This window comes from Giraffa tippelskirchi, chromosome 6, assembly GCF_054371585.1.
Source record: "Giraffa tippelskirchi isolate mGirTip1 chromosome 6, T2T-mGirTip1v1.2.pri, whole genome shotgun sequence".
Lineage (NCBI taxonomy): Eukaryota > Metazoa > Chordata > Mammalia > Artiodactyla > Giraffidae > Giraffa > Giraffa tippelskirchi.
The window spans coordinates 113,047,697-113,333,173 of record NC_137280.1 but is presented as its reverse complement, the minus strand read 5'-3'; the positions used below and the strand labels follow the sequence as shown (position 1 = coordinate 113,333,173).

At 47.4% G+C, this 285,477-nt stretch overlaps 7 protein-coding genes, 1 long non-coding RNA gene and 1 other non-coding gene across 74 annotated transcripts; 5 read left to right on the top strand and 4 right to left on the bottom strand.

Moving 5' to 3' along the window:
* Positions 1-63,563: 63,563 nt before the first annotated feature.
* Positions 63,564-73,724, bottom strand: TSPAN17 (tetraspanin 17). 7 transcript variants are annotated; one of them, XR_014056492.1, is made up of 9 exons: positions 73,483-73,724; positions 70,216-70,266; positions 69,977-70,123; positions 68,862-69,032; positions 66,932-67,057; positions 66,313-66,369; positions 65,724-65,840; positions 65,374-65,635; positions 63,564-65,124 (listed from the first exon to the last, which is right to left on the bottom strand). XR_014056492.1 is itself a non-coding variant. In XM_081499203.1 (9 exons), the coding sequence occupies exons 1-9, from the start codon at positions 73,567-73,569 to the stop codon at positions 64,961-64,963; spliced, it is 954 nt and encodes a 317-aa protein (XP_081355329.1). In that variant the 5' UTR covers positions 73,570-73,724; the 3' UTR covers positions 63,564-64,960. The 7 variants fall into 7 exon arrangements, 4 of the variants coding, with proteins under 4 accessions (XP_081355329.1, XP_081355330.1, XP_081355331.1 ...); XR_014056493.1 differs by having other exon boundaries at positions 66,322-66,369; XM_081499203.1 differs by having other exon boundaries at positions 63,564-65,103; positions 65,572-65,635; positions 66,322-66,369.
* Positions 73,725-74,905: 1,181 nt separating this feature from the next.
* EIF4E1B (eukaryotic translation initiation factor 4E family member 1B) lies at positions 74,906-78,540 on the bottom strand. The gene is made up of 7 exons (XM_081499202.1): positions 78,452-78,540; positions 78,215-78,375; positions 77,806-77,901; positions 77,132-77,195; positions 76,316-76,429; positions 76,031-76,170; positions 74,906-75,671 (listed from the first exon to the last, which is right to left on the bottom strand). The coding sequence occupies exons 1-7, from the start codon at positions 78,467-78,469 to the stop codon at positions 75,557-75,559; spliced, it is 708 nt and encodes a 235-aa protein (XP_081355328.1). The 5' UTR covers positions 78,470-78,540; the 3' UTR covers positions 74,906-75,556.
* Positions 78,541-80,692: 2,152 nt separating this feature from the next.
* TRNAC-GCA (transfer RNA cysteine (anticodon GCA)) lies at positions 80,693-80,764 on the top strand. Its single transcript has one exon. It is a non-coding gene; the product is annotated as a tRNA-Cys (tRNA).
* Positions 80,765-91,525: 10,761 nt separating this feature from the next.
* On the top strand, positions 91,526-99,099 carry SNCB (synuclein beta). Of its 3 annotated transcripts, XM_081505224.1 has the most exons (5): positions 91,526-91,646; positions 94,408-94,449; positions 94,664-94,782; positions 98,646-98,735; positions 99,067-99,099. In XM_081505224.1, the coding sequence occupies exons 1-5, from the start codon at positions 91,526-91,528 to the stop codon at positions 99,097-99,099; spliced, it is 405 nt and encodes a 134-aa protein (XP_081361350.1). The 3 variants fall into 3 exon arrangements, with proteins under 3 accessions (XP_081361350.1, XP_081361351.1, XP_081361352.1); XM_081505225.1 differs by lacking the exon at positions 94,408-94,449; XM_081505226.1 differs by lacking the exon at positions 98,646-98,735.
* An 11,685-nt stretch (positions 99,100-110,784) lies between these two features.
* On the top strand, positions 110,785-121,972 carry GPRIN1 (G protein regulated inducer of neurite outgrowth 1). Its single transcript, XM_081499150.1, has 2 exons — positions 110,785-110,948; positions 118,131-121,972. Exon 2 carries the CDS (start codon positions 118,297-118,299, stop codon positions 121,066-121,068), a length of 2,772 nt encoding a protein of 923 aa, XP_081355276.1. The 5' UTR covers positions 110,785-110,948; positions 118,131-118,296; the 3' UTR covers positions 121,069-121,972.
* A 37-nt stretch (positions 121,973-122,009) lies between these two features.
* CDHR2 (cadherin related family member 2) lies at positions 122,010-181,143 on the bottom strand. Of its 7 annotated transcripts, none has more exons than XM_081499146.1 (33): positions 161,940-162,017; positions 161,576-161,634; positions 151,996-152,062; positions 151,652-151,723; positions 147,313-147,452; positions 147,149-147,202; positions 145,784-145,873; positions 143,673-143,762; positions 142,910-143,035; positions 142,687-142,833; positions 142,529-142,604; positions 142,311-142,429; positions 141,935-142,168; positions 140,899-141,054; positions 140,654-140,815; positions 140,309-140,370; positions 139,803-140,046; positions 137,332-137,571; positions 135,554-135,623; positions 134,817-135,422; positions 133,610-133,681; positions 133,139-133,188; positions 131,447-131,598; positions 131,189-131,297; positions 131,010-131,098; positions 130,483-130,551; positions 130,304-130,381; positions 130,149-130,209; positions 129,937-130,061; positions 125,759-125,872; positions 125,598-125,678; positions 125,320-125,377; positions 122,010-122,284 (listed from the first exon to the last, which is right to left on the bottom strand). In XM_081499146.1, exons 3-33 carry the CDS (start codon positions 152,045-152,047, stop codon positions 122,150-122,152), a joined length of 3,933 nt encoding a protein of 1,310 aa, XP_081355272.1. In that variant the 5' UTR covers positions 152,048-152,062; positions 161,576-161,634; positions 161,940-162,017; the 3' UTR covers positions 122,010-122,149. The 7 variants fall into 7 exon arrangements, with proteins under 7 accessions (XP_081355272.1, XP_081355274.1, XP_081355269.1 ...); XM_081499148.1 differs by lacking the exons at positions 161,576-161,634; positions 161,940-162,017 and adding exons at positions 153,210-153,455; positions 153,844-154,037; XM_081499143.1 differs by lacking the exons at positions 161,576-161,634; positions 161,940-162,017 and adding exons at positions 153,434-153,455; positions 153,844-154,037.
* On the top strand, positions 174,969-189,791 carry RNF44 (ring finger protein 44). Of its 50 annotated transcripts, none has more exons than XM_081499187.1 (12): positions 181,370-181,734; positions 181,942-182,133; positions 186,337-186,488; positions 186,760-186,885; positions 187,278-187,445; positions 187,851-188,024; positions 188,139-188,300; positions 188,382-188,506; positions 188,800-188,887; positions 188,976-189,097; positions 189,250-189,349; positions 189,557-189,791. In XM_081499187.1, exons 4-12 carry the CDS (start codon positions 186,832-186,834, stop codon positions 189,617-189,619), a joined length of 1,056 nt encoding a protein of 351 aa, XP_081355313.1. In that variant the 5' UTR covers positions 181,370-181,734; positions 181,942-182,133; positions 186,337-186,488; positions 186,760-186,831; the 3' UTR covers positions 189,620-189,791. The 50 variants fall into 50 exon arrangements, 42 of the variants coding, with proteins under 42 accessions (XP_081355320.1, XP_081355298.1, XP_081355327.1 ...); XM_081499200.1 differs by having other exon boundaries at positions 186,757-186,885; XM_081499193.1 differs by having other exon boundaries at positions 181,907-182,133.
* Positions 189,792-203,351: 13,560 nt separating this feature from the next.
* Positions 203,352-263,091, bottom strand: FAF2 (Fas associated factor family member 2). Of its 3 annotated transcripts, none has more exons than XM_081499154.1 (11): positions 262,161-263,091; positions 233,708-233,776; positions 222,041-222,175; positions 220,336-220,412; positions 217,856-217,994; positions 216,155-216,240; positions 215,966-216,057; positions 214,184-214,361; positions 213,050-213,221; positions 212,307-212,450; positions 203,352-206,648 (listed from the first exon to the last, which is right to left on the bottom strand). In XM_081499154.1, exons 1-11 carry the CDS (start codon positions 262,161-262,163, stop codon positions 206,466-206,468), a joined length of 1,278 nt encoding a protein of 425 aa, XP_081355280.1. In that variant the 5' UTR covers positions 262,164-263,091; the 3' UTR covers positions 203,352-206,465. The 3 variants fall into 3 exon arrangements, with proteins under 3 accessions (XP_081355280.1, XP_081355278.1, XP_081355279.1); XM_081499152.1 differs by having other exon boundaries at positions 262,338-263,091; XM_081499153.1 differs by having other exon boundaries at positions 263,001-263,091.
* Positions 211,217-216,441, top strand: LOC145509816 (uncharacterized). The gene is made up of 3 exons (XR_014056491.1): positions 211,217-211,309; positions 211,921-212,058; positions 215,981-216,441. It is a non-coding gene; the product is annotated as an uncharacterized LOC145509816 (long non-coding RNA).
* Positions 263,092-285,477: the final 22,386 nt, after the last annotated feature.

The following is a 285,477-nucleotide window of genomic DNA, read 5'->3' as shown; positions in this document are numbered from 1 at the left end:
CCGCTGCAAGGCATTACCCACCACCCCAGCCTCCTGTCTCCAAGCCCTTGTTTCATTTCAGGGAGTGGGCTAGCTTCAGACCAGGTGGACCCCAATTCGAGGGGTCCTGGGGGGCTACCCTGAGGATGCCCCCCCATGGGGCTGAGTGGGTTCTGATGGGTTCTAAGCCCTAATGTCCATTTGGAAGAGGCTCAGACCTCTCTCCTGAGGCCATTGCTCTGAGTGGGTGGGGGAGAAAGAGACTGGGACCCTCTCTATGCTGTGGGTGTCCTTCTTGACTGCCCTCGGTCCCAGTGGAAGCCCTCCAACTCCCCCTAGAGCAAGCTGCAGCCTGTGGGTAACCCTGTCAGGGACCCTGAGAAAGGCCGGGTGCGTCATTTCGGGGAGCTGTCTTTCTTCCCAGCTCTGAATGTCTCCTGTTCATTATGCCTGAGGGCAGTTTTAGGAAAAGGTTTTTACAGCTGCAGAGAAAAGAGTAAGTAATGCAAGATGGGGGGGGGGAGCAAATTCACAGAGTCCTGTCTGCAAACGGTTGCTGAGCAGGCGAGTGCTGACAGAGGCAGATAGATGACCCGCAATTACCCGCCCGGATCCCCCCAGCCTCGTCCAGGCTCCCTCCCACCCAGTCTGCAAGCAATTTCAGACATTTTGTACATCTAAAGCAGAGATTGTATATGGTTTTTCTTCCCAGCAGAGGCTGCAGCTTTCAGGTGGGGTGGGGATGGGGTGTTTATTCTTGAACAAAGACAGTTGGAGACAAACCGGGCGCAGGGCCCTCCCTTCGCAGCCTGCTCTGGCTGTCTCCCCAAAGCCGAGCCGTCATTCGCGCTGCAGAGGAGAGACCTGAAGGTGTGTATCCAGCTCAGCCTCTACAAAGGCCTGGGATCTGGGGACAAGGTGTGGGCTGCTCTGCATGGGTTCCCACGCGCAGGTCAGCTCGTAAAGCTGCACTGGGGGGAACGAGTGCCGTCTACGTGAGTATGGGAACCGGCCAACGTGTCATCAGACAGTTCCCTCACCTGGCAGGCCCCTCTGGAGTCTTCTCTCCTGGGGAGGGAGGCATCGAAGGTGTCCAGTTTCAGGAAGAGGTCCCCTCATCAACCCCCAAGACAAGGTTAACCAGAAACAGGATGCTCTGGGCCATTGTGCGAGCTTCAGGCAGCCACGTGCACACAGTGGGCCAGGGGTCCACCTGTGTAGGCGCCACCTCTCTTTTCTCCTCAGCTCCCTGTTGGCTTCTGTGGGTGGAGGAGTAGTCTGGGTATCTGAGATGCCCCAAAGCCACCGTATGGAGCAGTTCCCAAATTGAACCACCGATGGCCATCTTCAGGATTTAGGTAATGTCTGTGTACCACTTCTACACTCATTTATGTTTTTGGTTTAAAAAAAAACAGGTAATACATTCCCCCTGGTTCCAAACACAAAGCAAGGCTAAAGGTGGAGGGAAGTCTCTCTCCCACCTCTGGCCCTGCCACCCAGTTCCCCACCTCCTCCACCAACCACGAAAGGCAGTATGCTTACTATTAGCATTTTTCTATCCCTTCAGAGTATCTGCATGGAAGCATAATCAATATGAAGATATATTCTTATTTTCCCTCTTTCTTGTGCAAAACATAACACATCCTATAGACTGTTCTGCTTTTTGTTTTCTCACTTGATACATTGCACAGATGTTCTACTTTATACACATGAGACAGCATATGTATAATGGTATTCACTGCACTATAGCAGCCAAAGATGGAAAGCAACTCAGGGTCCATCAAAAGGGGTTAGGCTCAATGAGCTACAGCTTGTCTACAATGGAACACTCTTCTGTAAAAAAAAAAATTTTAAGGAGGTGGGGGAAGATGTGGAAGATGTTCTGATTAGGAAAGATCTCTAATCTCTAGGCTATATTAATTGAATAGGATAGGAGTAGGATAAATTCCCCAAATTAGGATTGGTAGGTTAAAGGATATATGCATTTGTAATTATTATTATTATTATTTGTTGTTGTTCGGTTGCTCAGCCATGTCCGACTCGTGACCCCATGGACTGCAGCACACCAGGCTTCCCTGTCCTTCACCATCCCCCAGAGTTTGCTCAAACTCGTCCATTGAGTCAGTGATGCCATCCAACCATCTCATCCTCTGCCATCCCCTTCTCCTCCTGCCTTCAGTCTTTCCCAGCATCAGGGTGTTTTCTAATGAGTCAGTTCTTCACATCAGGTGGCCAAAGTGTTGGAGCTTCAGCCTCAGCATCAGTCCCTCCAATGAATATTCAGGATTGTAATTATGATATCATCAAAACTTTTTCAGCTTATGGATTTCTAAGTCTTAATTTGAAAGACCTTTTCATTTACTTAATATCTTGTTTTACATCAATTTATTTTTTAAACTTAATTAGTTTGTATTTTTAATAGCTTCTTTATTCTATTTTTTTTGGCTGCACTTTGCAGCGTGCAGGGTCTTACTTCCCTAACGAGGGAACAAAGCCACACACCCCCTGCAGTGGAAGCTCTGAGTCTTAATCAAAGAACTGCCAGAGAAGTCCCAATAAGTATGTATTTTTTAAGGGATACTAGAATAAAGGAAAAAAACTAGAAATTGAAAAAAGTAATGGACAAGTCAGGGTCTTTTAATACAAACAGAGTGTGATTCAAGGTAATAGCAACATATTTTGGCTGATGTAAACAGAAAGCATCCTTATTAAAGGATATTTGGACCCCAGAGATCCTCAAGGAGGCCCCAGCATCATGCTAAGAGGCTGGTCATCCAGGAAGAAGTCACAAGGACACCACTGCCCTTGCCCTTGTCTTTGACATCACAACCTGCCCAGCTGGGCCCTGAGTCCTGTCCCTGCTGTCTCTGGAAGCCAGATGAGGCTGCTCCTGCAGCCAGCGCTGCCACTTCCCCTTCACAGACAGATTCTGGGATGCTGGGTGGTCCCTGATGCTTTGTGACCCTGACTAGCTGGAACGCATTTGACTGATGGGCAATCTTCCCGTTACAGAAGGCCTAGAGGGTGAATGTCTGGCATCTCAGCTTAGATGAAGGGAAGATCACTCTATAGTCAGAAAGAGAGTTCTGGTACAGAGTGGCTGAAAAGAATGATGAGCGTGTACTCCTAGAATGACGGACCATGTCCCCAGAGGCACAGTGCTGCATGGTGCAAGACCAAGTGACAAGATGTGTCAGAGCTGCACAGAGGGAAGTATCTGAGGCCAACGCAGAGGTCTGCAAGCTCCAAGAGAGGGGAGAGTGGGGGAAGAGGGCCTGGGTCAGGTGGTGTGATGGAGAGGCTGGAAGGACCTTGAGGAGGGTGGATTGAGTCTCAGGATTGGGCTTGAGAGTAGGGCAAGACTGCTTAGAGAGAGGGGCTTCCCAGGCGGCACTAGTGGTAAAGAATGCGCCTACAAATGCAGGATACATAGGAGATGTCGGTTCGATCCCCAGGTGGGGAAGATCCCCTGGAGGAGGGCATGGCAACCCACTCCAGTATTCTTGCCTGGAGAATCCCGTGGACAGATGAGCCTACAGTCCGTAGGGTTGCAAAGAGTTGGACACACAGTGAAGCGGCTTAGCACACAGTATGCGTAGAGAGAGGCACTGAGCTTGGCCTGAGGCATCAACGAGAATAAGCAGAGGGTGATGGAGCACAGAGTAGGTCCCCAGACAGGCCGACTTAGGAGGAGGGCCACAGGGGGCACACCCCCAGAGGAGGTTGCAGGTTCCTTCTGGAATCTCACAGAAAAGGCGCATCTGCTAGTAGGATCCATCAGGAGAGCTCTCTGTCCTCCGCATTTCTCCTAAGTCCCCAGGGATACCTGGCCCCCACCTAGGGAATACGGGACTGTGTTTTCCTATGCCTGAGCTTCCATCACACACAGGCCGCCAGGCAGCGACACCCTATCCCTGCAACTGCAGGCGCTTTGGCTCTCCCACCCCTTGATTCCATCCTCCTTCTCTCCGCTTTGCTTTTCATTTGTGCTGACCCTGCCTGGAGGGCTGTGCCTGGCCCAGCTTCTTCCTAGCAAAATGTCTTCAGCCAGGTGGGGGGGATCCCCGTCTCCTCTCACACCCCCAACAGTCACACACCCCAGGCTGTGTGTGGATCCTCCATTATTCAAAGCTCTCAGATCTGGGCTGGAACTGGCACCGTTTTCATCTGTAACTCCCAGCCCTCTCCTCTCATGATGCTTTTGCATTTGATCTTCAGCAAATTTGCCTCTTTGTTCTTCAGACGGAATCATATTGCCAGGGGCTCCTGATGGCCCTTGGTGGCACAGACTGCCACGGAAATTCTCTTTAAATAAAAAAAATAAAAACGTCCCAAGAGCAATAAGCAAGACACCTCCAGGTGGAAATGTCACAACCTGCCATCAGAGCAGAGAACAAAGCAGGCCTCAGCCCAGCTGTGTGTGGATGAGTGCTGAGAACTTGCAGGAAGAGAGGCAAGGCTGGTCCCAGTTCACTCTCTCCTGGAATTCGTTGTTCCCTCCCCGTGTCTCATATTCTAGACTTGAAAGTTGTTGATGATAATACCTGGCACTGACGAAGCTGCCAGAGACCAGGGCTGCTGATGGGTTGCTAGGGGTAACATATGTTTCTGAAGACTTCCGGCTTCTATTCATTTGCTTATGTATTTGCTCGCTCAACAGCACTGGTTGTATTGGGTCTCTGGGAGCCAGTGGCAGAGAATCCAGCTCAAACTTGGTCTAGATGGGGCAACTATTGGCTCCACGACTGAAAAGTCAGGGGAAGTAATGACTTCAGTTACTGCTGAATCCAGAGGTTCAAAAATGTCTTCTAAAGCTGTGCCTTTACTAAACTGTACACATTAAAATGGTTAAGGTGGTAAATTTTACGTTATGTGTGAATGTGTGTGTGCTAAGTTGTTCAGTTGTGTCCAACTCTTTGCCACCCTATGGACTATACTCTGCCAGGCTCTTCTGTCCACGGGGATTCTCCAGGCAAGAATACTGGAGTGGGTTGCCATGCCCTTCTCCAGATATGTTATGTGTATTTCACCACAATTACAAAAAGGTTTTTTTAACAAAACAGAATATTTGTGCCCTATGCCCTGTCCCATCTCTGGCAGGGCCTTCAGGTGGCTACTTCCACCTGGAATGCAATCTCCTTACATCATTCAGGTCCCTGCTCCAATGTCAGCTCCTCAGAGAGACCCACTGCAGGCCAGTAAAAGCAGCTACCCTCCTTCAGCCACTCACTCTCACCCTTCAAAGCACTTGCCATTTCCAGAATTATCCTGTTTATTCACCTGCTTACTTATATGCTTATTTGTGGTAGAGACTGCTACTCCCACTAAAATACACATGAGCTCCATGAGAATAGGGACCTTGTCTTGTTCATGGTTCTTTCCCTGGAGCCAGGAACAGGCCTGGCACACAGTGAGGCTTAACAAATAGATGTAGAAGGAATGAGTAAAGAAACACTCCCTCTGCTTCTCTTAGTCTTACTCTCCTTGCATAGGTGGGTCTTCCTTGTACAATGGTAAAATGGCTGCAGGCAGCTCCAATGTTCCCCTATCAATATCACCTCATGGTCTATACTATATCAACGATATGACATCATCAGTGCATCTTATAGCAGTGCCAAGTTCAGCCAGAGAAAAGGGCTTCTCTCTCAAAAGTCCCAAGGTTGCAATTCATTGGTTCTAAGTCATGTGACTTTCCCTGAGCCAATCAGTGAAAGCAGATACACAGTGCTCTGATTGGTCAGGCCTGAAGCCCAGACCACTCCCTGGGACCAAAAACAGCATCAGTACCTCTGAAAATACACTGAAAGAGGGATGGGGGGGGGAACCTAAGGCATACCACGTTTTGTACAAGGCTTCAGAGAGCTAAGATAAGTAGTAGTTTGATAAACATTTGATGAAGAAAGGCAACTCAATCCATGACCTCTCAGCAAAGCAAGGAAGACAGGTTTATGGGATCATAGGGAGTGTTTAAGCTGAAGGAAGACTATTGGCTCCAAGACTGAAAAGACTGTGAGGGGACCTGTGTCCCCCCCACGAGATGGGACCAGGTGAGTCAGTTGTTGTCAGGCTGAAATGGGCTTAGGAGCTGGCGATCTGCTTGATCCAAGGATTCTGTAAATTTTCTCAAAAGAAGAAATAAACTATATTGCACAAGAACAGTGGTTGCGGCATTATTTGTGATAGAAAAAGAAATGGAAACAACCCAAATGTTCCCCAGTAGGGGACTGGTTAACTAAATTATGAAACATCCACTTGATGAAATACTCTGGAGCCGTTAAAAATGATCGTTATGGAAACTACTGAGCAACAGGGGACAAGGCATCTGTTCCAATGCACAGTGACAGCACAGAATGCAAAAGCAAGACCATGAGAAGCATCTGGCATGTGCCCTGCCCTGTGCTTGGGCCACAGAGACTCAGGGGATGCAACTCCTGCCCCCAGGAAGTTTGGTCCCCGGCGATGATGTGAAAACAAGTCATGAAACTCAGGGGGTGAGAAATGCAGCGACACAGTGGGAGGGAGTTTCTTGGGGTCCAAGAAAGCTGCCCTGGGAAGTGGCCTTTGAGCTGGATTTTTAAGGGAAGTGAGCACTAGGATTGGAGCTATGTAAACATGTGGACACTTAAAGGAAAAGGCTTGAAGGCAATGCATTTGCAAAAAACAAAAACAGTTACACCAAGGAGAATTGTGAGTGATTTTTCTCCCTCTTTTTTTTCCAAAGTCTCTTTCATGTTATATTGTTTTTACAATAAAAGCTAGTAGAAAATGAAGCTCAGATAAGGGAGAATAATTTTCACTCCCAGCATTCATGTCTGTAAATCATATATGAGTTCATAAGTACTTTATTTCCTTGATAGAGTGGGGAAGTAGGGAAATATTTATTGAACATTTTGCACATTGCCTGGCCCTGTGCTCTGCAGTGAAGGGATGAGTTCTTCTTTCTAGTGGGAAGAACAAGTTATAAACACATGAGATAGTAAATGGTTTGTTTTTTTTTAATATTTAAGTAATGATGCCCGGGGCTGGAGCACTGCTCTATGGGTGTTAGGGAGCAAGGACCTGGCTGAAACAGGAGAGGGCAAACACGGGTAGAGCAGATGAAGATATGCAGTCAGTGTGAATTTGGCTGAGAAGATCGCTGACAGCCTCAGAGTAGGGCCTGCGTTTGGATAAGAGATAGCAGGTCAAGGGTCAAGGATTGGGAAGGGGAGAAGAGGTCGGAGAAGCAGAGCCATACTCAGGCCGTAAGAAGTTTGCAGGTCAGGAAAGCCCATTTTGGGGAGGTTCCGGATACAGCTTCAAAGGGCTGAGTAGGACCTGACAGCATGGGGAGGACACGATGTCGTATTAGACACTTCTGCCCTGACCCCAAGCCTACCAATAACCAGCCGTGTGTATCACTAGGGGTTCTTTGCTGATCGTGCTTGAAATCCTGCCAAGAATCTGGCCAGTGATGACACTGCTGCCAGCACTGTCAGGCTGGTAGGCCACCAGCAGCTGGTAGGGACACAGCACGGCCCCTGCTGCTACCTCATCCAGAAGTTTCTCCCCTGATCTTGCTTCTTGGCTCTTACCTCCTGACCCAGGCGTCCAGTGAGAAGCATCTTACTGGTGGGTTTGCGGCATGGACTCAAAGTCTACCTATCTACCAGGGACGACAGGAAAGTCTGTGTCTGACATTTTCAGTTTCCACGATGCGAGGTTAACCTCATAAAGTGAGGATCTCCATTGACACAGGATGACATTCAGATCTGCAGCTAAGCAGCCCCGAACTCTCACCCAAATCCCTCATTTGTAAGATGAAGGGACAAGATGAAAGACAACACTCATACTAACTGTACTCCTTTCCAGCCCCCATTAAAACTACAGTGGGTTATTTTTTTTTTTCAGAGACAATAACTTCATAGGAAGGATAACGGGGGAGATGACAGCAACAAGATTTTGGAAGCTGGGAACAGGGAAGAGTAATCCTGACCTCGAGGTCCCAGGTAGACAGAACACCAGGCTGTTGGATTCTCTAGAGGACACTCAAATCTGTTCTCATCCCAGAGCCATCAAAGCCTCGGGAGCATGCAACCCCAGGATAGTGGATGTTGTTGTTGCTTTTTAGTTGCTCAGTTACAACCCCATGGACTACAGCTCACCAGGCTTCCCTGTCATTCACCATCTCCCAGAGTTGGCTCAAACTCATATCCATTCAGTCAATGATGCCATACAACCATCTCATCCTCTCTCATCCCCTTCTCCTCCTGCCCTTGATCTTTCCCACAATCAGGGTCTTTTCCAATGAGTTGGCTGTTCGCATCAGGTGGCCAAAGTATTGGAGCTTCAGCTTCAGCATCAGTCCTTCCAGTGAATATTCAGGGTCAATTTCATTTAGGACTGACTGGCTTGATCTCCTTGCTCTCCAAGGGACTCTCAAAAGTCTTCTCCAATACAACAGTTCAAAAGCATCAATTCTTCGGTGCTCAGCCTTCTTTATGGTTCAACTCTCACATCCATACATGACTACTGGAAAAACCATAGCTTTCAGCAAAGTGATGTGTTTTCTTTTTAATACACTGTCTTGATTTTTCATAGCTTTTCTTCCAAGGAGCAAGGGTCTTTTAATTTCGTGACTGCAGTCAGTCACTGTCCACAATGATTTTGGAGCCCAAGAAAATAAAATCTGCCACTTTTTCCACTTTTCCCCCATCTATTTGCCATGAAGTGATTGGACTAAATGCCATGATCTTAGTTTTTTGAATGTTGAGTTTTAAGCCAGCTTTTCCACTCTCCTCTTTCACCTTCACCAAGAGGCTCTTTAGTTCCTCTTCACTTTCTGCCATTAGGGTGGTATCGTCTGCTATCTGAGGTTATTGATATTTCTCCCAGCAATCTTGATTCCAGCTTGTGATTCATCCAGCTCAGCATTTCACATGATGTACTCTGCATATAAGTTAAATACGCAGGGTGACAATATACAGCCTTGATGTGCTCCTTTCCCAATTTTGAACCCGTCAGTTGTTTCATGTCCGGTTCTAACTGTTGATTCTTGACCTACATATAGGTTTCTCAGGAGGCAGGTAAGGTGGTCCGGTATTTCCAACTCTTTAAGAATTTTCCAGTTTGTTGTGATTCACTCAATCAAAGACTTTAGCATAGTCAACAAAGCAGAAGTAGATTTTTTTTGGAATTCTCTTGGTTTTACTATGATCTAATGGAGAAGGCAATGGCACCCCACTCCAGTACTCTTGACTGGGAAACCCCATGGACGGAGGAGCCTTGTAGGCTGCAGCCCATGAGGTCGCGAAGAGTCGGACACGACTGAGTGACTTCACTTTCACTTTTCCCTTTCATGCACTGGAGAAGGAAATGGCAACCCACTCCAGTATTCTTGCCTGGAGAATCCCAAGTATGGAGGAGCCTGGTGGGCTGCCATCTATGGTGTCGCACAGAGTCAGACACGACTGACGCGACTTAGCAGCAGCAATGGAGTGAGAGTTAAAACAACAGCGAGCAAAGCAAAAGCTTTTGCAAATTTGCAGGAATGTGGATCCTCAGCTCAGTCCAAGCTGTTGGGTAACCACCCCTCGTCTCCCCAGCAAAAGCCCAGGTTTATTCTCTGGCCTGGAGGAAGCAAGGCACAGCTAAGAGCTTAGATACTCTACTGAAAATGGGATACAGAATGCTGCAACCTCCACCCGGCTTCCTTTCCTTACTCAGCTCCAGTAGCCATCAAGCCAGACCCCTCCTCCAGGCAGGAGACTGAAAAGGTTTCTTTAAGAAATCTGACCGCCCCCCAGTAAAAGACCTCTAATTACAGACACTGCCAAACTCCAGGCTATTTTATGTGAGAAAATGAACCCTTGGGAGTGCAGGCTGCTATCTTTCAGCTCACCTTGATTCCTAAGAATCCTCTCTTGCACAGGACCCCTGGAATCACGGATGGTTTAGAGGTGTTGGCCTCCTGCCTGCTTGTGTCTCCCATTCACACTCAGGCAGCAGACCCCTCAAAGATTGCTGTTGTGTGGTGCTAAGTTGGTCAGGCGTGTCTGACTCTGTGCAGCCCTGTGGACTGCAGCCTGCCAAGCTCCTCTGTCCATGAGATTTTCCAGGCAAGAATACTGGAGTGGGTTGCCGTACCCTCCTCCAGGGGATCTTCCCCACCCAGAGATTGAACCGGTATCTCTTATGTCTCCTGCATTGGCAGGCAGGTTCTTTATCACTAGCGCCACCTGGGAAGCAAAGATTCCTACTACCTCCGAATCTCAGAATATAAGAAGAGAAGGAACCTTTGGGGAGGAAAGGACTCCTCAGAAAGGGTACCCCTATTCTTGCTGAGGGAGGGGACTCAGGGGTCCATGGCTTCAGGGGGAGAGTGCAGTAATGAATGAACTGACAAATGATTTTCCCTTTAAGCTTTTGTATCCTGATCTCTTACTAGGCAACTGGACCTCCACCCCCACCAGGCTATGTTTTTTATACACACAGAATTCAGGCTCTGGAGTGGGTATTTGAGAGCCCAGAGCTACATTGGCATCACTTGGGGGTCAGCTTGTTAAAAGGGCCCCTTCCCTGAATCAGGAGTCCAACAGAGCTCCCTGCCTTCCCTCCCACGTATCTCCTGGCTCCCGGACTGGATCAGGTTCCATTTCCACCCTTCTCCTTAACCCTCTCCCACACGCAATCCCTCAGCAGGTGCTGCTGGCTCCACCCCGAGGTCTATCCCAGATCCGCCCAAGGCCACTCCCTCCCTGTTCGGCCCGTCCTCTCTCACTATAGCCTCCAGAGTTATTGATCACTTCCTATACATTCTCTCCATTCCCAAAAGCATCCTGGGAGGTTTTCTAAATAATGTAAATCAGAACCCGGGACTCTCCATTTGAAGCTCTCTGGCGACTACCCCTCACACTTAGAATGAAACGCAAACTCCTTCCCAGAGCAGCAGTACCCTTTCCCTCACACCCTTGCTCCCTCCCAGCTTCAGTCATCTCCCTTCTTTCCCTCCCTCCCCTCCCCCACCAGTGTTCTACACTGGTTCCCACCTTGGGGGCCTTTGTCCCTGCCTTCCCTCTAGGGCTTGCTCCTTCCTCAGATTCTCTCCATCTCTCAGGTCACAGCTGAAGTGTCACCTACTTCTGCGGCCCGGGGCGCTCTCCATTACATCTGTTTTATATTCTAGATTGCGGTTACCTGATGCTATCATGCATTTGCTTACCTGGCTGTTGTCTTCCTCCTTCCCCACTGAAACCTGAGCAGGGACCACGGCCGATGTGTCCACCAGACCCTCAGCGCTACCCAGTGCTTTGTGCTTCCCTCCCTTTTTTAGCTCTTGACACTGGGCTGGTACCTGCCTTCCCACCTCCCTTCCAAAGGAGGCAGTAACCAAAGTTCTCACTCTCTCCCTGTGCAGACGGTTCCTCCCTGTGTAGACAGATCCAAAAGCCCTTGCGGGAGAAGGGTTCCCAGAACATCTGCCTGGGGGCGGGGGTGGGGGTCTGCCTGCTCTCCCTATTCAGAAGATGTTTTCCCAGGCTCCTCCTGGTGCTAAACCCTTCCTCCAAATTAACAGGAATGCTCATTACCACACAACCAGCAAATGTGTCTTTCCTGCCAAAGCTCCCCCAGACCCCAGGCCATTCCCCATCTCTCCTGGGTGGGGGTGGGGAGTGGTGGCTGTCTGCAGGGTGAGAGGGTGGGGCACCCTGCTGGGCTGCAGGTTCCTGCTCTGAACCCTCACACCTCCCCACCCCAACCCCACCACTCCCAGCTGGAAAGCATGCACAGGTGCCCTGGCTTCCAGCATGGTTTGTGGTCCCACCTCTGTCAACAGGTCTTGTTTTTGTTGTTGTTCAGTCACTCAGTCGTATCTGACTCTTTGCGACCCCATGGACTGCAGCACACCAGGCTTCCCTGTCCTTCACAATCTCTCAGAGCTTGCTCAAACTTATATCCATTGAGTCGGTGATGCCATCCAACCATCTCATCCTCTGTCGTGCCCTTCCCCTCCTGCCTTCAATCTTTTCCAGCATCAGGGTCTTTTCCAATGTCAGGTGGCCAAACTACTGAAGCTTCAGCTTCAGCATCAGTCCTTCCAATGAATATTTGGGGTTGATTTCCTTTAGGATTGACTGCTGGGAAGTTTTAAAGGAGGATTTGCTGCTGGGTTTTAAGGAAGACATTAGAGCAGAGGCATTCGTAAAGCAGTGAGAGTTGGAAATCATTTACTTAGGAAATGCTCTTAAAGTTCAATCCTTTCACACTTTAACATTTGATGAGAGCTTTTAAAACAGCCCATGGGTGCTCTCGGCCTCCACACCATTCCCAGGCCTTCAAGGGCTCTCTGCTGCTCAACCAGGGCCTGGAAACCACCTTGAATCTCAGCCTCCCAACAGGCTCCAGCTCACCGTGGGTTTTTACAGGCTGCTCACAAGACTGTCTCAGGGAACAGGAAACTGATTAGAAATCAGGAGTGAAATGGCTCATCCTACACAATGTGTATAATAAATATTAGATAACAACAACAACAATAATAATAATTTGGCCTACATCTTCCGTGTTGTCTAAGGAGGTGTCAGAAGCACAATTATAGACTGGCTGGTGAAAAAGCAACATTTGGCAGTTTGAAAACAGCCTCCTTTGGCTCATTAGTGGGGCATGTGCCTGAGGGCAGGGAACGTTCATTCAGCTCTAGAATTTTTATCACCAAAACCACTCCACAGTCATTTTGAATTCAGGCAGATTTCCTGAGACATTTCTCCAAAGGATGAGGGGAGCCCTTGAGAGCTCAGAAGGCTCACTATTCATTTATCAACATGGATTGCTCAAGCTCCTACTATGTGCTCGGCACTGTTCTCAGTGCTGCAAGTCCTCAGGAGATGGAAGACAACACATCCCTTACATTTTGGAGTTTTGCCTGCTATTACAGTGGAGAGACACAACAAGCAAACAAACAAAACCCCCCCAAAAATGACAGATAACTGCTGTGGGGGAAAAAAAAAAGAAAGCTCAGCAGAGGGTTGTCATGGAGAAAGACAGGGAGGCAGACATCAGGCGACTTTAACAGGCGGGGTCAGAACAGGCCTTACTGAGTCAAAGGCCATCTGGACCAGGAGCTTCTGCATCCCTGAGAATTTGCTATGTGCTGTGCTTAGTCGCTCAGTCGTGTCCGACTCTTTGTGACCCATGGACTGTAGCCTGCCAGGCTCCTCTGTCCATGGGGATTCTCCAAGCAAGAATACTGGAGTGGGTTGCCATGCTCACTTGCAGGGGATATTTCCAACCCAGGGATCGAACCCAGGTCTCCCGCATTGCAGGAAGATTCTTTACCAGCTGAGCCGCCAGGAAGGCCCAAGAATATTGGAATGGGTAGCCTATACCTTCTCCAGGGGATCTTCCTGACCCAGGAATTGAACTGGGGTCTCCTGCATTGCAGGCAAATTCTTTACCAACTGAGCTACCAATGCAAATTCCCGCACCCGCACCCCAGACCTGCTGGATCAGGACCTCTTGGGGGGTGTCAGCGATATGGGCTCAACAGCCTTCCCGTCATCTGATGCACACTTGAGCGGAGTTTGAGCTAAGAGCTGAGTGATGAGAAGCCGTGAGCCTGGGGTGCCAGGAAGAGGCCTATCTAAGGGAGAGCAGAGCCATGAGGCCAGTGAGCTAGGGCTCAAGACACCAGAGGTGACACTGGAGAGTGGCAGGCAATGGCTTCAAGGGACTTCCTAAAACACTGCCAACCTCTCCCCTTTCTCCTGGCCTCTCCGCTTTTCTACCTGGTCTGATGTAGACTCTCGGGATCTACTTCTTCTCTGGGGAAAGGCCAGGGACTGGCCCACCTCTCAGGAGTTTTCAGGTTTGATCCTGTGTCTAGAAGAGTTGCCTGGTCATTTCTTTCCTCCAGTCTAGATGGCAGAGAGGGATGGAGGAGAGAGTCTGCTATTCCAAAAAAACAAGGAGATAACAAAATGGTGACAGCTGAAGGAAAGTCTGGGAGGGCCCAAGAAAAGCCTCGGTGGCAGGAGTGAGGACATAGGTGGGGGCTGAGGAGTAAGTAATGAGAGATCCAGCACCTTCATTTTCTCCCTTTGAGAGTCCTCAGAGCCAGGATGGATGCTGGAGATGTGGGTGCCAAGCACTTAACCCCACCCCACCCCCTCCTGCTGTGGAGACCACGTGGAGGGCAGCACAGTGTGTGGCCACTACCAAACCCATCAGAGGCCACCTCGCAGGCTACATGAGCCTTATGCAACCCAGGGAGGGACACATAGTGACCTCTTAGGGACCACTGGGGCATTTCTTCTGCAAGTCAGTACACAAGGCCTCCCTCAGCATGAGGGTCAGCACCGCTTGCAAAAAAAAAAAAAATAGCCTCCTACCTTGTTGGTATTCCAACAGCTCAGCTCGCAGGCTGGTGGGCACCAGGCTGGCAGGCTGGTGGGCACTGGGCTCTACCTGCCTCCCCACCTCCTTGCATGATCAGACAAGCCAGATCACCAAGCAGAGGTCCCAGCCCAGAAGGCAGACCCATGGGAGAAGGGCTTGATGAACTCAGAAATCAAACTGGAACTCAGTGAGGCCATTTTCTTTTCATTGTTCAAGTGTTTCCTGAACACCTGCTATGTGCTGGAGACTGTTCTAGGCCCTGGGGGGGTCCTGCATACCAGAACAAGATGGACAAGGTGCCTAACTGCCCTGGGCCTTACCACTCTCATGGGATGAGACAATACTACTAAGCTAGTGAATACATAGGAACATTTCAGATTGTGAGTATAGTGCTGTAACACAGTGATATTTATGGTGGGACCTACTTAAGGAAGGCCTCTCAGAGAAGCTCAGAGACCTGCAGGAGGAATGTTCCAGGCAAAGGGAAGAGCAAGTGTGAAGACCCTGACAGCAAGGAAACTGAGCCCTCTTTGTAGCACGGGGGGTGGGGTGGGGGGTTGGTACACGACAGAGGAGGGGGCACAGACTCTGTCCCTTTTCCCCAGAACAAGCCCAAGTGCCAACTGGGGTTTATTCCATACACTAAGGAAAGCAGCTGAGAAAAGAGGCCATACCAAAGGGAAGAAGTCTGTTATCTGCAGGCCTCTAGAGCTCCCGTGTGCAGTGGGGTGGGGAGGGGCTGCAGAGGAGGCCTGCAGGGAGACAGGTAAAGCCAGATAGGGACAAGGATCCCAGCTGTGTGACCTGGGAAAATCGCCCCACATCTCTGGGCCTCCATCGCCTCACCCCATCTTGCTGTTTAAATGTAATTCCTGAAAATGATATTTGTGAAGCAATGACATAGGCAGCTGTTCCAGCCACAGCAGCTCTGATCGCAACATCAAAATTTCAAGCTGCACTCCGTGTTTGTTCTGCAGGGTTTATTAAGCACCTACTACCACAGAGGGGAAGATGTGATTTCTATCCTGGAGTTCTTCAGGCGGAGACGTGGGTATTTCTGGAAAACAATGCAAAGTAATGCAGTGCCGGCAAAGACACTGCAGGGTTGCTGCAGGCTATTGTCTTGTCTACCCAGCTTCCCAGGACTTCTCTTCTGAAAACAACACTCTGACTTTCCATCAGGCCCTGCGGCTCAGGTGGGCCTCCCCTACCCCAGCTGCAGGGGACGCAGGGGACCTGGCCGCGCCAGTCACCTGGGGCCGCACAGCCCCACCTCAGTGATTGGTCAGGGATAGACCAATGAGAATCGCCCTGGGACTTTGGCCGAACACTGGCAAACCAATGGGATGAGGGCCTGGATGGTTGAGTCTATTCTGCCACACCCGCGGTAATAGGGGTTACAGGAGGGGCGGTCCTCTGAAGGAGTAGCAGAGAAAGAGTGGAAAAATGGAGAGACCAAATACCAATGACGGAGTCCGGGAACCTCCCGGGCCTAATGCCAGCAGCACTATCTCATCACTTTACAATTATGTGAGACAATTCCCTTTTGGTTCCTGCCAATTTTAATTGGGTTTCTGTCACTTGCGACGAGAGTCCTGACTGATACAGAAGGTTTTATATGGAGAGATAGAGCTGGAGCTAGCTTGAATGGTTTTGGATCAATAATTAGGGAGAGACGGGGGTATATATGGGCTTCCCAGGTGGCTCAGTGGTAAAGAACTCACCTGCCAATGCAGGAGACATAAGAGACGCCGGTTCGATCCCTGGGTTGGGAAGATCCCCTGGAGGAGGGCATGGCAACCCACTCCAGTATTCTTGCCTGGAGAATCCCATGGACAGAGGAGCCTGACAAGCTACAGTCTATAGGGTCACAAAGAGTCAGACACTACAAAAGCGACTTAGCACACACGTGAGGGTATATACTGAAGAATGGTAAGAAATGAGATCAAGTGGTGATGTGGCATGTCTGTTGCTTCTGCAGTGTCCATTTCCTCCTCTCCCCCTTCCTCAGAGAATCCCAAATTTCCCAGCCATGCATTTGGGTAGACTTGCCCCACATTCAGCTTCAAGGATAAGCCCAGGTTAACTTAGCCAACCAGCATTTCTCATTGCACTATGACAGATTAATTAATAAAGGAGCACATGATCCATGTCAACATGATCAGAGCCAGTGAGATTCAATTCTGGGACTCTTTCCCACTAGAGTAAGCAAGAAGGTGGCCTTGGAAACTTCTGGCTGCCATCTTGCAACCATGAGGGGAGAACCTGCTTGAGAGAATGGAGGCTATTTCAAGGCAGATCCAAAATATAGGAGTACACTGTTGGGCTCCTGGATCAAACCACACCTGAAGAAGGAACTACCCATGAACTATTCAACTACATAAGCCAATGAAATCCCTTCAGACTTAAGCCAGTTTAGGTCAATTTTCTGTCATGAGTAAAAAGAATCCTGTCTACCTTCAACAGGACTCCAGGTGGGGCTCCCAGTTCATGCTATCCCACCCCCCAGAGACCTATGCTAGCATGTAGTGCTCCATTCTCCCAGTTTGCACCTTGTAGCCTCCAGGAAAGTATCTTGTTTCTCTCAATTTCTCAGACCACCAGAAGGCAGGAGTCTCTCTGGGTCCTTGAAACTGAGATTCCTGAAGGGGCCAGAGGTCAGTGGAAGCCTGAATGCCATGTGGGCTGGAGCCAACCCAAGCCCCCAGACTCTCTGGGAAAGGGAATAACGCACACTGGCTCCTCTTCTGCCTTTCCTCCAGCCCAGTCTAGGCAAGGACAGCCATCCATCCCACTTATCAGGCCCCTTATTTCATCCTTTATCCAGCTGTCTCAGGTGTCACTTCACATCCTTAACACAGAGTTATGAGAAATTGAGTGCTCAGACCTGGGCTGGCTGAAGGATTCATGGATCTGAGGCTGCCCATTCATCAGGGATATATCTCAATGGCTTTTGGAGTGGAGTGGGATATGATTGACTGGGCCTGGGGGTGAGGGCTTTGCTATCAGCAACCAGAAATATCAAAGGCATGGAGAGGAGAGTGGTGGCAACAGTGGTGAGACTGGGTGAGGAGAAGACCCCCAGGTACCTGGGAAGATAGTCTGAGCCTACAGGGGTAAGAGGAAGACCAGCTCCAAGAAGCTGTAGTTATGTTTCTCAGCCAAACTCATGGTTTGCTCAGTAACTGTGGGGCTCCCCAGGCAGGGGAATTCTGGAAAGTAAGGAGCCCAAGGCAATCCAAAGTATCTTTATAAACTTGCATCAGATCCTGTCTCTACCTGGCTTAAAACCCCCCAAATGGTTGTCCATTAAAGTTAAAATAAAATCCCAATTCCTGACCCCAGCTCACAAAGCTATCCTCGACAAAGCCCCCTACCCACCTTTCCCACCACACCCCAGTGCCTTCAGCCTCTACCTGTTCAAACACTCAAGCTCACTCCTGCCTCAGGACTTTTGCACTCACTGCCTGGACACACTTCCCCCAGGGTCTTGTGGTTGCTGGGTTACCCTCTGCACTCAGGGCTTAGCACAGACAGCATCTCCTCAGGGGCCTTTCCCACCACCACCTCTGCCTCAGTTTCTCTACCATATGGCCCTGTTTCATTCCCTTCATAGCACTTAACACTGGCTGAAACTGTCTTGTTCTTTTTCCTTTTTCTTAAATAGATGACCACTAGAATTCTAGTCCCTGAGGGCAGGACTCTGTCTTCTCCATTGCTGTGTCTCCAGCCACACTTGGTGCATTGCTGGATATTGTAGGCTCTCTGTATCCACAGGTTCCGCATCCTTGGATTCAAGCGATCACAAATCCGATGGGTTGGATCCACAGATGTGGTACCCAGGATAGAGAGGGTGGACTGCACAGCGCCCTTTTATATAAGGAACTTGAGCTCTGCAGATTTTGGTATCCACTGGGGTTCTTGAACCAATCCCCACATATACTGAGGGGATGACTGTATGTCAGAATCCTCCAGCTGCATCCTCCAGAGGCAGCCTGAGGACTAAGTGAGTTAAGAAAGGGGGCTGCTGGCCAAACTGTAGTCTTCTGTCCAGGGTGCTAACAGCTCTGCGGTGCACTACTGCTGTGGCTTCTCCAGCAGACGGGAAGACTGCTGCCCATTCTAGGAGGAAGAGCTGCTTTGTGTCACCAGGAGGTTGCCATGGGAACGCCTCACTGTGCAGCAGAGACTCCCCTGAAAGTTAGAGATATGGAGATATGAAGCGATTGCAGAGTCGATGAAGTATTGACCAGCAGCTGTGGGGCCCTGGCTGTGGGCAGGGAAGGACTTTGGGTCACCCCCAACTGTCCTCAGCTATCTTGTGAACTCCTCTTCTATCCTGCCACTGCCGGTTTCACTGCTCCCCAGCCTGCTCCCATCTAGGGCCAGAGCACTCACCCAGGAGTTGTGAGAGGTAAGTGAGGAGCAGAAGGAGGCCAGGGGTCACACTGAGGTCATCCCAGGCTTCTGTGCCAACAGGGTAGCAATGGCAGAAGTGGTAAATGACGTATGACAATACACATGCATGGAGAACTCACCTTAGGCATGCCGAACACGGGACTTTAATGGAGACATGCTATGGCTCATCAGACCTGTGAAGTAACAGACTGAATCCTCACACAGTCCTTGTTATTCTGATCTTCATTTCACAGATGAGAAAACTAAGGCTCAGAGAGGTTACATGACATTTTGGGGAACTGCCCCCTTGTAAAAGGTAGTTCTAGGATTTTAACCCAAGGAATCCAAATCCAGAGTTCAAGGTCTTAACCACACCGTCCTCTTGGCAATTCTGAACACAGACAAATGAAGTAACTCCTCCTTGTTGAATGGTTACTGTGGGCCAGGCATTCTGCTCAGTGTGTACGTTTGTTATTTCAAACTGGGTAATTGAAGATTGCAGGGGTAAGTCACTCACCCAAGTGGAAGAGTTTGGATCTACACTCTTGTTCAGAGTCCAGGTTCATTTTCCAACATCTATGAAGGTCTGGACCTGACCTTCAGGGCCAGAGAAGACCCTCCAGTCTGTCCACCCTGGACTGCAGGAGGGGCTGCTGATATGTGTACCATCTTGGTCAATCCCAAGGCTCAAGGAAAGGCAATGATCCCTTTTTTCAAAGCCCATCATGCCCTGGGCCTGGGGAGGGCACTGGGGATGCCGGACAACCTGCCCACAGCTGATGCCCTGGTGGGCTGCAAGGTGCCACAGTAGCACAGCCTGGTGGAAGATAGCACCTACCATTGCTTACCAGGGCAAGGCTCTTAGCTTCTCTGAGCCCAGCTTTCCTTGTCAGATCTACAGAATAACTCCCCTCTGTCCACTCAGACTCATCAAGGCTGGACGTGACAGTGCTTCCTCACCTGTCAGGTGACGAGGGCTGCTACGGCACAGGTGAGCCCACTGTTAGGAAATCAGATACACTAGAGTCAACACTTACACTGTGAAGCTTCCTCTCTTCCTTACCCTCCAACTGGATGCTCTAAAAGCCATTTCCAATGGAGATTAAACTATAAAACTTTAATCTACATGCTGTTTTCTAGAAATGTGCCAACTGCACCCAGAGGCTTAGAGCCAAGCAGTTATGTTAGGGCCAAAACCAGCCCAGACCAGCGGCTGCCCCAGGCTAGCTGTGAGGACATGCTCCCAGGACATCTCCTTGGCTCTTCCACTCTCTGTTTCCTGGTTCTGCCTTCATCCATCACCAGAGGACAGGCAGCAGAGCTCAGCTGGTGTGGGCTGGACTTGGAGGTCTCATTGTTCTCTTGAGTCATATTCTGGTATCTTCCCCCCTCAAAAGAAACCTCTTTTTTCCCAGGCCCCCTGGCAAGAAAGGGCATGAAACATCCCTACAGAAAGGATGGTCAGACATCCTTCTAAATTCCAGAGAGCAAATAGGACTTTGGAGTGGAGTGGAATCAACCAAGATCCTCTCTGAAACTACCACTCTCAATATTCACATCCAGAATGACAAAACTCTAATTAATCTAGTGTCTTCTTTGTATTGGCATTAGTTAGCTATTGCTGCAATAATGCTGTGTAACAAACAACCCTAAAAATCTCAGTGGCTTAAATCCACAACTTTTCTTGTCCATAGTCTGAGGATCAGCTGAATGGTTCTGTTTGGGGCCACAGGTTGGGTTCAGCTCGCTCCACATGTCTCAAGTTCTGAGACCAGTGGCTGGGCATGTTCTTTTCCTGGTGGCTAGAAGAAGAGCAAGAGGCCAATCTAAACAACACAAACAGATTTAAAGCCTCTGCTCACATCTCATCCCCTAACTAGTTTCACTGGCCAAAATGGTCACATGGCCAAGCCCAATATCAAAGGGGTGAGTGGGATGCTAAGTCACATAGCATCCCCAAATCTCAGCCTCTATGTTAAACAAACAGCAAAGCAATAATTAAAATAATAAACCACATGACAGAGAGTGTAGCTATACAATTACATCCCAGGGAGGGGGTGGTTACAAACAGGATGAAATGGGTTTACATTGGTCACTGTCCTCAAGATCACTTTCCTGAGGGGGGATTCATCCCACCCTGTTTGGCACAGACTTGTTTGTGGTTAAAGTGAGACTGACCCCACTGCTACTCTAGAGGTGGACCTGGACTGGTTCAAGACAATCTGACAGCCTGTCCCATGCCCACAGTCATTGAGTCAAGGATGGTCATGTGACTTAATTCAGGCCATTGAGTGATGCTGAATCCCAGAAAAGAATCCAGAAAGTGCTTCCTTTTCTCTCTGGAAAGAACAAAGAACATGGAATCAGAAGACCTTCTGGCAACCAACCTGTGATCCTGAGGGGACCTAGGCTTAGGATGAAGCTGTGGAGAAGAGTGCAGAGATCCAGGAAGAAATCAGATTTTAGGGGGACTATAATTCAGCTGGATCAAGCATTACCTGAAACCTGACCTACCGCTTGACTTTTCATTTAGAGGAGCAAATACCTTCCCATTTTTGTTTAAGCCAGTTCGAGTTTTATCTTCTATCATCTGCAACCCAAAGATTCCTGAGTGATTAGAGATGGTATTAGAGAGGAAATAGGAAATGAATTGGAAATAGGAAATCTCTAGCTATTGTCAGGCCCCTATGGCACAAGCCTGAAACACTGGGCCTAAGAATATCATGGGATTTGGTCAGCTCTGCTTGGACCATTCAGAGCCCCTTTGTCCCCAGGTACCTCGCTGCACTCACCATGGGCCTTCAGTGCCCCTCAAATCACCCTCCTCATCCAGACATGCTCACTTTCTTGATGTGACCTTGAGTCTCTGGCTGACCCCAAAGCCCTGGGAGTCTGGAGCTGCTGCCTCACATATCAAAGATATTTTTGCATGGAGGGAAAAATGTAGGTCATTTTTCAATGCATGTGGCTATCTTCAGGCAACCCTGAATGCAACCCAGAAGTGGGGCTGCGAGGCAGGGCTAGATAAATGGGATTTGTCTCAGAAGGAGCCGCCTACACCTGCCTGCTCTCCCACCCAGGTGGGTGGGGGTGGGGACATCTGGGAAAGAAGATTTGAGGTGCATTCCTGCCCCTTACTCACTCCCAGCCGGAGCTCCTGTCTCTCTGGACCCCAACACATTGTCCCCAGCCCTTAGCCACTGAAGGAAGAAAGAACTTTCTTTGTTATTGTTGTTCTTTTTCAATCTTGTTTTGTGAACGAGAGGAAGAAAAACGGCAAGTCCATTAAGCCACTAGCCAGAACAGGCTTCTGGTGCTTGAAGAAAAATCAAGAAAATTCGTGCTTGTGAAAGGGAAAGATCGACGGCCCTGGCTTGGGGCAGCCATGGCTGGGGACCCTCAGGCCCCCTCCACCCTAGTCAGCCCCTCCCTGAAGCCCGCTCTCTGCTCACCCTAAACGTTCGGCGCTCCTTCTTCTCCCAGTCCTCCCCCCACTCCCCGCCCAGCTCCTCCCTGCCGGCCTCGGCACAGCCCGCCCCTCCCAGAGCCAGGCAGGCCCCTCCCGTCCTGCCCTCCGCTGACTTCCCCTCCCCGCTTCACGTCGGTGCTCCGCCCGCTGAGCCGCTCCCCAGCCTGGACAGACAGTGCCCTCCTCAGGCCACACTCAGCGCTGGGCTGCAGCGACCCGCGTGACAAAGACAAACACTCGTGGGGGCTTCGGGGAGGACAGAGGCGAGCCTCACTGGTGACCCCAATTCCAGATTCGAACCCGGGTCTCCAGAGGTGAGTACGAAGAAAATGCCTAAATTAAAATGCTAATTACTGTCTTCAGCAGTTCGTTACCAGACAGTCAGTTGTATCTATTATTAACAGCTTCCCGCCACAGCCCCGGCTCGCCAAGAGACACGGATGATTTAAAGATTCAGGTGCAAGAGAAAATAACAGAAAGCCCAGTGAGGGCTGTGAAGCTCGGCCTGCAAAGGTGTCACCCCCACTCTGCCCACCCCGCAGAGAGAAGCCCCCTGAGGACAGCAGGACAGCTTGGCCCCTGGGGGGCTCCTTCAGGTGGGAATTTGGGAAGTGATTAAATCAGCTGACTCACAGGATATCTTTATACCCTCATGTCTAAAGTGATCTGCAGAGCTCTTTGAGGCTCCCAAAGTATCCCCACATTGCCTTAATTAAGTACCAGAGTTTGGTGATGGAAGAAGTCTGAGCCCTGATGCCCAAGTAAGATGCCACCCCTGGGCATTAAAGCCAACCCTACATGCTCTGGGAATCCGGGAGGGTTTGCTGCTGGGGAACAGCTGGCCCAGGAGCTGGCAGTCCCCAGGAGAAGCATATGATAGCTCCTGGAGAGCCCTAGTGCCCATGCCTCGACCCCTCTGTCACACTGACCACCAGAAATAAGAGCAGGGCTTATTATTCCCCCCAAGGGAAACCCTGGGGCCTTGGCAGTGGCCATGAAGGGTCTGCCCAGGTGGAGGGCTTAGGTGACTAGGAGAGAAGAGGCAAGGGATAAAAGAGGAACATGTGATACAGAGTAGAGAGTTGCAGAACGACAGAACCAGTAAAGCCCAAGCATTCTCTCTCCTCTTTGTTCACTCCAGGCAGAAAGGGACTGAGCTGCCCAAGGTCATGAGGAGATGCCCAGGCAGGGCAGAGGCGGGTTCAGATCTCCTTCCTAGATTCACAGTCTAGACATCAGAGAAATGACCTACAGAGGCCTGGAGGCCATGTCCCCCACCTTCCAGCACCCTGTTATGTTGCTGTCACAGTCACTCCATCCCTCTCTGAGATGGTCCTGTCCTGTACCTGTGTGCTCTCAGAAGCAGGCGCTGGGTCAGCCTGGTGTTTCCGGAACATGGCTCCAGACACAGAGAGGGTACCATGTGATTTCTTATGAACAATGAATAAATAAATTCAATCCTGTACGTGAACAGCTTAATACACAGGGCATTCTAGGGCTGGCTCCTACCGGCTCTTAGGAACCAATTGTTAAATATTCAAGATTCCTGAGCTGGTTATTTAAAAACTGGTAGCTTGAAATCAGTCTCACTGAGAGTATTTACACCACAGCAATCAGCTAATATTATAAATCAGAGTTGTTTTCCGTATCCCACCCCTACCCCCAGCAAAACACCTATAACCAAGCTTCTTAACCTGGGTTCATCTTTCTTAACCTCCAAATCTTCCAAATAAAGGAAAAGTTGACATGCCTCCTGCATTTTTTCCCTCATTCTGTTTCCCCTGGCGCATGAGCACTCTACACTTTGAGCGATCCGCTGGCAAGCCCCAGCACCTCTTCCTTATGACAGCACCTGTCATAAGGCCAGGCTCCCTTCTGGAGACAGTATTAGAAGAGTTAACTCCCCATCACCTCCTACCCCCTCTCAGTGCATCACCTGTTCTGCCCAGTTCAGTCCCAGGTGGAGTATAAACACACCCAGTGATGAATGGTCCCACGTATCGCAGGCTGGAGCCCCCCGCTCCCTCCACCACCTGTTCTGTCCCAGCTGGAGGGAGGCGAGAGGAGGAGGGGGCTTCCATTTGAGTTAGAATCATCCATCCTAGGTAATTAATTGCCAAAGAAAATGCAAACCCTCTGAAGGGGAGTGGAAGTTCCCCCACCAGCTTCTTAAAACTCCTCCTGCCCCAGGCTTGCCTCTGAGGCTGCTGGGAGAACCAGAAACATGAGGAGGCCAGGGAACCATCTGCCAGGGCACAGGGTCTCTTCCTAGATCAACAGCTAAGACACTCTTTTCAAGACCTCACTGTCAGTTCCTACCAAAGCCCAGTCCCTGAAGCTGGTGCTATGGCCTCTCAACCACCCTCTCCTAGTCTGAAAATAGACAGTGTGTTAGGCAGACACCATTGGTCATCTGCCAGTGTCCGTTTCCTTCTTACCCGATAGTGTTCAGGTTGACTGTTGACAATTCCACACCCCAAGGCTCTGATTTGTTTCAGAGGAATGGGAGTGTAGTTCAGTTCCAGTCAACGACACATATAGGAAGGTCGGAGATTTCTTTAATCCTGTGAGAGAATCATCACAGGAAAAGATATTCTGTTTCATCTCCAAGCATCATGGCATCCGGAGGTGAATCCTGGAGCTTCAGCAGCCATATTGTGACCCTGAGAGGTGCCAGACTGTGGCTGGGGCTGACATACCAACAAAGGCAATGAAGAGGAAGGGAAAGAGCTGAGCTCCCTATGACGTCACTGGACCTCTGAGTCCCCTGCCTGGAGCCACTCCTTCTCTAGACCCCTTGCAACCTGAGATGAGAAAGGGCCTTATCCATGGTTACCTACAGTTAAAGGCACCCCAACTCAGGGAAAGCAAAGCTGGGACCATCTCAGTCACCAAGGTAGGAGATGCTGGCACCTGGAGCTCCCTGTGTTCTCTGTAGGTGAATCTTCCATTTGCAAACCTGCCTCTCTCCTTTCTCTGCCTAGGACCAGACTCTGGCCTGAATATGCCATTCCCCTGTCCCTTCACCAGGCTGGAGGTGACCTCTAACCTAAGACCAGTGCCTGAATCCTTGTTGCCCCTGGACACCCCATCTGCAAGGGGACATTCTTGCTCTCTGTGCTTGAGCTTCTCAGGGGCCTCCCAGCCCTACCCCCAGTTCCTCCTGCCCCCTAAGTGAGCAGGCATCACTCCAGACCACAGCACCACCCCTATTCCCACTGCAGACTGAATGGTCAGTGTGAAGGGCTCACCTTGCTGGGCCTGAAAGCCTTGCTCAGAGCCCAAGGCAATTATTATTTAGTGGCACTGAGGGCTCAGGGAGTAGTGTTCCCTGAGTTTCTTAGAACACATTACCCACATTATTTTTCACTCAATACCCATCAAGAAACCCTTGAGAGAGCTGAAGGACGTCACTTAGTCCTAGTTTACAGACGGGCTTTACAAACAGAAAGGGATACACATTTTTCAAGAGCCCAGAGTGACAGAGCCCATGTTTGTTAGAGCCTAAACTAGCATCAATAACAAATGGGCACAGTAGAGGAAGACTTGCAAGACTTATATGGAGGCAAGTGTGCAGGTTTGGACCGCACTGTTCCCACTGCTGGGAACAGGTACCGCAGACCCAAGGTGGCCCAGAATGCTGGTGAGCAAACACACGGATCAGTCAGAAAAGGCCCTGCTCCTTGAAAATAATCAAGAGAAACTGAGAGCTATGTTCCAGGTCCAGGGCAGAAGAAAGGTAGTTAACAAAGGATGGAGAGAAAGAGAACACAAAGCATGCCAGGCAAATCTTCCCATCTCTTTCTGCCTCAACCTCCCCAGCTGGATAACATGAGAAATACAAGTTCCCTCTCCCAGGGTGGTTGGTGAAACCATGAACACATTTATGGAGCCCAAGCTACAGACTGTTAGTTATCCCTCAATATCCATTGTCCCCTCCCTCTGATCTTTAGCTGGGCCCATGGCTACCTGCCACTTAGGGCTTCCCTGGTGGCTCAGATGGTAAAGAATCTGCCTGCAATGCAGGAGATATGGGCTCGATCCCTGGGTCGGGAAGATCCCCTGGAGAAGGGAATGGCAACCCACTCCAATATTCTTGCCTGGAGAATTCCATGGACAAAGGAGGCTGGTGGGCTACACAGTCCATGAGTTTGCAAAGAATTGGACACAACTGAGTGACTAACACTTTCATGGCTACTAGAATGAAAACTCTCTTCTCAACTTCCCTTGCCACCATCTTGCCCGTCTGACTATTAATAAATTCTGACTCTAACACTGTAAACGCAAGTAGGGTGTGCAGTTCTGGAGAGTGTCCATAAAGGGAGGACCCGCGCTTCTTTGTCCCTTTCTCCTCCTGGGATCCAAGCTGCCATCTTGGACCATGAAGTGGAAGTCACTGGAAGAAGAGGACCGAACGGCAAAAATGATTGATGCCGACTTTGAGAAACCTCTCTTCCAGACTCTAGGCTCTTGATTGAGAGACAAATGTATTTCTATCATTTTGACCCTGTTTTTCTCTTCGGGATGGTGCTCATCACTCACAGCTGAACCTACTCTAGCCCCTACAGACTAGAACCTAGACCAATCTGTCCCCCCAAGCCTAGGGGACCACCCACCACAGGACCCACCACTCCATCATAATTCCTATGGAAGGCTATAGTGCTCATACTGGGTGGGTACTGCTCAGCATGTGTCAATAAGCAACCCAATAGAAGGTGGGCCCTGGCTCCGGCTGACCCTCCAATACTGAATTCCAGCTCGAAGCTGCCAGTGGCCAGCCCGCAGGCTTTCCAGAATGGCTGGAGAGTTGGTTTTTGAGAAGGGCAGGGAAAGAGCTTGAAGAATAGGGATGCTGAGGAGAGAAGGGCAAATTACTTGCTGGTTGGCTCAGATTTGGAATCTGGGGAAAAAGCAAGTGTGTTTTTAACCAGCCTGCACATGGTAAAATGACAGCCTCAGATGCCAGACGCCCTCTCTCTCCACCCCTAGAGTGGCTGCTGAGCCAGTCCCTGTGCCCCTCACGCAGAAAAGACCCTTGTGACTCCCCTTTCCACCTCCTGGGAGGACAGAGTGCCACAACCCACCGGTGGTTGCATAGTGGCCATCTGTGACCCAGCAGCCAGGCACCTGTTCATTGTTTTCAGTACTAACAGCACCCAGTTTTCCCTTAGCAATCCCTACTCTTCTCTTCCAGTCCACAGGCTTCGAATAGAGCTGACTCTACTCCGGGTATCATGTGACTCAGGCCTGGCCAATCAGAATGTCTGTATTCCCCCAACCACTCTGATTGGTCAGGGATGAGCATGTGACCCAGAAAGGCAGAGATTTACTAAGGCTGTTGAGAAGAGAATAAGCCTTTTCCCCACTGGGTTTTATTTTGGGAGGTTGTAACCCTAGGGCTTGCTATCACATGGAGCCTCCAGATACAGCAGGAATTGGCAGAGCCAAGAAGCAGAGAGGCATCCAGGTTCTAGTTGGATCCCAGCCCTACGCTCACCTCCCCTCACATTTGTAGTTATCAATAGGTTTCTTCTCCCATCACCACCCAGAACCACTTGCTTGTGCAAATTTTGGTCCAGTTGAAACACTATTTCTTCTCTCGCTAGCAAACTCCCCCTCCTGCGTCTCAAAGACCAGCGAAAGCTGCCTGTTCCCCGAGGAGGCCAGCTCTCAGGCCCATCCATAGGTGAGCATGGATCATACTGAAGGAACCATTTCCACGTTAGCTCCGCCACCAGCATGAGGGATTCTCCAGGACAGGACCTGCATGTCCTCTCACACTGTATCCAGTGCCCAGCATCCAGTAGGTGCTTACTAAATGCTGGTTGAATAAATAAATGAATGACTGCAGAGAAGCAAGCTAATCGTTCATCAAGTTTATGGATGACATGAAATTGGGAGCAGTTTCTAGCCAGAGGTTAGAATCGTAAAGCAGATTGGCTTTCACAAATGAGAGTATGGCAGGCTGAATCGGAATTGGATGACGTTCATTAAGTAACTTGTTTGAAGAAGTCGTTGCCGGGAGTCTGTGAGAGCTGGGAATGTAATGATTTCTGTGTACATTCCAAGACAAGCTGTGGGTGGCAGGCTGAATGCGGAGTGAAAGAAGCCGGCCATTGAGGGCTGGTCCCCCCACTGAGGTCAGTTCAGGGGTTTCTGACAAGCAAGACCCAGACAGGTCCTTCTGCCTCCAGGAAGGCACTCCTAGCTCTGTATTGTGGGGGACGTAGAAGATTCAAGGAAGCAAGAAAAAGAGCATTTAAAATAGTGAAAGGGAAGACAGATTGGATTTCTCCAGCCATGTTAAAGAGGCTTGGGTTGCTGCATTTGGAAAGAGAAGAGAGCGAAAACCATTTCTCCAATGGGCTTTAATGAGAGGCCTCACCTCCCAGCGTGGAGAAGGGGCCCCAGAAGGGGAGTGATGGGCAGGGAGGCAGTGGCAGCCCGCCCTGCCCCCACTGCAGCCTCCGGAGCTGCTGCCACCCCTGCTGTTTACACTTTTATCGTTTGCAATGAAAGACGATGATGTGTGTGTGAGCTGTATTGATTGTGCCTCTTAGATTTTTATGTCATTGTGGAAAGTGGCAATTATGCTCCTCCGCTCTGGAGGGAGCACACGGCCCCAGGGGAGGACAACACAGGGCCGGGATAACTCAGAAGGCAGCCAGAGGGGATCCAGCTCAGGAGCTGGGGGTATGAGACAGGCAGCCTGGAGACGGGGCTGGTTGAGCCTGAGAAGGGACAGGAATCCCACCAAGTGCTGCACTGTCTACTCTAGGCTGTAGACATTTATTAAGCACTTACAGAGTGCAAGGTGGTCAAGTCATTGTTCCACACTTGTCTGAAAGCCCTCTGATGGCTTCCTTTTTGTGATTAAAATAAATCCATTCTACCTATTGGAGCATATGTCATCACACCCCCACCTACCTCTCTGGTCTCACCTCCATTCTCTGCCTTCCTCATTCACGGCCGCCTAGTCATCTGACCTTCCTCCTGGTCTGCCCACACACCAAGCGTGGCCCTGCCTCCAGGTCTTTGCCCTTGCAGTTCCCTCTCCTGGAATGCTGTTCCCTGTGCTCTGTCCTGCCATTATCTTCACATTCAGGTCTCAGCTTAAGTATCACCTTCTCACATAAGTGACATGTCCACACCAGTCTCTCTGACACATCACGTTCTTTTCTTTTCCTCATAGCACTTCTCACTCTCATATATATATTCTTGCCTACTTATAGGTTCATTATCTGTCTTGCTTGCCAAAATGTAAGTGCAAGAAAATAGGAACCTTATCTCTTGTTCCCTGCTTTGCCACCAGCACGTAGAGGAGTTCCTGGCACATGACATAAGTGTAATGAATATTGACAATTATTTTTCCTTCTAGTTAATAGTAGAGGAAATGGAGGCTTCACGGGTGTATTAATTAGGACTATGTTTAACCAAAAGTAACAGAATATCCAACTAAGACACAGAGGTGGGTGATGATTGACACTGATCCAATTGCTCAGTGATGACCTGATAAGCGGAGGAACTTTCCATCATTCTGCCCAGTTTTTCTTTGGCCATTACTTTTAGCTTGCTTCTCATGGTCACAAAGTGGCTGCTCCTGCTCCTGATACAACTTGACATTCAAAGCAAGAAGGAGAGGAGAAGGCAAAATTCTGATCTAGTTGAGTATGTTTTCCTTTCTTTTATGTTTTTTTTTAATGTTTTCCTTTTTATTGGACCTTTTCCATTTCCAGAACACCCCTCACCAAGACTCTGCTTCCAGCATTGGCTGGATCTGTGTCACTCACTGCAAAAGATACTGGGAAACTCCCTGGGCTCCAGATAGAGGAGGGCAGAAGAGAAGTGGTTTGTACAGAAGTGCTGAGTGAACCATCTTCAGTGATGACCATGAAGAGGTGGCCTATGAACAGTAGAACTGGGGTCTGAGCCCACATGGGTCTGACCCCAGAGTCCATTCCCTGTTTACCACACCCTGTGTGCTTCTCTCCTGGCCTCTGGGTGAGAGAGCAAAGACGCTAGAGCAAATCCCAGAAGTGCCATCAGGTCTGTAGCCTAGCACATGTTGTTCTGTGTTACCTGGCCTTTTTCTATCCCAACACTTCCCCTCCCTCCCACAACACTCCCCAGGGCCCCACCTACAATGATCCACTCAGGGCTCCTAAACTCACCTGACCTTCCCTCCTCTGTCCCTTTGCAAAGATGCTCAGAGCCCCAGCTACCCTTATGCCACTCTGCTCATCCTTCAAAGCCCAGCTGGAGTGTCACCTCCTCTAATTCTTCTGCTTTCTTGCTTAGTCATGTGCTAAGGACTCACAGCAGAGAGAAAGACAGACAATGAGCAAACAAACAAAACAAATAAGACTATTGTATAGAAGGATAGGTGCTATGAGGAAAACAAAACAGGGTGACGTGTTAGAGAGCAACTGGGAAGCTGTGGTAGATGGAATAGTGGCCCCAAAGATGTTTATGTCCTAGTCCTTGGAACCTGTGAATATGGTCATTTACATGGCAAAGGGGAATTAAGGTTGTGTGCAAAAAAAGACTTGGCTGACCTCTGTCCCTGGTTCCTGGGGAACTCTATGTCCTATATAAACTCTATCCTTTGTAACCTCTATATCCTCAGACGTTCTGGAGTGATAGGAGTGTATTTGTTATTCACGGCGGCTCCTTAGACCACACCTGATGGTTTATGCTAATGAGGTGACTCAGAATGGAGGCTGATGGTGCCAGAAAGACCAGCCATGTGATTAGAAGACTTGGAACTTTGAGCCCCACGAGGAGAAGGGAGCTGGACACTGAGTTCAGCCACATGACCGATGATTCCGTCAAGTCGGTCAGCCGTGCTTATGCAATGAAACCTCAGTAAAAACTCTGCACCCTGAAGCTCCAGGGAGCTTCCTTGCTGGCGATACTCTGTGCTGTTGCCTGTCGCTGTGTGGGAGGGTAAAGCATTCCTGACAACATGGGGAGAGAGCTCAGAAGGTTAATGGTTGGGGCCCCTAGACCTCATCCTCTGCATCTCTCCCGTCGATTTGTTCTGAATTATATCCTTTGTAATCAGAAATATAGTACTTTCCTGAGTTCTCTGAGCCATTCCAGCAAAATTGTAGCAACTAAGGGGGTAGTGAGAATCCTTGACTTGGTTAGACGTGAGGGCAACCTGGGAGACCCTAAACTTGCGTCTGGTGTCTGTGGAGATCTGCAGCCTTAACTGGTGAAGTTGGCCTAATTCCAGGTGGCTGGTGTCACTGGAGGTTGCTCATCAGCTGACACTGAGTTCGGAGATGACGGGTATACCTCGGAGATATTGCAGTTTCCATTCTAAACCACCACATAAAGCCAACATTGCAATCAAGTGAGTCCCGTGAATGTTTTGGTTTCCCAGTATACATGAAAGTTGCATTTACACTATGCTGTAGTCTGTTAAGTGTGCAATGGCATTATGTCTTTGAAAATGTACATGAGAAGTAGAAGTGTTAGTTGTGCGGTTGTGTCTCTTTATGACCCTATGGACTGTAGCCCACCAGGCTTCTCTGTCCATAGGTTTCCCTAGGCAAGAGTACTGGAGTGGGTAGCCATTCCCTTCTCCAGGGAATATTCCTAATCCAAGGACTGAACCTGGGTCACCTGCATTGCAGGCAGAATCTTTACTGTCTGAGCCACCAGGGAAGCCCCAGAAATGTACATACCTTAATTTAAAAATACTATATTGCTGAAAAATGCTAACCATCATCTGAGACTTCAGTGAGTCATAATCTCTCTGCTGGTGGAGGGTCTTGCCTTGATGGCTGATGGTTGCTCACTGGTTGAGGCAGTGATTGCTAAATGTTGGGGTGGTTGTGGCAGTAGCTTAAAATAAGACACCAGTGAAGTTTGCAGCATCTATTGACTTTTTCACAAATAATTTATAGCATACAGTGCTTTCTGACATCCTTTTACCCATGGTGGAACTTCCTTCAAAATTGGAGTCGATCCTCTCAAACCTCCTGAATCCTGCCACTGCTTTATCAATTAAATTTTTGTAATATTCTCAATGCTCTTTTGTCATTTCAACAATTAAGTTTGCCATCTTATATGGTATGGTTCATGATGCTCCAAAACTATTACAATAGTAACATCAAAGATCACTAATCACAGATCACCATAATAAATATAATAATGAAAGAGTTTGAAATGTTTTGAGAATTACCAAAACATGATGCAAAGCTATAAAGTGAGCAAATGCTGTTGGAACAATGGCACCTATAGATTTGTTCGATCCAGGGTTGCAACAAATCTTTGATTTATAAGACAGAATATTTGAGAAGCCAAATAAAACTTGGTATGCTCATATCCTGAATTATCCAGAGGGCCTGATAACAAGGGCCCTTAGAAGGGGAGAGGGAGGCAGAAGAGAGAGAACTAGAGACAGCATCACGAGAGTGACTCAACGCAACATTGCTGGCTGTGTGGATGGAGGAAGGGGCTGAGAGGGTGGAGGAAAGAAGGCAGCCTCTAGAAGATGGAAAAGGCAAGAAAACAGATTACCTCCTACAGCCTGCAGAAGGTATGCAGTCCTGCTGACACCTTGATTTTAGCTCAGTAAGACCTAGTTTGTATTTCTGATCTCTGGGACAGTAGAATAACAAAACAATGTTGTTTTAAGTCTCTCCATTTGTGGTCATTTGTTTCAGCAGCAGTGGTGACCTAATACAGGGGTATTACTTTGTATGTATTGAGAGTTGAGGGTAAGCAGGGAAGACCTCTCTGAGAAGGAAACAATTAAGTTGAAATCTTTTGTCACATTGTTACTGGCTATGTTTCTAAGAACCTCAAAAATGTGAACTTTACCTGATTCTGCTTTGTATACCCACCACTTGCTGGAGACCCAGCAGGGCCAAATTCCTCAGGAATTTTTTCTTTCACGGCATTTTCATTTTGTTCTGTTTAACGATTCAGTAAAATTGTCTTTGTGTGTATGATCTATGGCTTTTAACACATTTATAGATTCATGCAACTACCTCAATCAGGATAGAGGTCCATCACCCCCATGAAACTCCTGCACACTCTCCCTTTATCATCACACACGTTCCATACCCCTACCCCACAACAATCACTGACCTATTCTCCAACACTATCACTTTGTTTTTTTGAGCAGTTCACATAAAAGGAATGACACAGTATGTAACCTTTGAGACTGGCTTCTTTCACTCAGCATAATGCCTCTGAGATTCCTTTAAGTCATTACATGAATCAATAATTAATTCCTTTTTATTGCAGAGTATTATTCCACTGGATGGATGTACTGAAGTTTTTCCATTCACCTATTGGGGGACGTTTGAATTGCTTCCAGTTTGGGCAATTGCCAACTGCTATGATCATTTGTGTTCCAGTTTTCATGTGAACATAAGTTTTCATTTCTCTAGGGTAAACACTCTGGAGTGGGATTGCTGGGTCACATGGCAATTATATGTTTAACTTCATAAGAAACTGCCAAACTACCATTTTGCATTCCCACCAGCAGTCCATGAGAGTTCCAATTGCTCAGCATCCTCACCAGCACTTGGTTTTGTCAGTTTGTTTTGTGTTTTGTCCATTTGTAAAAGTGTAATTATAACATTGCCCTAAATGGCTGATAATGTTGAACATGGTCATGTATGCTTATGGCCATCTTTATGTCCTCTTGAATAAAATTTCTGTTGAAATCTTTTGTCCAGCTTTTAATTGGGTTGCTTCTTGTCTTTTTGTTGAATTTTGAGAGTTCTTCATATACTTTGAATAGAAATCTTTTGCCGGACGTGTGGTTTGCAAACATTCTCTCCAAGTTTGTGGCTTGCTTTTTCATTCTCTTAACAGTGTCCTTCACAAGAGCAGAAAGATTGATTTTGATGATGCTCAATTTATTCCTTTATGGATTGTGCTTTTAATGTGATAACTCTGCCTACTCCCAGGTCATGAAGACTTTCTCTTATGTTATCTTCCAAAAGTTTTATCTATAATCTATTTAGAATTAAATTTTGGATAAAGTATAAGACTTAAGATTTTTTAAAATAGTACCTTTAGTAATAGACATACTTAACTTTTCCAGTCCACTTAGAATTAATGTTTTACAACTTCATGTGGAGTGAAGAAGCCTTACCACTGTATATATCATTTTACCTTCTTCCTTTTATGTTGTATTTGTCTTCTGTATGACATGTACATTCATTGAAATCCCATCAGGCAGCGTTATATTTTTGTTTTTAACCATCAGACATATTTTAAAGAGCTCAACAGGAAAGTCAACAGAAGAAAAATTGTCTATAATACATATCCAAATTCTTGCCATTTCTGCTACTCTTCCTTACTCCTGTTTCAAGTTCCTTTCTGCTGTTATCCCCCTTCTGTTGAAGAGTTCTTTAGCAATCTTTTAGTCCAAGTCTCCTGGCAACAAATTCTCCTAGCTTTCCTTCGTCTGAAAATGTCTTTGTTTTACCTACATTCCTAAAGCACATTTCCTGTGCGGAATTCTGAGCTGAGAGTTCTTTTCTTGAAGAATTTTTAAAATGTTGTTTCACTTCCTTCTGGCCTTTGTGGTTTCCACTGAGAAATCCACAGTCATGTGAATCATTGCTCCCCTATAGGTTTTCTCTGGTTATTTTCAAGATGTTTTTTCTTTGTCTTAAGTTTTCAAAAGTTTAATTATGATGTGTCTGGGCGTAGATTTCTTTGTATTTATTCTATTTTGGATTCACTGAGCTTCTTAAATTTGTGTGTTTATATGTTTCATCAGATCTGGAAGATTTGCATCACTATTTCTTCAAAGTTTTCCCCTGGATCTCCCTTTCTCTTCTCCTTCCAAGACTCCAATGACATGAATGTTAAACCTTTTGGTATTGTCCCACAGGTCTCTGAGGCTCTCTTCATTTTTTTCCAATCTTCTTTCTCTGTGTTATTCATATTAGATAACTTCTATTAGTCTATCTTCAAGTTCATTGTTTTCTCCACCATCTCCATTTTGCTACTGAGCCCATGCAGTGAGTTTTTAAACTTTTGGTTATTGTATTTTCCACTTCTAAATTTCCATTTGATTCTTCTAGATATCTTTTGTTTTTAGGCTGATGCTTTTTTGTCTTTCCATTAATTTCTAGAGTGTTTGCCCTTATATACTGGACTAATTTTATAATAGCTGCTACTATCTCAGTAAAGTCATCTCAGCATTGGCTACTGTTGATTGTCTTTTCCCAAATAAGTTGAGATTTCCCTGGTTCTTCCCATGCAGAGTAGTTTTCTATTTTTCCTTTAGCAGACAGTTGACCCAATTGGGTTCAGGTCACAAGTTCCCACCAGCTTCCTGTGAGTTGTGGCTCCAATGTCAGTGCAATTTTCAAAGCTTTTACAGTACTGTTTGGATCTGTCCCATATGTGTACCTCCGCATAGCCAATCTGGGATTGGAACAGTGTCCAATCTGTCCTCAGGCGCTCAGTTCTCTAGTCTCTTCATGCTGTTTAAGGTCAGGCCATGCAGTTCAATTTCATAAACAGCTTTAAGAGCTGTTTTCCCCAGCTCTTGCCTTTCTGTGATTTCCCCTGGGCTTTCCAGTTTACTGAGGTTTCTCTTTGCCAGTCCCCAGGCCAGAGGCTGGGGCTCTGCTTACTTTCCATACCATGTCCTTCCTGTAACTACTAGTGTGGAACCCAAGGGGCTTGCCCACCCTGGTGGACCATGACTCCTCCCACTGGAGCTCTGGGTTGCCACCAGCCCACACTGCTATTACTGCTGCTACCATCACAAGATTTATTGGAGGCTGGGGTGCAAGAGAATGAAAAAAAAAGGGAGAGAAAGAAAAGAGAAAGAAAAACTGAAGTCTTCTCTTTTGTCTCTCACCCCTTTCTTGGTCCTCGAGACAGAATCAGAGGGCTTTTCCTGGAGCTGTCTTTGTAGATGCTGATACCCACTTCAAGGTTTTGTGCTGCATTGGATTCAGCCCAGGAGATACTGGAGGGGGTAAAAATAGTATATTTACTACTGATTTGTGTTACTTTGATATCTGGTCTTCTCTGAGGCACCATAATGCCTATAAGCCCTTTATCGTGGGAGCCAGCACTTAGTAAGTGCTCAAAAGTGACAGCTATTGTTGATTTTATTATTATCACATACTTGGTTGCAGGCAGAAGAGACTTCAAATCCAAGCATTCTGCCCAGGTTTTATGCTGTATTCAGTGGGAGAGACAGGATGAGTGTGTTTGCCTCATCTTACCTGGAACTGGAAACGCCCAGTCAATTTTTTAAAGGACATAAAGCATGCAAGTATACAGAGGTGGTGTGGTGCTAAAGCCAATGTTTAGTAAGCACATGACAGAGCTTTATGTTTGTGCAACTCAGGGTTGGAACCCAGCTGTCCTTCTTTCTAGCTGTGTAATGCTGGGCAAGAATCTAAATGTATATGATCCTCAGGTTCCTCACCTGCAAAATAGAGACAGTCATAGGGGTGTGCAGGAATGATGCAATAATGTCTGTAAAGCTCTTTATTTGGGGATTCAGCACATAGTAAGTGCTCAGACACTAATGGCAACTCTTGGTGTTATTACCACCTGGGATTGCAAGTTACAGAGAGGGACTGCCTATATTAAGCAAAAGGGAAGGTATATTTGGGCTCCCAGAATCTACAGGAGGTGATGGGCATCAGGTCTAAGAGCACCAGTGACTGCAGGCTGGGCTGAGGTTCACAACTGAGTTCACTCCTGGCCTCACAACATGGGACACACAGCCCTCAGGCTCTCACTGCGGGAGGCAGGTGCTGTCACTTCCCTCCCCGTGAAGACGGTGCTCACTGAGGACCCTTCCAGGGGCAAACAGGAACTCACAAGCAAGAAGGGTAGATTCTGGAAAGCTTTCCTTAACCTCCTCCAAACCTCTTCCCTTTTACTAGGAATGAGACCACAGGCAATCAACCTAACCTCTCTATACGTATTTTCTCAGCTGTGAAATAAGGCTAGAAATCATATAAACTGAAGATTTCATTCAATAATGTCAGAAAAGATTAAGTCAGGATTAGGCACTGTGCTAGTGCCCAGTTATAAAATATTATTATTACTACTACATGTGGCTGCTCCTTCAATCCTCACAACAACCTCTGTATGTTACTGACCTGACTCTCCAGGTGGAGAAACTGAGAGAGGTGCAGTGGTTTGGCCTAGGATGCAGGTGGCCTTCTAAACTGGTTTGAATCGTACCTGTTGTGAAGGTGGGGGTGGTACCACCAAAGGTGGGACAGGCCCCCAGGGAATGGGTGGCAGCCAAAAAGGGAGCACCATTCAGGGAAGGTAGAGGAGGGGGGTAGAGGAGCGCCTTTCATCTGTGTACCTTGGAGGTGAGGTACTACCTGCTGTGTGGGTGCACTTGTGTGTGCAAAGTGTGTCTCCTCTCAGCACACATGTGTCCTGCTCTGTGCTTTGCTCATGAAAAACATCAGTGACTTGGATGAGGCATCATGATGAGAAATCTGAGAACCTACTCATGGGCTAGGGGACAGAACAGGGTCCCCACAGGGCCTGAGGGGTGTGGGGATTGGCACGAGAAGCCCTAAGCTGACCGGGCATGCTGGTCTCATCTGGAGAGCACAGCTGGAGTGGGTGGGCAGGCAAATGCTGGACTGACAGCTAGATAAGAAGGCCAGGGTGGGAAACCAGAGGGACCAAGTGGGACCCTTCATGGGGCGGGAGGTGATGGGGGTGCAGATGGTACCTCTTTTTCTTTCCATGTTATTTTCCTCCACTTAAGCAAAAGCTGTAATGAGGCAGCCTATGGAATGGCAAGATTGATTGTGTCATTCTGGCCTTTGAGGGAAGAAGGGGGAAAAAATCAAATTATCGGACAGGGTCCTTTTAAGGAGCTGCTGCTTCTATTTTTTTTATATTTTGTCAATAGCTGTTGTTTTTTCTCTTAAACAAGTGCTGCATTTTATAAATGGATTTTGCTTGGGCAAAACAAACACAGTCATTTCATACCTTCTTCTAAAACTTACCAAAAATGTGGTGAGTGGCTATGACGGACACAGGGCCAGATCACCACTTGGAAGGGTGACAGGCAGCTTTAGAGATTCTCCCAGCCCTGGGGGAGGGGTGGGAAGGGAGTTGGACATAGCAGCAGACTGTGGCACAGATCACCACCCCCTGGTCACATGGCCCAAGTCCCAGGCCTATTGAGGTTCCGTGACCCCCAGTGGAGGAAAACATTTTTTAAAACAGAGGTTGCTTGCCGTTCAAGAGTCTGATTCAATGAGTCTGCAGTGGTCCTTGGGTGGTAGTTTTTTACGCTCAGGTGATTGGACAATAAATCTCAGCTCTTCAGCATGGCCTTCCAGCCACCCCTGGGAGACTGCCTTGCCTCATCCCCATCCCACCCCAGGTGACCCAGAGTCCTCTGGGTGCCCCCACCTCTGTCCCTCTGCTTCCTTAGCCTGCAGTTCAGACTCACCTTTTCAAATGACATTCAACCTCCTAACACTGGGCAGGGGTCACCCCCACTTGTTCACTCATTTATTCAATTGCTCATTGAAAATGTATTTATTCAGTCCCTCTATATGCCAGGCATTGGGCCGGGCATTGCAATGAGTAATGTACAGAGAAACTGGGAGAAGAGAGTGTTCTTGTCCTCTAGAAACACACAATATAGCCGAGAGGGAGGGAGGGAGCTGACACTGAGCAGGGGTCTCAAAGCCAGACTTCCCCAAGGGTGGGACAGGCCCCAGGAGAGCAGAGGCAGGACTGTGGCTAAGGCCCATGCAGGCACTTTCCAAACCTCGCTGCAACCCCACTTGTGGAGAGAAGCTCAGTGTTGACCAGTTTTGCAGGAGAAGCTAAATCCAGGTATGTATATTAAATCTCCTGGTTTCTAAAAGCAGCTTGAGAAAAGTGAAAGTCGCTCAGTTGTGTTCAACTCTTTGTGACCCCATGGACTGTAGTCCATGGAATTCTCCAGGCCAGAATACTGGAGTTGGATAGCCTTTCCCTTCTCCAGGGGATCTTCCCAACCCAGGGATCGAACCCAGTTCTCCAGCATTGCAGGCGGATTCTTTACCAGCTGAGCCACCAGGGAAGCCCAATTGGTTTTCTTTAAATCCTTCATCCCTTAGAACCACACAACACAGGCCTGCCTGCCTGGTGGCTGCCTGGCGGCTGGGCCTCTGTATCTCAAATCATCTTGAAACCATTTGGTGTCATTTCAGGGGAGCTCTGAAGAGCTGCGGTACCACAGTTCTTTATGTCTTGGCACAGAAAAGAATTCAGCAAGAGGCAAAGGGATAGATAAGATGTGATTTATTAAAATAGGATGCTTATGAGGTTTACAAGTGGGTGGGCAAGAAATGCCACGCCCAGAGAACTTACTGGGCTACAGTTTTATAATCAAATGAAAAGTGGGGAGGGGGAGAAGACCTTCTATATCTTTCTCAAGCGGATGTCATGCTTCCATCATGAGCTCCTCCTCCAGGTATGGCAAGGGAGTCCTCTTGTCCCTACACAGTCAAGCTAGGCCCACAAATTATTGTTTTTTATGTGTGCAGAGAGCATGTTCTAGGGTCATTAACTTACTGAGCTCACTGGACAGAATGTGGGTCTCCTGCCACCATTGTTTTATTGTTTGGGGGCATGTCTCGTGCTTCTGTTACATGGTTTTGTTGCTAAGCAAGCCTGCTTGGTTTTTTGGTTAAGCAAACCTGCTTTCTTGAGTAATTTACAGGGGTCTCCCATATTTTTTTCTACTTACAGTCCCCTAGTGGGATTAACTATTTAATCACCTTTAATCAAATCATTACTTTGTCCCTATCACTCTTGGAGTCTGACTGGCAGGCCCTGGAGGGTGGACTCAGTGGGGCAAAGGTAGAATGTTCCCCTTTCAAAGGCCACCCTGGATGGGTGCTGCCTGACCAGAGAGCCTGCCCTGGGACTGAGTTCACAACCGTGGGCCTGCATCTGGGCTCAGCTGTCTCCCTGAGACACCCTGGTTCCAGGCCAGGAGCCAGTCCCCTCCCACCAAGGCAGGTCTCTTTTCTCCACTGCAGTGTCTCCCAGGAAGTGCCGCTTCACCCCAGTCATTCTTCAGACTTAAATAATAAATTGCAGAAGAGAGAGGGGAATTGAGCAATGCACTGTGGAGGCTGGAGGCTGAGATGGAAAATCTGAGGAGTCAATGAAGTGAAACCGGATGGCTGGGTGGGCGCTGACACACCACCCGCAGCTGCTCGGGTGCCCGGGGCTGTTCTCTTTGCCACCTCATCCCAGGAGCTTAGACCTGGAGCAGAGCTGCATTGCAGCCTCCATCTCATCGAAACCCGGAACCCTGTTTGGTCCGGCTGCTGCTTAAAGTGAGATGAAGCCCACTGTTGGGCCTCTCACCCCTCAACACATCCCTGACAGTAGGAGCCTGGCTTCCTCAGGGTTGGCACCCAGGACCCCTCAGATTGCTCCCCCAGGAGTCCATCCTGACCAGTAGGAGTGATGGTTCTCCATGGGGGTGGGGGAGGCAGGATGGCGTTCTTCCTTGCCCTCCCTTCCTCTCTGCATTTCCCTACTCTGAGGACCCCAGGGAGTCCTGGAGGGCCCAAGACTAACATGTATGCCACAAGCAACATGACAGAGAAAGACCCCAGGCTGGAGAGAGCCCCAGAGTGAGATGGGAGGAGCGGGGAAGGCAAAGCTGGCCTGGTGTGGTGTTCAGGGGTCCCAGGGCAGTGGGACTGAACCTCACTTCTGAGATGAGACCTGGGGAGCATCAAGGCCCACAGAGACCCCTTCCCACCTACTCAGCCCCCAGCCAGCAAGACATAAGAAACTCCTTTTGCAGGAGTCAGTCCAGTCAGGCTCAGAGCAGGGCAGAGAGTGCCCATGTGCCCCTGGAGGCAGAATGCTTGTCTTGGTGTGAGACAGTCACCAGAGTGGCCCTGACCATGATGGGGGGGCCTCAGTAGCCAGGAAGGGGTCTGTGGCAGGGGATGGACCCAGGGCCAGGCGGGACTGCAGACCTCAGTGAGAGCCAGTGCAGAGGTGGAGAGCTCGGCAAGGTGGACACAGCCTGGATGGGGTGAGCTCAGCTCCAGTCAAGGCCTCCACCCTTGGTGGGTCCCTCCTCCACCATAGGCTTGACTCAAACCCACCGTAGATTTGAAAAGGGGCGTCCCCATGGCTCATCAGTAAAGAATCTGCCTGCAATGAAGAAAATGCATGCAGGTTTGATCCCTGGGTCAGGAAAACCTCCTGGAGTAGGAAAGGGCAACCTGCTCCAATATTCTTGCCAGGAAAAGCCCAAGGGCAGAGGAGCCTGGTGGGCTACGGTCCATGGGGTCGCAAAGAGTCAGACATGACTGACTGAACACACTAGTGAAAAGGAGGGACTGGCAAGTGACATAGGAGACCCAGAATTGACCAAGAACACCTCGAAATGACTACATTTATCCTGAGTTTACTATAGCGGAGACTAAGACAAGATTAAGTTCGGTTTTACATGTATACGCTACTATATTTAAAATAGAGGGACTTCCCTAGTGGTCCAGGGGTTGAGAATCTGCCTGCCAGTGCAGGGGACACAGGTTCCATCCCTGATCCAGGAGCTAAGATGTCACGTGCCAAGGGACAGCTAAGCCCATGCCCCACAACTTCTGAGCCCACATGCCCCAGAGCCCAGGCTCTCCAATAAGAGAAGTCACCCCAATGAAAAGCCCATGCACTGCAGCTAGAAGCAGCCCACACGCAGCAACAAAGACCCAGCACAGCCAAAAATAAATTAATTAATTAAAAAAAAATAATAGATAACCAACAAGGACCTACTGTATAGCACAGGGAATTCTGTTCAATATTCTGTAATAACCTACATGGGATAAGAATTTGAAAAAGAATATATACATGTATATGTATAACTGAATCACTTTGCTGTGCACCTGGAACTGACACAACATTGTTAAACAACTATGCTTCAATACAAAAGAAAAAAAAATTTTTTTAAGATTAAGTTCAGTTTTTAAAAACCTGAGACCATCTTTACACATCTGGGTTTGTAACCTGGAGATTCTACCCAGTGCTCGGCACAGAGTTCTCTAGGGTAGTGGTGTCTGGGCATGGCCTCTACTGAGAGTCTGTCCGTGCCAGGCTCTGTCCCGGGACAGGGTGCGGCAGTGAGCTCAGCTGAGGCGAGGCCCCAGCCCACGGGCGGAGACACTACAAACGGGGCAGGAATGCGACAGCTGTGAGTGCCGGTAAGAACTATAGCTGCTGTGTGGAGCCTCAGGGCTGCTGTGGAGGCAATCCAGAAAGGCTTTTCTGAGGAAGAGGAGACACGGGACTGAGTCTCAAATGAGGAGAAGGAGTTGAAGGCAAAAGTCAGGGGAGAAGGCTTTTCAGGTGAAGGGGCTGGAGGTGGGATGACTCATGAGAACACAGTGAAGGGGCCCAGTGGGGCTGCAGTGTGGTGTGTGCAGGGGCAGTGGGCTCGGGAAGGCATGCAGAAGGGGGGGGTCTGCCCTTCATTCGGTGTGATGGGAAGTGAGGGGTGAGAGGAGGTGAAGCAGGGAAGAGAACCAATCTGCTTCTTTTAAAGGATGTCTTGGGACTTCCCTGGTGGTCCGGTGGTTACAAATCCCCCTGCAGCAGTTCAATCCCTAGTCCAGGAAGACCCACATGCTACATAGGGCAACTAAACACATGTGTCATAATTAGCCCACACACCTCAATGAAGACTCAGCACAGTCACAAATAAGTAAATAAAATTATTAAAAATATATATTAAGGATGTCTCAGAAACTGGGGCAACCTGCTGTGAAGCACAGGGCAGGTTGCAGTGCCCGCCACCCTGCCATCCCACCCTGACTCTCTTGGATGGAAAGTCCATCTTCCCATGGACTTTCTAGCTACATAAGCCATTCCATGAAATTGAAAGACACTTACTCCTTGGAAGGAAAGTTATGACCAACCTAGACAGCATATTGAAAAGCAGAGACATTACTTTGCCAACAAAGGTCTGTCTAGTCAAGGCTATGGTTTTTCCAGTGGTCATGTATAGATGTGAGAGTTGGACTATAAAGAAAGCTGAGCACAGAAGAATTGATGCTTTTGAACTGTGGTGTTGGAAAAGACTTGAGAGTCCCTTGGACTGCAAGGAGATCCAACCAGTCCATCCTAAAGGAAATCAGGCCTGAATATTCGTTAGAAGGACTGATGCTGAAGCTGAAACTCCAATACTTTGGCCACCTGATGCAAAGAGCTGACTCATTTGAAAAGACCCTGATGCTGGGAAAGATTGAGGGCAGGAGGAGAAGGGAATGATAGAGGATGAGATGGCTGGATGGCATCACCGACTCAATGGACATGGGTTTGGGTGGACTCCTGGAGTTGGTGATGGAAAGGGAGGCCTGGTGTTCTGTAATTCATGGGGTCGCAAAGAGTCAGACACGACTGAGCAACTGAACTGAACTGAACTGAAGCCATTCCATTCTAGACTAACACAGTTTGGGTTTCTGAAGGTTGCAAATGAGAATTCTGTGACAACTGTCATATTTATTAGACATGTCTGTTCTTAGCACACGACATATGTGGAAGAAGTGTTCATTTGTTCCCCTGAGAAAAGGTGAGAATGTTTACATGGGGAGGGGGAAGCCGTCCATGGGAAGCTCTCACTCCAGCTCAGCATGCCTGCCAGCCTCGTAGCTTCACCAGCCTACCGGCAGCCCCTAGCCCACTCCAGGGTCTTGCATCCACAAAGTCTCCATCCCTTAATATCACACAGCAAACAAGAACTCAGTTTGCTGGGAACCAAACATTTCCAACAATAAGCCTTGGTTTGTTTTCTCTCTTCTCGATTTCCCCCCAAATAACACTTCTTTTGTCCTTTTGCCATTCTGAATCCTTCCTTCCCTCCCATGCCATGCCTTTCCTCGTCTACTCCCCTTTCTCTCCTGACTGCCTCCCCCTCCCCATGTTAAACATTTTCACCTTTTCTCCAGGACCAAATGGATACTTCTTCCACATATGTCACGTGCTAAGCACAGACATGTCTAATAAATATGACCATTGTCGCAGAACTCTCATTTGCAAGTTACAGAAACCCAAACTATACCGGTCTAGAATGGAATGACTTATGTAGCTGAAAAGTCAGTGGGAAGACATAGCTGTATCCAGGGGTACAAACCATGTTTTTAGAACTTTGTTGCAGACTGGATGTTTGTGTCCCCCACAATTTACACTTTGAAACCCCAAACCCTAATGTCACTGTATTTAAAGATAGGGACTTAATGGAAGTAATCAAGGTTAAGTGAGGCCATAAAGATGATCCCATCAGCTTAGAATCCTTATAAGAAGAAATACAAGAGTGCTGGCTGTCCCTCTCTCTCTTTGTCTCTACTTTGCCAACAATTTGATGGTGGTTTCTCAGCCTCCGGTGCTGTGAGAAATAAATGTCTGTTGTTCAAGCCACACTCTATGGTATTTTGTTATAGCAGCTGAGCTGACTGAGATAGACTCCATTTCTCTCGTCTTTCAGCTCTGCTTTCCTCTGAGTTGGAATCATTCTCAGACAAACCTACCTCTTCACGGAGGTGCCCCAGCAGCTGCAAACTACGAACTTACTGCTTACCACCTGGGGAGAGCCAGTTTCTCTTTGCCAATAAAGTTCCAACAAAGCAAATATCTCCAACAGAATATAGCCAAGACTGTATTCTGGCTGATAAGAATATAGTGTTGTCAACCAGGTCCAGATCACATACATACCCATGCCTGAAGTTAGAAGCCAGGGTCAGCCCTGCCTGAACTACTGGGAGGTGTGTGTGTGTGTGTGTGTGTGTGTGTGTGTGTGTAAGTCGCTCAGTCGTGTCTGACTCTTTGCGAACCTATAGACTGTAGCCTGCAAGGGTCCTCTGTCCATGGGATTTCCCAGGCAAGAATACTGAAGTGGACTGCCGTTTCCTTCTCCAGGGATCTTCCCAACCTAGGGATCCAATTCAGGTCTCCTCCATTGCAGGCAGATTCCTTACCAGGGAGATGAGGTTTTCCCAAATGAGAGTCATGCAGGGGAAAGATGTGTGTCAGGCAGGATCCACAGAGCTCACCCTGTTTGGGGGCCTCAGGGGCTTCCCAGGTGACCCTGGTGGTAGAGAATCCACCTGCCAATGCAGGAGACGTAAGAGACATGAGTTCGATCCCTGGGTTGGGAAGACCCCCTGGAGAAGGGAAAGGCTACCCATTCTTGCATAGAGAATCCCAAGGACAGATGAGCCTGGTGGGCTACAGTCCATGGGGTCACAAAGAGTGAGACGTGACTGAGTGACTAAAATACACACACACTGGGGGCTCAGAGAGCTTAGAGCCTTGCCGAGGACCCTGGAGTTGATCCACTGCCCTCCCCTGCCCCTCTTTCCCTCACCCTTCCCGGGGCCTACACAAGGGTGCCTCCCTCTGTCCAGCAGCGGACTCCAGGCTGCTCCTCTCAGACAGCAGCTCACCCAGCTTCCCTGCCTGCCTCCTTCCTTCCTGCTCACTCATCATGGGCTCCTGTCGTGACCCCAGCCTGAGTTAAGCCATTTGTTGTTGGTATGACTATTCAGGCCACTAACCCAAGGGTGCCAAAGCCGAAATCTTATGTTCCTACTATCTATATTCTTCTTTGTTTCAAATCCCCATTTCTTGCCCAGCAGCAGAAAGAAGTCTGGGCCAGTTAAGCAATTAACGTTTATACTCAGTTGTTCTGGGGTTCCCCCTCCCCCATCTCCCAGTCCCTAGATTCCAGCAAATGTGGGTGGTTTCCCAACCTAGGTGGGAGGTGGCAGATGGGTCATAGGTTGGTGTCTGCCCTGCTGACACCCCCAAGACATACACGGCGACATCTGGCTCTTGGCTGTCATCTCCCTTCAGTGTTGGCAGCCAATGAGGTATCTGTGTCCCCATCTGGTCCCTGCTTGTAAAGGCCAAGATGGTTTTGGCAGTGGCCTTTCCTTGTCATGACCGTGAAGCCCCTCCAAGCCCTCCTGGGGGACTTGGCTGCTGCCTGGGTTTCTCCGGGGCTGGGAAGCTCGTCGGGTTGTCTCAGGGCCCTTGCTGTGGGCCACTGCTCACCTCCTGGTACAGTCACCACATCTTGTCAGGGCACAGGGGACCTGGGGGTCTCACCCAGCCAGGAAACAAGGCTCAGGTTCCCCTGCAGTCAACTCCGCTAAGAGGCTGATCCTCCCCAGCTGCTGCCACTCAGGGATTCCCTCCCCTCCCCCCTCAGCAGAGCCCAGCTCACTCATTTCATTCCATACACCCTCTTTCTTTCCTAGCCAGACAGAATTTTAAACCTCATCTATCTGTGGCGAAGGCCAAAAACGCACTGGGCAGAGACAGTATTCTGAATTTACTGTTTATGATGGTACCTGGGCCTTTGGGAGCTCAAAAGCTAAGATTTAACTCCTTCTGTTTCTCTCTCCCTCTCTGCAGAGCCTGTAGCCTGCAGGCAGGGTGGTGAGAAGTGTGACACGGTGACAAGGGAATTGCTGGCATCACCGGCCCCCACGGGGGAAAACATTCCAGTGTCACCCACCCAGGCTGGCAGGGGTGAAGCCACAACCCTGGGGAGACAAGGCCGTCTCTGGTGTGACACTCTGCAAAGGTGAGGGCAGCTGCAGAGGTGGGGCCTTCCTTGTGGGGCAGGCCCATCAAGGCAGCCGGAAAACTTGGTGAGGAGCACCTGGCAGGGGCCGGGAAAGCTGCCCTGCCTGCCTCCTAGAGGCAAGTGGACCAGGAACACGAGAGGACCAGCTGCAGTTGGTGACAAGGCTCAGGGGCTGATACGGGAGCTGGAGGAACCCATAGGGCTGGGCCCGGCCCACGGCTCTTGACTTCTCTGCATTTATACCTTTGTTAAATCCCGGCTATAACAAAGCTGTGCACAGGGGACACAAAGAAAAAGGTTATTCATACAGGAGCCAGGACATTAAAGGGGCAGCACTTGCCATGGACCCCTGAGGAGTGAGTGGCAGGAATCAGAGGAAGAGACCCCCAGGGAGAGAGGGAAGTTGAAGAAACAGTGGTGCAGGTTTAAGTCACGGGAGCAGGAGCTCTCTGTAGGACCTCCAACTTCAGTGAAGGATTGCAGGCTCCAGATGCTGGGCTCAGTTGGTTTGGTCACATCTGGGAACATCCCCTGGCCCTGGCGCGTTCCTGGACTCTGAACCTTTTGAAAGTTCTGATGACCTCAGTTAAGGATGTTTTAGTTCCAAGGGGCTAAAGACCTGCTGTGATTGTCAGTCGCAAGAGGAAACACAATGATTTCACTAATTATGAAATTAAAAGTCCAGAGATGGCGAGCTGGCCACTGGAAGCCTCTGTGAAAGTTAATTTTATGCCGACTTGACTGGGCAATCAAACATTACTCTGAATGTCCAGTGTCCATCAACTGATAAATGGATAAACCAAATATGCTCTATCTATACGATTAAATATTAATCAGCCATAAAAATAAGGCAGTTCTGACACATGTTATCCCATGGATGAGCCATTATGCTAAGTGAATTAAGTCAGACACAAAAGGCCACATAGTGTATGATTCCATTCATGTGAAATGTCCAGAATAGGAAGATCTATAGAGACGGATAGTAGATTAGATGTTGCCTAGGGTTGGGGGGACAGGGGGATAATAGCTAAAAGCTAATAGCTAATACCTAGACAGCATATTAAAAATCAGAGACATTATTTTGCTGACAAAGCTCTGTACAATCAAAGCTATGGTGTTTCCAGCAGTCATGTATGGATGTGAGAGTTGGACCATAAAGAAGGCTGAGCACCAAAGAAAAGATGCTTTTGAACTGTGGTGTTGCAGAAGACTTTTGAGAGTCCCTTGGACTGCAAGGAGATCAAACCAGTCCATCCTAAAGGAAATCAGTCCTGAATATTCATTGGAAGGACAGATGCTGAAGCTGAAGCTCCAATACTTTGGCCACCTGATGAGAAGAGCTGACTCATTGGAAAAGACCCTGATGCTGGGCAAGATTGAAGGAAGGAGGAGAAAGGGAAGACAGAGAACAAGACGGTTGGATGGCATCACTGACTCAATGGACATGAGTTTGAGCAAGCTCTGGGAGATGGTGAAGCACAGGGAAGCCTGGCGTGCTGCAGTCCATGGGGTTGCAAATAGTCAGACACGACTGAGTGACTGAACAACAGCTAATAGCTTTTGGAGATGATGAAAATTGATTGTGATGATAGTTTCATGTATCTGTGAACATACTAAAAACCATGGAATGGTATACTTTTAAGTGGGTAAACTATATGATATATGAATTATATATCAGTGAAGGTGGGTTTTTGTTGTCGTTGTTGTTGTTTTTAGAAACTCGTTCTTGTAATCTTTGCCATCTGGAATCTGTGTCTTTCTCCCAGGATAGAGAGCCTAGCCTTCATGGGGCCATCACCCCCATTACTCTAAATGCCCCTCCCGCATCCCTGAGTGTGGGGCCCCAAATGCTGTCCCATGCATGGGACCCGAGTTAAGTCTCCTACACTCCCCTGGACCCTCATGTCCATGCAGGGTAGCCAGGGCCTCTGAAGGACCCCCTCTATGTCTGTGCTGCCCCCACCCACCCTGTGTTAGTACCATCCATACACTCCAGCTTTGCTTTAGCTTTCTTCTTTAGCCCTGCCGGCCAAACAGTACTCTCTGATTCCCACCCTTACGCACCCTCCAGCCCTTGCCTGTGGCCCCATCGTCTTGTCCAGGATCATGTCTGATGGCCCTTTGCTTGCCTCCCTAGACTCCCCTCCCATCTTGTGGGGTCACGCCTGGAGCTCTGGGGTCAGCCTCCCCACTTCCACCCTGATGCCCTGTCCATCCAGGTCTTTGCTGCTCCCCTCTCTGCCACCCACCTCCAGCCCAGGACGTGACCCTTTGTGCACTTCCACTCAAGGTCACAGGGGAGGTGACTGCCAGCAGTGGGGGCTGCTGGGGGCAGTTGGCTGGAGCCCACAGTGGGGACCCTGTAGACAGCGATCCATTGGTGTCTCCCCCACCTGCACGGGCCTCCCCCAGCAGTGAGTTCACTGCTCACCTGCCTCAGCAAACCTGCCCAGGTGCCAGAAGCCTTGTAGCGTGGTTTCATAATTGTGAAAAGCTGGAAACCGCCCAAGTGTTCGTCAAGGGGACGCTGCAGGGCTAAAAGGCAGGCTAGTCATGGAAAGGAGAACCACCTGCCAGTCCAGGAAGGATCCAGACCCACGTGGGTCTACTCACACGGAGCTTGAAAACATATTGAGTGCAAAACACAAGGAGCTGCTTATGCAGTATGATACCACTTAAGAAAGGAAAAAAAAATCCACAGAGGACTACTACCTCTTTTAAGGCATCTTGGTATATTTATAAAATCAAGAGGAGAAAAATCCTTCGTAGTTGCCTCTGGGGAAGGGGAGAAAGGGGTGGGGGTGGGACTGGTGGCCACAAGGGATTTTACCAGGAATGTTCTAATTTTTTTCAAAAGGAGAATAGATCCTTGTATGACACGTGTAATTTATCATAACTGAAGAGAGACAAAGAATTCCAACAGCTGGGCCACATGCCCTCCTGGGCCAGCCTCGCTCCTGGCTCCCCACCCACCCCAGCCCCTTGGGCTTTCCTGTATCCCCTCCCTTCTCACTGGACCCAGAGCTGAAGGCTGTTAGATCTTCCATTTAAAACTCCTCATCCACACAGCCTGCACTGGGGAGTTTCTTATTCCCTTTCAGATGTAACTGTCTGTCACCAATAATAGTCTTTTTCGATTTCATTTCCTTCAGCTCCTGCCAGCCACTCGAGAGCCGCCTTCCCATCCCCACTGTGGCCGCCCCCCCCACACTCAGCTCCGAGTCAGAGGGAAAAAAAATACATTTTTGCCTTTACCATGATGTATGCGATCCCATAAAATAGTGAAACAGATATGAAAGGTTGAGAGAAGGTAGATAAATGGCTCCTATTATTCTACCAATCAAATGAAATACCTCTCCACGTCCTCATTTGAATGATAATAAAACTCGGAGAGGCTGCTGGTTCGCTGTTGTCATCACTGGCAGCAGCTCGAGCCACGGAGCCACAGGCCAAGGTAACCTTGGGGTGTCCTCTGCAACCAGCAAGGGACTGCAGCCCCCGTCCCCTCCCCTCACCCCCAACCCGGGGCTTCCCCTACTCCCCCTGCCCTGCCCCCACCCCCCTAGCAGCTCACCCACCCAGCCCCCAGCTCCCTCCGAGAGCCAGAGGGCAGAACTAACCCCAGAATAAAACAGTAGGGTCCCCAGGGCATGCGCTCCCTCACTGCCACAGCCTTTTACCGGCCTCTCAGCCTTCCCACCCAGACCTCCTGGGAGAGGTCCTGACCTCCTGTCTAGTCTGAGCACCAGTCCCCAGCAGTCCTGTGGCGCTTGCCACATGCCTCAGTGACGATGTCTTGTTCTGTCTCTAGTCTGGGGGACGTCTGTCACCACTGCTGGACTCAATCCTGATGGCAGGGCCACGTGGGACTGGCTTTGCCGTGCCCTCTCGACCTAGGCACATGCGCAGAGTTTCATTCATTCCACCTGCATTTACCAAACATGCATGGAGCCCTCCCAGGTTCAGATGGGAAGCCCTGCCCCAGAGCCTACCTCCCCTTCTGAGCCCAGACACGCCAAAGCCTTATGTGCTGATGGCTCAGTTTCCCCGGACACTTGTGGGGCCTGCTGTGAGTCCTTGCCTGACAACCAGGGACACTGGGGGGCTTTTGCCTTCCCTGTGTTTCCCACACTTCTTGGGAGCAGCACTTGAGGACCCTTCTCCACCACAGGCGGTCCTGGTGGCTGTCAATCACGAGAACTTGGACCCTGGTGGGTACAAGACCGTGAGGCTCGGCAGACCCCTCACTGTGATGCTGACTCTTCAGCAGAACTTTTCATTCTGATAGCCTCCCGCTGAGCCTGTACTGAGCCTCCCGCTCAGTCCTGAGATCCCGGGTGCTGATTCCTGTCCTTTCCTTCCAAATCCCCTTGCCAAGGTCAGTTTCTGGTCCACAGATTCACAGAGGTCTGGACAATGCCCCAAGGTGACTTCCAGGGCACTGGGACTTAGCCCATCACCTCTCCCAAATGTGACATCTCATTGTCTGTCCCCTCTTAGGGCAGTGGTCTGTCTGAGTCATCTCCTCAACTTGTCTCCCCAGCACCATGGACAGCGCCTGCCTATATCAATGACCAAGAATGAAACGATAATAGCCCTTTGTAGAGATAAGGACAATGCACCCCAGAGAGAGAGCGACAAGTCAGGACCCAAGTTTGCGTCTTCTCTCCCCAAGCCTTGGACCCTTCCCTCCTCTGGTTTCTCCCAAATACCAGATACTCCCTCTCCTGGGTTTCCTCAAGCCAAGGGGAATCCAAGCCCACCCTGAGGCCGTGGGCCTACAAGGGAGGGAAAGAGCAAGTGTGGTATGCAGGGCTAACTGATTGCAAGCATCAGGAAGCTCCCAGCTTGCCCTGGGAGGTTGCCAGACAGCTTCCTGAAGCCACAGCAGCACAAAGCCTGCTCAAGCCACCTTTCAGTCCCTGTGTCAGGCCTCCCTCTGCTCAGGTTTCAAAGCCCTGACAGACAGGCAGACAGTCCTCCTATGGCCAAGGTAAGGCTCTGATGGACAGTCCCCACTGGGCTGCTTGTGTTGAAGGAGAAGCCCCAAGAGGAAAAGAGAGCTGTTACTCCCCAACAAGAGGAGTGAACTCAGGCAACCTAAGTCCCACAGCCCATAAACCAGGCCGCCCAGACTGAATTTCGAGTTCCTACCTGGCTTGGCCTCCCAAGGGCTGTTTTGGGACCCACCCAGTTGTTCAGAATCCCCACAGGGTTAAGGTCACAGACTTGGAGATTGAGGGCTCCAGGGGGACTGACACTGTACGTTCTGTACCAAGGAACCCAAGGCCTGTGGAGAGACAGTGATGGAGCCCAGATCCTTCCCACCTCCAGCACGGGGCCAACCCTGACTAAGGACCCTCCAGGCTCCACCAGGGATGAGGCAGCATAGGTGAGGGCAGGAGAGGTGAGCTGTGTGACCCGTGGTAGACCACTGAGATCTGAGCTCCCATCTCATGTACAAAAGGAGGCTGCTTCTTGGGATTATTGTCAGGATTAGACAAATATGAAGTTTATGTGCTCCTATGAAAATATTTGGGATGGAAGTAAAAACACAAGTCCACACAAACACTTGTACATGAAAGTTCATAGCAGATTTATTCATAATTTCCAAAAACTGGACACAATTCAGATGCTCCATCAACTGAAGAGTGAAAGTGTCTACAGGATGGAATACTACTCAGCAGTAAAAGGAACCAGCCTCGTATAGGCATGGCAACATTGATGCATCTCAGGAGTATTATGTTAAGAGGCAGAGCCAGACTCTGCAGGCAGGCGGCTACCATGTGATCTCATACACAGAGGATCATCCTCCTATAAAGTCACTGCAGACACTGAATTTGTGAGTCTGAACCATCGCTCCTGGGGGAATACGTACAGGGTTAGATTCCAGAAAGCCTTTGGTCACATTTGTGTCAGCCAATCAATACAGAACTTTGTTGTGTGTGTGTTTCTGTTTAAAGAAAGACACTTTAATATATATATAGTTGAGTCATTAACATTGAACTCACAGCCAGCAGCGCTAACTCCTGTCTGAGCAAAGCTTTTCTAACTCGCATATTCTCTGCGCTGGGCACATCACAGCCTTCTCGCACTGAGGAATGTTAGCACTTCGGCACTACACTTTGTGTGTGTTAGTCACTCAGTCGTGTCTGACTCTTTGTGACCCCATGGACTGTAGCCTGCCAGTCTCCTCTGTCCATGGGATTCTCCAGGCAAGAATATTGCAGTGGGTTGCCAGTTCTTCTCCAGGGGAATCTTCCCGACCCAGGGATCGAACCTGGGTCTCCCACATTGCAGGCAGCTTCTTTACCACCTGAACCACCAGGGAAGCCCTACACTTTGGGTCCATTTTAAACAGCAAAACCATCATCGACCAAAAAAAAATTAAAAGCAAAAAAAGCAGCACTAAAAAGACTGCAAAGAGAAAACTTGTTTACAATAGGAACTGAAGCAAAAAGCAGAGCCTTGCCTTGTTCAGTCTCAGCTGGGAACATAAATCAGATGAATTAAATTTTTTACTGCTCTTAATGTGTCCACTAAATGACCACAAAAGAACAGTGAGAGTTGATTTCAGGGTTACAAATAAATTTTAGCAAATAGGTGAGTTCTCAAACATGGGATCTGCAAATACTGACAACTGACTGTATAAGAAAAAATCTAAGCTGCAAGGCAGTGATTGGGCTGGAGGTGGGGGAGGGTGTGAGCAGAGACTAGCTAGGAAGGACCATGAGGCAGCTTCTGGGTGATGGCAATGTTCTTTATTTTGATTGCAGTGAGGGTTACACAGGGAAATACATTCGTAAAACTCATTGAAATATACGCTAAAAATGGGTACATTCTATTGTTTGTAAATTATACCTCCAGGAAGTTGAGTTTAAATGACTTAGAAAAGGGATATCGGATTGTTTTTCCATTCCTCTTGGGATCTCAGGGGCCAGCCCCCTTGAAAGAGTCAGCACAGAATAAAGAAAGAGGCAGGGAGTCCTGACTCAGGCTCCATTTGGAAGCTGTTTGCACTGCCCTCCCAGTCCTGCCCCTGTATGAGAGAGAGCATGTATGACTCAGACCTTCAGCTTCTCCAACTCGGACACTCTCATTGCCACTGGGTCCATCAGAACTTTTTTGGTTGCAGGTAGACAGAAACTCAACTCAAACCAGCTTAGACAAAAAAAAAAAGGGGGGGTGAGTGGGACATAGAAAACAAACTTTGGTTACCAACAAGGAAAAGGAGGAGGAGGATGGATTATGAATTTGGGTTTAACAGACATACATATAATATATAAAGTAGATAAGCAACAAGGACAGCACAGGGAGCTATATTCAATATCTTGTAACAACCTATATGGCAAAGAATCTAAAAAAGAAGATATTAATATACATATGTATGTACATATGTATAACTGAATTACTTTGCTGTACACCTAAAACATTGTAAATCAACTATACTTCAATAAAAAAAAGACATATACAAATTTTCATAGCAGCTTTATTTGAGGTAGCCCCAAACTGGAAACAACTGGTGAATGAACAAGCAAATTATAGTATATCCATATTATGAAATATTATTTAGCAATAAAGTGAATAAATTTTTGATATATGTAACAATGTGGATAAATTTCAAAATAATTATTCTAGCTGAAAGAAGTCAGACCAAAAAAGTACATAGTGATTTTATTTATATGAGGTTTTAGAATACGTAAAATCTATAATGAGGAAAGTAGATCATTGAGGGTAAAGAGAGGGACAGAAAAAAAGAATTCCAAATAATTCTGAGAAAACTTTAAGGATGATGATTTTGGGGTGTTAACTTTAAGGATGATGATTTTGGGGTGTTCATTTATTGATCATGATGATGATTTCATGAGTGTATACTTGTTCAAATTGGTCACATTGTACACTTTAAATATGTACTTAATTGTTTGTCAATATTATCTCAATAAAACTGTTTTAAAGACTGAAAAAAAAAAGAGGAGATGTTATTTGCTCATGTCACTGGAAAGAGCAGGAAAGCTCTGCCATCAGACATGACTAGATAGAGGGCTCAAGTATGGTCATGAGGCTCTCCTGACTTTATTCCTCTGTGTTAGCTTCACTCTGGGACCCTTGGAAGGAAGGTGGTCACCAATAGCCCCAGAATGCCGAAGAGAGGGAGCTTCTCTGTTATCAAACACCCAGGAGCAGGTGTCCTTTGCCCAACCCTCCACAGCCAAGGGGGTGGAAACACATTGACTGGTTAGGCCTGGGTCCTGTTCCTACTCCCCTTAAAGAACATGGACCAAAGGTGGGGGAGATTTCTCTCTAAAAGATAACTCAGGTGCTGTTCCCAGAATATGGGGAAAGAGATGGAGACCAGGCAGAGACAGTAGGTACCCAACCACCAATTTGCCTTGAGCCGGAGTTACCTTTCCTGGACATATAGATACATCAAGAACTGAACCTGGCAGGGAATGAATGGGACATGGGAATTAAAATCAGTATTCTATCACCCCACAAAAAACAGTGGAGTATTCTGACTATGTGTCTCAAGAAAGAATAGAAAGATTTCCTGGGGCCTATGCCTCTAATCCCCACAGTTCTCACCGGCTAGAAGATACAGTCTGACTTTGCTTCCCAGCTGTTTGCCTTAAATGCAGAATCCAGGTGCCATTTACTCCTCTTGCTACAAAGATTCCACTAACTCAAGTATCTTGCCCCTGTTTTGGGGTCAACATGAATCATTTTTGAAATCTCTCTTCCTGGCACACCAAGAGCTCGCTCACTCAGTTCTGATCTCAGGGAAATATCATACTTCTATCTTTTTGGCAGGACCATGACGATGGACCCTGGAGAAGAGAATGGCAACCCACTCCAGTATTCTTGCCTGGAGAAACCCAAGGACAGATGAGCCTGAGAGGCTACAGTCCATGGGGTCACAAAGAGTGGGACATGGCTGAGTGACTAACATACACATAATGATGGAACCTCTTGAGCATCAGTGAATTTTCTCAGACTCTTGCTATTAGCAGATCAGTTTTGCCTCCACCTCCTTCAAGAAATTTCTTTGAGGACACACTGAGTTTTCTTCAGCTTAACAAATATGTATTAAGTATCTGTTTAATTGGAAGCAAGATGAATGAGATGGTCTCTGCCCTTGTTTCCTGTTTTTTAATCTTTACACTTATTGATTTTCTTGTGTTATTGCATTGGCTAGGACTCCACTACAATGTCAATACTTGGTACCCTTGCCAGATTCCTGCTACTATTGTTGCAACATTAAGTATAAGTGGTAGATGCTCTTTAACAAGTTAAAGAAATTACCTCTTATTTCTAGTTGTTAAGAAGTTGTGATTTTAAAAAAAAAATGATAAATCAGTGTTTAAATTTATCAGATGCTTTTTCTATATCATATTTTCTGGAACCTGTAATTCAAAAGGTATACTACACTGAGCTCTAGTAGAGGCGAGACGGGATAAAAAGACATTTGCGTAGGTCCTTCAAGGATGTGACAAACCCACCCACCTCAGTGAGGGGAATGACACTTTGCACTGTGGGGACAATCTCGGCAAGGTTATGCAAGTGTGAACACACCTTCAGAGAATGGCTTCTAGTCTGAGTGGTTCTTTCAAATGAGAGCCCCGCCTCTGGTTTACAAATATCTGCCCACTGTGGGATCAGGACACACCTCAGCCTCACAGTAACAGTAACTTGGGCATTCTACAGTGAAGTCTGCACATATGGCAAAACTCAAAAGAACAGTCGAGATTACCCAAGAAAATTACTTAAACTGCCCATAAAAAACATATATGGGTTTTATGTCTAAAATTCTGTAAGAATTCTGGAGTGCTCCTGCTTGCCTGCCAGGCTCACTCCAACCTCCTTCCGGGAGCTTTATTAAGCTTTACCCTTCAATGTTTATGCTCATTAATATATTTGGTTCTTTTTTAAATATTTATTTATTTGGCTGTGCTGAGTCTTAGTTGCGGCATTCAAGATCTTTGATCTTTGTTGCAACATGCGGGATCCTTTAGCTGTGGCATGCAAACTCTCAGCTGCAGCATGTGGGATCTAGTTCCCTGGCCAGGGATCAAACCTAGTTCCCCTGCATTGGGAGCGAAGAGTCTTAGCCACTGGACCACTGGGAAAGCCCCAGTATATTTGTTAGTTGCTGGGAGGGTACTTGAGATGCATCTCAGGTCGACCAGAAGCTAGATGATGCAGGATGTCACTGCACTGTACACAGAGCCAAAACTGGATACCTTCCCCCAGGATGACCAGCAAGGCCTCTGTGTCTCCTCTCAGTCAGGTTGAGGTTGGCCTGACACCCCTGAAAGTCTGCCCCTTCCTAATCTGTAGGCATATGACCAGAGAGTGACAGGAATCTTTCCAAGCCTGACTCTGGCCCAGCTGACCCAGGTCAGACCTTTCTCTCTCACTTTGCATGTGGCTAACACCACCTGGAATGGGGACCCATCCACCACCTGGCAATTGGACTTCTGGCCTTGACCATGATCATCCTTACCTTATTGCCACTGATTTCTCAGCTCATCTCCTCCTCACAGGCCATGCTTCAGCCATACTGGTCCCTTCTTCTTTTTCCAACACCCAAAGCTCATTTCAGCCTCAGGACCTTTGCTCTGCCCATTCCCTTTCCCAGAGTGCTTTTTCCTTGTCACCATTCAGGTTTCAACTCACATGTTACCTCCCCTAGTCTCTTCCTAAAGCAGCACTCCATTCAGGCATTCCTATCACGTAACCCCATTTATTTTCATCTGAGCATTTATCACCATTTATTACCATATTAACTGTGTATTTTCCTAGTTACTGTCCATCCCCCTGACCATAAAGAAGATCTTGACTATTTGGGTCACCTAGCAACTACCCAGTGCCTGGCACATGGTAACCACTTAATAAATACTTATTGACTGACTGGCCAATGGAATCCATGGCTGGCCGATTTGGTTTTGGAGTGTCTTGGTCCCTCCTCCACACAAGACTAATTGGGGACCTGCCCTACTTGGGCCCCAGCACTCAAATCCTTCCTGGGGTTCCATCCCAGAACTCCAGTCCCTCCTCTGAGACTGGCCTCTGCCTCCACACCAGCAGGCAGCTGAATTTCAGAACCTCTCTGCCCACCGGTGTGCTCATCCGGACCCAGGGTCAGATTGAGGGCTGGATGGCAGCCCAGAGGAGTGGGCAGAGGCAGCCGTAGACTGCCCAGCTGACTCGAAGGCCTCCTCAGTGCATCTCCATCTCCTGCCCATCTCTCCGCCCTGCTGGGGCCTCCTGGTGAACGTCCCTCAGAGGCACCTCCTACGCCATTCATCCCCATTAGCTGCTGTCCATACTGGGCTGGTGGGAGATCAATTACCAGCGCTGGCCACTGAACCGTGTTAATGAGGATGTACGCTCACTCGGCTGGTGGCGAGGATGGGTGGGAGGGGAAGAGGAGGCAGGGGTGGAGAGGGGCAAGGGAGGCTACCTACTAAGGTCTTGGGTGGGGGTTCCCCTCTAAGGACCCTGGAAGATGCTTGGGCAGAGACCCTAGGAACCAAGGCTTAGCTCAAGCTGTGTGTGGGAGCAGAGGAAACAGCCTGGCTGGAGATTCAGGCCTCGGGGAGTAGAGGTGACATTGATGAGAAGAGGGGCTCCTCGGGCTTGGCCTCCCATTCTTTTGAGCCTTTGCTCGGACCCTCCCCTCTACCAAGAATGCCCTCCCTATGTCTGTCCCATAGCCCAGGGGCCAGCTCGCATGACCCTGGCAATTGTTCCTGGACCATCTCTACCCTCACCGCTGACTGCAAAACCGCTCCAGCCTCTTGGCTCCCAGCCCCTCTGGACCTCGATCTGTGTAATTCTGACTCTACCAGAATCTGGGCTTCCCAGATGGCGTTCGTGTTAAAGAACCCACCAATGCAGGAGACATAAGAGACACAGGTTTGATCTCTGGGTGGGGAAGATCCCCTGGAGAAGGGCATGACAACCCCCCCACCCCCGCAGTCTCCTTGCCTGGAGAATCCCACGGACAGAGGAGCCTGGAAGGCTGCAGTCCATGGGATCTCGAAGAGTCGGACACGACTGAAACGATTAAGCACACAGCACACCAGATTGTACTGATCTGTGTGAAAAGACACTCAACCTCTGTCATAAGAGTAACGCGAAGGAAGACCATGAGAGGAGATGGTTTTCTTCTATCAGATCGGTGAAGGCAGAAAAGGCGGATAAAGGCACCTCAGGCTCTCGCTACTGAAGCGGGAGGGGCGGGTCCCACCTTAGTAACCGAGGGAGTGTGACCTTTTCAGAGGGTAATTGGACAATAGCTATGTAAATTCCAAATGTACCTGCCCTTTGACCTAGCCTTTCACTTCCAAGCATTCATCCTCTGACATACAAGTGCCCAAAGATAAAAGTGCTCACTGCCCGGAAATGTCCTCCGTGTCCATCAGGAGGGGTCATGAGAGTCACTCAGGCCATACCATACAATGGGCATCCCTGGTCTCCTGCCTGCGGAGGGAGATAAGCAGAGCGTCCATCTCCAGTATTCGGGGGAGTCAATCAGTTAATATAAATAAAGTGCTTAGAGGAGCATCCAGCACAGAGTAAGTATAAGTTCTTGCTATTATTATGGGTTTGCTGTTGTTGAAAAGCGTTGGGTGGATCTGTACATACTGCTATGTAATTATCTCCCAGAAATGCTGGTCAGTGAAAAATGCAGACAGAGGCTGCCGGCGGGTGCAGGACGCAGCTTAAGTTCTGCTTTGTTTCTAGAGGAGATCTGCTTTTGAATGCATAGACCATCTCCGGAGGAGTGGTCCGGGCTGACAGCGCTGCTCTCGGGGGAGGGGCATGAGAGCAGGAGACGGGGACGAGAGGGAGATTTGCACAGAGCCTTCCACGCAGTTTGCAGTTTCTAACCACATGCCTGCACCACCTATTTACACAAATGAACCACCCGTAAAGACTGGTGATTCACCTGTCTGTGTCTCTCACCAGAACATGAGCCCCCTGAAGGCAGAAACTGTGTTGGAGCCGCAGAATTCCTGGCCTGGCCAGCAATGGCTGATGGGTGAGCCTGGCCAATGTTGGCTGGTGGGTGAGCTGGCTGCAATTCCACATGGCCCATCTGCTGGGAACTACTCCCCCACCACCACCACAAGGCATGATTCCCAGGAGACACCAACAGATTGGGGATAGGGCATGCTGGAGCAGTCTGGGGAGGGCCTGGCCTCAGCAGGAGGCAGGGCTGAAGAGCTAATTCCCAGAAGATCATTCCTGGAAGCAGGATCCAAGTGGCCAGGTGCGTGGCCAGGCCTCTAGGAGCCTAAAGCAGCAGCCTCCATCAAGGACTGGACTCTCTCTTGGGCCACAGAGCAGGCCCCTTTGTCTGCAGGAGGCTGATATTCCCGTCTGTCTGCGTGGCTGCACAGCATACCAGGAAGGCATTACCGTGGCAACAGCCTTCACAGGGCCAAGGGGCTAGCTGTGTGGCTTTCACACCTCTGATGGGCCGAGTTCCAGGCCCCAGATCTGTGGCAATGCAGCCTGCCCGGCCAGTGCCTGGGGCAAGGGGCAGAAAATGAGGCCCCTGGGCACAGGAAGGGACCTGCTGGGGCCACCTCTGCAATCAGATCTGACTTAGGGCCACCTTCTGCTGTTGCCTCCCATCGTCCTGTTTAGCGAATAGTGGCTGCTTCAGCTGGAAACTCAGGAGAGAGGGCCCGGCCGTCAGAGCCTCGAGGTGGAAAGCGCCCCAGAGCAGGAACAGCTTGACTGTCACTATCTATGGACAGTCAAAGAAAGGGAAGGAGAGGCAAAACATGACTTATTCCTGCAGGGGACATCCCTGCAGTTGAGAAAGGTAGCAGCCTCACATGCACAAAATGTGACTCTGTGTTCAAAACACATCACGGTTGGGGTGGGGGTGGGGGTAGCCCAGCAAGATGGGGACAGTATCCTGCAACTTACACACACTCACAACCATGCTGAACATTTTCTATGAATACATAATATGAGGATGAAATTTTTAAAATGCAAGTGATCCAGAGGGATCTATAGCTCACAGCTTCAATGTCACTGGAAGAGGAGGGGGGAACAGAATGGGGCACTAAGAAGACCTTAGTGTTATCCACATTTTAAGTAGTTGTTCAGTCACTCAGGCGTGTCTGACTCTTTGCGATCCCATGGACTGTAGCACGCCAAGCTTCCCTGTCCTTCACTATCTCCTGGAGTTTGCTCAAACTCATGTCCATTGAGTCGCGATGCCATCCAACCATCTCATTCTCTGTCGTCCCCTTCTCCTCTTGCCTTCAATCTTTCCCAGCATCAGGGTCTTTTCTAATGAGTTTTAAGTAGAATGGGTTCCTAATTTACCTGTCCTACCAAAATGATTTAAAAGTAATATAAAAAGTCATTGCTCCAACTTCCTGTCTCATTGAGGCTCCCTCTGACCATCCCATTTATTGCCGAGTCCTGACCCACCCCCACACTCTCAGGGCCCCTTGCTCATTCATATTTCCAACAACACTCACATCCTCTCCTGGGTGAGGGACTCACCACCAGGCTCATGCTCCCTGGTGTTCTTTCTTCCTGGGTGAGGTCTCCCTTCCTGGGCAGGGTCTCCCTTGGGGCAGGGAGGGGGGACACACGAGCCTGTGTGTGAAGCCAATCCAGCCCACTGCCTGTTTTTACATAGCTCCAGAGTTATATATAAAAGAATGGTTTTATGTTTTTTAATTGCTGATAATCAAAAGAGGGATAGTATTTTGTGACACATGAAAATTATATGAAATTCAAATTTCAGCGTCCAGAAAATGTTATTTGAACACGGCCACACTCATTTGTTTGTCTTGGCGAGAGCTGCTTTCTGCTACAAAGGCAGAGTTGAGTGGTTGTATGACCTGAAAACCTAAAATATTTACCATTTGGCCCTTTGCAGACAGACGCTGTTGATCCCAAGGTGCACCCACCACAGTGTCTGCACACAGTAGGTGCTCAGTAAATCTGGCTGAATGAATAATGTAGGTACATGTGTTGGAGTATGTCACTTCGACGTCCTGGAGAAAGTGACCTTCTTCCCAGCCCTGCCTAGCAGACATTACCCGTGTGGAGACCGGAAGGTGGGCTAAGGTCTCCCTGAGCGACCACTGCACTGCGCGGGGCATCTGTGGAGAAGGAGGTGTCGCTAGCTCTAAGTCCTCGGAGAAGAAAGGACAGAGGGTGGCAAGGTCCGGACTTGGCACCTACAGGGTGGGCTGCCGGGTGTCTGGAACGGGGCTTGGCTTTGCTCAGCCACGCGGACCTCCCTCCAGTGACCCGCCGCAGACTCGGCTGCCTGCGTGGGCTGCACTTTGGCGCCCTCTGGTGGCTTCTGGGAGTGTATCCTTCCAAAGCAAGCGCCGGCCGCCCTCTGGAAGGGAACCCTGTTCCCGGACTCCGTAGCCCATCTGACCTCCTTGTCCAGATTCAAGGTCTCGTTGGTTCGGGCTCAATCTGTCCCTTCCACTACTCCCCCTTCCTCCACAGGCGAGGTAGCCTGATGTCACAGGACGTCCTCCTGCTGAGTTGCTGGGTGAGCTGCTGGCAGCCTCTCCTCTGGTTAGACCAGGCAGGCCAAGGGCTCCTAAGGGACTCCCAGGTTGCCAGTCAACGCCCAACGCTGTCACCACGAGTGTCCCTGATAGACGGTGAGAGGGTGACCTTGATCGTATCCCAGGGACCCATCTAGAGTGATGGGAAGTAGGGTGCTTATAAAGCTTCCTTGTGTTTTCTACACACCAAGAGAGGTCCCGTCTGGGTAAGGGCTCCTTAGTACAAGGAAAAGAACTGTCCCAAGTTCTACTTTGGGGACAGGAACTTGTCTCTCGCCAGGCTGAAATGCCACGTGGGGTGATCCTCATGTGCTCATCACCACATACATGTTACACCACTGGCAACTGTTCCATCTGTCCCTGCCAGGAGACCGTAGGCTCCAGGAGGGCAAGGGCAAGATGCTCCAGTGACCCCAGCCTCCAGCCTGAGTGGATGGATGGATGTCCTGCAGCAGAACTGAGCTTTGGGGAACTCTGGGTCCCCAGCCAAGGTCACGCCCACCCCTTCCAGTCATTCCTATGCATCTCATTGGTCCTATTTCCAAATATATCCTGGTTCCACCACTTCCCTCTATCTGTGCCCTCTGACCTTCACCCACCCTCACCTCTCCAGCACACCAAGCTCCCTTATGCCAAACCCACCAGCTTCAGGGCCCCTAGGGCAACTATTCCCCTGGAGCTTCCCAGAGATGGGACCCCTTCCACCACCTCATCAGAAGGTCCCTTCTCCCAGACACTCCAGCTACTCCTGTCAGACCATCACTCTTCTTTTCTTCACAGCTTGTATTACTAACAAAAATGCTTACTTAGTCGTGTCTCCCCCACAAGAATGGAGCCCAAGGGCTAGGACTTCGCCCTTCTTTCTCCTCTGCATCCCCAGCACCTGCGTGGAAGCTCAGCTCAAGCTTTGGGAATGATACCTTGCTGCTCCTACTGGTTGTGCAGGTGTCACTCGTGTGCATCAGAAAGGCAGGACAGGTCTGGTGCAGACCTCCAAAGAGAGGGCTCAGAGCTGGGTGCCTCCTCCAGCTGTGTGCTGGGCAACTCCCCCCACCCAGCCCCAGTCTCTTCATCAGGAAAAGAATCTCTGCCTCACAAGGGGCGCTGCTGAGGTTTAAGGGGGGAAATGAAAAGTGAAAGCTTTTGAAATTGGAAAAAAAAAAAAAAGGCAAGACATGCCCAATACTGTGAGTTGCATTTATTGTGGTACACTGGCGCCTGTCAGGGACCCCGGACACTGTCCACCTGGTGTCTGGGAGCCACGATGCTGGGTGCATACCCGACACCCTGCCCTCCCAGCAGCAGCTCTCAGCACCCCTGGATGGCAGAGCAGCCAGGACTCCAGCGGATGAGTGTCCCAGAGGGATCTGCAGTGTCACAGGGGCCAAAGCTGTACACCTTTTGTTGGGCTTGCAGCATTTAAATTATTTTCATTAATTAACAACTTAAAAATAGGTCTATTTCACATAAAATCCTGAACTCCTGGCTTCTCTGGATTTCTGACATTAGACCTGCATTCCCACTTTATAGAAATTAACCACAACTAAATGACAGTCACCAAGTTCAGATGGGGATCTATGCTCTGTCAGTCCTCACCATACTCTATTGTATCTCAAGGTACATCATCAACTCAATGGCCCGAATATTTCTCTGGTCACAAAGCAATGTCTCTCTGTGTGGTCTTCAGGGATAGTAGGAAAGTCAGTTGCACTGCAAAGGCCTCACAAGTCAAAGGCCTACTTCATTCATTTATATGACCTATGTGACCTTAAGAGCATCTGAGTTGGAGATCTATGAACTACCCCATATCCCTTTGATTCTCAAAGAGCACCCCCAGGATGGATGGGTGCAGCATTTACTAGCCACACACCCCTTCATGCAGCTACGAGGCAGAGTTGAGAGCAACAGTCAGACTTCCCAAGTCTGAACTCTTTTCAAATATCTCAAGTTCCCTGAATCAGAAGCACTGGTAAGCAGGGTGGACACACAAGCCACTTGGCTGTACCAGAGAGAGGTTGCAGTGGAAGTCGCCAGACACAAACAAAGCTGTGCTGGAGCGCCCTCTGGTGGTCATGAGGCAGCTCCGGAGGCCACCATTTGATTGCAACTGAGACCCAGCATCAACCACCATGGGCCCCAAAGCAGGCTCCCTGCCAACCGTACAGGTGCCAAGTTTTTTACTTCCAATTATTTCCTTCCCCAAACCTTCCTGATCTTCATTCCACACCTCAGCCATTCTCCTGAGCACCCATCTCAGTCTCCAGTGGGGTTGGACCCCACCCAAGTTGTGTGGCCTCTCCATTTTTCACATCCCTGTGCCTTGCTCCAAGATTGGCCCACGGCAGCCTCGAGGTGTTTTCAGGGGAAAACCCTACAGCAGAGAGGAGGTCAACCCCAGCCTACAGGGTGAGCAGCACTGGCCAGGTAGATCTCTCAGAGAACAGGAAACAGGCGGGGGACGATGATGTTCCAACAGCCGCGGCAGCCGGATGGCCAATCTTCACGAGAAGCTTGGGATCTGGACTTTTACAGATCTCTTTGAAATACACCACGTTTTAAAGGTTGGCTCAAATGTATATACTACCCAGACCAAGAAAATGCGGAGTGGGTCTGGGCCAGGGCCCAAGGTGGAGAGCTCTGCCGAGGCCCTGCAGCTGACAGAACCTTCAGGACGCTGGGCGGAAGCCACTGGTTTTCAAGGATTTGTTTATTTGAGTAGTTTGTAGCCGTCATCATATTTGATCCTGAGAGGCAAGCAAGGGAGAGAAGATTCTTGGACCCATTTTAGAGTCTGAGACATTGAGGCTGAAGTGGGCTCCTGGAGGGGTCACTAGTGAAGAGAACTCTGAGATACGTGAGACTGAGTCCCAGGCAACAGCAGTCCCCAAGCCCACCCCACCTGGCCTGCCCCCTCCTAGCTGGGCCTTTCCTAGTCCCCTGGAGAGCCAACCACCCAACAGCAGCCCAGACGGTGGCTCCCTGTGCACACCCACCCTCCGTACACACAGCTCCAGGACAGGCAGCCGGGCAGAGCCATGCGGCTCTCCATGGGCGCACAGTGCAGTGGCCCACGAGCCCCATGTGGGGTTCAGGTCCAAGCAGAAACACCTCCTGCAGCCTTGCCCATTATGGGCAGAGTGGAGGGTCCCGGGGTTGGCCAGGCGAGTGGCCATGGCCAGCGTGGCAGCCTCACCAGTTGGCCTTCACTGCCTTGATGTCACTGATGAGGTTCTGGGCCAGGCAGATGCCAAAGATCTGGAAGACAGAGGGCAGGTGAGGGAGGGGCCACCGGGAGGGCAGACTGCCCAGGACAGAGCGAGGTTGTGCAGGGCCACAGGGGTACCTGGAGAAGGGCGATGCCCACGAAGACCCCTGCCACAACAATCAGGTTGTCCTGCAGCCACTTTTCAAACTGGCCCACGCAGCCTTTGGTGTGGATGAAGCCCTGCTGCTCCAGCTCCTGGGGACAAACAGGCACCAGGCTCGGCTCAGCCAGCCCACAGCCACCAGGGGCCCCACCTCAGTCCAGAGTGCCAAGCTCAACCTGGCCCAGGGCCTTATACCTTAGCGCCTGCCACCTGGAGCCCCACCGAAGGGCCTTCTCCTCCTTGGGGTCTCAGCACAGACGGCTTCTCCTCTAAGAGGCCTTCCCTGACTGCCCTGCCCCAACCTCATTACCTCCCTCCTTTTAGCTTTTTCCTAGTATTTAGGTGAAATTGTCACACTGCTGTTCATATTTCGTTATCACTGTCTTCCTGTTTTCCTCCTCTACAGGAGTCCACTGCCCTGTGTTCGGGAGTATCAAGACCTCTGTGCCTCCTGGAACTCAACACTCCCTTCCCCCGCCCCCGGAATCCTTGAGGCCTTTTGGAGCATATGAGGGCCCCCCTTCTTATCCTAGTGTCCCCAGTTCCCCCCAGCCCTGTCCCCACCCCTCTCACCAGTTTGAGCCGGACGTCGTAGCCACACTGAGTGTTGAGGACATCTTCCTGAGGAGAAACACGCCAGGGAGCAACTCGGTAGGGGCACCCATGAGGCCTCAGGGGAAGCGGATGGAACCACGGATTCCGCCGCGGTCGCCGCTCCTTAAAGGAAGCTGGCTAGGACCCGAGCACCTCTCCCTGTCGCCAAGGTGCATGGCCGCAATGCCAGCTTGAACTGCTTCTTTTTAGGAGCCCTGCCTGCCCGTGTGTTGTAAGAGTGGGAAGAAACCTGGCCCTCAGTGTCCCTGTGCCCTGTGACTGGAGGGATGTCACTGCAAGAAGCTTCTGCTCTTAAAGAAAACCATGAAAGTTTCAGAAACCCCACCCCTGCCACCCCAGCATGATGAGCCAAGAGAAGCAGTCGCCATCCAGCAGGCCTCAACACCACCCACCGACACAAACTCCCCAGCCCAGCAGGGCTACTACACATAAGAGGGCTTCCCCGACATCGGTGGCCCCCAGAGCAGGACTGAGGCGAGGTCTGTGGTGGGCTCCTTCCAGACTGCGCCAGCGCGCTGAGGCCCCGCCCCTCCTCCCGAGGTCCCGCCCCTCGCCAAGTCTCACTCACCGCTGGGTCCCTAACACAGCAGGAGAAGGGCACCCCGCAGCGCTCCCGACTGGGGTTCAAGTCAGTGCAGTTGAAGTAGATATTGAGGTTCCAGTCGTTGGGCCCTCGGGCTCCGCAGCAAGACCACTAGGGGGTGGGAGGAGAGCCCAGGTGAGCCAGGCCCACCCCAGGAGCCCCATCCTGTTGGGGACAGGCCCAGGCTGGCTTGGCTGGCAGTGGCCTGGAGGCAGCCAGTCAGATGGGAACCTCCCCACAGATAGGTCGAGCCTGGGCCCAGGACCATCAAAGCAGCTCGAGGCTCCTGACCAAGTTGATGGGGGCTGCGGGTAGTGGGAAGGGGCTCCTGAGCTTGTCCCCCTAGCTCAAGAGAGGCTGAGAAAAGGGAGTGGGCAAGGACAGTGGCCCAAGGACTGTGGCTTCCTCTAGGCTACCTTGAGGGTTGGGAGTTTCAATAAACTGTGCAGAGAGGCTGAAGGCCCCTATCTGTGCCTGGTCTCCCCACACTTGTCCCACAATTTTTACGAAAGACCTTCTTTTTTCCTCTCTCCAGGGACTGGAGAGCAATCCTGCCACCCTCATGACCATTCCTCATCCCACTTCATAGATGCTACCATGGGCACCTGTATCCCCATGACCCCTACCCAAGACAATGGGCTGCTTCCTTAGGTGGCACTGCAATGAAGCAAGCAGCTCACAATCTAGGGGGGAGACAGGCAGCCTTAGCTCAGTGACACAGCACAGGCTGCCAAATAGCTGGTCCTCAAGGGACCAGCTCAGTGGCAGACACAGGTAGGCCCTGTGGACTGAATAGGGGGAGTGAGGCACAGCCATGCAGCTCTGCCTACCTCCTCTCCGCTCAGCACCCCTGCTCCCACTGGAGAACACTGGCTCCTCTCATCACATCCCTGCTCCTTCTCCTCCCCCAAGGCCAGCCCCTAGAGGCCTTCTCCTTCTCTGTGCTTCCCCATTTCAGCCTTTACCACAATTTATAATGCTACACACACACACGTTTGTTTCTTTTGCTTGTTTATCATCTGTCTCTTCCCCCAAATCACCATCCACACAAAGACAGGTCCTAGCTCTTCTTCACCCCTGAATCCCCAGCACCTAGCTCAGGACCCAGCACACAGTTGGTCCATCATGATTCTGCGTTAAATGAACAAATAAATCACATCCTAACGACCTAGCTCTTCATTTACTTCTGCCCTGGGTTGAGAGATCCTCAAAACAGGTACCAGCTCTGGTTCACCTCTGGATCCCAGAGCAGTTCTTGGGGCGGATGGCATCAAAGGAGTATGACTGTTTAAGTGGGTGCAACTATGAGTGTGTGTGACTAAGTGTGTGAGTGGGTGAGAACGTGCAGGCAGAAGGTGTCTAGGATTTCTTGAACTGTTCACTGACTGCTTCTTCACAGGGGTTAGGTTTGCAAGCTTAAGGGCAGAGCTTCTGGGTGGTGGGGAGGGTCTCAAACCCGACTAAGTTCAGAAGCCAAACAAATAATATAAATGAGAGAAGAGGGCCAACAGGTATAATCAAATAGAGTGACGGGGACGGTGGCAGAGAGCCTCTCTACTAGCAAAGGGGCAGTGGCAAGGTAGCCCCGGCCGATATTGTGGGCCCAGCTTAGTGGGAGAAGAAATCTACATTTTCATGCCACATTTCCTCCTTTAAGTGTGTCCTAAGCCTGGCCTAGAAGCTGCCAGTTTGTAGTCTCTGGCCTTTGCTCCACAACCCTGTATCCATGCAGGGTTAGGCACATGGAGATCACCAAGGGCTGGCTTCCTTTCAGATAAGGGGACACCTGGCTCTCTTCCTTGGGGCTTGCCTGGCCTGGCAAGGGAATGGTCACAGCACACAGGGAACTTGCTCCTTCGTTCATCTGCCTGGCAGGTGCCTCCTGTATGTGGCTGGAGCTGGATGCCAGACTTACGTATTCCTGAGCAAAGTCAATGAGGTTCTGGAGGTCAATGTCATCCCGATAGGCCTTGACATTGTTGTTGATGAAGAGGTTGAGCTGGTCTCGAATCCAGTCCTTGAAGACGAAGGCCAGGATCCCTGTTGCCAGCTCCAGGAAGAAGATGAGGCCAAGGAACACGGAGAACTGGCATGGGGGGCAGACGGACAGTGGGGGTCAGAGATACAGGGCCTGGGGTTGCCACTGAGTGGGGTTTCAACCTCCCTCACCCTGACTCAAGGCAGCCCAGAGTCTCCACCTTCTACCATATTAGTATTGATTCATGATGAAAAAAGATAGCGCTGTTCTTACCTACTCTATTGTCTTTGAGAAGCCACCCTCCACACACAACTCCAGTTTCTCTGGTTCCGAAGGAGCCACTTCCATGTAGAGGACTAGGCACGCATCAAGAGCCCACCAATCAGAGCACTACCTCCCCTGGGGCCACAGGGATTGGTCCAGAGGTGGCCAATCAGGATTAAGGAGATGCAATTAAAGAACTTGGGCAGAACGGCTGGGAAAGGAGAGACTCACTCAGCCTTCAGCAGAGTTCCTGGGAGGGCGGCTTGAAGCCAGTAACCCCCACCCCCCATTCCTGGACATCTTTCCACCCCAAGGGGTCTAGAGCCAACCCAGAGGCACAGAGCTGAGCAGCTAACACATCCCTGGGTTTTCTTAATAGCCATTTTCCCTTAGGGCCCAGGCCATTAGGTTTCGGTCACTTACAACAGCTGCTGCTGCTGTTTAGTTGCTTCAGTTGTGTTCGACTCTGTGACCCTTAGGGACTGTAGCGTTCCAGGCTCCTCTGTCCATGGGACTCTCCAAGCAAGAATACTGGAGTGGGTTGCCATGCCCTTCTCCAGGGGATCTTCCCCACCCAGGGATTGAACCCAGGGCTTATTTACCGCTGAGCCACCAGGGAAGCCCCATTTACAACAGAGGATCCTATAAATGTATTAATAATACAAGCCTGGTGACCACTGTTAAAATTACATAATAATAAAACTACCATTATTAAGCATGAACTATATGTAAGAAGTAGGTGGGAGGAGGTTGGGGTCCCCAGTGAATCTAGGTGGGAGGGCACTCACAAACTTGAGCAGGAAAGTGTTCTCCCGGAGGGCCCCAATGCAGCCGGCAAAGCCCAGCACGGACATGACGCCTCCAACCACCACAAACAGCCACACGGGGTCAAGGCCTCCCAGATCTGTCAGTGCCGAGATGTTGGAGAGAACGCCCTGTGCAGGGGGAGCAGAGGCAGGTGGGGGGGGGACTGGCCCTCTCACCATCTCAGCCCATAGCAGCCCTGCACCATATCCCACTGCCTTACCTTCTCACTCCAGGCCCAGAGACCAATGGCCAGGAACAGGGCCCCCAACACCTGCAAGAGCAGCAGCAAAGAGCTGAGGGCTGCGACACTAGCATTCTTTCCCACCCCCAGCAGAGCCCCCTCCCCGCTGGTGCTCAGGCTCTTCAGGAAGCCACGGGTAAAGAGAGAAAGAGGGGAATGGGCTGTAAATGGGATCCAGGGTCTTTTCCATCTTTCTAAGACTGCATCTCAGTGTTTCTTCCCACAGGGCACAGCTTGGACCACTGAACCCTCCCCAGCCCTAAGAAGGGATCCCTTCTTGGAACTTCAGAAATGGAGCAGAGGAGGGCCAAAACAGTCCCACCAAGCATCAGCGACTGGTTCCTGAGCCTCTTCCCTCACCTCAGGCCTATGGGGTTCCAGGCTCCTGGCATCCTCTCCAGTATCCTCCCAAGTCTGGTCCTCCTGCTTCCCTGCAATTCTGTGACTGCCACCCTACTCCCATCCCACCCTTCCAACCTCCATCTGCCAGAGTACATCTTGGCAGCTCACAGCCAAAGACCCCTGAATGACCAGGAATCCCAGCGCAGAGCTAGATCAGCAGAGGGGCCCTGGGCTAGACCTTCTAAACACCACCCACCATCCCACCTCATCTCTGTGCTGAGACGAGCCCTGGATGTTCAGGTCAGCTGCCTGAACCCGAGCAGGACATCTAGGCTCAGAGGGAGAGTGCCCCTCCTGCCCAAGCCCAAGACCGTGACGTTGCCTCTTCAGACCTCCATCTCCCACCTGCTTTCTCTACAGGCTCCCTCCCCGCCTCAGTGCAGAGCCTCAGTCAACTCCACCCCTGGCCAGCCACCTTTAGCACCCACCCCTTTCTGACCCCAGGCTCCTCTCACTGCTGTACTCTTTTTCTAGAAATATTTTTCCTTCCCTCCCCCACATTAGATCTGGGATATGAAACCAAACCTCACTTCTGCCTCATCCCATCTGACCCGCCCATGGCCTTTAGACAGGTGAATGATTACTACTTTCTCTTTCTCAAACCTCCCCATGGTTAACGCAATGCCATTCCTCCTCCAGCCCCTTTTCAGCCTCCCTCCTACAAGGCTTTGCTTCACTGGTGCCATACACAAGGCCACCCCCTCCTCCACCAGGTTCCAACCTCAACCTCCAACCTACCCTTCTTCTTCTCAAACTTACCTTTCACCTCATCATGACACTGGCAGTCTCCCAATCTCCACCCAAACCTCTCACTGGCTCTAGAGCCCTTAGTTCACCGGCCTGCTGCAAAAGCCTCTGCTTCCCAGGCTCCATTTCATGCACCGAAAATACATCAGTGAAAAGGGCACATGAGCTCTCAGCCTTCATGGAGGTTACACTCCAGTGGGGGAAACCCACAGTGTGCAAACAAGGTAGTTTCAGATAACAACAGAGCCTTTAAAGAAAATCAAACAGGGTGATGTGATGGGAAGTGATAGGGTGGGGGGTTGGGGGGGAGCATGTTTCAGTTAGGGAGCATGGTGACATTTTAGCTGAGGCCTGAATGATGAAAAGGGGCATTGAAGAGAAAAGAATTCCAGGCAGAAGTACTGAATTCCAAGCAGAAGTACTGAATTTCAGGCAGAAGTACTAGCAAAGGTCCAGAGGTAAGATCATGGTTGGTGGTGCAAGGGACAAACTGAAGACATCAAGCCAGACACCGCAGGGTGCTCTGGGCCAGTCCTGTCAATTCAGCCTGATAACTTCCCCTGAAACCTTCCTCACCTGTCCACCCGCCATCCCTCCTTTGCCCTAGACTGCCATGGGTCTTCTTGCCCATGGCAGTCAGGCAGATCTGCCTCTAATACAGAAGCTAAAACAAATCCATCCCCACTGCCCTCAACATGAAACTCAAACCCTGCCCCAACCCTGGGGCCTTTCACACTTGGAGTCCCCATCCTAGGGAACCCTGGAACAAGCCTGGGTCTCTCATGCCTCTCCCCCCTTGACATTTGGTGGCTCCCTCTGCTCAGTGCTCTGCCTCACCTCCACCTGCTGCCCACTGAGCTGTCACTTTGGCTCTGTGCTTACTGGCTGTGTGACTCTGGGTTAAATAACTTAACCTCTCTGTGCCTGTTCCTTCACCTATAAAATGTAGATTATAATTAAAGTAACTGCAAGAATACAGTAAGTTATAATTCATGTCATCTGCCTAACAGCCCTGAGGAGCAGACTTCATCATCCCTCACTCCCTGTCAGGGTAGCTGAGGCCCAGAGAGAAGTGACTTGCCCACTGTCTCACAGCTAGGCCCGAGACAACCAGAGCCCCAGACTTTCCCACCAGACCAGCTCTTTGCACATGGCCCACACTCTCAAGACTGTGGCACTGCAGGGGCCAAAGGACGCCCACACTGCCGGAGCAGCCTGTGGGCAGAGGGCAGTGCCACTGATTCCTGCTAAACAAAACTGAGTAGGCCTGACATTCTGACCCAAGGCGTCAGGAGTAGAGACTGAAGAGTCAGCAAGTAGCCTTGGAGAGATGGGATGGGGGAGGGGGAAGGGAAAAATGACTTGGCAGGCCCAGGGGTACGGATTCCACCCTGGGAGGGGCACCAGCGATTCCCTTCTCCAGTCAGGGACAGCCTGGCCCTGACACCTCGATTTGCTCAGCTGTGTAATGTTGAATTCTGTTCCCCAAGGCCAGCTCTCCCGGCCTTTCATACGGGAATATCCGCCTGTCCTCGGCGGATAACTAGGGCGACTGGCCCTCCTTGCCTGGAAGCCTCTTAGTTTGGGGGTGGGAGTTTGACCTATCCCCCCCCCTCCCGCCTCTTTGTAGGAGCTTAAGGCGAAGCGGTAGGCCCAGGTACTGGAGCGGTAAAAGGGCTGGAGAGGGAATCCCGCCCTTCGTGGAGGCTTTCCTCCCTACCGGCAAAACCAGAGGTGGGGATCCACGGATCCCTTACACCTCAGGGTAAGGGAGGGAGCGGGGGCGACCCGCACCAAGTAGGGCCGCGGAGTCTTCACCGAAACACCTCCCATTTCTCCGCTTAGCCCTGAAAAGACCCTGGAAGACTACCCCTCCCCATCCTACTACCGCAGTGGCTGGGACCCGCCCCCTGCAATACGGGCCTCTCTATAATTCCCTCAGGTGCTCCAGAGCGTGGGCGTGGAGGTGGGAAGGGGAGGAAGAAGTTGGGGGACGGTCCCAAGGCCTTGTGGCAAAGAGTGTCTCCCCTAATAGGGAACTGAGCCTCCTCCTTCCGCCACCCCCAGCACAGGGCCCAGAACCCACTCCGCGCTCACCCAGAAGACGATGTTGAAGCCAAACAGGAAGTATTTCCCGCAGCAGCCGACCTCGGGTTCCTGGAAGTGCTGGTGCTTGCCGGGCATGGTGAGTGGCCGCACGCCGGTCCGCGAACCGGGCCCGGAGGCTGGGCCCAGCCCTCCGCGGGCCGCCCTGGGCTAGAGCCGCCCGGGGCCTAGCCCGGCGGCTGCGGCTTCATGGCCGCGGCCACACAGAGAGCCCGTCGGGCCCCGCCCGCCCCGCAGGGACCGCCCCCGGAGCCCGAACAGCCCCGGCTCGGTCCACTCAGAGCCCCTCCTCTATGCCGGATTCCGCCCCGCCCTAGGCTCCGCCCCTAGCCCCGCTCAGCCCCTTTGGAGCACCGCCTCTGGATCTGGCTCCGCCCCCTCCCGACTGTTCCCCTCCGGGCCCCGCCCCCATACAGGCACACCACCCATGTCCAGGCCCCTCCCCACAGCCAGACTCAGCCCCCTCGGAGCCCCGCCTCTAGGCCTGACTCCGCCCCTTACGCTGGCTGCTGCAGCGTCCTTCAGACCCACCGCAGATGCTTGCCCCGCAAGTCGCAGGCATGAAAGACCCCCAGTTCCCCCTACACCACAAGGATCAGTACCAGCGCCACCCCAATCCCCGGCCTTGCTGTCGGTGCCCATCCCTGGAGAGGAGTAACGACCGCGCTGGTGAGCGAACAGAGAATAGTTATATGGATGGTGTTTTTTAGCACTCGTGCAGGACGTTTTATTACAGGGGAGTCGAATCAGAAGTGCTTCTCACTCGGAAATTCGGTTCTGTCTCTTCTGGTTCAGACTCAGACGGGATGACGCCTGGGTCTTGTAAGGGCTGCACCTGCTGCTCCCTGCCCCTTCAGTTTTGCCAGGGGGCATATACTGCAGCCCCCGGCTCAAACCCTTTTCGTGGTTGAAGCACCGCCCCGCACCGTCTCTTCCCCATACCAGCATCTACCTTGATCAGGCTCCTTGTTACCGAAGGGGTCTCACATGAGCCCTCTCAAGGCAGGACTGGAGCAGACCAAGGTTTAGGGGGGCGAATTTTAGAGTCCTCTTTAAAAATAATTCCAGTTTTGGGCTTCCCTGCTGGCTCAGTGATAAAGAATCTTCCTGCCAATGCAGGAGACCCAGGTTCAATCCCTGACCTGGGAAGATCCTACATGCCACGGAGCAACTAAGTTCGTGCACCACAACTATTGAGCCTGTGCTTTAGAGCCCCAGAGCTGCAACTACTGAGGCCGGCGCACCCTGGAGCCCATACTCCACAAGGAAGACACCACAGTGAGAAGCCTGTGCCCTGCAGCCAGAGAGTAGCCCCTGCTCTCTGCAACTAGAGAAAAACCCACGCAGCAACAAAGATCCAGCACAGCCAAAATAAATAAATTACTTTAAAAAAAGATTTTTTTAAAAATTCCAGTTTTGTTTAAAGTATTTATTTAGAACAGGAACAGAAAGGGGCTTAAGCTTCACCTTCCGGTTAATCCACCTCTGGCAGAGCCACAGTAAGGCCTGATCACCTCTCCTGGGCCAGGCCCTCATCAACCCCACCCCCCTACTCTAGGGACCCACACACAGCTGGCTGAGTGAAGGTGTGGGATAAAGCGTAGGCTCCAAGGCTACAAATCTGATGAGAGGCAACCCATAAAAGTTTTTTAAGCAGAGTGATCACTCAGAGCCCCCACTCCTGTCCCTGAGCTCCAGCTCTGTCAGTGGCCTTGAACCCCCCTCCCCCAAATGGAACAGACTGGCCTTCAGAACACCTAACTGTTTTCCCCAAGGTAGGGGGCATGGAGATAGTCCTGAATCCTAGGATTCTCTCCTGTTCTCTTTCCATTTGCCGTCCCACCTCCTCCACTAATGACTCACCTCACCACACTACCCAACCCAGCCCCCCAGGGGTAAAAAGCCCAGGGTTTTCTCCACCTTTCCACTGCCCTGAGCCCTCAAGTTGGCTACTCACCCCTAGGCCTGAGCCCCAGGATACGGGAGAAACATGGCATCTGCCCTCAGCCCAGCCCAGCGCCCTTGCGAAATAAATACACACAGCAATAGGAGGCTCACGGTCCTCTCACACCACAAATTTGTTCTTGGCTAAGGAGTTGCTCTTGGTGGCTGTGTCTGCGTGGGCCTGGTACCCAATGATGGTCTTTGTGGAGAGGCCCAGGCGCTCTTTGTAGACACGCCTGGGAGGTAAGTGGGAGAGGAAAGGAGACAGGCAGTCAGCAGCGGGTCCTGCAGTTAACCTGGGACCATGGGTCCTATGCCCAGAGCCCCTACCCTGGTTCCAGCCACAGTAACTCCTGTTGTGTGTGTGTGTCTTACCCATGTGGAAACCCAAAATGTGACTAATGCAAAAGAAAAGAGGTCTGCAAGAAATAGTTGGAAATCTAGACTCCACACCCTTTGCACAAGTTGCGGAAGAAAGATGGGAGAGACAGCATGGAGTATTCTGGAGGTCTCCCTTGCAGGCCAAGCCATTCCCCTTCCACTTTCTCCCCTAGAAGAGGCCCAGCCCCCACCCTGTGCCAGAGATACCCCTCACCCAATGTGCAGCACGCCCTCCTGGTTCTCTGCCTCCCGTGTCCACACAGCAATCTTGTCCCCCTTGGCTCGGATGTTGATGACGGCCCCACACACTTCCCGGCTGTGCTCCCCAAAGCTCTCCCCGATGAGGCACAGCAGCTGGACCCGAAAAGGAGGAGGATGAGGCCTCCTGGTGGGCACAGAGACTGCCCCTGCCATCCTTGAGACCACTGCTACCACACCAGCCCAGCCTCTTCCCTTGGGAACCCTCCCCACCCAGCCTCTCGCCCAACTCCCCACTCACTGTCTCCAGCCACAGGTGGTCCAGCTCAATGTGGCGCTGCTGCTTGGTGAGGCTGACCAGCCAGCGGCCACCCCGCTTATTCCTGCTGTCTTCCCACATGGGCTTAATGCCATCCTGGGAGGCAGGTTGGCGAATCAACCACCTCCCTTTGTTCGAAGCGAAGTGAGTGCCTGGCCACCTCCCCAGGTCCTGCTCCAGCCCCTCCACAGACTAGATCTTCTGTCTTCACCCTTCAGTACAAGCAGGGTCAGCCCTGCAGACCCTCCTGTAAGCTCCCATGGGCCCCTAAGCCTCAATATAGGTCACGTCACGTAGCCTTGCATAGATGTGTGTTTGTCTCCTTTGCTGAACCAAGATCCTTGAGATGAGAGTTCAGATGGGGGTGATTAAAGGAAGCGTCTGGAGCAACCCCAGTGTGGAGAGGGACAGACATCCCAGGCTCACTGGGCATGAGTCACCTAGGGAAATCTGCAAACGTGGACATCAGGGCCCCACTGCCCAGCCCCTCCAAGGACAGGACTGGACATTGATGAGTGTCCTCAGGCAATCCTGATGCAGTCCCCAAGTTAAAGAGCCAGGCCAGAAACCTAGACCCCTTCGTTGCTCCCCCTTGTTTCCCCCTCCCCTGTTCTTCAAGATGGGGCTCAGGTCTGACACTCTGCCACGGCTTTTGTACAGCAGTCCTCCAACCGGAAGTTATACTTGGCTCCAAGGAAGGCTGTCCTCAGTACCGCACTGTCAAACCCCCTGTGAGGGAGGAAGCTTGGAAGAAATCAGCCCCACTCTGTCCCAGGGAGTGGGGGAAGCCGAGCTTACCTTGAACAGGGCGTAGTCACAGCCGGAAGAGAGCTTACTGGCCAGCTGGATATTATTATATATCCTGGAGAGAGACCCCCACCCCAAGCTGAAAGTCCAAGCTTTTTCAGGCCTGGTTTCAACTGGCCTCAGATCCCTCAACTTCTTACCCCACTGCTTTCCACCCACTTTCCAGCCTCCAAGCCTTAGCTCATACTGGTGCCCCCTGCCAAAAAATTCCATCCCCATTTACCCAGACCCTCAAATCCCACCTTCTCACCTCCCCCTACAGTTTGTGAAGCACCTTGCAGACCCCCTCATTGGATCACCACAGACACTGAAACAGTCTGAAACTCACTCAGTAGCTGAGACAAGCTCAGAGAGGGGAAGGAACTCGCCTAGGGTCACAAGGCATAGAGCAGCAGAGTCACGGTCAACTCCTCGCTTCTCCCACTTCCCAGGCTTTCTCTCTGAGTTCCAGGAAGGCTTGGGGGCAGGGGCTGTGACCCAGCCCAAACTCCCCGCCACTTCCTTGCAGAGCCCACCAAGCCCCAGCCCTCAGGAGATGCTGCAAGACCCCAGGAAGGACTGGGAAAGCGGTGTAGGCAGCAGCTCCCTGGAGGGGTGGGGTCTGGGAAGGATCCTCAGCTAAGGCCCCCTGACCTCAGCCTCCTCCATGAGGGACAGACACTCACGCCCAGAAGTCCTCCACGGTGTTGAACTTGGTGACCCGATGCAGGTTGTTCTGCCAGGCTCGGCTGCGGTCATTCTTGAAGAACCACAGAGCCCACCTGGGGGGTGGGGGAGGGGGCAGGAGGAAGCAGAGTGCATCCACCTGCCCGCCCCACCCCACCTCCACAGCAGGAGGTTGGCCCGGAAGTCCTGCTCCTTCCCGAGCCAACAGGGAGGTAGGGTTTGTAGCACCGGCCCCACAAGGTGATGGGGACAGTGATCCTGAGAGGCTGGGGGACCAGTGAGGGCCTTTAACTCGGAATCTCAGCTGGATTAAGGCCGAACAGGCCAGCAGGGCCCAAGTCTTAGGGCAGCTCTGGCCTTTCCCAGATGAGGAAGTGAGGTCAAAGGCAAGGGTAGGGCCTGCCCTACCTGTTGAGCAGCGGGTGTAAGTCCAGCTTGCCCTCCACGGGGCCCTCCTCCGGGGCCTTCCTCAGAGCCTCCTCCCCCATGCACGGCCCCGCGGCTGCCTCCTCCTCCACTTTCTCCTCCCCTTTCTTCCACTTTTGGATTCCATCCTCAGCCTCTTCAGCCTGACCAAGGAGAGGAGTCAAGCTGGACGGGGAGCCCCAGCCCTCGCTGCCCAAGGGGGCAGGTGGGTGGACTTACAGGGCGGGCGGCAGCCATGCTGTAGCCTGGGCTCCACAGGCACCCAGCCCTCCCAGGGAGCCTCCAGCTGCCGGCCTTAAACCCACCATCGCCCCGCCCCGCCCACCAGGCGACTGGGAGGAGCCAGCGTGGGGTGGGGGTGGGGTGTTCGAGGAGGAAGGGCCTGCACTATTAGTTCCATCAGCAAGCATTTAGTGAGCATCTTCTGCATGCAGGCTGGGGTCTGGGGACACAACTGTGACCAGGCAGACCTAGCCTCAGCCCACATGGCACTGGTCATATGGGGGCTTAGACAGGATGGCAAGGGTCAGTATTAGGGGTTTACCCTTAGTGAAACCACATCCCGCCAAGGTAGACCCTGAATTTAAAGTGGATTGACCCAGACATGGCAGAAGGTGGAGGGGAGTAGGGCAGGGCCAGGTCAGAGACAATACACACATTGTGGTGTCTCCCTTTGGGCTCTACTGTCTTTCACCCCCTCAATTTTTGCCACCAATGTCATTTGACACAGGCATGTATCTAGTCTCTGGAAGCATCCGTGGGTTTTCTTTTTTATGTGGTTATTTAGAAACAAGAAGCTTGTAGATTAGAAATCCACATTTTGAAATTTTAGGTTTGGCACCACTGGGGCTTCCTTCTGTCAATCTGTTGCAGCCAACGTGGCCTTTTGGAAGAGCGAAGGAGGATCCGCATGGCCCCTGTGTCCCACTGCACTCATGCTTCTTCCCTCCTGTCCACCTGAGCATTCTCCACCTGGACATGGTTGGCAAGGGCCAGTGCACCTGTCCACAGCTGGAGTCAAGTCCTCCCTGCCCCCACCTCAGCCAAGTACCTGAACCTCATTGAGTCTCAGTCTTCCTTTCTGTAAAATTGCAACATTAATGAAACACAACTCAGAAGCTTACTGTATTAAGTGATATAAAACAAGTCCACAGAACAAGGCCTGCTCAGTGGTCAATAGCAGTCAGCTGAGGGCCTCCCCAGGGTGGAGGAGGGACTGGGGAAGTGAGGGAGGGAAAGCTGGGTATCCTTTCCCCGCCTTCTGAACAGCAGCCTTTTCTGCAGGGGCTGAAACCTCCCCAAGTTTCTTAAGGTTTCTCACACTCCCCTTGGCCCAGCTCTGTAAGAGACCAGTGCCTTCCCCTCTGCCACACACAGGAGACCCCATGGGTGACAGTCAATATCTGTTCAACCCACATCTCTAAGCTCCAGGTGGTGCTGCCAGGCCTGTGGGGGGCTGGGTGCTGGGAGGCAGTGAGGAGCAGAAGATGAGTGGCCCCTGTGCTCTGGTCTATCAGGGGAGCAGACACCAAGTCATCTCACAAAGACCTGTGTCACAGCAAACGCAAGCCTCTGAAGGAAACGGATTCACTGATGGGGGAAGACCAAGTCCATGACCTGAACTGGGGGCTTTAGAGCAGCACTTCTCAAGAACATGGATCAGAATCACCTGCAAGGCTTGCTAAATACCGACTGCTGCACTCTGCCTCTGAGGTGGCGCTAGTGGTAAAGAACCCGCCTGCCAGTGCAGGATATGTAAGAGATGTGAGTTTGATCCCTGGGTTGGGAAAATCTCCTGGAGGAGGGCTTGGCAACTCACTCCAGTATTCTTGCCTGGAGAATCCCATGGACAGAGGAGCCTGGTGGGCTACAGTCCATGGGGTCGCAAAGAGTCAGACAGAACTGAAGTGACTTAGCACAAACAAACGAATACCTGGCTTGGGCTTGAGAACTGGCATTTCTAACAAGTTTCTGGATGAACTGGTCAGGGACCTCATTTTGAGAACTACCAACTCAGAGGTAGTTCACAGAAGAGGTGATGTTTGAGCGAGGATTAATGAGCCCAGTGGAGAAGGGTATCTCTGGGAGTGGAAGCGGCATGTGCAGAGGTGCTGGGGCAAAGGGAGCATGAGGTACTGGAGGAAGAGAATAAAGACCTCTGCAGCTGACGCCTAAAGGGGAAAAGATGGTGAGTCTTGATGTTAGGAGAGTGGAGAGCCATTGGGTGCTTCAGGGGCTGGGGAGGTAAACAAATGGACTTTCTAGCAAGTTCTCTGGCTGCTGTGTAGGAAACAGACCCTGCTCAATTAAAAGTGAATGAAAGGAGATCTACCTGGATGCAAACATGGTTGTCCAGGTGATGAATGGGGCAGCTGGGAAGATGAGAGAATATGATGGATTTCAGAGCATTTTGAAGGAAGATTCAGTGGTGTTTGGTGGTGGATAGGCTCAGGAGGGCCTTCCCTGGTAGCTCAGATGGTAAAGTATCTGCCTGCAATGCAGGAGATCCAGGTTCGATCCCTGGGTAGGGAAGATCCCCTGGAGGAGGGCATGGCAACCCACTCCAGTTTTCTTGTCTGGAGAACTCCATGGATAGAGGAGCCTGGCAGGCTACAGTCCGTGTGTCACAAAGAGTCAGACATGACTGAGCAACTAACACACACAAACATGCAGGCTCTGGAGAGGTGGGCATGGAGTCCTGGCTTCCTGTTGGTATATAATAAACCACCCCAAACCCAGTGACTTAAAACTACAATAATCACTTATTTTCCTCACAGATCTGCAATTTGGGTAGCACTTGTTAGGGATGGTCCATCTCTACTCCACATCCCTGTCGATTGGAGTGGCTCACAGGCTGGGGCTGGGGCTGTCTGCTCACTCACAGCAGGGCAGTCTTCGCTGGCTCTCAGATGGAACCTCAGCTGGGGTGTCAACTGGGATAGCTCTTTGTGGCCTCTCCACGTGAACACTTGGCTTCCTCATGGCACAATGGCTGGGTTCCCAGGATGAGTGTCCCAAGAGATGAGAGACAGAAGCTGCCTGTTTCTTAAGACACCAGCCTGAAACCTGTCACAGCTTCACCACCACTGTATTCTATTTAGAGTCCCAGGGTCCATGTCCAAGGCACTGTTTTAGGCACTGAGGAACACAGATGTGAACAAAATTTCTCTTTGCCTTGGAAGTTCCCAGGACTGAGCCCTTGGACCTCAGCTCTGCTCTGTCAACACTTGCCATTTCATGATCCCATTCAGTCATGGGCATTGGATGTCACATGTACAGAACACCTGTGGCCCGGCATGAAATCCTGAAGAGCACATCCAACTGCCTGCTCACAGCTCCACCTGGATATCTTACGTGCACCTGTCTCACACCTATTGCATTCAAAGCTGAATTCCAGGCTTTCCCCTGTCCCCCAACCTGCTCCTCCTATAATCTTCTCCATCCTTCCACCTGCTCAGCCAAAACTTCTGGACTGGTCCTGACTTGTCTCTTTCTAACCCATCAGCACATTCCATATTCAGCTCTACCTACAAAATATCCAGGATCCAGCCACTTCTCTCCATCTCCATTGCCACACCCTAGTCCAAACGGACTGTCATCTTACCTGTACTATGGCAGTGGTATGCATACAGGCCCCAGCTTCTTCCGTGGCCCAAGAACAATCTACTGTCTACACAGTTCAGTTCAGTTCAGTCACTCAGTTGTGTCCGACTCTGCGACTCCATGGACTACAGCATGCCAGGCCTCCCTGTCCATCACCGGAGTTTACTCAAACTCATGTCCATTGAGTCGGTGATGCCATCCAACCATCTCATCCTCTGTCATCCCCTTCTCCTCCTGCCTTCCATCTTTCCCAGCATCAGGGTCTTTTCAAACTAGTCAGCTCTTCGCAGCAGGTGGCCAAAGTATTGGAGTTTCAGTTTCAGCATCAGTCCTTCTAATGAATATTTAGGACTGATTTCCTTTAGGATGGACTGGTTGGATCTCTCTGCTGTCCAAGGGACTCTCAAGAGTCTTCTCCAACATCACAGTTCAAAACCATCAATTCTTCAGTGCCCAGCTTTCTTTATAGTCCAACTCTCACATCCGTACATGACTACTGGAAAAACCATAGTTTTGACTAGACGGACCTTTGTCAGCAATGTCTCTGCTTTTTAATATGCTGTCTAGGTTGGTTATAGCTTTTCTTCCAAGGAGCAAGCGTCTTTTAATTTCATGGCTGCAGCCACTGTCTGCAGTGATTTTGGAGCCCCCCAAAATAAAGTCCCTCACTGTTTCATTGTTTCCCCATCTATCTGCCATGAAGTGATGGGACCAGATGCCATGATCTTAGTTTTCTGAATGTTGAATTTGAAGCCAGCTTCTTCACTCTCCTCTTTTACTTTCATCAAGAGGTTCTTTAGTTCTTCTTCACTTTCTGCCATAAGGGTGGTATCATCTGCATATCTGGGGTTATTGATATTTCTCCCAGCTTCCCTGATAGTTCAGTTGGTAAAGAATCCACCTGCAATGCAGGAGACCCCGGTTCGAGTCCTGGGTCGGGAAGATCCGCTGGAGAAGGGATAGGCTACCCACTCCAGTATTCTTGGGCTTCCCTTGTGGTTCAGCTGGTGAAGAATCTGCCTGCAATGCAGGAGATCTGGGTTTGATCCCTGGGTTGGGAAAATCCCCTGGAGAAGGGAAAGATTACCCACTCCAGTATTCTGGCCTGGAGATGTCCATGGGGTCACAAAGAGTCAGACACGACTGAGCGACTATCTACACAGCGAACCTTAAAAAGGAAAGTGAGATTACATCACTCCTGTGCTCACAGTCCAAGGGTCTGTGAGGCCCCACTAGCTCTCAGCAGCCCCTCCCCATGACTCTCCACCCCTACAGCCACACTGGCTGCCTTGCAGGTCTTCAAATATGCCAGACCCACACCTGCCCTAGGACTTTACACTGGCTGCTTTCTCAATTCCTACCTCAAGCCAGTCCTTCTCTGCCCGCTGCATCTAACTGATCAAGCGCTCAGCCCCCACCGCTGCACTCCCATGCTCTTTCTCTTCTTTGCTTTCTCTCCAAGCACTTGTCACCTCCTGACACATCCTATATTTTACTTATTTATTTTACTCATCATCTGCCTTCTGGTGCTAGAACATAAGGTCCCCAGGGCCTCTTTTACTCACGACTCTGTTCTGCAGTTCCTAGGGCAGGACCTGGCTCCTGGCAAGCACTCAGAAGTCAGAGCGACAAGGGAGAACTAACATTAGACTTAGTGAGGTAAGCGTCACTGATTTTGACAAAAGTAACACAGTCTAAGGGATCCTATTTGGTCATTAGTTCATTTGTTAATTATCTGCCTTCTCCTTCTTGAATGGTAAGCTCTAGGAGAGCAAGGACTTCATGCATCTTGTTTTCTGCTGAGTCTCCAGAACCTAGAACAGTATCTCCCACACAGTAGACACTCAGGAAAGACTGACTGAAAAGACTAGATGCCAAGGACCAGTTACTTTCCCTCGCTGGGTACTGGTTCCTTCGTCTGTAAAGTGGAAATGTAAATGCCTGCTTTAAAGGATTGACTTTATGACTTAGTGATATAACGAATATAGTGCCTGGCACACAGGTGTTCAGTCAGTATTAACCACCTCCCCTGTCTGATCTTAGGCCCCCCATCCTGCCTGCCTGCCTTCCTCCCCATCCTGAGGCCTGGACAGCAGGAATGTTGCTAAATGTCCAGTCACATGGCTAGGCCCCACATGCAGAGTTATAAAGGCACATCTGGATTTTTATAGAACCCAAGCAGAAACTAGGATCCTGGGACTCTCTTAAGGAACCCCTGCTGCTTCAGTTGGGATTTTTCTCCTGTCCCCTTCTCCACACTCTCCCAGGCTTCCCTCTCATCAGAAGCCTCTTAGTGCATTCTTAAGAAGGGGAGAGAAAAGAGGAATAGAGGGGCCTATTTTCCAGGAGAGAGAACAAAAACAAAGAAAGGGTCCTGAGAACTCACAGGTTTAGGGTCTGGCTAGAAAGAGACCCAGGGGTCTGGACTCTGCCATCCTATGCCCTAAAGGAGACATGTGACATGGGGTAAAGAGTCCAGCATACTGGAAAGTGGTGACCCAGTAACCATGCCACCTTCTTCTGGAGACAGCCCATATGCAGAGAGAGAAGGAAAGATGTAGCAAATGTTAACAACTGGCGAACCTAGGTGAGGATATCTGGGTATTCATTGTGCTAATATTGTGACTTTTCTAAAGGTTTTGTTCATTGTATTATGTTTGGATTCCCTGCTGGCTCAGACGGTAAAGAGTCTCCCTGCAGTGCAGGATACCTAGGTTTGATCCCTGGGTCAGGAAGATGCCCTGGAGAAGGAAATGGCAACTCACTCCAGTATTCTTGCCTGGAAAATCCCATGGACAGAGGAGCCTGACAGACATCACATTATGTTTGGAACTTTTCTCTAGGCTTGAAGTTTTTAAAATTTAAAAAATTGGAGGCAAAAACCTTTTGCGGGGCAGAGGGGCTAGTGGCTCACTCAATAACTATTCTTCCCTTCTCATACTTTGATTCGAGGAAGTCATAAGCCCAGAGAGATGACCAAACTTTCTAACGTCCCTGCAGTTAGGTGTAGCCAATGACAGGTAGGCAGGAATTGTTGGCTTCCAGGAAAATTCCTTAAGCAAAAGACAGAAAACTGGCAGGTGTTCTTTTTACCCTACTTCCCTTTCTCCTGCTTTCTGCATGGACATGATGGATGGAGCTGCAGCAGCCATCTTAGGCCATTAAGTGGCCTTGAAAGTGGAATCCAGGTACTAAGAATACTTGAATAGGAAGATAGGATTCTGGGTCTCTGATGATTGTGAAGTCATCATACCAACTATGGACTGCCTACTTCATGACTTCTTTAAATGAAATAATAAATACTTGCTTTGCTTAAGCTTCTGATGAGCAGCCAATTGAACTTCCTACCTGATTCAGAATTTAACCTATTTTCTATTCCCTCTACACTCTGGACTTTTCCACTTGCTGGATCCCCTGCTGGGAAAGTTGACCACCACATTGTAAGGTCCTTCTCATTTTTCAAAACCCAGCTTGAATGTCACTTTCTCCTGGGGGTTTTCCCTGGATGCTTCCTCTCTCCTGGACTCACGATGCCTCCTGCTGTTGTTCAGTCACTTAGTCGTGTCTGACTCTTTGTGACTCCATGGACTGCAGCACGCCAGGCTTCCCTGTCCTTCACTGTCCTTCACTACCTGGAGTTTGCTCAAACACATGTCCACTGAGTCGGTGATACCATTTAACCATCTCATCCTCGGTCATCCCCTTCTCCTCCTGCCTTCAGTCTTTCCCAGCATCAGGGTCTTTTCCAGCGAGTCTTTTCCTGGTGCTGCTGTTAAACTCCTCCACAGCCCACTTGCTGCCCATCTGAGGATTCTTTATTATTTGTTGTTTTGGCTTCTCTTTAACATTTGTCCACTTGTCCTCTAATCCCCTTGGTTTCCCTGCCACCGCACTCTCCAGCTTCTCCTCCTCTTTGTGCTGCTTCTTCTCAGCCTTTCCCTGGGCTCCTCTGCCCCTGGCCACTCAGGAAGTTTGCAGTGACTCAGCATTCTGTTCTGACCCTCCATTCTTTTCACTCTCCCTGTTCCTCTGGGCAGTTGCATTCTCCCCATGACTCCAGCCACCACCTCTATGCAAATAATTCCAAATCCAACAGTGTCCTGGGCTGGCTTGGATCAGCCTGTGAGAACAAAGTTTTAGGAATTTTGTGAGCCAGACACTAAAGCCATTATTAAAAATTAAATAAACTTATGGTTATATAAATATGTTTTAAACAAAGATAATAAGCACTTAAAACATAACTTCCTAATTATTTTACTATTATCTATGCTTTTCTGGTTATTTTATATCTATTTTACCTGAATGGTGGAAATGCTGTGTAAGGGAGTGCTACCACATGTCTCTTCCCAACTCTCTGCTCAGAAACATCACAGTGACAGCTTGAAACAAACCACAGGGGTAGAATTTATACCACGGGCATGGGCAAACTTTATAAGGTGCTTCCCTGCTTGGAAAGCCATGTATTAAAGACTTCCCAGTATACCATGCGGAGAAGGCAATGGCACCCCACTCCAGTACTCTTGCCTGGAAAATCCCATGGATGGAGGAGCCTGGTAGGCTACAGTCCATGGGGTCGCTAAGAGTCGGACACTACTGAGCGACTTCACTTTCACTTTTCCCTTTCATGCACTGGAGAAGGAAATGGCAACCCACTCCAGTATTCCTGCCTGGAGAATCCCAGGGATGGCAGAGCCTGGTGGGCTGCCGTCTATGGGGTCGCACAGAGTCGGACACGACTGAAGCGACTTAGCAGCAGCAGCAGCAGCAGCAGCAGTATACCATGGCCCAAATAAATACCTGAAGCCAGCATGGAGTAGCTTCCTGAGTTCCAGGCTCAGATAACTCTTGGCTGGACACCTTGTCCAGGTAGTCTATCAGGCATGGCACATTCAGTGTACCCTAAACAGGCTCACCCTCCAAAGCTGCCCCAACCCCTCAATGCCTATTTCCTCTTTTGCAGCAGCATCACTCACCCCGTTGTCCAAGCCAGAAACCTGAGGATCTTCCTGGCTTCATTCTGCTTCCTCTTCCCCAACATCCAATAAGTTACATCCTAAATGATGCTCAGGTCTCCCTTCCAGTCCTGTTCCAGACTCACTGAGGCTTCCCTGGTTCAGGCTTTATCATTCTTCCTGTGGATTCTGCCTCAGGTCGCTCATTGCTCTTGCTGCTTCTAGCAGTGTCCCCCTCCAACTCACCTCCATTTGGACCCCATAAAATGGAGATCTCATTTAGGTTTCTCTTGGGCTTAAAATCCTTCAGTGACTTCCTGATTCCTACAGTAGGAAGACAACACCCTTCGTACGGTCTTCTTTCTCTCTTCCTCCTCTCTCCTTCCTACTGCTTGGTCCTTCTTCATCTGACATTTAGGGAATCTTAGTCAAGAGTCATAAACATCACGTCTTGGCTTATTAACCATATACAGGGTTTATTAGCCAATAGTGGGCAGCTCAGAAACTTTCCTGGAAGGCCAGAGTCCCCTTGGAGACCAGGCAGCCTGGAATGATGCCCAAATCACATCATCAAGCAGTCCCAGGAAGACTCCCTAGATGCTACGGCTGAGCACAGACAGTACAGCTTGCCCTGTTGGTGCCAGGTGCTCCCAGAAGCAGTGTCACAGCTGGTCCTGGTCCCTGGCAGGAACTGCCACCACTGCCACCACCGCTTGTCTTTAACTAAGCAGACTCTCCTCCTTTGCTGCTTCTTCCTGGCATTAGGTTCAGGTTCCAGGTCTGGGGCTGGGATGTCTGGGGCTGAAGTCACATGTCCTGGAAGTAAGGAAAGCTGGGAGAGCATTGTCAGCTCCTAGAGGGGGAGAAGGGCTCTACCTCATAAGGTGGGGAATCCCCCAGACATAGGAGGGAGGCAGTTTCAATGCTGAGAGGCCAGCAATAATGACACCTGTCCCCCATGCTAGCTTTTAAAATTACACAAGTAAAACACTCTTCAAGGGAAAATAGTGAAACAGCACAAGAATGAAGGTGATGAAATGTACAAGCTTCTTTCCTTGAGTTCTCTCAGTCCCATTTGCCAGAGGCCACTACTGTTAACAGTGTTTTAGAAGTTTTTACAGATTTGTTCTTTGTATATCCAGATGTCTGTATTTATATTTAAGGTGTCTGTATATAACTGTGTGACAGCAAATGCTTTCTTTGTGTCAAAACTGACTAGGTCTCTAAGAAAAGGGAACCCTCCTATAATGTTAATGGGATTGTAAATTGATTAAGCCAGTATAGAAAACAATATGGAGGATTCTCAAAAAAGTAAAAATAGAGTTGCCATATGATCCTACAAACTCACTCCTGGGCATATATTGGGAAAAAACTATAATTCAAAACGATACATCCACCCTAATGTTCATAGCAACATTATTTACAATAGCCAAGGCATGGAAACAATCCAAATGTCCAGTGACAGATGAATGGACAAAGAAGTTGTGGTACATATATACAATGGAATATTACTCAGCCATAAAAAAAGAACGAAATAATGTTGTTTGCAGAGATATAGATGGATCAGGGGATTATCATACTAAGTGAAGTAAGTCAGAAAGAGAAAGACAAATACCATATGATATCACTTAAATATAACACAAATGAACTTATCTATGAAAGTGAAAGTTGCTCAGTTGTGTCCAACTCTTTGCGACCCCATGGACTTTACAGTCCATGGAATTCTCCAGGCCAGAATACTGGAGTGGGTAGCCTTTCCCTTCTCCAGGGATCTTCCCAACCCAGGGATTGAACCCATGTCTCTTACGTCTTCTGCATTGGTAGGCGGATTCTTTACCAGCTAAGCCACAAGGGAAACCCAAGAAAACTAGAATGGGTAGCCTATCCCTTCTCCAGCAGATCTTCCTGACCCAGGAATCGAACCAGGGTCTCCTGCCTTGCAGGTGGATTCTTTACCAACTGAGCTTTTAGAGAAGCCAATAAATAAAGTTACAGTCATAGAGAACAGACTTGTGGTTTCCAAGGGGGCAGGGAGTGAGGGAGGGATGGATTGGGAGTTTGGGATTAGCAGATGCAAACTATTATATATATAAAATGGATAAACAGTAATGTCCTACTGTATAGAACAGGGAACTATATTCAATTTCTTGTGATAAACCATAATGGAAAAGAATATGAAAAGAATATATATATATGTATAACTGATCACTTTGCTCTACAGTAGAAATTAACACATTGTAAATCAACTACATTTCAATAAAATAATTTTTAAAAAAAATCAGTTAGCTGCACACATTACAGTTTGGTACCTTGGCTTCTCTCACCTCACACCGTGTCTTGTACTCCTACATCAATGCACATGGGTCTAACCCATCCTTTCTAATGACAGCATTGCACTGAGTGGATGAACCATAATTAACTAGCCGGTCCTCTACAGATAGACATTTAGATTATTTTCAGTTTTTTGCTACAATAAACCATGCTGCAGTGAACAGCCTTGCACACATGTTTTTGTATGCTTGTGAGAGTAGAGATCCAAGGGATGAATTCCTGGAAGGGGAACTCACTGTTGGCTCTAAAGGAGCATGCATTTATGTCTTTGGTAAACATTGCCAAATTGTCTTCCAAAAAGCATGTGCCAGTTTGCAGCTCTACCAGCAATCTGTGAACAATTTTTTCCAGGCCCTGCATAGTCTGGCTCCTGGCTGTCCTCTCACCTCATTATCTGACACTTATTCACCCTACATTTCCAACCGCAGTGCCTTTGCCGATGCTATGTCCACAACCCAAAATGTCCTTCCTCCCTTGTCTGCCAGATGAAATTCCACAAGGCCCAGCTCAGATGTCACCTCCTCTGTACAGCCTTACCTGACTCTGTTGAGCTGTCAGATACCCCTTCCTCTGGTATCCCACAGCTTCCTGGGCATAATTCTGTCATATACCAATCAAGGACCTATGTGTGACTGGCACTCTGAGGCCATTTTGACAATCCAGACTATAACCACACAAAAAAGGATCATGTCCACCTCCTTCTCCTTCCCTATTGTTTCTTTGGCTACATTGTGTTTTATCTGTTCCCAAGCACAGTCCTGCCTCAGGGCCTTTGCACATACAGCTCCCTCTCTATGGATCTTGCCCTCAAGCATCCTGGCCTTGGTGCTTCTCTGGGATCTCTGCTCCCATTCACCTCCTCACAGAGGCCTTCCCTGACCACCAGATCTCAAGCACCCCTACTCTAGTAACTCTTGTCCATCTCCATTTTATCATCTCCATGACTCTTATCACAAGCTGAAATAACCTTTGGTTTAAGCATTGATGTTTATTTTCTGTCCTGTCCCATCTCTGCATACACACAAATTCACCACTGCAAAGTCCCCAAGAAGGAGGGTCTAATTTTCCTTTTGTGCTGTCTCCAGCCTCAAATCTGCCTGGTACCTAAGAGCTCAGTAAACGTTCGCCGAATGAACCATCCATATTTTACAGAAGAGGAAACTGACATTCAGAAAGGAGAGCTGAGTAGCCCAAGGTCCCACAGTTAATCAAGACCTCCAAATCCATCTGAACACTAAAACCAACTGCAGTATTTCTCCCGTACCCTCAGCACACCGCATTGTGTCTCCCACCAGACTAGGTTCCTGGGGGACAGGATTTGAGTCCGATGACGCTCTGGGGTCCCCAGCGGCGTGTCCCGGGCCCGCCCCGTGAGGCTAGCGGGCTCCGCGGAGATGTCACCCTCCCCGCCTCCTGTCAATCAGGCCGAGGGGGTGGCGCGGCCGCCGGTGGCGGGGGGGGGGGGGGGGGGGCGCTGAGCTCAGAGCTGCCGCAGCGCCCCAGCCAGAGCAGGAGCGCGCGAGACAGCAGGGCGCTAGGAGCGAGCGGCGGCTGGCGAAGCACTCCAGGCCCGGGCACTACTGCACCTCCGCTCAGGGCTCGTGCCTCGTCTGCTGCAGACCAGCCTGAACGCCTGGCCACGGCCCGATCCTTCATCGGCCCGAGCCCACCCCGGCCCAGCCCAGCCGAGCCCGTGTGTCCGCCCGCCTCAGCCTCTGCCGCAGCCGCCACTCCATCCCCAATCCGGGCCCCGCATCTAGGTGAGGCGGCCGCGCTCCGGGCGCCCCGGGCTGAGGGAAAGGGGAAAGGGCTGGAAATGGAGTGAAGCGGGGACGGGATGGGATGGGGAAGGGGCTGGAGAACGTAAAGAGGACCCCGGCGGGTGCGTGTCCGTGTGCGACCCGGGGTATATGTCTCTCTTGCTTGGTGTCTGCAACTGCTTGGATGGCCGTGTGGACGTGCGCCCGCGCCCGTGTGCCCCGTGGTGTGTCAACGTGTCCGTACGCGTTTGAACGTCTGAGGGTCCTGTGTGTGCACGTGAGCGTGTCCAAGGAGTATGTTTGTTTGCATGGCCGTGTGTCTGTCGCGTGTGTACAGGCAGGCCCCCGGGCTTCGCGCCGTGCCCAGCACTCCGGTTCCGCGGGGCTGTAGGTTGCAGGGCCCCGGATAACCGAGGCGGGAGGCCCCTCCTGCGTCCCCGGGTTTCAAGGACGCTAGGACTCGCCGGGGCCCTGTGGCCTGGCGCTGGGGAAGGGAGTAAGGTGGGGGGAGGAGGTTCCGGACCAGAAGGGCGCCTTAGGTCTCAGGGGGAGGGGATGGGACACCTGCGGTCTCTTCACAAGGGCTGGGGTGAGGATGCGGGCGAGCACGCCGGTGCCCGTGTGTTCGTCCTCCCCAGGCCGCCAGGATGGACGTGTTCATGAAGGGCCTGTCCATGGCCAAGGAGGGCGTCGTGGCCGCCGCGGAGAAGACCAAGCAGGGGGTCACCGAGGCCGCGGAGAAGACCAAGGAGGGCGTCCTCTACGTCGGTGGGCGAGGGGCGGGGCTTCCGGGGCTCCGCGGGGACAGAGCCGAGGTCCTGAGAGCTAGGAAGTGGGGGGTCTGGGCCGGAAATTATGAGTCAGCAGATGGAGCTGGCTTAGCAGGGGTCACTGAGGACATAGCCAGCTGATGGAAACCTGGGTCAGTGATGACACCGACGGTAGGGGAGAATGGAGGAAGGGTTGGTAAGGGTGGAGTTCAGCTGAAAGTCCAGAGAAGCAAGGCGGGGATGTAAGGAGATAGCCTTCTTCTGCTTCTTCTTCCCATTATTAATAGTTACCTGGTGTTGAACTCTTACTGTCTGCCAAGTACAGTGTGAAATACATCTGCAACATCTATTACCTCATTTAATGCTCCCTGCGCATCCACAGACCAGGGAAACCCGGGCTTCCCAGAGCTTTAATTATCTTGCTCAAGGTCACAGCTGATAAGACCTGAAGCTGAAGTTTGAGCCAAGCTTTATGGATTCCAAAGTGCCCCCCTCCCCTCACCACTCTCCTTCCTGTATTGTTGGGGCTCCCTCCCAGCACTGCTCTCCACCTCTGAATCTCTCCTCCCAGTAATTCCACCACTGGCATCTCTCCTCAGGGTCCACCCTCCTTGCAACTGCCAGCTGTGATCAGGAGAAAGGCCAAGTGGTTAAAATATCTCACCCTAAGTGGGGAAAAAAAATTAAAAAATGAGGGAGGCTTCAGGGTCATTTGCATAAAGGGGGCAAGAAACTCTGCATTCAGTCTGCCAGTTCAGGGCTTACTTTTGTGTGATAGAATTATCTCCTATGCAGGCTGCAGAGGGTTGGTTAACCTGCCCAGGGCTGTGGCAGATTTGGAATGGTGGTAATTTGGAAAATACTTACTGATCACCTACTCTGTGCTGGTAGGTGCTGGCTGTGCTGATGGTGAGGTCAAGTATTCCAGTCTTGGGCTTTGACATCCAGTGGCTGGGGTGGGGAGCCACTTTGGTAATCAAAGAGGGTAGCATTTGAGCTGAGCCCAGAGAATAAGAAGGGTTGGGGAGGGAGGTGCAGAAAAGGCAGGTACAAAGGGCCCTGGGATGGGGTGAAAGATACTGGGTTTGAGAGCAGAGGGCAGAAAGCAAGGGTAAGAAATGAGATCAGAAACATCCAGTTCATGAAGGGCCTTTGCAGGCAAAGCATTAGTATGACTGCCATGGGAGACTGTGAGCCAGGGACCAACATGATCTGGCTTCAGTATAGAGAAGTCCCCTAGGACTCTGGGGACAGAACAAATTACAAGGAGGCCCGCTGGGAGGTAACATAGCCACCAGATGAGGGTGGTTAGAGCTAGGGCAGAGGTGATGGCGACTGGAAGAAGGCTTGAGCCCACACCTTCTGGACCCTAGCTCTGGCCTTCCTCCTCGCTCTGCCCTTTCACTCCTGTGGACCCCTGTCATCCCTGACACTGTCTCCCTGCTAACAGACTCAACCACCTCCTTTTCCCCCAGGTTGGCACCTCCTGCTCCTCCCCCTGAGCAGGAACTCCTGATGGTCCCTGGCTCCTACTCTTCAAAGCCTCATCTCCCTGTAGCCTAGCATTCAACCTGCCTCATGGTTCCATCTCAGTCTCCATCACTCTGAGCACACAGACCATGTCAACGTGCTCCATGCAGACTCTGAAATCACACCTCTCTAGGTCTCGCCTACATGGTTCCCTGTTCCTAGAACACCCTCCTCAGTCCCTTTTCTGTGTATCCACCGCTCCCCATTTGTCAAGACCTGGGAAAAAACCCCTCCCCCATCCTGCACCCCACTGGAGCCCCAAACTTCCTCTTCCCACTACTTTGAGGTCCAGGGCACCAACTTTCCTCTTCTCTGTCCCTCATCTGACAGTGAGCCATCAGCCTGGGACTTGAACCAGAGAAGGTGCCAACAAGTGTTTATGTGAGGAATAAATGGAAGTGCTTGCACAACCCCCCTTCCCCAGCCACCGGTCTCTGGATGTGGCTGGCCTTAGCCCTGAGAAGCCTGTCTGCCTGCACCCTCCTCCTGCCAGCCTCAGCTGGCCCACACTCCCATTTCTGGCTTCTATCAGCTGTTGTCTGGGTTGCCAGATCCTCAGGATTGGAGACATCCCGCTCTCCCGAGGGTTCCCACCCCCACCTCAGGACAGGCTCTCTTGCCTTTCCCAGTTGCTACCCTCCTGGGAAGACCCAGCCAATGCCGTGGCTGTCAGTCACGATCTTCACGTCACCCTTAGACCCATCCTGCATCTAAGACACTCCCTACTTTGGCCAGAAGGAGAGATTTGCACCCTATTTAAAAGAGAGTCTTAAGAAATGGAGCAGGGGATGTGGGCGTGTGGGGATGTGAGTGTCTGGGGCAGGATGTGAGCAGTTGTGCACCAGGGGCACCTTTCCAAAGACAGAATCTTTTCGCCCCACCCCCAGGTCCACCCCCACCCCCACCTGCTCCCATCCAGGGCAGAGGATTAAATGAACCGGCAGGCAGAGTGCTTTCCCAGTGCTGGATGTGAGCAACATCCAGCAGAGGGTGGTGGGCCGGGGTGGGGGGCGGGGTGGTGCAGCAGGGCAGGGACAGACAATGGGGAGAACTGGAAGTCCAGATGACGCAGGCATGGAAGGGGGCACTTGTCGGATTTGGGGGCCCAAGAAGGCAGGGAAGGACCAGGATGCCCATGCTGCCTGGGTCCCTCTGCCCACTCTGTAACCACAGTGCTTGCTGGCGTCTGTTCCCTCAGCCCTTAAGTGTGCTCTGTTTTGTCCCCACAGGAAGCAAAACCCGAGAGGGGGTGGTACAAGGAGTGGCCTCAGGTACCAGCCCAACCCTACCCAGCCTTGTTCCCTCACCGTGGCCCGGGGTCTGGCTGATATCCAGAGAGTGGGCGGAGAGGGTGGTGGAAGAGGGTACCCCCAAGGCTTTCTGGGGGATGTACTACTCTGTGGGAAGGCAGGCCCTGGGACACTACGGAGGAGGAGGGCATCTATGTCTGCTTGACCTTTGCCCCCAACCCTCTCCCTGACGCAGTGGCTGAGAAAACCAAGGAGCAGGCATCACACCTGGGAGGAGCCGTGTTCTCTGGGGCTGGGAACATTGCAGCAGCCACAGGTCTGGTGAAGAAGGAGGAGTTTCCTGCCGATCTGAAGGTGAGCTATCCTTCCAACACACACACACACACACACCACACACACAAACACACACACCAGGTACACCCATAAATCTGCCGCCAGGCTCCCTGCTCCCCCAGCCAGCCTGGGGCACAAGCCACCTTGCCTAACATTTTGCAGGGCCCAGCTAGACACAGCTCAGCATGAGTCTGCATGAAGCTGTGTGCGGGCATGGCGCTCCCCGTGACTGTGACCCAGATCTAGATTGGATACATGTATCCTGCTCGTGAGTGTGATCTGGACTGCTTTTGGCCTCATCCGCATATGTCACTGATTGTTCGCTTATGTCTTTTCAGTCAACAAGTATTCATGCCAGGGAGGGATTGTTCTAGGGGTTACCACAGTGAATAGGTTCCTACATTCACAGAGCTGACTCTGTAGTGGGAGAAGATACAGTAAATAGCTAAACAGTACACATGATGATTTCAGATGGGGTATGTGCTATGAAGAAAACAAGAGCGATGGGATAGAGTCAAGGGGTGAGGGGGCTACTTTAATTGGGAGGGCTTCTCTGAGAAGGTGACATTAGAACTGACACCCAAGTGATGAGGCACACCATGTGGGAAGTCTATTTCAGGCAGGAGGAACAGCACGTGCAAAGGCCCTGAGGCAGGCATGAGCAGAAGTGGGCCATGGGGAGGGGTGAACTGTGTCTCACACATTTGTGCAGACATGTTACCCCAGGCAAGTGGTGGCAGCAACCCATGTGTCCACAAAGTCAGATACCTTCCTTAGGACATGCTGCAGGGTAAGAGTTGTGAGCTCTGGAGCCCCACAGAGCTGGATCTGAATCTCAGCTCCATTACTTCTTGACTGTCTGGCCCTGGGGAGGTCCCATCATGTCTCTGAGCCTAATTCTTTGCCTCTAAGACAGGAGATGAATGTAAGAGGACTTTTGTGTAGATTAGAGATAATGTAGCTTAGAGGTATTCAAAAACCTAAGTGTGCATCAGATCACCAGGAGGCCAGGTTAAAATACAGACTGTTGGTCCTATTCCTAGAATTTCTTATTCAGTAGGTCTGAGGTAGGGCTAGAATGTACATTTCTAAAAGGTATCTGGGTGATGTTGATGCTGCAGGTCCAGGGATCACACCTTGAGAACCACTGATGTAAAGAGCCTGGATGGCATACAGTGAATGCTCAGTAAGAGATGATGGCCCCACGATCACATGATCAGCCTGTGTGTGCCCCCAGGGGCTTGTGTCATAGGTGTGCTAGGATGTTGCACTCCATGGATCTATACACCATCTGCACAGACACCTCCTGTGCGGTGCTCCATGTTTTCCATGTACAAATGCCAAATCTGCCCCCACAGGGGTGGGACCTCCTTCAGTGTGATCTTGGCATGAGGGGATCCATCCACTGGGCTGGGGGAGGAGACCACACAGCGCCCTCCACTCTAGACATTCTGCTCAGTTGGTTTCTTCCCTCAGCTCAGAAGTTCTGGTTCAAGTCCTGTCTCTGCATTTTACCGGCCGTGTGACTTCCCATTTCTTATCCTTGTTTCCAGTGATCACTCCCATTCATTAATCTCTTGTGTGGGCGGGTGCTGTTCTAAAGATTGTACATGGAGTCACTCAATGAATCTTCACAATGTCCCTATAAAAAAGGCATCACAATTAGCGCATCTTTTTTTTTTAATAAATTTATTTATTTTAGTTGGGGGCTAATTACTTTACAATATTGTAGTAGTTTTAATTAGCGCATCTTATAGGTAAAAGAACTGAGGCTCAGAGAGGTGAAGTGTCTTACTCAAGGTCCCAAATCCTGCCTGCCCCCCTGAGAAGGTAGTTGGGAGGTGCTAAGCTAAGCTCAGGTTCATGTCACTGTAGTCCCTTGATGCCAACATGGGGACCAGGCCCAGTACTGAGAGCTAGGGTGCAGAGAAGGCAGAGCTGTCAGCTTGAGGCTTGGTGAGGGAGCCTTTGCACACAACCATTTTTCTCAGGCTGCCTTCCCCTTACCAGCACTTGTTGACATTTCAAACCTCCTCTCTCAAGAGAACTCAAGATCAAAAATTTACAATCCAAAGCCAGGCATTTGGGGCCACTGGGCCCATGGAGAACTCATGCAAGCTAAGAGTGTGAGTTTCTGTCTCTACCTCTCAGTCTGCCCACATATAGTATTGTGGAAGCCTCCTCATACGCATACAAAGCAAAGACACCATCCCACTTTCCATCCAAGGCAGCTGAGATCAGAGGTGAAGCAACTTGCCTGATGCCAAAGAGGTAGTGAATAACAAGGCTGGAGTGGTTTTTAAGTGAACTTCTTACTGAAGTATATCATGCAGAAAACATGCAGATCCATGGAATTTTCACAAACTCAACTCTCCCCAGGTAACCAAGCACCCAGATCAAGACACAAAACACATGACATAGCTCGTTAGAAGCCCCCCTTACGCTCCCTCCCACCCCTACTCCCAGGGCTAAGACTAGGGTGAGGGAAGTGAAGTGCCTGGGGCACAAAATTTAAGGGGGTGCTTATACCAGGGTCTCATTTATCCCAGGCACCTGACTCTCCTCACCTTTGTCCTGTCCCCCGCCACAGTTAACTGCTTCTATCACCACAGATTATCTGAGTGTCTTTTAGCTTCATGTCAACTTTATCCTAAAGCACATGTTCTTTTGTACCCGGGTTCTTTCACTCATCAGTAAGAAGGGGAGTCAAGCACACCTTGGTGTGCACTGGGTTTCCCCATCCTAGACATGCAGGACCCTCTGTGTGATAGGACCACAATGTACACATCCATTCTCCTGCTGTTGGACATTTGTTTCCAAACAATGTGCAGAGCTGGGATTCTTCACATTCTGTTTCTTTCCTGGGTTCTGGTCATAGCTGGGTGACTTTGGGCAAGCTAACATCTCCCCACCTCCTGGGCTGTGGTGGACTCCCCTGTAACTAGGGGAAGTGAGCGAAGCCAGGAGTATATACTGATGTGGTCACAGGGCCCACCTAGACAGGTAATGTGAAGGAGCTGAAGCTGCCTGGATGGAGCTGGAGCAACTAGAGCGCCGAGGTGCCAGCCCTCATGTATCCCAAGATTCTTACCTCTGCACAGTAGGGAGGGACAGTGGTTACATGTGCAAGTGGGAGACGTGGTGGGGCCCCTTGCCGACAGAGCATGAACCTCAGGTTACGTGTGCAATCAGCTCAGTCTCGTGTTTGTGTGCATATATGTGCTCACTCACAGGGGACTGGCCATGTGTCTGGCAGCCCCCTATTTGCATGTATGCTGCCCTGCACAGGTCTGGGCAGCAGATGCTGTGGCGAGGGGAGAGTCTTAGCTCACACATCCAAGCAACACCATGAGCTGTTGCTTCCAGCTTATCTTAAAATAGCAACAGCTGAAGAAACCAGGCCACACAGGGCCCTGGGGGAGGGATGGGTGGAAAGTGGCAGGGGAATGGCTCAGAGCCCCTGCTCAGCTCTGTCCCTGAGCCTCCATCTCCCTCCAGCCCAGAGGAGCCTCCACGGTTATCTTGGGTTCCTCATAAGCACCCCCCACCTACAGAGCTGACACAAAGAGGGACAAATGGATGATTATGTGTGCTATCTCCCCATCCCATCCAGTCCCATCAAGGGAAGCACAGGAGGCTGTCCGCTGCTGGGAGAGGGGTATTGGTACCAGCAACCCTTGGACACCCCCAGCTTCAAGCCATGATTGGAGGGATTTCACTGCTCCATCTCATTTCCAAGGCACTCCAAATAAACAATTAAAAATTCTGGTTGCACTGCCAACAAAGCCCAGCCTTCCCCCGATCAGCCAAAAACTACCCAGGGTAGGAATCTGGGGGGGCATGCCCAGCTGGCCTCAAAGGCCCTGTCTCTTCTCTTTCTGCAGCCAGAGGAAGTGGCCCAGGAAGCTGCTGAGGAGCCACTGATCGAGCCCCTGATGGAGCCTGAAGGGGAGAGTTATGAGGAACAGCCCCAGGTGAGGGGTGGGGCTTTGGGCATCCTCAGCTGGGGTGGGAGGTTCCTGGCAGGATAAGTTTGGGCCAGGGAGTTTTCAAGCTCCCAGACTCCAGACCCCAGAGATGGCAGCAGGGAGGGAGGACAGATGGAGACTGTCGCTGGGTCTCAGACACCCCCTGTCCAGGAACATCCCAGCCGTCCCCAAATTCTAGGTCTCTCCCCCGCCCAGAGGGAGGGGCGTTCACTATTCCTCCTGGTGGGCGAAGGGTCTCGGGCGGGGCCTGGCCACTTGGTCTCCAACCCCTTCCTCTTTTGCTCTTCTCCACTCTACCCCCATCCCTCTGATGCAGGAGGAGTATCAGGAGTATGAGCCAGAGGCGTAAGGGCCCAGGACGGCCCCCCACCAGCAGCACAATCCCTTCCGGGTCCCCTGCCCCGCCCCCCAGAGCCAGGGCTGTCCTTCTACCCCTTCTCCTCAAAACGCGAGATCTTCCTTCGCTCCGAGGCGCCCCCCTCGGAGCCCGTGTTTGAGTCTATCTGTCTGTCCTTCCTGCCCGCGTCCAACCCTGGGGCGTGGACAGGGCTGGGGCTGCGGCCAAGGCTGGGAGCCTCGCAGCACGTATGTTGCCCTTTCCGCGCCCCATCCCGCCTGGTGTCTGCGCGGTTGTAGCATGTTCTATGTGTTTTTAAACGAACAGGAAAGCGACGGCTCCCCTCTACCCTCCGATAGAGGCTCTCTGAAGGGCCTCCGGGCACCCCCCCCAAAGCCCTCCAGCGCACTCCCACATCGACCCCCAAGAACCTTTTTTTCTTTTAAACCAAAACCAGGAGCCAGGCTGTGCCATGACCCCTCCCCCAGCCGACCCGGTCCGAGCGCGGGCGTCGTGTGTCGTGATTGTAGCATGGAGAGTCCCCCACCCTCGTGTGAGCGTGTTCCGGGAGGGCGGGTCCGGCCGCCCCCCTCTCCGCGTGTCCATGAATAAAGCCAATCTGTCTGTAGCAGGCGCCGCACGGGCAGGGCAGGGCAGGACTGGGCTGGGCGCTGGATGGGGGCGGCCGACAGACTTCCAGGTTACAGCCTGCCTCACTCCACTCTTTGGGGCCCGGCACACTCAGGCCAGGTGTAAGACTGACCACCTCGGGCTTCAGCTCCTACCCTCCCCCATGGACGACCTGGATGGACGCGGTACTCCCCACCCCTCGCCCCCAGGCTGGGACATGCTGCTGGCAGGGAGGCGGCCTCGGGCGCCACCTACTGGACCATAAAGTACCTACTGGGCGTGCTGGGCGGAAGGAAGCCCAGTGCAGCCGAGGCGCAGGGCCCACAGGCTCACACCTCAAGGCACAGGCAGCGCAGGAGCATCGATGGCTACGCGCACGCGGACTTGTGTGCACTTATGCTGGTCTTGCGCGCCAACCCTAGTGTATGCACCGGACAGGCGCGCACCTGCACTCACGCGCGCAGCACGCTGGCCGGCAAGTGCAGAACCGGGCGCGCACTCAGAGCTGCACGCACACCGCGAAGCTCTGGGAAAACAGCAGCGTGATCACTGAAAGAAGCTGCTGACCCTAAACTTCCCCCCACCCCCACGCCAAGAACACTGATATGCACATACCCGTGCGCACACCGGCCCGCTGCAGAAAAACTCATCCCGGGGGAGAGGAAATGGACAGCTGTCCCCCCAAAAAAGGCAGAGTTCGGGCAACTAGTGCTCCACCCTTCCCAGAAAAGCCTCGGAAAGTTTGCGACCTCGGCTGAGGTGAGCTAGGGTCTGCAGAAATCTGGGAAGCCGGCTCGGAACCTTGCGCAGATCGGTATCTGCACTGCTGCTGCTGCTAAGTCGCTTCAGTCGTGTCCGACTCTGTGCGACCCCACAGACGCTGCCCACCAGGCTCCTCTGTCCCTGGGATTCTCCAGGCAAGAATACTGGAGTGGGTTGCCATTTCCTTCTCCAACGCATGCATGCATGCTAAGTCGCTTCGGTCGTGTCCGACTCTCTGCGACCCTATGGACAGCAGCCCACCAGGCTCCTCTGTCCACGGGATTCTCTAGGCAAGAATACTGGAGTGGTTTGCCATTTCCTTCTCCAGTGATCTGCACTAGAGGGCCCCCAACACCGCCTCAGGGCTGGGAAGTAGGGGCGGAGAAGCCGCGGTGGCACTGCCCTGATTGGCACAGAACACACCGCGCCCGCGTCGAGGCCCCGCCCCAGCCAGGGGTAGGCCCCGCCCCCGCCGATGCGGCGCTCTTGCTCTCTTTCGCCGCAGCAGTAGCTTAACCTGGCTCAGACCCAGGCCCCCACCCCTGCCCATGCGGAAGCCCAGCACCGCCTTGCCACGGTAGCCCCTAAACCTCGCCTGATCAAGACGCTACCCTTTCTCTGCCAAGTCCGACCTCCTTTCCGACTCAAACCTTGCTTCGCCCTTGCAGACCTAAGGGCTAGAAGAAGCTTGCTCTATTTATTCAACCCGCAAGTGTTTAGCGCCCCCTCCTTCCCTGAGTTGTTGGCGGCGGTAGGGTGCAGAAGGCTTTGAACGCTGGGGGACACCAGGGTCACTTGAGTCACTTTGGCCTGCAGTGAAGGAGCCTTTACTTCCGGAAGTACGAGGCAGCTGGCAGACGTGTGTGTAGGGAGAACAAAGGGGGATGGGAGGTGGGGCCGTGGGAGGGGTGGTCTCTAATTCTCTGACTCAACGTATGGGTACTAGGATGTCCAGATCATCTTTGTCTGAATTAAGACATTATTTGCAACACACAGTCCGCAGGGACTGCAGACTCGTGGTCCTTAGGTTAAATTTGGCCTGTAGAGATGTTTAATTTGCTAGCACAAGGTTTAAATATTTCTCATTTGATTTCAGTTGGCGACAGTCCCTTTCCCTCCCTGTTGTGTTCCTCCCATCCACTTCACTCATTTTCATGAACTGCTTCACCTCTGAGGAATTTGAGTTTGTCACCTCCTCGCCAGCTACCAGCACCTGATCCCCATTTTTAGATGCCAAAACCAGGTTCACCATCTGCTTGTGAAGAGCTTTATTCCTCCTTCCTGGCTGCCAAGCCACGCACCTGGTTTTCTGAGCTCTATTTTCTGCTCAGAGACCAGTGTTCTCATCTGCAGGGGTCACTTTAAATGCATTCCAGGCACAAGCCCAGAAGCGTCAGCAGAAGATGCCAGCCCTGTGTCAGACCCAAGTCCTGACTGTGAGTGGTTGTGTGGGAACACACAGCTAGCTTCTGGGTGCCTCCCTCATGACAGGGACAGAGCCATTTCCCCAGAGCCCAGCATTCCCCAGGCATCCAGCACTTGCCTCCATTCATTTCACTTGAAACCATCCTCAAGGATTCCTTGTTATTTGCCCTAATTTCAGTTTAGAGAATGGAGGCCAGAGAGGCAAAGTTACCCGCCCTAAGTCACATCGCTGGGAAGTGGCAAAGGTCACATTCAGCCCCAAGCCTGACTCTGAAGACCTGTTTCTTTGGAATTTTCCAAAAGGGACTTGCTCTGAGGGGAGACAAGCAAAACCCACCACCAACAGGAAAATGTGAAGCTGCAGAGTGGAGATAACAGATGCAGTTTCAGGGAGGCTGCAAGTGAGTGTGTGTGTGGTGGGGTTGAGCCGTGTATGCACACTTACATATGGATGCAGGTATATTTCTGTTCACACGTGAAAAAGGAGGTTGTCCACGTGTTGGGTGCCTTTAGTCATTCAACAGTGTGTGATGCTCACCTGCCCTGGTCCTAGAAGTAAGGAGCTACAGGGAACAGCCCTGGAGTCACTGCCCCAGAAGAACTCTTGTCCATGGATCAGTGAATACACGGATCGAGACAATTTGGGGTTTTATGAAGAACATAAAACAGAGCCATGTGATAGACTGTGACACAGTAAGGATAGTGACCAACGTTCAATCGGGTGGATCAGCTCAGGTGTCTGAGAGGCTGAAACCTGAATGAAAAGGAGGTGCCTGGAAAATCTGGGGAGGGCGAGCATTGCAGCACAGGAAGAGCCCACCTGTGTTTGCATGGACATGGGGTGTGAGGTCAGTGAGACTGAGTTCAGCCAGGCCTTCGAGATCTGGGAGTCTGGCCCCACCCTGGCTGATCCACACCTTCCAGTCCTTTGTCAGCTTCTTTCCTTCACCTGGACAACTGCTTGCCACTCTGCCTGTTGAAGTCCTTCCTGCCACTGAGCTTCCCCTATTCCTCCAGCCATAACTAACTTCTCCTTGTCACCCCCATCTGGCTCAGCTATGCACATGAAGACCCCCTCCTCACCTGTGTCAGCACTCTGCAGACCACTGCCAACTGGCTAACCTGAGACTACCATCTCCCCTGATGAAGGGACAGCGGCTGTTTCCCTGTGCCCCACCCTTCACCCATTTCCCTCTCCATCTCCCCGCCCCCACCTCTAGTAATACAGCTCCACTGCTTTCTCTGGAACTTTATTTTTGTTTTCTCCCTTCCCTATTTATAGCTCTCTCCCCTCCGAACCATCCCTGCATCCATCCTGTTGCCTAGAAACCGGCTCTGGGCTGAGGGTGGGGGAAGGCCAGGCTGAGACCAAGCTGGGGGAAGGAAGAGCTGTCACCCACTCCCCCGCTCAGCACCTCCCACGGGTTCCCAGAAGCCCACCCACCCCTCTGCCCAGCACTCACAGAGTTTTATCTTTTTAAAAGATAAAACAAAATGTGAAAAACATCAGCTTTTGTGAAGACCTTCATGGTTTCTAAAGGGCATGGTGCACATGACTGCACGCATGCCTCTCAACACCCTACCGCACTGGAGGCCCGGACCCATCATTTCAGATGAGCAAACTAAGGCTTTGGAAAGCAAAGGTCCTATAGGTCAAGCCCTCTCAGTAGAAATTCTATGTCTCTGCGCTTGTCATTGTTCAGTTGCTCAGTGGTGTCTGACTCTTTGCAATCTCATAAACTGCAGCACGCCAGGCTTCCCTGTCCTTCACTATCTTCCAGAGTTTGCTCAAACTCATGTCCATTGAGTTGGTGATGGACCTGTTAAGCTTAGGATAGTGGCCTGAAACATGGAAAAGAAGATTTTAAAGCATAAATGATTCCATAATCTATTAATTGCAGAAAGGTAAAGAGAATAATTTTGTCATGATCCTCATACACCAAGCCACCAGGCATGCCTCCTCCATACACTCTGCATACCCTCTATCTTGCCATGCCCCTATGCTACTTCTGATGCCCCAGCCATGGCCCCACCATGGCCCTGCCATGCCCCACATACTCATGCCCTCCCCCATGCCCAACTGCAGCTCAACTCCAGCCTTAATACTTACCTTTTACAGGTTGGACCAAGAAGCCTAAAGTTTGGTTCCTGGCTCTGTCATTTTACCCACTGTGTGACCTTAAAGAGTTCGCATAACCTCTCTGAGCTTCAGTCTCCTTAGCTCAAACCTAAGGATACTAATCTCCACTCCTAAGGATGCTGTTAGTCCACTCTAGAACTAATAAGAGAATTAAATGCAATACTGATGAGAAAGTGCTTTGAAAACTGTAGAATACTGTAACACGTGAGTAATCCATTAGAATAGTAAATATTGTTATCGTTGTTATTAAAGCCAAAAAGTGGGACAAGGGAGCCAAAGTGGGTCCTGAAATCAGAGAGGGATACTCATGCTCATGTCCAGGCAAAAGGATCCTCTTTCTGGGAGAACGAGGGGCATGGGTGGGGGCTGCCTGAGCGCCTGCAGACCACTGAGGAGTAGAAGTGGGCACAGAGGCCTTCTTGTGCCTGATTCCTCCTTCTCAGGTGCCCATGCTTCCTGTCTTCCACCCAAGGCCCATCTCTGCCTTCAAAATAGGCTCTCTGGGCAGAATGGGGAAGAGGGCTGCCAAGGAGCAGCTGGGCCATGATTCAGCCTGAATCACCCAGCCAAATCCCAGGGCCACCCCCAACTGGGCTGGGGCCTATAGCTGCTGGGGGGAGGGGACCTTTGTGGGCAGCAAGCTGTGCTCATAGGTGTCTGGGCCAGGGGTGCTCATGAATATCAGGGCAGTGCTGTGAGGGGTTGGCAGTGATGCACATGAGAAGGTCAGAGAGAGGAAAAGGAAGATGACCTCATGGGCATCAGTTACCTGCACTAACTAAGGAGGCAGGGTTTGTGTGTGTGTGTGCACACACACATGCACCTGTGCACACATGTGTGTTGCATGTCTATCTGACTAAATGAAGAAAGCCTCATAGTGTGGGCAGGATTTTGGCACCTAACTTCATCACTTTCTAACTTTGTGACTCTGGGAAGTTACCTAACCTCTCTGAACTTCTGTTTCCTTAGCTATGAGGTGGGAATAGCAATAATATCAATCTCAGATGGTTTTTTTTTAAGACTTAAATATAATGAGATGATGACTGTAAAACACTTAGACAATCAATAAATTGTACACCACCACCATCATCACCTGTAGGATTCTGGGTTAACCCCCCTGCATGTATGAGGACCGATACATATGTGAATGTTTGTACCCAGTGTTGTGTCCATACAAGCCTGGAGGAGGGTGGCTAGGTGAATGTTTCTTGAAAGAGCAGGTGCATGTCTGTTGAGTGTGCATCTCTGAAGCAAAGAGAAGAACTTTCTAGGAAGCTGGGTTTATATAGTATTGCCTGCCGTGTGATCCTGTCCCCCTCCCCCACCTCTCTCCTCTTCCATCTCTCTCTCTCTCTGTTTCCATCTCCCCCCACCAACCCCCACCACACACACACTTTCCTAGAGGCAATGATTTGCTAAAATTTGGCCTACATCAGGACCAGTGTCCAGAAAGGGGTGAGGAACCATGGGTGCTATTGTATTAGAAATCTCAGACCTTCTCAAAAGCCTTTAGCCTCTAGCAAAACTGGAATAGGGGCAGATCCCAAGGGTGGTGTGCCTGGGTGTGGAAGCAGGACTGTGCGTGATGGAGTGCATACAAACATGATCTGAACATGAGCGGTGCTTGTGTATGTGCATGTGTGTGTGTGCACAGGGGTGGTATCGGGGGGGTGGCTGCTGCCCGTGCTCTGGTACAGTCTGCTTGTCTCCATGGCGCCTGTTGCCACACATGCTTGCTTTTCAGAAAGTCACTGGGATTGTTTATTCCACCCCCGGCCTGGGCGCCAGCCAAAGGATTGCAGGCACTTGTTTATCTTCTGGTGTGCACGAGTGTGTGTGGCTTCCCAGAGGCAGACCAACCCAAGATTCACATACACACACACTCACATGGGTGTGGGTGACCATGTTGGTTGTCACAGGATGAACCTGAACCCCGAGACAAGCCAGACAATCTGGGCCCAGGCAGACTCTCCACATGGGGACAAAGACGACCCTCAGTAGCTCCAGGCAGACACACACCACCAATTTAGCAACCCCTAAAGCTCCAGGGAAGTGGGGGACTGGTTGCCCTGGCTATGATCCTGCGCTCTGCCTCCATCCATGAAACTAATCACTACACACTGATTGGCCAGGACAGGCTCACTGCCCACCCCTAAAGATGGCAGTGGGGCCCATCCCACTCCACCACATGGACTGGGGTGAGGAGGTGGCTCCCCAAGGAAAACAGAGGTGCTGTGGTCAGATAAGGTACAGAGTGCTGGGCTTGCCACACCCTGGCATCCACCAGGAGTGTTACACCATGTTCGGTGCTTGAGGATATTTTCCTCCCTTCACCCTCCTCAGAGCTCTGAGAAGTAAGAATTACAAATGATGAAGCTGAGGCCTAGAGAGATCTCAGTCAAGGCCACACAGCTAGTAACTGGCAAAGTCAGGATCTGAGTCTACACTGCTTACTTCCATGTCCTTTTTGACCTTCCACTCTACCTTGGCAAGTGTTTTGTTCTGTTGTCTGGAAATTTTCATTTTTAAACATGTATTTATCAACAAGTCCTCATGGAACAAGAGTTGTTGGAGAGTGGCAAAGGGCACAGATGGACAGAGGCCCTGACTGGGCCCATGTAGCAGACACAGCTGGAGCTCTGTCCACATCTCCTCTGGTGATTTTACTATCTCTGTGCCCACCAGTCAGACTCCCAACAGCCAGGTTATTTTTCAGTCACTAAATTGTGTCTGACTCTTTGCAACCCCATGGAATTCAGCTGGCTAGGCTTCCCTGATCTTCACTATCTCCTAGAGTTTGCTCAAATTTATGTGCACTGAATTGCTGATGCTATCTAACCATCTCATCCTCTGTTGTCCCCTTCTTTTGCCTTCTGATGCTTTCCCAGCATCAGGATCTTTTCCAGTGTGTTGGTTCTTTGCATCAGGTGGCCAAAGTATTGGAGCTTCAGCTTCTGCATCAGTCCTTCCAATGAATATTCAGGGTTGATTTCCTTTAGGATTGACTGGTTTGATCTCCTTGCAGTCTAAGGGACTCTCAAGAGTCTTCCCCAGCACCACAATTAGAAAGCATCAATTCTTTGGCATTCAGCCTTCTTTATGGTCCAACTCTCACATCCATACATGACTACTGGAAAAATCATAGCTTTGTCTATATGGATCTTTGTCGGCAAAGTTATGTCTCTGTTTTTTAATACATTATCTAGGTTTGTCATAGCTTTCCTTCCAAGAAGCAAGCGTCTTTTAATTTTGTGGCTGCAGTCACTGTCCACCATGATTTTGGAACACAAGAAAATAAAATCTGCCACTGTTTCCACTGTTTCCCCATCTATTTGTCATAAAGTGATGGGACTGTATACCATGATCTTAGTTTTTTGAATGTTGAGTTTTAAGCCAGGTTTTTCACTCTCCTCTTTCACCTTCCTCAAGAGGCACTTTAGTTCCTCTTCACTTTCTGCCATTAGAATGGCTTTGTCTATCTGAGATTATTGATATTTCTCCCAGAAATCTTGATTCCAGCTTGTGATTCATCCAGCCCAGCAGTTCACACGATGTACTCTGCATAGAAGTTAAATAAGCAGGGTGACAATATACAGCCTTGACGTACTCCTTTCCCAACTTGGAACCAGTCCATTGTTCCATGTCTGGTTCTAACAGTTGCTTCTTGACCTGCATACAGGTTTCTCAGGAGGCAGGTAAGGTGATCACCAGACCACCATCTCTTTAAGAATTTTTAAATTTTTAAATTCTCATCTCTTTAAGAATTTGCCACAGTTTATTGTGATCCACACAGTCAAAGGCTCTAGCATAATCAACAAAACAGAAGTAGATGTTTTTCTGCATCTTTGTCAAAGAACTGTATCAGGCTGTGGAAACCACTTTGTCTACCTGCACTGTGGGCTAGAAGTGCCTGGGAATTAACACACAGCCCATGGGCCAGCTCTTCCCCAATGTCTGCCAGATACTGAGATATAAATACACAAGCTCCCTTGCTCTTGACCAGGGGAATTCTAGATGTGCATTTACCCCATTTCTTAAGACTTCCTGCAGGATTAAGCCTCGGTCACCCACCGTGGTATCTGGCTTGATAACCACCTCTCATTGGATGCCTTCTCTGCCTGGGTCACCTTCCCACTCGCTTGCTGGTGTCCCTGCACTTCCCAAATAAACCACATTTCCTCAAGCTTCATTTCAGGGTCTGTGAGCCGTCCCAGGGTGCTAGATCCTGTCCTATCCTTCCACACTGAGCAGCTGTACCCAGCCATTATGATCTCCTTTCTTGGCATCTCCCTTTCCCTCTTTACTGCCCCCCCGCCATCAGGACTTAAATACCTCCAATGCCCTGGAGAGACTATCGAATCTCCTTTCTTGCTCTAAATCCAAACTTTCGAGAGTCATCTACTTCTCCTCTCTACTTCCTTGGTTCCATTAATTCATCAGTTCCTGCCCCACCTCCCAAGTCTGGCTTCCACCCCCACCACTCCACTGACTGTGCTTTCATCAAATTTCCATTGTCTTTTTTTCTTTTTCAAGTCCCAAGCGTATCTCTCAGGCTGTACCTTGTCTTCCTGATGCAATTGACCCTGACCTCCCTCTAGAATGTTCTCTCCCCTTGGCTTCTGAGACATCACACTCTCCTGGGTTTCTTCTGGATTTTTTCATACTACTCTCTCTCATTCTTTGAAGCCTCCTTTCCCCTTAATATTGGTGTTCCTTGGGGTGGGCCTAGGGTACCCTGTCTCACCCTATTTGACCTATACTCTCCCCTTGTGTCCCAACACACCTCTCATGACTTCCATCATCAGCTCCCTGCCCTGTCTCCAGCCTTGGCTACTTCAGAGCTCAGTTTTGGACTCAGATGTCTCAGTGTAGCTGTTTCACAAGGCCCTTCTTTCCCCAGGGTTCATCGGATTCTCCATCCATTTGGCTTTCCAAGGCAAGCCCTCAGAGAGGCAGTAGAATCCTCTCACACTCGCATTCACCACATGACCAAGACCTGTTGACTTTACCCCTAAATAGTTATCAAATCTGGCCCCTACTCTCCATTCCAATGGTTCAGGCATCATTACCTCTCACCTGCTATGGCCTCCTCACTCATGCCCTGATCCTGCTCTCATCCACACTCGCCCTGCCCCCCCCCGAGGGTGGGGGTGGGAGTGCTTTTTATATCACAGCCATGTTCCTACTACAGCTCATGTCTTGTGAACCTACCCAAAGCTTGGTGTCTTCATGTGTATCATGGAGCCAACGATGTACACCTTGAAGGGCTGCAGGGAAAATAAAATGAAACGATGAGTGTAGAATAGAGTTTGTAAACTGTGAAGCGAAATGCCTTTGTGGTAAATGAAATGAGCAATTTTCAGGGCTAAAGACGCCGTTTCCTTGGTGCTGTCCGTGGTGCTGAAAGTTGGTTGGACACTCCGCATTTTCTGCTTCCCTGGGATGCTGGCTGAAGACGTCAGTCCGATAGGTTTTTGTTTTGTGTGTGTGTGTACCATCTAGATTTTTTTTTTAAATTTTTTTTCTTTTAACTATCACAGTGACTTGTGGCTCACCAGGTAAGTCAGAGGAATAGAAAGTAAAGGTGAAGCCTGAAGTTTCAGGAGTTAGCTTCATTACTAACAAACGAGTGACCTATCACCAGTATCTGTTTTCTTATCTGATAAACGGGATATAATACATTCACATAAACTTGCTTATAAGTGATTGGAGATGGAAACTAGATGAAACCTGAAAACAAGGTAACGTTACTGGTTACTTTAACTTACGGGCTTTACCATAAAAACACTGCCCTAAATAAGCATATTAACGTTAGTTGCTACCACTTTTAGTAGGTGATTTTACAGTACAAATGAGAGGGTTTTATCACCTTTTGGCAATTACAGACTTATTTTTCCCCCTCTGGGAAATCAAAGGGGAGGGAACTATTTTTCTGTTGAGAAACGTGGAGGCGGGGTGGGCAGCAAGTCCTCCTGTCCTTGGCAATTCAAATTCAGCTAAAAGCCTCTGAATACCTACTTCAGGCTCCTTCATCCTTCCAAGACTACTCACTGTAAGGTGATTCATGTTAGTCCCATCTTATAGATGGAGACATTGAGACTCTGAAAGGTGAAATGATTTGCTGGAGGGTGGAGGAGAACCCGGCTTGCACAGAGTAGGTGGGCGGGCACCACGGCTACGGAGGACGGTAGCGGGGAAATCGAAGGCTCTCTCCCTCCTCCGGCAACCACGCAGGTCCCTCCACTCCCGGGAGCGTGGGTGGCGGCGAGACAAAGGGGACGAGGGCGGGGCGAGGTGGGGGTGTGGGAGAAGGCCGGAAGTGCGGCCAAGGCGGAGGCGGGAAATTCCGCGCAGGGGGAGCTCGGACATGGCGCAGACCTGGGTCCCTATTCAGAGGCCGAGTATCCTTGGACAAGTGGCCTCCCGTGGGCCCCAGTTTTCTCCTCGGTGAAACAAGCAGAGGGCGTTCGCGGGGCTGGATTGAGTGAGATCTGAGTGACAGCGTGCCCCGCCCTCAACAGGCGCGCAGCAAATAGGCAGCCTCTCCGCCCCTCGGTCTCCAGTCTGTGAAACGCTAATCGGGTCGAGGAGGGCGGGGAACCCAGGAGCCTAGCGGTCGCAGTGAGGGGCTGCGGGCGAGGGGCGCCCCTCCCTCCTTTGGGTCCCTGCTTCCTTGCCGGCACCGCCCCCTCCCGGGTTCTGAGGCCGCCAGTCGGCTAGCGCGCATGCCCGGGGCGGGGCGCGGGGTGGGAGCGCGGAGCTGGCGCGGGGGACGGCTGCGCCGAGTCCGCGGGTGCGCCCGCCAGCCCGGCCGGAGGCAGCCGAGGCAGCTCGGGCAGCGGCGGTGGCGGTGGCGGGAGCCAGAGCGCAGCGCGCCGAGGAGACGGAACGGCGACAGAGCCCGGTAAGCGCCGCTCCTGCATCTGCTGCTCGCTCCAAACGGGCGGTGTCGACCCCTGTCTGCAGCTCGCGGCAGCCCCAGAGCCGCTGTCCAGGGTCCTCGAAACGCCTGGGTGGCGGGGTTTGGGCACAGCGCGCGGCGTGTGTCTGGCGTGCGCCTGGGTGAAGGCACGCGCGCTACTGGGGCGACGGGTGTCCATTTCCAGGTTCCTCTCTGGGGCGGGGCGGGGGCGGGTCCGCAGTCCTGGCCGAGCACCCGAGGGGCCCTGCGGACCGGCCCGCCCTGTGTGTAAGACCCCGGCCCGGCTCCTGGCCTCGCCTCTGACTGCCGCTTTGTTTGGCACGGTGGTGCGGGAGGGGGCGCTTCCCGCCACCGCGGGGAGGGGGTCCGCCCGCGTTGATTCATTTTCCCCATGGAGCGAGCTCGGCGATCGAGTGGCTCTATTGGCACCATCAAGCACACTCGCTGTCGCACTCTTGGTGTGGCACATATTCTGGGGGTCCACCACATATACTGTCACACGCTCACCACTCGAGGTCACAGGTCTACACACACTATGGTCCTTGATCATTCCATCAGACTCATACACATGGCCACCTGTGCACCCACCCAGTACATCTGTGCGTACACACCCAGGCATTGCTACGCACTCACATCAGCCATCGCCTATCGTAGCACACACTCAACTCAGTGATAGTCCCCATCACAACGCACTCGTAGCCACCCCGCTCTGGCCTGCTTGAGCCTGTTCGCACCTGCACATCATGGTGCCCCTCATGTACCCCTAGACCCTGGAGTAGGTGTGTCACACACTCCATCACACACTTTTAGCTTGCTCTCCACCCCTCGACTCCTGCATGTCCACTCTCGCCCTCCTGTGAGTGGATGGACAGCTGCCCTGAAGGCTGTTTCTGAAAGGAAGACTGGATATCATCCTCTGCTAGACTCCTTCTCCCATCCAGCCCCAGGTAGGATGCTTTACTGCTCTGAGGGTTGTAGAAGACAAGGGGATGAGAGGATGAGGTACAGCACACCTAGACTGTCACACACACACACACACACACACACACACACACACACACCTGCTGAAGTACCACAAGCCTTTGTCAATCTTATCACCATGGGAAGAGGTGATTGCAGGTGCCCAGCAGTCCTGGCTCCAATTCTGGAAGAAATCCTAAAGGGGAAGTAACAGGCTGGCCAGGTCTCTGGGCCTGAGTGAGCATTCACAGGGGCTTCTCTGCCTGGGAGTAGGGCCCAACAACGCTTGTGCACACACCGGCCAGCTCTCCCATGAGTGAGGCTCTGAGGCCAGGTGGCCATGCATGTGCATACCCACAGGGTCCAAATGGCCACCAGGAGACACAAACACATAGGGCATTCTGCACATACAGACTGCACATGTGAACACCGAGTTCTTGAGCAAAATGCAGGAGCCAGACTCTGGCTCCCCAGGCTGGCCTAAGCTGGCGCAGATGTCGACAAGCCATCTACGTGCTCTGCTGCACGCCGGGTGAGCCAGCCCACACAACTGGGGGTCATTTCAACCTTTTACCTCCATCGGGAGGCAGAAGTGTGCAGGATCATCTGCCCAAAGGGTGTGCCCATAAGTGGGTTCTCACACAGGAGACACTCTTGCTTCCTCTCCTAGACACCTCCTTGTGCTGTTGCCTGTTAGATCCAGGGGACTGGGAGGACCCTTGGCATGACCCTGAAGAGCATAAAGGGGTTTTAAGAGCCATGCATCAGTGTCCAAGATCTTGGCTGATATGAGTAGGAAGAACCAGGGTTTGGATTCAGACAAAACAGGCTTTGAATCAGAGCCCCACCCCCTCCCAGCTGTGTGCCCTTGGTCAAGTCTTCTCTGCCTCTGACCTCATCATCCTCATCTGTGAAATGGGATGATAATGCCCCCCCCCATGAGACTGTTGTGGAGTCCAGATGCAAAAACAAGCCTGAGAATGCTGGGCCCGGGGCTGAGCACACAGTGGGAGAGTGATGGAGCTGGGTCCAGTGAGAGATGGGAGGCGAGAATGTGAGACCCCAGGCATGGGTTGCCTTTTGGAGAAGTGACTGGAGAATACCAAGGCTTTCTTAGGAGCTGGATAAAGCCTAGCAGAACTGCAAGCAGCAGAGCCTCTAGGAATGGTACTTTGGCAGATCGTAAACCTAGGGCTCAGCCAGTTCTACTAGATATAACTACATCCTCTCCCCATTTGTGGCTTCCCAGGTGATGATAGTGGTAAAGAACACACTTGCTAATGCAGGAGACGTAAGAGACGTGGGTTCAATTCTTGGGTCAGGAAGATCCCCTGGAAAAGGGCACGGCAACCCACTCCAGCGTTCTTGCCTGGAGAATTCCACTGACAGAGGAGCCTGGCAGTCTACAGTCCATAGGATTGCAAAGAATTGGACACAACTGAAGCGACTTAGCATGCATGCATCTCCTCCATTTGAAAGATTGTGAAACTGAGGTTCAGAGTGTGGAAAAACTCACCCAAAGTCATATAACAAGTCAATGACTAGGCTGGGGCTTGACTCCACATCTTTCTAACTACGTCCCAACTTGAACCTTATCCCACATCAGAGAACTGTGGGCTGAGAACTAAGAAGGTAGCCTCTTGTGGAACTTTCGGAAGGGGCATGTCGCCAGCTTGGCCATGCCTGCCTCTTAGAACCTCAGTTTTCTTCTCTGGAAAATAAGACCAGAGCATCTGCCCAGAAGGTGTACAGGATTTGTACATAATAGACTTTGTAAGAACTTCACGTGTGCAAAGGTCACTTCCCACCTTCTTGGCATCTAGGTCAAGAGTCAGAACTCAGGTGGCTACAGACCAGGTGGATAACACCCATGAGGGGCTGCTATAAGAAAAATGATGATGTAAATCAGTGATCAATGGCAGCAGGCAGTCAACCTCAGTGTCCAGGACACCACTGGGAGGGGTAGAGATGGTGGCTGATTGGATCCATCTAAGGAGGCAGCTACTGCTTACTGCTGCTATGAAGGAAGCACACTCAGACTGCCAAATCTTACTGTTCCAAGAGGAGCTAGAAATCTGATTTTCACACGAACTCTTCTAATTTTTGAATGTTGATCAGTAACTTAAAAAAAAATTTTAAGCACTCCAAGTTAATCAGGCATGTCCAAGGGCGAGGTTTTGCCAGTTTGTGCCTGTGTTGCTGGCCCTCCCTCCCCTGCCTCCTCCTGGGAGCACAGCTGGGCTCTAACAGACCGAGTAGATAAAAACAGTCCTTGCATGTACACAGCCCAGCCCTAAAGTAGCAGGGACGTGCACACCCATCATCTTTAATTCTCCCTGCAGCCCTGGGGGAGCAGGGGGTAGGTTTGTTAGGGTCCCCAGTGAGGAGAAGGCACTTGCCTAAGGTCATAGAGCTGGTAAAAAATCGGGAAGCTGGTAAGTTCGGGAGCTGTCCTGACTTCAGGCCCATGGCTCACCTGGGGGAGGGAGCCTGTTGGAGGGGCTGGTGTGAGAGGACCCCACGGCTGGGCTACCAGGGGTGAAAAGAAGGTTGGTGAGGACTCAGAGCACACCTCCTATAGCCCTTGGCAACTCCCTCCAGTTCCAGCCCACGCTCCCTATTTTGTTGTCGTTGTTTAGTCGCTAAGTCATTTTCAACTCTTCTGGGACCCCACAGACTATAGCCCACCAGGCTCCTCTGACAAGAGGATTTCCCAGGCAAGAATTCTGGAGTGGGCTGCCATTTCCTTTTCCAGGGGGTCTTCCCTGGGATCCAACCCAGGGATCGAACCACTTCTCCTGCAATGGCAGGCACATTCTTTACCACTGAGCCACCTGGGAAGCCCCAAGCTTCCCATACACATGCTGTTTTTATGCTGATGAAAACCAGATCCAAAGAATTCCAGCAGACCTCTCCTGTGTTTCAAACCTATCTCCCAGAAGCCTCCTGGATATCTCCCCTATAAGGCCCGCAGACACCTCAGTGAAACTTTCCAAAACCGAGTCCCCCACCATCCTCTGCAAGACTGCTTTTCCTCCCATCCCCCCATTTTGGTGAAATCCTCACCCCCAAGTCCCATAAGCCCAAAGGTTGGGGGAACCAGTGGTGAACAATAGAAGCTGAATCCCCATCCAGGCACCTGAGGGCTAGGTGGGGATCCAGAGGTGTAAAGAGCTATAGGTAGAATGACAAGAGTCTGGTTAGGAGTAGAACAAGAGGCCACGGGAACCCCGAGGAAGGTGGTAGGCAAAGAAGGGTCATTGGAGGAGGCGGCCTTTAAACTGAGAACTGAAGGCTTAATAAGAGCCAAGTGGGAAAGTTGTAGAGGCCAAGATGGGAGAGAATGTAAACCCCTGGTTGAAACCAAAGCAGTTTTGAGCGTGTGTGTGTGTGTGTGTGTGTGTGTGTGTGTGTGTGTGTACACATGCTTTGGGGGATGGAGTGCATAATGAAAGATAAAGCCCACCAAGTGAGTAAATACACAGGGGCTTAGAAGCACATTGAAGAGTTGGACTTGACCCTAAAGATAACAAGAAGTCATTAAAAGTTTCTTTTTTCCTGTTTTTTAAAAATAATATGTGCACACATAATCAAAATTCAAGCATTGCAAAACAGCATTAATAAAACGGTTTCTTCCACCTCCAGATATCTCTGGTCTTGCTTCCCAAGGCAATCACTGCTAAAAGTTTCATGGGTTTCCTTCCAGAAATTTTCTCTTTATAAATAAACCTACAGATGTGTACCTATCCTTTTCCTTGCCTACACTCACAGGAACCCACTAGTCATGCTGTTCCCTGGTTTTTTTCCTTAACTTACCTTGAGTATCTTTCCTCATCACTCCACCCATTTTAACAGCTGTGGGGAGTGGAGGGTTTCCCATATGTTTGTCCCACATTTTACAAACCCACTTCCTGGTTTTCTTCTCATTACCAGCCATGGTTCTCATGCACCATTAGTCTGATATTGATAAATGTCCTTCCAAAAAGATTGCAACCAATTTATTTCCCCTAAAAGAGCAAGGAGGGTTTTGAGCCAAGAATGGCATGGTGGGACCAACGTCACAGAAAGGACATTCAGTCATTTATTTAACAAACATGTATTGGAAGCCACTTGCTTACTATGTGCCAGTCATTGTTCTCAACCCTGAGACTACATCAGTTAACATGGCAAAGTCCCTACACTCCTGGAGCTGACATTCTCATGGGAGAGACACATCATGAGCAATAAACAAGAATATGCAATTTGAGGATGAAGACAGGTACCAGAAAGAAAAATGGAGCAAAGCAAGGGGGAAGGAGAGCATCAGCCAGTGTTGGGAAGGAGGCTACCTGATACTGGATGTGTCAGGGAAAGCTTCAGGGAGATGCAGATGTTGGGAGCGAAAGCATTTCAGGCAGAGAGGAGACAGCCAGTGCAAAGGCCCCAAGGTAGTGGGTTCAGGGTTCAACAGGGCAGACGGGTCGCTGAAGCAGGTTAATCAGGGGAGAGCAGTAGGAGACAAGACCAAGAGCTGTGACAGGGCCAGAAAATGCAGGAACTTATGGGATATGGTGAGGAGTTTTCCCTGGTGGCTCAGATGGTAAAGAACCTGCCTGTGATTCGGGAGACCCAGATTTGATCCCTGGGTGGGGAAGATCCCCTGGAGAAGGGGATGGCTACCCACTCCAGTATTCTTGCATGGAGAATTCCATGGACAGAAGAGCCTAGCAGACTACAGTCCATGGGGTCGCAAAGAGTTGAACACAGCTGAGTGACTAACACTTTCACATTGCATGAATGGGGAGACACTACATGGTTCCAGGCAAAGGAAGTCTGCCTTGAATTTTACTAAGATCCCTCTGGCTGCTGTGTTGAGAATAAACAAATAGGGTGAAGGATAAAGCAAGGATAATTCCGGTCAGAGATGGTGTGGGTTTGGCTCAGGATAGTTGCCAAACTCTGGATTTCTTTTTAAGGTAGATCCATTATGTTTTGCTTGGACGTTGGGCTGGAGGGTTTGAGAAGAAGCTGAGGGATCTTGGCCTGAGCACTACAGTGTGGCTTTGGAGATGTCGGGAGGAAGAGGTCTGGGGGAATCAGAGCTCTGCTTGCCTTGGCTGCTGAGTGTAGAAAAAATGGAGTTCATGCTGATCCGGCCGCCTGCCAGATCCTCTCTCTGGGTGTACCCCAGGTACCACACACTCAGTTTGTCCAAAATGCAACTCTCCCTTTCCCCAGATGTCTTGCTCAGCATCCCCCCCACCCCATCCTAGCCAGAATCCTGCAGACCACCCCCACGATCACCTCTTATATCCAGTTGGTTCCTGTCAGTTTCCCTCGGACCTCTCAAAGCTGCCAACTCTTCATCCCCACCTCCTTGGCTGTACCATCTCTCATCTAGACCATCACAGAGAAAGGGCTGGGTAAATGAATGAAGAGCAGGATGCATGAGAGGCTGAATAAGTGATTGGCCAACCCCTCCTCTCCAGCCTCCACATCATCCCTAAGCAATCTTTGAAAACACACATTTCAGACTATGCCCTTTCCTCAACCGTAAACCATTCCCATCTCCCCAGGGCCTACACAGACATAAACTGGTGATCCACAGACATACTTTGGCCCACATACCAGATTTTTTAAATCTTGAATTAATTGGGATATTTTACATTAAACTTCTGTATTTCCCACTTCTGACTGATACTACCAGGATGTATTTCTCCAAGACAGTACTTGCCTAATGGAGTATGGTCCCCCCTTTAGACAGGGCATGTGCTCTCCAGTTTGCCTTAGTCCCGACCACTCCCTACTGTTTAGGACCCAGTCTGCTTCCCTCAGTTAGATTACCTACCTGGCCCCTATGGCATCAGAATTTGTGACCCATGGCCTAAAGGAGAACAGCATAACTTCTAGGTAGCATGTTGCATGGGGTGGGCTGAAAAGGGAGGGGTGAAAAGTTAGATTGTGGCCAAGTTGTGAAGGGCCTTGAATGCCCTTTTAGGAAGCCTGGCCTTTATCCAGAGGGCCAATGGGAGCAGTGAAGCAGGGAAATGGTATGGTTGGGTTCATTTATTAGCCCAGACCCTATGGACAGGAGGGAATCAGACAAAGGTAGAGAATGTGGTAAGAAGGCCTGGCTGTTAGAAACAGTGAGAGGGAAGAGGCCTGGTTAGAGGCTTCTCCCACTGGGTCTCCTCTGAGTCTGAGTCTGCTCTTTCTGTGTTTCAGAACCAGACAGAAGACTGGGGCCCAAGCATGGTCATGAGGGCAACTGGGCAGTGTTGAAGACCCAGCCTGGCTCCAGCTGCTTCAGAAGGACTCCAGCCCCCCAGGACCCCAGCCCACAGCCTTCTGCTGCCCACAGGATGGGAGCCTGGGGGCTGGGAGCCAGGCCATGAGGGACTGCTGCCCCTCCCAGCAAAAGGCCGTCCCTACACACCCAAGGCACACCTCTGCCCAAAGCCCAAGCATGGACTCTAGAAACAGCAGCCCCAGTGGGGCTGCAGAAGGGGCGTCCTGTTCTGAGGACTCTGGCAGGAGTTTGGCCTACACCTCCATGACCCACATCCCTTCCCAAGAGGCAGCCACCAAGGAGACATTAGGGACACAAGGAGCCTTGATCTCAGGAACACCAGAAACCACCTTCTCTGGGAGGCCAGAGCCTGTGTCCTCAGTGAAAACTGATCCTTCACCCTCAGAGAACAGAAATCTGATGTTCTTAGAGAATATGGATTCGAAGTCTTCAAAACAGGTAGATTCCATTTTCATAGGAAAGGAAGATGCTGGGTCCTTGAGGAAGGCAGATCCTATGTTTACAGGAAAGGCAGAGCCTGCAATCGTAGGGAAAGGGGATTCTGTGGCTTCTGGAAGGAAGGATCCCATGACTCCAGGAAAAGAGGATCCTGGATCCTTGGGAAAGGTAGATCTTCAGTGCTCCAGCGAGATGGATACAGTGTCCCTAAGGAAGGAGGAGCTTGGATCCTTGGGCAAAGTGGATCCTGTATTCCCAAGAAAGGAGGAGCCCAGGTATTCAGGAAAAGACCTTCGCGTGTCCTCAGAAGAGGTGGGGTCTGCATTTGCAGAAAAGACAGATCATGTAGCCTTGGGAAAGAGAGATCCCGACCTCTCAGCAAACGCAGATCCTGTGTCCTTGGAAACGCTGACTCCAGGGTCACCAAGCAAAATCATGCCTGCAACAGTGGCTCTGGGGCCATCAGGAAGGGCGGATCCTACTCACTTGGGGATGACAGAGCCTGCATCTATTGTAAACGCAGAAATTATGTCCTCCACAAAAGAGGACCCTCAGTTCCTAGGAAAGATGGACCCTGCCTCCTCAGGAAAGCAAGGCTCCACGTCTGTGGGAATGACAAAAACCATGTCTACTGGGCAGGTGGAGCCCATGTCTTTGAAAAATATGGACCCCCTGTCTTCAGGCGAAGCGGGTTCGGTTTCTTTGGCAAAAGTGGACCCTGTGTCCTCAGGAAAGCCAGAGCCCTTGTCTCCAGTGCAGGCAGAACTGATGTCAGTGAGAAAGACAGAAACCGCATCCTCAAGAAAGGAGGACCCAGTGTCCTCCAGAAAGGGGGATCCCATTTCTGTGGGAAATACAGAAACATCACCTCCTGGAAAAGTGAATCCTGAATCATCAGGAAAGATAGACTCTGCATCCTCTGGTCCCCTGGGTCCTCCTTCCTCTGAAAAAGCTGAGGCAGTGACTAGGGGGAAAGCAGACCCATTGTCCTCGGAAAAGTCAGGTTCCCTGGCCCCTGGAAAGGTGGGTCCCCCAGCCTTGGGGAAGGCTGATCCCCTCACCTCAGGGAAAGTGGACCCTGTGAGCAAGGGAAGGCCAGAAGTTGTTCTCCCCGGAGACATGGACTCCGAGTCTGCAGGAAAGGTGGCCCCCACGAGCCTAGGAAAAACAGTCCGGGCATCCGCGGGAAAGGCAGAAGCTGTCCCAGAGGGAAAGGTGGATGCTCTGCCCCTCGAGAAGGGCAATCTTATGAACTCCACGAAGGTGGATCCCAGGGCCTCCGGGAAAGCAGAATCCAAGTCCGAGGGCAAAGCGGAAACCACACCCTCTGGGCAGGAGGGCACCGCCTCATTAGGGAAAGCAGAGGCTAAATGTTTGCCGAACGAGAAGCCACTGGCCCCGGAGAAGCCGGATCCTGGATCCTCAGAATCAACAGGCTCTATTGCCTCTGGGAAGGTGGCGCCTGTAGCCCTGGACAAGACTGACTCTGTGCCTCCGAGAAAGGGGGAGCCCCCATCCTCGGGGAAGGGGGACAGCCTGACTCTGGAGAAGGCCTCCTCCAGGCAGGCAGATGGCAAACCCTGTGACTCCGCTCCTTCTCCCGCAGACGGCGGGGGCCGCGTGGAGCCAGCGTCACTGCCCAGCTCCGAGGCCTCCAGCCTCGTCCGGAAGGACCTGGCGGCTGCTAGGGCCGAGAGAAGCCCCGGCCTGGAGGCGGTCGCGCCGCCGCCGCCCGGGCCGCGGACTCGCGACAACTTCACCAAGGCGCCGTCGTGGGAGGCGAGCGCACCGCCGCCACGCGAGGACGCGGGCACGCAGGCGGGCTCCCAGGCCTGCGTGTCGGTAGCCGTGAGCCCCATGTCTCCGCAGGACGGCGCGGGCGGCCCAGCCTTCAGCTTCCAGGGGGCGCCGCGCGCGCCCAGCCCCGCGCCCGGGCCGCCCTCTCGCCGAGACGCGGGCCTGCAGGTGTCGCTGGGCGCCGCCGAGACGCGCTCCGTGGCCACCGGGCCCATGACGCCGCAGGCCGCCGCGCCGCCCGCCTTCCCCGAAGTGCGGGTGCGGCCGGGCTCCGCGCTGGCGGCCGCCGCGGCGCCCCCGGAGGCCGTTGAGCCGGTGCGCGACGTGAGTTGGGACGAAAAGGGCATGACGTGGGAGGTGTACGGCGCCGCCATGGAGGTGGAGGTGCTGGGCATGGCCATCCAGAAGCATCTGGAGCGACAGATCGAGGAGCACGGTCGCCAGGGGGCGCCCGCGCCGCCACCTCCCGCTGCGCGCCCGGGCCCCGGCCGCGCGGGCTCTGTCCGCACCGCGCCCCCTGAGGAAGCCGCCAAGCGCCCACCGGGCCTCTTCCGCGCACTGCTGCAGAGTGTGCGGCGCCCACGATGCTGCTCGCGGGCCGGGCCCACGGCCGAGTGATCGGCTCCCCTTTTGTACGCCCGGGTTTCCAACCTTCTCAGGCTCCCTTCTTGATCCCAGGCCCCTAGAAGGGATCCCCTCGACGCGCGACAGGCCTCCAAGGGGCGGGCAGCATCTAGGGTCTTCTCATCCTGTCTTTCCAACCCCCTTCCCCTCCTAAATGAATGCCCTCTACCCAGCTCCCTCGTGGTCAAGAGCCCACGAACCCAGCCCCGACACCCCACCTTCCCCTCATAGCCCTCAGCGCCACCCTCTCCCGGCCACACCGGGCGACCTCTGGGGACCTGCTCAGAGTCCCTCTGGAGACCTATCCTTGAGAGGTAGGGCAGGCTCCTGAGATGCCCAGACAGGTGCGCTGTGGTCTCCAGAGGCAGCCAGGTCCCCAGAAGGGGAGAAAATGTGTACAAAATCCCCAAGTATGTGAGGATTGGCATGTGAGACCCCCGATGTGCAAGCCCGGGGTGTATGCGAGTGCGTGTCCACGCGGCGGGCTGGCCCCATGGCCTGGGCATCTCTTGCATGCTGGTAGTTGTCCCCAGTTCCTGTCTCCCCCTCACCTTGCCCTATCCCCACCCTCACTGGACACCGCTCCACAATTCCCAGACAGGCCAAAGGCAGCTGCAGGAGTGCCCTGTGGGCGCAGCTGCAAGAGTCACAGAAGCGCCAGAGGGTCATGGTCAGAGGCCCACAGCCTGGTGACAGCTGGCCTTGGGTGCTGGGGACACAACAGAGAGCTCACTCTACAACCACCGTAGTCCCTAAAAGACCACCCTCTCCGGTCCCTCATCCCCCAGTGCCGTGAGCCCCACAAGTCCCTTGTGACCACTCAGTACCCCTGTCCCCCAGCCCTCCAGCCACAGTTTTTGGCTACAAATTGTCGCAATACATTGGTAATAAAATACTCCCCCAACCCTTGTCAGCTGTGATTGGCTACAAGCAGATGGGGGTGGAGCAGCTTATCTTATTATGATCAGGGAAGGGTAGATGTAATTTGGGGGTAACAAGGCCTCTTTGGAGGTGGACCAGAAGAGTGGGGGCCCGTGTAGAGCTCTGTGGCCAGGGTCCGATGGCTGTGCCCCCATCACAGGTCTGTGGTGTCCAGGCCAGGGTTGGTGAAGGCCAGCTCCTCCTTCTGCTCTGAGCCCGCCTTCCTCCCGGACAGCTCACTGTTCGAGGGCTCTGGATCTGGCCGCATGGGACCATGCAGGTGCTCCTTCTGTGGAAAGAAGGAGGGAGGGGTCAGGCCAGGGCCAGGATGGAGTGATCTCCCCAGTCCTTAGGAGAATGGATGGGCCTTCAAGCTCACGACCAGATGGCTCCTTGGCTGGGGTCTCAGTTTCCTGACTCTGTCCCAGAGGCGACCGTGACTACTGGTGGTGCAGATGGGTTCAGGTGATGGGGCGGGCCTCAGGGGTCTACTCCAGCCTTTGTCTCGCCCATGGACGTGGCGGCATTTTGGTCTTCTGCCAGGTCCTGAATAATGTCAGGCCCTGTGTCCTGTGCCAGAGAGCCAGTCCAGCCACAATCTTTGCCACCCGTACCTCATGGCATGCATGGTGGGTGCTGGGCACAGCCATCCACGACCTGAGGTACTCACAAGACCCCCTGAGGGAGGGATCATGTCCTCCAGTTTACAGATGAACAAACCGAGGCTTAGAAGGCTCTCTGGCCCAGAAGGGGCAGAGCAAGGTTTGGACCTCTGGTCTTGCTGACTCTAAAGCCTGTCCATGGCTCCACGCTGCCCCTGGTTGAATTTGGCATGTCCTTCTGCCGTCCCAGAGGGATACATCACACCCAGGTCCTGCCTGCCGGCCATCACAGCATACACTCACTCATCTCCTGCCCTCCCTCTCCCCCCTCACCATGTGACATGTCACACTCACACCTTCACAAGAATCCCTCCCGTGGTCTAGCCAGGCTCAGTTACTCCACCATGAAGACACCCATGGGAGCAAAGCCGCAACTACCACCACCACCTCCGCCCTCCCTAGGGCTCACTAAGGGCTTTTTCCAGACTGGGGTTGCTCTGGTCCCTGGTAAACAGTGGAACATCTGAGGGGGTCCCAGGAGGAACTAAACAGTCTGCCATGCTCCCCAGAGCCCACCACACAGACCCCTCATTGGGAACAGCTGGCACAGTGCAGCCCAGGAAACATGGCCTGGCCTGGGAGACAGGACACCTGGGTTCTGGGCTGCCCTGACCTCCAAAGCTTTCTAATCTTGGGCAGTTCAGCACCCCTTCCTGGCCTCAGTTGCTTGAAAAACTCAGACTAGTTGAGCCCTCAGGTCTTTCAGGCCTTCCACACAAACATTTATGGAAGGCTTAGGTGAGTTGGCACCAAGGGGTCTGTGGAAGAAGGCCCCACCTGCATTCCGCACTTGGAGACCTCAAGGCCCACCTTCCGCTGCAGGATCTCGGAAACTGAACCCAATCCCCCTGCCTTCGCAGGATTGGCTCTTTCCCAGCTTGAAGACACTCAGCTCAGCACTCTGGCCCTCCTCCCTGTCCAGACACCCTGGGAGTTCCCTGGCCCTCCCCAACCCACAGGTCCAGCCCCACTGCTGGGGTCTCTGACTCCACTCCCCTCCCCACTCCACTCTCCTCCAGTAGGGTCAACTTTAGCCTCCATTAGGGGCCACCTGCCCAGTCACCGGCTGCAGCCCACAAGACTGTTTCCCTCCACCTAAGTTGGAGTTTTTGCTCCAGACCATCTTGAACCCAGAGATGAGCCATCCATCCAGAGGCCTCCAGCACTGCCTGGCAGCCTGAACCCCCATCCATCACCTTCATCCTTGGGAGCCCATGTGGAGGCCTTCAAGTTACAGCCAGGTCCTTGGGCAGCATTCTGATATTTTAACACCTGTGAGAGGCTTTGGTTGGCCAAATCTTTTCAAGTAAGGGATCCTCAAGGGAAAATAAGTTGTGAAGCATGAGGCTCCCCTGGTGGTCCAGTGATTAAGAATCTGCCTGCCGATGCAGGGAAATCAGGTTTGATCTCTGCTCCAGGAAAATCCCATATGTCTCAAGGCAACTAAGCCTCTGCACCACAACTACTGAGCCAGTGCTCTGGAACCACAAACTGCAACTGTGGAGTCTGTGTGCTGCAACTACTGAAGCCTGCTTGCCCTAGAGCCTGTGCTCTACAAGAGAAGCTACAACAATGAGAAGCCCATGCACCACAACTAGAGAAAGTCCTCACACAGCAATAAAGACCCAGCACAGCCCGGATTCTTTACCAACTGAGCTATCAGGGAAGCCCCAGCACAGCCAATAACAAATTAATAAATATTTTTTTAAAAGTAAAAGTCCTGAAGCATGAAGGGTGGCTATGGATCCCCAGGAGGGCAGAGCTAGGCTGAAGGTAGGACCCAAAGTAGGGTGGATAAGGTGAATGGCGGGTGGATACCCATCCCTACACACACACACACACACACACACACACACACACAACCATAGACTATCAAATGTCAGTGGGCCTTAGAGCTTCTACTCCAGTGGTGGATTTCAAAGTAGGAAGGAGAGGGTGGATTTCAAAGTGGGAAGGAGAGGATAGTTGCTCCTGGTTCTGGCGCCCCACCCCCCACCCAGCCCTCTAATCTACTTTCCCAGTTGCGTGATTCTCATTCACCTGCACATTAGAATCCCAGGAGCTTTAGCAGCACCTTCCTTCCCAGGCCCACCCCAACTGATCAGAATCTCTGGGCTGTGGCCTGATATACTCACATCTAAAGAGCTCCCCATGTCAGCAGCCCAGGCTATGCAAATGCTTGATCTAACCGAACCAACTAGCGTACTGAACAAACAACAGCGCTGTTGTTCACTCGAGTCTACCTTTGCTCTTCAGTTGGATTATGTTCATCTCCGGATCTCCTCTTCCCACCCCACCAGCTTTTATATAAAGGATATAAAGGGAAGGAACCAGATTTCTGAACACTTGCTTTGTGCCAGATGGTTTTTATACCCACTCTTATTTCATCTTCACAACAGTTTCGAGTAGTTGGTGTTCTGATCCCCATTTATAGATGAGAAAACTGAGAACCAGAGGGAAGAAGTCACCCACCCAGGGTCACAGTGAATGAGTAGAGAAATAAGGCTTGGGTCCCATTCCAAAGCCGTGGGATTTCCCAGGGCTGAGTGCAGAGACACACCCACATCAGCAGCAGGCCCCTCGAGCTCTGTCCTGTACCCCACCTCTTCAGAGAAGAGCCCTAAGTCAGAAGCCCCAGGTACCAACTCATCCCCCATCTTGCCTTGATTTCCTGCCTGCTGTTTTCCAGATCCACAGAATTGTCATCCAGGGAGTTGATGCTGTAGGGGAGATAATGGAGCTCAGATGGTTGGCAGGCCCAGTCCAACCTGTCTCTGACCAACAACTTCCACTACCACTATTACCACCATATCCATCAGCACCATTAGCACCACCATCACCGTCACCACACCATCACCACCACCGTCACTGTCACTATCACCCTTACCAACACCATGACTATTACCACCAACCAGCCTGGCTGTCAGGGGCACTGCTCACCTGATGTGGTCCAAGTCGCTGGCGGAAGATTGGGACTCAAAGCCCAGGTCCTTGGTAGGGAGGTTCAGCATGGGATTGGCCCTGGAGAGAAGGCCCGGTCCAGTAACCATGGGCTTAACCACCTCCTGGGGCCTCTTACCCACCCTTTGATCCCTGCTTACTTCTCAGTGTTGTACACGTTAGTCCCAGGGATGGCAGAGCCTAGGGGCATCACCCCCGCCGCTGTCTTCCGGGCCTCCTTGGCAGCTTTCATAGCCCGAAGCTTCCGCTGGTAGCTATGGGGAACCCGGAAGGGGAGGTCACTACTTTCCCTGTTCACCTACTGTGTGCCCAGTACAGGCCCTGAGAGTGTGATTTCACTGGCTGGTGGAGTGTTAGCTCCATCTTACAGAGGGTAAGAACCACAGAAGGGAAATCATTGCTGAAGACCACACACCTCATCAGTGGCAAAGCCTAGAATCACATCCACATATGGCTACTGCCCTCATATGTATTAGAAAGGAGGAAAGAAGCAGCATTTATTAAATGCATAGCATTTAATTTACTGTCCCCGAGTCAGGCCACTGCCAACCCACTGTCACCCTCAGGCACTGGCAGTAACAATCCTAGGAGGGGTATGTTGGCATAAGTCCTTTTGCAGTTTGCTTTTAGCCCTGCCTTAGAGCCTGGAGACTCTAGGACTGGGCCGCCCCAGGCCAAACAACTAACAGGAAGGGAGCACCCCACCCATCAGCAGAAAACTGGATTAAGGATTTACTGAGCATGGCCCTGCCCAACACAAGAGACCCAATTTTTCCCACAGCCAGTCCCTCCCATCAGAAAGTTTGCACAAGCCTCCTACCTTCTTCCATCAGAGGGCAGACAGAAGAAGCAAGAACTACAGTCCCACAGCCTCCAGAATGAAAACCGTAATCACTGAAGTCTAACCAAAATGATCACATGGATCACAGCCTTGTGTAACTCAGTGAAACTATGAGCCATGCTGTGCAGAGCCACCCAAGATGGACGGGTCATGGTGGAAAGTTCTGATAAAACGTGGCTCACTGGAGAAGGGAATGGCAAACCACTCCAGTATTCTTGCCTTGAGAACCCCATAAACAGTATGAAAAGACAAAAAGATATGAATAACACCGGAAGATGAGCCCCACCAGATTGGTAGTTGTCCAGAAAGCTACCAGGGAAGAGTGGAGAAATAGCTCCAGAAAGAATGAAGAGGCTGGGCCGAAGCACAACTGGCACTTGGCTGTGGGTGTGTCTGGTGGTGAAAGTAAACTCTGATGCTGTAAGGAACAATATTGCACAGGAACCTGGAATGTTAGGTCCATGACCATGGATGTGGTCAAGCAGGAGATGGTAAGAGTGAACATGGACATTTTAGGAATCAGTGAACTAAAATGGATAGGAATGGGCATATTTAAGGGCAAGAATCCCTTAGAAGAAATGTAATAGCCCTCAGTCAACAAAAGAGTTCAAAATGCAGTACTTGCATGAAATCTAAAAAAAAAAAACAACAGAATGATCTCAGTTTGTTTCCAAAGCAAACTATTCAACATCACAATAATCCAAGTCTATACCACAACCACTAATGCCACAGAAGCTGAAGTTGAACAGTTCTATAAAGACCTACAAGACCTTCTAGAACTAACAAAAAAAGGTGTCCCTTTCATCATAGGGGACTGGAATGCAAAGGTATGAAGTCAAGAGATACCTGGAGAAACAAGCAAGTTCGGCCTTGGAATACAAAATGACGCAGAGCAAAGGCCAACAGAGTTTTGCCAAGAGAACACACTGGTCATAGCAAACACCCTTTTCCAACAACCCAAGAGTCATCCAAGAGATGACTCTACACATGGACAGCACCAGATGGTCAATACCAAAATCAGATTGATTATGTTCTTTGCAGCCAAAGATGGAGAAGCTCTCTACAGTCAGCAAAAAGAAGACCTGGAGCTGTGGCTCAGATCATAGGCTCCTTTTTGCAAAATTCAGGATTAAATTGAAGACAGTAGGGAAAACCACTAGACCATTCGGGTATGACCTAAATCAAATCACTTATGATGATACAATGGAGGTGATGAGTAGATTCAAGGGATTACAGCTGGTAGACAGAGTGCCTGAAGAACTATGGATGGAGGTTTGTGACACTGTACAGGAGGCAGTGACCAAAACCATCCCTAAGAAAAAGAAATGCAAGGAGGCAAAGTTGTTGACTGAGGAGGCCTAACAAATAGCTGAGAAAAGAAGAGAAGCTAAAGGCAAAGGAGAAAAGGAAAGATATACCCATCTGAATGCAGAGTTCCAGAGAAAAGCAAGGCGAGATAAGAAAGCCTTCCTAAGTGAACAACACAAAGAAATAGAGGAAAAGAGTAGAATGGGAAAGACTAGAGATCTCTTTAAGAAAATTAGAGATACCAAGGGAAAATTTCATGCAAAGATGGGCACAATAAAGGACAGAAATGTCAAGGGCCTAAAAGAAACAGAAGAGTTTAAGAAGAGGTGGCAAGAATACACAGAACTCTACCAAATGGTCTCAATGACCTGGATAAGCGCGATGATGAGATCACTCACCTAGAGCCAGACATCCTGGAGTGTGATGTCAAGTGGGCCTTAGGAAGCATTACTATGAACAAAGCTAGTGGAGGTAATGGAATTCCAGCTGAGGTATTTCAAATCCTAAAAGATGATGCTGTTCAGGTACTGCACTCAATATGTCAGCAAATTTGGAAAACTCAGCCACAAGTGGCCACAATACTGGAAAAGGTCAGTTTTCATTCCAATTCCAAAGCAAGACAACGGCAAAGAAAGTTCAAACTACTGTACAATTGTGCTCATTTCACATGCTAGCAAGGTAATGCTCAAAATCCTTCAAACTAGGCTTCAAAAGCATATGAACCAAGAACTTCCAAATGTACAAGCTGGTTTTAGAAAAGGCAGAGGAACCAGACACCAAATTGCCAACATCCTTTGGATCATAGAGAAAGCAAGGAAATTCCAGAAAAACATCTACTTCTGCCCCATTGACTAGGCTAAAGCCTTTGACTATGGATCACAACAAACTGTAGAAAATTCTTAAAGAGATGGGAATACCAGACCACCTTACCTGCCTCCTGAGAAACCTATATGCAGGGCAAGAAACAACAGTTAGAACAGTTAGAACAATGGACTGGTTCAAAATTGGGAAAGGAATACATCAAGGCTGTATATTGTCACCCTGCTTATTTAACTTATAAGCAGAGTACATCACGTGAAATGCCAGGCTGGATGACTCACAGCTGGAATCAAGATTGCTGGGAGAAATATCAACAACTTCAGATATGCAGATGATACCACTCTAATGGCAGAAAGTAAAGAGGAACTAAAGAGCCTCTTGATGAAGGTAAAAAGAGGAGAGTGAAAGAAACTGGCTTAAAACTCAATATTCCAAGAATGAAGATCACGGCATCCAGTCCCATCACTTCATGGCAAATAGATGGGGAAAAAGTGGAAACAGTGACAGACTTTATTTTCTTGGGTTCCAAAATCACTGTGGACAGTGACTGCAGCCATGAACTTAAAAGATGCTTGCTCCTTGGAAGGAAAGCTATGACCAATCTAGACAGCATATTAAAAAGCAGACATCACTTTGCCGACAAAAGTCCATGTAGTCAAAGCTATGGTTTTTCTAGTAGTCATGTATGGATGTGAGAGTTGGACCATAAACAAGGCTGAGCACCGAAGAACTGATGCTTTTGAACTGTGATTCTGGGGAAGACTCTTGAGAGTCTTAGAATGCAAAAAGATCAATCAGTCAATCCTAAAGAAAATCAACCCTGAATACTCATTGGAAGGACTGATGTTGGAGCTCCAATACTTTGGTCACCTGATGCAAAGAGCTGACTCATTGGAAAAGACCCTGATGCTGGGAAAGATTGAAGGCAGGAGAAGGAGGCAACAGAGGATGAAATGGTTGGATGGCATCACCGACTCAATGGACATGAGTTTGAACAAACTCTGGGAGATAGTGAAGGACAAGGAAGCCTGGGGCGCCACAGTCCATTGGGTCGCAGAGAGTCAGACATGACTGAGTGACTGAACAACAACAACATATGCCAGATATCTGCTGGTATGAGATGCACATCAGTCCCTGAAATGCTTTGGGGAATCTAGCATCAAACCCATTCTGCAAATGAGGAAACTGAGGCTTGGGGAGGGGAGATGACCTACCCAAGGGGTCATAAGGAGTCACTGGGGATTGAATACAGATGTACCTGACGCCTAAACCCCAGGTCTTTCTACCCCTAGATATCTTGGGTGGTAAGAGAGGAGAAGTTGGAGACACAGAGGGTGATAGGAGCAGCACCTCTTCTGGGTACACACGATGATCGTGCTGAAGATCACAACGGCCAGCAGCAAAGCCACTCCTAGTCCTATGGTCACGTTGCGGAGCGTGTCCGATGACTCTGACTCTTGGCTCTCCTGGGAGCCCTGGATAAGGAGTGTGATGGGAGGAGGCTGTGGGGTCAGTCTCCTGCCTCCCTGCTCCCCCATTACGTCTGTCCCGCCAACACTCACCAGTACCACCAGCCCCAGCTGTAGCAGCTGCGTCAGGGAGTCCTGGTCATTCCGGATCATCCTGGTCACAAAGCCCCGCTCAGGCTCGAGGGACATTGGCATCCCCCAGACTTCTTGCTTACCCTCCTGCCCACCCCAAGGGCAGCCCCACTCACATATTCAGCTGGTCAAGGGTCAAGGCCGACCCATTTGAGAAGACAAAATAGGCATCGAGGTAGGAACGTCCTCGGGCCCTGGAATGGGGCAGAGGTGAAGCCCACAGCCCAGGACCACCCGGCCACACCCCTGCTGCTGATCCTCTCTTCCTCGACTCATCCACTGAGTGGGCACTCACCGAACCGGGGAGTCTATGTCCTGAATGTTCACAATGTAGACAGTAGTCCTGGTTGCCTGAGCAAGAGCCCTGCAAAGGGGGCAGATGTCACGGAGGGCTGGGGTAGGGGCCTTAGCCCAGGCCTGTGGCCAGGGCTCTGCCAGTGAAATTAGGGATTGTGTGAGGGTCACCTCCTCTGGACAGCTCCAATGGCTAAGCAAGTAGCACTCTTGCACAAATTAGACAAGGAAGCCCCTTCCTTTGGGACCAGGTTTACAGTTTAGCAAGCAGAGTGCCCTTGTGCAGTGCCTTTGCAACTGTATGTAGCAGCCCTATTTAGGCCTGTCTCTGCCCAGCCAACCATAGGCTTCTGGGGGCATGCAGAATGGAAGTACAGGTACAAGTATAGGGTCAAAGACAAGGACCAGATCAAATGTGGGTCACGGACAGGGTTGAGAGATATTCCATTCAGATTTCTGTCAGGGACTAGGCTCCCAAGCCCTATTCTTCCCCACAGGCCACCCGCCCCCCTGGTTCCCCAGACCTACGCCTTAATCTCTTCCGTGTTGGCGCCCACCTCCTCCTTGCTCAGTGAGAACTGCAGCCTCACGCGGTAACTCTGGTCCACGGTGAAGAGCTATGGGATGGGGGCATGGGGAAGATGAGACGCAAGGGACCCCGGGGCTGGCAGAGGGCACTGGGAACCAAGTCAGAACCTGACACTCACGTTTAGGGTGATTCTGGCTTCCTGGGCAAGACCCTCAGAAGGCTTGTCTTGGGCCTTGACCGTCACTTGGTAGGTGCCTTGGAGAGTGGAATCAAGGCTTGTCACCAGGCTACGGAAGGTAAGAGGGCACCACTCAGTTCTGAAACCCAAGCTGGAGTCCTCTTGGAACCCCCTTGGACCCCTTCTAGGATGGGGAGCTCACTGCCCTGAGGCCCCGCTTGGCTCCCCCACCCCTGTCCGGGGGCTGCCCGCAGTTACTCAATGTTGCCAGTGAACACGCTGGCCTCTGAGGAAGTGGAGACCCGGAAGAAGCCCTGGAAATTGGTCACGGCCCCGTCCTTAGCGATGAAATCCACTTGGAGGATGGAGAACAGGATGACCCCGTTGTTCCCTGAGTCGTCATCTCTGGCCTGGGAGCAAGAAAGAGTGAACAAACTCTGGCAGCTGGGCCAGGCCAGGCACCCCTCCAGCCCCAGCAGGAATCTGAAGCTAGGGTAGCCTGGGAGCCTGGCCCCGCCGTGACCTCTATTGGCCACTGACCAAATGCTTTAAACAAACAGTGTTTGAACATGTCCCTGCTTCAACTCAACAGGTCACTGCCCAAGTCCCTCCCAGGGGGAAGGTCACCCTGCGAAGGTCTCCCCTCTCACTGCCACACACACACAAGCCTAGGGACACTCAGTTGTCCTGAGCACCTACTGTGTACCAAGCACCTTCCCCCAGACCCCTCCTTTCAGCGCTCGCTAACATGAGTATGAATTCCCCCAGTGGACCATTAAATGAGGCATTTTTATTCACTCTAGTGCCTTTTGGAGAAGAATACAACCAACACACAGAGCTGTGAGGCCACTGATGTCACTGGCCAAAGCTGGTGTTGACGTTTCAAAAGGGAGTTGATTCAAAGAAAATTGTTCAAAGCCAGGGCCACACTCCTGACGTTGGAATGAACGTCTTCAGCCAGGGCTGAAGATTGGAAAATTGACCATTTGAGCCTAGAAAGAACCTAGAGAGGGAGAATTGCATGAGTATGTGTGTGCTAAGTGGCTTCAGTCGTGTCCAACTCTCTGCGATCCCATGGACTGTAGCCCACCAGGCTCCTCTGTCCATGGCATTCTCCAGGCAAGAATACTGGAGTGGGTTGTCATGCCCTCCTCCAGGGGATCTTCCCAACCCAGGGATCAAACCCACATCTTTATGTCTCCTGCATTGGCAGGCGGGTTCTTGACCACTAGCGCCACCTGGGAAGCCCCAGAAAGGGAGAATTACTATTCCCCTCTTATGGGAGGACGCTGGGGTTCTGAGAGAGACCCGTCCCCCCAGGGCACATTCGGCTGTAAGTGGGGAGGGCCAGACCCTTCCATCTCCACACCCATGCCCTTTCCATAACTCAAGGAGGGCCACCCACATATAAAATGCCTGAACCCTAAGGAGTTACTGCCAAGGGCTGACAGCTTCTTGTTTGGAAGGGAAAGTGAGTTCCAAAAAGGCACAGCAGCTCCCCAGCTCAGTTAAAAAGCCTGGCCAGGCCCAGGCCCCAGGGCTGTTGGGGAGGCCTCAGCCCCCACCCACTGTGGGCACAGCCACCACCCTCTAATGAACACATCCACTGCCATAAAAATTGAAAACATTTTTGCAGCTTGCTCTGGAAATTATTTAATATGAGGAACTTGTTTAATTTACAGTTATTGTGATTTCTCTGTAATAGTCCAGAATTCTGAAGAAAAGCACTGCAAGTGGTTTTTAGGGTCATGAATTTTTTATGAATACCACATTTAACAATTAATGGAGTTTAATGATATCAATTAAGCAGGTGGTTCATTTCCATTCAGGAGAGTTAATACATTTTCTTTCTAGTGTTAAAACATTTGGAGGATGGCTGAAAGACCTAAAGGCCTAGGCCCTGTCTCCTGGGGCTAATGTGACTGACAAAGGCTGGAGCCGAGGACTTACCCGGACAGACGCTACCTGCTGGTTGGGCATTACGAGTTCTGGGATAATCACTGCAAGTGTAGACAGGAAGAGGTCAGTGGTCAGGGCCAGTGCCTGCTTGGCCAAGTGCTGACCATAAGCCCAGCCTGGAGCTCATCCTTCCAAACTTGCCCTTAAGCTCTCTACTGCCAGACCCCCATTACAGCTACCCCTGAGCCACTAGTTAGCAGGTCCTCCACCTCCCATTGTGCAGATGGGGAAACTGAGGCCCAGAGAAGGAAGGCTGGGCCCAGGGTCAGATGTGAGCTAGGAGAGAGATAGAGTGAAAACTCAGGTCTCTCTCTTGTTGAATCCCTGAGAGAGAGGTGGGGCTGGACGCCTTCCTCCCTTTCCAGGGGCTCACCTGGAGTCTGAGCAGCATCTGTGGGAGTTGCCCAAAGGTAGTTCTGGCAGAGTACAGTGTGGGTGGGGAGGGAGGGGCTTGCAGCTTACCGAAAGTCTTATCCTCAGGCAGAAAGTAAGGCGCGTTGTCATTCACATCCTCAATGGTGATGGGGAGGCTTCCTAGAGGGAAAAGATTGGCTGGCTTTGGTCTCTAAGCAAAGACTTGACCCACAAAGCCTGGTCCTCAGGCTTGTTCCCAGCAGCCTCCCTCCCATGCATCACCCATGCTCAGTCCCCTCCCCTGCTAACTCAGAATCCTCTGGCCTTTGTAGGAGGGAGCATCCTCCCCAGACCTCAGGAAGGATAAGCAACTTGTCCAAAGTCACACAGTGAGACCACTGGGCCAGGACTGAGCCCAGCCCAGGTATGTCCCACCTGGCCACAACATTATTCTGACCCTGGTTAGCTGTGTAAGCTAGATATTGAACTGCCCACTCTGAACCTCAGTTTCCTCATCTATAAAATTGGCTAGGGATCACCTACCACATGGATTGTGTGGGAGTAAAATGGTGAAATGCTTGCAAGGTGCCTAGCATAGGCTGGGCTGTGGTAAGGATTCAATATACGCTGGCTGTTAATGTGACTGTTATTGCTACTTGGTGTCAGAGGTGGGATCTGAGCACACACCTGGCTCTGAAGCATCTCTTTACACTGCCTCTCAGCATCACAGCATTAAGTGCCAAAGTCCCTTGGACAACAAGGAGATCAAACCAGTCAATCTTAAGGGAAATCAACCCTGAATACTCTTTGGAAGGACTGATGCTGAAGCTGAAGCTCTAGTATTTTGTTCATCTGATGTGAACAGCCAACTCATTAGAAAAGACCCTGATGCTGGGCAAGATTGAAGGCAGGAGGAGAAGAGGGAGTCAGAGGATGAGATGGCTGGATGGCATCACCAACGCAATGGACATGAACTTGGGCAATTTCAGGAGATGGTTAGGGACAGGGAGGCCTGGCGTGCTGCAGTCCATGGGGTCGCAAAGAGTAAGACATGACTGGGCAATGGAACAACAACAGCATGCACTGCACTCAATGCCTTCCACAGATATTCTCATTTACTCTTCACAGCCAGCCTTCTACCCAACTCCACTTGACCGATGGGGTAACTAAAGCTCAGGGCAGTGTCGTGACTTTCCCAGGGGCACAGCTGATAGGGGCTGGAGCCAGGATTTGAACCCAGACCTTACAAATTCCAGTTCTTTCCCACAGCCCCTATGTTACAGCCTGCTGAATCCTGCAGGCCAGGCTGCCTCACCATTGTCACTGTAGGCCTGGAAGCGGGGGTCTGTTGTGAGGTCATAGGCCCGCACGACCAGCGTGACCAAGTCACAGGTCTCATAGTTGATGGCCTCGCTCTGGTTGATGAACACCGAGCCATTGGCCAGCACAGAGAACCAGCCGTGGCACAGGCTGCCCACGTCAACTCCAGCCTTGGTGCAGATGACATTCACAAGCTGTACCTCCACCTGCGACATGGTATCCCTGTCCTGGGCCACCACGTTGACCAATATGCCGTGCTGTGAGCCATTCTCGGCCACCCGGATGCCCTGGAGTGAGGCCGAGTCCAGGGTGGGTGGCACATCATTCACGTCCTCCACAGTCACAAGGACTTCTGCTGTAGCCTCACGCCCCTGGGCATCCATGTTCTCCGCACTCACGATCAGACTGAAGGAGGGCTGTGTCTCGTAGTCCAGGCTCACATCTGAGGGCAGTGAGAGGCGGCCCGCTGCCTGCCCAGACCCCAGCACCGAGCCTCGGACCATGAAGTTGTTGGCGCCACTCCCTGACAGGCTGAAGCTGATGCGGTTGTTGACTTCCGTCTGGTCTGCATCCCAGGCCTCCACCATGCCCACCTGCACTCCTGTGGACAAGGGGCAGAGTGCAGAGAGACCCCTGGCCTGGCGGCCACCGGAGCATCCTCCGTCCTCACCCCTCTCTTGGGGGCCTCAGGTCTGCCCTTGACTTACCCAGGGAGCCCCAGGGAGGACTTACCTGGGTCTCTCTCCCTCACTGAGAAGGAATATCTGGACTGGTTGAAGATGGGCAGATTATCATTGATGTCCTGCAGACAGAGGCAGTTCTGAGCCCAGGGAACTCAGGCCCCCAGGTTGGGCCTCCCCAGACACAGCCTGAGAAGCCAATATTTCCCCTGACCTGCGGTCCATTCTCTCTGTTCATCTCCTCAGACGGCGCTGCCCACTTCAGAGATGATGAAACAGACTTCCGGAGGACAGAACCAGCCCAGACCCCACCCCCTGGGGCTCCGAGGTCCGTGGCGGGCCCTCTGAAGCTGGGTGCACACTTTGCTTCCCTGTCCACCACTCAGAGCTGTCTTAGACCCTGCTCTCCAGAAGGATGGTTCTACATCCCCACCTGGGTCCCCGCCTGGCCCAGCTTGACTCCCCATCTCTCGGATTTACTGTGTTGGTCCCAATACCACAACGATCCCACAAATACCCAAGTTTTTCCTGGTCCCCTCCTTTCTCCTATCCCTCCTACCCTTGGTCAACCCCACAGCACTCGCTCTGAGCTCAGGTGGGGAGGCGCTGGGTTCATATGCCAGGGCTTCACCTGGTCCTGCCCTCGGATGCCCGCTGGGTTCTGTTCTCATCTTCCCTCTCCAGTGACCTCTCTGGTCACCCACGCAGAGGGCTGCCCCTGTGTCACAGCATCAGGCCACCTCCGCCTGCACCTCCTCCCCTGATGCTGGTGCATGCTGAGTGCTCTTGGCTCTCCTGGTCCTTCCCCAGGGCGGCCCATGGACTTCTGCTTTCGGCTTTTTCTAAATAACGGTAGGATGGACATCTTTGAAAACCAGAGCCCTCTCCTTCTTAACCAGATGGAATTTCTGATGGAGATTTCTCAGAGATGGCATCACTGCCCCATGCCCAGAGCCAGCTGCCTTCTCAAGGTCGTCCTCACAGGAGGAGCTACGAGCACAGCTCCAAGTTCAACCCGGCTCCACCTCTTCCTCATGTGTGACTCTGACCTCTCTGGGCCTCAGTGTCTTCATCTGCAGATTGGGGTCGTCATCCCTACTCACAGGACTCATGGGTGTGAAAGAACCCTGATGGCTCAAGAAAGGCTGTTTTGCTTTTTTTCGTTCTTTGTGTCCTATTCTCCTCCACCCCCAAAGACAGCTGGTAAGTCCTCACCTGGCTTCTGTTTCTCTGTTTTCCCTGCTGTCTCATTCTGATCCTTGTAGGAAAGTGTCACATCCCAACCCAGTGGGAAACAGGGCTGCTACATACAGTGGCACAGGCTGTGCACTGCATAACCCAAGGGGGCGCCAACCACATCATGGACATAAGGTGCTTGTGACCAGGCAGCAGCCTTAGAACCAGACAGACTGGATTCAAAGCCCCATTCTATGACCCAAGCAAGCTACTGAACCTCTGTGCACCTTAGTTTTTTGATCAGTATGATGGAGCTAACCCCCCCTCCCTCGCAGGGCCAGGTGTGCACTGAGTGTTTTCTCCAGGCCAGGCATTCTTTGCAACACTTTCCATTTATTAACTCATATTATTTTCACCCCCATTTTATAGATGAGGAACTTGAGGACACAGGGAGGCTGACTGATTGCCTAAGGTTACACAACCAGTGAGCCAGGACTCTAACCCATCAGCTTGGCTCCAGAACTCTTTTAGCCACCATATTGCAAGAGCAGAAATGCGATTTGAGTGGGAAGGAGGGAGAACGGGTCATTTTCTCGGGAGCCTCCCAATACGGGGTTCATCCCAAACCCCGTCTCTGGCTGAGCCAGGCCTTACCTCCACGGTGATGGTGACACTGACAGTGGTCCAGAGGGCAGGTTCGCCAGAGTCAGACACATTCACGGTCAGCATGATGCGGCCGCCCAGGGCAAGATCGATGGCCTCTCGGTCCAAGGGCTCCAGGTTTCTGAGGATGCCTTTGTCGGGGTCCACTGAGAAGTTGTGGCTATAGGGGCTGGGCAGGAGGCTGAAGTGCAGCAAGCTGTTGTTGGTATCTGGCTGGTCATCATCGTGAGCCTGGGCAGGTGAGCAGGGTTGGGATGCCCACCATCAGGTGTTTGCCCACCCATGGGCCTCCCCCTCCTAAAATCAGAGGGCTGCTCCCCAATCCCCAGCCTCCATCTCCCAGCTAAGAGGACAGGGCCAACAAGAGCTTGCAAGAGCTTCTGAGGTCTTAAACACTGAGGTCATTCCTTCATCCCACACATGTTTACCTACCATGTGCCCAGCCCTGTTCCAGGTACTAGGACTAGAGCTGTGGTCAAGACAGTTCCCATATGGAGCTGATATTCTAGCGAGGTGAGAGGTGTGGGGGCAATATATTACAGACAGTCAAAAGTAAAAATAAACCAACAGAAATACGTAGGGGAATTCCCTGGTGGCCTGGTGGTTATGATTCTGGACTTTGCCTCCTGGAGCCCAGATTCAGTCCCTGACTGGGGGGGTGGGAACCGAGATCCCACAAGCCACGTGGTGCAGCCAAAAAAAGTAAGTGTGAAGTCCAACAAGATTCTGATTCATCATGACTACTTCAGTGCTTTATTTTTTTTTTTAAGTAGCTGAAATTCTTCACCCAATCTGTGTGTGTGTGTATTCCTGTCCTGCCAGGGTCCTGAGCACACACTTGGTGTGCCTTTAGGGTGACTGGGCACAGAGAGCACAAGAGGCTTCCCTGCCATCAGGGCTTTGTGCACATACACGAATGCCCTCTACACCTTGTCTGCTTGACTCCAGGTCAGGTTGGTCCCTCCACTGGGCTTCCACCACCCCTGTGCCACCTTCCATACAGCACAAGTGACACCCTTGCGTGATGGTCTGCCACCCTCCCTGGAAGCAGGAATTATGGTGAGTTCATCTCGGAGGACCCAGAGCTCAGCAAAGGGCCTGTTGCATGTAAGTGCTCAGCAAATGCGGCTTTGAATCTAGAGCTGAGCTAGTCTGACTTGGACTTAATTCTTTCGTCTCCTCCCTGCATACTGCCACCTTCAGCTCTTTTTGTTTCAGATCTGTCGGGATCGTGTTTATGAATTGAAACACTCTGGTTGTTCATCCCTCAGCACTCTGAACTCAGGCTGACTGATTCACCAAGCACTTCTCAGGGCTGAAACCGGGCACCGTGGTTCCAGCAGCAGATCTGAGATGCTCCTGCCCCAGAGAGCTCTCAGACCAGGGTGAGAAGCATTGAGGTGCATGGAGAAAGACCCAGGTTTCAGCACTGCCACTGACTGGTTGTACAACCACAGAAAAGTCACTTTTCAGCACTGCCACTGATGGTTGTACAACCACAGAAAAGTCACTTTTCAGCACTGCCACTGATGGTTGTACAACCACAGAAAAGTCACTTAACCTCTTTAAGCCCATTTTCTCCTTCTGTGAAATGGGGACCATTAGAGCAACTACTTTACAAGGTTATCAAGAGATCAGGAAACCACAAGCCCCAGGAAGATGGGAGGGCCCCGTGGCTACATGATTGTCATTCTGAAGACTGTTTCCTGCTTCTAGCAACACCTTCTTATAGATGATTCAGTGCAGAAGCTTCTCCCCAGCATTCCTCTGGAGCCAACACTTGGTTCTTATCTTCTAGTCTCTGAGAACCTGGCCACTGGTCTCATTTCCATTTTTGCTCTGACCATTATGAAGCTCAGAACTGAGTTTTCAGCCCTCTCCTAGCAATTGTATGGCTTCAAGTTTAACCCTACCTTTGTGCTTACACTGCCTGGTAGCTCAGATGGTAAAGAATCTCCCTGTGATGCAGGAGACCTGGGTTCAATCCCTGGGTCAAGAAGATCCCATGGAGAAGGGAATGGCAACCCACTCCAGTATTCTTTCCTGGAGAATTCCATGGATAGAGGAGCCTGGCGGGCTACAGTCCATGGAGTCACATAGAGTTAGACATGATTTGTGTTTATTTTCTCTTTTTCTTCATTTCTTTTATTATATTTTTAAATCTAAGCCACCCAAATCCTTTTAGGAATGAGGCCAGGGCCTGCATTTTAAAGAGCAGTGTGGTTTTTGAGGGCTCGCTCTGTGCTAGGCAGCACTTTATATCCTTTATGACGCTGGAAATAAGTTCTATGATTGACCTCATTTTCCAAAGAAGAAATGGAGGCCCAGAGAGACTGAGTGATTTTCTCAAGGCCACACAGCAGAGCCCAGATTCCAGCACAGGGCCAGCATGACCACAGAGCCAGGCTTGGTGCCCTGGGCCTGTTCCCTCCACCCCCCACCAGTTTCAGGCTGGCTCGCACCTGTATGGTCACAGAGACATTTCCCTCCTCCTCCTGGACAAAGATGTTGTAGGAGCCACTGACCACGGGACTTTTATCATTGATGTCTAGCACGTGGATCTGTAGCATGGTCGAGGACGACAGGTTCCCGCCGTCCACGGCCTGCAGCGTGAGGTAGTACACGGCCTGCTTCTCCCGGTCCAGCAGCTCACTGTTTCTCACTGTCACCTTCCCTGAGTCTGGATCCACTGCAAAGATGTCTGCCCTGCAGCCAGATGGAGTGAAAAAACATACAGGATGCCCCCTTCAATTTGAATTTCAGATAAACAATGAAAAGTATTTTAGGACGTCCTGTGGAATATTTGCAACCTACTTATACAACAAAAAAAATGAATAATTTATTTATCTAAAATTGAAATGTTACTGGGTACCCTGTATTTTATCTGGCTCCTCTAGCCCCACTGTGAGGCAGAGAGGCGGACCTGGGTCCCCCTTACCACCTGTCTTGCTCCCATCAGAGACCTTACCCGTTCCCTGGAAGCAGGCTGTAGGTGACGTGGCCCCCGTCACCTGTGTCGGGATCGGAGGCCTGTGAGGCAGAGAGACGGGTAATGGGACACTGAGCAGAAGCCACACCCTCACTGCCGACCGTGCAATTGATGAGAACAGGGCAGTCTTGCTTCCTGAGCCAAAGGGAGAATCCCCTGACACACTCAGACTGACACGCTCACCCTCGCACACTCACATGTACATGCAAGCTTGCTGGGTCCTGATAACCCCAGATGATGCAGAAACTCTGGCAGGGACAGCCCCAGGCCTGCCCATCTCCACATCTCTCCCAGCCTAGTCTACCCCTGTCTCCTGGCACTCACGTGGATGCTGTTGGTGACCACGTAGCCGACAGCACTGTGCTCAAAGACGCTGAGGTTGTACATGCTTTGGGGGAATGTGGGCCTATGGTCATTGATGTCTCGAAGGTGGATGGTCACCGAGGCAACAGAGGAGTTCCCACTGACAGAGTCAGTGGCTGTGACCTGAGGACAGAGGAAGCGGCAGCGGCATGGGGCTGGGAGGGCCCCATGGCTGGCTCTCCCTGGCGCCGCCGAGCACCCCTCACCTGCACCAGCATCACTGACTGCCTCTCGTAGTCCACCAGCGACGGCTCCCTCACCAGCACCTGCACGTCCACTGAGCCCACGGCCCGCTGCGGGGAGACGCTGAAGGCTGCAACATCCGGGCCCCCCAAGGTCAGCAGGAAGGTGCCGTTGTTGCCCTGTAGAGGTGGGCGGTGAGTAGGGACCCCACTCCTGCAGGGTACCCACCTGAGTCTTTCTCCCAATCCCTGGCCACAGGCCCCGGGAGGGTGGACTGGTCACTAGTTCCTGTAGATGTGGGCTCATCAGAAGAAGATTTCCCTGAGGCACTGTGGAACCCAGCCTGGGCTGCAGAGCCTGGACACACACCGCTCACTCTCTCTGAGTCTTCCGTACCAGCCACCCTCCACCATGCACTCCAACACCAAACACCATCAGTGCCCAACATCGGCCCATTACCCACATGCCCCTTCTACTCCATACCCTCTCCACTTAATGCCGACCATAAACTCCACACACCACCCAACCACCACCACCACCCAAAATCATCCTCCACTCAACATTTTGTATCAACTCATTGTCACTACCACTGTAGTTATTCAGCATTCAGTACTACCCAAATCATCCACCACTCAATCCCGACCTCTCCCCAGAATACCTTCCAATTTGACACGCATTTAGAAGCGTCTGTGCTCAACACTTCCCACATCCCCCAATATTCAGTACTAGCTCTCCTCAACTTCACCATCTCCCCATCACTCTAAACCTCTACTCAACACCACTGAAAGTGACATTCCACTGGACATTACCCAGCATCTTGCCTTTCTATTCCCCACCACTGAGCTCCGCCCTGAACACAAGACCAGCTCAGCATCACTCAGCAGTTCCAAATGTCCCTCAAACTCTGATTGTCACCAGCACTCACGGTCGGCACCACTGTCGCCCACTGCGACATTGCATACCATGGTCCATGCTCTGCCGGTCACTCGCCACCACCCCTCCCCAGCGATCCCCCATCATCACTTCCGCCCACCCTGCCTAAGGTCTGGGTGCGCCTGCCTTGTCTGGGTCGTAGACCACCATGGTGAGGTCCTCGATGGGGATGCGCGTGGAGGCGTGCTCATCCACGTAGCCAGTGAAGTTGACTTGAGTCTCGTCGAGAGTGAAGGCGCAGGCTTGGAGGCTGCAGTTGTAAAACTCAGGTACGTGGTCATTGACGTCTGTCACTCTCAGCGTGACCCATATGCTGGCCTTGGCCTCCTGCCCGTGGATGTTGGGGTGTGTCTCGGTGGCCTGAGAGCAGAGTTGAAGCCGGAAGGCAGAGGTCAGAGAACCAACACCATGAGAGAGCTGAGATCAAAGGTCAAAGTGGGGGTGCAGAGAGTGGGGGTGCAGAGAGAGGAGGTGCAAAGGGGGCAGTGACCCCCTCACTCACCGTGACCTGTACTTGCACTTCCTCATCCTCTTCCAGCAGTTGCTCTCTGTCCAGGGGACTGTTGACCGTGATCACCCCATCTTGCTTGCCAATATCAAACCAGCCAGGCCTTGTGGAATCTGGGAAGAGGCAGCAGGAGCAGCTCCTTCCGGTGGCTCTGAGGGAGCCCCCACCCCTTCCCTTGCCCCAGCCCCAGCCTGGGGACACCCCGTTCTCACTGGAGATGCTGTAGATCACAGGGTCATTGATGCCTCTGTCGCCATCCATGGCCTCCACCTTCAGCACCGAGGTTCCCTGCAGGGAGGCACAGTCAATAGCCAGACCCTTTCCCTACCTCTTGGTTCCCCCCAGTCCCTCCCCCAGGTGCCCAGAATACCTGGGGTGTATCCTCAGCCACAGAGGCTGAGTAAAACTCCCTAACAAACTGGGGGTCCAGGTCTGGCTTGTCGATTACAGAGATGGACACAAAGACAGACGAGGAGCACAGGACGACGGTGTGGTTGTCGTACAGGCCGCCCGAGTCCTGCCGGGAGACGGGTCTCCATGAATCTGGGTCTCGGATCCCCATGCCCCCAGCCCCCACCAGCGCCCCCACTCACACAGGCCTTCAGCTCCAGCTGATAGAAGGAGCTCTTGCTGTTGTAGTCGAGGCTGCCATTGAGGATGATGGAGCCATTGGGTAGGATCCTGAAGAGGTACTCACTGCCCTCCGTGGCAGGAATGACCTGAGGCAGAGCACAGTCAGGCCAGGCTGCCCCAGGATGGCTCTGCCCCTAGGACCTGCTCTCAGAGGCCTGGGGTTGAATCCTGGCTCTGCTCTTGACCTCATTAGGTCACATAACCTCTCTGATTCTCAGTTTCTGCCTCTGGGAAATGGGCGAGATACTGCCTCAGCAGGAGGAAGTGGGGTCAAGTGAACTAAGCAGGTGCCAGCCACGTAGTGGGCGCTCACTGATGGGGGCCATGGCTAGCAAACGTGTCTTCGTGAGAGCTAGGGTCACACCCCCTATTGTCTGTGTGGCCTTGGACAAGACCCTTGACCTCTCTGAGCCTTGATTTTTTTCTTCTCTGAAGCCAGGAGTGCTTCAGCCACTATCTGCTATAATTCTAACACAGCAAAGACCCAGACAGCACTCCAGGTGAGAGGATGGGGAGAAGGGTCTGGTCTGCAGCAGGTACCCTCCTTAGGCGGCTGGGCCAAATGGGGCCAGAGAGGGCCGGAGGATGGTGTGGGGACCAGGGCTGGGCCATGGCAGAGCCCCTGGTCTGCAAGGTCCCTGCAGGTTGTGTGGGAGATGCTGCCCCCTGGTGGCCACGAGGAGCAGCAGCGCCCACACTCCCACGTGGGCCACACACACTCACCCTTTCTATGGAGTATACCACGGCGCCCCCCGAGCCTGTGTCTTTGTCTGTGGCCTGCACAGATAACACCAGGGAGCCCACCGGCAGGGTCTGTAACAAAAGGTTTCATCAACTTTGAGTTCCAATCCATTTTCTTCATGCCCAAGCACATGCCCCCAGCTGGAGTTCCAGGGCCCACAGCCCTACCACGGGGATAGTGACAGACCTTGCAGAACCTGAAGCCCAGTGTTCCATAGATGGCCCCCTTTCCTTCCCCTGGGCTAGGCCTCTGGGGGCATCTGGACATGGGCAGGGAGCAGAGTTCCCCCTTCTCCTCTCCCCATGCAGCCCCCTTGCCGCATGAACTGGCTTCTGATTTGCTGAGCCCCTCAGGGCCAGTATAAATGATCATTCCAGAACTCAGGTTTTTCCACTCCTCTGCTTAAACTTCCCTGTGGGTTCTCTGTAGCCTCCAGCCCAGGTTGTAGACAGTACTCTGCAGAGCTGAAAGTTTCTTTCAGATGCCTTTGCCCCAGGACCTGTCCACAGTCTCACTAATTCCACAAGGTAGCCAGAGAGATCTCTGAAAATCCTGAACCAGACCACATCACTTTCATGCTCAAAACCCACCAGTGGTTTCCCCATTCCACTCAGAATGTAGTCCAGACTGCCTCCCTGGCCCTCTGGGGTCAGGCCCACCTCTCTGACCTCACCTGTTCCACAGCAGCTTTCTAGCTATGCCTACAACACTCCAGGCTGATTCACACCTCAGAGCAGTTGCTATTCCCTGCCTGGAAAATCCTTTTCCTGGAGCAGCCCAGGCAGGCTCCTTGACATTTAGTTCTGCTCAGATGTCACCCACCCAGAGAAGATTTTCCTGACTGGCTCAACCTAAAAGCAGCCCCTTATGTTCTTCATTGAGCACAACACCCTCTGAAATAATCCCATCTGTTTAATGTTTTGTTCATTAGTGTCTGTGATCTTCACTACAATGCGAGCTACTGAGGGTGGCAACCAAGTCTATCATCTCCGGATATCTTCAGCACCAAGGACAGTGCCAGACACATAGTAGGCATTCAATCAGAGCCTGTTGAAGGTCTGTCTGGACCTCACCAGCCTCTTGTCTGGCCTGGAGGGTAGGGCACACCTCTCAGGTCTTTGAATCCACACGGTAATGAAGATTCAGGAGTGGTGTGTTTCCTGCTTGCGGACCACTGGAGAACCTCCTCCCTGCCCATGGAGTTCAAGTCAGGCTGTCACCCTTGCTAAAGGGGAAGGCCCATGATGCAGACTTTGACAACTGGAGCATTCCACACCCCTCAACTGATGGGCATGCATGCATGCTGGGTCGCTTCAGTCATGTCCAACTCTTTGTGACCCCGTGGACTGTAGCCCAACAGGCTCCTCTGTCCACAGGATTTTCCAGGCAAGAATACTAGAGTTGGTTGCCATTTCCTTCTCCAGGGGATCTTCCCGACCCAGAGATCAAACCTGTGTCTCTTATGTCTCCTGCATTACAGGCGGATTCTTTACCACTAGAGCCACCTGGGAAGCCCAATAAACAATGGCGGCACATGCACATGGCCCAAAATGGGTCAATAAGAGTCAGCCCTGGGGTATTGGTTGGGACCACTGAGAAAGAGACAGTCTGTGTTGCAATTTGAAGCCAGTGGGATATGAGCCTGGAGCTGCTGGGGGACACTTTCATCATCACCATGAGGGAGAACTTCTCCCCCAACCCCAGGATGAAGGCAACAAGAGTCACGAGGTGCAAGGTGGAGAGAAATCTCTTCTTGATGACATGGCTTGAGTGCCTGGATCCAGCCATGTTTGAAGCCAGATATACCATTCAAATGTTCAGATACATGAGAAAATCAATTTCTTCCTCTCCACCTGGGATGATTATAACTTAAAGAACTCCAATCCAGTGTGATGGATTGAAAAATGTTGCTGTAACTATTGTACGTGGGGTTACATGCAACCCCCTGAATTTGGTTCCTGCAGCTGCCCTTTCTAGGAGGCACTCTTCCCAATCCTGGATGACCTGCTGACTGTCTCTGATCCTTCCCACCCTGAGAAGATTTGTGGGATGCCTGCATTCTACACACCCACCCTGGTGAGGCAGGTGTTACCTCGCTGACGTTGGTGGAGAAGCCTGTGTTCTGGAAAACGGGCGCATTGTCATTTCTGTCCTCTACGATCACCCGCATTTCCTTCTGCACCTGCAGGTGAGAAAGCCCAGGTGAGCCCAGAAAACGTGGGAGTTTGAGAAAACAAAGTCAGGAGTGCCTGAACAGGAATGCAAGTTGGCATAGCTTCTCAGGAGAACAATCAGGCAGTGTCTGGGGTGACTCTTTATTTGATACCATTTCAAATGCCAGAAAAGTTGCAAGTACAGAACAAAGAACTCCTAATACTCTTCATGCAGATTTACCTCTTATTTAGTTTCTCTCTCTCTCTTTCCATGTTTGCTGAACCACTGGAGAGTATGTTAGGTCATTTAAGAAATCTAATACATAGCAGTCTTATTACAAGAATGTTCCTTTTAGCTTTGTTAGCCACAGAAGAAAGCTGTGAAACTTTCTCAAACTAAGTGTTGAGGAGAACAGCTAAGCACCATGGTACTTCCCCACACTGGGCTATAGACATACAGGAAATGGGAGACTTGTGTGCAGATTCAGAAAGGCTCCAAAGCTGATTGTTGAGTGGACAAGTCAGTTCAAGACCATACAGGCAGTAGGATTCCATTTGGGTTTAAGAAAATACACCAAAAACTACAATCTTTCTTCCATGGATGCATATATGTATGCCAATGCTTAGAAAGGGATAAAAAACATAGTGATGGTGGATACTTTAGTTGGGAGTGGGTTGGGAAGGGCTGCCCAAGAGGGCTTGAGCTTTATCTGAACTTTTAAAAATGCTTGCAGAGAGAAAGTACTTATGAATATCCAAGTCATCTTTTAAAGTGTAGGTTTTAAGGAATAGGTCATAAAAAGAAAACCCCCAACTTTCACAGACACAAGACGTAGCTGTATAAGCATGTTATTGAGAAACAGGAACACTGAGACCAGCCCATTAGTCAAAGGAGCTGAAAATGTTGATCTCAGTGGAGAGAAGGTAGGGAGTTATTTGGCATCTGTTTTCTTATTAATATATGTATTAATATGAATTAATAATGCAATTCATGATAAGAGTAGATATACAAATATACAAATAGCATATCTACAAACAGTAGATATGCAAAATAGATACACCATATATGTGTATAAACATATGCATATAATTAAAACAGATTAATAGTAAATACTAAAATCTTGGTAATACTGTATGATGAAAAATGGACAAGTATAATTTTGATAAAAATAAACATTCAATTTTTTTTTGTTAACTGAGGCTCGCCCTGCTTATCTGAGGTCGGGACACCATTAGCCGTGGACCCTCAGTCCCCTGTTCTCCGATCCCGGGACCATCACCCATCCCTCCCCCTGCTGACTCACTGGATTGTTGTGACTGTCGCTCACGGAGATGTTGATGGCGAACCAGTAGTGTGTCTGCAGTGGGCAGAGAGACAGGGACCAAGGTGAGCTCTGTTCGGATGTCCACCAAGGCCCTCCCCACCTCCCCACCCCTCACAAGGCCTTCCCAAGTTGCTTTCCTTTACCTCATAGTCCAGAAGGCTGGCCAGCTTCACTTCCCCAGTATTTGAGGTGACATTAAAGAAGTAGGCATTGGAGCCACTAATCCCATATTTCAGAGTGTCATTGTCTCGGTCCTGAGCTACCAACCAGAAGGCCTCAGCACCTGGAGACAGGACAGAGAATACCCAGGGTCCACGGCCACCTATTTCAATGCTGGCCTGTCCAAGCTGCCCACGAGGCCTGCAGGTACATTTAACTTCTTTTAAAATTAGGAGGGCCAAGACATCAATGGATGTCTATCAATGGATGAATGGATAAAGATGTGGTATATATATATATATGAGTATGTGTATATTTTGTACATTTTGTACAAAATGGAATATTTTCAGCCATAAAAAAAAAAGAATGAAAAAAAAAAAAAGAGTGAAGTCTTGCCATTTGCAACAACATAGATGGACCTAGAGGGCATTCAGCTAAGAGAAATAAGTCGGAGAAAGACAAATATTGTATGATCTCACTCACATGCAGGATCTGAAAACAGAAATCCAAGTTCACTGATTCAGAGAGCAGATTGGTGGTTCCCAGACGTGGGGTGAGGAGACTGAGCAATGGGTGAAGAGGGTCAAAAGGTACAAATTTTCAGTTATAAAATAAATAAATCCTGGGGATATAATGTACAGCATGGTGACTATAGTTAATAATACTGTATTGGGTATTCAAAAGTTGCTGAGAGAGTAGGTCTTAAAAGTTCTCACAGCAAGGGAAAAATATTCTGTAACTATGTGTGGTAACAGATATTAGCTAGACTTATTGTGGTAATTACTTTGAAACATATACAAATATATCAATATGTTGTACACCTGAAGCTAATATCACGTTGTATGTCAATTATATCTTGATCTTTTTAATTACAGAAAAGGCCCACAAAGGCAAAAGTGCTAGAATGATGACATGATTATGGGCTCAGCCCGCAGCCTGAGTGCCCCAGAGAACCAGCCTGCTCCCTCCTGCCCATGATGGCCCTTCAGGGACAGTCTGGGCAACACACGTAGAGCCTGCTCTTCTTTGATCAGTCTTGCCTCTTCCAGAAACTCCTTGGAAAACTGTCTCTCCCCACCCAGGCCCTCTCCTCCAGGAAGACCATCGGGCTAGAAAAATGTTGGTGTCTACGTTGTGTTTCCTCTGCTGTGAGACACACCATCAATTTAATGCATGCTGGGATGAGGGTGGGGAGCCACTCTGTGTTAAGCGACTATCTCAAATATAAGATACATCCTGACTCAGAAATGTCAAGGTGTAAACTGATACGGCTCTCATACTCAAGGAAATATGGGAGGTGAGTGGGTGTGTGTAAATCTTTGTCTGTACAAGTGTCCATGGTCACAGAAAGATGGATCAGGGAGAAAATGCTTTTTTAAAAGTGTCTGGAAAAGGTTAAATGTAACAAATAATAAGAGCTACAGAAGTAAAAGACATATATTAGGTCTCTGTCACTAAACCCAAATTCTATATTTAAAATACAATGTATTTTAAAAAGTCTGGAAAAAAAAAAAGTCTGCCTGACAAAACTAAACTATTAAACAGGGTTAGTGTCAGGAAAACAGGTCTTACACAGGATGGAGAGTGACTAGAAGGGGAGAGAGGGGGTTGAGGTGTAGGTGTTCCTGGAGGTAGGAATGAAAGTGGCTCAGTCGTGTCTGACTCTTTGCGACCCCATGGACTGTAGCCTGTCAGGTTCCTCTGTCCATGGGGATTCTCCAGGCAAGAATACTGGGGTGGGTTGACGTTCCCTTCTCCAGGGAATCTTCCCAACACAGGGATCGAACCCAGGTCTCCCGCATTGCAGGCAGATTCTTTACCATCTGAGCCACCAGGAAGTTACATGTGGTAATTCAGTGTACTTCCCTGTACATTTACATATATTATACTTCAAAATAAAAGGTCTAAATAACATTTTTTTAAAACCTGACTGAAAATGCTTTCTTATCCTTTGAGAGCCATGGAATTCATTTCAGAAAGGAAAAAATTGCCCTTTGGTTTAAGAAAGCCCAGAGAGGGGCCCCGGGGTTATAGAAGAAAAGACCCTTGGACTTCCCTGGGGGTAGAGTGGATAAGAATCTGCCTGCCAATGAAGGGGACACGGGTTTGATCCTTGGCCCGGGAAGAGTCCGCACTCCACGGAGCAGCTAAGCTTGTAAGCCACAACTATTGAGGTGGTCTGCTGCAAATACTGCAGCCTGTGTGCCCAGAGCCTGTGCTCCGCAACAAGAGAAGCTCCACAGTGAGAAGCCTGAACACCACAATGAAGACTAGCCCACTCTGGCCTCAACTAGAGAAAGCCTGCATGCAGCAATGAAGACCCAGCACAAGCAAAATATATAAATAAGTAAATTAAATATTAAAAAAAGACGCTGATTTGGTCTGGCCGATATCATACTTGATTTTAAAGGGTTACCCAAGAGAATGGAGATCATGAGGGCATTTGGATGACATGTATTTGTGACATTTGTTTGGAAGAGTGTGTGTGAGTGTCTGTGTTTGTGTTTATCCATGACTAAACAGCTATGAATACGTATGTAAAATATCATTAACATTGCATATACTGCTTCTCTGTTGCATTCATAGATATCAAATAGTTTAACCTCAGCCCAGTCCTCCAGGGAGGATTATGCCATCTCGGGATGTAATGAGACTATCACCTCCCTCATCTTGGGCTCTAAATCTTTATTACTATAACCCTTATGCTATCCTGACAACCACATGCAAATGGATGTAGCCTTTGTGGCTGCAAAGCCCATCGCCCACCCTTTCTTCATGTACCCAGACCTGGGCTTCTGGATCCCAAGGCAGACTCTGGATTTCAGCTTCCTTGATGCCACTTCTCGTGTCATCTGGTAGGTTTAGATATCTGACACTGCAACAAAGACTAAATTGTTCCCCAGTGTTCACAACCCCCTTTTCTCTCAGACGAATAGAACCCCAGATTTTGAGCTGGGCACACGGTTAACTAAAATAACAAAGCCCTCTTTTCTCCAGTTGCCTTTCAGCTAGGACATGAAGCTAAGTTCTGGCCAATGAGATGTGAGCAGAAGTAACGTGTGTGAAATCTGGAGCCCTGTCCTTAGGAGAAAGAAGTGAGCCTTCTTGGCCCTTTCCTCCCCCAAGTTCTCACTGGAATAGGGTGTGACACTAGCCGTCTGGGACCCTGTGGATGAAGTCCATGCCACAGGGGAGGCAGAACCTAGAAATGGAAGGAAGGTCCCTAACACCCAAAGCAAAGAGCAAGAACCAGCTTGACTGAACAGAGCCTCCAACAGCCCTGAACTTACTGCTCTAGGAGACTATGTAAGAGAATAGCAAACCTTGCCCTTGTTTATACTTCTATTATTTGGGGTCTGTTATGTGCAGCTAGGGCTTCCCTGGTGGCTCAGACAGTAAAGAATTTGCCTGCAGTGCAGGAGACCTGGGTTTGATCCCTCGATTGGGAGGGTCCCCTGGAGAAGGGAATGGCTACTCACTCCAGTATTCTTGCCTGGAGAATTCCATGGACAGAGGAGCCTGGGGGGCTGCAGTCATGGATCACAAAGAGTCATACACGACTGAGCGACTAACACTTTCTGCGCAGCTGACCCTATATCCCAGTGAATACAGCCATCTATCATTTCAGCTTCTTCAACTCCCATCCTGCCTGCTGGGAATTTGGCATCCAGTCCAGGTGGCTTCATCCAAAACAATGGTTTGTGAACGTCATTCACTCCTGTGTGCTGCCAAGATCTTTACTACCAACCATGTCTCATTATTTATGACCCTTCTTTTAACTGACTTACTATTTTATGTAAATACATTTATTTTAGAAGCAAACTTTAGAGTGTTACTGTACGTGGAAAACCTGTCTCACTCGACACAGATGGAAGGTAACTCTACAAAGACAACAAAAGCAAAGCAAAGGTGTCGACTTCTGGTGAGACGTGTCCGTGAAAGGCTATGAGCCTCAAGTCTGCTCTCTGTCTGTTTAAGAAAAAAAAAAAATAGCAAGGGATGGAGGGAGATGAGCAAGTGAGAGAGACAGAAGAAAAATAATGGTACCAAATGGATACTTTCTCCCTGGGAAAATCAGAAAGCCTGAAAGAGATGGGAAACAGGAGGGATGTTCTCTTGGGGTGGGTCTTAATTATTTGATGCTGTGTGAGGGTCTTTGACCAAAAAGCTGAAAAGGAGAAATTTCTGGAACAAACTCCCTTCAGGCCATCTTTGCCCCATGCCTGTGGAGCTGCAGGAACAGGGAGCAAGCCCACAGGGGACCCCTGGGCCCTCTTATGGGTAAGGGTTTGGCACGATCTGGGCACAGGGACTTGTACTTACCTACTGGCAGGTCTTCGGGCAGGCTCACTATCGACATGTTGGACGCGAACATTGGGGCTGTATTGGCTGCCACTGCAGGGACACAGCGTGTGGGAACATCTGAACACCTCTGGAAAGACTGAACCCCATCTACCCCATGGGAGCCCATACCAGTCCCATTGGCCAGCCTTCAGCCCAGCTCACCTGTCTGGGGCTGGATTCCTCCCCAGGCTTCCCCAGGACAACCAAGCATAGAGCTGGGCCATAGGAGCTAGCTTTTTGCTGATGGAGCAGCAGCCCACCCTTCTAGAGGGTTCTGCTGAGGCCCCCCAGGTTAGTGCTTATGGGAGAGTGGAGGTACCTACCGGACACCACAAGGGGAGGAAGCAAGAGGCAGGACAGCCACAGCCACCCCATCACGTCTGGAGGGACCTGCGGGAAGAGAGATCAGGAAAGGGGCACCTGAAGCTAGGCCTGCCTCCTCTGGTGGAACCTTGTTTGTGGGTCCACCCCTGGCCCACTCACCACCATCACTCAAGGTTCTCCCCCAGACCCCTATCAAATTCTGCCCATTTGCCAGATGTGCCCCGGGAGGGGAAGGAGGGTGGGGGGTAGTGGCATGAGAGGGAGGGGCAGGGTAGCAGAGCCTGGTCTAGAGCTTCAGCCTGAGACTGAGCCTGAACTTGACCCCAGAGTTCAGTGCCCACTGTGTAGCAGCCATGGCCCCAGGTATATTGGATGCATAATCTCCTAATTCCTACAATGACAAAGTGACTGCTAAAGAACCAAGTCTGAGAGAGTAGGGGGCTTGCCTGAGACCACACAGAGTCAATGTCAAGACCATGCTCTGAACACAGGTCTTTTGGACTCCAGAATCCATTCCCTCAACCACTACGCTGCCCTGCCTATTTGAAGTGTCCAAGCTAATGGTGTCCTTCAAAATCAGGGGCCTAGAGAGGGACTGTGACTTGTCCAGGACCATCCAGAGACTCTATGGGTGGGCAGGGTCCTTTGTCCTACTTGCTGACACAATAAATAGCTGCCTTGGCATCCTTTCTCAAAGTGTGCTTCATAGAACCCCAGCCTTGGAAGATGCCCCATAGCAGAAGGGTTCCCTGGTCAAGTCAGTATGGGAAGGACTCTGTTCCTCTTGCTGACTGAGAGCTGGGCAGGGACCATTGGAAGACCCAGCCTGGCCCAGTCTTCCTGGTCGTGTTACGTTGCAAGCTGTCCTTCATCCAGAAAGAGGGAGACTTGGATTCACTGTCATCAAGAGATGCCTGAAGCACCAAGTTTCTTTCATCCCAAAAGATGATGGATACCAAAGCCAAGGGAGAGCAAGGTAGTTCCACAGATGTTTCTTGCTCTCTGTCAAGAAAGTGTGCTGCATGCCTGCATCTGTGTAATTATTCCATAAAACTGGACATTGTACTGTACAGCCTTTTGTGCCTTTTGAATTGTATGCTAAGTGAATATGTGAACTTTTCCAAAGATAAACTGAAGCTGTAAAGTGCACAAAACTATGGCTGATTCATGCTGATGTTTGGTAGAAACCAATGCAATACTGTAAAACAATTACCCTTCAATTAAACATAAATGCGAGCGTGTGTGCTAAGTCACTTCAGTCGTGTCTGACTCTTTGTGACCCCGTGGACTGTGGCCTGCCAGGCTCCTCTGTCCATGGGGGTTCTCCAGGCAAGAATACTGGAGTGGGTTGCTGTGCCCTCCTCCAGGGGATCTTCCCAACCCAGGGGTCAAACCCACATCTCTTGCATCTCTTGCATTGTCGGGAGGGTTCTTTACCATTAGGGCCAACTGGGAAGCCCTAAAAATAAATAAATAAATAAAAATAAAGGTACACAAAAGAACACAGGCATTGTCAGTCACCCTAACTGGGTCCCAGGCAGCTCCCTGTCCTGCCCCAGTGCGGCTCAGGCCAGTGGCCTGCCATTTTCCAGAGGAGCCTGGCTCCAAAGCTCTGGGAGAACTAAGAGGGAGGAACCCCAACCCACAGTGGGCTCCATATGACGGGCCCTCCGTGAGGGGCAGAATGGCTTCCAGAGCCGAACCTTGACCAGAAACCAGAAGTCCTCTCCCTCGAACCACCCAACCCTCCTTCTGAGTTCCCACCCCAGGGACACCCACTTCCCCATCACCCTTGACGCCCCCTCTCCTGAATGCCCTGCATTCAATCCACTTCCTGCATCTCTTACATTTATTCTCCATCCTACCGCAGGCTTCTCTCCCCGGCTCAGCCCTCCTCAAGGGCTCTTCCTCTTCCTTCTCTTTAATCCAGTCCTCTCAACCAAAATTATCCCTCTTCACTTCCTCTAATCACCTCCCTCCCCTGCTCCAAACCTTACAAGGGCTCCTTTTGCCAAACTGCCAAAAAGGCTTCACAGGGACCACCACACCCTGAGCACTGCCACCACTGCCCGACCCCACCCTCCGCCCCCAGCTTCCTCTCTAACCATGCCCTGCCTCCCTCCCTCACACCTCTCTCTGCACAGACCACTCCACTTTCCCTCACTCTGCATATGAAGTGTCCTCTTTCTGGACTGCCCTTCCTCTTCTTACTGCCTGGTCCTCCCTGGTGAGCAGTTCCAAGGTTATGTTCCATGCCGACACTCCTGCAATGTTCCAGGGAGGAGCTGAATTCCTGTGCCAGCCCAGAGACCTCACGAGGTGCTGCTAAGATCCCAGCCTGAACTCTGTGGCTCTCAGGGCCCATTATCTTTTTGCAGATCAGCCTCTCCCTTTCAGACCAGGAGAGATGTGAAGGCAAGGTCCAGGTCTGATTCATCTCTCTGATCCCAGGACTGAGCCCAGAGCAAGCTCAGGGGGCATTTCTGAATTGAATGAATGAGTGTGCCAATGAATCACTGTAAACCCAGTGGCCTGACATGGAACACATCTGAGTGAAGGGGCCAGGTGTGAAAGGTAAGCACATAGGCTAGAGAGCTTGGGTGCAAATTCAATGTAACATTGGGCAAGTAACTTAACCTTTCTGGGCCTTAGCTCCCCCATCTGTAAACTGGGAATAATAATAGCACCTACAGTACAGGGTCTGTGGGAGGCTTCTATTGTGCCTGGCTCAAAGTAAGTGAACCAAAAACATCAGCAATTTTTTTATTATTATTATCATGGAGGAATAAAGGCACACTCCATATTCTGCCCTGGCCAGCCTTGGTCAGTTCATAAGCCCCTCTCCATCAATAGCCCTGAGACGGCCAGAGGGACCCTGGCTCCCATCTGGCCACTATCTTCTGGGCTTGGCTTGCTGCAAACTGCCATGAAGTTCCAGCCTGAGCCTTCCCCCTTTAACTCAGAGTTATCTTTGCCCCCACTTTGCCCAGACCTGCTGAGGCATTGACAGGGCTGGTAATTTTAAATATCTGCTAACAGGACTTCCTGAGTGGTCCAGTGGTAAAAAGTCCACCTGCCAATGCAGGGGACACTGGTTCAATCCCTGGTCTTGGAAGATCCCACATGTTGCAGAGCAATTAAGTCCATGTGTCAGAACTACTGAGACTGTGCTTTAGAGCCCATGTTCCACAACAAGAGAAGCTATCACAATGAGAAGCCAGTGCACCGCAACAAAGATTAGCCCCTGCTCTCCACAACTAGAGAAAGCCCACGCAGCAACGAAGACCCAATGCAGCCAAAAATTAATTAATTAGTTAATAAAAGAAAGAGAGAGAGAACCTACCTTCCAAAGCAGGGCACATGGGTTCACTCTCTGACTGGGGAACTAAGACCACATGCAGTGGGGCAACTGAGCCCGTGTAGTCTGGAGCCCACATGCCACAACAGAGAGCCCATTCACCACAAGGAAAGATCTTACATACCTCTACAAAGATCCCACGTGCCACAACTAAGACCCGACACAGCCACATGAAAAAAAAAAAGCTGACATTCCGGTGCACCTACTACGTGCTGAGTACCCTGATCTATCCATTCATTCCGCTAGCAAATACTTACTGGCTGTTCCAGATCCACTATGTGCCAGACCTTGTTCTCAGCACTGGGTATACAATGGTGAGTGTAACAGTCAAGCCTTCCCTGGTGGCTCAGATGGTAAGGAACTTGCCTGCAATGCAGGAGACCTGGGTTCGATCCCTGGGTTGGGAAGAACCCCTGGAGAAGGGAATGGCAACCCACTCCGATATTCTTGCCTGGAGAATTCCATGGACAGAGGAGACTGGTGGGCTACAGTCTTTTGGGTTACAAAGAGTTAGACAACTAACACTTTCAGTTTCGAACAAACAAGGAAAATATTGTCTAATTGTTTACTGCATTAAGTGCTATGAAGGAAGAGAATTTGGGCATTGTGAGGGTACAGTAAAGAGACACGACTTTAGGTGGTCTGGCAGATAAATTGGGCTGCAGACTTTTTAGCATTCCTCCTAGCAGTAGATGAGAACAGCTCCACTTGAATCTGATGCATTCATTGTGTTTTTATTTCCTGTATTTTATAATGCTTTGACATCTCAGAGGCCTTGCTGATCTGGGAGAGGCTGCCTGCCTCTCTTAGGGCCAGCTAATTCCTAGAAATAACAAATGACTTGCCTGCATATAAACCAACCAATTCAACGCCTGTACTCCCAACTGCCACCTTTATCAACTCACACACCAAGCCAATATTCCTGGTGCCTTAAATCTCCCCAGCGCCAGGTACTAGATGACTAAGGGTGACTCCTATGAGCTGCCAAAATTAGTCAAACTGTCCAATCTTGAGCCTATTCAGCTGCTTAACCTACAGCTTCCTTCCCATCTTCCTTCCCATGGAAAATGCAGAAAGGGCTCTGAGCCCTGCTCTCCCCTGGCCCCTCCTGCCTCCTGGCTAACCCTGGGGCTTCCCCATGTGGTCCAGGATCATGTGGCATCCCCTTTCCTCTAGGGAACAGTGAGTAATAAATTCTTCCTTCATTGGATTTAGCTTCTCCAGGTCATTACTCCATCATCTGCATAAATTAAAAATCTCAGGAAATTACCTGACAGTTCAATGGTTAGGACTCCAGTCCTTCACTGCCAAAGCCCTGGGTTCAATTCCTGCCCAGGGAACTAAATTGCCACAAGCCATGCAGCACAGCCAGGAAAAAAAGTCCCACAAGAATATACCATGGAAAAAAGACAGTCTGTTCAATAACCAGCACTGGGAAAATTGGATAGGTACATGTAAAAGAATTAAATTAGAAAATTCTCACACCATGTATATAAAGTAAACTCAAAATGGATTAAAGACCTAAATGCAAGACTGGAAACCATAAACCTCCTTGTAAAAAACATAGGCAGAACACTCTTTGACATTGCAGCAATATTTTTTGGATCTGTCTCCTAAAGTAAAGGAAACAAAAGCAAAAATAAACAAATGGGACCCAATTAAACTTAAAAGCTTTTGTACAGAAAAGGAAACCATTGACAAAAAGAAAAGACAACGTATGGAATAGGAGGAAATATTTGTAAATGATGTGACTGACGATGGCTTAGTATCCAAAATACATAAACAGTTCATACAACTTAATATAAAAAAACAATTAAAGAATGAGCAGAAGATGAGAATAGACATTTTTCCAAAGAAGACATACAGATGGCCAACAGGCACACGGAAAGATGTTTGGTGTTGAGCATCATCAGATTAACGCAAATTAAAGCCACAATGAGATATCACTTCACAACTGTCAGAACAGCTATCATCAAAAAGAACACAAATAACAAATGTTGATGAGAATGTGGAGAATAGGGAACCCTTGTACACTGTTGGTGGGAATGTAAATTGGTGCAACCATTATGAAGTACAGCATGGAGGTGTCTCAAAAAATTAAAAATAGAACTACCATATGATCCAGAAATTCTACTCCTGAGGATATATCTGAAAAAATGAACACTAATTTAAAAAGATAAATGCAACCCAATGTTCACAGCAGTATCACTTACAATCGCCAAAATATGGAAGCAACCTAACTGTCCATCGACAAACAACAAATGAATGAATAAAGAAGATGTGGTGTATGTATATATATGGAATAAAGAAGATGTGGCATATATATATATGGAATACTATTCCGCCATAAAAAAGAATGAAAATTTGCCATTTGCAATAACATGGGTGGACTTGGAGGGTATTGTACTAAGTGAAATGTCAGACAGAGAAAGACAAACTCTATATAATATAGAATTTATATAGAATTTTAAAAATAAAACAAACTAGTGAATATAACAAAAAAGAAACAGATACAGGGACAAAACTAGTGTTTACCAGTGGGGACAGGTAAGGAAGGGGAGGGGCAAGAAAAGGGTAGGGGATTAAGTACAAACTACTAGGTAGAAAATAAATAAGCTAAAAGGATATATTGTACAACACAGGGAATATAGCCAATATTTTGTAATAGCTGGAAATGGAATATAATCTTTAAAGATTATGAATCACTATGTTGTATACCTGAAACATATAATATTGTACAACAACTATATCTCAAAAAAAAAAAATCCTACATGTTTTATGATTAAGACATCTGGGCAGGTTCACTGACTGATCAATAGAATATTGATTCTATTTTGCCCGTTTCCAGACCCAGGTCCTATGATATTGGGAGTTTCCCCTTCCTGCCTCTTGGAACACCCACTCTTGGGACTCAGCGGCCATGCTGTATGGGATCCCAAGCAGCTCCTTGAAGAGGTTCATGTGGAGAGGAACCAAAGAGCCTAGTCCACAGGCCCTTTGAGCTCCAGCTGACAGGCAAAGCCCACCTACATAAGCAAGCCATGAATGTGAACCACCCTGAAATGGTCCCTCCACCTCCATGAGCCATCCCTGCTGAGCCCTGTCCAAATGGTAGATTCTTCAGCATAATAAATGACTGTGGTTGCTGTTTGCCAGTGAGCCTTGGTGTGGTTTGTTTTGCAGGAGTAGGTAATGGGTACACATCGGGTGGAGTCTCTGAGGAGGTGAAGGGTCAGCAGAGACCTGAGCGGTGAGACGAGATGTCGTGTGAGGAGTGGTGGAGGGAGGTTACTGTTAAACATGTTCAGTTCAACACCGTCCTTCCTCTTGAAACCCCACTAAAATGATGGTAAAGAGTTTAGAATTGGAATGAATTGATGAGAGATGATGACCTTATCAAGCTAATGATAGTTCAAACCAGAGTAAGGATAGGGGTAAGGAGCACCCACAGGCAGTGAAGTGAAAGTCACTTAGTCATGTCTGACTCTTTTCAACGCTATGGACTGGAGCCCGCCAGGCTCCTCTGTCCATGGAATTCTCTAGGCAAGAATACTGGAGTAGGGTGCCATTTCCTTCTCCAGGGGATCTTTCCAACCCAGGGATTGAACCCAGGTCTCCTGCATTACAGGTGGAGTCTTTACCATCTGAGCCACCAGGGAAGCCCAGGAAACAATCTCAAAACCACAACAAGCCTGCAGTATGGAAGGTTGGGACCCTCAGAAAGCAGAGGTGTGGAGTGGCCTGAAGGCAGGAAACTGGTTGCATAAGAAGCAATTAGATTCCAAATATTACTTCCTCATCCTCACCCTAGAGCACAAGGAGGCGGCTTCCTGGGGAGTTGAAATTAGACAGATCTGCATTCAGGGACCCTTGGCCTGGTGGAGATGGGGGGCACCATAGCAAGGCAGGGCGTTAAGTGAAAGAGCACACACTAAATGGTGACCCCCTCAGCCCCTTTCCCCCAGTCAGTCCCAAGAGCACTGACCAGTATGACCTCTCCCTCAACAGCCAGAAATAAAAATTAGAGAAAGCTGATCCACCTAAGAGAAAACCCCTACACATTCTGAAATGTGGGGCCTCTGTTGGATCCTTCTACATCCAGGAAGCAAGTCCTACCCGCAGGTCCCCAGTCAACTTTGTGGCGTCTCCTTCTTAGTTAAAGCCAGGGTGCTGTACTGAAAACTGCCATCTTTTCAGGAATTTTGTAAACTGATTGGGATTATGTTGCAGCTTGAAATCAGTAGGGATGGAAGTATTTACACCATGGAAACAAGCAAACACATCAAATTACGGAAACCCGCTGAGAAACCCGGACACCGAAAAACCGAAACCAAATCAAACAAAAATATGGAAATAAAGCATCCTGAAATGTGAAGTCAAGTGGGCCTTAGGAAGCATCACTATGAACAAAGTTAGTGGAGGTGATGGAATTCCAGTTGAGCTGTTTCAAATTCTAAAAGATGATGCTGTTAAAGTGCTTCACTGAATACGCTAGCAAATCTAGAAAACTCAGAAGTGGCCACAGGCCTGGAAAAGGTCAATTTTCATTCCAATCCCAAAGAAAGGCGATGCCAAAGAATGCTCAAACTACTGCACAGTTGCATTCACCTCACACGCTATCAAAGTAATGCTCAAAATTCTCCAGGTAAGGCTCCAACAGTATGTGAACTGAGAACTTTCAGATGTACAAGTTGGATTTAGAAAAGGCAGAGGAATCAGAGATCAAATTGCCAATATCCACTGGATCATCGAAAAAGCAAGAGAGTTCCAGAAAAACATCTACTTCTGCTTTATTGACTATGCCAAAGTCTTTGACTGTGCGGAGCACAACAAACTGTGGAAAATTCTTAAAGAGATGGGAATACCAGACCACTTTATCTGCCTCCTGAGAAATCTGTATGCAGGTCAAGAAGCAACAGTTAGAACTGGACATGAAACAATGGACTGGTTCCAAATTGGGAAAGGAGTACATCAGGGCTGTATATTGTCACCCTGCTTATTTAACTTATATGCAGAGTACGTCATGCGAATAGCTGGGCTGGATGAAGGACAAGCTGGAATCAAGATTGCCAGGAGAAATATCAATAACCTCAGATATGCAAATGACACCACCTATATGGCACAAAGTGGAGAAGAACTAAACAGCCTCTTGATGAAAGTGAAAGAAGAGAGTGAAAAAGTTGGCTTAAAATTCAACATTCAAACAACAAGATCATGACATCCAGTGCCATCACTTCATGGCAAATAGATGGAGAAACAATGGAAACAGTGACAGACTTTATTTTCTCGGGCTCCTAAATCACTGCAGATGGTGACTGCAGCCATGAAATTAAAAGACACTTCTCCTTGTAAGAAAATCTATGACCAACCTAGACAGCATATTAAAAAGCAGAGACATTACTTTCCCAACAAAAGTCTGTCTAGTCAAAACTATGGTTTTTCCAGTAGTTATGTATGGATGTGAAAGTTGGATTATAAAGAAAACTGAGTGCCGAAGAATTGATGCTTTTGAACTGTGGTGTTGAAGAAGACTCTTGAGAATCCCTTGGACTGCAAGGAGATCAAACCAGTCAATCCTAAAGGAAATCAATCCTGAATATTCATTGGCATGAAGGACTGATGCTGAAGTTGAAGCTCTAATACTTTGGCCACCTGCTGCGAAGAACTGACTCATTAGAAAAGACCCTGATGCTGGGAAAGATTGAAGGCAGGAGGAGAAGGGGATGACAGAGGATGAGATGGTTAGATGGCATCACTGACTTGACAGACATGAGTTTGAGTAAGCTCCGGGAGTTGGTGATGGACAGGGAAGCCTGGTGTGCTGCAGTCCATGGGACGGCAAAGAGTCAGACACTGACTAAGCGCCTGAACTGAAAGCAACTCAGAGGCTGGTTTTTGTTCTAAACCTTGTAGTATTATTTGGAACGTTTACAATAAATATTCATGTTACTTTGATAGCGAGATCACTGTTACAGGGTTCTTCCAGGTTGTATGGACAATACAAGAGATGGCCCCGGATCAGATGAGAATGAGGTATGTCCCAGGAATTGAAAGAGGGACTGTGAGGGTGGAGCACAGGGACAGAGTGGAGAGGGTGGGAGATGGGGTTGGAGAAGGAGACAGGGGCCAGATCGTGCTGGGCCCTGTAAGACGTTTTGTTCTATTTTAAGATAAACAGAAGCTTGTTTCAGGGAAGCAGGGGAGTGACAGGACTCACTTACTTTTCTCTTAAAGATCTTTCAGCTTCTGAGTGCCAGTGGACTGAAATGGTGTCCCAGGGCTGGAGAGGAAAGGTGAGAGTAGAGATATATTTTGGAGACTGGATGTTAGGAAGTCACATAATTTAATCTACTTTTGCAGACAGAGAAACTGGGGCTCAGACTGATCCGCTGAGGATCTCACAGCTAAAAGTGAGTGTGATTCAGAATTCTCCAAGCTCAAGGTCCCAGTCTCTTCTGTGCACAGAGGGAAGGGTGCAGCCCTCACCTTCCCCCAAGGTCCCAGCAAGAGAGGAAAACCCCTGTTCAGCTATGGACTCAAAATCTTTAAAACATTTGCCCTCTTATACCCAGTAATCTAACTAACCTAAAATAAAGAAACTTTTGGCAGAAAAGTTGCTCCTCACAAGCGATGATTTCTAACCTTGGAAAGTGGAAGTAACCTAAACATGAAACACAAGCAAATGTTAAGAAAAATGTGGCCAAGCCCTCGGCAGAATGTTTGGCAGCCATTAGACATCATGGTGATGAAAAGCAAATGTTGCCACGGAAAGCACACCTACGATGTGCCTGGGCTGGGTGCTATTTAATGCTCACAAGAACATTTCAGGGTAGAAACCATTATACCCACTTTACAGATGGGGAAAGTAAAGCTCAGAGGAGTGAAGAGCCTTGGTTGTGCTTGTAGAACTGAGAAGCTGCACAGCTGTGCTGAGCAGTTCACTGAGCTTCCCTGAGCCTGCTTCTTCATCTGCAGAATGGGAATGATACTTCCAATAGTGATAATTTGGGTGGGGGCAGGCAAATGGTAGTAGAACATGCCAGCTCAGTGCCTGGCATACAGCAGGTGTTTGGGACATGCAAATCCTTCCTTCTGCATCATGTGGGGCCATCTTCACCTTCTGACTGCTACTCCCCATGCAGTCACCACAGAAACTGCTCCCGTCTCTCCCTGTGCCCACCACACTGCCCATGCCCTGAGATTGAGTGTAGAGGTCAAGGACAGGGCAGGGCTGTTCTTGTGGATGACGCCAAGGACTATATTTATGGGTCATTATCTGCAGTGGAACTCTAGCCAGTGCCCCTGGGGAAGCGGCTGTGAAAACCCCTGGCTTGCCAAGGTCCCCAAATATGATAGCTGGGGACAACCCACATGCAGGACAGCAGGGTTACCCTCAGCCAGATTGGGAAATGCAGATGGACCTGGTTTCTTGGGAGGGGTTAATAAGCCCTCAGTCCTCAGAATCTTGTGTGCTGAGCCACAGTCATCAGTGAGACAAAGATTATTCCATGTGAGGTGCTGACATGGTGGAGTTTGGACTCAGTTCCAGCTGGCGCTAGTGGTAAAGAAACCGCCTGCCAGTGAGGGTGGATGTAAGAGACGAGTGTCCCATCCCTAGGTCGGGAAGATCCCCTGGAGGAGGGCATAGCAACCCACCCCAGTATTCTTGCCTGGAGGATCCCATGGACAGAGAAGCCTGGCGGGCTACAGTACATAGGGTCACACAGAGTTGGACATGACTGAAATGACTGAGATTGTGCACGCACACACATGGTGAGGAACAGGTGGCCTGGGAGCTGGTTGGGGACAGGGATGGCAGAGGGGACAGAAGTGGTGATGGTGGTAGGGATGAGGGGGGGTGGATTCAACAGTGACCCTTGTGATGATGTGGAGGGGGGATGCAGTTGGAGCTGGTGGCAGTGATGGTGGCGGGCTGATAGAGGAGATGAAGACAGATGAGGGTTTTGGTGATGCTGACAGATTCCCGGCATCCATTGTGTGAGCAAAATTCAGGGCACTTAGCCCTGCCTGGACGAAGCTAGCCCTGGCATCCCCTTGGGGGTGTGATCTTGGCCTTAGCCCCCTCCTCTCTTTTTCTCTCTCCATTGCCCTCCTTTAGAGGTGAACCCAGAGCCAAAAGACCATTTGCCAGTAAGTGTAAGTAGGGGCTGTTGAGCAGCCAAGTGGATGTGCAATTAGAAGATAAGACTCCTGCCCTGGGTTCCAGTCCAGAGGGGAAGGGAGCTGGCAGGGATGACCAATGAGGCTAGAACTTTGCACCCATTACCACTGAGTTCTTAGCGCTCTGCAGTCCTGGACAGGAAGGGACGTGACTCAGTAACAGGATCAGAACCCAGAGCAGGATCTGTGTGCTCTCCTCTGTTAGGCTTCTGGTTTTCTCTTCCCCTTTGGCCACACCCTCCCCACAGGCCTGTGCAAAGCCCCGGGGTCCAGGCAGAGGTAGAAGAGCCTTAATCAGGGGCTTCATTCTGCAGGGTCCCCGAGGCCTCCACCCCCACATCCCCTTCCCACACCCAGCTCTACTCATCTTTCATCAGAATTTCTTCTGACACCGTCTCCCCTCTGAGGACCTGTGACCCGTCCTCAGAGCAGTGTGACCTGTTATGTTTTGGGTAAGGCACAAAGTCTTTCCCCTGAGTTGAGCCCTCCCTGTTCCCAGGGAGGGAAAAGAGGGCTGTCAAGCCCTTTAGGCCTGAGTCCCAGGGAAGCTCTGGCTCCAGCTCAACACGCCACCCCACCCTCTGCCTCCCGGGTCCAGTGCTCTTTCTCCCCGCCTTGCCGGTGCCCTGGGTTTCACGCAGTCTTGCCTCCTCCTCGTCATGCGAGACACACGCTCATTATAGGAACACACTCATCTGATCATCATGAGGCCAAAGTTCTAACAGTCTGGATTCGGTCACCTAAGAAAAATGCACAGAGCCCATGTGAGCTGAGAAGGCACAGGCTGAACCTGCCCCAACAGGGAGCCTTCCCGCGTCACTGGCACGGCCACTCCCACGCTCAAGCCTCCGCCAGGGCTCCCGCTGGCAGCGGAACCCACTTCCTGTCTCTCCCCCAGGCGCCGGGCGAGCAAGTGAGGGCCTCACAGCAGCTGGCTCCATTCTCCCGTGCTCTCTGCTCTCGGGCATCCAATCCTCAGACCACACCTGTTTTCCTGCCTCCAGACATTTGCATATACCCTCCCCTCCGCCCAGAACACCTTCCCCAGTCTTCTGCATATGTGCAAATTCTGTCTGTCCTCCAAGCCCAGGTTAGGTGTGGAGCCAAGATCAGGCGTTGGCGGCCCCTGCCCTGGCCCCTAAGCTTCTGGCACGCCAGCAGGGGTAAGAGACAGAGCAGGCACAGATGAACAAGAAGTGAGTAGAGCAAAACTGATAACCAGCAAGGACCTACTGTATGTACAGCACAGGGCACTATACTCATATATTCTGTAAAAGCTGTAAGGGAAAGGAATATAAAAAAGATTATATATATGTGTGTATGCATGCATGCTCAGTCATGTCTGACTCTGCAACGCTATGGACTGTAGCCTGCCAGGCTCCTCTGTCCAGGGGCTTCTTCAGGGAAGAATACTGGAGTGGGTTGCCATTTCCTTACCCAGGGGATCTTCCAGACCCAGGGGTCGAACCTGCGTCTCCTGCAGCTCCTGTATTGGCAGGCAGGTTCTTTACCACTCAGCCACCAGGGAAGCCCCAATATAAAGATATATATGTATATATAACTGAGTCACTTTGCTGTACACCTGAAACTAATACAACATTGCAAATACTATACTTCAATTAAGAAAAAAAAAAGAAGTGAATGGAGTTGCCCACAGGCCTGACTGCGGACAGGACCCAACAGAGTCCAGGCCAGTTCCTTCCCCAGGCCTCAACTGTGCTTGGCAGCCCCAGGCAGAGGCCTGAGAGTGAAGGAGGCTCAGCCTTCTTCAGGGCCCAGTCCCTGTATGGCTGAGCCCAGGGCTCTGCTTTGCTCCTCTCTGCCTCTCAGTTTGCCTTCTGAAAAATGGGACTAGGTACATTCTAGAAATGATAGCTTCTCTTCCCCCAACACCTCTCCCTGACATCCCTCTACTCCTCCCCTTTCCCTACCCTCAAAAGGTGCTTGAGAAGGGTTCACAGAGAATGTGGAATTAGAGTGACTCTGGCCTCCACCCTCCGAGACGTGCAGGCCCTTGGGAGTCCTGTCAGGTTGGGAGAGGTGTACCCACCCCCGCGGCAAACAGCTCTCAATAGCCCACGGCTCTAAGACATTTTAGAGTTTGGAGGCACTGGGAATGGGGACCCCAGGACTGCCTAGGGCCTCCAGGAGGGTCAGAGAGGGAGGCTGCCCTCCTCGCCCACAGGCCCGTCCCCGTGGGCTGGCTCCACCACCAGCCATACCACCACCTCCAACTGACCGCAGACTCCCACTTTCGCTTTCTCGCCTTCTTGTTTACTTCTCATAGGTATTTCCCATTTGTAAGGAATCAACATTCCAGGGTCCAGGTGAGGAAACCAAGGCCCAGAGAAGCTCATAGAGGGATGTCCCAGAGGTTAGGCCCAGACTGGTTCCCAAACCAGGATTCGCTGGCAAGCCTTGGTCTGGGGTCCACTTGATGCCACTAGGGCCCTCCTGCCCCAGCTCCAGGCTGCTTCCCTGGCAAACACACATGGAATCAGATGGCCCTGAGTTTTGATCGCCACAGTTCACAGGCCCCAGACATGCCCTTGTCCTCCTGCCTCAGTCTCTTTCCTGAGAAACAGGGTTTGGACAAGAACCAGAGTCCCCACAGGAGTCATGGCCTGTCTTCATCATTTGGATTTCAGTGTTTTCCAGGCCCCTGCTTTGTGTCTGATGCCCCAACCCAGCAGTTCCTGAAGAGGCCCAGGCCCAGCCCAGCTCTCAGCTGAGTCTCTACCTGGTTCCCCAGGACAAAGACATGTGTCAGGGCCTCAGGATGTGCCAGAGCTTGGGGGGAGGGTGCCTGTAGTGAGTAATGGCTGGACACTTCCTAGTCCGGCTGAGGAGGCACCGAGCTTCATTACTGACCACAGGCCAAACTCCTTGGGCCTCTTCAGGGTCTTTCCTGCACTATTACCATCTTCATTCTACAGATGAGGATACGGAGGCCCAGAAGAGTCGCGGAGCCCACTCAAAGTCAGAACGGCACTGAAATCTGAACCCAAGCTGTTGGAGTTGGAGCCCAGTCCTTCTTCCTTGAGCACTGGTGCTGCCTGGCTCAGCCTGGCTCACCCCGTCTTCAACCCCTCAAGCTTCCCGTGAAAGGGGCCTGAGGCAGGTGAACTCACTTCTCTAGGGGACCAGCCTCCCTTCTGTCCTGAGAAGAAAACCTGTTGGATCCAAATCACCTAAGGCCTTGGAAGGAAAGGGGACCATCAGAGCCTTGGGAATAGGTGTTACTAGCTCCATGCTGCAGAAGACACCGAGGCCCTGTGGCCAGGCTGGGACTCACTCCAAGTCCACCCACCTGGGCCCCAGCACTCGCTTCCTCCACCCAGCACCCCCACCCAGCTGAGGGGGAGACCCCCCAAAGCTCATCGTGGCCCCAGCAACCCAACTCAGTCCATACCCCTGGCCAGGAAACCCCACAACCCTGCTGCAGAGAAGCTGTGCCATCCTTACCTGCGCCCCCAGAAGGGGCCCCGGAGGCAGAGGATGTGCGCTGTGGCCAGATGGGCACCGTCTGGGGCCTGCAGTGGCACAGTCAGCAGACTTTGGCACCATCTCCGCCTCCCCTGAGAAATCATTAACCCTGAGAGAGACCACACCTCCAGGGATGGGAAGGACTACTCAGGAGGCCCGGACCACAGCTGAAGAGGGGGTACAAGGGCAGGACTGAGGCGAGGACACCCCTGCTCCCAGGCCCAGAGGCCTAGGCCACGGGAGCCAGTGCCCGGCAGAGCCGAACCCACAGGAGGTAGGAACTGGGCCCCAGCCCGGGGGCAGGTGTGTGGGGAGGGGGGTGACATCTGGGCTGTCCATCTCCTCCCTGCTATAAGATCCCTCAGTGGCAGAGGACCTGTGAGGGAGGTGAAAAAGGCAATAAGTTCTGGGAGGGAAGTAGTAAAACAGTGTGATAATCAAACATGTGGTCTTCAGATAGCAGTGAAGGCAGCCATGATGGGTGCCCTCCTTTGAGGCCCCCAGAGGGTATCCACCCTCCCCCAGGGTTCATCCACCCCCCCATCCCCCCTCCCCGACCCCGGCAGCTGACTTTAAATATCTTCCCAGCACCCGTGGTCTCCCAGCAGAGGCAGAACCCTGACTCCTCCTCCAGCCTCTCAGGCCCAACTATTCCTGTGTTGACATCGGAGAAAGGGAATCTTGAGTCCTTCAGGATGGGAAGCCTTGGGAAGTCACTTCCCCTCCCTGAGCCGCGCTGCCTGTGTCTGGACCATGGGGTGCTGGGTCCTCCTACCCTAGGGGCAGGCGAGGGCGGCCAGGGAGACACTCAGGCCAGGAGGGGCATTCAGTGAGGCCTGGAACAACCAAAAGAGACCAGGAGATGCAAATACCCTCTCAGTTCCAGAAAAGTCCTGGAGGGAGGAGGTCGTGCCTCCTGAGAGGGGCTAGAATCAAATTTATTGAGCACCCACAGTTTGCTTTATCACCAACTCAGTGGACATGAATTTGAGCAAACTCTGGGAGATGGTGAAAGACAGGGGAGTCTGGCGTGCTGCAGAAAAGGGTCATGGGGCTCAGAAAGGGGAAGTGACCAGAAGCCAGGAACTGGCTCTGACCACAGCACCAAGGCCTTCGATGAGGGAAGAGTTCTCCCGGCCTGCCTCAGCCCTCCCCATGTCTCCTTGCCCAGCAGGGCATCCTCCACACTTCCTGTCCACCCCCTGTTCTGGCTGTCCAGCAGCTCTCCCGGCTTCCCTGATGACAAGACCCAGCTTTCTTCTGTGGAACCTCCTCACCTAGCCCCTCCTTACTCCCATGGAGGGCATATGATGAGGCCTGGCACAGCACCTCCCTGGCCAGAGCTTCTGGTTTGGGTTTGGACATGTGACCAAAATTGGGTCAGATAGAACTGATGAGACTCAAATAAAAGACTTTTGTTGGAACTGTTAAGAATAAGAACCTCATTTTTCCCCACTGGGATGTCCAAGCTCTGAGAAAGTGACTTCCAACAGCTGTCTGTCTTACTATCACGAGGGGAAAGGCTACTGAGAAATAATCCAAGACTGAGTTAAAGCAGAACTAAAAAATGGAGACACATGAATTCCTCATGACTTATGTGAGCCCTTGGATATAGCCTTGCCTGAAGCCATCACAAGACGCTTCAGTTACCAAATCAATATATTCCTTTTTCTGCTATGTCTGGTTGAATTAATCTGTCCTGATTATAGTGCCCTTGAGGCAGGAAGTTCCTCATCCCTATACCACCCTACCCAGATGCTAAGGAAGGGGCACAGACAGAGTTAAGGTAAGAGAGAAAAGAGTTTGAACTTGGTTTGGCCAACTCCCTGTTAAGACTCCTGGAGTTCCCACTTCTCCCCATAGCATGATATTGGAAATCTGCATTCATAATTTGGAGAGAATAGTATTACTTCATAGGATTCTTGTGAAGATAAAACCAGATCACTGAAATAGCGTTCCTGGCATGGGGCCTGGAACACAGCATGGACCCCACCCACCGGTTGTCTGAGCTCCCAGGTCATTGAATCCATAGCTTGCTCAGCACACATGCCACTGTCCAGTCATCATCCTGGGTGGCCTTCTCCTGGTGGGCAGGAGTCACACTTGACTTACACTCTATATATATATGTATCAGGCAGTTATGATATGACAGACACTTTAACAGAATGTTTGTTCCCCAAACCCCCAATTTTAAAACAAATTATCAAAATACGTATGCCGTGTGCACACCCATGTTCATAGCAGCACTATTCACAATAACTAAACAAAACATGGAAGCAATCCAAGTGTCCATTGACAGATGGGTTTGTTGCTGTTGTTCAGCCGCTCAGTCATGTCCGATTCTTTGTGACTCCATGGACTGCAGCACACCAGGCTTCCCTGTCCTTCACCATCTCCCAGAGCTTGCTCAAACTCATGTCCATTGAGTTGGTGATGCCATCCAACCATCTCATCCTCTGTTGTCCCCTTCTCCTTCTGCCTTCAATCTTTCCCAGTATCAGGGTCTCTTCCAATGAGTCATCTCTTCGCATCAGGTGGCCAAAGTAAAGGATGCGTAAGCAAAATGTGATCTATACATACAATGGACTATTAGTCAGCCTTAAAAAGGGAGAGAATTTTGACACATTATGATATAAATGGACCTTGCTCTGCTAAGTGAAACAAGCCAGTCACATAAAGACACAAACTGATTCTACTTATTGGAGCTATTTAAAATTATCAAAATCGCAGACAGAAAGGAGAATGGTACTTACCAGGGGCCAGAGAGGGAGGAATGGGAAGTAATTGTTTAATGGGTATAGAGTTCAGTTTTGTAAGGTGGAATGAGTTCTGGAGATGAATAGCAGTGACACACAACAATATGAGTGTACTTAATTCAACTGTATATTTGAAAATGGTTAAGATAGTAAATTTAATATTATTTATTTTACCATAATTTTTCAAAATTGGAAAAATATGTGCTACAACAAGCTTAAAAAGTGAAGAAACCTGGATGAAGGAAAAACCAATGAAAAAAATGAGGAGAATTTAGCCCATACAGAGTCCATAAAACATTTAAATATTTGCCTTGATGTTCCAGATAATTGTCAGAGGTGGGCCATGAATTCGGTTCTGAGCCTCCAAGCAGGCAAGACAAAGGGGGAAACATGATCTGGGATCCATTATGTCCAACATCCATCCAACGCGCATACATGCATAGAGAGAGAGAGAGAAAGCTCACTAGAATCTGGGAGTCGTGGTGCAATTCCTAATACCTAATAGGTTTTACCTCTTGTGTGTCTCCAAGAAAAGGATGCTACAGGATGCTGGATGGCACTTGACATGACTATTATAACGTAGTTGCTAAGAAACCAGGTTCAGGATCAGGAGCTGAGTTCAATTGTAATGAGGCAAATTACAGAATCTCCCGAATCCTCAGTTTCCTCATCTGTAAATTATGGGTAATGTATGAAACCTACCTCAGAAGGTGGTGGTAAGGATGAAAATGAAGTCATGCACTTAGAGACCCAGGTACAACGACCAATTCAGAGAGAAGGCTCACAGAACGTTAGTTTTGTAATGGTGTGGTGAGATCACTAGGGGTTTAATTGGTAGGAAGAGAGATGGGCACCTCTGCTCAAGGCTCCAGGCCCACCCCAGACCAAGGGAGGTAGCCTGGTCTCTCTGCCTAGGACCAGGTAGGGCAAACACCAGCCCCAGCCCCTGCCCCTGCTCCCTGCTCTGACCCATGGGGCCAACAGCTCTGAGTCACTGCTCTGGCCCCTACAGGGTGTGTCCTGGCCTTCCCAGACCTTTGGCCAGTGTGTGGATGAGCCGGGTGTGGCCAGATGGTGACTTTTCCATCTCAAGAGCGCCTGTCTGCCTGCCACCAGGTGATCTGAGAAGCTCACTGGGCTCTGGGCTGTAATTGATCCAGGTCTGCGTCAGTTTCAGGGAGCGGCAAGTGGCCAGGCAAAAAATAGGCCTAAGAGGTCAGAATATGAACTCAGATGACCTAGCTCCTAACCGTCTCCCCACTGCTTACCAGCTGGGGGCCTTGGGCAAGAGAGTACATCTCCCAAACTTCAATGTCCTCATCTGTAAAATGGGCACAACTGCAGAAGCCAACCCTTAGGTTTGTTATAAAAAATAAGCAGGAAATGCGCCAAAGCACTGGGGCTTCCCGGGCGGCGCTAGTGGTAAAGAAACTGCCTAAGCTGTGCAGGAGACACAAGAGACATGGGTTTGATCCCTGGGTTGGGAAGATCCCCTGGAGGAGGGCATGGTGACCCACTCCAGTATTCTTGGCTAGAGAATCCCATGGACTGAGGATCCTGGCTGGCTACAGTCTATCGGGTCACAAAGAGTCAGACACGACTGAAGCAACTTAGCACACATACATGCACAAAAGCACGAGCACAGTGCAAGTGATAGAGAGGTGTGCACAGGAGGTAGCAATTTGGACACACACCAGGGTTTCTTCATAGCCACTGTCTCAGGTGCGTGGTTTTTAAAAGCTTTTCTTAAAAATTATTATTTATTTTTGGCTGCTCTGGGTCTTCGGTGCGGTGCACAGGCTTTCTTTTGTTTGGGAAAGCAGAGGCTACTGTCTGTTGTGGTGCACGGGCTCTAGGACACAGAGGCTCAGTAGCTGTGGTGCATGGGCTTAGTTGCTCTACGGCATGTGGAATCTTCCCAGACCAGGGATCAAACCCATGTCCCCTGCATTGCCAGGTGGATTCTTCACCACTGGACCACCAGGGAAGTCCCTTTAAAAGTTTTGATCAGAAAAATTTCTCGTTGCTTGTCTTTTCTGGCAATCTGCTCTGTGTACTCACTATGTGCTCAGAAACTGATCAAGTTGAAATCAAGCCCTGACTTGTCCTGTGGTGTCTGGCAAGTCATTCCTCTCTGAGCTACAACTTCATCTGAAACATGGAGTGGCCCCCTCGCTCCCCCACCTCAACAGTGTATGGTTTCAGAAGTGACCTGGAGAGCCTGAGCTGAGTGTGTTTCTTTGATGTGCATGTGTCCAACCCCTCCTCAACCTTCCAGCTGCACACACCTTTGCAGAATACAAGTTTCCTTCACCACTCTGTCTTACAGCTGAGGAACCAGCCCAAGGTATTAATATATAAACAGCCCCTTGGTGTCAGACTCACGACCTCCCATCCTAGAAAGAACTTGAGGACCCATGAGACCAACTCCTCACCCCCCCAGACTTCTGAGCTCCTTCCCAGAGCACACATTCTCTCTAAAGGACCCCTGCCATGGGGCTGCTCTGCCACAGTTTGCACAGCTCCAGTGATGGGGAGCTCACCTCTTCCTCTGACCTTTACTCCGTGGCCCCAACTGTATTTGTTTTTATGGAGTTGAGAGTTGCCTGATCACTTTCACTGGGCTGACTTCAGGGAGTACCAGGCCCCACTTCCCCTCTCTGCTCTGCGACAACTTCCCTAGAGCCTTCCCTCAGGTTCTTCTCAACACTCCTCACCACCACCAGCCCAGGAAGGTGTCACAGCCAGGAAGACCTGTGTTCGCATTCCAGCTCTTCTCAGCCTCAGTTTCCACATCAGGAAAATAGGGGGAAGTAAAATAACACATGGCTGTCTCTGAGATGGAACAGGCCTCTGAGCCGTCCAGGAATGCGACCTGGTGTCACATGGCCCTCCTGGGGTCCCCTGCCTCTTCTGTGTCCCTTCAATGGACAGGAACTGATTGCTCACCTTGTCCAGGCACTAAATGCTTGGCGGAGGACACTGGCCGGGTGGGGACAAGCATCCTTGCCCCCACAGAGGGAGGCTCTGTGTGACAGCAGAGAGGGTCAGGCCACAAGGAAGGAAAGAGAAGCCCAGGTAGAGGGAACAGTGTGTCCAAAGCCTCACTAAGGAAAGACCCTGGCTCCTGGGAGAACTGAAAGATCAAGGAGGCTGGAACTCAGGGATCATTTCTTCAAAGGATTGGGTTTCAAAAACCATTGTACACTCATACAATGAGTTACTAGCCATCAAGTTAGAAAAGAAAGTAAAACAAAATAAATGAACAACAACAAAAACCTGCCTGTGTTCACTGCAGTATTATTCACAATAGCCAATACTTGAAAACAACCTAGGTGTCCAGTGATGGATGAATGAATAAACTGTGGTATATACATATATACATATACACACAATGGAATATTCCTCAGCCATAAACAATAAAGAAATCTTGCCATTTGTAGCTACATGGATGGACCTGAGGGGCACATGCTAAGTAACTCATGCTAAACAGGGACACATGCTAAGTGAAATAAGTCAGTTAGAGAAAGGCAAGTACTGCATGATCTCATTGATATGTAGAACTTTTTTTTACGTCAAATACGTATAAACAGATTGTAGAATGGTGGTTGCCAGGAGCCGGCGGGTGGGGGAAACCAGGAAGTGTTGGTCAAAAGATACAAACTTTCAGTTACATAAGATGAGTAGGTTCTGGGGATCTAATGTATAGCAAGGTGACTATAGTCAATAATACTGTATCTACCTTATACTTGAGAGTTGCTATTGAAGGTAGCAAAAAACAACAACAAAATAACAAAATGGTAACTATGTAGGTGAAGGACTGTTAACTAACCTTATTTAGGGAACCGTTCTGCAGTATATGCATGTATCGAATAATACTGTATACCTTAAACTTACAAAATGTTATATGTCAACATCAATTAGATTTCAATAAAGCTGGGGGCTAAAAAGAAGACTACTGATACCTACCACAGGTTGGATCTCAAAAAACATGATGCAGAATGAAAGAAGACAGCATTTATACGGAGAGTTATTCCATTGATATGAAGTTCTAAACACAAAAAACAAATCTATAGTGTTAGGAACCAGATCCATAGTTATGACTGCAGGAAACTGACTTGGAGGGGGTAAGAGGGAACTTTCCAGAGTGATGAAAATGTTCTAGATCTTGATTAGATTTTAGTTATACAGAGGTATACATTTATGAAGAATGTACATATAAGATTTATTTTACTGCATAGCTACAAAGTATATCCTAAATTAGGCTTTAATGTAGTTAGTATTTAAAAAGAAAAAAAAACAACATGTTTGCTAAAGGATGAACTCAGAGTGAGGTAGAAAGCAGGTTCTGGATGCCAGGCCTGGACAGAAATCCTGAGCCCTGTCACTTGCTAGCAAAAATCCCTCAGCTCGCTATACTTCAGCTTTCGAAACTATAAAACAGGGACACTAATAATATTCCCTCACTGGGTAGAACTCAACAAATGCAAGCTTTAAAAAGTAAGTCGGCTTCGAGGCAGCGGGCCCTCCCTCCGCAGAGGTGTCAAGTCCTGGGCTGAGGAAAGAGGGCAGCCTCTGAGAGTAAGGTCTGCAGGGACTACAGCTCCCAGCACGACCCTGATGAAGCGGGGCGCGATGGGAGTTGTAGTCCTAGCCGGCTAATTACACCCTAGGACGCAGTCGGCGGGGATGCCCTCTGGATCCCAGGCCTGAGCAGGACTCTTTGGTCCAGGCTGGCTCTAGCAATGGACAGAAGCATTCTCTTGTCACTAGAGTCTCCCTACGTCCCGAAGGAGGTATCATCATTTCCATTTCACAGAAGAAGAAACTGAAGCTCAGAGAACGACCCACAAAGTGGAACCAAGAGCTGCTGACTTCAAGAGTCTTTGCTATTTGTATGTAGATCATTGACACCTCCCGCGCGCGCGCATACACACCCACAAATTCCGAGGCTGAGGGAGGGGAACAAACTGTCCGCGAAGCAAAGGTTCTTTGAACGGCCACGGGCTCGTATTAGCTTTCCTATTTAGTCACTCATCCAAGGTCACACGGGTAGCAAAGGGGGCGTCTGGGGTGCCAGACCCTGTAAGCCTCGCCCTTGCGCGCCCTTTGCGGCCGGACACTGAGTGGGCGTGGCCGAGACACGCTCCGCCTCCTTCCACCCTCCGCTCCCGCGCGCTTGGTGCAGTCCAGGTACTTCCATACGTGCGCGGGAGCGAGGGTGAAGCTACGTAGCTGCTGTAGACCCCGCGCGCGGGAGCGCGCGCCCGTGTGAAGAGGTCTGTGGACCGTTCCACTGCGTGGGGCCAAAGGGGGGACCGCGGCAGGCGGCGCTCGGGCCGCAGCGGGACCAGGACCCCGGTCTGCAGCGGGAGCAACGCGCCGGCCGCCCGGTGGGGTTAGAGCCCCGCCGCGGCCCCAGGTAACGCACGGCCTGGACCCTGAGCCGTGCGCCCCAGGCGCAGGGCCAACGAGGATGGAGCGATAGGGGGCGGCAGTGGGCTGGCAGTGTAGCGCAGGGACCTCCAACGAGGCCAGTCTCCGCCGGGCTGCGTGCGCTCGGCGGGAGCTTGCTGTCCGGGGACTCTGGGCCAGAGCCGCTCCGCCCGCTGTCTAGTGTTCCAGTACGGGGAGCCCTTGGGAACTACAAGTCCCAGAGTGCCCTGCGCTCCACGCATGCTTCGATCGCAACCCCTGGCGAGTCCCGGCTAGAGCTGGAGCCCAGGAGTCCGGGACAGAGCTGCAGTGCTTTGGCCTCCTTAGGGGTGTCCCAAACACTTTACCAGCGCTCCTTGTCCCAGCTGCTGGGGATCCAGCGCGACCCGAACCTTGCCCTGGGGCTGCCTCGGGTCGGAAGAACAGACCAGTGCACGCCAGCGGCGTGGGTACTGCTTTGAGGGTAAAGGAAGGCGCGGGGGCTCCAGAGGGTCTGTGTCTTGCCCAAGGTCACACACTCTGTTGCCTGAGGGCTGTGAAGCCTGAGTCGAGATGGGGTCGGGGCAAGAAAGACGATGTGGGTGTAGGAAGCTGGCCTTGGTTGGAGGGAAAATGGGGAATTCAGCTGGACTTATCTCCCGGGAGCTGCCAGGCTCTCACATTCTTGCAGCCCCTGATTTTCATCTCTGGATGCTGTAGTGACCCGTACCCGCTCCTTCTGCAGACCCTGTCGGTTCCACGGATGACAGCTATAACAGGGAGGGAGTCAGAAAGGGGATCCCCTCCCAGTGCCCTACCCACAATGCTCACACATTCAAGCACATGGTATCTTCCAGGACCGTGGAAGATGTGCACCCAGTGGAAGCCACTGTTGACTCACAGTCACCCACCCCTATTTTCACTGGACAAACTGTGAGCCTCATAGAGGTGGCAGCTTTCTCATAGTCTAGGTGGGCTGGCTTCTGAGGCACTGCACTTAACCATCAGTGTCTGCCTGCCTTCTCAGTAGCCTATAGGAGATGAACAGCAGTGCTGCACACGCTAAGTGCTCAGGAAATGTCATCTGTCACTAGTGTTGTCATCATCCTGGTTTTACAGAAGTGAGACTGAGGAAGAGAGAGGCCACATCACTGACCAAGACTCAGAGCTGGGGCCAGAGTGCTGCAGCCTTGAAGCCAGACCTGGGAACACCTTTATAGACACGCCACCCTTCCCCATATGCATAAATGGCCTCTCCTTTTTAGGGCAACGAAAGCTTGGGGCTCAGGTGTGTTCAAGCCTGCCCTAAGCAGCAAGGATTTGGCAGAGTGGGGCCTGTCAACCCCTACCCTGGAGTGTGAGGCTCAAGTCTGATGCTCTGGGGTAGCTGGGAGGTCTGTGTCCTGAGCTGGCTTTATCAGGCTGTGCTGTGTTCCTGGACTGTCCCTCAATTTGTGTTCTGCCAGCTTCACTTGGGAAGGCTGCTGGGCCCTGCATCTGGAGGAGGGCTTGAGGGGTCTTAGAAGAAAGGAGTGGAGTACTTTCTGACCCCTGATGGAGGGAAGGAGGCAGCCAGCTGTCCGGGCTCTTAGGTAGGCAGGTGGAATAGCGGAGGCCCCAGCAGGAACCATCTCCTGCAGAGTCCTGGGATGGAAGCCAGGATGCTCTGTAGGTAGCATCCAGTACTTTGCATGCAAGGGACTGGGGTTCAAATCCCTCTCTGCCATCCTTCCAGTCTGTGATCTGGAGAGGCTCTTGCCCCAAGGATATCTGTGCTTTTGATTATTGGACACTTGGAGACCCTGTGTTGGCATTTGCATTGAGTGAACCAAACTTAATGTTAGCTTAAAATGTGACCCCATGTTTGCCCCTTGATGGCTATATAATGGTGGGTGAGTCATGTCCTCTTTTGCCCGAGCTTCCTCATCTGTAAAGTGGAGCACACACTGATACCTAGCTCTTAGGATCACTGGGAGGACCAATGAGATGATCAGGGTAGGATTTACCCAGATCATGCAGGAGACTCCAGAACTCCAATTTCTCCACAGAACTTCATGGGAGGTGCTTGGCCAAGAGTAAGCCACCCCCACTGGTCATTTCTAGAGCTCCTTGGGCCACACTTCTGGGAACTGGGTCAAGGGGAGTCATTTCCTGAGCCATTTCCTTCATCTGTAAGATGAAAGTTAACAGAACCTGCCTTCAGAGGGGTGGGGGCGGGGTGGGTTGATGAGGGTGAGGCACACAGTAGGTATATAGGCCATGGGCCCATGCTGGAGTTCCAAAGCAGAAGACTCATCAGTGAGAGGAAAGTCCAGATTCCTGACTTCCCTGGGAAATCGGGTAAAATTGAGCCTCCTTTTCTCTTGCTGCAGAGTGATTTTGCATGTGCCCAGGAAAGTTTTTCAGGCCAGAGGGAGACGTGTTATTGGCCTCTGGTCCTGGGGGCAGGAACCTTGAGGGCTGTGGGGATTTGCTGAGGGCATCCCAGGGACATAAACCAGAGGGTCACGCGTGAGATAAGGCAGGATGAAGATTTCCTGGCCCTGAAGCATCAGGGGCAAGGAAGAGCAACCCAGAGCTCCTTCCTTGGGCATCCACCGTCCAGTGTGAGCCAGGCCCTGCTCGGGGTAGAAGGAGCAGCCCAATGAGATGCCTTCTGCTGTCCTGATGCGGTGTGATAACAAGCATGCTGCGTATCGTAGAAACCAGGAGACAGGTCAGGAGAGGCTCTGAGCAGGCACCCTTTGAGCTAAGCCCCTAAGGTTGAGCAGAGTTTGGCCAGAGGTGAGTAGGGGATGTTGAGGACACGTTAGGCAGAGAGAATGGCACAATCAGAGCGCTGGTGTCTTCAAAGGAGTAAGTGGATTATGGAGTAGTAACTGGAGTCACTTCCTGTGTGGGGTGGTGTCCGACTCTTGCGACCCTATGGACTGGAGCCTGCCAGGCTCCTCTGTCCCTGGGATTCTCCAGGCAAGAATACTGGAGTGGGTTGCCATTTCCTTCTCCAGGGCATCTTCCCGACCCAGGGATCAAACCCAGGTCTCCTGCATTGCAGGCAGATTCTTTACCAACTGAGCTACCAGGGAAGCCCAGAGTGTTAGTCACTCAGTTGTGTCCAACTCTTTGTGACACCATGGACTGTAGTCCACCTCTGTTCATGGAATTCTGCAGACAAGAGTACTGGAGTGGGTAGCCATTCCCTTCTCCAGGGGATCTTCCCAGCCCAGGGTTGAACCTGGTTCTCCTATATTGCAGGCAGATTCTTACCATCTGAGCCTGGTAAGGATTCCCACACTGTGGCCTCAGGCAAGTCACTTCCCTTCCTTGAGCCTCACATCCTCACCTGTAAAATGAGATTACCCCTGTGGTGTCTCAGTAAAGGCTGAATGTCAGCGCACTTAAAAATGCTGAATCCTCTCAGGCAAGGAGGAGATTACTGAGTGAGACATGAAGTGATCATGACAGGGCTGTGTGCAAATCAAATGGCATGAAGTGAAGGTCAGGGTGCATCTAGGCCTGAATTCAAAGATAGGGAAGTTCAGCACAAGCTAGAGACTTCACAGATTCTTTTAAGAGGTGAGATGGGAGCCAAGCTTCAAGCGGCAGAGCAGAGGAATGGATTGGTAGAAAGAAAGAGAGGCAGGGAAGGCCAGAGGGAGCACAGCCATGGCTGTGGGAGAGAGGCTGGGGAGAAGTGAGCCTTCGAAGTTTGGTGGGGGAAGCTTGTCATGTTAAGCACAGCCCTGAAAGCTAGGCATTAGGGAGCCATTGCAGGTTCTGTCCCTACACAGGCAAGCAGGGGTTGGTCTGTGTAGGCACTTTGAGTGTAGGAGGGATTTTCTGATTGCTTTTACAGAGTGAGAAAAATAAAAGGTTGGAAGGGATTTAGGGGAAGGGAGAGTTGCTGTTAAGGAGATGGTTAGAGAAAGGCATCCCCATTTATTCCCACGCACCCATAGATGAATTGTGATGGAGAGAGTTCGGCATTCCAGGTAACATCTGTAGTATGCCTCCTGAATTTGATCTCTGGTCCCTACAGGTCTGCAAACAGCACCTGGATGCCATTTTCAGTTTTTGTGTTTTTGGCTGCACGTCCACAGTATGGTGTCAGATTGTTGCTGCTCTAAACATTACTCGGATAGGCATGTCTGTTCCCCACACTTCTTTCTGGGTTGTTTCTATTGGATGCCTCTAAAGGAACACAAGTTTTAATGGCTGGAAATCCTTAAGACATACTGTTTTGCAGTAATTTTCTCTAGAATTTTCAGTAGGTTATACGGTATAGGTGTTTTTTTTTAATAGCAAATATATAAAAGCATATCGAATAAAAAGTTTGTCCTCCTAGCCCAGTGCTCTCCTTCAGTTCTCCATGCTGCTGCTGCTGCTAAGTCGCTTCAGTCGTGTCCGACTTTGCGACCCCATAGACGGCAGCCCACCAGGCTCCGTCGTCCCTGGGACTCTCCAGGCAAGAACACTGGAGTGGGTTGCCATGTCCTTCTCCAGTGCATGAAAATGAAAAGTGAAAGTGAAGTCGCTCAGTCGTGTCTAACTCTTCGCGACCCCATGTTCTCCATGAGGGCAGTTATTAATCAGTCTCCTGTATAGCCTTCCAAAAACATTCTATTCTGATACTGAATATATCCTATTTTTAAAAACACTGATACTGTTACCCTCAGTTCAGTATCTTTCAGTTTTGAAATCTGGGATTATGAAATATACCAAAGAAGCATAGAAAATCACACACAGGCACAGGCCCAGCAGCCCCACTGCGCAGGCTTAGCAGCTGTTTTAACATTTGTGCTGGTATCTCGTGTAGGGCTGATTCGGAGGTAGCCCCGTGTCAGTGCAGCTCCATCTAGAGGAGTCTAGTTATGGGTTATGTGTGCATTTTATATTCGGCCTGTTCCCAGCTCTTGAATATTTTAAATATTACTGATTTCTCCCCCCCCCCCGTCGATATGGAGGTAATACCCCATTTTGTATAATGTCCCCAGGCAGACATGGAGGCAAAGGGGAACGAAGCTAGGCTTTGTCTTGGATTCAAGCGTCACCTCAGCAGTGTGACCTGGGGTGAATGACGCCCCTCTTGATGTTCTTTATCTTTGTAAAATGGGCAGGTTGTAGTAATCCGTCTCATAGGAATATTGTAGAAAACTAAACACTTAATTGGGTCTAGTTGCACTATCCGCCTAGGCAAGGAGCTCTCCTATGCCTCGCCTAGAGCAATTAGAGCGCAGGTGGCCTGGAGAATTCCTTGGACCCAGGAGACTAATGGGCTAGTCTAGCAGCTTGCATAAAATCGGACAGGACTGAGGGATTAACACTTCCTTTTCACGCCTCCTACACTAGCTTCAAACTGTTCCCCGCCCCTTTCCCTGGCCACGCTAGGGGCGGGGCGGTTAAATATGTTTGTGACGTCAGCGCGCGCCGGGCCAATCCCCCTTCCCGGCAAGCGTTAGCTTATTTGCATGGATTGCCCTTTATTGGTTCGTTGAGCAAGCCAGGCCCGCCCAACTATTTAAAGTCACCGCGCAGTATAAACAGAGATGCGGGGCGGCCAGGCCATGATGTCATCGCGGCGCAGTAGCTCTCGGAGCTGACGTCATCTCCGGAGAGGTTGCCGGCCCAGGGCTGTTAGAGCCTTCCTAACCAGTCAGGCTGGCTTAAGGGGCCGCTCTTGCCCCGTCGAAGGTCTGGTTCATTGCACTTCAGTGTCCCAGGCGCCGCCCCGTCCCGAGGAGGGGACCATGACACAGTAAGTCCAGGCTGCGGCTCTCCCGGCGGGACCTGTTTCTCGGGCAGGGAAACTGAACCTCAGAAGCATGAGTGATTCGAGAGTTTGCATAGCAAGTTAGAGTTGCAGCCAGTTTGTCTTACCCACCTAAAGGGTCTTCCATCTTTAGGCCATGTGGCCCCGCCCCTTGCTTGTGATGGCTGCGGTCACTTTAAGTGAGGAGGTGGGGACGAGAAGGAGGTTTTAAAAAAAAAATCTGCCTTCAAGATGGCGACCCACTAATCACGTGCCGAGTCCCGGTGGGTGATTGGCTCTTGACACCCCCGAGGGGAGGAGCTCTTGACAAGGGGCGGGGCCCTTGCGGGCAGCTGCCGACTACTGTTTGCCGGAACCTCCCGGCGCGCCCCCGCGAGTCCCCCTCCCGCCCGGCGCGCGACCCCGCCGCTTCGAATGTTGTGAATCAAATGTGGGGTTTGTTACATTTCGCTGCCGCTGCGGACAGTTCTTAAAGGGCCAGCCGCAGGCAGCTGCGCAAACCCGGCCGCGTCCTGCACTGCCTCCTGCTCCCCAAGGGCCTGGGCTGGCCACGCGTGGGCCTCACGAGGCAGACGGTCGGCGGACGGACAACAAAGAGGGCCCCGGAAGGATCTGGACAGACCCCGGACTAGAGGGTGGGGAAGGGAGCACATTGTTCCGCAGGGCGGGGGCTCTTAAAGGGTCCAGGCAGCATACTCCCACCCCCACCTCCGCCCCCTGCCCAGCTTGGCCGTTCTAGATCGGGAACAAAGGAGTCACCGTGTGGCCGAAGGTGAGTCGGGGACTGAGCCCCCAACTCCCGATTTCTGCATCCCTAGAACTCCTGCCCCTCTTCCCCTGGGACTGGGTATTGTGATCTAGCTGGCTCTGCAGGAGTTAATCACGGGCAGTCCGGAGTGGGGACGGCGAGGCGTCTAGAATCCGGGACCCCTCCCCACCCCCAGCGCCCCCGAAGGCCAGGCCGAGTCTCCTTCTCCAGAGGCTGAGCGCTGCGGTTGGAGAGGAAGGAGCCGCCCCCTCCCCCTGCCGCCGCCACTTCCTTTGTTGTTGCTTTTGTCTCACGCCGAGCACATGGTCCGGGATCCTTGGCTCTTAAAGTCACAGCGCTCTGGCCCCGACGCCGCAGTCTGGCCTCTCGTCCCCGATGTTCCTCTGACCACAGCACAAAAGAGTGAGAAGGGGGTGAGGGAGGCCCCACTCTGGGCGAGTATCCGTACCACGGCCCCCTCCCCCACGCCTGTCCCCTTTCCCAGGGAGGGTTGGTTGAGGAAGCTCCCCGAACCCCGCTACCTGCGCCTGGCCCACATTGAGGAGGGGCTTGCCCTTTAGGAACACTGGTTTCCTCCCCCTATAATGTGACCACTTGGTTTCTTGCGTCTTGCTTATTGTGGCTTTATTTGGGAGTCTAGGAAGGAGAGATTTCCACCCCATTTTACAGTTGTGGCAACTGAGTCTCAGAAGGGAAGATTTCCTTGACCAAGGTCACCTAGGGAGTCTGGGCTGGTGCACGACTGTTACTTAACTCAGAGCCTGGTGGTCCTGCCCTCAGCTGCCACCAGACATCACAGTTGGGTAGCTCTGCTTGTCCTCCAGGCAGTGCTGGGCCCAGCCGGCCTCTTTTGGGGGAGCTGGTGGGAGGGAGTAGGGAGGGGTGCTTCTCAGCCTGCCTCAGTCTGCTCCTGTCCTCAGGGCCTCACTTAGCCTATCTGCAAAACAGCCCCTGTTCCTGCAAACAGCTGCCAGGCCCAAATTATATGTTAGGGTCTCCCTCGGCCAGGATGAGCATAGCTGCTTGGGGCACTGAAAGTGCCTGGGGGAGGAGATGGATGCAAGATGCAGTCCCTGCTTCTGGGCAAGATTGGATTTAGGGATGGGACCCTCAGGACTCTTTTTCAGAGACCTCATTAAGAGCCCAGCCCGAAGGACGAGCGGTAAAAGGCAGAGCAGTTAGGTGGTGGCTTTGCTGTTTGACCTTGAGCAAGTTGCTGGCTTCAACTTTGGGCCTCACTTACTTCTCTCCACAATAGGGCTCGTCAGGCTGCCTGAAAGAGAAAGCTCTCCTGATCTCCTTTAGGGCCCACAGTAGAGATTTGGCATTAGGTAATTCTTGAGGGTAGATGGTAATGCAAGTCAGGGTTGAAGAAGCTTGGGCCTAGGTGACCAGCCAGGACTAATTCTGACCCGCTTTGGCTTTATAGTCTGGAGTAAGTTACTTCCTTTCTTTGGGTCCCAGTTTCCTCAACTGTAAAGTGGGTGAGTTCCTCCTGGGCCATCTCTGTTCCCAGTCAAGAACCAGGGCCCCCTCCTTGCTAGCTGGGGTATTCCCTGAGGGAGCCTATCTGACTTGCTGATAGTGTAAAGCTCAGCTGATACCTGAGCTTTACAAATCACTGCAGTGGACTTTGGGGAGTCCTTACCAGTCCCCTGGGAGGTGATTATTGGCCTGTTCCCATTTTACAGATGAATAAGCTGTGGCTCAGAGAGAGGAAGCCAAGTGCCCAATCCTCAACCAAGACTGGCCAGAGGTCAGGGCATCATGTGTTAGTAAAATGCAAGGGTTGACACTGTCACCTTTGGCACCATTAGCCACAGCTAGAGGGCTTCTGTCTGGTGGTTGGATTTCCCAGCTCCTTGCCACTTCCCTCTCGTGCGCTGTGGGCGTTTTTGAAGAGGCTGGCCAGAGCAGAATCCCATGGGCCTGGGCCTCTGTGGTTCTTCACCCCTGAGCCTTGACATTGCCCGGCCTTCAGCAAGACAGCCTAGCATGAGAGGAGCAGTTGAGGCCACTGCCATGTCCCTGGGCACTCAACTCTAGCTGACCGGCCTTGGATCTCACTTCTCTCAGTGAGATCTCATCCTCAGTGTCCCTGTTTCTGAGGGTTGCTATGAGGACTTAACTGGGATGGCACATGGGAAGTATTGTAGTTCTTGTTAATAACTTCCCATCAGCAAGACTGAGGTCTCTCAGGATCTCCAAGGTAGTTAGAACAGAGGTTCTTAAGCACTGCCTGTGCTATAGAAACTGGTGGAATTCTAGGCACTCTTGTTCCCCAACCTTCCTAAGATTCTGATCCAAAAAGTCAAGGGTGGGTCAGGAGTTTGTTGTTTCAGTTATTTGGGGGTTTCCTCTGAGTCTCTCTTGGCCTGTGTTTGCTCGGCTGGATCATCAGCAGGAATCGAGGCTGTGTGCGTATGTGTGTACACGTGTGTTAGGATGTGCACTTGGCCCACACCGGGGGTTACAACCCCAGTCACCTGTGGTGGGCAGGTGGGGAATGGGTCTAGGGTGGCCTGGAGAGAAAGCTCATGCTCAGAGTGAGGGAGTCAAGCAGGAATGAGGGACCGGACACCACACACACACACACACACACACACACACACACACACACACACACACACACACACACACACACACACACACACACACACACACACACACACACACACACACACACACACACACACACACACACACACACACACACACACACACACACTCACACACACACACACACACACACACTCACACTCACACTCATACTCACGCTCACTCACTCTGAAAGGCCAGATTTTTATGTAATCTCCCAATTTTTAATCATTGGCAGTAACTTCACTGCTGCCAGACTTATTACATAGACCTTAGACCTATGTTATCAGCTCTCCTGGGTGCATTTACCACATCAGGCCTGCCCTGTGCTGGATGCAATCTACTGGGCCTTGTGCACCCCTCTGCCAAGTGCTGGCTGGGAGGAACGTGAATTCCAGCTTTTCCATGGCCTTGGGCCTTGTGCTGTCTTAGCAGGTAGAGAAGAGTTCTCCCTTTCAGGCTCATTGTGAAAGTTAGGGTCAATGCACATAAAGCCCAGCACAGAGGAGAGGAACAAGGAGTTGAGGGGACAGTACACACATTGCTAACTGTGTGAGCAGAGAGGCAGCACTTGAGGCTGTGTGTGAAGGAAGCATAGGAGTTTTGTTCTACGGAGGCGGGGTCCCTCCAGTAGGAACAGCAGTAGGAACAGCCAAGGGCTGGTCCTACTAAGAAGTGCCCTTTAGCTTTGCAGGGCCTGACAGATTCCAGAGCTTTCCCTGCCAGGGCCTCATTCCAACCTCTGGAGTTAATGCTCCCCTGCCCCCCTGCAACTTGCCCCACCTGGACCCCAGTTCCTGCCCTGCCTCGTTCCCACTCAGCTTCCTCCCTTAGGTTTAGGTTCTTGCTTCCTCTTTTTCTCTCAGCAAGCCCCACCTCCCACTTGCGGCTGTGTTGGGTCAGGTTTGTACAACCCCCTCCAACCCCTTCCTCCTGCCCCAGAGGGCCTGGCTGCATGCCAGACCCACCAGTCCATCAGAGGTTGACTTCCTTTATTGCTTCGTTGTGTCCTGCCAAAATTCTTGGCCTGGACCCTTTCCCGCTGGCAGCAGGGTACAGCAAGAGGCTTGTAGTCAGCCCACCTCCCTGCTTTGACACTTCCTGTGGCACCTTGAGCAAATCCTTCCCTGTCTCTGAGCCTCAGTTTTCTCTTCTGCAAAATGGAGCTAACAGTTCCTTCTTTTAAGAGTAGGTGAAGTCTCACTTGGGTGGGCACTGTGGTAACAGATTATGGAAAGAAAGTATATAGTCGACCCTCTCTAGCCATGGGTTCACACCCATAGATGTAACCAACTCTAGATTGAAAATATTGGGGAAAAAAATCCATCAAGTTTCAAAAAGCGAAGCTTGAATTTGCCCTTTAGGTAGCATTTACATCATATTTACCTAGCATTTACATTGTATTAGGTGTCATAAGTAATCTAGAAATGATAGAAAGTCCAGGGGAGGATGTGTATAGGTTATATGCAAATACCACACCATTTCACATGAGGGATTTAAGCATACTCAGATTTTGGTATCATGGGAGTCCTAGAACCAGTGCCCTATGGATACTGAGGGATGACTCCCGACTTGAGAACCCCCAAGGGCAGGAACCAAGTCAGAACCTCTCACATATTAGTAGCGGAAGGAGTGCAGTCCTTCTTGAGCCAAGTAGATGGAAGGGAGAAAGCTGGAGTCCCCTCAGGAACCCCACTACCTGTAGGTCGTATTTATAGACCCTTGTAACACAGCAGGGTTCCCTGGAGACCCATCTGGAGGGAGCCTTACACCAGAGCCACCTGGTCTAGAAGCATGTTAGCCAGCCCTCTGGACTCCCTGCAGGCCAAGCCTCTCTCTGGTCTGTCCGCCCTGAACCCCAGTGCCAGAGCACAGGGGCGTGGTGGGTGGGCATCAGTGGGCTTCTGGAACCAGAGTGCAGAGGTTTGATGCTCCCTCCCTGACTCCTCATGGAGCAAGGGACTGGGCTTCTCTGTGCCTTAGTCCCTTTGTCGGTTTGCCTCCTAGGGTCGTGTGCCCTGGCCCAGCCCCTCCAGCCCTCTGCCACCCCTGATGCAACCATGGGCTCTGGCAGTGACTAGGTGGGCACCTTCTGCCCCTGGGGGTCAGCGGCGATTCCCTGCAGGACCCAGCAGCAGCCCGGGCCAGCTCTGGGGAAGGTAGGAGGGAACCTCCCAGTCCTGTGGATCCTGGAGCCACTGGCGTGGGGGCTATCAGCCTGGGCTGGGCACAGGGGCCGGGGGCGGTGGGCCCAGGGCCCTGAGCTGTCTTCCTTCCCCAGTGGGTAGTGGACCTTTGGCTTCTTCCGTGCTCTGTGAATGAGCGGCCCCCGTCAGTGCTACTGGGGCCTCCTCTCTGTGGTGCAGCCCCGGCCGCGAGGCCCCCCTGGCCAGCCCGCCTGCCCAGGATGAGCGCTTCCCCTCCCAGCAGCTGCCGCCCCGATCAGCACACCTCCCCGTAGAAGAGCGCCGAGCCTCGGCTCCTGCCGGCGGGAGCCCCCGAATGCTGCACCCAGCCTCCCAGCAGAGCCCGTTCATGGTTGATCTCCACGAGCAGGTAGGCAAAACCTCCCACCCCCGCACTTCGCCTTTGCCACCCTGGCTTCTGGCAAGTCGGTCCAAGGAGCAGAGGAGCAATACCCTGACTTCACCTTGCTGAACTCATTGCTCCATTCGGGGAGGCATCTTTAGCCCTCGTGTACAGGTTGGTACATTGAAGCCCAGAGAAGGGAAGGACCTTCCCTGGGGCCACACAATGGATGAGTGATAGAGCTAGAGAGCCCCTCCTGGGTTCCCAGAGGACTCTCTGGGGCTTGGGGCAGGAGGTAGCAGCCAGGTCTACAGTGGGTAGGCCCCAGCTAGAGAAGGGAAGAGAGCTTGCCCGGTGGGACTTTCTCACCTTGGGGTAGCCAAGTGGCCTCCCCACAGTTCTGGGTCTCTCTCCTGCAGGTGCACCAGGGACCTGTCCCTCTGTCCTACACAGTCACCACGGTGACCACCCAAGGCTTCCCCTTGCCTACAGGCCAGCACATCCCTGGCTGCAGCACTCAGCAGCTCCCAGCATGCTCCGTGATGTTCAGTGGGCAGCACTACCCGCTCTGCTGCCTCCCGCCCCCGGTGAGTGAGTGCCCACCTAGGCCTCCTGGCCCACCTCTAGCCAAAGGCCTCGGGCTTGGGCCCATAGCAAAACTGAACTGCACTTAACAGCCCTCACCCAGGCTGTCAGAGTCCTCTTGGCTCCAGGCCACAGCCTTGTCCAGAAAAGTGTATGTGTATTCATGTTCAGTGGAAGGGCATTGCAGAGATCAGGGATGGCCCTGCATCCCAGGGCCTGCTGTATGGTTCAGTCATCACTGTGGGCCTTCAGAGCAAGATGTCCTGCCTGGGAGGCCTAGGCCAGGGCTAGATGGTCCAGAGGACTTCTCGCTGGGTGGAATGGGCCCTGGCCCTGATCCCACAAACCTAAGACCCAACCCAGAGCCCAGAAGAATGTTCTCCAGCCTCTGCCCTCTTTCTCAGCAGCTGATCCAGGCGTGTACCATGCAGCAGCTCCCTGTGCCCTACCAGGCCTACCCCCACCTCATCTCCAGTGACCACTACATCCTACACCCCCCGCCGCCAGCCCCACACCCCCAGCCCGCTCACATGGCGCCTCTCGGGCAGTTTGTGTCCCTGCAGACACAGCACCCACGCATGGTGAGTCCCGGCGACTGGTCCGATGCTACAGGGGATGGTGGGCAGGGCAGGGGCCAGGGGACTCCCCTCATCACTGACTCTGCCAATCCCCCACCACCACCCCGCTTCTCCCAGCCCCTGCAGCGCCTCGACAATGACATGGATCTCCGGGGGGATCAGCACCCTCTGGGGAGCTTCACCTACTCCACCTCGGCCCCGGGCCCGACCCTGTCGGCATCCGTGCCCATGCACTACCTGCCCCACGACACCCTGCACCAGGAGCTGTCCTTCGGTGTGGTGAGTGCCACCCTTGCTCTGGCTCAGGGTGACCGGGGAGACAGGCCCATGGCTGACCTGCTCCTGGCCCCCCTCTTGCAGCCATATTCCCACGTGATGCCTCGGAGACTGAGCACCCAGAGATACCGCCTGCAACAGCCACTCCCGCCGCCACCCCCGCCGCCTCCCCCACCACCGTATTACCCCAGCTTCCTGCCCTACTTCCTGTAAGTACCTGCACAGCTGCTCCAGAGCTGTGGGGCTCTGTTCTCCTGGGGCCTTTAGTGGTTAGACCCAAATAGGGTCCCACAGAGGTCCCGGGGCTGCTTGAGCCCCCCACCCCAACCCCCCAGCATCCCCACTAGACCAGACCTGCACACTCAGGCTCCCCAGTGGGGTTCCTGGTGTGAACAGTGCAGAGTTCTGGGCTTGGTTTCATGGCAGGAATCAGGGGACCCCCCCCCACGCCCTCTGTGCCTACTGCCCTTGACCCTGGGCCCACGTGCTTGTCTCTCACTAGCTCGATGCTGCCGATGTCACCAACAGCAATGGGGCCCACCATCAGCCTGGATCTTGATGTGGATGACGTGGAGATGGAGAATTATGAGGTCCCGTGGAGTCCGGTCCTGGGAAGTGGGGGCCTGGGGGACCTCCAGTCCTGGCCGCCGCTGACTCTCCCCTCCTGCCCGCGTCCAGGCTCTCCTGAATCTGGCCGAGCGGCTGGGAGATGCCAAACCCCGTGGCCTCACCAAAGCGGACATCGAGCAGCTTCCATCATACCGCTTTCACCCGGACAGTCACCAGTCAGAGCAGACACTGTGAGTGCCCTGGCCTCCTCTTACACCATCCGCTCCCCTCAGCTTCTCTGTGAGCACAGATAGGTTGCTGACTCCCTGGGTGGGGCTCTGGGCCCTGCCATGAGTCTGCCCTGCCGTCAGTGTCGGGGTGACGCTCTGTGCCCTCCTCCTAGGTGTGTGGTCTGCTTCAGTGATTTCGAGGCGCGCCAGCTGCTCCGGGTCCTCCCGTGCAACCACGAATTCCACACCAAGTGTGTCGACAAGTGGTTGAAGGTAAGGTCCCCATGTTGGCTCCCAGGTGTGTTCCCCCGGTGTCAGGAGGGAGGAGGGGGACTGGAGCGCTTCCCTCTGGGTCGTCTTTGGCCTCCAGAAGTTCTGGCTCCATGCAGGGAGCCAGGTCCCCACCAGGCATCAGAAGAGCCTCAGATGGGATGGGGGTTGGGCGAGAGTGGAGTCTTGACGTGCTGCTGCTTCCCCCAGGCCAACCGGACGTGTCCCATTTGCCGGGCCGACGCTTCCGAGGTGCCCAGGGAGGCTGAGTGAGGCCCCACAGCCGCCCCGGAGAACCCTGCCCAAAGCTCTGGAAACTCGGGGGGCCCAGGGAGGGCGTGGTCCCGGCCTGCCCTGCCATTCCTGCCTGCCTCTCCAGAGCTGGTGTCAGGGTCAGCCCGAGAGAAGCCCCTGCAATAAGCCCCTGCATTTGCCAAGCTCCAAAGACTCCTTTCCCTGTCTGCCCACCCGTCTGCCCACCAGGGAGCAGCCTGAGCGTCTGTAACTCAGTCTGTCTCCTGTTTGCCCTCGGGTCTGTCTCCTTTTCTTGCCAGCACTGGGAGCCAGGGTCCATTCCCCTAGTGTGGCCGGTGGAGATCTTTGGCCCCAAGATGGGCAAAGGGGGGGAGCTGTCTGGGGTCGCCTGGTCTCTTGCGCTGAAGTGGCATGCCCTCTGTGCAGGTGGCACTGACAGCTGTGGACAGATGGTGGCAGGAAGCCCAAGTGGGTCCTTCTGCCTTGACCCCAGGCAGACTCAGGCAGCCAGGCTGCTTGAGGGTGGGGCTGGCTCCCTAGAGGGCCCTCAGCCCAGGCACAACATTCCGGCCCCAAGCCCAGGCTGGGGAGCATCAGAGCCAGCCTCCCAAGCAGGTGGGAGGCAGGCTCTGAGCTGGGGCAGACAGGCCCTCTGAGAGGGCCTGGGCCGGGCCAGGGAGAGTGACTTCCTGCGTTGCTGGTGGCTGCCCTCCCTGGCAGTGATGGTGCCCAGACCCATGCCCGATCTCCCCTTTCTGTCGTTTTGCATGAACGTGAGGAGCAGCAGTTTTTGTTGATCATTTGGCCCCAAATTGCGTGTAGGATCTGAGGGTGTGGATTTTTAAACAATCTCTTTTCTTTTGGTTTAACGGGGGGTATAGGGACCAACCAGGACCAAGTGCCCGGGGGGCAGGGAATGGTCCGTGCTATACCGCCTGGTCCACATGCATGTGCACGGCTAGGGCTGGGCCTGGTGGCTGGCGGTCGTGGGTGGGGTTGGGGGGGGTCTGTGCTCAGCTGATAACTGCCATGCACTGTACTGCACACGTCCCCAGAGCCTACCGGGACCGTACGCTTTTCAGGGCATTTCTCCCCCTCTAGCCAGGACCTGTCTCCCACCTGCCTGGGTGTGTCTCCTCCAAGGAAGTCCCAGGAGGACTGGGTCCAGGGAGGGTGCGGACCCAGCTCCAGGGGCCCCCTCCCAGCTTGAGCCCTGCCCTCCAAGGTCTGGAGGAGCCCCCATAGGGTCTGGCTGAGTTCCCCACCCTCGCCCTCGTGGTCCCATTCCTTCTCTTCCTCACCCCCAGCTGGGGTTGCTGCCCTGAACGAACCGCGTGTGGGGCCGGCACATCCTAGCAGGCAGCCCCTGGCGCCTGCTGCCTCAGGGATGCTCCAACCACCCTCGTTCTCCAGCAGCGGCCCTGGCTTCCCGCCGCCCCCCAGCCTGCCATGGGGCCCCATCAGCCTGGCCCCACCCCGTGGAGAACCCAAAGTCTTACTGTATATAACTCCAGGTGACATTTCTATATTTATAGCAGTGTTGAAAACCCCACGTTTTACACAGAGAACCACCCTCTCCAACCTCTCTCCCTTCCCCACCCGCAAAAAAGGTTTTCAAAACCCTTTCCAGTTCCTGGGGCAGGCGGAAACGGGCTCACGGATTGTGTGTCGGCTGCAGCAGTGATTCCAGTGAGCAGCTATTGGGGGGGAAACAACATTTAAAAAAAAAAAATCACTTAAAAAAAAGATTTATAAGACAATTATTTAGGATGTTTGTGATTTGCCGACCTTGCTATAGATGCCATGTTACCAATGATTTCCTGTGGTGGGGGCTTGTCATTGTTTACTGTTTTATTTACCAACTTCTGGCCTAGGCATGACAGTGGGCTCCATCCCCCAGCCCTGGCTGGGCCCAGCACCTGTGTTCTGTGTTAGAAAGGTCTTATATATATATATAATTACATATATATATATAAACATGTAACTTGGGGGGGGCCCTGTTCCTTGCACATTTTACAGTTACCTCATTTTTCCCATGTATGTATTTGAGAAAATGCTAATATATAGAGAAAAAAAATGGTTCTTAAAGCTTAAATGTGTGGTTTTTTCCATTCCATTGGATTCACATTGGTTTGTAGCATTTAACATAACTAGTATGTTGTATTATATATGTGTATACCGATTGAAATTTTTAACAGATTTGTACTTTTTTTAAAATGAAAGTTGCTAGTTCTGCTTGACCAAGTAGTGCAATCATTATTTTTTTTAATATTGTTGCTGATTTCAGAGGGATATTCACTAATAAATGTATGATGTATATCAAGTATGGCCCAAGCTGCTCTTGGCTGCCTGTGTTCTTACTGTTTTAATGGGAAGTAGGGCAGGGGGGCATCAGTCTGAGAGTGGGTAGGGGCCTGGGATGAGAGGGGCAGAAAAGATTGTTCTTTGCTTTGGAACCTTAGGGGAAATGATCTGTTGATGGAGAGGGGTCTGCGGATCCAGTCCAGTGATAACTCTGAGCCAGTCTGCTTCACAGGCAAACTAGGTAGGATTCTGTTGGCAACTGACAAGATTCCATCTCACCGGTTTGAGGAAGAGGGCACTTCTAGTCTTGTCATTTACATCCTGGAGGTAGGTTTTGCTTCAGCCTGACTAGATCCGGCTCAGTCTTGTAAGGAACCAAGGTCTCACTTCATGTTACAACTTTGTTCTGCATGGTGCTTCCTGGTAGCTCTAGCTTAGTTTAGTTCAGTCACATCCGACTCTTTGCAACCCCATGGACTGCAGCACGCCAGACTTCCCTGTCCATCACCAACTCCCAGAGCTTGCTCAAACTCATGTCCATTGAGTCGGTGATGCCATCCAACCATCTCATCCTCTGTCGTCCCCTTCTCCTCCTGCCTTCAATCTTTCCCAGCATCAGGGTCTTTTCCAAAGAGTCAGTTCTTCACATCAGGTTGCCAAAGTATTGGAGTTTCAGCTTCAGCATCAGTCCTTCCAATGAATATTGAGGACTGATTTCCTTTAGGATTGGCTGGTTTGATCTTATAGTCCAAGGGACTCTCAAAAGTTTTCTCCAGACTCTCAAGAGTTTGCTCTAGCTCAGTGTCCTAATTTAGCATCATCTCCATGCAAAATTTTTTTTTCTAATTCTCTCTAATCAGAATTATTAGTAATTCTAGTGATTTCTGGTCTGGAGTCTTGTTAGACCAGCAGGTTGTACACCCACTCCTGAACCCTGTGCTACCATTAGGGAGCTAGAATAGCATGACTGGCCCAGCTGTGTTACATACATCCCCACCCATGGGTCCTACTGAACCTACAAGAATTAAGCTGCTCATCCTTGAGCTCAGTGGGGACGAAGGGCCTGAGAGCCACCAAAGGGACCAGACTGGTGAGGTGGAACATTCCTCCTCTCCATGATGGCATGTGGTGTTGCAGGGCTGCCTACTGACTTGTTAATATGTCAGAGCAGCATGGTTGGGAGCAGGAGCGGCCAGCTGGGGACAGGAGACCTTCCTGCTGTGTCTGAGATGTCACCATCTGTGACCTTGGTAAGGGCACTTGTCTTTCAGCCTTTGAATAGTTTGCAAATTAGGGGACAGACTCAGTTGAGTGGTTCCCTAAGTGTTTCAGAAAAAGTCCTATGAAACATAATAGGGTTTGTGCAAAAATTGCCGTGTGATAAAATAAGTTTGGGAAATTCCATGTTGAGAATCAGCTTATATCACAGGGCTTCTCTGCGCCTTGGCTATGCTATTGTAAATCTATAGCAGTGGATATGCACTCTGGGCAGCATTTCCTGTGTTGGGCTTCTTTAGCCACATGCAGGTCCCAGTTGCATTCTTGAGCACACTGGGGCATAGTGAACTAGACCAGTGGTAGAAGCTGAGTTCTCAGTCTGAGCAAATTGTCAGATGGGGAAGTCTCTAAGCTCTTTTTCAGTATTTCAAAAAGCCTGTAGGAAAGAAAAAACCACTGATAATAACAATTGATACAAAAAAAAATGTTTTTGGACAAAACTCAACATTCGTTCTAAATAATAAAACTTGACAAGGTCATCTTTAAAAAGCTATAGCTAACATCACCCTTTATGATGTGAAAGACTACTTGCTTGCCAATCCTGAGATCAGGACAGGCAAGGATATCGGCTTTCATCACTTCTATTCAACATCATACTGGAAGTCTGAGCCAGCACAACAAGGCAAGAAAAAGGAAATGAAATTAGGAATGCAGAAATGGAGTAAAATTAACACTATTTGTAGATGATATGATGAAGATCTATGTAGAAAGTTCCAAAGAATCTACAAGTATCTAGAACTAAATGAGTGTGTCAGGTTTGTCAGGCTGTAAGTAAACAAAAATTAATTGTATTTCCATTTACTAGCAGTGAACACGTGGAACTCGAGAATAAAAACCTGATAATATTATTTACAGTCACTTGAGAGAAAAATGAAATGTATAAATCCAACAAAACATGACTTGTATGTTGAAAACTACAAAACACTGATGAAACAAGGCAAAGACCTACACAAGTAGAGAAACCTGTCGTATTCTTGGATTGGAAGACTCAGCATAGTAAATTGTCACTTCTTCCCAAATTGATCTCTAGGTTTAATGCAATTCCCATTAAAGTCTGGCAGAGCTGGGGTTTTTTTGACATACTGACATGCTTATTTTAAATTTCATATGAAAAAGTCAAGAAACCAGAGTAGCTAAGGCAATTTTTAAAAAGAAGAATGAAATGAGAAGAACCACTCTTCCTGATTTTAAGACTTCCCTGTAGAGACACATTAATCAAGACATTTTATCAGGAGAGGGATAGCCAGACAGATCCATAGGACAGAAAAAAAGAATCCAGAAATAGACCTGCATGCGTACAACCAACTGATTTTTGAACATTCAATGAATAATTTTTTTCAACAAATACTCCTGGAGTAATTTGATATCCATAAGCCAAAATCACTGTGGATGGTACCAATGTCAATTTTCTGGTTTTTTTTTTTTTTTTTTAATTTTCTGGTTTTATACAAGATGTTATTGTTGAGGGAAAGTAAATGTACTTAAGACCTTTTTGTAATGTTTTTGCAGCTTCCTATAAATATATTTATTTCAAAGTTAAAAGGAAATTGGATAAAGATTTGACATTATGAATCAGTGAAATTATATTATCCTTGTGCTACAATTCTATCACTTAAAGTGTGGTCATTCTGGTTGCCTCCTATTAAAAGCTCTGCCTGCCACCAAGTACAACACCTGGCCCATGGTGGCCATTTTGGGGAATGAATTAATTGGCAGTTATTTTACTAACAGTTGGTATAATTGGCAGCATCTTTTCAAGGGTCTCACACTACACAGTGTCCTTGGAAGGAGGAGGCTGGATCTCCCCAGGACTGGATGTTTTCTCACCCTTTTCTGGCTCAGTGTCCTTTGAGCTCAGCCTGTATGCTGACATGTAGAACCTTCAGGGCTCTTCTCTGGGCACAGAGGGTGTAACAGTCTATAGACACTCGATAAAGGCAGTTCAGTTGCCCCTGAGTCCTCAAGGCCTGGTAGGGTTCTTGGGTTGTCATTCAGCAAAACTGGCTGAGTACTTCTGCCCCAAGCCAAATGCTGTTCTAGGCCTTGGGGAGACTCCAGTGAATGAAACTTAAGTTCCTGTCACCAGGAAATAGGCATTCCAGGAGAGACAAACAATTAAAAAAAAACAAAAAACACCGTTTCAAATACAATAAGGGCCATGAAAGAGAATGGGCACCTCTATATAGGACTTTCAGAAGAGGCAACCAATATTGAGATTAATGAGACCTGAGTGTTGAGAAGGAGCTAGTCAGGAGAAGAGCATTCTGGAGGGAAGGAACAGAATGTGCAAAGGCCCAGAGGCAAGAATGAATTTGGGCAGGGTAAAGTTGGAGAGGAGGTAGGGGCCAGCTCCCACAGTGTTTTGTTTGTTCTTCTACACCCTGAGTTGAGGTATTTATTATCTTTGGCTTTTATTTGGAGGACCTAAAGCTCAGAGAGGACTGGGGCTAGGCCCAGGGAGAAAATGGGAGAATCAAGATAGCCTTGTAGTCTCCACTTCTAAATTCTCCAAAGTCAGAGAATATGCTTACGAAAAGCCCAAACAGTGGCCTCTTTGGTCTCTTCCCCTTTTTCCAGGCTCCAGGTGAGCCCTCTCCCACTGCCACCAAAAACTTCCTGGATGAACCGGGAGTGGAAGATTTCTGTCCCTAGGAGGGGTCCTTTCGGGGCTGGCAGCCACAGAAGTTTTGTTTATGTTTCTTTCCCAACATGCCCTGTTTTCACCCCCTTGCTGTCGTTTTTCTCTCACAATCCTTCTTCTATGTTCTTGACTGTAAAACTGTTTATACCTTCCTCATTGGGGCAACTGGGGACTGGCTGAGGCTTGCATAGAGGAGCTGCCATGTGCCCCCTGCCCCCTTGGCCCCTGAATCACACTAAGATGCCTCAGGGGCTTTAAATCCTCTCCTGCTGGTACGCATGCTCCCTTCCCAAAGCCCAGCTTGAATGTCCCCTCCTCAGACCCCTCCCTCAAGCCAGAGCAGGCCACACTCTACTCTGGTTTCCACTGTACACCATGTGAGTGTCTCACCTGTTAAGGAGTCCTGCTGGTTGCTCGTGACTTTGCTTCACCAGACCAAGGACCGTCATATTCGCCACGTTCCCGGGCTCTAACGAAAGAGCAAGGACACAGTAGGCATTGGTGAGGGTTTCTGAGTGGATGACTGAATAAGTGAATAAATGAATGAGCTGCTGTTAGGAAAGATACATGGGAGGTTGACCCCAGTCCCAGCGCCCAGATGATTTTATACAGGCCCTGCTCTCTCCTTTTATGGTCCCAGTGACAGTGAAATTAACTGTTCTCTCTCACATTAGTTTTTGTATGATGATGTACACTCCCTGGCCTCCATTGACGAGCTGGGACACACCATCATCCTCCACCATTATTCTGAGCACAGATGAAGTTTCTGAGAGTGAGGTGCAGGCTGGGAAAGCCATCTGAACAGCAGAGGCTCATGGCTGGCCCATCAGACTCAAGGCCAGCAGGTCGCTGGAGGGGCTGGTGCCAGGGCCCAGATCAGCCAGAAACTAGCCACATCTGTTGAGGATAAAAGGATTTCTTTGCAGTAAATATATAAACATTTTAGGTGATTCTAACCAAAGTATAAGCAGGAAAAAAACCCTGAAGCAAATATGCCAAAATATCCGTGTTAATTATTTTGAGTGGTAGGAATGTGAATGATGGTTATTTTCTTTACACTTTTCTGCACCATTTTAAAAGAAATGGCTCTGCCTCTGCTGTATGGGGCGCAACTAAACACAAAAACCCCAATCTGGTTGTGTTATGCTCCAAAGGCGGGAGTCCTGACATCTGAATGTGCCTTCTACCTGCAACAACCCCCATCCTACAACTGCACTCCACCCTTTCTGAGACCTGGACCCCACCCTTTCTGAGGTCTGGCTTTCCATTCTGGGACCTACCTTGTAGCCTTTCAACACATCAGTTTTTTCCTTAAATTAGCTACAGTGGGTTTCTTGTTGTTGTTTGCTAACTACAGACCTCTTTAAAGGGCTTCCCTGGGCTCAGATGGTAAAGAATCTACCAGCGACGTGGGCGAGACCCAGGTTTGATCCCTGGGTTGGGAAGATCCCCTGGAGGAGGGCATGGAAACCCACTCCATTATTCTTGCCTGAAGAATCCCACGGACAGAGGAGCCTGGCAGGCTACAGGTCCATAGGGTCACAAAGAGTCAGACACAACTGAAGCGACTAACTTTGCTTTTTAATTACAGATCTCTTTAGAAATAGGCACCAGAAGGTAAGAACTACATGAGCAAACCCAGATGTGTGCAGTCCTGTGTGTCTAAAATGGCATACTAGGCCAAATATGACCTTGATCTACTCTCCTGCCAGGACCTGGGTGATAATGAAGCCAGAGTTAAACAGGAGTCATATCAGTATGATTCTGGAAGACTAGAAACAGGTAGGTAGTCAAGTTACTTGCCTTCTTAGCAATTAGAGGACTTTGAAAAATTGACAGCAGGTCGTTGAAAACTTTTCTATCCAATGTGAGTTGTCTTGGTCTGACTTTAGGCAGGCAAATGCCTGGTGTGGAAACAGTCGAGAGATCTGTGTGTGTTACTTAAATGTGATCGTATGGAGGAACAGAGAAAAATGAAATTATGAAGTTCCACCAGGGGCCCTGAGTTGAGGCCCTGACTTCTAGGCTGGGGAGCTGAAAGCCTCTGGATGTTCCCACGTGACCTCTGTTTTCAGAAACCAATGGGCAGCAGTGAGGGAGGTAGACTGGTAACTTTTCATGCCTACTCCCACAGTGTATTCTGGTCTTAATCTCTCCTGGGCCCTCAGTTTGCTGAGACAGGCTTCTAAGTCTTCCTACACTCTGTCTTGCTCTCTAAAACAGACATTTCAAATCTCTCAGTCTAATTAGATCTCTGGCCCCATCACTTTCATCACTCCCCCCAATCTGACAGAGTGAACAGATATCATCACATGGGGACACCCATAACTTGTCTTCAAACCTACATTCTAGAAGTCAGAATGCACTGACTTTTGCTCCCATCCTTCCTCCTAAGGCCAATGCCTCCCACCACTCCCGTGGCATTTTTCTCTATTGTCCCTCCTCTGTGCATTTTCAACCTTTCTCTAAAATCTCTGCTTTTAGCATTTAAACATAACAAAGTCTCCTGCTTTAAATAACCCTTCCTCAGTCCTGGTTCCTCTTTCCCCCCATACTTTCACTGACAAATTCTGTGAGAGCTGCCTACATTTGATCTTCCCACTTCACCTCTTATGCATTACTTCTGTCTCTGACACTATCTTCCCCCACTGAAATAGCACCAGTGACTACCTTTGTTCCTAAATTCAGTTTTTGGAAACTGGTAACTCAGCTGGTAAAGAATCCACCTGCAATGCAGGAGATCCTGGTTTGATTCCTGGGTCAGGAAGATCCCCTGGAGAAGGGAAAAGCTACCCATTCCAGTATTCATGGGTTTCCCTGGTGGTTCAACTGGTAAGGAATCTGCCTGCAATGTGAGAGACCTGGGTTCAATCCCTGGGTTGGGAAGATCCCCTGGAGGAAGGTATGGCAAACCACTCCAGTATTCTTGCCTGGAGAATCTCCATGGACAGAGGAGCCTGTCAGGCTACAGTCCATGGGGTCGCAAAGAGTCAGACATGACTGAGTGACTAAGCACACATAAGCACATTCTCAATTTCTTACTCTCCTTGACCCTCCATATTTAATCAACCTCCTAGTCTTGGCCAGTTTTTCTCCTAAATAGTGCTCAGTCCCTCATTAGCCTCTCTCCATCCCTTCTGTTCAGTTCAGTCGCTCAATCATGTCTGACTCTTTGTGACCCCATGGACTGCAGCACGCCAGGCTTCCCTGTCCATCACCAACTCCCAGAGCTTGCTCAAACTCATGTCCATCGAGTCGGTGATGCCATCCAACCATCTCATCCTCTGTCGTCCCCTTCTCCTCCTGCCTTCAATCTTTCCCAGCATCAGGGTCTTTTCCAGTGAGTCACTTCTTCGCATGAGGTGGCCAAAGTATTGGAGTTTCAGCTTCACCATCAGTTCTTCCAATGAATATTCAGGACTGATTTCCTTTAGGATTAAGTGGTTTATCTCCTTGCAGTCCAAGAGACTCTCAAGAGTCTTCTCCAACACCACAGTTCAAAAGCATCAATTCTTCGGTTCTCACCATCCCTAGGCCACTCCCAATACACAACTCCATCATGTCACTTCTTATTTGCCCTCTCCCATCCAGTCTCCCCACAGTGAGAAAATCAACTTTCTAAAATCCTAATCCAACATGCCTCCCTTGTTTAAAGCTCTCAATGGCTTTCAGGATAAAGTGTGAATTCTTTAACCTCTTCACATATTCTGACACCCAACCTGTGGGAATGGAAACAAGGCAACAATTACTCTGTGTCAAATATCAACTGGGCGACTTCTACATTCCAAAAGGTTTTGTAAGAGGCCAATGAAAGTGGTAATTAAGAGGTCATGGGGGGACTTCCCTGGTGGTCCAGTGGCTAAGACTCCAGGCTCTCAATGCAGGGGGCCTACGTTTGATTCCTGGTCAGGGACCTAGATCCCACATGCCACAACTAAGACCTGGCACTGCCAAATTAAATAAATTAAAAAAAAGAGGTCATGGGTGACCATAAGAGATGGTAAGTGGAGATGAAAGTATAATTAACAGGAGGTTAAGGAAGAAGCAGGGGCTGGTTGTGCAAACTATCTTGGAAGGGAAGGAGACAGGGCGGTGATTTATGGGTAAAGCAAGGTTTTACCTTTTAAGATTTTGTAAGGGAGGAGATGCCAAATAGTTTGTGGTAGAAGATAAAGCAATCCAAGCAATTGAAAAGGGAATAGTTTTTGGTAAAGATCTGGTAATCATAACACAGATGGTGTCTGATAAGAGTATAAAATAACTTTTCTGGACTACAATTTAGAGATAACACAAACATTTTAAAAAGTAAAAATTTCCATTCCTTTTTGACTCATTAATGTCACTACTAGAATTTTTTTCCCTGAGAAAATAAACATGGACATGCATATTTAGCTATAGGAATGTTCATCAATTTATTATCTAGAAAAGCAAACAAAAAGTTTAACAACCTAAATGTCATAAGAGGCTTTTGATCAATATGTGGTACATCTATTCAGGGAAATGCTGCATAGCCATTAAAAAAGATATAGAAGAGTGTGTGAAATAGAGATAATTCAATATTTATAATATTACCCCATTTCTGTATTAAAAATGCTTTTATATGCAATGAAAAGTCTGGGAAGATACACATCACATTATTAACAATGGACATCTCTGGACAGTGTGGTTATAATAATTTTTTTTGCTTCTTTGAACTTCCTTAAATTCCCATCATGAAAACAACTTATAAAATTATACAATCATACATGCATGCATGCTCAGTTGAGTCCGACTCTTGCGACTCCAAGGACTATAGCTCACCAGGCTCCTCTGTCCATGGGATTTTCCCAGAAGGAATACAGGAGTGGATTGCCATTTCCTCTCCCAGGGGATCTTCCCAACCTGGGGATCAAACCCGTGTCTCCTGCATCTCCTGTATTGTCAGGCAGGTTCTTTACCACTGAACCACCTGGGAAGCCCATACACACATACATGGTGAATCCATTTATACAAAGTTTAAGAACAGGCAAAACTTCTATGGTGAAAAAGTCAGAATAGTTACCTCTGAGAGGCCATTGACTGGGAAGACACACAAGGATAAACTTTCTTGGGGGGAGGAGGTATTCTGCACCTTGGTGTTGGTGTACACTTAGGTAAAACTGTATCAAGCTGTGGATTTATGAGCTGGACATTTTACTGTGTTAATTGTATCTTTTTTGAGAGAAAATACACCCACAAGACAGAAGAGAAACAGGAAGCAGGTGACAAAACACAGAACAATTTTGAGGTGAAAAAGGAAGATGAGGAAGTTCTGTGACAAGACCTCATTTTTCTCAGGAAGTAAGATGTTGCAGCAGGCTTGAGAGTGAGTAGGATGCACATGGGCTTGGATTTGAGAAAGGGGGCACAGTGATGCAGTGCCAGTGGGGGTACAAATGGGTGAATTTCCCTGAGCTGGATCAAAGGAGTGGGCACCAACCCCTAGGGCTCCTCAACTCACTGTGATACATGCTAGGATTCTGCAGCTGAAGGAGCAAGAGGAGGGAAATCAAACAGTTGAGTTAACTTTGGGAATTGTGACAGTCAGTACTGGCTTGTAGTGGAGAGAGACGTGAAGAACAGTAACGGCTATGGTGTGGAAGGTCGGTTCTTAAGTCCTGAGGGTGAGGCAGTTCTGAGTGAAGGCCACACTCAAAGCCTAGGACTGCTGGCATAGGAGGGAGAAAGCAACCACTCAACTTTCTGCCCATGTACCCAGTGCCAAGCACTTCACAGATACCAGTTCCTTTAAATGGCATCTGGAGGCACTGTACTGGCAGTACAGTGTTTAGGACTCGGCGTTTTCATTGCCAGGGGCTGGGATGGTTCAGGAACTAAGATCCTGCAAAATGGCACCTGGACTTTGCAAGGATCCTGCTGTGAGGTTTATGTATGAGGAAACTTGCCAGCAGGAAGCAGTTTCAAATCCAGATTTGACTCCGAAGCTGCTTCCCGCAATACTACGCTGCCACACAAGGTAAATACTATGCTCCACACAAGTGGAGCTGGAATTTTAGGGAATCCACATATACAGGTGTTGAGTCACCCAGGTTGCTGGTGGAAAAAGTATCAGTTGCCAACATCTGGAGAATGGCCAGTAGCAACCAGAACAGGATATAGTAGTCCAAGCACATAGTATGTGCTTTGGGAGCTTGCCTTGGAGGACAGACAGCACATCCAAGTGGCAGAAGAGGCAAGAGGAAGGAACTCTGGGGGCCCAAGGCTTGTGGCTCTATCAAGGCAAAAGCACACATGGAGTCCTAACAGCAGTGATAGAAGTGTGTCAAGAAAAAAAATGTCAGGCACTATCTGCCCATAAGCAAAATCTCAACCGCTCCCCTATTTCTCTCCTTCCTTGATCTGCATGGGGATGAATTGCTAGCAGTGCGCCAGCTACAAACTGGAAAACAGTTAACAGGAGCTTTTACCCAACACTTACTGTGTGCCAGGCACTCTGCAGCAGCAATTTATTGAATCTTCATGGAAACGCTACATCTAGACCTATCTTACAGATGACACTGAAGCCTAGGGAGTTGAGGTTAGTTGGCCAAAATCACAGCCACAGCCAGGATTTGCGACCAGATGTACCTGGCATCAGTCTACATCTTCCTTGACTATTAATAGATGAAACAAATCTTATATGTCAGCAATCAAGCAAATCTTGTGAACAATCAACTGTAAAGTATTCATTTTTAGGGGATTCTGACCTAAGGTGAATAAACTATTATTGCAGACTTACTAGACTGAGAAGACATTCTAGTTTGCACTTAAGATGTGGGTTAAAAAATACATATATGTATCTTTGGGTAAGCAACAGGGCAGACTCGTCAGGTAACAAAACCTTACAGAAATGAGATCTTTGCCCAGGACAGATAGTAGGAAAGAGGCGAAGAACTGAGGCTTGAATTTCCTCAAACATAAAAATAAGAGCAAAAATAGACTAGCAGGGTAGTTCTAAAAGTCGAGAATCTGTTAGATCCAGTGACTCTTCTCTAGCCACTCATTTACAAGAACATGGGTCTGTGCAGGCAGAAGTGACATTCCTTAAGAAGCTGATCGCTATTAATGCCAGAAAATATACTTTCAAAATACACTTCCTCAGAGAGAGGGGGACAAACGACACCTGCGTCGGGTGCTTCACATACATATATAGTTTCTTTTCCCTCCATTTATCTGATTTCATCTGCAAGCCCACCCTGAGGCAGATGGTATTAACTTCATTTACATTTGGGTAAAACTAAAGCTCATGGGAACTGAGACACTGAGGTTAACAAGACTGACAAATGACAGACCACAATCTGAACACAGATCCGCCAGCTTTCTATTCACTGCCTGAGCTGCCGTTTTTCATAGGAACACATCATAGGTCTATTTTACCTCCCTGCTTCTTTTTGACTCTCTTGCTTCTTGGCAATATTTCCTCCCCGATGTTTTCCGACCTTGCCTTCAGACAGAACCACACCTACCACAAATCCCCCAGATAGAAAGACCCAAAACTTGGTATGAAAATTTTGTTATAAAACATTTAATGTTAACCTACAATACAATGTAAACTTTTATGAAAAAAATTTAAAGTACACTAGATTTCCTCAGTAAATTATCACGTAACTTATTCAGGTGCAGTACAAGTTGGGGCACTGCATCCTTTGTGGATGGATTTCTTGTTGCTGCGTCTCTCGCAAGTCCTTAAAAAAAAAAAAAACAAAAACCAAAACCGGTTGTAAAGTGGAGCTCCTTGTTCAAGCACCAGATTAATACTCCCCTGACTTTGCGTTCTGGGGGTTATCACTCTTGCCCACAGTCATCTTCCGTAACTTTTTCCTTGGCCTTGGCACCATTTGCAATTTTCATAATGACTGTTCAGTTGAAGATTCTAAGTTCTTTTTAGCTTCTTTATAGTTTGTTTTTCTTTTTTAAGGAAGTATTCTCCATTGGCCATCTTTTATCCAAACATTATAGTGAAAGCAAGGAGAAAGAAGTTATTTGCTGCAGAAAATTCTGCAGGCGTGGAAGAAAAAACTGAGGCTGCAGAAATTCAACTGACTTCAATTGGGTATCTTTGCTTGGTCACTTCCTATGGAAATTCAGCCGAATCTACAACTTCAGTCTTGGGAGTGCAGAACAAAACTGGAAACAAGTGTTTTTGTTTAGCTGATGACTTGGCATTTGAAAACAGCTGAAATAATCAGGCGATTTGGAAACAAGAGCAAATGCTTGTGGATCACCAGCTTCTCAGTGTTTTCCCACTTGAAGGTCCCATCAAGTTCCCAGAGGTCCTTCCTTGGCAGTAACACACAGATTGTACTGGCATTAACAAAATGTGCATCTTTCATGGAGGAAAGGAGTGGGATGAGTGGCAGGTCTAGGTCAGCAAGAAGACAGGAACTGCTCTGAGTAAAGCAGCGCTAAAAAAAAAAAAAAAGGACAAAAACAAAACAAAGCAGTGCTGTTTCAACACAGACTAAGAAGGAGCATGTGCTTCAGGTGGAGCCTCTTGAAAACTAAAGTAAATCGACAGGCCATCCTGAGAGTTGTACTGACACAGATAGACTTTAATACTCTGGCATTGGACCTCTTTCACTGGACAGGTTAGCAAAAGGCAAGAGGCATAAAGTGCACATTGTAGAATAAGATGCAGACTGAATTATTAAGCAAAAAAAAGTACAACTTCCCAGAGGTGTGGGCAAGATACTTGGTACACCCAGCCTGGCAAAGGTCCTGCCAGGGAAATGCAAATTCTAGGCAGGTAGGTTGGTTCTGAGTTAACTGAAAAAAATTCCTCTTTGCGTGCTTGTCAGCAGGAAGCAGACTTCTCACATAAGGTGGACTGGAGAACACAGTTTATCCTGATATTCACTTCAGATAACATTTTATGACAACAGCCAGCAATTTCCCACTCATCTGGTCATGGGATGGCAGGAAACAAAGTGGAAGAATAACAGAAGCCAGGAGCAGGATTACATTTTCCTGCAGATGGTGCTGTAGACACTTGTGCCAAGGCCACTGTGAAATTCTCAAGGTCCTCAGGTGATACCTATGGGGCTCCCCACTGGCACTTGGTGTTTACCCCAACCAGAGGGCAGCAGAAAACAGCAGCCATGTCAGTGCAACCTAAAAGGATGGCCCTCAGGTTTTAGCTAAGCAGGAGAAAGCCTCTGGAGACTGCAAATCCAGCAAGTTGGGCTTGACCTTGGTATGAGGCCCAGGCCTCACAACATGCTAGGGAACTGTGGTAACTTCAGTAGGTTGCAGTGTGGAGTCTACATCAGTCTACCACAGAACACTTTGGCATACTTGTCAGCTCATGCTAATACACGGCCTGACCCATGTACCCACTACCATAAACTCAACCACAGACAATACATCCAGAGGCTAAAAACCCTTACTGCTTCAACAGCAGTAGAGAGAGAGGATAAAAACTTGTCTCCACAGCAGGTGGCTACATCAAAAACTGAAATGTGCCTTCCAACAATTTACACAGGCTGAGTTCTATTCTTGGCTTCCTTCTGGCCTATAGTTCTTTCAATCCTTAAACCACCACTACCACCATGTTCCTAAGGAGACAGGCAGGGTCCTCTCAGATGGTTCTGTTGGTTCCATCACAGGCCCTGTTAGTCCTTTGGAAAGGCACCAAGCTTGGCAATTCAGGAAGGCTCAGGGCTGGGCAGAAAGAGCATGCACATGTCAGAACAGGAATGAACTGCCATCCTTTGGTTCAGACCCCATAATGACCACCTGATCCAGATTCCAAGGAAAAGCTGCAGTTTTATGTATAGGTAAATCTACATGGAGTTCATACCACATATACGGGTGTATCGGTACATACACAACCTTTGCAAGGCTACAAACCCGGACTTCCTCCCATCGCCCCAAGTGGGGTGCACAGGTGGCAAGAAAGGACAGCAAGAGTTGGACCAAAAAGAACCACCTCTCTGGGAACGAGAGAGGGACAATGGCAGAAATAAGCAAAAACCAGCCCAGGGCACCTTTATTACACTCTTGTGGGCTAAGGAGCCCAGGGCAAGAATTCATGGGTTTAAAAACTGGCTCTTTATCAAATAATGTTAAGGAAAACAAATACACCTATGTCAGCCTCATTCCTTTGGTCATTACAAAGCAACAGAAAAAAAATTTTTAATTATTCATAAATTGTAGGAAGTTGAAGGAACATCTCTCTGTTCTGTGCCTTCTCTTCCCTCTCTTCTCTGGAGGTGGAAGAAGTGAGTCCTCAGGAGATGCTGCAGTAGCTGTTTGATGAAGGTTTTCACTTTTATTTTCCATAAAAGCAAGAATGCATGAGACCTAGTGGGAATGTCCCCTTCCCCAGCTGGGACAATGGCTGGGTTGGAGGTGAAGAGTCTCCTTTCATTGGAAGGTGTATGGTGCAGAGGCAGTAGGGAAGGGTGGGCTTGCCAGCGGGAACGTTCATTGCTAACCTTGCGTGCGCACACAGGTGGTGACTCTTGCAGGCAGCATGGTTTCTGATCCTTCCTTAGGATGCAGCAGTCTTTAAAAAAAATATTGTATTATAATAATAATAATATGAATCTCTCTTATTTTTTGTTTTTGTTTTTTTCCATTTCTTTTGAGGATTGGGGTGGGAGAGAAGAGGAAGAAAAAGTGTCATTCGTCTGTTAGGTCCTGAACAAAGAGAACTTCTGTGTGGCTGAGTCCGGCCTCCTGCAGCGTTGGGGGGTTAGGCCACTCCTCTGAAGGGAGGCAGGGCAGCACCCTTCGGGGAAAATTGGCTTCAATCTGAAACTTTTCAGGGCTTTCTTTCAAGGAGAATAAGAAGTCGTGGATTACCTACAGAGGTCACAGAGAAAAAAGGCAGTGAGAAAACACACGCACAAAAAAACTATGAAATCAAATACACCCCAGCTCTCTCCAGGATGACTTGGAGATACAAAATTACCGCATTACACTGAAATTTCATTTCAAAATCCATCCATTTCACAGAGCAAATATGCAGGGAAGCTCTTTTAAGAGATTTGTTACCAAGTCCTGCTATGAACTGATACATCTCTTTTTTTGAAAACTGGTCTGATATAAACAACAAGCCTTGCTGTTGAGTTGGTAAGTCCTAGTCTTTGTGACCCCATGGACTGTCACCTCCCAGGCTCCTCTGTGCACGGTATTTCCCAGACAAGAATACTGGAGTGGGTTGCCATTTTCTTTCTCCAGGGGTCTTTCTGACCCAGGGATTGAACCCATGTCTCTTCAATTGGCAGGTGGGTTCTTTACCACTGAGCCACCAGGGAAGCCCTAAACATTTTTTACTTAGAAATAGTCAAGAGTTACAGAAAAGTTGGAAGCATAGGTATAGAATTTTTTCTTTGAACCCACTGAAAGTGAGCTACCAACTGAATGTCCCATCATCCCAGAATACTTGTGTATATTTTACAAACAGGGCAATTACCTTCATAATACAAAACCTGCAAAATCAGGAAACTTAACTGATATATTATTACTATAATAAAGTACATTAAATTTTCATTCAGGCCCCATTCAAGTACTGGCACTTGCCTTTTAGAGCAAAAGCATCCAGTTTAGAATTGTGTGTTGCATTTAGTAGCTGTCACATCTCCTAAGTCTGTTCCTTTAGCCTGGAACAAATTTGCAGCATTTCCTTAACTTTCATGACCCTGACACTACTAAAGGTTACTAGTCAGTTATTTTGCCTCTCAATTTGTTTATCTGAAGTTTGTTCATGATTAGTTCCAGTTATGCATCTTTGGCAGGAGTATTACAGAAATGATGATGTGATCTACTCAATGCATCCTATTCAGGTAGAGTATAATTTCAATTTGCTCTATTACCTATGATGTTCACTATGATCACTTGATTAAGGTGGGACTTGCCAGGCCTCTTCACTCTTAGTATTTTCTCTATTGTAACTAAGGAATATTTCGTGGGTAAGTTCTTTGAAACTCCAAAGACATTCTGCTTCTCAAACTTTCTTCAATTTATTAACATAGAGCCATGCTTTCCTATTTTATTCAATAGGTTATAATCTTCAAACTGTTGCTGATGGAGTCTGAGAAGCCCAATGAAGCTGGCTTCTGTGTATTTCTGACATGTCTCCAACGTTCTCTGAATAATTCCTTGCTTTGTGGCACAAGGTGTTACAGGCAAATCTTGTATTTTCCATCCCAGCCCTGCAATCAGCCATTTCTCCAAGGAGCCCTGATTATTCTTTTTAAAAAAATTTTTAATTTTTGGTTGCACTGGGTCTTCATTGCTGCATGCAGGCTTTCTCTTGTTGTGGCTAATGGAGGCTACTCTTCCTTGGAGTGCATAGGCTTCTCACTGCAGTGGCTTCTCTTGTTGTGGAGTACAGGCTCTAGGCCCATGGGCTTCGGTAGCTGCAGCACTCAGTAGTTATGGCACAACACACGGGCTTAGTTGCTCTGCAGCATGTGGTATCTTCCTGGACCAGGGATTCTTTACCACTAGACCACCAGGGGACATTCCCTGGTTCTTCCTAATGGACAATGGCATTCCAAAACCATGACCTAGGGAATTTCTTGGTGGACCAGTGGTTAGGATTCCATGTTTCCATTGCAAGGAGCACAGGTTCAATCCCTGCTCAAGGAACTAAGATCTTACATGCTGCATGATGTGGCCAAAGAAAGAAAAAACTAAGAAAATAAATAAAAACCATGATCCAGGTACTAAAAGTATGTTCACTGCTACTGGGGTGCTGATGTTCCTAGGCACTCTCTGTGGAGAAAGCTAGGCAATGTGTACATACATACACACTATCTGTATCTTTATTTCCCTCTCTATATGCTGAATGCTACAAGTTGATTCCGCTTTCCAAATGTACCTGGTTCTGGCTTTAATATCTACTCCATTCCCAGGCCACCTGGGCTCTGACTTCTCTGCACTGGGTGTCCCCACAAGTGGATACCTCCTTAACTTGATCGAGATCGGGACCAGCACCCTCCATGTGGACCTCTCTTCTGAAAAAGCCCTCTTAACTCTGGTCTGGCTCTGACAAGATACAGGTAAATTCTTATCTTCCCCTTGCTCCTAACTCCACCCATTAAGAACACACACCCTGGCTGATCTATGGTCCTCTTCATCTCATATTCCATTTCTTTTTTAAAAATATTTATTTATTTGGCTGCGCTGGGTCTGCGTTGTGGCATGTGGAATCCTTAGCTGTGGAATGTGAACTCTTAGTTGAGGCATGCAAGCTTTTAGTTGCAGCATCTAGTTCCCGGACCAGGGAGGGAACCGAGGCCCCCTGTGTTGGGAGCATGAAGTCTTAACCACTGACCACCAGGTAAGTCTCCCTTTTTTTGTTTTTTAAACAAGTATTTATCTGGTGGTGTCAAGTCTTAGGGGTGGCATGCAGGATCTTCACTGTAGCACATAGGAACTTTTCATTGCAGTGCGTGTGGGCTCAGCAGTTGTGGTACGAGGGCTTAGTTGCTCCTTGGCGTGTGGGATCTTCTGAGACCAGGGATTGAACGTTATGTCCCATGCACTGGAAGACCAGGGAAGTCCCACATATTCCATTCCTAACAAGATTCTAAGGGATGTGCTAAGAAGGACACTGCTAACCTCTTTCAGGTCCCTCACAAAGATCAGGAACACACTATTCAAGTTACCCTTACTTTTCTGAGGGAATCTATTTCTATTTCCTTTTTATTCCACCTCTCATATAAGTGTATTCCCTTTTGGTGAAGCAGTCCTTCCTGTGTTTGTCTTAACTTAAACTTACCTCTTTAGAATTTTTAAGGGGCTATAGCTACAAATCCATTTAAAGAGTAAGTTCATTTTCCTCTTACCTAATCCAGTCATGATTTTACAAACTTCTCATATTTTGATCCATCAACCTTAATAATTTTCAGTTCCCTTCTGTCTTTGCAATTTCCATTAACATTCATTCTCCTTTTCTTTTCTTGAGATGCATCAGTTAGACTTGCACCAAGTATTCTTGGTATGAACCCAGTAAGGGTTTTACAAAAGGGCAAAATATCTTGCTCCTTTTTCAATCATTGCTTGATAATATTCGACATTAATACAACACTGGCATTTTTTATCACTGGAAATGCCCTAATACCATCAAGAAACACATAAAATCACTCTAGAGGTCCATTTTGGTTTGTAATGGATAGAAAAATGAGTTCTGGGCTGAGTTTAATTTGGACTCTCTCTTATATGCATTTATTTAGGAGAAAGTCAGGTGCCACTTTTCTGCCCAATCACGGAAGCTGGAGATTTTTGTACATTTTATCCTTTTTTTAATCCTAGCATTTAATCACTGTCAAGAGTTGAGCATCATGCACAAACAGTGCATTTCATGTAACATTCACTCATTCAAAGTATGTATAAAGGGTAGAACTCACAGGAAGATCACAGTCTGTAAGAGCACTAAAAAACTGTAACTCATTCTTCAGCTACATGCTATTAACATTATGAATGTTAAATGAAAAGCCAACAGTGCCACTATACCTCTCGTCACATTTCTTTCCTATCTCTGAGCCCTGTCCTTGTTTCTCCATCTTAGTTTTTAAAATAACTTTTAGTGTGAATCTTTTTAAAGACTTATAAGGATTAAATATTTATTAACAAATGGGTTGATTACCCTTTGACTAAAAGTCTATTCTATTCCACAATTCTAATAGATTTTCCTCTAAAACTCTGAGGAGAGGAAATTTTGCTTAGGCTTTTCATGTATGTAATGAGAGTTTGGGGAATAAAAGCTCCAGAAGAGCTTGGGCATACTACAGGGCAACTGTTAGTCAAGACGGTTGCAAGCTAAAACCTACACACAAAACAGCAGTTAGGAGACACATCAAGGGAAGGGAATGAACATACAGTAACCGTCCACAAAATAGTAGGTCCTGTGTGAGGCTCATTCATGTTATTCCCAAATAAAATATCCAAAGTTAGGGATGAAGAGTACCTTCCTCCATATAAATCAGTGTATAAATGAGAGATAAATAAAATAAAATGAAGAAGCTAATTTATTTCACCAGGATGCCTCACAATGTTTTACTGTGAATTAGCTCTTTGAATCATCTTAACATTCTTAATAGTCAGTAAGCTCTGTGAATTTCAGAACCACACTTTACTCACCTGCATAGCTCACAGGGTACCCAGCACAGGGCCTAAAATACCTTCAGCTTAATGTTATCAGAGGGCAAGTCATATTTCCATTTTACATTTGCGATATATCTGAGGCCCTGTAAGAGATTCTGTAACTTGCTCAATGTTCTCCAATTAAATAGGAACAAGTAATCAATGTGCCACCCAGCCTCACCTAACCACAGAGCAGCCACATTTCTATTATGCGGTTTGTTATTGTTTAGTCACTAAGTCATGTCAGACTCTTTTTGACCCCATGGACTGTAGCCTATTAGGCTCCTCTGTCCATGGGATTCCCCAAGAAGAATACTGGGATGTGTTGCCATTTCCTGCTCCAAGGGATCTTTCTGACCTAGAGATTGAACGTAAGCCTCCTGCATTGGCAGGCGGATTCTTTACCACTGAGCCTCCACGGAAGTCCAATTATGCAGTTTACTCCTGATTATTTCAAGTGATCAGGGAAATGGCAGAATCTAGTATAGTTGTAAATTTGCAAAGGCAACATGCCAACACAATATAAACATAAAGGCAACATACCAACACTAAATATAATGTAATTCCTTCTGATAACAAATATAGCATTTGAATGTTTACTATGAGCCAGGCACAACGTTGAGTACTTTACATACGAACTTAATCCTAATCATCCTATTACAGAGTGACCATTATACTCATTTTACAGATGAAGAAACTGAGGCATAGAGATTAAGTAAACTGACCAAGGAGAGACATCTATTAACAATGGAACAATGAGAATTTGCTTCTCATTCTGTAAGACTCTGTCTCTGCTTTTTTTTTTTTTCTGTCTCCGCTTTTAACTACATCTCTATGGAATGACAAATACTATTTACCTATGGACACCAGCTATACAAGGTAGCCCTACTACATGGGGATTATGGGTTAACCTGAGAAAAAAGAAAGCGTGACAAATACATGAAAGCTGCACGCACACTTATATTCAGTTGTGTAATTCCAGTCCTTCTAGGGCCATGGGGATAGAGCCTTTTCTACACAGCAAGGGGTGCTGATGGGATTCTGAAGCCAATGAAAGCTGAGCAGCAAGGGAGAGCCTTCCACCTCCAACACCTGACCGAGTCTTCTGTGGAACTTCTTGGTAAGGTATATTTTCTTCTTGGCAGAGCTCAAACATGACATAATGAAATCTTAATAACTGCTCTGTGTTGGCAGCTAGACCTGAAGGAACCTACAATAATTCAGTGCCCTCTTCACTCTCTGTTCCACCCCCTTCCTCCTTTGTTCATTAGAGCAGCAGATAAACCAACAACATTCTTGAGAGTCCTTAAAAGCTTTCAAAACTATAGCCCAGACTTTAACACTTCACACAATTGAGGCAGTCCTTACTGTTAGAGACTGTGAAAAGTGGAATCGTCTCTCTACTCGAGAATCATTGGGTAATTTGAAAATGATTTTGACACTTTCAGGGTCATCAGGGGAAGGCTCTGGGGGCAGACACTCCAACTTCCTTTCCTTCTCCTCTTGTAAATTCTGTAGAGACACAAAGCAAAGGTGAGACTATGGTTCCAACTAGGGAACAAGGAAACAAGAAATACAATCATATCATGTAGGTTTACTGGACAGCATCAGGAAAAAAACTTCTTGGCAAGAGTCAGAAACACCTTACTTCAAATTATATTTATTTGATTACACACCACTGCATCACATGTATTATTTATTGACTATGTTAAGGTATGCAACTGTTAGAAAAAAGGGAATGACTAAAGGACACTGGCTATAATCAAGCAGCAAAAGGCAATGATGAAACAAGATCACGAATTAAATGTCAGATGAGCTAACACTGGTACTTGAATGTTTAAACACTACTGCTGTGAATTAGCATATTGAACTGTTTACTATCTGTTTATGCTTAATTTTCATGGAACAGAGCTGTTTTACATAACCTTTATACTTACTCTTATATTTGTTTTAATAGACTTTTAAAAAAATACTTTTTGTGAAAAATGTAGTAAATACTAAAATGGCATGGAGAATTTAAATCATTCACAATCCTATCATCTAGTTTCTTCCTTTCACACTTAAGAAAAGACCAGTCTGGGAGTCACCAGAAGCAGAGACAGGCTCCTCACCCGCCGCCGCCTCTCTTCCGCCAGCTTCTGCTGTTGCACCTCTTCCTCCTTCCGCCTCTTCCGTTCTCGCTCCTCTCGCTTCTTTCTCTCCTTTTCCTGGTCAGCTCTGAGAGAGGCCAGGTAGGCCTCATCCTGTTGTTGTCTCAGCACCTGGGTCTGGTTTCGTTCTTCCCTGTGGACAGATCAAAAGCACAAAAGGAAAAGATAAATCTCACAAAGCCCTGTGTTTCCTTATACTGAAATTTTTTAGGGGGTTAAAAAGGTTGACAATCTCGGCAGATGACTATGTCACACTACCATGAGAGAGTACAAAGAAAGCATGCAGAACCTAAATGCACTGTCTCGTCTTAATTTAATTTGGCAGAAAAAGAAATGGCAAGCTTTTCCATCTCTTTTCAATTTTTCATGTAAAACTATCCTCTCCCCCCAATCTGAACAGAACTCAGTATTATTGCCATCAAATGATCATCAATATCATATTTTATAGATAAATACCTTCTTGGGTAACTGCATGTTTGTATATGTTGCTTTCATAAAACTAAAAAACCACACACGTTTTAGCCGATTTGAAAAATACAGAAACACCTTATTCCGAGTTCTACTAATCAAAAAAAAAACACTAACATTTTGGGATATTTCTTTTTCTCTCTGAAAAATTGGGTATGTATGTAGAGTGTCGTGTGTCTGTGTCTGTAAAATTAAAAGAAAATATCCCAGAATGTTAAAGTGGTGGTAGGATTATGAATTATTTAAAATTTCTTCTTTGTGCTTTTCTGTGTTTCCTAAATTTTCTACATTAATCCCTGTCTATTACTTATATGATGGGGGGAGGAGTTATAACCATTCCTCAGTTTTTACATTTAAGTTCTTTATATCATGCTCAGCTATTTTAAATGACATGATTTATAATCCTGAGCACAGAGTTTTATCTTTATTTTGAATGACAACTCCAAGGACAAATGATTTGATGGAGTTACTTAGGTCAAAGCATCAATATATGAATATTTTAACATTAAATGGACACGGCTTTTGAAGTTGCCTAACACAGAGAAGAAGTCAGGATTTGTGAAGCCCCAGGTAAGGCACCCACGTCTGCAGCTGGTCTCTCAGTTCCAGAGAGGAACTCCCCTGTACCTCTCTAGGCGTTCGGACACCAGGTAAGTCTGATTTGCATCCATGATAAATGTCAGCTGGTTAATGAGGTCATCAGGCTGAATGAGGCCTTCTAGACGTCCTACCACAGTCATCCTCCGATCCTTCAACATAATCATGGCCAGGAATGGATAGGTGTTTTCTCTTAAAGCCTGAGAGACTGACAGAAAGAAGATACAAAAGATCAAGGGCAGGACTTAGGGATGAAACAGATTAATTCTTAGAGTTCACACAACAAGCAAGAGATAACTACTTCAGTCTCAACTGGGAAACAATGGAGGTGTCATTTATTCCCTGCCTACCTTTTTTCCTCTCCTAGTTTCTCAATCTTTTTGTTGTTGTTGTTGTTATATATTCGTGTCCCTATTTCCAAGTAGTCTGATTAGAGTAGGACAGCCTTTTCTGGTGGGGTGTGGTTGTCATGATGATGCTAGAACAGGCTGCAGAGTTCAAGGACAATGTCTATTTGACAGAGCAAAAAGGATATACAAGGACTCTGGCTACTGCTTATTATAATAATTCTTTGTGTTGGTTGGGTCAAGCCTAAAGAGGCCAAGGCTGCAACTCGCCAGTTTTCTGTTACTGGTGATGATCTCAACCATCATCTTCCCTATCTTTTGTTCCTTTTATCCAATCCCTTCCTTATCCCCTTTTCCTATGTCCCACACATGCTACCCAATAAAAAAAAGGGCTAGCTTTTCTATTCTGAACAAGTTTAGAAGTTGGTCCTCCAAATAACCAAGATTTTATTATAACAGTTTTACCTTAAGATTTGAAAGAAGAGATTTTAAGCTTCCATAAAAAAATCCTTAGTCTCCTTCTATCACTGCTCATCTCCAAAGCCATATTAGAATGGCAAATATGCAGGAACTTATCAGCTATTTAAAAACCAATTAGGAACAACAATTCAGATTCCAGGATGCAGACAAACCATCTACTGCATCTTTGGTTCTCAGGATTTAGCACAGAACCTGTATGCCAATATATACTCAAAAGTTGCTGAACAGAAGTAGCTGCAAAGTAAACTATGTTTTCCTTCACTAGATATCTTTATATCTTATGGTGGTTTAGTTGCTAAGTTGTGTCCGACTCTTGTGACCTCATGGACTGTAGCCCGCCAAGCTCCTCTGTCCATGGAATTCTCCAGGCAAGAATACTGGAGTGGGTTGCCATTTCCTTATCCAGGGGATCTTCCTGACCCAGGGATCAAACCTGGGTCTCCTGCACTTCAGGCATATTCTTTACCAACTGAGCTACCAGGGAAGCTGGTATATCTTACACTGACTTCTAAAGATATTTACCTCCAATTAAGAGTTAGTTATAGTCAGTAAACATCTGAGCTTTCTGAATCCATATGGGCACTCAACATACTCAAACAACTATCTCACTGTGCAAGAAGCTCTGGTAAAACTGCTAATGACAAGAATAAACTCTTTGGTAAAAAGCCCACTAAGATTAAAGGCAAGTGGCTGGCCAGGACTGGGTATTTCAAAAAATAAAACAGGTTCTGGCAATGGTTAACTGTAATAAGTGGGCTAGAGTCTGACAGACCTGAGCGTGCTACAAAACTTGCTAACTGTATGATCCTGGGCCAGCAGCTTAAATGCCTAAACTATTCAGTGGAGGTAATACAACCCCCATCTCTTATGACTGCTGAGAGGATTGGTCGGCCACAGAATAGGCATGTGATAAATGGCATGTCCGTCCAGATTATTTGAAAGATATTTTAATAATTTCAATGAGAAAAAAAAAATCACAACTTACCCTTGTATCCCTCAGGTTTGTTTGTGGAGCATGCCCAGAAGAGCATCCTAGTGTTTATTAGTGAAATAACTTCAGGTGCACAGAGTGTGTTGCTGTGGAGAGGGATGAAAACGACATGAGAGGAACTTGCTTACCACAACTATCAGCAGATAAGATCAGAAAAGAGGGAGAAAAAAAAAATCCACTTACCGACAGAATTCATCAGAGTCCTGGTGATCATCTCCATGAAGATAAACCAAAAGAAAGCGAAGTTCCCGATTGGCATCATTAAGTGCCTGTGAGAAACAGAAGATCACTAATTATGATGATGACTGTGCTTCAAACTTTTAATTACGATAAGGGTCCTAATGGATATAGCTATGTATTTAGGAACAAAAGAAGAAATAAGGAAAGAAGGTAAGCAAGAAAACCAGAAAACTCCTGGGCTTCTATCTTCACACCCCTGGCATTCCTCTCCCAATACAAAGTCCATATGCTAATAAGCTTCAATGAAAAAGTTTTTAGTGTTATTAGGATTTAAATTGTATTAGACAAGTGAGAATAAGCAGGCTGACAGAAAAAAGCCCCTTGCATTCACAGAAAAGTCAGCTGTTCCCACAGTCTAAAGGAAGATAAAAACAGGAGAATCTGACCTGAAAAAGGAGACGAAAATTTTGCCACTTTGTAGCTACAGCATAATAAACACTGTGAAGATAAGCCTGATCCCTGGCTACATGCCAAACAGGGATGAGAAAATGAGGGACCCATGGGCATTTTAGAGAGCATGAGTTTTAAAAGATCTTCAAAGATAAGGCAAGTGTCCAAGATTCCTGTGTGTGTCTTTGCATTTGTAGAATCCTGGGCACATTACAATTCAATTAAGATTTCCTGAACGATCAATAGTGGTCTACCCTCAGGATCACAGCAAAGAGGGTGTATGAGAGGACCCATCTCATTCACGACTGTATCTCTATCATTGAGCACAACGTGTGGCATATAGTAGGTGCTTAAGGCTTACTGAGGGAGGTGGGAGCAGCCAGTGAGAAAAAGCAGATGTGGGAGAATCACACAGGAAGCAAGAGTCAGCATTTTTCTCCTTTTTCTGATAGATTCAGGAATCCTGGAGGCTGCAGAATAGAACCACCCTTAGGCACATGCCCACAGTGCTTACTTCTACATTTTTTTCTGGTAAACTAGGGGTATGCACAATACCCATAAAACTCCTATTAATTTTTGCCCCCTGAGAGATAACAACAGTCAAAGGTGTGTGTTGCTTGGGTTAAATAAGATGTGCTGCCTTGAGTCTATGGTCTATGCCCTTATTCAGTTCTGTGAGGGATCCAAGAAGACTTAGGCTTTGCCTACAAGGAGCTTATATTCTGGTATAGGAGATAAGACATGAACACAAACAACTATAAAATAAGGAAGACTGTGAAACTGCTATAACATTAAAAAAAAAAAACCACTATGAAAGTACAAAAGATTATTTTAGTCTACAAGTAGGCAGGGTAGAGTGCAGCAATCAGGAAAGGTACAAGAGGGGAGAGACACGAGCTGGTGAAGGATGGCCTAGATTCCAGTTAACAAACATGTGAGGAAGGCATTCCATAGAGGAAACAGTAAAGTAAAAGCAAAGGCACAGAGGCAGGACGTTACAGAGTGTGTTAACGGGATTGTTTAGCTAGAACCTATGGTACAGGGAAACAAGTTATGCAGGAAAGACCTCAAAAGGAGGTTGGGATTAGATCAAAGAGGGCCCAGCTAAAGGGCTTGTTTTGTGTGTGTGTAAGCTATAAACAGTCATTTCAAGTTTTTGAATAAAAGAATGACATGATCAGTGTTGGCCTATGCTTTCCTTTGAGGATAGAACCATATCAATAAATTGGCATCTATATGGTTTGTGGCACTGACCTGGCTGTACGTTCCCAGGTAGAAGACAGGGTGTGCCCTCCCATATTTCTCTTCAAAAGAGTGCATAAATGAAACAACGTCCCCAACGGGATCAGTGACCCGGCTGCGAGGGTCAGGCCGTATAAAACGAAGAGCAAACCTGGGGAGGAAGGAATAAATATCACATGAATCAGCTTACTGTAGTGCATACAGAGTGGGCCAGTTTGTAAAGATTCCTATAGCAGAGCCACAGGCACGGCAGCAAGGGGAGGTGAAACACCTGTGAGTGGACCATCAAACCTGAGAATACAGTCTGGCTCAAAAGCCACAAAGCAGCAAGTTGTGCCACTGCCTGTTTAAGAAGAATATAAACTACTAGGATTATAAATTTCAACACTGGCATAAACAAATCTTAAGTGCTTTTTGCAGAAAAATTTAGGGCTAAAAGAACTGGGAAAGGAAGACACAATCTCCACAAAGGTATGAGTCAGGCTGTGCCCCAGACTTTCATAATGGCACTGTCTAAAACAGCAGCCAAGAGCCATATATGGCTATCTAAATTACCAAGAAAATTAATTTAATACAATCGAAAAATTTAGTTCATCACTCACCACAGCCACATTTCAAGTGGTCAATAGCCACATGTGGCTAATGGCTTCCATACTAGACAGTGAAGATACACAACATTTCCATCATCACAAAAAGTTCTATTAGTGCTGCTCTAGAACAGAGCTGTCTCTTTCTGGTTGTTCTACTTGCCATTCCCTTTCCTTTCTGTTCTCCTGGAATTTTGAATTATGAATCCACATTCCCAAACTATTCAGATTATGGACAAGAATTTCAAATCCAAACTTGCAGTCATGATTTACTTGCTCGTCAATGGGGCAAGTAAATTCTGCTCAGTGATTTATGGTTGACAGCATCCACAGAGGAAGTTATAAAATGGATCTAGACAACACTTGGCAGAGTTGGAGACTTGGCAGTTACTTAAGTTTAAAGATGGTACATCTGTTTCTGAAGAGGCCACCTTATTACATTTATATGGTACCATTTATTTATCCTTTGGGTTTCCATAAAAGGCAAAGGAGCAGGAGTTTGATAAGTCAAGGTGCTACATAACATTAAACAAGTTGCTTGGATGATACAGTTGCATTAAAATTAGTAACACACGCCATGCATCTTTTTCCCCAAGAAAGCAAACAATATTCATATACTTGAAGAAATTTCAGCGTAGAAAAGCTAACTACACTATGATACTCTCCTTACCAAATACTAAGCCAGTTCTTTATCCCCTTAATAAATTTCCCATATACACACAATGTCACTTGGAATTTCTCCTGAATAATCAAATCTAACTCATTGACACAAACATTCCAGAGCAAATTAAAAACAAAAGAAAGAAGCTGTGTATGTGGAGGAGTGATTAGAAATCCTTAAGATTACTGTTTTGATAACTTTCTCTGAAATCAAGTATTTTAGGATTATCTTATTACTCCAAATTTTCAAATTTTATGAATGGATAGAGGTTTTAATTATTTTTTGTTGTTGTTCTTTCCAATCACAATATATTCCAATGGCCAACACAATTTAGGACAGTTAGCTTAAATAAAAACAAAACAACAGAGATACAACTCAGTCTTCATTATGATTTTTAAGATTTTTACATGCACTTCTGAAGCTGGTCAGTCCATACCTTCAGGCTCTGTTCCCTAGAGTAAGGCAAAGATTAGCCTGTATTCAGAGGCAGGTACAGGTTGCACTATATGCATACAAGGCTACATTTGTTGGCCTGGATGCCCATAAACATTCTAGTTCTCCATAAAGATTAGATGTGGATTCATCTATTACTGAGTTCCAGATCAGACACTCAAGTCTGATGTGCACCTTGGGTCCCCTGACATTTTCCAGTCTTTCTGTAGCTTCCTGTGCTGAGCTCTCCAAACAGAAAAAGAAGGAAGTGAGAAGAAAAGTGAAGGTGTGAAGCAAGGGTGTACACACATGTGGAAGGATTATAATGCCAGCAAACCTATGGGTTGCCAAGACAGAGGGAAATGTGCAGAAAGGGTGTCTAGAACAGTGAAACTGTTACAGGAGGAATCTGGGAAAAAATGGGTCATTTCAGAGCAAGTCAATCTGTTGGAATTATGAGTTGTAAGATGGTTTAGGGTGAAAGTTAACAAGGAGTGTGAAGCTAGTTAAGGTAACAAAGGTTGGAACAGAAAGGGTGTGAAGACTAACTGGGGAATGTAGGGGGAAAACATGGTGGGATAGGGAGGATACAATAAATATAGGCAGACTCATCTGTGAAAATGGTAACATCTGTTATTATGTTCGAAAAACTGAAAATATTTTCATGCTATATGAAATACTTCAGGAAAAGTATTCAATATGATGATAAACTGGCAAGTCAAAATTGGTAAGAGCATAAACCTTATTCTGATCTGTTTCTGCTCCAAAGTCTACCCTGTTGCTACTAAACACATGGATACAAAGGTACGTACCTAAATATATCAAGTATTGTATAATAGGTAAACCGGAATGGAAGCATTATCAAGTAATAACCCCATCCAAGCAGCCCCTGAAATTCCAAAAACAAAGTTAGATATCATTCTCCCAACCCCTAATACCTTAACTGCTAGTTAAGATTTTCATTCTTTTTTGTCCTTTATGTGATTTCTCCTTCTGTCACACATGGTTCTCTTTTCCTGGACCACTTCATCTTTCTTAAAAAACCAACTACTTTTGACCTCATTTCATCTAATACTATCATAATTTTTGTATTAAATCTGCTTGAACACTTTTTGTGCAGCTACTTATATTAGTTGTCAAATTCAATTCCAAGTTTTCCTCCCAAAATTATAAATATTCATTCTTTCATTTTTAGAGTTAACACATTAAAATGTAGTATATAGAAATAACAAGAAAGATAACCAATATTACTACCTTGGACCTCTGTATATAAGTGATGAATAATTATATCAATCACAATTACAAATCTCCAAATAGCTGCTAATCTCAATAGTAGTGTTAATTATTTTAACAATATTGATTATTGCTGCTTTTATTATTAACTAATAAATACATAGGGCTCTATAGCTTACAAAGCATTTATTACATGTTATATTGTGTTAATCTGATATCCTCTTTGTGTCCATGGGCAGGGAACTCTAGAGCTCTGGAACTCCATTAGTTGACATTAGGATCTCAAACACAGTCAAGCCCAAAACAAACTGGAGAAACACTGGGCACATACAGAAGGACTCTTTTTTTCTCTCTCGTTGCACTGCACAGTTTGTGAGATCTTAGTTCCCTGACCAGGGATTGAACCTGGGCCCTCAGCAGTCAAGTGCAGAATCCTAAGCACTGGACTGCCAAAAATTCTTTTGAACTACTACTTAATCATATAATCCTCTAAGACTCTGTGCTCTTCTACTGTAAAATACCCTAGAACAGCTACTTAGAAACTCTGTTTTTTAAATCTTACCAAGTATTTTGCAAAAGGAATGATGGAATACATTTTAAATTCAAGTGTAAGAAGTGTTAACTCTTAAGAATAAGAAAGAGAAACTCTAATAAAAGTTCTCTGGCATTTACTGTGAGTATACACACCTGACTTCCCTAATCTGACTGTGAATAATCTGAAGAGGGAAGAATGCCTCTTTATTCATCTCTAGATTCCCTACAGCAAAATATCAAGTACCCTGAAACACTCTTAAATGCCAACTGAATATAACTCAATCACCTCCTTGCTACTACTAGTCCTGAGATTAATTTCAAAGACATGGCCAAGGCTCCCAAAGAACTTCCAAGTATTTCCCTAGAAGTAGCTTAAAATTAAGCAAAATGAAACAGCAAAGAATTCAGTAAACATTTTAACTTAAAAGTGCAGGATCTACTAAACACATAGCAAACATTTTTAGACATGTAAATACATGTAGATAAAGTGTCATAAACACAAAACAAGGCACAGAAAACTCTTCAAGTAACTGGCATAGAAACAGAAAAAAAGGATAGTTACTTTCATTGGTTCACTAAGGAATCAAGAAAAAAATGATAAACCCAATAAATCTATAAAGGAGCTAGGTCAAGCTCACAGGTTTATATTCTCAATATTCCTTTTGCTCCTATCATACAGAGATCAACATAACCAAGTAAAAGAACTTTTAAAATAAAAAAGGGAGAGGTTCCGGCTATGAAATAACTTGCCCTTGGTTGTGGTCTTGAGACAACATAGCTGTAGATCCTGTGGTCAGCTGTATTAACTTGCAAGGGTCGAGATGGTGGTGGGTTGAAAACACTTGGTACACCCTCTTGCTCGTTCAATCTGTCCTGTACAGCGGCCTGAGAAGAAAAAAACAGTAGCACTTCAGTGATGCTCAAATCAACCTAGAAGAGACAACTATTGCTGGTGTCTCAAAATAGGTCACCAGGGAGTACATACTCATGAACCTTTTTTAACTTGCTAAGGTGGCAGGCAATGTGTGGTGATGGCTTCAGAATTCATACACAGAGGAATCCCAAGGAACTTGTCTGGAAGCTTACTGCTTTTATTCAGATGGTATATGCTATTTAGGGTGGCCGGGATACAAGGTGTTTCACTGTACAAGCATAAGGAAAACCACCCACAGAGAACACAAACTGTTGATGGTGCCCCCAGAACTGTGCAATGGAGCCATCTTGATGGGTTGGTATTGAGGGAAAGCATGGCTTTGGAGCAGAGAAAGTTAGGTCTGAATCCTAGCTCCAGCACTGAGAAAAGTTGCTTGGCTTATGCGCCTCAGTTTTCTCACACGCAAAATGAATAAACAATACTTTCCAGGGTTAATTTGAAAATTTAATGAGATGACCATACAAAATTCTAATATAAATTCCTGGCACAAAGATGATATTCAGTAAAAAAAGTCTCATTCCTTTCCTAACTCTGCCCCTGAAACTGGGTATTTGTCCCAGTGTAGTTAAAAAATTTGGCTTTACCCAAAGGGAAATCTGATCTCTACCTTCAGCTTCTGGAGGTAATCGATGTCACACTTGGTAAGAGTATCTTTGCTATGGGATTTTATGGTGGGGCTGAGCACCCTAGAAAGACCAACCATGTAATTTAGGCTGGGGACTTTGAGTAATGCAGTATCAGTCAACTTAGAGACTGAGTTCAATTACATAGGCAACCAGTCAAATCAATCATGCCTATGTAATAAAGCCTCAGTGAAAAACTCTGGACACTGAAGCTGTGGTGAGCCTCCCTGGTAGGTAACACTTGGTGCCTACTGTTAAACATCTGTGCCAGGAGGAGTATTTGGAACTCAAGACTTTGCCCAAAGAGCTTCTTTCTTTAGCTGATTTTAATCTGTATCCTTTCCCTATAATAAACTGTAACCATGAGTTGTAATAAGTTTTCAGGTAGCTCTTTTAGTGAATTATCACACCTGCATGTGGTTTTAGGAAAACCTTGAACTTGCAGTTGCTAACAGAAGTAAGGATGGTCTTTCAGAGGATTGTGTGTTCTCTAACCTTCATAGCTGGCTTTAAACTTTGCCTCTGGGTTTTACGTTTTCAAGTGTTGAGACACAATTCAATGAGAAAGAACAGTCTTTCAACAAATGAGGCTGAGACAACTGGATACCATATGCAAAGTAATGGAGCTGACCTACTAAAATCACACTATATAAAAAAATTAACTCAAAATACATCAAAGACCTAAACGTAAGAGCTGAAATTATTAAACCCTTAAAAGAAAACATAGCTGAAAAAAAAAATCTTTGTGATTTTGGATTAGGCAATGGTTTCTTACATAAGGTATTAAAAGCACAGGCAACAAAAAAGAAAAACAGATAAACTGGACTTCACCACAACTTAAAAACTTTCATGCACCAAAGGACACTATCATAGAGTAAAAAGACAACCCCACAGAATGGGAGAAAATATTTACAAATCACGTATCTGATAAGGGTCTAGTACCTAGAGTATATAAAGAACTCTTACAATTTATCACTTAAAAAACAAACAACTCAATTTAAAAATGGGCAAAGGACTTGAATAGATATTTCCCCAAAGGAGATAAATGACCAAAAAGCATATAAAAAGATATACTACATCATTAATCATCAGAAATATGCACACCAAAATCACGAGATACTACTTAACATCCATTAGAATGACTATAATATAATAAGAGACAGATTTTTACAAATTGTAGGTGAGGGTGTGGACTTCCTAGGTGACTCAGTGGTAAAGACTCTGCCTGCCAATACAGGAAACAAAGCTTGGATCCTTGGGTTCGGAAGATACCCTGGAGGAGGAAACAGCAACCCACTGCAGTACTCTTGCCAAGAAAATCCCATGGACAGAGGAGTCTAGCAGGCTACAGTCCACGGGGTCACAAAAGAGAAGGACACAACTAAGTGACTGAGCACCCATGCACATGAGGATGTAGAAAAACTGGAACCATCATGCACTATTTTGGGGAGTATAAAATAGTGTAACCTCTCTGGAAGCAGTCTGGCAGTTCTTTAAAAGGTACTCTTTGAGACCCCATGGACTGTAGCCCGCCAGGCTCCTCTGTTTATGGGATTTTCCAGGCAAGAATACTGGAGTTGGGTGGCCATTTTTCTCCAGGGGATCTTCCTGACCCATGGATTGAACCTGAGCCTGCTCTGTCTCCTGCATTGGTAGGCAGGTTTTTTTTTTTTTAAATCACTGAGCGACCTGGAAAGTCCTAGAGTTATCACATGATTCAGCAATTCTACTCCTAGATATATATGCAAGAGAAATGAAAACATATGTCCCACACAAAAACTTGTACACTAATAATAAAAACTGAAAGTGGAAACAATCCAAATATCTATGAACTGATGAATGGATAAAGATACTGTGGTATATTCATACAAAGAATATTATTTGACAATAAAAAAACTGATACATATTGTGACATGGATAACCAAGTGAAATAAATCATATACCAAAGGACAAACATTGTGTGATTCCACTTATATGACATATCTAGAATAGTTTAATTTTATAGTGGCAGAAAGTAGAGTTGTGGTTACCAGAGGCTGGGCAGAGACAGTAATGGGAAGTAACTGATTTTGTAGGTACAGAGTTTGTTTGGGAAGATGAAAAAGTTTTAAAGATGGATAGTGGTAATTGTTGTACAACAATGTAAATGTACTGAAATTAATGTCACTAAATTATACTGCTCCTTAAAAATTACATACCTGGGTGAAGCCAGATGTTCTTCATATACTTCAACTAAAACTATATATCACAAAAGATTAAAAGGAGAAGTGAATATGAAAATCCAGCTGTTTTTTTACTAAGCCAGACAAAAATATCTGCAAACATTTATGTTAACATGTAATGAGTTTATTGTTTTAAAAACGAATACTAAACTAAGAAAAAAGATATGACACTGAAAGATGAACTCCCCAGGTCAGTAGGCGCTGGAGAAGAGAGGAGAAATAGCTCCAGAAGGAATGAAGAGGCTGAGCCAAAGTGGAAACAACGCCCAGTTGCAGATGTGTCTGGTGATGAAAGTCAAGTCTGATGCCATAAAGAATATTGCATACGAATCTGGAATGTTAGGTCCGTGAATCAAGGTAAATTTGAAGTGGCCAAACAGGAGATGGCAAGAGTGTACATCGATATTTTAGGAATCAGTGAACTAAAATGGAGCGGAATGGGCAAATTTAATTCAGATGACCATTATATCTACAACTGTGGACAAAAATCGCTTAGAAGAAATGGAGTAGCCCTCACAGTCAACAAAAGAGTCCGAAATGCAGTACTTGGGTACAGTCTCAAAAACGACAGAATGATCTCTGTTTCCAAGGCAAACCATTCAATATCACAGTAATCCAAGACTATGCCACAACCACTAACGCAGAAGAAGCTGAACGGTTCTATGGAGACCTACAAGACCTTCTAGAACTAACACCAAAAAAGGATGTCCTTTTTATCATAGGGGACTGGAATGCAAAAGTAGGAAGTCAAGAGATACCTGGAGTAACAGGCAAATTTGGCCTCGGGGTACAAAATGAAGCAGGCAAAAGGCTAACAGAGTTGTGCCAAGAGAACTTTCTGGTCATAGCAAACAGCCTCTTTCAACAACACAAGAGATGACTCTACACATGGACATCAACAGACGGTCAATACTGAAATCAGACTGATTATAATCTTTGAAGCCCAAGATGGTGAAGCTCTATCCAGTCAGCAAAAAAAAAAAAAATGCCAGGAGCTGACTGTGGCTCAAATTGTGAACTCTTTATTGCCAAATTCAGACTTAAATTGTAGAAAGTAGGGAAAACCAGCAGGCCATTCAAATATGACCTAAATCAAATCCCTTATGATTATATGGTGGAAGTGACAAATGGATTCAAGGTATTAGATCTGATAGTGGCAACCCACTCCAGTGTTCTTGCCTGGAGAATCCCAAGGACGGGGGAGCCTGGTGGGCTGCTGTCTATGGGGTCGCACAGAGTCGGACATGACTGAAGCGACTGAGCAGCAGCAGCAGAGTGCCTGAAGAACTATGGATAGAGGTTTGTAACACTGTACAGGAGGCAGTGATCAAAACCATTCCCAAGAAAAAGAAATGCAAAAAAGCAAATTGGTTATCTGAGGAGGCCTTAGAAATATGTGAGAAAGAAGAGAAGTGAAAAGCAAAGGAGAAAATCTGAATGCAGAGTTTCAAAGAATAGCAAGGAGAGATAAGAAAGCCTTCCTACGTGATCAATACAAAGAAACAGAGGAAAACATAGAATGGGAAAGATTAGAGAAGTCTTCAAGAAAACTAGAGATACCAAGGGAACATTTCATGCAAACATGGGCACAGTAAAGGACAGAAATGGCAAGGACCTAACAGAAGCAGAAGATATTAAGAGCTGGCAAGAAAACACAGAAGAACTATACAAAAAAGATCTTCACGACCAGATAACCATGGTGGTATGACCAGTCACCTAGAGCCAGACACCCTGGAATGTGAATTCAAGTGGGCCTTAGGAAGCATCATTACGCACAAAGCTAGTGGAGGTGATGGAATTCCAGCTGAGCTATTTCAAATCCTAAAAGATGATGCTGTTAAGGTGCTGCACTTAATATGCCAGCAAATTTGGAAAACTCAGCAGTGGCCACAGGACTGGAAAAGGTCAGTTTTCATTTCAATCCCAAAGGCAATACCGAAGAATGTTCAAACTACCACACAACTGCACTCATCTCACACTAGCAAAGTAATGCTCAAAATTTTCCAAGCCAGGCTTCAACAGATGTGAACCAAGATTTCCAGATGCTCAAGCTGGAGTTAGAAAAGGCAGAGGAACCAGAGATCAAATTGCCAACATCCTCTGGATCACAGAAAGAGCAATCGAGTTCCAGAAAAACATCTATTTCTGCTTCACTGACTACACTAAAGCCTTGGACTTCGAATCACAACAAACTGGAAAATTTTTAAAGAGATGGGAATACCAGACCAGCTTATCTGCCTCCTGAAAAATCTGTATGCAGGTCAAGAAGCAACACTTAGAACCAGACATGGAACAATGGACTGACTGAAAATTGGGAAAGGGGTATGTCAAGGTTGTATATTGTCACCCTGCTTATTTAACTTATAAGCAGAATACACCAAGCAAAATTCCGGGCTGGATGAAGCTCAAGCTGGAATTAAGATTGCCAGGAGAAATATCAATAACCTCAGATATGCAAATGACACCACCCTTACAGCAGAAAGCAAAGAGGACCAAAAAGCCTCTTGATGAAGGTCAAAGAGGAGAGGGAAAAAGTTGGCTTAAAACTCAACATTCAAAAAATGAGGATCATGGCATCCGTTCCCATCACTTCATGGCAAATAGATGGGGAAACAATGGAACTTTGGTAGACTTGCTCCAAAATCACTGCAGATGGTGACTGCAGTCATGAAATTAAAAGACGCTTGCTCCTTGGAAGAAAAGCTATGACCAACCTAGACAACTTATTAAAAAGCAGAGACATTACTTTGCCGACAAATATCCGTATAGTCAAAGCTATGGTTTTTTCAGTAGCCATGCATGGATGTGATAGTTTGACCATAAAGAAGGCTGAGCACCAAAGAATTGATGCTTTTGAACTGTGGTGTTGGAGAAGACTCTTGAGAGTCCCTTGGACTGCAAGAAGATTATTAAACTAGTCAATCCTAAAGAAAGTCAACCCTGAATATTTATTGGAAGGACTAATGCTGAAGCTCCAATACCTTGGCCACCTGATGCAAAGAGAAGACTCTTAGAAAAGACCCTGATGCTGGGAAAGATTGAAGGCAGGAGAAGGGACAACAGAGGATAAGAGGATTGGATGGCATCACCAACTCGATGGACATGAGTTTGAGCAAGCTCCAGGAGATAGTGAAGGACAAGGAAGTCTGGTGTGCTGCAGTCCATAGTGTTGCAAAGAGTCGGACACGACTGAGTGACTGAACAGAGCAACAACATGGTAATAAATAAACAGATACAGCCCATATAAATAAAAGCTCTTTGGAGAACAACATATATATTTTGGGGCTTCCCTGATGGCTCAAACAGTAAAGAATCTGCCTGCAATACAGGAGACCCAGGTTTGATCCCTGGGTCAGGAAGATCCCCTGGAGAATGGAATAGCTACCCACTCCAGTATTCTTGCCTGGAGAATTCCACAGACAGAGGAACCAGGCAGGTTCGTCTATGGGGTCACAAAGAGACGCAACTGAGCAACGAACACTTTCACTTTTTACACATAAATATTTCTAGAGGGGTACAAAAATATCTGGGAAAAAAGCAAAAGAAATTGTTAATACTGTTACGTTGGGAATGTAGGACTGCGAAACAGTGGTAGGGAAATGATCAGAGCCAGATTTTTTCATATTTAATCTTAAGCTTTGTTCAAACTTTTTAAGCTAAATTTTCTTCTTCTATTAATTGATCTTTAAAATTTTAAGTATAATTCATCAATTTCTGTTATACAACAAAGTGATTCAGTTATACACATCTATATTATTGTTCTTCAGTCGCTCAGTCATGACCAACTCTTTGCAACACCAAGGACTGCAGCACACCAGCTTCCCTGTCCTTCACAATCTCCTGGAGTTTGCGCAAACTCACATCCACTGAGTCGATCATGCCATCCAACTATCTCATCCTCTGTCACCTCCTTCTCCTCCTGCCCTCAATCTTTCCCAGCATCAGAGTCTTAGTTGACTGGTTTGATCTCCTTGTAGTCCCAGGGACAAGAGTCTTCTCCAACACCACAGTTCAAAAGCATCAATTCTTTGGTGTTCAGCTTTCTTTATAGTCCAACCCTCACATTCATACATGACTACTGGAAAAATCACAGCTTTGACTAGATGGACCTTTGCTGGGAAAGTAATCTCTCTGCTTTTTAATATGCTATCTAGGTTGATCATAGTTTTTCTTCCAAGGAGCAAGCGTCTTTTAATTTCATGGCTGCAATCACCATCTGCAGTGATTTTGGAGCCCCCCAAAATGAAGTCTCTCCCTGTTTCCACTGTTTCCCCATCTATTTGCCATGAAGTGATGGGAATGGATGCCATGATCCTTGTTTTCTGAATGTTGAGCTTTAAGCCACTTTTTTTACTCTCCTCTTTCACTTTCATCAAGAGGCTCTTTAGTTCTTCTTCACTTTCTGCCATAAGGGTGATGTCATCTGCATATCTGAGGTTATCAATATTTCTCCCGGCAATCTTGATTCCAGCTTGTCCTTCATCCAGCCCAGCGTTTCTCATGATGTACCCTGCATATAAGTTAAATAAGCAGGGTGACAATATATAGCCTTGACTTACTCCTTTTCCTATTTGGAACCAATCCGTTGTTCCATGCCCAGTTCTAACTGTTGCTTCCTGACCTGCATACAGATTTCTCAAAAGGCAGGTCAGGTAGTCTGGTATTCCCATCTCTTTAAGAATTTTCCACTGTTTGTTGTGATCCACACAGTGAAACGCTTTGACGTAGTCAATAAAGCAGAAGTAGATGTTTTTTTGGAACTCTGTTGCTTTTTCAGTGATCCAATGGATGTTGAGAATTTGATCTCTGGTTCCTCTGCCTTTTCTAAATCCAGCTTGAACATCTGGAAGTTCACGGTTCACATACTATTGTAGCCTGGCTTGGAGAATTTTGAACATTACTTTGCTAGCGTGTGAGATGAGTGCAGTTGTGTGGTAGTTTGAACATTCTTTGGCTCTGGAATGAAAACTAACCTTTTCCAGTCCTGTGGCCACTGCTGAGTCTTCCAAATTCCCGGCATAATAAGTGCAGCACCTTAACAGCATCATCTTCTAGGATTTGAAATAGCTTAGTTGGAATTCCATCACCTCCAGTAGCTTTGTTTGTAGTGATACTTCCTAAGGCCCATTGACTTTGAATTCCAGGATGTCTGGCTCTAGATGAGTGATCACACCATTGTGGTTATCTGGGTCATAAAGATCTTTTTTGAGGATCTTTTTTGTATAGTTCTTCTGTGTTTTCTTGCCAGCTCTTCTTAATACCTTCTGCTTCTGTTAGGTCCATACCATTTCTGTCCTTTACTGTGCCCATCTTTGCATGAAATGTTCCCTTGGTATCTCTAATTTTCTTGAAGAGACCTCTTGTCTTTCCCATTCTATTGTTTTCCTCTATTTCTTTGTACTGATCACTGAGGAAGGCTTTCTTATCTCTCCTTGCTATTTTTTGGAACCCTGCATTCAAATGAGTATATCTTTCCTTTTCTCCTTTCCCTTTAGCTTCTCTTCTTTTCTCAGCTATTTGTAAGGCCTCCTCAGACAACCATTTTGAATTTTTGCATTTCGTTTTCTTGGGGATGGTATTGATCACTGCCTCCTGTACAATGTCACAAACATCCATCCATAGTTCTTCAGGAACTCTGTCTATCAGATCTAATCCCTTGAATCTATTTGTTACTGTGTAATCGTAAGGGATTTGATTTAGGTCATACCTGAAAGGTCTAGTGGTTTTTCCTATTCTCTTCAATTTAAGTCTGAATTTGGCAATAAGGAGTTCATGATCTGAGCCACAGTCAGCTTGTTTTTGCTGACTATATAGAGCTTCTCCATTTTTGACTGCAAAGAATATAATGAATCTGATTTCAGTATTGATCATCTGGTGATGTCCATGTGTAGAGTCTTCTCTTTTGTTGTTGTAAGAGGGTGTTTGCTATGACCAGCATTCTCTCGGCAAAACTCTGTTAGCCTTTGTCATTTCATTTTTTCATTTTGTAACAGGCCAAATTTGCCTGTTACTCCAGGTATCTCTTGATTTCCTACTTTTACATTCCAGTCCCCTATAATGAAATGGACATCTTTTTTGGGTGTTAGTTCTAGAAGGTCTTGTATGTCTTCATAGAACTGTTCAACTTCAGTTTCTTCAGCATTAGTGGTTGGGGTACAGACTTGGATTACTGTGATACTGAATGGTTTGCCTTGGAAATGAACAGAGATCATTCTGGTTGTTTTATTTCACTTAGTATGATATAATCTCTGGCTCTATCTATGTTGCTGCAAATGGCATTATTTCATTTTTTTTTTTTATGGCTGAGCAGTATCCCATTGTATATATACACACATCACATGTTCTTTATCCATTCCTCTGTCGGTGGACGTTTAGGCTGTTTCCATGCCTCATCTATTGTGAATAGTGCTATAAACAAAACAGGGGTGCAAGTACCTTTTTAAATTACAGTTTTATGTGGATACATGCCCAGGGAGTGGAATTGTGAGATCATATGGTAATTCTATTTTTAGTTTCCTGAGGAACCTTCACACTGTTTTCTACAATGACTGTACCAACTTACTTTCCCACCAACAATGCAGCAGGATTTGTTTTCCCCACACCCTCTCCAGTATCTGTTATTTGTAGAATTTTTAATGATGGCCATTCTTCCTTGTATGTGATGGCACCTCACTGCAGTCCTGATTTGCATTTCTGTAATAGTTAAGTTCACAAAGAGTCGGACACAACTGAGTGACTGAACTGAATAGTTAAGTGGTATTGAGCATCTTTTCGTGTAACTTCAAACGAAAGTTACTTTTATGTATTATTTTTACCAGTTATTGAAAGTGAAAAAATGTAAATATGGCATAATCCCATTTATGTAACGAGAAAATTATATACAAATCTATACAGCCATATAAACAAAAAAATGTTTCTAAATAACTCCTGGACCCAAGAAGAAAATAAAACATTTAAAATAACAGTTTCAGAAGAAAATTCACAGGCTTAAATGTAAGAGTACAAATAAATTAACAAAGTTGCAAAAATCATAATGGTAAAAAAAAAAAAAAACCAAACCACAAACCTACAAAAGTATGGTAAAATACATTAATGTCAGATTCTGTTTTATAAACAGTAAAAACAACTGACAAATACAAGAGCTTTTTATAAACAAAATAAGTAAAATGGTCTCCAGAATATCTCATTTTTAAAAAAGGAAAGTAAGCATAATAAAAATCATGAGAAGAGGGAATAATAGAACAAACACAGAAGAGAGAAAATGATATAGTGCTTTGTATAGCCTATGCTAATCTCTAAACTTATCCTGAAAATCTCTAAGAAAAAAGGATCCTCTAAGAAAGCTTATCAAGAAAAAAGTAGGCAACAAATAGATTATGAATAATGGGAGGACAATGAAGAAGTTATTACAGAAAAGGCAGAAGCAAGTTTTAAAGTGCTTTCTTTTGAATCTATGCTAACTAGGCTTCTCAACCCATTTTATCAAGTCAGTCATTTTTAAAAGCCAGAATATGCTTGAAATAAAAGTCTAACAAGAAGACAATACCAAAGTATCATACAGTGCAACATCATGCCTTCTGCCTAAAATGCATTCCCCTTAAATTTTCACATTCTTCATTCCTTGTCATTACTCAGGTGTCAGCTCAAATATAACCTCCCTAGAAAGGCCTTACTTGACCACTCTATTAAAATGACTTTCCTTATCCTCTTTATTTATTTTCTGTACTCATCTTATTCACAGCATTTATTACAAACTGAAGCTTCATGAGAAGAGGGACTTAAGTCTTGTTTGCCAGCATAGTGCCAGAGCCTAGAACTGCTCAAAAATAGTGCTGAATAACTAAATGTCACTTGTAATCCAGTACTCTATTCAAATAAAATACCATAATTAAATAGTTAAGATCAACTGATATCAAAAGTGTGCTTGATTAAACTCAACATCCACCAACAAAGCAAGAAAAGATCAGTCAACAGATATTTGAGAGCCTATGATATACTAGGATCGATTTTAGATGCTGGAGTACAGCAGTCAAAAAAACCAAAAACACTCTGCTCTCATGGAGCTTATTACATTCTAGTAGCTCTATCTCAAAAAGCTAGCATTACAGTTAATAATAAAACATTGGAGGCATTATAGTGAGGACAAGGTATTTGCTATTATATTAATTGAGATTATTCTGAAGTACTAGCCAATTCATCATCAAATAAAACAAAAGATCCATATACTGAAAAAAAAAAAAAAAATCGAGCTGCAGGTAACATAACCAAATAGAAAATTCAGAAGAATAAATTTCAAAATATTTAATAAAAAGGTTCACATTATGGTATCTGGCTATAAATCAAATATATAAAAACTAGTATTTTCCCCAAAGAGTCATTAAGAAAAAATAAAGAGGGAGGGACTCTATACTGAGTGATTTGGTCACAATCTTTTCTGTGATTTTATAACTCTGATCATAATCTTCACCTTTCACACAAATTTAAAGACTAAAGAGCTGTAAATTAAAAAAAAAAAAAAAAAACTATTGAGAGAAGATTTTTGCTGTGAAAAGAAAAAAAAGAAAAGTACATGTCTTTGAGATCTGTTATCAGAGCAGGGAATAAGAAATAAGTACACTCATAATGAATCCTATAATACCTCTATGTTCCAGTTATGCTGTTCCAAGGTATGGCGACACTGATCCATCGATTCTATGCCAGTCAGATCCTGAAAGATAAAAACAAAAAGTTACCTAGGGAAAACCAACAGGACATGGTGGATATTTTTAACCCTAATAGAATACTTATAAATACTGCAGGGGAAATACTCTGTAGAGTGCTGAAGGCAAATAGATATTCAAGTATGGTAAAACATCACTATTCAGAATTCATTCAAATGGTTATTATATATGTTAAAACAAACAAAAAATTTCTTGGCTTAACTTCAAGACTTTTAATTAAGAAGACTACTTGACCATATTCTCTCAAATTCAAGTTTAAAAAATGAAAGATTTCTTCAACCTCTACGTTCAGCAAAACAGTCTTTAATGCTAAACATCTATTCTGTTTATAATACATACTCATACAATGCAGGTTTTCTGCAAAACATGCCTTTTACTAACTTACATATTTTACCTATTAGCATAAAATTTAGCTTATAATACAAACTGTGTAAAACTTTTTTATTAAAAAGAATCAGATGCTTTTAGATGTAATTCAGATGTTTCCCTCCTGTAAGTACTCTACTCCCTTCTCCTTACACGATTCTTAGGTTTCACTTTGTCTATGATCAAACAAATCTGCTCTGACTCTTCTCTCATCCCCCTCTAAACGTAGAAAATTTTCTGAAGATGTGTCTTTGGCTTTTGCCTCTTCCTGGCAATCTCATCTAATCCTCAGCCTTCAATGATCCTTTCCATTCGAATGACTCCTAAATGTATTTCTTCTCTTCTGAAATTTGGTAGCACATTTCCAATAGCCTATTCACCATTTCCATCTATATGTGGCACAAGTACCTCAAATACATCATTTAAAACTACTGTATGTGTTAATGACACCACCACCTCCCAAACTATACAGGCAAAGATGACATCTGGAACCTCAGTCTCATCTCTGAGTACTCTATACCTTGAACTACACACTTTATCGGTAACCAAGTTCTGATGGTTTTCTGTATCTATAACCATATTTCCATTCCCACAGCTAGCATCTTCAATCAAGCTTTTATGATACCTCAAGTGAATGGTCAAAATAATTTCTCTTCCTAACTTTTCCCCACCTCCCCTGGTCTCCCCACTCCTGTGTGTGTGTGTGTGTGTGTGCTCCTTCTCTGCTCAAAACTTTTCAGCTAACTGGATAATAAATTCCAAAATTCTTAGCTTGGCATTCAAGTGTTCCTACAATGTAGCCCCAACCTAGATTTCTGCATTATTTTCTATTTTCCTTTAGGTATCCAATACTCAAACAAATCTAACAGCTTCTGTGTATACCAAATGACCAGAACTCCCACAAAGCTAAATTCCAGCCTTCCTTCAAGGTCTAAGAGAGAAGCCAAACCTACCCATCCATCTTTTTCATGCAACATATGTCTACTGTTATTGTCTATTCTGTTATTACTATGTCCAGGGATACAGGGATAAATACGCAGTCTCTACCCCCAACAAATCCCTCTTAATAACCAGCAAGCAAACAGAAAAAAGAGATCGATCTCAATCTGACAAGCATGCGGTAACATGCACCGGCGAGTCAGGAGGCTGAGGTTCTTGCTTTGGTTCTGTGACCCATGATCAAAGATCAGACATGACTGAATTCCAGTGTCCTTTATGTACAACATGAGGGATTTAATTTGGACTGAATATCCTTTCCAGAGCTTAAAAGAGCAAAACAAAAATTAAAGTTTTCATTCTTTAGGTATGCAATTGTTTATTTTTTAAAATTACACAGAAATTTAAAAAAAACTTAAATTACACAGTATAGAAACTTTGTTAATATATTTTTATGCTTAAAATACTGAAAAATTTCCAATACTGAAATTAGAAAGCTCTGTTAAGAACTCTAGAGATCTATTACTATGACAGCTCTGACCATCTTTAATTTTGGTTTCTGACCATTCTGGGCCTCCTACTAGTTTGGCTATTCCCTTCTGGCTTGTACTATGTTGGTGCAAAAGTAACTGCAGTTTTTCATTGTTGAACTTTGTTGTCTGATATCATAATATATTCTTAAATAAATGTGGTGTTATACATCATTTTAATGTGCATTTCACACTTTTCTTTTTTTTGCCAATGACTTATTACTTGCTGTTGATTTTATATATTTTTTTAAACTAGGGAAATGATGTTAAACAAAAAGCAAATTCGAGTGATTTTTAAATTTGAGCTCACGGGGTCATAAAGCAGGGAAACAACTTGCAACATTCACAACGCATTTGGCCCGGGAACTGCTAATGAACACAATGCAGTGGTGGTTCAAGAAATTTTGCAAAGGAGACAAGCGCCTTGAAGATGAGCATAGTGGCCGGCCATCAGAAGTTGACAATGACCAACTGAAAGCAATCATAGAAGCTGATCCTCTTACAACTACACAAAAAGTTGCCAAAGAACTCAAAGTCGACCATTCTATGATCATTTGGCGTTTGAAGCAAGTTGGAAAAGTGAAAAAGCTCGTTAAGTGGGTGCCTTTATGAGCTGACGGCAAATCAAAAAAAATCGATTTGAAGTGTCGTCTCACTCTTGTTTTATGAAACAATGAACAATTTCTCGATTGGATTGTGACATGTGACAAAAAGTGCATTTTATACAGCCAGTAACGACCAGCTCAGTGGTTGGACCAAGAAGAAGCTACAGAGCACTTCTCAAAGCCAAACTTGCACCAAAAAAGGTCATGGTCACTGTCTGGTGGTCTGCTGCTGGTGTGACCCACTACAGCTTTCTGAATCCTGGCAAAACCATTACATCTGAAGTATGCTCAACAAATCAAAGAGACGTACAGAAAACTGCAACACCTGCAGCTGGCATTGGTCAACATAAAGGGCCTAAGTCTTCTCCATGACAATGCATGACGCAGGTCACACAACCAACACTTGAAAAGTTGAACGAACTGGGCTATGGAGTTGTGCCTCATCCACCATATTCACCTGATCTCTTGCCAACCGACTATCACTTCTTCAAGCATCTCGACACCTTTTTGCAGGGAAAACGCTTCCACAACCAGCACGATGCAGGAAATGCTTTCCAAGAGTTTGTTGAATCCCAAAGCATGGATTTTTATGCTACAGGAATAAACAAACTTATTTCTTGTTGGCAAAAATGCATTGCTTGTAATGGTTCCTATTTTGATTAATAAAGATGTGTCTGAACTTAATTATAATGATTTAAATTTCATGGTCTGGGGACTTCCCTGGTGGTCCAGTACCTAAGATTCCCTGCTCCCAATGCAGGAGGCCTGGGTTCAATCCCTGGTCAGGGAACTAGATCCCACATGTCACAACTAAAGATCAAAGATCCTGAAAGCCGCAACTAAGACCTGGTGCAGCCAAATAAAAAAATTTTAAAAATTCAGTTTAAAACTACAACTACTTTTGTACCAAGCTAGTAATAGAATCTCCTTTAACTTTTGATTTCTTTGCCGTCCACTGCAGAGAACTAGGATGTCAGGGTTCCACTTCTCTATATATTCTCTTTAAGAACTGGACTTTACCTTCTTCTCAGGGTATGAATGACCACTGTGTCTTTACCAAAAATATTTTCTACCTCTCTTATACATCTATCATTTTCTATCATCTATTATGACTATTTACACTCATTCTACTGCCTTATTAGAGGATGCAGGCTCCTTAAGAGCAAGGAATGTGATTCATCTCTATATAATGCTCCCCAGAACCTTGCACACATGAGATGCAGTTCAGATCCCTCGGCTGGAAAGATCCCTTGGAGAAGGAAATGGCAACCCACTCCAGTATTCTTGCCTGGAAAATTCCATGGACAGATGAGCCTGGTGGGCTACAGTCCATGGGGTCTCAAAGAAGTCAGACACAACTGAGCGAGTACATGTGCACGCACGCACACGCACACACACCCCCCATCCACCCACCCCTGGCACACACTAAGGGCTTAAAAGGTTACAGAAAAAGGCTGTCCAAGTTAAAAAGACCTTTTAGGATAAGCTTAAATAATCATAGCTATTAAGTGAAACCCTCCAGACATTTTCACCAAAATTCACTGTACATTAATACCCTGAGTTTTTTTGAAAAATTAAACTCCAAATATTCTAACTAGAGGCTAAGCTAGTAGTTAAAAATACATATTTGCAGAATATTCCCTTATGAATTAATGTTCATAATCATTTTAACTGTCACATTATATGTCAATTGGCAAAAACAATTGACATACAGATGCTATAACTGCTTCTGATTTTTTGCTATTAAAATAGCACTCTCATGAACACTTCTGTTTATATAGCTTCTCTGTATTGGGGATTTTCCCCCGAGGATCCAGCTAAAAATTACAGGCCAAGGAATGTACATATTTTGATGTTCTTGATACATACTGCTAAAATGCACCAAAATGCACTTTAAAAAAGGACCATTCCAATTTACATTGACTAGGGTTGGTTTCAATGAGTCAAAAGCTAAGTATGTCTCAAGCCAATAATCATTTCGTGCCAATTAAGTTTTGCAATGCCAGCTTTCTTCAAAAAGAAAGACTATAACCGGTATAGCTTGAGACACTACATAAGCTTTGCTACCAATTCTCTCCTCACCTCCAACACATTTAGCTGTAAGCACATACAGAAGAGAAGTAAAACAGAGAAGCTGAGGGAACATTCTATTTAATAACTTCAGTTATTGGTTTCAAGCTCCTCCCAAACTAATTTCTTTAGAACTCAACAGGCTGTAATTCTCTTGTTTAAATTTTATTTATTTATTATTTTTGGCCCTGCTGGGTTCCCGTTGCTGTGCGGGTTTCTCTTTAGTTGCCACCAGCCGAGGCTACTCCCTAGTTGCAGTTGGTGGGCTTCTCATCACAGTAGCTTCTCTTATTGGGAGGCACAGTCCCTAGGCACACAGGCTTCAGCAGGTGCAGCATGTGGGCTCAGTAGTTGCAGCTCCCAGGTTCTAGAGCGCAGGCTCAAGAGTTGTGGCACACTGGCTTAGTTGCTCGGAATCATGTGACATCTTCCTGGACCAGAGATCGAACCCGTTGTCTCCTGCATTAGCAGGCAGATTCTTTACCACTGAGCCAACAGGGAGGCTCCTGTAATTCTCTCTTAAAAGGAACTGGCACAAAGCCTAAGAATCTGTCTGCCAATGCAGGGGACACGGGTTCGATCCCTGGTCCGGGAGGCTCTCTCACGTTGAAGAGCAACTAAGCACGTGCGCCACAACTATTAAGCCTGTGCTCGAGAGCCCGCAAGCCACAACTACTGAAGCCTGTGCACCTGAGCCTCTGCTCTGCAATAAAAGAAGCCCCCGTGATGCGAGAAGTTAGCACACCACAAGAAGAACAGCCCTGTCTGCCACAACTAGAGAAAGCCTAAGCAAAGCAACAAAGATCCAGCGCAGTCAAATAAGTAAATAATTTTTAAAAAGGAACTTTCTTTCGAGAAGAGAACCCACTTCTCTCTATATCCCCTAGATCCAGTGCAGTACCTGAGCATACAGTAGAAAATATTTAAATGAACACTCTGTTCTCATGTCAATGATCAATTTTTACTTCATCTCTCTCTAGTTTTTAAGTATTGTTCTTTTCATTATTACTTTGTGTAAGGAATTATATATTTTCCTCAGCAATCCTATGGGTATCATCATACCCAGTATCAGTTGAGAATATCAAGACTCTTTAAAAAAGAATTATGTGCAAGACACTCCACACTAATTCAGGTACACGGTAAGTGCTCATTGAAGGTCAACTAAATCTATAATCTCACCTAACTGGCTTGCTCTTCAGAACTTTGCTTTTACATTCACATCTACTGACATCTGAGGTGACATGAGATGGCATTGGGCAAAATAGCTTCAATATGTAGAAAATTTTAACTTCGGCGCCCTCTAATCTTTCAGGACCAACGTCTACCACAAATCCCCTACTTGGGCAGGTCCACCCAAGTCTGTCTTACTGAGAATCATCCCTGGTTCCAAGATGGTCTCTCCCTTCCTCCTCCCCGCAGAGCTAACTCCTCTTCCAGGAACTGGAAGTTTCATTAATTTATACAAGTGTGTAACAGAAGGTGGCTCGGTGGTAAAAAAAAATTAACCTACAGTGCAGGAGACCAGGGTTCGATACCTGGTTCAAGAAGATCCCCTGGAGAAGGAAATGGCAACCCAGTCCAGTATTCTTGCCCGAAAAACCCAGTGGACAGAGAAGCCTGGTATACCGGCTACAGTCCATGGGGTTGCAAAGAGTTGGAGAGGACTTAGCAACTCAACAACAGTAACAACAGACTGACAGCATTAGTAGGAGAAAAGCATTATTTATCATTAGGGCAAAAAATACCCTGAACTCCAATCAATCTCTAAACAGCAAAATGCACAAGGGAGATTAGAGGGAAGTGTGTGAACTATCTGATATCCTTCTACTCCAGCCTTGGTCTAATTTCCTCCTTTCCCAAGTCAGTTGATAACAGGATGTCAACATCACTTGGCAACCTACATCTGAAATATTCTGATCCTTGATCTCTTGCTTAAGCATAACTCAAGGAAGGTATCACAACCAGATATATCATTCAACTACTTGGAAAGAGACTGTGCAACTAGAGTTAATCACTCTAATATAATCACTAGAGTGCTTTCCTAAGAAGTGTTTCTTTCCACATCTCATCTGTTTATAACTAACAAACACTGTAGGAGGTTGGGGCAAAATCTCAGTTGAAATCTAAGTACTCTCTAAATGTCACTTGGCTTGTTGGCTCTAGCTTGCTGAGGATACATTTTAAAAAAAAGTATTTATTTTAATTGGAGGAGAATTACTTTACAATATTGTAATGGTTTTTGCTATACATCAACTCAAACTGGCCACAGGCATACACGCGTCCCTTCCCTTCTGAATCCCCCTCACTCCCCACCCCATCCCACCAGGTTGTCACAGAGCTCTTGCTTTGGGTTTCCTGCGTCATACATCAAACTCCAACTGCCTATCATTTTTACATATGGTAATGTATGTTTCAATGCTATACTCTCAAATCACTCCACCCTCGCCTTCTCCCACTGAGTCCAAAAGTCTGTTCTTTATGTCTGTGTCTCCTTTGCTGCCCTGCACATAGGATAGTTGGCACCATCTTTCTAGATTCCACATATATGCGTTAATATATGTCTTTTTCTTTCTGACTACTTCATTCTGTATAATAGGCTCTAGGTTCATCCATCTCATTAAAACTGACTCAAATGCATTCCTTTTTTATAGCTGAGCAATATTCCACTGTGTATATGTACCACGACTTCCTTATCCATTCATCTGCCAGTGGACATCTAGGCTGCGTCCATGTCCTCGCTACTGTAAACAGGGCTGCAATGAACACTGGGGTACATGTGTCTTTCTCAATTCTGGTTTCCTCAGGGTATATGCCCAGTAGTGGGATTGCTGGGTTGTATGGTAGTTTTATTCCTACTGAGGATGCATATTTTAACTTTTGTTTTCAGTTATTCCCAGAGAGAAGCTTAGCAAAAAGCAGATCTCTGTTCTCTCCTTCCTGCAACACAGATAGCTCTGCTTTATACAATAAGCAATATGCCCTCTTTGGTAGCAGCAGGAGAAATGGAAAGTGAAGTCCTTTCAGGAAGTAAAAGGCTAGGCTTTCAACCTAGGCTCTAATCTGTAACTAAAGCTCTTATACTCAATCTTTATTATTTACATTTAATTACTGATTTACCAAATTAAATACCTGCAGATTCCACTTACTAAGCACCTATTCCTATGTAATAAGCATTGTTAAGTAATAAAGTCCTCATTTTCGCCACTGAGAAACCCAGGTATTCAAGAGGGTATGTACTCTGTGTAAGAATATCCTTATTTAAGAATAATAAGTGGTACAGCCAAGATTGAAACCTTGAGTAAGAATCTCTGAAGTCCAGGTTGTCTCCTATGCTATACTGCCTCCCATTATTTAATTAATTCATGTTAGAAAACAAAAAGTTTTCGATAAATTCTCAATTTGGAAATTTTCAACAAAACTTTTGTTCAACTGAGAATAAAACATCTGGAATTTTTTTCTATTTTCACATTAAAGAAATGATAGAGTGAACACAATATTTCCCCTTGTTTTGCATAAAAGGACACTAAGGCTTAGCAAAGTGAACAGGCTTTCCCAAGTCACAGAGCAAGAGAATGGCAGAACTATCCAGTCTTATTCCCAGTCTCTTCTTTCTTCATTGTATCTACAAGCAGCTAAGTAACAGCTCATAAATGTACATAAAATTATTCTCCTTTATGCCTAGGGTTAACAAATAATCAGTATAGATTTATTCTTTGAATACAGTTTGGTGTCAAGTAAGACTGGAAAATGCTGCTTATCAAATCTCCTTTCTGGAAATTCCCAACACATTTTTTAAAAGGCTTTGAAAACTCCTGCCTTCAGTTAAAAAGAAAAAAAGCCCTTTAACTTCACATAAAGGAAGATTTTTTTTTTTTAAGAACTCAAACTAATATCCATCTGAAGAGTTTTCCTATAGAACTGTTTGTGAACCACAGGTATAGACCATCAAGAGAAGTCAAACTAATGTTCCATGTGAATCAAGAGCTAACCATACCCACATAGTAGCTTCTTAAACAACCCCACAATATTTATCCAAGCAATTAAGAGTAGGTGGAATAAGGGATGGAACTTTGTCAGAAATTTAGAAGACACTCCAGTCTTCAACAATCCTTCATTCTAACTCTACCATTCACTAGCTTGGTGCCCTTAAACATCTGTCTGAGTTTCAGTTTCTTTACTGGTAAAATGTAAATAAAAATACTCATTAACTCACTGGGTTGTAAAGAGTAAGTGTACAATGCTCAATTTAGCTATTATTTTTAAGAAACATGAAGGAAACGTTAGAAGTAAGAATGTTATAACGAAACTTTACTTAGTTTATGAGGACAAGAAAGACATTTGTACATCAATTAAGATGACCATGTGGATTTTTCCCATTCATTTTTTAATGTGAAGTATTACATGGATTGTTTCATATGTTAAAGCACTCGTGCATTCCAGAGACATATCCCATTGGTCATGGTGTATTCTCCTTTTAATATGCTGTTGAATTCAGTTTGGTAGTATTTGCTTGAGGATTTTTGCATTAACGTTCATAAGGGATATTGGTCTGTAGTTTTCTAGTAGCATTTGAGTATCAGGCTAATGCTGGCCTCAAAGAATGACTTAGAATGTGTTCCCTCCTTTTCAGTTCTTCAACTGTTTGGTACAATTCACCAGTGAAGCTACTGGGTCCAAGGCTTTTCTTTGTTGGGAGAGTTTTAACTATTGATTCAATCTCCTTACTAGTTACAGGTCTATTCAGATTTTCTATTTCTTTGTGACTTAGTCTTGGTAGGTTTTGTATTTCTTGGAATTTGTCTATCTCATCTAGTTTATCTAATTTGTTGGCATTCAACTGTTCACAGTACTCCCTTCAAAACATTTTTTTTTAACAGAATTGGTAATGTCTCCATTTTCATTTCTTTTTTTCCCTCCTTTTGGCCATGGGACATGTGGGATCCTAGTTTCCCAACCAGGGACTGAACTCATGACCCCTTCAGTGGAAGAGCAGAGCCCTAACCACTGAACCACTGGGGAAGTTCCCCTATTTTCCTTTCTGGTTTTAGTAATTTGAATCTTCTTTTTTCCTCATTCCACCTAGCTAAAAAGTTTGTCAATTTTGTTGATTTCAAAGAACCAATTTTTGATTTCACTGATTTTCAGTCTTATTTTTCCATTCTCTGTGCTGTTTACCTAAGCTCTCTCCTTTACATTTCCTTCCTTCCACTAGCTCTGAGTTTAGTCTGTTCTTTCACTTCTAGTTTCTTAAATTATAAAGTTAGGTTGTTGATTTGAAATCTTCTGGTATTGTACTGTACCGTACTACATTGTATTTTGATTTTTGGCAGCATGCAGGATCTTAGTTCCCTGATTAGGGATTGAACCTGTGCCCCATGCACTGGAGCATGGAATCTTAACCAATGAACTGCCAGGAAGACCTTTTATTATTACCTTTTAAAATTTAAGATCTTTTGTGTTAAAAAACATTCATGTTTAAAAGCTACAAATGCCCCCTACCACTCCCCAAGCATTGTTTGCTTCATCCTCTAAGTTTTGGCACATTGTATTTTCATTCTCATTCATCTATACATATTTTCTAATTTTCCTTGCAATTATTTCTTTCATCCATTGGTTAAGTGTGCTATTTACATAAATTCATGAAATTTTCAATTTATTTGTTATCAATTTCTATTTTAATCACATTGTGGTTTGAGAAACTACTTTGTATGATAGCTATCTATTAAAATCAATTGAGACATAACTTCTTATATACAGAAACCCTAAAGATCTCCCCAATCCCTGTTAGAACTAAAAAATGAACAAAACAAAGTAGCATCATACATAGCCAACCATACAAAGTCAACATAGAAGTTTCAGTTGCATTTCTTTACACTAACAATGAATACTCTAAAGAGGAAAGTAAAACAATTCCATCTATAATAGCATAAAAAAGAGTAAAATACTTGGGAATTAACTGAGGAGGTAAAAGACTTATACAATTAAAACTACAAAACACTACTGAAAGAAATTAAAAGACCTACATAAATGGAAAGACACCCAGTGTTCATGGATTGGAAGACTTAATAACTGTTAAAAGGTCAATACAACCCAAAGTCAGCTACAGATTCAAAGCAATCCCTATCAAAATCTCAATGATCTTTTTTTGGGGTGCAAAAATAGAAAAACCAATACCCAAACTCATATGGAATCTCAAGGGTCCCTGAAGAGCCAAAAATAATCTTGAAAAAGAACAGAGATAGAGGACTCACACCTCCTGATTTCAAAACTTACTATAAAGTTACAGCAATCAAAATAGTGTGGTACAGACATGAAGACAGATATACATATGCATTGGTCTCTGGCCCCCAGTTCCTGACTCAGAGTGTCCAAAACCATTTTAATTTCCTACGTGATAAGAACACTAGGAGCATCTTGTGTTCTAATATTTGTTTTTTGACCCTGATTCCTGAGAGACATCCTAAATCCCTTGGAATATCCTGGATAACAACATTGTATTTTGTTCTGATGAGGTGACTCTCGGATAGGGACTGGTCTTCAGACAGAAAAACCATGATTAGAAACTTCAATTTTCAGCCCCAGAACTTCCCTAGTGGTACAGTGGTTAAGAATCTGCAGGGAACTAAGATCCCATATGCAACTGACAAGCTTGGGTACACTAGAGCCTGCACACTGCAACAAGATCTGAGGTAGCTAGATACATAAATAATTTTAAAAAGTATTATAGCCCCACCTCCAAATCTCCAGAGAGGAGCTGGAAATGGAGTTAATAGTCAGTCATGCCTAAGCAATAAAGCCTCCATAAATAACACCCTAATAGTACGAGATTCAGAGATGAAGCCATCTACATGCCAGGAGGATGGTGTATCCCAACTTCTCTGGGACAGAAGCTACCTTGCACTTGGGACTCTTCTGGACCTTGCCCTACATGTCTCTTTACGTGGTCGTTTTTCTGTATCCTTTATTATATCTTTTGTAATAAATCAATAAACAAAAGTGAATCCCTGAGTTCTGTGAACCATTCTAGCAAAGTAGCAAACCCAAAATGGGGGTCATACGAACCCCAATTTATAGCTGGTCAGTAAGAAGTTCAGATGACAAATGGGACTTGTGATTGGCATTGGAAGTGAGGTCAGTCTTGTGGGGCTGAGCACTTAACTTGTGGGATCTGATGCTAACCTCAGGTAGACAGTGTCCAAATTGAACTAAATTGAATCTGGGAGAACTGCTTGATGTGTGGAAAACCCACACATCTGTTTAGAGTAAAGGAGAAACACAGAGGAGTTGCTTTCCTACTAATTTACCTAACACCATGTGCTTAGTTGCTTACTCATGTCTGACTCTTTGCAACCCCATGGACTGTAGCCCACCAGGCTCCTCTGTCCATGGAGATTCTCCAGGCAAGAATACTGGAGTGGGTTGCATGCCCTCCTCCAGTGGATCTTCCTCTGGGATCAAATCCAGGTATCCTGCACTGCAGGTGGATTATCTGCCATCTGAGCCACCAGGGAAGCCTACCTAACACCATATATAAAAATTAACTCAAAATGGATCCAAGACCCAAAAGTAAAACCTAAAGCTATAAAACACTTAGGAAAAAACATAAGCTAAAAAATTCCTGACACTGGATTTGGGAATGATTTTTCTTTCGTTTTTTTAAATTGGCTGCATGGCATGAAGGATCTTAGTTCCCCTGCGGCCCCTGATTTGGAAGTTTGGAGCCTTAACCACCGGACCACCAGGGAAGTCCTAGAAATGATTTCTTCAAAGTGACACCAAAGGCACAGGCAACAAAAGAAAAGAGACAAACTGGACTTTGTGACAATTTTTAAAATTTGTACAACAAAGACACTATCCAGAGTAAAAAGATAGCCCCAGAATGGGAGAATATATTTGTAAATTATGTATTTGATAAGGAATTAACATTCAGAATATAGAGAACTCTTAAAACAACAACAAAAACACAACTTGATTAGGCAAAGGACTTGACCAGACATTTTGGCAGAGAAGATACACAAATAACCAACAAACACACGAAAAGATGTTCAACATCACTAATCATTAGGGAAATGCAAAGCAAAACTATAAGGTGCCACTTAACACCTGTTAGGATGGCTACTACTGAAAAAACAGGAAATGAAGAGTGTTGGCCAGGAAGTGGTGACACTGGAACCCTTGTGCACCACTGGTGGGAATGTAAAATGTTACAGCAACTGTGGAAAACAATGTGCAGCTCATCAATAAATCAAAAATAGAACTATTATACGACGCAGCAATCCACTTCTGCGTATATACCTAAAATAAATGCAATCTTGAAGAGATACCTGTACACCCATGTTCACAGCAGCACTGTCCACAGTAGCTAAGATGGGAAATAACCCCAGCGTCCATTAACAGATAAGGCAAATAAGTAAAATATATGTATTCGTAAAGTAAAATATATGTATTCATAAATGGAGTATTATTCAGCCTTTAAAAAGAAACTTTTGCAATATCCTACAACAAGGATGAACTTTGAGAATATTATGCTAAGAAAAACAAGCCAGTCATAAAATGACAAATACTACATGATTCCACTTCTATGAAGTACTGGGAGTGCTCAAAATCATAGAGAAAGACAGTAAAATGGTGGCTGCCCGGGGCTGGAGGAAGGGGGAAATGGGAGTTATTGTCTAATGGGTGTAATTTCAGTTTCATAAGATGAAAAGAGTTATGAAGATGAAAGATAATGGTTGCACAACATTACAGATGTATTTGTTATTATTAAATTATATATTCAAAATTGCTAAGATAGTAAATTTTCTGTGTATTTTACCATGTTTTAAAAACTGGAAGAAAAATACATTTTTAATATATTGTGAGATGAACTTGAACCTGATTAAAAGGTTCTTAAGTACTACAATCAGATTACTTTGTTTTCTAGGAATCAAATTGGTTTTTTTTGTTTTTCCCTTCCTCCTAAAAAAGGGATACTTAAAGCCACAGGAATTGCTTTTTAACAAAGAGAGAGAAACATCAGGAACAACTTAACTGGGACTTCCCTGACTAAGACTCTGGTTAATTCAGTGGTTAAGAATCCACCTTCCAATGCAGAAGACACGGGCTTGATTCCTGGTCAAGGAACCAAGATTCCACACGCCTTGGGAGATAAGACTGAGCACAACTAGAGAAGCCCACCACTACAACAAAACCCCTCTGAGAAGTGAAATTTCTGGTGAATTATTAAATTCACTCAACAAATAATAACTGACATCATGTGGCAAGCACCACAAAGAAATCACAGTTCTGATTCCAATAATTTTGTGGAGTAAAAAGACTTGTAAATAATTAAATTATTATGACAACGACCATACACCAGTAGTAAACAAATCCAAGTGCTCCAGGGGACTCAGGATGATACCAAAGTTCTGAGCTGAAAACTAGTGGAAGGAGGTATTTCAGGACAATAGAGGAGGAGGCACAGAGGAATGAGAAAGAATGTCATGTTAAGGAAACTAAAAAATATCACTGGAATAGAAATAAAAAGGTTAGAATATTGTAGAGTTGAACAGTGAAACAGGAGTCAGATCATGAGATGCAAAGAAAGATTTCATGCTACTCTAATCAATACAAAGCAAATGAAAAATCTTAAAGAGTGACACAATCAAATCTTTGCTAGAAAGATTATTCTGGAAAAACTAAGAAGGCTAAATTGAAGGGGAGAGAGACTTGAAACCAGGAGCACTGGTATAGTTACTGAAATAGTTCAAAGTATATTGAAATATAAGTATAAACCAGGGTAGAGGCAATGCAGATAGAGTGGACGATTAATTGAGTGTGGTGGATTTTTTGGTTTGATTTAACTCCACTGCAGACAGTGATTATAGCCATGAAATTAAAATACCTTTGCTCCTTGGAAGGAAACCTATGACAAACCTAGACAGTGTATTAAAAAGCAGAGACATCACTTTGCCAACAAAGGTCCATCTAGGCAAAAATATGGTTTTTCCAGTAGTCATGTACAGATATGAGAGTTGGACCATAAGGAAAGCTGAGCACTGAAGAATTGATGCTTTCGAACTGTGGTGCTGGAGAAGACCCTTGAGAGTCCCTTGGGCAGCAAGGAGATCAAAGCAGTTAATCCTAAAGGAAATCAACCCTGAATAGTCACTGGAAGGACTGATGCTGAAGCTTCAATACTGACACCTGACGCAAACTGCTGATTCACTGGAAAAGACTCTGATGCTGGGAAGAATGAAGGCAAAAGGAGAAAGGGGCAGCAGAGGATGAGATGGTTGGATAGCATCACTGACTCAATGCACATGAACTTAAGTAAACTCCAGGAGATGGTGAAGCACAGGGGAGCCTGTTGTGCTACAATCTGCGGGGCTGCAAAGAGCTGGACATGACATATGAACTGAACAACAACATTCAACTCCAACAGGAATTTATAAACATTAATACACATACACATGTATACATACTGAAAAAAAAAATTCCCCAGATATTTAGCATGAAAACATTTTTCTTCTAAATTTATTCCAAGAAACTGACACTCTCATGAAATAAGAGTTTAAAGACATACATATACAACCGGAAGCATTAACATCAAATCTTCAGTTTTATAACTTATTTTTTGCTATTCATTTTAAGAAAAAATATAATATGGACAAATGGCCACTAAGATTTCCTAAATATATTAAAAGACCGTCAATTGGCCCAAAAGAAAATTGACAAAATTAATCTTTAGCAATATTCACCTCAAAGATAGGCAGGGTTTCTCCCCAGTGGCACAGCAGTAAGAATTTGCCTACAATGCCGGACACGAGTTTGATCCCTGGGTGGGGAAGATCCCCTGGAGAAGGAAATGGCAACCTACTTCAGTATTTTTGCCTGAAAAATTGCAGGGACAAAGGAGCCTGCAGGGCTATAGTCCATGGGATTGCAAAGAGTCGGACACGACTGAGTGACTGAGTATGCACACGCATACACACACACACAACCACAGAGATTTGCTTCTAAAAGAGTATCTGCAGTACAGATAATCCTCTACTCAGAGTAATTTGAATTTATACTGCTCTGCCAATTACACAAATGGTATTCCTGAAAACACTTAGAGGAATGTATAAACAAACACTGATGGCCAGCCCATTCTGAAAAAACAACCCCAAACTTGAATCAACTTGATCACAAATGCCTGTAATTGTTACATAAAGATATAACAAACAAAAGCCCAGCAAGAACTACTGAATCAGTTTGTCCAAAAGCTTACAAGAGGACAATAACTGTGTTCTTGAATAACAACACTTAACAACACAAAGACGGTAATCACATCCCCTCAAATTCATTTATAAATTTAATAAAATTTCAATTTTATGAAACTGATTATAAAGTTGTTTTGGAAAAGCAGGTAAACAAGAAAATCTGTGAAAATCCTGAAAAAGAGCAACAAAGAGACCAGCTCTTCAGATTAAAATATACTATCTGTTGTTGTTGTTCAGCAGCTCAGTCAAGTCTGACTCTCTGTGACCCTATGAACTGCAGCACACCAGGCTTCCCTGTCCTTCACTATCTCCCTAAGTTTGCTCGATACAATTGTGAATACTATGTGTTAAGATGAATGGAACAGAAAAGAAAGTTGAGGAACTGACCTAACTGCGTACAGAATTTTGTACTGAGAAAGGAATTTCAAAACAAAGAGCAAAAGAAAGTTAAAGAATAAACGAAAACAAAGAAAAACCCTTGTAGACCTTATTTCTTAAGCTTTAGGTTTACAGGAAAACTGTATAGAAAGTATGAAGAGTTCTTATACTCCCTTCCCAACATCCACTTCCCCGTTACTAACATCTTGCAGTGTTGTGCACGTGTTACAACTGCATTATTATTAACTAAAGCCCACAGTTTACATTAGGGTTCACTCTTTGTTGTACACACTATGGGTCTTGTCAAATACATAATGTCATGTATCTATCATCATAGTGCCATCAAGAAGAGTTCCATTGCCCTAAAAGTTCCATGCTCCATTTGTTTTCTCCCCTCTAACCTCTATCCCTGGCAACCACTGATTTTATACTATCTCTATAGTTTTGTCTTTTCCAGAAAGGCATATAGTTGGAGTCAGGTATAGAAGCTTTTCAGACTGGTTTCTTTCAGTTAGCAATATTCATCTAAGGTTCCTCTGTGTCTTTTCATGACTTGAGAATTCATCCCCCCCCCCCCACGGAATAATATTCTATTGTATGGATGTACCAGTTTGTTTATCCATTTATATATTGAAGGACACCTTTGTTTCTTCCACGTTTTTGGCAATTGTGAATAAGGCTGCTATAAACATCTGTGTTTGAGTGTCTGTGTGGACATAAGGCATTTTTATTTTACTTTTATTTAATTTAGGTAAATACTGCTGGATCATATGGTTAAGACTATGTTGACTTCTTTTTTTTTTGGCTGCACAGCTTGTGGGATCCTCATTCCCTGACCAGGGATTGAAGCCAGGCTGTTAGCAGTGAGAGCTCAGAGTCCTAACCACTGGACCACCAGGGAATTCCCTAAGACTATGTTTACTATTTTAAGAAACTGCATAACTGTTCCAAAGTAGTATCTTTTTTATTCTCACTAGTAATGGATGAGTTTCTGTTGTTCCATATCCTTGCATTTGGTGTTTTAGATTTTAGCCATTCTAACAGTTTATGGTGGTTATCTCACTGTTTTAGTTTGCAATTCCTTAAATGATACTTGATGTTCAGCATCTTTTCATGTTTCTTTATCATCTCTTGTATATATTTTCATTGGTGAGGTATCAGTTCAGATCTTTTGCCCACTTTTTAACTGAGTTGCTTCTTTACTGCTCAATTTTAAGAGCCCAACCATACAACTGTTTAGAAGAAAACACAAGTGAATTCTTCTACTGACTAACTGTGGGGAAGTCTTTAACCATGACTCAAAATTCACAAGCAATAAAGGAAAATATTTTGTATTACACAAATAAAACTAAGAACCACATTTTTTGGTATAGAGAAAGGAGAGGTGAAACATAGTGCAGAATTTTAACTAGCAGTCCTGAATTTGAATTGGAAATATAAAACTGTTTCGTCACGAATTAAATAAATACAAATATATGTGTGTGTCTGTGTTATATATGTACCTCCTAGTTCTATTAACTAAAAAGTTTTAGACCAACCCAAGAGCAATGTGCCAAGGCACACACACATTTCCTGGAGAAATGGCTAATTCAAGATTTAGGTAGAAAATGCGCAAGATGAGTCAAACATCTTATAACATCTGCTGCTGCTGCTAAGTCGCTTCAGTCGTGTCCGACTCTGTGTGACCCCATAGACGGCAGCCCACCAGGCTCCGCCGACTCTGGGATTCTCCAGGCAACAATACTGGAGTGGGTTGCCATTTCCTTCTCCAGTGCATGAAAGGGAAAAGTGAAAGTGAAGTCGCTCAGTCGTGTCAGACTCTTCGCGACCCCATGGACTGTAGCCTACCAGGCTCCTCCGTACATGGAATTTTTCCAAGCAAGAGTACTGGAGTGGGGTGCCATTGCCTTCTCCCTTACAACATCAGAAACCTAAAAAGCTATCAAAGGCTACTGGGGCCATGACAATATAATAAAAGTCTTTAAGAACAAAAACACGAAGCTCTTACAAACTCAACAGGGAAGTATTTTCTGTGATTCTGAAAAAATAAAATTGTGTATCTATTAGGTTTTCCTTAAAAAAAAAAAATCAGGAACCAACCTAAACAGACTCACAATTGTCAAAGATGGCCCAATCTAAGCCTCAATAAGCACAATGGCATGAAATATACAACATTAAATATGTTTACATCCATGACTTCATTGCAAATTTAAAAAATTTACAATTCAAATTTTAAAAATCTGGCTCGTTATACTTTCTAGGATGCTGGGAATCAACCCATTATTTAAAAACTAAAAACTGAAAGGATTAAATGTTTGTCTTGTCTTTATTATACATACTGTGTGTTGTGCTTAGTCATGTCTGACTCTCCCACACTGCAGGGAGATTCTTTACCAGCTGAGCTACCAGGGAAGCCCTATACATACTATAACTTAGTATAAATGAACAGGTGAGGGAATATGTATCTTGACAGAAGACTCCCTATTAACAAATAAAGAAAGGAAGACAGAATCAAAATATCATCATATTGCATGTGAAAAGACTAGGTAAAAGCTAATGAAATATAATGTATTAATATTAAGCTTACAGAAAATGTATCCAAGGATACTAAAACTATAAGCTAAATTTGAATTTTCAAGTGAAACAACTTTACAAAGTTTAATTAACACTTTAACTCCCAAATCAGAGTTAATTCTGTATATGTGAAAAATACCAGACAAGTCTTCTGTTTAAAATACTTTCTATATGTATTCTTTTTGAAAAGGACTTGCACTCCTTCAAGTATATGTTAGGCTACTTGATAAGTATTTACCTTCTAATTCCAATTTTAAAAAAGGACAACATTCTTACAAATTCTCAATTCTACTCTTTTATCAAATATTCCCTGGAAGAATACAAAAATGTTAAAAAAACGTGCACAACTGAACAATCTCTCAAACAGCCTCTTTTTGGATAGAGCCCTGGTATTTAGCAGGTACTTTACATGCACTGCTTCATATAACCCTTTAAGAATCCAAGAGACCCTTTCATGATAAAAATTTAACTGGGAATAGAAGGGAACTTTCTCACCCTGATCCAAGAAACATTCATAGCTGACACACACACAGAGAACAGACTTATGGACAAGGAGGGTGAGACAGGAGGAGGAAAGAGAAGGTGGACTGTATGGAGACAGTAACATGGAAACACGTATTACCATATGTAAAACAGACAGCCAATGGGAATTTGCTGTATGACTCAAGGAACTCAAACCAGGTCTCTGTAACAACCTAGAAGGGTGGGATGGGGAGGGAGGTGGGAGGAAGGTTCAAAATGGAGGGGACATAGGTATACCTATGGCTGATTTATGTTGATGTTTGGCAGAAACCAAAATAATACTATAAAGCAATTATCCTTCAGTTAAAAATAAACAAATTAAAAAAAAAAAGAAATACAACTAGTATAATAATGGGCAAAGACTAGATGATTTCATCCTAAGATTAGGAACAAGACAAAGATGTTTACTCTGGCCATTTTTATTCCACATTATTTTAAGCAAGAAGGGGGGGAAAGGCACCCGGATTGGAAAATAAGAAGTAAAACTATTCACAGATAACATAATCTTATATATAGAAAAAACTAAAAAATTTTTACAAATGAATAGAGAACTAAAAATGAATTCAACCAAGTTGAACAACACAAAATCAGTACACAAGAATCAGTTATATTTCTATATTTCTATATACTAGTAATGAACCTGAAAATAAAATTAAGAAAACATTTCCTTTCCCAGTATCATCAAAAAGAATAAAATATGTAGGAATAAATTTAATAAAGAGAAGTGCAAGATTCATACACAGAAAACTACAAAACATCGAGAGAAACTAAAGATGACTTAAATAAATATTCCTGGACTGAAAGATTTAGTATTAAGATAGCAATGCTCCCTATACTGATCAAGAGTAAACAGCAATTTCTATCAAAGTCCCAGCTGGTAATTCCTATCAAAGTCCCAGCTACCTTTTTTGCAGAAATTGACACAGGTGATGCTACAATTTATTTGGGAATGAAAAGGATCCAGAATAGCTAAAACACTTCTGAAAAAGAACAACGTTGGAGGACTCCTACTTTTTGACTTCCACTTATTACACAACTGCAATAGTCAAAGACAGTGTAGTAACAGCATAAGGATAGATACAGGCCAATGGAATAGAAATGAGAGTCCAGAAATAATGACCATCCTTAGTTATGGTCAACTGATTTTAAACAAGGGTTTCAAGGTTATTCAATACAGAAAGAATAATCTTTTCAAGAAATGGTGTGGGAAAACTGGATATCCACATCCAAAAGGATGAAGTTAGACCCCTATCTAAATCCATTAACTAAAAATGAATCAGACCTTATACATAAGAGCTAAAACTACAAAAGTCTTAGAAGAAAATAGGTGTAAATCTTTGTAGCCGTGGATTACACCATGGTTGCTTAGATATGACTGCCAAAGGACAAGCAACAAAAGATAAAGCAAGTAAACTGGACTTCATCAAATTAAAAAATTTCCAAGACACCACCAAGTGAAAAGACAACTCACAGAATGGGAGTAAATATTTTGCCAATGATATATCTGACAAAGGACTTGTACTCAGGATACATAAAGAACACTTACTACCCAACAACAAGAGAAATAGCCCAATTAAAAAATGGGCAAAGGACAGAAATAAACCACTCACCTATAGTCAATTAATGACAAAGGAGGCGACAATATGTAACGGAGAAAAGACACTCTTCTTACTGGAAAAGCTGGACAGCTACAATGAAATCAGAAACACTCCCTCACACCATACACAAAAATAAAAATGGCTTAAAGACCTAAATATAACACACCAAGCCATAAAACTCCTAGGAGAGAACATAGGCAAAAATACTTGGACATAAATCATAGCGATGTTTTCTTAGATCAGTCTTCCAAGGCAAAAGAAATAAAAGCAAAAATAAACAAATGGGACCTAATCAAAGGTGAAGGCTTTTGCATAGCAAAAGAAAGCATCGAAAAAGAAAAAAAAAAAGGCACCCTAAAGAAATGGCAGAAAATATTTGCAACTGATGCAAGCAACAAAGGTTTAATGTCCAAAATATTACAAACATCTCATACAACTCACCATCAAAAAAACTCCAAATAACCAAATCAAAAAATGGGCAGAAGACTGAAATAGACATTTCTCCAAAGAGACACAGATGGCCAACAGGCACATGAAAAGATGATCAACAACATTAGCTATTAGAGAAATGCAAAGTCTAAACCACAATGAGTTATCACTTCACACCTCTCAGAATGGCTATCATAAAAAGAACACAAATAACAAATGCTGGCAAGAATGTAGAGAAAAGGGAAACTGTGTACACCATTGGTGGGAATGTAAATTGGTGTAGCCACTGTGGAAAACAGTATGGCTGCTGCTGCTGCTAAGTCGCTTTAGTCGCGCCCGACTCTGTGCAACCCCATAGACGGCAGCCCACCAGGCTCCTTCGTCCCTGGGATTCTCCAGGCAAGAATACTGGAGTGGGTTGCCATTTCCTTCTCCAGTGCATGAAAGTGAAAAGTGAAAGTGAAGTCGCTCAGTCGTGTCTGACTCTTCGCCACCCCATGGGCTGTAGCCTACCAGTATGGAGGTTTCTCAAAAAACTAAAAACAAAACCACCGTTATGACCCAGCAATTCCACCTGAAAAACACCAAACAAAAAAGGTCAAAATTTGGACTCCCCTGGTGGTCCAGTGGTAAAGAATCCACCTACCAATGCAGGGGACACAGGTTTGATCGCTGGTCCGGGAAGATTCCACATGCTGCGGAGCAATTAAGCTCATGTGTCACAATTACTGAGCCTAAACACCCTAAAGTCTGTGCTCTGCAACAAGATAAGCCACGGCAATGAGAAGCCAACACACTGCAACCAGACAGTAGACCCTTAGTTGGTTCGCAACTAGGGAAAGCCCGGTGCAGCAACTAAGACCCAACACAATCAAAATAAATAATTTAAAAATTTTGATGTATTAAAAAAGGTGACACTTTGCCATTTACAGCAACATGGACAGGCTGGGAGGGTATTATGTTAAGCTAAGTAAAACAAAGAAAGAAAGACAAATAAATACTATACAGTATCACTTACACGTGGAATCTAAAAAATACTGTGAACTATTGAATATAACTGAAAAAGATGGGCATACCTGGCCACCTGACCTGCCTCTTAAGAAACCTGTATGCAGGTCAGGAAGCCACAGTTAGAAATGGACATGGAACAACAGACTGGTTCCAAACAGGAAAAGGAGTACGTCAAGGCTGTATATTGTCACTCTGCTTATTCAACTTCTATGCAGAGTTCATCATGAGAAACGCTGGCTGAAGGAAGCACAAGCTGGAATCAAGACTGCCAGGAGAAATATCAATAACCTCAGATATGCAGATGACACCACCCTTATGGCAGAAAGTGAAGAAGAACTAAAAAGCCTCTTGATGAAAGTGAAAGAGAGTGAAAAAGTTGGCTTAACATTCAGAAAACTAAGATCATGGCATCCGGTCCCATCACTTCATGGCAGATAGATGGGGAAACAGTGGAAACAGTGTCACACTTTACTTTTTTGGGCTCCAAAATCACTGCAGATGGTGACTGCAGCCATGAAATTAAAAGACGCTTACTCCTTGGAAGGAAAGTTATGACCAACCTAGATACCATGTTAAAAAGCAGAGACATTACTTTGCCAACAAAGGTCCGTCTAGTCAAGGCTATGGTTTTTCCAGTAGTCATGTATGGATGTGAGAGTTGGACTATAAAGAAAGCTGAGTGCCAAAGAATTGATGCTTTTGAACTGTGGTGTTGGAGAAGACTCTTGAGAGTCCCTTGGACTGCAAGAAGATCCAACCAGTCCATCCTAAAGGAGATCAGTCCTGGGTGTTCATTGGAAGGACTGATGTTGAACCTGAAACTCCAATATTTTGGCACATGATGCGAAGAGCTGACTCACTGGAAAAGACCCTGATGCTCGGAAAGATTGAGGGCAGGAGAAGGGGACGACAGAGGGTGAGATGGTTGGATGGCATCATCGACTCGATGGACATGGGTTTGGGTGGACTCCAGAAGTTGGTGATGGACAGGGAGGCCTGGCGTGCTGCAATTCAAGGGGTCGCAAAGAGTCGGACACGACTGAGCGGCTGAACTGAACCGAGTGAATGTAACACAAAAAGAAGCAGACTCACAGATAGAGAGAGCAAACTAGTGACTACCAGTGGGGAGAAGGAAGATGGGAGGAACTATATAAGGACAGGGGATTAAGAAGTACAAAAAAACTACGTGTAAAATAAGCTACAAGGACATACCATACAACACAGGGAATATAGCCAATATTTTATAATAGCTATTAAATGGAGTATAACTTTTAAAACTTGCAAATCACTATATTGTATACCTGAGGTTATATAATATTGTATACCTGAGGTTATATAATATTGTACACTAACTATACTTCAGTTAAAAGATACAGCATATATACACACACACACACACATATGTACAATGAAATATTACTCAGCCATAAAAAAGAATGAAATATTGTTATCTGCAGCAACATGGATGGGCCTGGAGAGTATCATACTAAGTAAGACAGAAATTCAATCTGATTTCAGTGTTGACCATCTGGTGATGTCCATGTGTGGAGTCTTCTCTTGTGTTGTTGGAAGATGGTGTTTGCTATGACCAGTGAGTTCTCTTGGCAAAACTCTATTAGCCTTTGCCCTGCTTCATTCTGTACTCCAAAGCCAAATTTTCCTGTAACTCCAGGTGTTTCTTGACTTCCTACTTTTGCATCCCAGTCCCCTATAATGAAAAGGACATCTTTTTTGGGTGTTAGTTCTAGAAGGTCTCGTAGGTCTTCATAGAACTGTTCAACTTCAGCTTCTTCAGCATTACTGGTCAGGGCATAAACTTGGATTACCGTGATACTGAATGGTTTGTCTTGGAAACAACAGAGATCATTCTGTCATTTTTGAGATTGCATCCAAGTACTGCATTTCAGACTATGTTGACTATGAGGGCTACTCCATTTCTTCTAAGGGATTCTTGCCCACAGTAGTAGATATAATGGTCATCTGAGTTAAATTCACCCATTTCAGTCCATTTTAGTTTGCTGATTCCTAAAATGTTGACGGTTCACTCCTGCCATCTCCTGTTTGACCAATTTGCCTTGATTCATGGACCTAACATTGCAGGTTCCTATGCAATACTGCTCTTTACAGCACTGGACCTTGCTTCCATCACCAGTCACATCCACAACTGGGTGTTGGTTTTGCTTTGGCTCCGTGTCTTCATTCTTTCTGGAGTTATTTCTCCACTGATCTACAGTAGCATATTGGGCACCTACCGACCTGGGGAGTTCCTCTTTTAGTGTCCTACCTTTTTGCCTTTTCAAAACGTTGATGGGGTTCTCAAGGCAAGAATACTGAAGTGGTTTGCCATTCCCTTCTCCAGTGGACCACATTTTGTCAGAACTCTCCACCAAGACCCATCTGTCTTGGGTGGCCCTACACGGCATGGCTTAGTTTCAGTGAGTTAGCCAAGGCTGTGGTCCATGTGATTAGATTAGTTAGTTTTCTGTGATTATGGTTTTCAGTCTGTCTGCCCTCTGATGGAGAAGGATAAGAAGCTTATGGAAGCTTCCTGATGGGAGAGACTGACAGGGGAAAACTGGGTCTTGTTCTGGTGGGCGGGGCCATGCTCAGTAAATCTCTAATCCAATTTTCTGTCGATGGGCGGAGCTATGTTCCCTCCCTGCTACTTACCTGGGGCCAAACTATAGTAGAGGTAATGAAGATAATGGTGACCTCCCTCAAAAGATCCCATGCATGTACTGCTACACTCAGTGCCCTCAACCCTGCAGCAGGCCACCACCAACCCACGCCTCTGCCAGAGACTCCTGGACACCCACAGGCAAGTCTGAGACAGTCTCCTGTGGGGTCACTGCTCCTTTCTCCTGGGTCCTGGTGCACAAGGTTCTATTGTACCCTCCAACAGTCTATTTCCCAGTCCTGTGTAAGTTCTGGTAGCTCTATGGTGGGGTTAATGGTGACCTCCTCCAAGAGGACTTATGCCATACCCACACCCAGAGCCCCTGTCTCTGCAGCAGTCCACTGCTGGCCCGTACGTCCAAAGGAGATGCTCAAACACAGTTCTGTCTCAGTCTCTGTGGGGTCCTTGGGAGCTGGTACGCACAAGGTTTCTTTGAGCCCTCTGAGCATCTCTGGCAGGAATGGGGTTTGATTCTAAGTGCAAATTCACCCCTCCTACCATCTTGCTGGGGCTTCTCCTTTGCCCTTGGACGAGGGGTATCTCCTCACAGCCACTCCAGGGCCTACCATCTTACTGGGGTTTCTCTGACCTTGGACGTAGGGTATCTCCACACGGCCGGAAGGAATGATCATTGAAAGGACTGATCACTGATCACTGTTCATTGGAAGGACTGATGTTGAAGCTGAAACTCCAATACTTTGGCCACCTGATGCAAAGAAGTGACTCATTTGAAAAGACCCTGATGCTGGGAAAGACTGAAGGCAGGAGGAGAAGGGGAAGACAGAGGATGAGATGGTTGGATGGCATCACCGACTCAATGGACAGGAGTTTGAGTAACTCCGGGAGTTGGTGATGGACAGGGAGGCCTGGCGTGCTGCAGTCCATGGGGTCGCAAAGAGTCGGACACGACTAAGCAACTGAACTAAAGACAAAAAAAAAGATAAATATCATATCCCTTATCTATGGCATCTAAAAATAATACAAATGAATCTATACACAAAACAGAAACAGACTCATGGTTACCAAAAGGGAAAGGAATAAGGGGAGAGATGAGAGATAATTAGTATGAGAATGGGATTAAAAGCTACAAACTACCATACATAAAATAGAGAAGCAATAAGGATTTACTGCATAACACGGGGAACTAAATTCAGTATCTTTTTTGTTTAGTCACTAAGCCCTGTTGGACTCTTTTGCAACCACATGAACTGCAGCCCGTCAGGCTCCTCTGTCCATGGAATTCTCCAGGCAAGAATACTGGAGCGGGTAGCTATTTCCTTCTCCAGGGATCTTCCTGACCCAGGGACCGAACCTGGATCTCCTGCATTACAGGCAGATTCCTTACCATCTGAGCACCAGGGAAGCCCTAAATGGCCAATAAGTATAAGAAAAGACACTCATCATTATTTAGGTCATTAGGGAAATGCAAATCAAAACAACAAGATACCACCTCACACTCATTTCAAAGATGAATGATTAACAAATGTTAGTAAGGATGTGGAGAAACAGGAACCTTCACATACTATTGCTAGGGAAAATGGTATAAATGCTTTGAAAAAAGCTTGGCAATGTCTCAAAAAGTTAAAGTTACCATGTGACCCAGCAATTCAACTCCTAGTTGAAATGAAAACATGTCCCAATAAAAACTGGTATGCAAATATTCATAGCAGCATTAATAAGCTGAAAAGTGAAAACAATACAGTTGGCCATCGACTGAAGAATGGATAAATAGAATGTGGTTTATCCACACAATGAAATATTACTGGCCATAAGAAAAAATGAAGTACTGATACAGGCTACAATATGGATGAATTTTGACAACCTTATGCTAAACGAAAGAAGTGAGGCATAACAGGCTGTGTAGTGTATGATTCCATTACCAAATGCTCAGAATATAGATTAGTGGTTCCCAGGGGTTAGAAGGAAAGAATGGGGAGTGACTGCTAATGGGTTTCTTTCTGAGGGGACAGAAATGCTCTGGAAGTAAACAGTGGTAACGACTGCAAAACTTTGTAAATATACTAAAACCATTGAACTGCATACTTTAAAAGGATTAATTTATGACTTTAAAACGGTTAATTTACAATATGTGAATTATATCTCAATAAAACTGCTATTAAAAGAGCCCAAGACATAAAACTAGAAAATTAGTGGTTAGAAAATTAGTAATGATCAGAAAACATGATAAGAAACTGGATAGAAGATAAAGTTAAAAAAAAATCTAGAAAAGTATACAAAATTCCAGTGTTTCTATTGGTAACCACTTAGAAATAAACAGGTATCCCATTCACAGGGTGACCAAAACTACAAAATACCTAGGAATAAGTTTAATAAGGAACGTACAAAAATCTAAAAGAAAGTTACCAAAAATATTTTAAAGGACATGTGACATCTAAATAAAGAAATGTACATGTTCCTGAACTTCAACCAGTTCCAAACTAATATATTATTTTAAGCAATTTCAGTTATTCCATGGCTGCACAAAATGAATTTTAAATGTATATGAAAGAACTTGTAAGAATTACCAATAATTTAAAAAAACAATAGGGAAGGAGTCCTGTCCTCTCAGACATTAAAATTTGATATAAAGCTGGTATTATTAATTCAGTAATGCTACTAGCAAATAGGTTATTGAGAAGTATGATAAAGAGGACTACTCAAATCAGTTGGGGGAGGAACTGACTATTCAGCTAACCTACAGTCTTTACCGGAAAAATGTGAAGTTGGTTTCTCATCTCATATATACAAAAATTAATTCCATATGGATTAAAGACCTGATTTTAAAAATAAATCTGTAAAATATTTTGAAAACAATAGAGAACATTTGTATAACCTCATTAATTGGAAGGCATTCTTACACAAAATAGACAATCAAAAGGCTAGAAAGAACAAAAAGGCAATCAGACGACAATTTTGAACAAGTATAAGTGAAGAGATAACAATCAGAGATAAATGATGTCATGAAAGAAAATATCTGCTATGCATGTCCAGTATAAAGAACTTGTACAAACTGATAAGAAAATGTCAAATAATCCAAAAGAAAGTGAACAAAGGATAAACAGGGAATTTATATAATAACTAACCATAAATAGCCAAAAGAACTCCAATCTCATCTACAATCAGTTTATAAAACAATGGAATTGAAAATCGGCACATTTTATTCAGCAACCAGAAAACATAATTTCCATATAACGTGGGACACATGCATTATCTCCATTTTTTAAAAACAGAGGCTGATAAGCCAATCCCTCACTCTTATGTCCCTACTCTTTCCCATATGAAATAGCTTAAAACAAGTGTTTGCATTAGCTGTTCAAACTCAAGTGACTGCAAAACAAAAATCAAGAATTATAACTACCACTATCACTAGAAATGCAAATTGGGATAAGGACTCCGAAAATTTAATCAGATTGACAAAAACTGAAAAGATACCATCCAATGCTGGCAAGGATGTGGAGAAATAGGTCATCTCATATCCTTTCGGTGAGACTGTGGGCTGCCAAAACTTCCTGGAAAGTAGTCTAGCACATGTTTAGGATTCTAAGTTTCCCCCAACCGGATTCTCCAGCTCAGGGATAAGGTGCTTAGTGTCAAAAGTTTTTAACCTACACATCCACTAAAACGAGGCAGACTGCAGCAAGTGTACCATCCATCCTCCTCAAGCAGAGTCAAGCGCGTGAGTCCAGGAATCAGCTCCAGGAAATATACCCCGTCAGAAGGCACAGATGACATTTACAATGCTGCACTGTTTCAACACGAGGTGTCCTCCCACACCTTTAGGGTGGGGGGGCCCCCACCCTACCAAAGCGCCCAACACAGGACCTGGCACCTAAAAAGCCCTCGATAAATGTTTGTAGGAATGGCATGGGAAGTTAGTGAAAAGGCTCTAACAGAGACCCGAAACGAGGCCAACTCCACGGTGAGGATTAAGCATCTCAGCGGATCCAGAGTCGTGGGCGGAGAGGGTCCAACCGGTAACCTGGTTGGAAAGGATGGCTGAGGACGGGCACTGCTAAGGGGAACCTGGAGAGCAGACCCTCTGATGAGAGAGAGCGAGAGCAGGTCTGGCCGCAGCCATTCCTGGAAGGCCGGGGACAGACAGAGGTTTGGAGGCCGGGGGCACCTAGCAGGGCAGTTGGCGGCTGGGGGGGAGGGGGCCGTCTGCTGATTTGAGAAGAATCTCGGGCCCAATCTGAGCAGGGTTCTGGGCTCCTCTAGGGACCCACTCCCTAGCCCGCGGCAACATTCGCTGCACCGAGTGCTCGCTGCTACCTGAAACTGCAGCAGCTTCTCTGTCTGCTCCTGGGTTAGATCCCGCTCCTCAGGCGCCGCCATTTTGCCGCCGCCTCTACGCTTCTGACCCGTCCGCACCGTCACCCGCCGGAAGTGACCTCAGTAGTAACCACATCCGGTCTGAACGGCCGCCGGCGCGCAACTGCGTCTGCGCGTGCCGGCCAAACCCGGGGGCTGGGGAGGGGTGGAAATGGTGACAATTTCCGCCGCCAGAGGGCGTCCTCTCTCGTGCCGCCCCGAACACTTCCGAAAATAGTCGAGGAACTGTGTAGACTTGTCGCCCTTTGGAATTAGGCGAAGGCAAGATAGATCCTTGAAAGAAAAGTTATGACCAACCTAGACAGCATATTAAAAAGCAGAGACATTACTTTGCCAACAAAGGTCCGTCTAGTCAAAGCTATGGTTTTTCCAGTAGTCATGTAGGGATAGGAGGGTTGTGAGAGTAAAGAAAGCTGAGTACGGAAGAATTGATGCTTTTGAACTGTGTTGTTGGAGAAGACTCTTGAGAGTTCCTTGGACTGCAAGGAGCTCCAACCAGTCCATCCTAAAGGAAATTTGTCCTGATTATTCACTGGAAGGACTGATGCTGAAGCTGAAACTCCAATACTTTGGCCACCTCATGCAAAGAAGTGATTCATTTGAAAAGACCCCGTTGCTGGGAAAGATTGAAGGCAGGAGGAGAAGGGGAAGACAGAGGATGAGATGGTTGGATAGCATCACCAACTCAATGGACATGAGTTTGAGTAAACTCTGAGAGTTGGTGATGGACAGGGAGGCCTGGCGTGCTGCAGTCCATGGGGTTGCAAAGAGTCAGACACGACTGAGTGACTGAACTGAACTGAACTGAACTGAAGTAAGGATCTTCCAGACTTATGACCCTTGAATAGACCGCAGAGCCGAGAGATTCCAAATGCTTCGGTAACTCCCGAATGCCACTCGACAGATTTTGCCTGCTTTTTAAGCATTTTCATCTCCAGTGTTTCTGAATGTTTCTTAAGAAATTGTGGCCATTCAGAAATATCAGTCGTTTAATGTTTGATTCTTGCCATGATGTTTCCAAAAGCCCCTGACCATCTCTGGGAGGTTCCAAAAGTCCCCGAATACTGGGCTGGGGGCAGGAGGCATTTCCCCTCGCTGCCTTCAAACCAGAAGCTGAAAGATTCGGGGCCCATGAAAATTGTTGGGACTCGGCCACCTGGGCTCTGCCAGACTTAGGGAGAGCTCTCTGTCCACTCCTCTTGGGACTCTGCCCCTGCCTGCCTCAGGCCTTCTCGGGTCTCTGCCCTCTGCCCCGTCTTCTCTGTGATCAACTGAAGGAAGATCCCAGGAGTGGAATCAGAGGACTTGGATTCAGGTTCAAGTGTCCACGTGGCAAAGTACTGGATATCCTTAAGCAAACCTCCTCCTCTCTGGTCTAGTTTTGCCATTGAAGAAATGAGGTTCACCAGCAGCCCCAGATATGCTGCCTTACCTCACTCTCCTTGGAAGCGGTCCCTCACCCTTCATACTACCTTATCCCCACCTCTCAATGTCTGCCTTCTTCTGCACTTTCCTTTCCCCTTCGAACCCTCCACCTCTCTTCAGATCTATTTTCATTTCCATTTCTTTTCTCCTGCCACCTGTCTTTTCTGTCCAATCTCCAGAAGGCTTTGTGAGGCAGAGGGGTCAGGGTCTGGTGCCTGCTTTTCCATCAACTGTCTGTCTAACTCCTAGCAAGGCACTCAGCCTCCCGGGCCCCATTGTTCTCCCTATCTGTGGTATCTCACCCCACCAGCTTCACAGCGTTGAAACTACTGAGACAGAACCCGAAGGGCTTTTGAAAATTGAAGTTCTATGAAGAGTACATTAAGGGATGGAAGGACTTAAGTTTTGGCTATTTCTTTCAGGCCTGAATCCGGTCTTATAATAGGTCTTGAGAAATGGAGTATTTCCTGCCATATCAATAAACAAGGATGCCACAGTCATCAGTGATTCTAGGCCTCCAGGACAACCAGGAAGAACAATCTGTGATTCAGCAGCCACTTGCTAAGGTTAACACTGAGGGAAAAAGGCAGGATCCTGGCCCTAGATAGCTGAGATGCATATGAAAGAAATGATTTCTGTAAACCCAGACTCTTTCATTTTATCATGTATAGAAAATCACCAAATTCCTTAACTCGAGATATCTGATTTTCTTTAATTCACAAAAATACCTTTGATGTTCAGACTTCCTGCCCTTTGATGCAAACCTCCGTACAAACTGACTCCTCCCCACACTCCTCAGAGAAGTTCTCTCAGGGTTACTTGAGATGCTGCCTCCTGGGATTAAGTCCTAAAAAGTTCTGCGGAATAAAACATAACTCTCAACTTTTAAGTTGTGACTTTTTTTTAAACCGACAGTCTGCACAAACTTTATAACAGTGCCCTGGAATTCTTCTTAGACCTTTAAGGAAAAATTGGAAGCAAGTAGCAGCCACTTGAGAGACTTTTTTTTTTTTTTTTACATCAATTCAAAGCTTAAAGGAGATGCAGTACTATTCAACATCTCTAATAATGATGGATCCAGAGGAACTAGATGAGGGACTGCAAAGTCAGTTGCCTTCTAGAATTGTAGCAAAATTCCGATTTAAGATGTATTCTTTCCATGCACAAATTTTGCAGTTGTATTAAACACCATTCAATGTTCTGCTTTTCCTCTAAGACACATACACCCTCTTAATCTACATTTCCCTTTTCTTTGAATGAAGATGTGGTTATAAGAATATTTTACTTAAAAAAAAAAAACTCTACTGTAGGACTATGATATGGAGAGTTCTTTCCATGAGTAAAGGCAGTTTCTGCTTCTTAGCTGTAGTTTTTGGCTTCCATGTAAGGCCAGTAGAGGGATAAATTAGGAATTTGGGGTTAACAGGTACATACTAGGACTTCCCTGGTGGACCAGTGTTTGAGAATCTGCCTTGCAGTTCAGGGTTCAACACGGGTTCAATCCCCGCTCTGGGAAGATTCCATACGCCTCAACTAGCAACAAAGACCCAGTGCAGCCAAAACCAAGTAAGTTTTAAAAAAAAGAAAAATAGGTTTTAAAAACAGGTACATATGTGAAATAGATAAGCAACAAGGTCCTACTGTATAGCACAGAGAACTATATTCAATATCTTATGATAATAATGGAAAAGGATCTGAAAAAGAATATGTGTGTGTATATATATATATATGTATAACTGAATCACTTTACCATGTACCTAATGAGTGTATCTACTAAAGAGAAACAGACTCACAGACAGAGAACAGACTTGTGGTTGCCAAGGGGAAGGTGGATAAGGGAGGGAAAGATTGGTAATTTGGGATTAAAAGATGCAAAGTGTTATATATAGCATGGATAAACAGCAAGGCCCTACTGTATAGCACAGGGAACTATAGTCAGTATCCTGTGATAAAGCATAATGGAAAAGAAGATGAAAATAAAAAAAGAATTTGAAAGAATATATATGTATGTGTGTGTGTAACTGAATCACTTTGCTGTACAGCAGAAATTGACATAACATTATAAATCAACTATATTCAATAAAATTTTAAAAATTATATGCATCTACAGATTTTGCTAATTCATTCAACAAATATTTATTGAGTGCTTGTTCTGAGCCAGGCTCTGGACCAGATGCTAGAATGGTAAACAAGACACAGCCACTGTTCTTGAAAGAATACATAGTTTAATGAAAATTTAATTGAATTTTCATCAGTCTCTGGACTGGTGTGTGTGTGTGAGAGAGAGAGAGAGAGTTTTCAGTCCCAGTTTTATGCCTATAACACAATGGGATTTGTCACTGAGAGCTAAGAGAATCTAATGAATAAGTGTTCCTCTAATTCTAGTAATAAGGATTTGTTAACTCCTTACCATTTTGTTCCTGATAAGGATGAAATCTGTCCTATTGAGTAATGAAAATCCTAGAACAAGCCCTCAATTTCTGAGTAGCTGGAACATAAGGTATTTTCTATCAGTTGGGGACACAGCATTTTGATTGCTGAGTAAAGTAGACCATTGAGATGTCAGCAGCAGTTTTTTGTTTGTTGACTTTCTGTCCATCAAATTATTCATTTTAGGTTAAGTGGCACCAGCAGGAATTAAGATGACTCAACTAGATTCATTCAAAAAGTAGGAGAAGTGAGAGAAGTAATACCTTTACCCAACAGTGTATTTTAGATTCTCAGGCTTATGCTAAGGGTGTTTGGAGTGATGAAAATAAACTAAGCTTGGAAACAAAGTTTTGCCTTATGTAAGTCACGAAGTACATCTCCTGTTCTGCAGGGAGACATAAGTTGTTATTATTCAGTAGCTAAATCATGTCCAACTTTTTGCGACCCCATGGACCGTAGCAGGCCAGGCTCTTCTGTCCTGCACTCTCTCCCAGATTTTCTCAAATTCATGTCCACTGAGTAGGTGATGCTATCTAATTATCTCATCCTCTGCCATCCCCTTCTCCTTTTTGCTTTCTATCTTTCCTAGCATCAGAGTCTCTTCCAATGAGTTGGCTCTTTGCATCAGGTGGCCAAAGTTTTGGAGCTTTAGCTTCAGCATCAGTCCTTCCTGGGAATGTTCAGGGTTGATTTCCTTTAGGATTGACTAGTTTGATCTCCTTGCTGTCCAAGAGACTCTCAAGAGTCCTCTCCAGTACCATAATTCACAAGCGTCGATTCTTTGGTGCTCAGCCTTTTTTATGGTCCAACTCTCACATCCCATACATGACTACTGGCAAAACCATAGCTTTGACTACACGGACCTTTGTTGGCAAAGTAATGTCTCTGCTTTTCAACACACTGTCCAGGTTTCCCTTATAGCTCAGTTGGTAAAGAATCCACCTGCAATGCAGGAGACTATGGTTGGATTCCTGGGTTGGGAAGATCTGCTGGAGAAGGGATAGACTACCCTCTGCAGTATTCTTGGGTTTCCCTTGTGGCTCAGCTGGTAAAGAATCCACCTACAATGTGGGAGACCTGGGTTCGATCCCTGGGTTGGGAAGATCCCCTGGATAAGGGAAAGGCTACCCACTCCAGTGTTCTTGCCTGGAGAATGCCATGGACTTTATAGTCCATGGGGTCACAAAGAGTTGGACACAACTGAGCAACTTTCACTTCCACTTTCCTTGGTGGCTCAGTAGTAAAGAATCCACTTGAAATGCAGAAGATGTGGTTTCGATCCCTGGGTCGGTAAGATCCTCTGGAGGAGGGTATGGTAACCCATTCCAGTATTCTTGACTGGAGAATCCCATGGACAGTGGAGCCTGGCCAGCTACAGTCCATAAGGTCAAAGATTCGGACACGACTGAAGTGACTTAGCATGCACACACTAGCTTTGTCATAGCTTTCCTTCCAAGGAGCAAATGTCTTTTAATTTCATGACTGCAGTCACTATTCATATGGATTTTGGAGCCCAAGAAAGTAATATTTGTACTGATTCCACTTTTTCCCCTTCTATTTGCCATGAAGTGATGGGACCAGATGCCATGATCTTAGTTTTTTAATGTTGAGTTTGAAGCCAGCCTTTTCACTCTTCTCTATCACCCTTATCCAGAGGCTCTTAAGTTACTCTTCATTTTCTGCCATTGGAGTGGTATCATCTGCATATCTGAAGTTGTTGATATTTCTCCTGGAAATCTTGATTCCAGTTTGTGATTTATCCAGTCCAATATTTTGCATAATGTACTCTGCATAGAAGTGAAATAAGCAGGGAGACAATATATAGTCTTGACATACTCTTTTCCCAATTTTGAGCCAGTTATTTGTTCTATGTCCAGTTCTAACTGTTGCTTCTTGACCCACATACAGGTTTCTCAGGAGATAGATAAGGTGGTCTGGTACACCTGTGTCTTTTAAAAATTATCCACAGTTAATTGTGATCCACACAATCAAAGGCTTCAGCATAGTCAGTGAAGCAGAAGTAGATGTTTTTCTGGAATTATTTTGTTTTCACCACAATCCAAAGAATGTTGACAATTTGATCTCTGGTTCCTCTGCCTTTTCTTACCTGAGTATTGCACTATTAATTTTGTGGCTTTGGCAAGTGAATATCTCTGTCTCAGTTTGCTCATCTCTTAGCTGTAAATGAATAATTCCTACCTCACAGTTTGTGGCAATGATTAAATCATAGAGAACATGTAAAATTCATGGCCTTGTTATAGCCACCTTGCAGATTAGGGAGAGGATAGAGTGAAATAGTGTATTATCCGGCGCTATTCAGAATAGCCAAGATATAGGAAAAATTAAATGTCCACCCACAGATGAATGGATAAGGAAGATGTGAGATATATACCCAATGGAATATGACTCAGCTATAGAAAAAGATGAAATAATGCCATTTGCAGCAACATGGATGGACCTAGTGATTCTCAAACTAAGTGAAGTAAGTCAGAAAAAGAAAGACAAATATCACCTGATATCACTTATATGTGAAATGTAAGATACGACATAAATAAACTTATCTATGAAACAGAAATAGATTCACAGACACAGAGAACAGATTTGTGGTTGTCAAGGGGGAGAAGGGTTGGGGAGCAGTGGATTGGAGTTGTTGGGGATTAGCAGCTGTGAAGTATTACATAGAGAATGGATAAACAAGGTCCTGCTCTATAACCCAGGGAACTATTCAATATCATGTGATAAATCATAGTGGAAAAAAATATGAAAAAGACTATATCTATATATACACACACACACACATATATATACATGGTGGTGCTAGTGGTAAAGAACCTACCTGCCAATGCAGGAGATGTAAGAGACATGGGTTTGATCCTTGGGTCAGGAAGATTTCCTGGAGGAGAGTATGGCAACCCTCTCCAGTATTCTTTAAAAAAAGTTATTTATTTATTTGTTACTTTTTATCTTTTTTGGCCACACCATGCAGCATGTGAGATCTCAGTTCCCAGACTAGGGATCAAACCCGTACCCCCTACAGTGGAAGCATGGAGTCTTAACCACTGGACCACCTGGGAAACCCCAAACTTCAGTATTCTTGCTTGGGGAATCCCATGAACAAAGGAGTCTGGCAGGCTACAGTACATAGGGTTGAAAAGAGTCGGACATGACTGAAGTGACTTAGCATGCCGCATGCACATGCACACATACATATTTGAATCACTTGCTATATACCAGAAACTAATACAACATTGTAAATCAACTGTACTTCAATAAAATATTTTTAAAAAAAAAAGAGAAAAGGCTTTATTATTGCTAAAGCCCTTTGCAGAAGTTCGATTTTGCTATAGATTGACTCAACATGTGTTACTGTCTTACACTTACTCAGCTATGGGGGTGGCCTAGCCTCAGGAATCTCCTAGAATAACAGGAAGTCAACTGCAGTATCAGTTGGAAAATGACAGAGCCCCAAAGGTATACAGTCGGTAATAGACCGTATCTTTCAAATGTGTGTGTGTGAGTCACTAAGTCGGGTTTGACTCTTTGTGACCACATGGACTGTAGCCTGCCAGGCTCCTCTGTCCATGAAATTCTTCAGACAAGGATACAGGGCAGGACAGCCATTCTCTTCTCCAGGATATCTTCGTGACCCAGTGATCGAACCTGAGTCTCCTGAGTCACCAGGGAAGCCCCGTCTGTTACAAAGGACCTCTTAGCTCCCAATCTTATCTCTTCACTGAAACACTGCAGTTTCCTCCTAACTAGTCTCCCGGACTGTACTCTTGCCCTTCTCATCACAGCTGCCAGAGAAGTTTTTCAAAAAGTAAGTCAGATCCTATCACTCCCCAACCCCAAACTCTCTATTAGCTTCCCATTGTCTTGGAATAGAATGCAAGCTCATTTCTGTGACCGACAAGGAAGCCTACCCTACACTTTTCTGGCCTCATTATTGTGAAATCATTTACTCTCAAACCTCCACCTCATTATTCTTATTCATGCCTCAGGGACTTTGCATTTTTAGTACCCTCTGCCTGGAACACTTGAGTCCTCACATGACAGGTCCCTTCTGATATTCAGATCTCAATACATGAGTATAACAACCTCAGATAAAACCTGAAATGTATGTTTTCTTCAAATCACTAGTAACAAGATGCTATTGTGTTGTTTATCCATTTATCTCCCAGCTCTGTGTTCCAAGAGGAAAAGAGACGCCAAGTTGGCTTGGGCCACCACTGAGCGCCCAGTACTGGGAGCTGCGCTGGGCATAGAGTCAAAGGTCTGTAAATATTGAGCCCAGGCTAGATCCTTAGAGCAAAGACCTCATGAATGTAGATGGCCTTATGGGAATAAAGCCTTGGGAACTAAATCAGGAAATAAAGCTACTGCCTGTGGGATGTAGACAGAAAATCTTTAATCACAGCATCTCAAATAGAGAAGAAAAGGAGGACCACCTAAGTTTTGCCCGATGGAGGAAAGGCTGCTAATAACAGTGACTTTTAAGGCAGATATTCTTTTTTAAGGCAGAAATAGTTTATTGCTCTTTTAAAACCCCATGTTCATAAAAAATTACATGATTTGCGAACTGTCAACAAGTTCAAACAACACCTCAGTTGGCTGAGTGGGAAAGAGAGGGAAAGGAGGAGACCTATTTACAGATGGTTTCAGTAACTCAGATGCATTGAAATTGTCCCTACAATCTTAGACTCTGACTTGGGGGAGGAGAGGGGAGCATGTTTCCTAAAGATATAATGTAGGTTCCACTGAACCAGATGCTCAGATTACCATCTGGATACTTTGGGCTCCATATGCCAATGAACATGGAGATGGAAGCGTTAACATACTGCCAGGGCAATCCCCGCCCCCCATTACAATGAGGGACCAGGGTTGCTGTTAAACACAACAGAGTCGGGAAAAGTGAGACTGGAGTCCCAGGGATTCACTGGGACATCTCTGTGTGCTTCCGTACTCAGTGGTAACAGAAAAGAAGCAATTGCAACAACTATAACCTGACACAGGTTGAGGCAACTCAGAACCCGCAGAAATCAAAGTCTGGATGTCTCCACAGGAAAGCAATCAGGCCGACAAAGGATTAGCCAAGAGTGACAAAATCTAGACTGAAGGGTAGGAGGGAGATGATGCAATGTTCACTTAGAGCTTCAGGACCAGCCTCAGCTGCAGAGAACTGTAGCTTGTCTTGCTAACTCATGTTTCCTAAGTCTTACGAGAGATCGTGGCTTGCTGTTGTTCAGTCGCTCAGTTGTGTCCGACACTTGGCGACCCCATGGACTGCGGCTCACCAGACTTCCCCGTCCTTCGCCATCTTCCGGAGCTTGCTCAAACTCATGTCCATTGAGTCGGAGACGCTGTCCAACTATCTCAGGGATTTTTATGAATGACTGGACTTGTACCCCGCCTTTCAGAAGGAGTGAGGTCCTTTTGTTCCCACAGTAGAGGAGACCCCATATTGTCAGATGAGATCAGGTATGAGAGGGAATGAACAGCACTGAGGGGCCCGGGGGTGTGCTGTGTCAGACGACTCTTCCGTGTTCATTGCAGGTCTTTGCAGTTTCACCTGTCTTCAAGGCCCTTGGTCACTTGTTTCACCTCAGCCCCCTCTGCGATGACCAGCTCTACATGACTCCTATCTAGTCACCACCATTGTGGCACATTTACACAGACACGACCTGACGGTGCTTCACCTCGTGGCTGCGCCTCCCACCCCACAGCTTCCCGATTGCTACCGGAGTACGAGACGCTGCGGACCAGCACGATGTCCGCACACGCGCTGCACAGAAGTGCGGGAGAATTCATGTCCAACGGGGCAAAACCCTGACCTCTGAGAGCTGAGATCTGCCGAATGAAAACTTCTCATTTCCTGCTCCGTGTTGAGCTGTCTTAAGATGGTCTCTCAAGCAATCAGATGGTCTCTCGGAGGCAGACCCGTGGGATGGAGCAATGTGGTTCCTACCGAACAGTAGCCTTCCTCCTGTATTTCTCCCTGTTCCTTGCTTCCCTGCTTGTTCTGTCATGCCCGATACCTTGGAATTGCACTCCCCAGTAAACCATAAACATGTTAGCTTTTGATTCAGGCTATGTTTTCTATGGGACCTAGCCTATGACATTGTGTATCAAATTAGTGGCTCAACCACAGAGAAAATAACAATTTCAAGTGAATTTAAAACACGCAGGTATCCTACATATTCCCAATAGGCTAGATCTTAAAAACAGAAAAATCTTAAATGATATTTGGTAATCACAGGTCAATAATAATATTGATGTTGTTATTTAAAAACTATACAGATACAGAAAACAAACATATGGTTACCAAAAGGGAAAAGACCCTGATGTTGCAGAAGATTGAGAGCAGGAAGAGAAGGGGGTGACAGAAGATGAGATGGATGGATGGCATCACTGACTCAATGGACATGAATTTGAGCAAACTCCAGGAGATAAAGGACAGGGAAGCCTGGCATAGGGTCACACAGAGTCAGACATGACTGAGCGACTGAATAACAATAACAAGAGGGAAAGGAAGAGGAGGGATTAGGAGATTGGGATTAACAGATACACAGTATTATATATAAAATAGATAAAACAACAAGGACCTACTGTATAGCACAGGAAACTATATTCAATATCTTGTAATAACCTGTAATGGAAAAGAATCTGAAAAAGAATATATATGTGTGTGCATGCATATGTATAACTGAATCACTTTGCTGTACACCAGAAACTAATATAACATTGTAAACCAACTATACTTCAATAAAAAATAAATTTAAAAAACTATATATGCGGGCTTCCCTGGTGGCTCAATGGCAAAGAATCCACCTGCCAATTCAGGAGACCCAGGTTTGATCCCTGAATACCCTGGATCCCTGTCAACCTACTCCAGTATTCTTGCCTGGGAAATCCCATGAACAGAGGCGTCTGGAGGACTACAGTCCATGGGGTGACAAAAGAGTCGTATACGACTTAGCAACTCAGCAACAACAATAGCATATATTCCTGCAGATAGAGCAAAAAAGAGCGGTTATATTATGCATTAGAACCAAGATTTATGGCTTCCCAGGTGGTGCAGTAGTAAAGAATCTGTCTGCCACTGCAGGAGAACCAAGATTTTTGGTGAAAGAGAAATATATAGATCTAAAATCAAAAGGGATAAGTAAAAACATTGTAATCTTAAATTTGAATTAAAATATTAATAAGAACACAATTTATTTTTATTTTTCAAACAAAAAATGTGTTGCCCAATTCTGTTGACTAAAGAGGTCTATAAAACATAATTACTGAGGAGCTCCAACAATGGTTTCTAAATACCATTTTCCACTAACAGATCATAGAACTCCTTGAAGAAATGACTAATCCCAGTCTGAGGGCAGGTAATGTACAGGATGAGCCAGGAATGTGTGTCAGAGAGCAAACAAGCTGTTGAACTGTTACAAGGGGCCAAAGATGGGAAAATTTAAGCATCAGAAAGTATGATAATGGGCTTTTCTGGTGGCTCAGTGGTGAAGAATCCACCTGCCAGTGCAGAAGACACGGGTTCGATCCCTGATCCAGGAAAATATCACGTGCTGCGGAGCAACTAAGCCTCTTCACCACAGCTTTTGAGCCTGTGCTCTAGACCTTGGGAGCCATAACTACTGAGCCTATGAGCTACAACTACTAAAGCCTGAGTGCCGTAGAACCCATGCTTGAAAACAAGAGAACCCACCGCAATGAGAAGTTCATGCACCACAGCTAGAGAGTAGCCCCTGCTTACCCAGCTAGAGAAAAGGCCGAGCAACAGCAAAGACCAAGCACAGCCCCCAAAATTTTTAAATTAAAAAAAAAATTATTTTTTTAAATATAATGACTATCTCTTCTGTACTGAATTGCCTTTGCAACTTTGTCAGAAATCAGTTGTTTATATATGTGTATGTCTTTTTTCTAGACTATTTTCTTTCATTGATCTATTTGTTTATTTTGATGCCAAAACCACACTGTAACTGTATAATAAGTCTTGAAATCTGGTAGTGTTAGTCCTCCAATTTTGTTCTTTGCCAAAACTTTTTTTGACTATTTTAGGTACTGCTGGGGTTCTGTGATTGCATTGACTCTATAGATTAATATGAGGAGAATTTACATCTTACTATTGAGTCTTCCAATAAATGAACAAAGAATGATCTCTCCATTTATTTAGATCTTAACTTCTCTCATTCTCTCAGCAATATTTAGTAGTTTTTAGTGTGCAAGTCTTTCATTTTATTTGTTAGCGTTATCTCTAAATATTCAATATTTTTGATGCTATAGTAAATGACATTTTAAAATGTTGATTTCCTCTTGGCCATTGCTTGTATGTAAAAATACAATTCATTTTGTATGTTGATCTTGTATCCTGTATACTAGTTGAACACACGTATTAGCTCTAGTAGCTTTTTTGTAGAATCTATTTTTCTACATAAAATAATCATACTGTCTATATATGTGTATAAAGATAATTTTACTTCTTGGTTTGAAATATAGAACCTCTGGTACAATGTTGAATAGATGTGCTGAACGAGGACATCCTTGTGTGATCCCTGACTGTAGAAGAAAAGTGTTCAGTCTTTCACCACTGTATTTAATGCTAACTGAAGGTTTTTCATAGCTGTCCTTTATCAGGTTGAGGGAGTTCCCTTCAATTCTTAGTTTGCTAAGAGTTTCAATTAAGAAGATGCTGAATTTAGTCAAAGGCTTTTTCTGCATTGAGGCGATCGTATGGTTTTTCCTCTCTTGATTTTGTTAATGTGATCAATTACCTGAATTGATTCTTTAAAAGTGTGGTAAAAATTACATGACATAAAATTGACCATTTTAATCATTTTATAGTGTGCAATTCAGTCTTTGTATTGCTGAATAGTATTCCACTGTATGGCTATACCACATTTGTTTATACATTTGTCAGTTAACAAATGTTTGAGTTGTTCCCACATTTTTGCTATCATTAATAGTGCTGTTATGAATATTTGTAAACAATTTTTGGCTTGAGCACCTATTTTTGATTCTTTTGGATATATTCTTAGGAGTAGAATTTCTATGTCATATGGCAATTCTGTGTTTAACCTTTTGAAGAACAACCAAACTGTTTTCCACAAAGGCTGTCTCATTTTACATTCCACCTGCAATGTGTCAGAGTTCCAATTATGCAACATTCTGGCCAACACATTTTCCTTTAAAAAAAAATTATTGCCATTCTAGTGGCATCTCGTGTGGCTTCAGCTTGCATTTCCCTAGTGACTAATGATGTTGAGCATCTTTTCATGTGACTGTTGGTTATGTCTTCTTTGGAGAAATGTCCATTCATGTTCTTTGCATATTTTTTAATTGGATTGTTTATCTTTTGGTTGTTGAATTATAGGAATTTATTATACATTCTGGATATTAGATCCTTATCAGATGTGTGATTTGTGGATATTTCCTCCCTTTCTGTTGGTGGTATGTTCCCTTTTTTGATAGTATTCTTTGATGCACAAAAGATTTTAATTTTGATGAAGTCAAGTTCATCTATTTTTTTCTTTTGCTGTTTGTGTTTCTGTGGGTCATCTCTAAGAATTTATTGTCAAATACATGGTCATGAAGATTTATATTTAGGTTTAAGAGTTTCATAGTTTTAGTTCTTACATTTAAGTTTTTGATCCATTTTCAGTTACTTTTTCATATCTTATGAAGCAAGTGTCCAACTTCATGCTTTTGCATGTGGCTATCGAGTTGTCCCAGCACCATTTGTTGAAGTTAGTCTTCTCTTATTGAATAGTCTTGGCACCCTTTTCAAAAACAATTGATGACAGATATATGGGTTGATTCCTGAACTCTCAATACTCTTCTGTTGATTTATCTTTATGCCAATACCTCATTTTTTTACTGTAGCTTTGTAGTAAGTTATAAAATTGGAAAGTGTGAGCCCTTCAGCTTTGTTTTTCTTTTTCAAGATTGTTTTGGCTATTCATGGTTCTTTGAGATTCCATCTGGATTTTAGGATCAACCTTTCCATTTCTGCAAAATAATCATTGGGATTTTGATAGTAGTAACATTGAATCTTTAGACCACTTTGGGATGTACTGCCATCTAACAATATTAGGTCTTTCAATCCATGAACACTGCATGTCTTTCCAGTTATATAGGACTTTAGTTTCAGCAATATTTTGTAGTTTTCAGGGTACAAGTCTTGAACTTCTTTTGTTAAGTTTATTCCTAAGCATTTTATTCTTTTGATTCTCTTGTAAATGAAATCGTTTTCTTAATTCCATTTTTGGATTGTTCATTGCTAGTGTATGGCAATACAACTGTTCTTTTAATTTATTTTAATTGAAGTATAGTTGATATACAATACAACTATTTTTTGCTTGTTGACCTTGAACCCTAAAACTTTGATAAATTCATTTATTAGCTCTAAAAGTTTTTGATGTGTAAACTTAAGAATTTTCGATATATAAAATCATTTCATCTGTGAATAGAGGTCATTCACATCTTCTGTTCCAATTTGGCTGTCTTTCATTTATTTTTCTTGCCCAACTGTTCTGATCAGAACATTTAGTTCAATGTTGAACAGAAGTGGCAAAAGCGAGCCTTCTTATATAGGAAGATTTTTAACTATAAGTTTTATTTCTTTAATAGGTATATGGGTATTCAGAAAGTTTGTGTCATTCAGGGAAATTTGTTTATAGACTTAGATATAAAACATAAAACTAGAGAAAGAAAACATAAGACAAAAATCTTTGTGGGGCTTCCCTAGTGGCTCAGTGGAGAAGAATCCACCTGCCAATGCAGGGCACATGGGTTCAATCCCTGGTCCAGAAAGATTCCACAAGCCGAGGAGCAACTAAGCCTGTGCACCACAACTAGTGAGCCTACACTCTAGAGCCAGTGAGCCATAACTACTGCAGTGTGAGCCCACACTGCAGCCCTCACTTTCTCATGCGCCAGTGAGCCCACATGCTGCAACCCACATGCCCCAGAAGCTGTGCTCCACAACAAGAGAAGCCATTGCAATGGAAAGCCTATGAACTGCAACAAAGAGTAGCCCCGGCTTGCTGCAACTAGACAAAGTCCAAGCCAAGCAACAAAGACCCAGCACAGTCATAAATAAATAAATAAGATTCAAAGTTGAGAAAAAAATGTTGTGATCTTGGGTTAGGCAAATATTTCTTATATATATAATGCAAAAGTATGATCCATAAAAACAAACTGATAAATTATAATTCATCCTAATGTAAAATTTCTGCTCTTCAAAGTACTGTTAAGAAAACAAGAAGATACGGGACTTCCCTGATGGTCCAGAAGTTAAGACTCCATGCTTCCAAGACCGAGGGTGGGGCATCCAGGTTCAATCCCTAAGATCTCACAGCCGAAAAAAAAAACCAGACCGGAAGGACATATTTGCATATTACATATCTGATGAGAGGCTTTAGTCAGAAACTATAAAGTATTAGGTCGATACAAAAGTAATTGTGGTTTTGGACCATGAATTATAAATCATTATAACTAGGCTCGAACACATCTTTATTAATTAAAATAGGAACCATTACAATCAACACATTTTTGCCAATGAGAATTAAGTTTGTTTATTTCTGTAGCATAAAAAATCCATGCTTCAGGATTTGACAAATTCTTGGAAAGCATTTACTGCCTCCTGCTGGTTGTGGAAGCATTTTCTCTGCAAAAGTTGTCAAGATGCTTGAAGAAGCGGTAGTCGGTTGGCAAGAGATCAGGTGAATATGGTGGATGATGCAAAACTTCGTAGCCCAATTCGTTCAACTTGTGAAGTGTTGGTTGTGTGACGTGTGGTTGGGCACATGCACTGTGCCTTATCATGGAGAAGAAATGGGCCCATTCTGTTGACCAATACCGGCTGCAGGTGTTGCAGTTTTCGGTGCATTTCTTTCATTTGCAGAGCATAATTCTCTGATGTAATGATTTCGCCGGGATTCAGAAAGTTGTAGTGGATCAGGCCAGTAGCAGACCACCAGACAGTGACCATGACCATTTCGTGATGCAAGTTCAGCTTTGGGAAGTGCTTTGAAACTTCTTGGTCCAGCCACTGAGCTGGTCATAGCCAGTTGTCACATACAGTCCACTTTTCATTGCACGTCACAATCCTATCGAGAAATTGTTGTTTCATAGAGTAAGAGAAGATGACACTTCAAAGCGACATTTTTTTTTTTCCGTCAGCTTATGAGGCACCCACTTAACGAGCTTTTCACCTTTCCAATTTCCTTCAAATGCTGAATGACTGTAGAATGGTTGACATCGAATTCTTCAGTAACTTCTCTTGTAGTTACAAGAGGATCAACTTCGATGATAGTGCTCAAATGGTCATTGTTAACTTCCGCTGGTGGCCACTGCGTTCCTCATCTTCAAGGCTCTCGTCTACTTTGCAAAACTTCTTGAACCACCACTGCACTGTATGTTCGTTAGCAGTTCCTGGGCAAATGTATTGCTTTGTTGAGAATCATCTCTGCTGTTTTACAACCCATTATGAATTTGAATAAAAAAATCGCTAGAATCTGCTCTTTGTCTAACATCGTTTCTATAGTTTAATATAAACAGCAAGTAATGTCATTAGCAAGAAAACATGAAGCAAGAAATGTGCATTAAAATGATGTATAACATCACCACATTTATTTATGAACGTATTCCAATATCAGGCTTCCCTGGTGGCTCAGATGTAAAAATCTACCTGCAATGCAGGAGCAGCAGGAGATTCGGGTTCGATCCCTGGGTTGGGAAGGTCCCCTGGAGAAGGGCATTGCAACCCACTCCAGTATTCTTGCATGGAGATTCCCATGGACAGCTGAGCCTTGCGGGCTACAGTCCATAGGGTCTCAGAGTCGGACACGATTGAAGTGATTTAGCATATGCATGCAAAAAACCAAGCAATCTATTTTCAAAAAATATTTATTTATTTACTCACTTGACTGTACCAGGTCTTAGTCGCAGCATGCAGGATCTTTAGTTTCTGCATGTGAACTCTTAGTTGCTGCATGTGGAATGTAGTTCCCTGACCAGGGATTGAATGCCCCTTGCATTGGGAGTTTGGAGTCTTAGCCACTGGACCACCAGGGAAGTCCCTCAAACAATCCAACATAAATACTAGGTAAAAGCTTTAAATAAAATATAATAATATTATACTAACTTTAGTTAATAGTATATCAATATTATTTTAGTAACTGTGACAAATATATAGTGTTAATGTAAAATCTTAATGGGGAAAACTGGGTATGGCATATATGGGAACTCTCTGTATTACTTTCACAATTTTTCTGTAATCTAAAACTCTTATAAAAAATAAAATTTTTAAATGATAAAAATAAAAGTTGAGCCTCCTCTTATCCTATGATCCAATCATTTCACCTCAGGTATTTACCCAAGAAAAAAGAAAACATGTATTCATACAAAGCCTTGTGCACAAATGTCCATAGCAACTTTATTGGTAATATCCAGAAACTGGAAACAATCCAAATATCTATCAACAGGTGAATGGATGAATACATTTTAGTACTCAACACAATAAAAAGTAATGAACTATTGATACATGGAACAACATGGATGAATCTTTAAAGAATTATGCTGAGTAAAAAAAGAATGAATATTGTATGATTGCATTTATATAAAACTCAAGACAATACATAAAACACATCGGTGGTTGCCTGGAGATTGGAGGGAGGCTGGGAGTTAAGGCAGAGAGGAATTACAAAGGACACAGATAAATCTTTCACGTTATTGGAGATGTTCATTATCTTGATTGCAATGAGGATTTCCTAGCTGTACACATATGTTAAAATTTCTCAGACTGTAAACTTTACATATGTGCAGCTTATTACATGCCAATTATACCTAAATAGAGGTACTTAAAAAGTATAATGCCTACAATGAATTGAAATACATCAAATATATATAAATCCAGGAGTTTATTATGCTATCAAAAAGAGCATAAACACAAACCCATAGCTCATTAACTGCTTTTGGAGATTGCCAGTACAGCACTTCATTTTTCTGAAAGCTTATATATTAAGAGAAGCAATCAAACTTTGGTCTTACCTGTCCTCCATGAATTCTATCTGTGGGCAACCAAATTGATAACAAGTGAAAGTTCTTTAAGAACTTCCAGCTAATGCAGAATATTGAGAGGAATAGAATCACCACAACTTCAATTCCAAATAAAGTAATTGATTTAGATAAAGATCACAATGGATGCTAAAACTGAGATGAAAATCTGATCTGAAACTTTGTTATTAAAGGATTGAGCTGACCAACACCTAAACCTGCTGATCAACATTAATGTCATTAAGAGGCAACTAGATGTGATGTGATATCTGATGTGATGCAATGGGAATTTCCCAACATCGTGATGAAATATTCTTGCAAAAAGTCATATGGAATCTGCTCAAGTCTCCAGACTGTGGTTTCTCAACTTGGGCTTTACTAAACTTTTTTGGATGGATGATTCCTTTTTGTGAGGGGGTGTTTGGTGCCTTTTAAGATATTTAGCGGCATCCTTGGCTAAGTCGCATCAATCATGTCCAACTCTTTGCAACCGTATAGACTGTAGCCCACCAGGCTCCTCTGTCCATAGTGTTCTGTAGCAAGAATACTGGAGTGGCTTGCCTTGCCCTTCTCCAGGGGATCTTCTCCACCCAGGGATTGAACCTGCGTCTCTTACATCTCATGCATTGGCAGGCAGGTTCTTTACCCCTAGCGCCACCTACCTACTAGTTGTTATTAGCACCCTGGCAAGCTGTGACAATACTTTGGCCACCTGATGTGAAGAGCTGACTCACTGGAAACGACAGTGATGCTGGAAAAGATTGAAGGCAAAAGAAGGTAGCAACAGAGGATCAGATGGTTAGATAGCATCACTGACTCAATGGACATGAATTTGAGCAAACTCCAGGATATCATGGAGGACAGAGGAGCCTGGCGTGCCACAGTCCCTGGGGTTGTAGAGTCGGACACGACTTTAGCGACTGAAAAACAAGTTGTGACAGTTAAAAAAGGTCCTAATCTTAAAAGTTCTCATCATAGGAAAAAATTTTGTAACTATGTAAGTGCTGAGCCACTTCCCCAATGGCTCAGCAGTTAAAAGAATTCACCTGCAATGCAGGAGATGCAGGAGACACCAGTTCCATCCCTGGGTTGGGAAGATCCCCTTTAGGAGGGCATGGGAACCCAATCCAGTAATCTTGCCTGGAGAATCCTTATGGACAGAGGAGCCTGGCAGGCTACAATCCATAGGGTTGCACAGAGTCGGACACAATGGAAGCGACTGAGCACGCATGCACAGTGTACAAATGTTAATAGATTTATTGTGGTGATCATTTCATAATACATACAAATAGTGAATCATTATGCTCTGCACTTGGAACTAATATAATGTTATATGTTTTACTTTAATAAAAAAATAAAAGGAACTAGGACTCAAGATTTGTTTCACTGGTTTTTAACCTGGAGAAAAGGCAAAGGGTAGACCATCTCTTGTACAAGCCCTGTCAGCCCAGGCCCGGGAAAAAGGAGGGCTACGTTACGGGTAATAAAGATGCTGAAAGTCAGGAGAACAAGAAAGGCATTGGGTGGATCTTAGAGAAGGAAATGCTAATTTCATGTTTGAGCATAAGGAAAGGATCATTAGCACAGGCAGCTCCTTTAGCCGGATGATCCTCAGCCTTCAGTGGCCTCTGAGGGACTGAAATTTTTAGGCAGAGACAAGTAATTCAGAGACAGAGACAGACATCCCAGGAAAATGGTGCATTCCCAAGATCAACAATAGTGAAGGTCTCCTTCCTTCCATGGCCTCCAGGGACACTGTGTCCCATCAGCACCAGCCAGGATGCACCAAGAACGCCAGGAACCTCAGGATCTCCATCTTTAGGGATGCGTTATCTCATTGTCAACCAGAAAGCTCTCCTCCAGTCCCTAATGAGTAGACAATTTTGTTCTAAGAAATGTCTCTGATCAGTTTCAGTGACTCCATTAAATCTTGGAGAAGCACATCCTCTAATGAAGATTAACTTTGCTTTTCATTGTTGTTCAGTTGCTCGGTCATGTCTGACTCTTTGTGACCCCATAGACTGCAGCACACCAGGCTTCCCTGTCCTTCACCATCTCTCTGAGCTTGCTCAAACTCATGTCCATTGAGTCAGTGATGCCATCCAACCATCACATCCTCTGTCGTCCCTTTCTCCTCCTGCCTTCAATCTTTCCCAGCATCAGGGTCTTTTCTAATGAGTCGACTCTTCGCATCAAGTGGCCAAAGTGTTGGAGCTTCAGTTTCAGCATCAGTGCTTCTAATGAATATTGATTTCCTTTAGGATTGACTGGTTTGATCGCCTTGCAGTCCAAGGGACTCTCTAGAGTCTTCTCCAACATCACTGTTCAAAAGCATCAACTCTTCAGCATTCAGCCTTCCTTATGGTCCAACTCTCACATCCATACATGACTACTGGAAAAACCATAGCTTTGACTAGACTGGCCTTTGTTGGCAAAGTAATGTCTCTGCTTTTTAACATGCTGTCTAGGTTTGTCATAGCTTTTCATGAGCAGTGATATTTATCCTTTGCAAATGCATTAAGAAAAAAAGGTTAAGAGGAGATTTCTACTTTTCTCCGCTGGCCATGAAGGAGTAATAGTGTACAAAATTACTCTCCCACAGGACTTCTCTGGTGGTCCAGCGGTTAAGATTCTGTGCTTCCACTGCAGGGAGCACAGGTTTGATTCCAAGTCAGAGAAGTTCTGCATACCTCACAGGGTGGCCAAATACAAAAAAAACAAAAACCAAAAAAAAAAGAGAGAGAGAGAGATTACTCTCCCACTATACACAACTAGAAAACTGGATAAAACATATGATAGAATTGTTTTATTATTTTTAGACAGTGACACAGCACAGAATTGTGATCCCTGGGAGAAGAGAAACAAACAAGTAAGCCTTATAACTTTCCAGGCTTTCTTCTGAAGAAGTTTCTAAACTGCAGGATATGAAAGGACAACCCAAACAGAGCTCAGTGGTCTCAAAAGTCAAAGAGACAGAGCTAGGAGTCTGGGGAGGTAGACGTGAATAGCGTTTGCAGGGTAAGGTCCTGGAGGCGAGAGAACTAGGCAGAGAAAGAATTCCAGAAATGTACATAGGAACTGCCCTTGATTCTATGACCAAATAACAATCTGCATGTAGTGACATGGTTTTACATGTAGAAAACCCTAAAGCTTCCACACACATACACAAAACTGTTCAGTTGTGTCCGACTCTTTGCAACCCCATGGACTGGGGCTTGCCAGGCTCCTCTGTCCATAGAATTCTTCAGGCAAGATTACTGGAGTGGGTAGCCCATCCCTTCTCCAGAGGGTCTTCCCAACCCAGGGATTGAGCCCAGGCCTCTCGCATTGCAGGCGGATTCTTTACTGTCTGAGCCACCAGGAAAGCCCAAGAATACTGGTGTGGGTAGCCTATCCCTTCTCTAGGGGATCTTCCTGACCCAGGGATCAAACCGGGGTCACCTACATTGCAGGTGGATTCTTTACTAGCTGAACTACCAGGGAAGCCCACAAAACTGTTAGAGCTAACAAATGAATTCAGTAAAGCATCAGGATACAAAGATAACACACACATTTCATTTGCATTTCTTTACACTAACAATGAAAAGTCTAAAAAGGAAATTAAGAAAACAACTCTTTCAACAAATGGTTCTGGGAAAAGTGAATCTGTTCTGTTCAGTCGTGTCCAACTCTTTGTCACCCCATGGACTGCAGCACACCAGGCTTCCCTGTCCATCACCATCTCTTGGTGCTTGCTCAAACTCATGTCCATTGAGTCCATCCATCCATCTCATCCTCTGTTGTCCCCTTCTCCTCCTGCCTTCAATCTTTCCCAGCATCAGGGTCTTTTTCAACAAGTTGGCTCTTTGAATCAGATGGCCAGAGTATTGGAGCTTCAGCTTCAGCATCAGTTCTTCCAATGAATATTCACAGTTGATTTCCATTAGGATTGACTGGTTTGATCTCCTTGCAGTACAAGGGACTCTCAAGAGTCTACATGTAAAAGAATGAAACAGAATCTTTACCTAATACCACATACAAAAATTAACTCAAAATGGATCTACACATGTAAAACCTAAAATAATAAAAGTCTTCGAGGAAAACCCAAGATGAAAGCTTCCCAATATTGGATTTGGCAATAATTTCTTGGATATGACACCAAAGGCCCAGGTAACAAAAGAAAAGATAGACTCATTTCACTTCATGAAAAAAATTTAAATTTGTACGTTGAAAGACACTATCCACAGAGTAAAGAGGCAATCCACAGAAAGGGAGAAACTATTTACAAATCAAATACATATTAAGGAATTAATATCCAGGACACAGAAATCAATGCTAAAAGTCAGCAACAAAAAGCAAACAACCCAACTTAAATGGGCAAAAGACTTGAACATACCTTTCTCCAATGAAGACATACAAATGACTAGTAAGCACATGAAGAGATGCAACATCTAATTATCAGGGAAATGCAAATCAAAACCACATTGAGATACCAATTCACACCCATTAAGATGACTGC

Coding starts and splice junctions, on each gene's coding strand:
- TSPAN17 (XM_081499203.1), bottom strand. CDS start 73,569: ATGCCCGGCAAGCACCAGCACTTCCAGGAACCCGAGGTCGGCTGCTGC. Junction 65,636..65,723: donor TGGGCATCGCCCTTCTCCAG/GTACCCCTGTGG, acceptor TCTGTCTTCCAG/ATCTTTGGCATCTGCCTGGC. Junction 65,104..65,571: donor GGCAGTGAAGGCCAACTGGT/GAGGCTGCCACG, acceptor TGATGACGGCTA/CAAACTACTCAAATAAACAA.
- EIF4E1B (XM_081499202.1), bottom strand. Junction 77,902..78,214: donor TTACACCCGCTGCTCAACAG/GTAGGGCAGGCC, acceptor CCCACCCCCCAG/GTGGGCTCTGTGGTTCTTCA. Junction 75,672..76,030: donor GAGGGCGTGCTGCACATTGG/GTGAGGGGTATC, acceptor CTTACCTCCCAG/GCGTGTCTACAAAGAGCGCC.
- SNCB (XM_081505224.1), top strand. CDS start 91,526: ATGGACGTGTTCATGAAGGGCCTGTCCATGGCCAAGGAGGGCGTCGTG. Junction 94,450..94,663: donor GGTACAAGGAGTGGCCTCAG/GTACCAGCCCAA, acceptor TCCCTGACGCAG/TGGCTGAGAAAACCAAGGAG. Junction 94,783..98,645: donor AGTTTCCTGCCGATCTGAAG/GTGAGCTATCCT, acceptor CTCTTTCTGCAG/CCAGAGGAAGTGGCCCAGGA.
- GPRIN1 (XM_081499150.1), top strand. CDS start 118,297: ATGAGGGACTGCTGCCCCTCCCAGCAAAAGGCCGTCCCTACACACCCA.
- CDHR2 (XM_081499143.1), bottom strand. Junction 133,682..134,816: donor CCAGGCCTACAGTGACAATG/GTGAGGCAGCCT, acceptor TTTTCCCTCTAG/GAAGCCTCCCCATCACCATT. Junction 131,099..131,188: donor AAGCCAGAATCACCCTAAAC/GTGAGTGTCAGG, acceptor CCCATCCCATAG/CTCTTCACCGTGGACCAGAG.
- RNF44 (XM_081499159.1), top strand. CDS start 186,382: ATGCAACCATGGGCTCTGGCAGTGACTAGGTGGGCACCTTCTGCCCCT. Junction 188,888..188,975: donor TGGAGATGGAGAATTATGAG/GTCCCGTGGAGT, acceptor GCCCGCGTCCAG/GCTCTCCTGAATCTGGCCGA. Junction 189,098..189,249: donor CACCAGTCAGAGCAGACACT/GTGAGTGCCCTG, acceptor CCCTCCTCCTAG/GTGTGTGGTCTGCTTCAGTG.
- FAF2 (XM_081499152.1), bottom strand. CDS start 262,460: ATGTCATCTGTGCCTTCTGACGGGGTATATTTCCTGGAGCTGATTCCT. Junction 217,995..220,335: donor ACAATACTTGATATATTTAG/GTACGTACCTTT, acceptor CTTCCTCCCCAG/GTTTGCTCTTCGTTTTATAC. Junction 214,362..215,965: donor CAAACCTGAGGGATACAAGG/GTAAGTTGTGAT, acceptor TCTTTCTGTCAG/TCTCTCAGGCTTTAAGAGAA.